At 40.5% G+C, this 273,401-nt stretch overlaps 4 protein-coding genes and 1 long non-coding RNA gene across 15 annotated transcripts in view; 3 read left to right on the top strand and 2 right to left on the bottom strand.

Annotated features, from left to right (window-relative positions):
• TBCE (tubulin folding cofactor E) overlaps positions 1–22,795 on the bottom strand; it is a 114,194-nt gene extending 91,399 nt beyond the window's left edge. The window contains exon 1 of one of the 3 annotated variants that reach the window (XM_081241166.1): positions 22,716–22,795. The gene's annotated coding sequence lies outside the window, so the exon portion shown is untranslated. Of the gene's footprint in view, positions 1–22,711 lie in introns of all 3 variants that reach the window. The other 2 variants (XM_081241164.1, XM_081241165.1) reach the window with 2 other exon arrangements.
• Positions 22,796–37,375: 14,580 nt separating this feature from the next.
• GGPS1 (geranylgeranyl diphosphate synthase 1) lies at positions 37,376–48,134 on the bottom strand. 4 transcript variants are annotated; one of them, XM_081241225.1, is made up of 4 exons: positions 48,110–48,134; positions 43,938–44,030; positions 38,936–39,006; positions 37,376–38,459 (listed from the first exon to the last, which is right to left on the bottom strand). In XM_081241225.1, the coding sequence occupies exons 2-4, from the start codon at positions 44,005–44,007 to the stop codon at positions 37,698–37,700; spliced, it is 903 nt and encodes a 300-aa protein (XP_081097351.1). In that variant the 5' UTR covers positions 44,008–44,030; positions 48,110–48,134; the 3' UTR covers positions 37,376–37,697. The 4 variants fall into 4 exon arrangements, with proteins under 4 accessions (XP_081097351.1, XP_081097348.1, XP_081097349.1 ...); XM_081241222.1 differs by lacking the exon at positions 48,110–48,134 and adding an exon at positions 47,956–48,103; XM_081241223.1 differs by lacking the exon at positions 48,110–48,134 and adding an exon at positions 47,428–47,846.
• Positions 48,135–48,545: 411 nt separating this feature from the next.
• ARID4B (AT-rich interaction domain 4B) lies at positions 48,546–187,749 on the top strand. Of its 6 annotated transcripts, none has more exons than XM_081241093.1 (24): positions 48,546–48,796; positions 49,791–49,845; positions 109,729–109,839; positions 112,413–112,478; positions 116,873–116,963; positions 119,342–119,421; positions 124,279–124,370; positions 133,561–133,699; positions 137,432–137,511; positions 139,482–139,558; positions 140,725–140,879; positions 144,374–144,446; positions 146,162–146,256; positions 147,351–147,448; positions 148,209–148,452; positions 148,757–148,932; positions 152,866–153,117; positions 167,627–167,711; positions 169,304–169,502; positions 174,420–175,631; positions 179,042–179,155; positions 181,360–181,575; positions 182,850–182,996; positions 185,973–187,749. In XM_081241093.1, exons 2-24 carry the CDS (start codon positions 49,840–49,842, stop codon positions 186,098–186,100), a joined length of 3,936 nt encoding a protein of 1,311 aa, XP_081097219.1. In that variant the 5' UTR covers positions 48,546–48,796; positions 49,791–49,839; the 3' UTR covers positions 186,101–187,749. The 6 variants fall into 6 exon arrangements, with proteins under 6 accessions (XP_081097219.1, XP_081097220.1, XP_081097218.1 ...); XM_081241094.1 differs by having other exon boundaries at positions 48,546–48,962; positions 152,866–153,009; XM_081241092.1 differs by having other exon boundaries at positions 48,546–48,962.
• A 3,112-nt stretch (positions 187,750–190,861) lies between these two features.
• On the top strand, positions 190,862–204,340 carry RBM34 (RNA binding motif protein 34). The gene is made up of 11 exons (XM_081223906.1): positions 190,862–191,015; positions 191,126–191,300; positions 191,523–191,659; positions 194,809–195,037; positions 196,302–196,361; positions 199,518–199,561; positions 200,641–200,724; positions 200,875–200,938; positions 202,196–202,235; positions 202,463–202,581; positions 203,997–204,340. Exons 1-11 carry the CDS (start codon positions 190,957–190,959, stop codon positions 204,273–204,275), a joined length of 1,290 nt encoding a protein of 429 aa, XP_081080032.1. The 5' UTR covers positions 190,862–190,956; the 3' UTR covers positions 204,276–204,340.
• A 17,230-nt stretch (positions 204,341–221,570) lies between these two features.
• Positions 221,571–227,502, top strand: LOC308625794. The gene is made up of 3 exons (XR_014017150.1): positions 221,571–224,218; positions 224,443–226,067; positions 226,295–227,502. It is a non-coding gene; the product is annotated as an uncharacterized lncRNA (long non-coding RNA).
• The last annotated feature ends 45,899 nt before the right edge of the window (positions 227,503–273,401 follow it).

Raw genomic sequence — 273,401 nt, 5'->3', positions numbered from 1 at the left:
TTCTCCCTTCCCACTGACAACAGCTTTATTCGTATCTTATAGATACTTCCATACATATTTTATGCATATACAAGCCAATACATTCTTTTCCTTCTTTACACAAATGATGGCATACTATATACATGATTCTACTCCTTATATCTGCATTCAATAATACATGCTAGAAATTTATCCACAGCCATGTCAGGAGCTTTTAAATATTTTATGGCTGCATAGGACTTGTATAGACATAACGATTTATATAACTAATTCTCAAACTGATTGACATTTAGGTTACTCCCAAGTTTTTTCAACTGCAAAAAATACTGCAAGGATTAATCCTGCACATTTATCTTTTACACTTGTGCAAAAATAATCTGTAGGAAACATTCTCAAAATGGGCATTGCTAAGTCAAAGGGTACATGCATTTCTATTTGATGAATAATGACAAATGCCCCTTTCTAGTGGCTGAACCAATTTACAATTCCATTAGCTATGTATAAGCCCCCGTATCATCACAACCTTGCCCTTCACAGAATATTAACACACTTTTAGTTACCTGTCAGTCTGATAAGTGAAATACGTATTTTACTTGCATTTCCTTTTATGAGGGAAGCTAAGCATCTATTCATTTTGATCTCCTTTTCTGTGAACTGCCTGTTCAGAATCCTTTGTCCATTTCCTATTGGTTTATTGATTTTTTTCTTAATTTGTTTTTAAAATCTAAACTGTTTCCTGTATGGTCTTAATGATGAGATACTACATAATTCCTCAAATAAAATAATCTGAAAAGAATTGAAAGGAGGGACTCTAGCTGATATTTGCACACCCACGTTCACAGCAGTATTATTCACAACAGCCAAAAGGTGGGAACAACTCAAATGTCTACTGATGGATGAATGGATAAACCAAATGCAGTATATACACACAACGGATCATTCAGCCTTAAAAATGAAGGGAATTCTGCCGCATGATACGTGAATGAATCTCAAAAATATTATGCTAAGTGAAATAAGCCAGTCACAAAAGGACAAGTATTGGGGAATTCCCTTGTGGCCCAGTAGTTAGGACTCCACACTTTCACTGCCAAGGGTCCAGGTTCAATCCCCAGTCGGGGAACTAAGATCCCACAAACCACCTGGCATGGCTCAAAAAAAGAAAAGAACAAATATTGTATGATTCCACTTAAAAGAGGGACCTAGAATAGTCAACTTCAGAGAGAAAGCAGAATGGCGGTTGCCAGTGGCTGCAGGGAGGGGGAAATAAGGAGTTGTTTAATGGTGACAGTTTCACTTTTGCAAAATTAAGAGAGCTCTGGAGACAGATGGTGCTGATGGTTGACCAATAATATGAATGTACTTAACACTACTAAACTGTACATTTAAAAATGGTTAAGACGGTATATTTTGGACTTCCCTGGTAGCGCAGTGGATAAGACTCCGCAATCCCAATGCAGGGGGCCCAGGTTCCATCCCTGGTCAGGGAACTAGATCCCACATGCATGCCACAACTAAGACTCAGAGCAACCAAAACAAAAAACAAACCAAAAAAAAGATGGTAAATTTTATATTATCTGTATTTTACTACAATTTAAAAAATAATTTGAAATTTAATTCCCCAAATTTTAGGTTTCATATAACTTCGATTCAGCTTTAACTGGGACACTGAATCTTAAAAGTATGGTAATTCTCCATTTTTCAAAATATACTTTCCTGATACCCAAGGAAGCAGTTTGATTATATTCAACATTTTAATTGTTTAGGGAGACTCAAAAATACTAGAGTTTTGGGATTCCCTGGTGGTGCAGTGGTTAAGACTCCACCTGCCAATGCAGGGGACCGGGTTTGAGCCCTGGGCCAGGAAGATCCCACATGCCGCAGAGCAACAAAGCCTGTGCAGGACAACTACTGAGCCTGTGCTCTAGATCCTGGGAGCCACAACTACTGAGCCTCTGTGCCACAACTACTGAAGCCCGCATGCCTAGAGCCCGTGCTCTGAAACAAAAGAAGCCACCGAAATGAGAAGCATGCGCCTGCAACGAAGAGTAGCCCCCACTCGCCGCAACTAGAGAAAGCCCGCGTGCAGCAACGAAGACCCAACACAGCCAAAAATAAATAAATTAAAAAAAAATAGTACAGTTTCTTTTCCCACAATATTTCAGGATCTTCTACTTCACCTGTTTCTTCCTCCTTGTTAATGAGATTTCAAACCAAAGTAATCTTTCCTCTCATTTTGTTTCTTCCAAGGAATTTAAATGGTCAGGAAAAAAAAAAAATCAGATCCTGTCCCTAGAAAGGAATGGGCATCTAGCAGAACTTAAGATAGTTGAATTCTTCGATCACAACTCTATCTTATTTTTGTGCCACTTTTTTGTTTGTTTTAATATTTGTTTATTAGCACAGTAACAAATGCAGACTTAAGTAGTCCACGACACAGAACCAATCCAGTGAGCAACTCCTATTCCACGCCTTACAGTTAACAGCTTAAGGTATTTTACTACAGGTTTTCACAAGTCCTGATTCAAACCTCTATCTTTTCACAATAAAGTAGATTTGCATATAAAATAAAATACATAAATACTGATTTTCTATATGGTGTCTTATAGCCATGTATCCATTTTAATATATGAGATGAGAGTCTCTAAAAGCGGTTAAGTAGTGGGACTTCCCTGGCGGTCCGGTGGTTAATACTCTGCGCTTCCACTGCAGGGGGCACAGGTTCGATCCCTGGTCAGGGAACTAAGATCCCACATGCCACACGGAGCTGGCCAAAAAAAAGCTGTTAAAAATCAATGTTCCCTTCCAAGAAGGGAAAACAAGTTCCAATTTTTTAAAACAAAAAACTGTAGTCTTGGAAAGACTTTACGTAAAAGGCCATGTGGGTAACCTATACAAAATTAAGCTGTTTTAAATTTACAGACAAGAAACTGAACCCAAATGTCTATTCCTCTCTGTACTGCATTTCAGCTAATATTGCAGAACTAATGATAGTTTTAATAGTTGTTATCACCAATTCTATCTACTGTAGCAAAATACCTTAAGTTACAACAAAATCTTAGGAAATAACACTGAATAATATCTGTTACAGAAATACCCTACTCTTTACCAACTCCCACCCTCCCCCACCCCTTCAAAATCATAAGCAGCTCTGTGACAGACAAATAACATAAAGAGTTGTGAAAACCAGGACTTCCCTCATGGTCCAGTGGGTAAGACTCCATGCTCCCAATGCAGGGGGCCCCAGTTCAAACCCTGGTCAGGGAACTACATCCTGAATGCATGCCACAACTAAAAGTTCACATGCCACAACTATGAAGTCCGCATGCTGCAACTAAAAGATCCTGCATGTCACAACTAAGAGTCCGCATGCTGCAACTAAAGATCCTGCATGCTGCAACAAAGATCTTACGTGCCGCAAGTTAAGACCCAGCACAGCCTAAATAAATAAATAAATTTTTTTTTTTTTTTAAAGAGTTGTGAAAACCCTATTTATGTAGTGTATCTCTTGGCCTACTGTCTGGCCATTCTGTCATGTTCTGCTCTGTTGGTCATATACTGAGAGGCAATACTTCCCACCAAGGGGTCGGCAGGATTACAGTCTGTAAGAAGTGAGCAGATAGAAACGACTTCAGAAACAGCTAGTGCTGGACTCCAATTATCTTTCAATATGTCCAAGCAAATAACTCCTTGGCTGTTAATATTACAGTTCTGTGCCACTTTTGTAATCTGTATTGGGGGAGCAACAACCTTATTCTCCTTCTTACCAAATGATCTATAGCATGATCCATAGATCTCTTCTACTTCTTTCTCCTTTTGTCATTCATGTTTTCCACTCTAATGCCAAAACCCTTGGCTCCAAAGAAGTATATGTACGTTCCTGATATCCACTATCATTCTCACAAATCTTACACTGGATTGTTTTGAACAAAGACATATATTTCCATTCAAATAATGAGCCTATCCCAGCAAATTTTACTGATATTCACAGTACTGCATATATCTTCCTAGCAAGGACCACTGAAATCACAAGTTCAGTTACTGTGCTTTTGCCACAATATCTCTTCCTAAATAAAAATCTGGGGCTATTTCTTCCAGGGCTTTGGTTATCTATCACACTCTCTCTTCCCAACAGCATCTAATTTAATGTTTCATGGGCAACTTTTTCCCTCTGCATAAAATGTTAGCATCCATGCTTCTCAATCAAGTTTTCTTGATTCTTATTGAAAACTATTTTTCCCAGTGCCTCTGAGAGGCAGAATGAAGCTGATCATTATCTGGGAAGACAAGAAAGGAGAAGAGAGGTCAGGATCTGAGTTACTATACATGTTTATTAGGAATAAAATGTGGGAGGGAATATATCTCAGTGGTTACGTCATAACCACCAGAAATTCAGATTGGAGAAGGGTCAAGGTTAATTATCTGGCTTCAATGGATTCAAGAAAGCATAGATGACTCTCCCCCAAAGTGGGGACAGCACAATAACAGACAGTCCAGGTGGATGATTCTCAGAAACCCAAAGCCTGTCTCTAGGAAGGCTGGTCAAAGAAACATAATACAAGTCATGAGACTGGGGATCAGAGGCAACTAATAAGACCAGGAAGTTGGAGTGCTAGGCTGATTACCCATACAGAGCCTAAGCAAGGTGTTCTCTACCTGAGGTCCATAGACTCTCAAGGTATCTCCAAACTGAAGATTTTTCACGAACTTCTAACTGAAATTTAGCATTTCCTAAATTATAAAAATAAGACAAAAAAAAATCAGGTGGATTAGCAGCACCGGTGATCACAAGTATTTATGTAACACTACAGCCATTACAGACATCTCAAAGTAAACGTTACATTCATCACCACTTCAAAATTACAATATTTATTAGACCTGCCACTAGACTGTTATTTAACATATTAATAAAGAAACACACCATTTAAAAAAAAAAAAGGGACTTTCCTGGTAGTCCAATGGTTAAGACTCCATGCTTCCACTGCAGGGGCACGGGTTCAATCCCTGCTTGGGGAACTAAGATCCTGCATGCCATGCAGTGTGGCCAAAAAAAAAAAAAAAAAAAAAGAAAGAAAAAGAAACACACATATTATTATATTACAATTTTAAAAGTATTTTGTTAACTTTATTCCATGTAAATGATTTCATTTGAAATCCTGTTTTTCTGTATTTGAAAACATTCTAAGGAGTTCATAGGCTTCATTAGACTGCTATGAGGTCTCTATTCTAAATAAAGAATCAATTAAGAAAACTGGAGGACATGAGAGGAATTTAGTGGTGAGTCTCCAGCATCAATAACAAAGCATATGATTGAAAATAAATTACAGCACTGTACAAAGTACTTTCCTTTTCCTTATCTTAACTGCACAATATTTATTCAAAATTTTAATAATTTCTCAAATATAACTGGGGTTTTTTTAAAGGTAAGATTACTTTCTCTTCATATATTTATTTATTTTTATTTCTGGCTGTGTTGGGTCTTCGTTGCTGCGCGTGGGCTTTCTCTAGTTGCAGCGAGTGGGGGCTACTCTTCGTTGCGGTGCGTGGGCTTCTCATTGCAGTGGCTTCTCTTGTTGCGGAGCACAGGCTCTCGGTGCGCAGGCTTCAGTAGTTGTGGATCGTGGGCTCTAGAGTGCAGGCTCAGTAGTTGTGGCGCACGGGCTTAGCTGCTCCGCGGCATGTGGGATCTTCCAGGACCAGGGCTTGAACCCATGTGCCCTGCATTGGCAGGCAGATTCTTAACCACTGTGCCACCAGGGAAGCCCCTACTGTGTTATTTTTTAAGAGTGGAAGAATCTTAACTTGGGAAAGGCAAGTAAACAAAGAGCAAGAGCTGCCCCTATGCTGCCAAAATGGTTCTATTTTCTGCGCCTTTCAGCCCAGCATCATCCCCTTTTGGGAAGTGCACTTTCTCTGTCTAGTGGGCTACCATTCCCCCACTACAGGAGTAGACACATGACCCAGGATGGCCAATGAGATGACCCTTCAACCCCGTTTCCTTGCATACAGCAAGTGGTCCATGTGTGAAGATCCTAACCCAAACAGAGCCAATCTTTCAGGAAATGACAATGAAAAAAATTAATAAACAGAAACCTCAGTTAAATAGTCAGGAGACCAGAAAGGGGGAGCTCTCATGCCCTGCAACCCTAGCAGAGCCCAACAGGAGGAAAGACTCCTTTTCCTGAAAGTCCACAGCCAATGGAAAACCATGGACACTTTTACTTAGCCCTCCCAACTTCCTTTCCTCTCTATAAAAGCCTTCTCCTTCCCTTGCCATGTGGAGACTTGCACGTGGCCCACCATGGCTGCAAACCTGAACTGCAATTCTCTGCTGATCCCAAATAAACCCATCTTTGCTGGAGAGATAACTGGCAGTCCACTTGTTTTAGGTCAACAACATGGACCCTTGAAGAGAGGTCTTTCTCTTTCCCAAAATCTTAAAACAAAAGGACTACTTAGGGGCTTCCCTGGTGGCGCAGTGGTTGAGAGTCCACCTGCCGATGCAGGGGACTCGGGTTCGTGCCCCGGTCTGGGAAGATCCCACGTGCCGTGGAGCGGCTGGGCCCGTGAGCCATGGCCGCTGGGCCTGCGCATCTGGAGCCTGTGCTCCGCAACGGGGGAGGCCACAGCAGTGAGAGGCCCGCGTACAGCAAAAAAAAAAAAAAAAAAAAAAAAGGACTACTTAAACCTAGAATAGCTGAGGAACACCTTTGCCACTATGTGTGTTTTTTATTTTCAGAAAAAACTTGTCAAGGCCAAATAGAACAGCAGAGTTGACCCAGCTATGCCTAAAGCCTTTCATTAGCCCAGTTTATTGAACCATGAAATTCCTTCTTTTGTTTACATCAGTTTGACCTGGGATTCTTTCTCCTGCAACTGAAAGAATTCTGAAAAATAAATAAGAATTCAGGTCATTTTTGTTCCTATTTAATGTTATATGGACATTATATGCAGCCAGTGGTCTGGAGAGAAATTCTACCTCTCCAACTACATGCTAGCTATGGGAGACTGGACAACTTAACCTGTGTCTACGGTTCCCCATCTATAAAATGTAGATAACATTAAGACCAAAGGGCTGTTGTAGGAATTAAACGAGTTACTATGCGTAGAATTGTTCAACATATAGTAAACATGTTAGTCATTTAAGATCATAACTCAGACTCCACATTTTTTTATGTTGTTTTATTGTGGTAAAAATCACATAACATAAAACATACTACTTTAACCACACTTAACTGTACAGTTCAGTGGCACTAAGTACATTCACACTGTTGTGCAACTCTCATCATCATCCATATCCCAAATTCTTCACGTTCCTAAACTGAAACTCTATCCCCATTAAACACTAATTCCCCATTTCCCCTCCCCACCCCCCAGCCTCTGGTATCTACCAATGTACTTTCTGAGTCTATGAATTTGACGATTCTAGGTACCTCGTATAAGTGGTCAGACTCTATATTTAAATAAAGGAAAAAATTCCACAAATCAAAAGAAATACAAGGTCAAAATAACAGTAGCTGAGGCTGAAAACAAGATGGCGGAGTAAAAGAACCTGAGCCCACCTCGTCTTACGAAAACACCAAAATGACAACTAACTGCTGAACAGCCATTGACAAAAAAAGACTTGAACCTAACAAAAAAGATATTCTACACCCAAATACAAAGAAGAAGCCACAGGGAGACAGTAGGAGGGGCACTTTCAAAATATAATCAAAATCCCATACCTGCCGGGTGGGCGACCCATAGAATGGAAAATAATATATCACAGAGGTTCTCCTATAGGAGTGAGAGTTCTGAACCCCATATCAGGCTCTCTAGCCTGGGGGTCGGGCATCAAGAGGAGGAGACCCCAGAGCATTTTGCTTTGAAGGCTGGAGGGGCTTTTAGTGCAGGAGCTCCACAGGACTGGGGGAAACAGACTCCACACTTGTAAGGCACATACAAGTTTTCACATGCACTGGGACCCAGGGCAAAGCAGTGACTCCAGAGAAGTTTAGGCCAGACCTACCTCTGGGTCTTGCAGGGTCTCCTGGGGAGGCGAGGGCAGCTGTGGTTCACTGTGGGGGCAAGGGCACTGGCCACTGATGCCCAGGGAATACTCACCAGCCAGCATGAGCTCTCCCACAGGTTGCCATTTTCGCCCTGAGACCTGGCCCCACCCGTAAGTCTGCAGGCTTCAGTGCTGGGACACCTCAGGACAAACAACCAACAAGGTGGGAACACAGCCCCACACATCAGCAGACAGGCTGCCTAAAGTTGACCTGAGCCAACAGCCACCTATAAACACACCACTTGAGACGGCCCTACCCACCGCAGGGACAAGACCCAGCTCCACCCACCACTGGACAAGCACAAGTCCCTCCCACCAGGAAGCCTGCACAAGTCCCTGGACCAACTTCACCCACAAGGAGGCAGACACCAGAAGCAAGAAGAATTATGATCCTGCAGCCTGAGGAACAGAGACAACAAACACAGAAAGGCAGACAAAATGAGAGAGAAGAGAAATATGTTCCAGACAAAGGAACAAGATAAAACCCCAGAAGGACAACTAAGTGAAGAGGAGAAAGGCAACCTACATGAAAAAGAATTCAGATCACTGAGAGTAAAGATTATCCAAGATCTCTGAAAAAGACTGGGGGCACAGACTGAGAGGATACAAGAAATGTTTAATAAAGAGTTAAAAACTTTAAAAAACAAACAGAGATGAACAATAAAATAACTGAAATGAAAAATACACCAGAGAGAATCAATAGCAGAAAAAAAGAGACAGAAGAACAAGTAAGTGACCTGGAAGACAGATCACTGGAAATCACTGACATGGAACAGAATAAAGAAAAAAGAATGAGGGACTCCCTTGGTGGTCCAGTGGTTAAGACTGCATGCTCCCAATGCAGGGGGCCCAGGTTCAATCCCTGGTCAGGGAACCAGATCCTGCATGCTGCAACAAAGAGCTGGCATGCCACAACTAAAGACCCCGCATGCAGCAATGAAGATCCCACGTGCTGCAACTGAAAAAAAAAAAACACTCCACATGCCACAAGTAAAAAGATCCCTCATGCCACAACAAAGATCCCACCTGCTGCAACTAAGAACCCACATGCCGCAACTAAGACCCAGGGCAGCCAAATAAATAAATAAATATTTTTTTAAAAAAGAAAAGGAAAAAGAATGAAAAGAAATGAGGACAGTCTAAGAGACCTCTGGGACAACATTAAATGCACCCACATTCGCATCATAGAAGTCCCAGGAGGAGAAGAGAGACAGAAAGGGCCTGAGAAAATATTTGAAGAGGTAATAGCTGAAAAATTCCCTAACGTAGGAAAGGAAACATTCACTCAAGTCCAGGAAACATGAAGAGTCCCATACAGGATTAACCCAAGGAGGAACACAATGAGACATGTATTAATCAAATTAACAAAAATTAAAGACAAAGAGAAAATATTAAAAGTAACAAGGGAAAACAAACAAATAACATACAGGGGAATCCCCGTAAGGTTATCAGCTGATTTTTCAGCGAAACTCTGCATGCCAGAAGGGAGTTGCACATATATTTAAAGTGATAAAAGGGAAAAACCTACAACCAAGAATACTCTACCCAGCAAGGCTCTTGTTCAGGTTTGACAGAGAAATCAAAAGCTTTACAGACAAGCAAAAGCTAGAGAATTCAGCACAACCAAACCAGCTTTACAACAAACGCTAAAGGAACTTCTCCAGAAGGAAAACAAAATGCCACAACCAGAAACAAGAAAATTACAAATAGGAAAGTTCACCGGTAAAAGCAAACCTACAGAAAAGGTAGGAAATCATCCACACACAAACATGATAACAAAACCAGCAACAGTGAGAAGAGAAGAGTACAAATGCAGAATACTGGAAACACATTTGAAATTAAGAGACCCACAACTTAAAACAATCTTGTATATGTATAGACTGCTATATCAAAATCTCATGGTGGGAATTCACTGGTGGTCCAGCAGTTAGTACTATGCGCTTCCACTGAAGAGGGCCCAGGTTTGATCCCTGGTCAGGGAACTAAGATCCCACAAGCCATGTGGTGTAGCCAAAGAAAACCAAAACAAAATCAAAAAAACCTCATAGTAACCACAGTCTGAAATTTTACAATAAATACACACAAAGAAGAAAAAGGAGGACTTCCCTGATGGTCCAGTGGTTAAGACTCTGTGATCCACTGCAGGGGGTGTGGGTTCGATCCCTGGTGTGGGAACTAAGATCCCATATGCTGCATGGCACAGGCAAAAAAATAAAATAAAATAAAGCCATTGCCAAAATTTAAAAAAAAACAAAAAGATTAAGAAAAAGGAATCCAAACACAACTCTAAAGTTAGTCATCAAATCACAAAAGATAAGAAGATGAAGAGAAGAAAAAATACCTACAAAAACAAATCCAAAACAATGAACAAAATGGCAATAAGAATATACGTATAAATAATCAAAGAAGGGCTTCCCTGGTGGCGCAGCGGTTGAGAGTCCACCTGCTGATGCAGGGGACACAGGTTCGTGCCCCGGTCCAGGAAGATCCCACATGCTGCGGAGCGGCTAGGCCCGTGAGCCATGGCTGCTGAGCCCGTGAGCCATGGCTGCTGAGCCTGTGAATCTGGAGCCTGTGCTCCGCAACAGGAGAGGCCACAACAGTGAGAGGCCCGTGTACTGCAAACAAACAAACAAACAAAATCAAAGAAAATGAAAATGTATTAAATGCTCCAACCAAAAGACATAGAGGGCTTCCCTGGTGGCGCAGTGGTTGAGAGTCTGCCTGCCAATGCAGGGGACACGGGTTCGTGCCCCAGTCCGGGAAGATCTCACGTGCCGCGGAGCGGCTAGGCCTGTGAGCCATGGCCACTGAGCCTGCGCGTCCGGAGCCTGTGCTCCGCCATGGGAGAAGCCACAGTGGTGAGAGGCCTGCGTACCACAAAACAAAACAAAAAAGACATAGAGTGGCTGAATGAATACAAAAACAAGACCCTTATATATGCTGCCTACAAGACACCCCCTTCAGACCTAGGGACACATACAAACAAAGTGAGGAGATGGAAAAAGATTTTCCATGCAAATGGAAATCAAAAGAAAGCTGGAGTAGCAATACACGTATCAGACAAAATAAACTTTAAAATAAAGACTATTACAAGAGACAAAGAAGGACATTACATAATGATCAACGGGTCAATCCAAGAACAAAATATAACAATTATAAGTATATATGCACCCAACACAGGAGCACCTCAATACATAAGGCAAATGCTAACAGCGATAAAAGGAGAAATCACCCATAACACAATAATAGTCGGGGACTTTAACACCCCACTTACATCAATGGACAGATCATCCAGACAGAAAATCAATAAGGAAACACAGGCCTTAAATGACACATCTGACCAGTTGGACTTAAATGATATTTATAGAGCATTCCATCCCAAAGTAGCAGAATACACATTCAAGTGCAAACAGAACATTCTCCAGGACTGATCACATGCTGGGCCACAACGCAAGCCTCAGTAAATTTAAGAAAACTGAAATCATATCAAGCATCTTTTCCAACCACAATGCTATGAGATTAGAAATCAACTACAAGAAAAAAAACAACTGTAAAACACACAAACACACTGAAGCTAAACAATATGCTACAAAACAACCAAGGGATCACTGAAGAAATCAAACAGGAAATCAAAAAATACCTAGAGACAAATGAAAACAAAACCCCAATGATCCAAAACCTATGGGATACACCTAAAGCAACTAGAGAAAGAACAAACAAAACATAAAATTAATAGAAGGAAAGAAACCCTAAAGATCCAAGCAGAAATAAATGAAATAGGGATAAGGAAAACAACAGAAAAGATAAATGACACTAAAAGCTAGTTCTTTGAAACAATAAACAAAATTGAGACCCTTTAGCCAGACTCATCAGGAAAAAAAGAGAGAGGGCTCAAAGCAATAAAATTAGAAATGAAAATGGAGAAATAACAGCTGACACCACAGAAATACAAAGGATCATGACAGACTACTACAAGCAACTAGATGCCAATAAAATGGACAACTAAGAAGAAATGGACAAATTCTTAGGAAGGTACAATCTTCCAAGACTGAACCAGTAAAAAATAGAAAATATGAACAGACCTATCACAAGTAGTGAAATTGAAACTGTGATTTAAAAACTTCCAACAAACAAAAGTCCAGGGCCAGATGGCTTCACAAACAAATTCTATCAAACATTTAGAGAAAAGGTAACACCTATCTTCTGAAATTCTTTCAAAAAACTGCAGAGGAAGGAATACTTCCAAACTCATTCTATGAGGCCACCATTACCCTGATACCAAAACCAGACAAAGATACCACAAAAAAAGAAAATTAGAGGCCAACATCACTGATGGACGGAGACGCAAAAATCCTCAACAAAATACTGGCAAACTGAAGCCAACAATTCATTAAAAGTATCATACATCATGATGAAGTGGGATTTATCCCAGGGATGCAAGGATTTTTCAATATCCGCAAATCAATCAGGGTAATACACCACATTAACAAATTGAAGAATAAAAAACATATGATAGGGCTTCCCTGGTGGCGCAGTGGTTGAGAGTCCACGTGCCGATGAGGGGGACGCAGGTTCGTGCCCCGGTTCGGGAGGATCCCACATGCCGTGGAGCAGCTGGGCCCGTAAGCCACGGCCACTGGACCTGCGCTCCATGGTGGGAGAGACCACAGTGGTGAGAGGCCCACGTACCACAAAGAAACAAACAAACAAACAAAAAAAACATACGATAGTCTCAGTAGATGCAGAGAAACTTTTTGACAAAATTCAACACCTATATATGGTGAAAACTCTACAGAAAGTGAGCACAGACGGAAACTACCTCAACATAATAAAGGCCATATATGACAAACCCACAGCAAACATCATTCTCAATGGTGAAAAACTGAAAGCACTTCCTCTAAGATTAGGAACAAGACAAGGATACCCATTCTCTCCACTTTTAGTCAACATGGTTTTCAAAGTTCTACCCATGGCAATCAGAGAAGAAAAAGAATAAAAGGAATCCAAATTGGAAAAGAGAAGTAAAGAGAAGTAAAACTGTCACTCTTTGCAGATGACATGATACTATACATAGAAAATCCTAAAGATGCTACCAGAAAACTACTATGAATTTGGTAAAGTTGCAGGATACAAAATTAATACACAAAGGGACTTCCCTGGTGCTCCAGTGGTTAAGATCCTGCACTTCCAGTGCTGAGGGCACGGGTTCAATCCCTGGTCAGGGAAGCTAAGATCCTGCAGGGTGCACACCATGGCACCCCCCCCAAAAAGAAACTAACTTAATACACAGAAATCTGTTGTACTTCTACACAGTAACAACGAAAGATCAGAAAGAGAAATTAAGGAAACAGTCCAATTTACCATCGCATCAAAAAGAATAAAATACCTAGGAATAAGCCTACCTGAGGAGGCAAAAGACCTGTACTCCAAAAATTACAAGATGGTGATGAAAGAAACTGAAGATGGGGGGTGGGGGGAAAGAAATTAAAGATGACACAAACAGATAAAAGAATATACCATGTTCTTGGATTGGAAGAATCAATATTGTCAAAATAATTACACTACCCAAGGGAATCTACAGATTCAATGCAATTCCTATCAAATTACCAATGGCACCTTTCACAGAACTAGAACAAAAAATTTTGAAACTCGTATGGAAACACAAAAGACTCCGAATAGCCAAAACAATCCTGAGAAAGAAAAATGGAGCTGGAAGAATCAGGCTTCCTGACTTCAGACTATGCTACAAAGCTACAGTAATCAAAACAGTATGGTACTGGCCCAAAGACAGAAATATAGAACAACAGAACAGCATAGGAAGCCCAGAAATAAACCCACAAACCTATGGTCAATTAATCTATTACAACAATACGACAAAGGAGGCAAGAATATACAATGGAGAAAACAGTCTCTTCAATAAGTGGTGCTGGGAAAACTGTACAGCTACATGTAAAAGAATGAAACTAGAACATTCTCTAACACCATACACAAAAATAAACTCAAAATGGATTAAAGGCCTAAATATAAGACTGGATACTATAAAACTCTAAGAGGAAAACACAGGCAGAACACTGTGACATAAATCACAGAAGTATCTTTTCGGATCCACCTCCTAGAGTAATGAAAATTAAAAAAAAATAAACAAATGGGAACTAATGAAATTTAAAACCTTTTGCACAACAAAGGAAACCATAAACAAAACGAAAAGACTACCCACAGAATGGGAGAAAATATTTGCAAACAAAGCAACCAACAAGGGACTGATCTCCAAAACATATGAACAGCTCATGCAGCTCAGTATCAAAAAAGGGAACCCCAATAAAAAACTGGGCAGAAGATCTAAACAGACATTGCTCCAAAGAAGACATACAGATGCCCAAAAAGCACATGAAAAGATGCTCAACATCTCTAAGTATTAGAGAAATGCAAATCAAAACTACAATGAGGTTATCACCTCACAGCAATCAGAATGGCCATCATCAAAAAGTCTACAAACAGTAGGGCTTCCCTGGTGGCACAGTGGTTGAGACTCTGCCTGCCGATGTAGGGGACACGGGTTCATGCTCTGTTCCAGGAAGATCCCACATGCCGCGGAGCGGCTAGGCCCGTGAGCCATGGCTGTTGAGCCTGTGCGTCCGGAGCCTGTGCTCTGCAACGGGAGAGGCCATAACAGTGAGAGGCCCGTGTACCGCCAAAAAAAAAAAAAAAAAAGTCTACAAACAGTAAATGTTGGACAGGGTGTGAAGAGAAGGGAATCCCCCTACACTGTTGGTGGTAATGTAAATTGGTACAGCCACTATAGAGAACAGGATGGAGGTTCCTTAAAAAACTAAAAATAGAGGTATCATACAATCCAGCAATCCCACTCCTGGGCATATACCTGGAGAAAACCATAATTTGAAAAGATACACGCACCCCAATGTTCACTGCAGCACTATTTACAACAGCCGAGACATGGATGCAATCTAAATATCCATTGACAGAGGAATGGATAAAGAGAATACGGTACATAAAGACAATGGAATATTACTCAACCATAAAAAAATGAAATAATGCCATTTGCAGCAACGTGGATGGACACAGATATCACCATAATAAGTGAAGTCAGAGAAAGACAAATATCACATGATATCACTTACATGTGGAATCTAAAAAAAAAAAAAGATACAAGTGAACTTATTTACAAAACAGAAACAGACTTACAGACTCTATAAACAAATTTATGGTTACCAGAGGGGAAGGCAGGGGGAGGGATAAATTGGGAGATTGGGATTAACATATACACGCTACTATATATAAAATAGATAATCAACAATGACCTACTCTATAGCAGAGGGAACACTACTCAATATTCTGTAACAGCTATATGGGAAAAGAATCTGAAAAATAATAGATATATGTATATGTATAACTGAATCACTTTGCTGTACACCTGAAGCTAATACAACACTGTAAATCAACCATAATATAAAATAAAAAATTAGATTAAAACAAAAATAATGGTAGATGACATGGGGAAGTCTAAACCCAGTGAGCCTAAACCAACAGTAGGTACAGATTCAGTTACCATGTTTCCTACTTTGTTTAGCCACCAAGGGATCCAAGGGATCAAAAAAGATGTTTGACATACAACAGAAAAGTTGAAAACACTGGCATTTTGTGAATTAATTTTAGAAAAAAGTTTTCCAGCTTTACAGACAAGCAAAAGCTAAGAGAACTCAGCACCACCAAACCAGCTCTACAACAAACGCTAAAGTAACTTCTCTAAATCGGAAACACAAGACAAGAAAAGAACCTACAAACACAAACTCAAAACAATTAAGAAAATAGTAATATGAACATACATATCGATAATTACCTTAAACATGAATGGATTAAATGCTCCAATAAAAAGACACAGGCTCGCTGAATGGATACAAAAACAAGACCCATATATATGCTGTCTACAAGAGGCCCACTTCAGACCTAGGGACATGTACAGACTGAAAGCGAGGGGCTGGAAAAAGATATTCCATGCAAATGGAAATCAAAAGAAAGCTGGAGTACCAATACTCATACCAGATAAAGTAGACTTTAAAATAAAGAATGTTACAAGAGACAAGGAAGGACACTACATAATGATCAAGGGATCAATCCATGAAGCAGATATAACAATTATAAACATATATGCACCCAACAAAGGAGCACCTCAATACATAAGGCAACTGCTAACAGCTATAAAATAGGAAATCGACAGTAACACAATAACAGTGCGGGACTTTAACATCTCACACCAATGGACAGATCACACAAACAGAATTATTAATAAGGAAACATAAGTTTTAAATGACACAACAGACCAGACAGATTTAATTGATATTTATAGGACATTCCATCCAAAAACAGCAGATTACACTTTCTTCTCAAGTGCGCATGGAACATTCTCCAGGAGAGATCACATCTTGGGTCACAAATCAGGCCTCAGTAAATTTAAGAAAGTTGAAATCATATCAAGCATCTTTTCTGACCTCAACGCTATGTGATTAAAATTCAAGTACAGGGGAAAAAACATAAAAACCACAAACACATGGAGGCAAAACATAACATTACCACATAACCAAGAGATCACTGAAGAAATCAAAGAGGAAATAAAAAAATAGCTAGAGACAAATGACAATGAAAACACGGCGACCCAAAACCTATGGGATGCTACAAAAGCAGTTCTAAGAGGAAAGTTTATAGCTATACAAGCCTACCTCAAGAAACAAGAAAAATCTCAAATAAACAATCTAAACTTACACTTAAAGGAACTAGGGAAAGAAGAACAAACAAAACCCAAAGTTAGCAGAAGGAAAGAAATCATAAAGATCAGAGCAGAAATAAATGAAATGGAAACAAAGAAAACAATAGCAAAGATCAATAAAACTAAAAGCTGGTTCTTTGAGAAGATAAACAAAATTGATAAACCATTAGCCAAACTCAAGAAAAAGAGGGAGAGGACTCAAATCAATAAATTTAGAAATGAAAAAGGAGAAGCTTACAACACACACAGCAGAAATACAAAGCATCCTAAGAGACTACTACAAGCAGTTCTATACCAATAAAATGGACAAGCTGGAAGAAATGGACAAATTCCTAGAAAGGTATAAACTTCCAAGACTGAAGGATAAAACGGAGCTGGAGGAATCAGACTCCATGACTTCAGACTATAGTACAAAGCTACAGGCATCAAGACAGTATAGTACTGGCACAAAAACAGAAATACAGATCAATGGAACAGGATAGAAAGCCCAGAGATAAACCCACACTCCTATGGTCAACTAATCTATGACAAAGGAGGCAAGGATATACAATGGAGAAAAGACAGCCTCTTCAATAAGTGGTGCTGGGAAAACTGGACAGCTACATATAAAAGAATGAAATCAGAACACTCCCTAACATCATGAACAAAAATAAACTTAAAATGGATTAGAGACCTAAATATAAGACCGGACACTATAAAACTCTTAGAGGAAAACATAGGAAGAACACTCTTTGACATAAATCACAGCAAGATCTTTTTTGATCCACCTCCTAAAATAATGGAAATAAAAACAAAAATAAACAAATGGGATTTAATGAAACTTAAAAGCTTTTGCAAAGCAAAGGCAACTACAAACAAGATGAAAAAATAACCCTAAGGATGGGAGAAAATATTTGTAAATGAATCAAGGGACAAAGGATTAATCTCCAAAATATATAAACAGCTCATGCAGCTCAATATGAAAAAGCAAACAACCCAATCCAAAAATGGGCAGAAGACCTAAAGAGACATTTCTCTGAAGAAGACATACAGATGGCCAACAGGTACATGAAAAGCTGCTCAACATCACTAATTATTAGAGAAATGCAAATCAAATCTACAATGAGGTATCACTTCACACCAGTTAGAATGGGCATCATCAGAAAATCTACAAACAACAAATGCTGGAGAGGGTGTGGAGAAAAGGGAACCCCCTTGCACTGCTGGTGTGAACGTAAACTGATACAGCCACTATGGAGAACAGTATGGAAGTTCCTTAAAATACTACAAGTAAAATTACCATATGACCCAGCAATCCCACTACTGGGCATATACCCAGACAAACCATTAATTCAAAAAGACACATGCAAAAAAAAAAAAAAAAAAAAGACACATGCACCCCAATGTTCACTGCAGCACTATTTACAATAGCCAGGTCATGGAAGAAACCTAAATGCTTATCGACAGACAAACAGGTAAAGAAGATGTGGTACACATATACAATGGAAGATTACTCAGCCATAAAAAGGAATGAAACTGGGTCATTTGTAGAGATGTGGATGGATACAGAAACTGTCATACACAGTGAAGTAAGTCAGAAAGAGAAAAACAAATATTGTATATTAACACATATATGTGGAACCTGGAAAATGGTACAGATGAACTGGTTTGCAGGGCAGAAATAGAGTCACAGTTGTAGAGAACAAACATATGGACACCAAAGGGGGAAAGGGGGGTGGGATGAATTAGAAGATTGGGATTGACATATATACACTAATATGTATAAAATGGGTAATAAGAACCTGCTGTATAAAATAAATAAAATTCAACAAAAAAGTTTTCCAATATGTATTGTTATCTCTCTCTCTCTCTTTTTTTTTTTGTGGTACGCGGGCCTCTCACTGTTGTGGCCTCTCCCGTTGCGGAGCACAGGCTCCGGACGCGCAGGCTCAGCGGCCATGGCTCACAGGCCCAGCCACTCCGCGGCAATGTGGGATCTTCCCGGACTGGGGCACGAACCCGTGTCCCTTGCATCGGCAAGCAGACTCTCAACCACTGCGCCACCAGGGAAGCCCTGTTATCTTTCTAAATGTATTTTGCTTAATCTTTCCTGATATTTGTTCTAAATTGTACCAAAATAATTGGCATGAGGTCTGAATTATCACTCACAGACTGACACCTATCAAGTAGAAAACTCAACATCAACAGGAAACAGGCTTCACTGAGATTAGAAACTGTAGTCACTAATCCTGGCTCGGGAACTTACAAGCAGTGAATCCTGACATTCCTTAACCTTCCTCTGTCATGAAGAACATAAGCAAGTAGAAGACATGCACTTACAGGAAATCAGAGTTTAATTAGAAGAGATAACTAACAGCAAACAATTAAGACCTATAATTAGTAATGTAAGGATCAAATTCAGTGATGAAGAAGAAACAGGTGGGTTAAGAGTGAGGCGGACTCCATGTGGAAAGCATTCCCTGGTTAAGCTGACAGAAATGAGCAGCAGAAATTAAGAGAACAAGCTTTCCAGGTAGGGAAATGTAAGAGGGTTTCACTGACGTTTTGGAGGTTCATGATGGGAGACTAAAGAAAGTGAAAATGTAAGGGCAAAACATGTCATTTGCTTTCAAATGACCACCTAAAATGTAACAACTTCTGAGTATTTAATAGCCCAATTTTAAAGAATCCCACCTGCTGTCCTTTTTAAAAAGAAATTTGTCATAAAATATACATTCCATAAAATATATCACCTTAACCATTTTTAAGTGTACAGTTCAGTGGCATTAGATACATTCACACTGTTGGGGAATCAATCACCTAAACTTTTTCGTCTTGCAAAACTGAAAGTCTCTACCCATGAAACAACTCCCCATAGCCTCCTCTCCCAGACCCTACCTTCCATTTCTATTAACCTGACTGCTCCAAGTATCTCACAGAAGTGGAAGCACACAGTATTTCTCTTTGGTGACCGGCTTACTTCACTTAGCATAATGTCCTGCTGTCCTCCATGCACGTCATAGCTAATGTCAAAGCCTGTGTACAAGTTCTACTACATGCTCACAGTAGTTCCTTGGCCCTCGCACACTGAATTGTCTCATCATTTTAAGCAGCTCCTCCAGAAAGCCTTAGGCTTTCTGAAGAGGCTGTAGACATGTCTTCTCTCTCAAACACCAATGACTGAAATCCACACCAAACCCACAATTTTTATGATACAACTATATGAAACAGAAATAATAAAATTAATGAACCAATCAGTGCCTTTTCTCTACACACTTTCAAATACCACCAAATCTTCCCCAATCACTCCTCCACAAATTTATTCCAGCTGCTCCTAATAACCAGCAAACTGTTAAATTCCCTCTTTTCTGGTAGCCTCTACCTATTTTATATTCATTTCACACTTAATAATGTCTATGATATTATTTTCTAATGGACTCTTTTGTACATTTCCCAGCAAAATGCTAAGGTAGGGAAAGTATCATATACTTTTTAAAAAATAAACTTTGGAAGGCTAAGTAAACAGTAGATATTCTATTAAGCTGTATGACAAATTTACTTTAATAAACCAAAAAGGAAAAAAATCAAGACCACCAGAAAATAGTAACAACTACTAGTTTTACTGTTGAACGTTTACATCTTATGAAAATAAGTACTGAGGTGATCCAGGAAGCCTGTTAAAATCAGTAGCTCACAGGTAAAGACAATATTGTTCTGCAAGGTTAAGATTCTGATTAGATAAATTAAAAGGTTAACCACTATAAGAACAGAAGTAACATATATATAGTAACATATCTTCCAAACAAGTAGAAGGGGAAAAGTGAAGAGAGAAAACAAGACAAAACCTCAATTCAAAAAAAGGCAAGAAGGAGAAAGCACAGAAAGTACAAAGTATCAGATGGCAAAAAAAAAAAAAAAAGGCCAAATCCATTTTTTCAACAATTATATTATGGAGAGCCCACTAAAAGCCAAATATTGTTTTAGGTACTAGGGATACAGCTGTAAACAAAACACAGAAAAATAGCTGCTCTCATGAAACTTCTATCCTAGTGGCATAAACAGTAATGAAGCAGAAAAATGAATAAATCACATGGCACGTATTATGGTAATAAGTACAAGCGGAAGGAGTACAATGGAAATATAAGGGAAGGCTACGTCAAGGAAGACCTCACTGAGAAGGTAATATTCAAAAAAAAACCCCCCCAAAAAACAGGAGGGAGGTAAGGGATTAAACCATGTGGACAAAGGAACTGCAAGTGTAAACATCCTGAGGTTAGGATGTGCCCGAGGCAACAACATAGAGCAAAGAGGGAGAGTAGCCAGGGATGAGATCAGAGGGAAAGCAAGGGCCAGGTCATACAGAACCTTGACGGCCACTCTAAAGAAACTGGCTTTTAATCTGAGTAAAATGGGTAGTCCGTGCAGGATTTTTTTTTTTTTTTTTTTTTTTTTTTGCGGTACGCGGGCCTCTCACTGTTGTGGCCTCTCCTGTTGCGGAGCACAGGCTCCGGACGCGCAGGTTCAGCGGCCATGGCTCACCGCTCCGCAGCATGTGGGATCTTCCCAGACCGGGGCACGAACCCGCGTCCCCTGCATCGGCAGGCGGACTCCCAACCACTGCGCCACCAGGGAAGCCCCGTGGAGGATTTTTTGAGAGGAGGGAGATAATCTGATTTTTTTTTAAAAAAAGAATCACTCTACATGCGATGGAAAGACTGAAAAAAGAAAAAGCAGACTATTTAAGTGGCTACTGCAGAAATCCAGGTGAGAGATGGCTGTAATTTGAATAAGGGACGGTGCTGAGAAGGGCTTGGGACTCTGGATAGATTCTGAAGGCCGAGTTCTTGGATTTGCTGATAGATTACATGTGTGGTGAGAAAGAAATGGGTCAAGGATGATGCCGAAGGTTTATAAGTACAATCAGCCTGCCAGTCAAAAGGCTGAGGCTGTCCACTTGGTTTAAAAAAAAAAAAAAATTTCCCATCAATATGCTAGTTATAAAAGCATACGTAAAGGGACTTCCCTGGTGGCACAGTGGTTAAGAATCCGTCTACCAATGCAGGCGACACGGGTTCGAGCCCTGCTGCGGGAAGATCCCACATGCCGCGGAGCAACTAAGACCCGTGCGCCACAACTACTGAACCTGCGCTCTAGAGCCAGCGAGCCACAACTACTGAGCCCGCGTGCCGCAACTACTGAAGCCCGCGCACCTAGCGCCCGTGCTCCACAACGAGAAGCCACCACAATGAGAAGCCCGCGCACCGCAAAAAAGAGTAGCCCCCGCTCTCAGCAACTAGAGAAAGCCCGCGCGCAACAACAAAGACCCAACTCAGCCAAAAAAAAAAAAAAAAAAAAGAAAAGATATATTTACAAAAAAAAAAAAACCCTAAAAAGATGAAAAGTTGAGCCAAGTATCAAATGACAGTGGCCATGGATATATTAACTTCAGACAAAAGACAAGTCTGTTCTCACCCACAACCTAGAATAGTCCCCGGCTGGTAGTGAGTAATATGCAAAACCTGTAAACGTTCTCCACCTACTTAACGTTATTTCTCCTGCATCACAAATGTTAAAGGATTTGGACGGTCAGGGCTGTTTCTCTAACCTGGCACCAAGTCGTGGGTCGCCTGTGCCAGTTTCACCTCTTGCAGAGTGACAAGTCAGTATGAAGTTCAGTGCGGGGCTTCCACTCCCGCTCGCCCGCCACGGGCCCCGGCCCGGGACCCCGCTCGCCCCCACGAATGCCTCCTCTGGACCCGGCGCAGCCGGGTTCGCTCAAAGCCCCAGGAAGCAGGCAACGCCCGGCCACCTGGGAAGTTTCTAAAGGGAAAACAGACCGAGAGCCTCGCAGGCGTGCACCGGTCACGAGCCAGCCAGGTACGCACGCCTCCCTCCGCTCCCCAGACCCCGAAGAAACTCACCTACCCGCGGTCCGCCAGGGTGGTCTGAGCGGCGGCCCCCGCGTCGCGTCTTGCCCCAAGGCAGCTTCCGGCTGTGGGCGGAAGTGCTCCTTTAGGAAGATAGGAAGTCCCGCCCCCTCGGGAAGGAGCGGCGGCAGCTGGAGCTCAGCGGTGGTAATCAGCGAGGGCCTGGGGAGCCAAAGGTGTGGTCAGACCGCCCAAACCCAGCGGAGCTCGCCGCTCCTGTGCTGCTCCAGCGAGTCCCCGAAACCCGGGATGACAGAACGACGCAAGGGACGCGCAGGTTCCAGTTTACTTGTTATCCCGGAAGCGAGTTACAAGTCCTGTATGAGATTCAGTTGTACGTTCATTGAGAATCTACCACGTAGGAAGCCTGTGGTGGTCACAGAGAAGAATGTAGGGTTGATTCCACAAAAACTAGGGGAAGAAAATTAACTCGATGAATCGCAAAGCAGGATGAAAGTAAATGCAGTAATAGAAAACGCAAATTCCGTAGGCATGTTAATTTCTAAGAGTTTTCTCGTATCTCAAGAGTTGTGAGGATCAAATGAGATGATGCATAAATAAACGTTTAGCCGTGGAGCCTGGTACATGATTAAAGCATATAATACCCATAGTATTGTTATCGTTGGTGAAAATAAAAGAGGCCTTTAACCCAACCAAAGGGAAATTGAATAACAACACTTCAGGGAGGTAGCCTTCAGGCTGAATGTTAAATTTAAGCAGAATTTCAGCACATAGAGATACCCATTATGAAGCTGTAAAAACTGCTTTTGTTGATTAATGAAACAGCATAGGCTAAAAAAGCTTGTTCCAAAAAACAAACTTTCAGAAGCTTTATTGTTTGAAATCATATGAGTAATAATGGAATATCCCAAGTCTGCCTGGCAGAGCTGAGTCCTGGGGATCATTTTGACACTTTGCCAGCCCAGGCATAGTGCTTCAAATAAGAAATTTTCAGATATAACATTCCACATTTATTTTAACTTTATGGTTTATTTCAACTTTATGGTTTTAACATGACCTTGGAGTCGGCTTCACAGCTGAGGCCTGAGCCTGCTTAATTCTTATCTATTAATACACTCCACCAAATCCTATGCTATGTCTGCCTCTTCCTTTTTGTTTTTTTTTCTTCCAGTTAAGACTCCCCCAGTTCCTTTGGTGGGTGGTTTTCCTTGTTTCAGCAGCTTAATAAATTTTGTTAGACGACAGGTTTGACTCAGATGGCTTTATCAGATGGGCTTTATCACTATTTATTTTGATCAAGCCCCCTGTACTCATGAAGGTTGGAGGACAACTTTGGCCCCAACGTAGACAAAAACTGAAGCAGAATAAAGGTAAGTTATTTACTGACATTCAGCTGTGTCCCGAGAAGAGCTGTGCGCTTTCTAACTGAAGAGTTTTAAATTATCTTTCGGCAGAGAATGGCCACACTTCTTGAAGGTTACTGGCATCCACCAAATTCAGACCAGCCCCACAACAGATATAGGAAACATGCGCCTTCCTTTTCTTTGTAAAATATTTTCCTGTCTCCACTGAGTTGTGACAGCATTTGCCTGGTTTTGCCTAGAGTGAAAGAATGCTCTCTCTCTGCCTTCTGTCCTTTTCTCACGACACTGATCCTGTGTACTGCTGCCTCAACCATGTTATCTCCGTGAAGTGCTTTCTCTGCTAAAGTTTTTCCCTAGAAGAGATCTATACACCCTTTCTCTCATTCCTCACCCTCCTCTCACTTTAATCTTTTTCAGCCTGGCCTTCTGGCGTCTGTCTTCCCTCTAGTTCTTCCACAATTATCTTTCAAATATCACCACTGACTTCAGATCACCAAGGTGGTTTCTTAGTCCTCATATCCCGTGATTTCTCTATAGCATAGGTTGATAGGGTTGCTTATCCCCCTTTGTTGTAAAGATCATAGTTAAAGCACTGTCTCAAAAAAGCGCAAACTTAAAATATCAAGTATTTGTAATGCAATTCATTTTAAGTCTCATCATTCATGCATCAGGTAAATAAGTGCCAGCTCTGCACCAAACACTATTTTTAGGCACTGGAGATCTAGCAGAGAAAAAGAGATGCAATGTTCCAGTTCTGGATAAATGTATATCTTAATGGTATGAGACAGATGATATATAAATAAAATGAATAAGATAATTTCAGATTATGTGAGGTGCACTAAAGGAAACAGATGGTTCTGTGATAATATGTTACAAACTAAAAGTAGGAAGTAAGGGGAGGGTAGCTTTCAAGGTGACATTTGAACTGACAGCTGCAAGGTAAGAAGGATCAAGCAATGTAAAAAAAAAGAAAAAAAACTGGAGGAAGATCTTTCTAGTTCTATAGGTAAACAGGAGTGGGAAGCAGGGCTGAGGGAGTATTAAGAGGGTCACTTACGGTGAATTCCCTGGTGGTCTGTGGTTAGGACTTGGCGCTTTCACTGCCAAGGGGCCTGGGCTCCATCCCTGGTTGGTGAGCTAAGATCAGCAATACGAGTGGCCAAAAAAAAAAAAAAAAAGAGGGGTCACTTACGAGCTATTGTAGTCAATTTATCTGGGGCACAAAAGGAAATGGTGGCTTAAACCACAGAGGTCGGAGCAAAACTGGAAGACTGTGGGGTCACCGCTGCTGAGAAGTCAAGCTAGATGAGAAGAGAGAACTATTCGCTAGATTTCACAAAATAAATGTCAGTGTCGCTGACAAGAGCAGTTTTGGTAGAGTAGCAGCCTCAGAAGCCACAATACAGTGAGCTGAAGTGGAAAGGAGGTTGAGGGAGCACAACTAAATGGCTCTTCAAAGAAGAGACCTTCTAACTGCCATACTGATTGAACATTTTTCAGTCAATATCCTGTTGGGTATCTCTACTGCATTATACTTGAATGGTTCACACCTTGAAACCACATGCTTTCTTTCCAGTGATTAGTTTTTGGTTTTGTTTTTCTTTTCATTTCTTTTTCTCTTCTTTGTTTTGGTCGTTGTCATTGACCAGGAGTTAAAAAATAACTTTGGAAATCTGATGACAGCTATCCACATATACGCAAATTTCATACATAATTCAGGGAGTTAATCCTTTGAAGACAGTTAATGGGCCCCAGAGAAGTCCATGGATCACAGATTAAGAACCTTCTCTCTTTTTAATTAGCTGGTCTCTTCCTTCGTGGTTTCCTTATTCCTTTAATTGTTCCCTCCTTGGTAACTGTCCTTGATTACTGCTCTTCTTGGGCTACATCCTTTCTCAGTGACTACATCTACTTTCTTGATTTTTGTCACTGGGACCATGACACCTATTTTACTTTTTTAAAAAAATTGGTTTTATTGAAGTAAGGTTGATTTACAATGTTATGTTAATTTCTGCTGTACAGCAAAGTGATTCAGTTATACATATGCATACATTCTTTTTCATATTCTTTTCCATCATGGTTTATCAAAGGATATTTAACATAGTTCCCTGTGCTGTAGGACCTTATTGTTTATCCAGTCTCTTTTTTAAAAAATAAATTTATTCATTTATTTATTTTTGGTTGTGTTGGGTCTTCATTGCTGCACGTGGGGTTTTCTTTAGTTGCAGCAAGTGGGGGCTACTCTTCATTGCGGTACACGGGTCTCTCACTGTGGTGGCTTCTCTTGCTGTGGAGCACAAGGGCTCTAGGTGCGTGGTCTTCAGTAGCTGTGGCATGCAGGCTCAGTAGTTGTGGCTTGTGGGCTCTAGAGCACATGCTCAGTAGTTGTGGCGCACAGGCTTAGTTGCTCTGCGGCATGTGGGATCTTCCTGGAGCAGGGATCGAACCTGTGTCCCCCGCATTGGCAGGTGGATTCTTAACCACTATGCCACCTGGGAAATCCTGTTTATCCATTCTGTATATAATAGTTTGCATGTGCTAATCCCAAATTCCCAATCCAGTCCTCCCCCATCCCCCACCTTTGGCAACCACAAGTCTGTTCTCTATGTCTGTGAATCTGTTTTGTAGAAAAGTTCATTTGTGTCATTTTATATTCCACATATAAGTGATATCGTATGGTATTTGTCTTTCTCTTTCTGACTTACTTCACTTAGTATGATAGTCTCTAGGTCCATTCATGTTGCTGCAAATCCATGTTTCATTCTTTTTAGGGCTGAGTAGTATTCCATTGTGTATATATACCATATCTTCTTTGTTCATTCATCTGTCAATTGACACTTAGGTTGCTTCCATGTCTTGGCTATTGTAAATAGTGCTGCTATGAGCATTGGATGCATGTATCTTTTTGTTTGTTTGTTTTGGGTTTTTTTGGCTGCACTGCATGGCTTACGGGATCTTAGTTCCCTGACCAGGGATTGAACCTGGGCCAAGGCAGTGAAAGTGCTGAGTCTTAACCACTGTTTGCCAGGGAATTCCCAACTATTTTTAGTTTTTTGAGGAACCTCCATACTGTTCTCCATATTGGCTGCACCAATTTACATTCCCACCAACAGTGCAGAAGGGTTCCCCTTTCTCCACACCCTCTCCAGCATTTGTTATTTGTAGACTTTAACGATGGCCATCCTGACTGGTGTGAGGTGGTACCTGACTGTAGTTTTGATTTGCATTTCTCTAATAATTAGAGATGTTGAACATCTTTTCATGTGCCTGCTGGCCATCTCTGTGCATGATGCCTACTTTAGTACACAAGCCCTTTGAAGTTGTAGGGTAACGTAAAAGAAAATCAAGATCAGTTAAACCCATTCAATTTCTGGAGATTTATTTGATTTCACAGTGTCTTACTGGACACCACAGGAGTTGAGGCTATGAATAATTGTTCATAAGGACATCCTGAAAAAGATTTATATAAGAAAAAAAATCAAAAGCTAATTATTTTATTGTAACATTTTACAGTCTTCTTCCATATCTGTCCTCCTCACAGTTCCATCCCAAGGAGGAGTCAGCCCTCCACAGGGGACTTCATAGTGGCAGAGGTTTATCATACCAAGTTCTCTCCAGCCTTCTTCTAAGGAACTTTTGGTACCTTCTGATATGCAACTTTTCATCTTGGCATGTGGCTGTGAAGGTTAATTTTATGTGTCAACTTGGCTAGGCCATTGTACCCAGATACTTGGTCAACACCAGTCTCAATGTTGCTGTGAAGGTATGTTTTAGATGAGATCAACATTTAAATCAGCAGACTTTGAGTCAAGCAGATTGCCCTCCATTATGTGGGTGAGCCTCACCCAACTGGCTGAAGGCCTTAAGTGACAAAGACTAAGGTCCCCCGAGGAAGAGAGAGTTCTGTTTTTCCTGAAACACATGGCCATGGAACATGGGGAAAATATCAAGGTTCTTTTCATGAAGTAGAAGTGAGGGATGACTGTTAGGAAGATAAACAACAACAGCTGCCATAGATTCAATTCAATGTCTCCTCAGATCTCTCCAGTGATACTACTTACAGATTATGGTTTGTCTTATTTTGTTTTAAGGTGTTCTCTGTTTTTTCTGTTTCCTCTAATTTGAGTTTTTCTATATTTTTCTTGTTTCATTTTGTTTTTGCTTTTTTTTTTTTTTTTTACCTTGGTCTTTCTCTGTCATACTGCAGGTATTCTATAAATGTGTGGGAGTTTCTGGTTGTCCATTTGTGTTTCAGACAGAATGAGGCATGAGAAATGCTAAATGTGAGCTAATGGGAGCTCAGCTTATGCAAGCGGGGCTGGCTGGCTGACTGGTAAGTTTCAATGTCATGTGATTGGGAAGGGAGCAGCCATGATGCTCCAGGAAGGCTCCCTGATGCCAGAACAGAAAAATGTAGCTCTTTGACACCAATACCTTTCCTATTTGCTCAGATTCTTCCCAGAAACTCACTTCTACTTCTCTAAAAAGATGTCTTACTCTTTTGCTTGAGGATAAAATATCTGGCAGTGATGATTTCGTTTGCCCATTGGGGTGTAAGAAAGAGGTAGCATGGGGAGATGTACCCTTCCATTTACAGACTATCAATTAATTTCTGTTTTCATCCACATTTATCTCTCCAGTCCTCTTTGTTGACAGGTATAGAGCTGTTCCAGTTAGTTTCCTATTACCACAAACTTAGTGGCTTAAACAATATATATTTATTATATAGAGTTCTGTAGAAGTCCAACACTTCTCAAGGTATCAGCAGGGCTGTGTTCCCTTCTGGAGACTCCAGGGGAGAATCTGTTTCCTTGTCTTTACAGTTTCTAGAAGCCACCTGCATTCTGTGGCTTGTGGTCCCCTTCCTCCATGTTTAAAGGCAGAAACAGTGGGTTGAGTCCTTCTTATCACACCACTCTGACTTTGGTTCCAATGTCACATCTCATTCTGACTCTCCCCTCTGCCTCCTTCTTCTTTGAGGAACCTTGTAGTTACAGGTGGGTCCACCTGCATAATGCAGGATAATCTCCCTATTCTGAGATCATCGATTAGCAACCATAATTCCTCTTCAACCTTAATTCCCCTTTCCCATGTAATCTAATCTGTTCACCAGCTCTGAGGATGAGGACGTGGACATCGCTGGGGGTCCCGTTTTTCTGCCAAGTACTTTCAGTTCTCCTGAGCCTGCTGGGTCCCATTTCAGCCACAACCCCTTCTCTACATAGCCTTAGCTCTGGTCATATCCCCACTGCTTACATCAATCAGTAGTCTTTCTGCTTTCTGTATTCCAGACATTTTTTGGAATTTCTCATCTACTAACAAAGCCCTTCCAATTCTCAAGGTTATTTTGATATTTTAGCCTTTTTATTCTTTTTCTTTCCTTTTAGTATTCTCTCAAGAGGGAGAAAAGATAAACATGTACTCAGTCCAGCATCTTGAAAGGACGAATGTTCTTTTTTCACTCCCTTCTTGCAGGGCTAGCAGAAATTTAATCTCAGTCAGTGTTAGGGCCTCCTTACCTCTTAACTGCAGGCATCAGACTCCATTGGCAGGTTTATTATTGAAGCCAACAGTGATTCCTCAAAGCCTGGCACTTTTCTGCTTCCCTGTCCCAGGAAGAGAGCAGGAATGTTACTGTCTAGTCCATCCTCCATGAAGTCTTGCTCACCTCCTACAGTACTACCAACAACCATGGGAACTTCTGGCTTTTGTTCCCTTCCCAGGAATCTCTCCTCTCTCCTCTGTTCTGTTTGCCCTTAAAGTCACTGCTCATTTTCTCTGTGTCTCCCTTCCAGTACACCTAGCCTGATCTCTTCAACAGGCTCAGGTTGTAGGAAGATTAATTCAGAAAGGAAGTGTTTTACAAGAGCCTTCTTTTAGCTTTATCATCATAATACTTCCCTGAGGCAAGACAGTACAAAATGGACTGGGTAACTTTCTGTAACTAAAGATGGAAAAAATAGAGGGCAAAGAACACGAATATCTAAAAATTATCTTGCTACTATATATTTTACGTATAGTATACAGATAGTTTTGCTGCATTAAATCACTGAACTGTGACTTAATCAATTCATATTGATGAACATTTGTTACTTTTTTTCTATTACAAATAATGCTGCAGGGACTTCCCTGGTGATTCAGTGGAGATCCCACATGCCTCCCAGCCAAAAAACCAAAACATAAAACAAAAGCAGTATTGTAACAAATTCAATAAAGACTTTAAAAATGGTCCACATCAAAAAAAAATCTTAGAAAAAAACAAATACTGCTGCAATGAATATACTTTTATGTACATTTCTGTACAACTAAGGGAGTATATCTTAAGAATATACTCCCTCTTCAAAATGTAAAACAAAGGTACCGTATGACTCATCTAGGTATTTAACTTTCTTAGTTGGCTTGGGCTGCTGTAATAAAATACCACAAATCGAGTGGTTTATACAACAGAACTTTATTTGCTTATAGTACTGGAGGCTGGAAGTCCAAGATTAAGGTGCCAGCTGATTTGATTCCTGGTGAGGGCTCTCTCCCTGGTTTGCAGGTGGCCACCTTCTTACTGTGTCCTCACATGGTGTAAAGAGAGAAAAGGGCTCTCTTGGGTCTTTTTTTTTTTTTGGCCGCATGGCACGTGGGATCCTAATCCCCCAATCAGGGATTGAACCTGCGCCCCCTGCATTGGAAGCGCAGAGTCTCAACCACTGGACCTCCAGGGAAGTCCCCTTGGGTCTCTTCTTGTAAGGAAATTAATCCTATTGGATCAGATTCCCACCCTTATGACCTCATTTAACCTTAATTACTTCCATAAAGATCCATCTCCAAATACAGAGATACTGGAGGTTGAGGCTTCAACATATGAATTTTGGAGGGACATAAACATTCAGTCCATAGTATTACCCAAGAGAAATGAAAATATATAGCCACAGAAAAACCTGGACACAAATGTTCATAGCAGCATTATTCATAAAAGCCAAAAAGTAGGAACAATCCAAATGTCCATGAACCAATGAATGGATAAACAAAATGTGGTACTTTCATATAATGGACTATTATTCAGACTGAAAAATTACTGAAGTTATGATATAAGTAGTATGGATGAACCTTGAAAACATTATGCTAAGTGAAAGAAGCCAGTCACAAAAGACCACGTAGTATATGATTCCACTTATATGAAACAACCAGAATAGGCAAGTCTATAAATACAGAGAGTAGGTTAGTGACTGCCTCGGGTGGGGGTTAGGGGTGGAGTGGGGGCAATGGGAGTGAGTGCCAATAGTGATGTTGGTTTCTTTCAGGGGAAGCAAAAATGTTATCAAATTAGATTGTGGTGATGATTGCATAACCCCATGAATACACTAAAACCCACTGAATTGTATCCTTTAAAAGAATTATGTGGTGTGTGAGTCAATAAAGCTGTTTCTAAAAAATTATACATAAGTATAAATATATATACATATATATGTGTGTATATATAAGATGAGAAGCAGATTACAGGGAGCTTTGATTGTGAAGCTAAAGTGTTTGTCCTAAAAGGAAATGATTTATGAATAGAGGCATAAAGTGAAAGCAAATTAATTAAGATTAGTTTGGCAGTTCTGTGCAACATGGGCTGAAGGAAGAGAAGGGATTCCAGTAAAACAAGTTAGGTGACATTAATTATCCATATATGCTATGATGATACTCCAAGGCAGGAGGAAATGATTGGTTTGATCTTTTGTTTGTTGCAGCAGTTACTAGCTAAATGATACTCCTGTCTGAGCCATGATGTAACACAGTAAACTGCAATAAATTCTCCCAACAACTTCCTCATTAAAGTGATAGTCATGGGACTTCCCTGGTGGCCCAGTGGTGAAGACTCCATGCCTCCAACGCAGGGGGCGCAGGTTCGATCCCTGGTTGGGGAACTCAGATCCCACAGGCCACGCAGCGTGGCCAGAAAAAATAAAATGAATAAATTGATAGTCATAGGTGACTTGTGGTCTCAATAAATTGAAAATTTCTCCTAATATATTAATGACATTCTTTTGCTGAATCCTCTCCTGGTTCCCTCTGAACTACCAGGAATTATATTCAAAATTCTTCTAAGCCTTATAATAGTGTCTAAAATTATATATTTTATATCTTTAGTGCTAAGTCATTTAGTGAATACTGTCATTTTATTTTTGTTCTTCTTCGATCCCAAGCTTTACAAACTTAGGTTGGCGAGGTTTCAGGATTCAATATATTGAACTTACAAAAATTACGCTTTCATATCTCTTATCAAACCACAAATGCATTTTCATAAACCATATTAGAAAATCTATTAGTTTGCCTCTTAGAATAGCTACTTTGTTTTGTTTCAAAGGGCTTATCATTATTTGTTTCAATAACCTTCTGCTTCATTTTCAGTTTCCTTTAGTTTAATTGACTTTTTTGATTTTATCTGTCTTTAATAAATCATTTCTTTCTTGTAAAATATGGACAGCTGTTAGAATATAATTTACTAAAGCTAAATCTTTTTAAATTTTTTACTTTTCAAATATTTAACTATTCTCATTTTGCAATTTCTATTATGTGACTTTACAAGTTTTGGTGAGATTTACAAATTACTTTTGTAGCTTACCATTAGTACTGCTTTGCCCATTGAGGTCTAAATAGCTTCTATTATCCACTATACCAATTTTCAATTCTTCAGATATATTTTTCTTTCTGTACAGTAACAAATATAATTCAAAGAAAATAAATGGGTCATTCTCCTAAAGCATAGAGTGCTTTAGAAACAACGTGCATGACAAGGCAGGTAGTGCTGCAAATGTTTCCCAGATATCTCTATGACAAGATGCCCATTAAACATTCTACACAATTAACTAATGGGTTAATATGGAAATTTGTATTACTGATTTTTGCTTACTGCACGTACTATTATAATCTTTACCAAGAGTATAGTAAAATTATGCCATACAACTGTAAGGTCCAATATAGTCAATCACATAAAAGCTAAGGTTGCATTATTACAAGATTTAATGAAATAACCAAAGCAAGTGTGCAGTTAGCCAACTGGAGGTGGTGGGAGGTTGAGAAGCCAAATGCCAATTGTATCCTGAGTTCATATTATTGTAGTGTTCATTATCATGAGTCCTTTTCTGTATTCCAACCACCAAATATCAGCCCTGCATGTATGGCAATAAAGGCTGTTCTAAGTGCCACAGTGAAAATGAAAAGGAAGTGAGAATGGAAAGTAAGGGACAGATAAGAGACATCTCAAAGGACAAGGCTATAGGACTTAGGAGGACTGGATAGGAGGCAAGGGTAAGAAATAAATCAAAGACACTCCTGGATCACTTTAAGAATGACAATAGTGATAGAAGAGGCGGGGGGGTAGAAGTGGTTTCATTCCATCATTTGGCTTGGTAAAGGGACAGGGAGGGAGGTATAAGTTGGTTTTAAATATGATTTCAAGCTGATAACAGGAAACTCAGATGAACAATTAAAATATAGGACTTCAATATGAGGAGGTCAGGGTTTTGATACAATGGTAATTATGGACAAAATTGAAAGTAAAGTCTAAGAATGCTTTCAGAAGGGAAAACATTGAGTAAGAATCATTAGAGAGGGGCTTCCCTGGTGGCGCAGTGGTTGGGAGTCCGCCTGCCGATGCAGGGGACACGGGTTCGTGTCCCGGTCCGGGAGGATCCCACATGCCGCGGAGCAGCTGGGCCCGTGAGCCATGGCCGCTGAGCCTGCACGTCCGGAGCCTGTGCTCCGCAACGGGAGAGGCCACAGCAGTGAGAGGCCCACGTACCGCAAAAAAAAAAAAAAAAAAAAAAAAAATTAGAGAAAGAATTAGAGGTAGAAGAACCACATTAACATAAAAGCTAACATTTGAAGTTTATGATATCTTTTCACATACATTATATTTAATGGAACCCTTGAGAGGTGGGAGATTAGTTTCAAGTAGATTTATTCATTCACAACTATTTATTAAGTGTTACTGAGAAGAGGAGGGTAAGTCACAGTCCTTGCCCTTAATGAGTTTCTAATCCAATGGGAGAAGCAAACATGTAAACAAGAAATTAGGGGTCCTGATTCCAGCACTAACAATACTGTTTAAGAATTGGCTACTTACTTCCCAGTCTCCATTACAGAAAAATCACATAAGGCTAAGAGATAGTGTCTACCACTCTTCTATCTCCAAAGTCTAGCAAAGGATTTAGCTTATAGGCACTCAAGAAGTATTCTAAATGAAATGAATGAAAAACAGAATAGTGTCTCAGCAATGACGAACATTATTTTCTGGCAGAGTATAATGTGTGTGGGGAGAGTAAAATATTAGGAAATATGGTTGAAGTCATTTGGAGATCAGATTTTGGAAAGCCTTATATACTCTGCCAAGGAATTTACAGGTGGCAGTATTGAGGATTCAGAGAATTTAAAACATGGGAATGACATAATCAGATTTGCACTTTGGAAAGACAACTTTGGTTGGAGTGTGAAGGACAGACTGGAGTGGGTAGAGATTATAGGAAGGAAGCTGTTTAGTACATTATTACAATAGACCAGTGCTTTCTAAACTTTTAAACATATTTAAGTGTGCATTTAGAATGGGAGGCCAACAGTACAGAAGAGCAAAGTGCTCTGACCTGTATTCAAGGTCCTGGATCTGCTCAGTAAATGCTTGAAGAAAAAAACATAAAACAGTGGTACCTAATAGGTCCTTCACAAATATAACTTTCTTCCCTCTTTCCTTCCTCTCAGTGTAATGATTAAAACAGAGCCAATGGATAAATCCTGAGGATATAAGGCAGGGAATGAAATAAGGCCCTCAAGAGGCAGAAAGAGGGAATCAAAAACAGGAGAGCTTGTTTGGTCTAGGGCAGGAGGACAAACAACTTTTCTTGAGATGAAAGGCAGACCTAAAGCAGCATAGGGGAGGAAGGTTAGAAGAGTTTACATTTAACAGGAGAAAAATGGAGGAGGAGGGAATGCTGGATTGACAAATTTCATTTATTTTTAATTTTTTTGTAAATTTATTTATTTTTGGCTGTGTTGGGTCTTCGTTGCTGCGCATGGGCTTTCTCTAGTTGCAGCAAGCGGGGGCTACTCTTCGTTGCGGTGCACGGGCTTCTCATTGCAGTGGCTTCTCGTTGCGGAGCATGGGCTCTAAGCATGCGGGCTTCAGTAGCTGTGGTGCACGGGCTTAGCTGCTCCACAGCATGTGGGATCTTCCAGGAGCAGGGACTGAACCCGTGTCCCCTGCATTGGCAGCGGATTCTCAACAACCGCGCCACCAGGGAAGTCCCTAGATTGACACATTTTAAACCTCCATCAGGATTAGATGAAAAAGAAAAGGGCTACTGAGGTTTTAATACATTAATTTGCAATGGCTACAGCAGTTGGGAAAACGTTCCCCAGCAGCACTTAGCAACGTGGGAGGAGCAAAGCACGTGGACCACTGGATTCACGCAGGATTGGGAACTGGCAGGATGAGAGGGGCCTAAGGAAAGGAGGAAAGTGATCCGAGAAAGCTCTTGAAAGGCTCCCTGAAGTGAACGACTATAGGTTAAGAAGAGAAGGAAGTCAAGTAAGGAAGTTGACAGAGCGGAGTAAGAGACGAGCTGATGTATTTAAAATCTTGCCAAGGTCTGAAAGTCATTTATAGCAACATAACTAGCCTTCATTCTTTTGATTTTGCCAACAAAGAAAATCAATTTGATTTTCTTCTGTATTAACCATCATGACTATGGTTCAAGTGAAAAGAATAGGTTTTTGATGATTTAATACATAACTGTTTTTATAAGTCCCCAGTTCAATACCAAGCATTTCTGTCACTGAAAGGCAAGATAAAAATGACAAAAGAGGGCTTCCCTGGTGGCACAGTGGATAAGAATCTGCCTGCTAATGCAGGGGACACGGGTTCAATCCCTGGTCTGGGAAGATCCCACATGCCGCGGAGCAACTAAGCCTGTGTGCCACAACTACTGAGCCTGTGCTCTAGAGCCCGCGAGCCACAACTACTGAGCCCACGTGCCACAACTACTGAAGCCCACGTGCAGCAACAAAGACCCAACACAGCCAAAAATAAATTAAAAAAATAAAAAAAAATAAATGAGAAAAGAATCATGAGTAGCACCAGGCCAAAATTAATTTGATTAGCTAAGAAATAATCTACTTAAGCAATCATTATACTTATAGGTAAATAACTTCATTTCTGTCTATATAGTTAGCATTAGATCTTTTTTAATATCAAGTTTGTTATAGGTTCATAAAAGCAAAGTTCAAATATCCATAGTATAACACAAATATGTATGATTTTCAGAAGGTTTCCTTGGATCAATTAAAAAGGAAGATTCAAATTATTCTCAAAGTAAAGGCAATACCCAACTTTTTAAAAAAGATTTAGGCTGAGTGCTTTGGTGGGAATTTCTCATACAAAAATACGGTGGTTTTATCTAAGATAACACACTGTACAACCAATCAAGCAAAATGTAATGCTACTGAGAAGTACAAACTTTCATTCTGGGATGTCAGTGACGCTTCTCATACAGAAATCACGGTCTCTTTTTTCATCCCTCTCGTGCCGTAAGATAGCTCTAGGGGCTGAGGGCTTAAAATGAAACAAAAGGGATAGTCAGGGTTAAGGCACTATTAAGCTAACTGTGCCTGATAGTGTAGCCTTTGGCTAATTTTCCGTCAGGCACTAGCTCGCAGGTTAACACTTTTCTTTCCTTTAATCATAGATTAAAGATGCCTACTTCCTTTTCCATTCAAGCACTAACTGCCTATAGCGGGGTTAAGGATGCAATGCGGGTGGGAAGGAAAAGGACAGTTCCCCCAGCTTTTGTACTTGTGAGCAAACAGCTCTTGCATGATTTTTACTACTAATGATAAGACAGCATAAAAAGGTTTAAAGGCTCCTTCCTAAAATACTTTTTCCATGTACCTTCCCCCCCGCCCCGCCACAAATGGAAAGATACTGCTGTACCCAGATACTAATTAGTTTTGAGGCACAAGTTACATAAGAAGAAAAAAGAATTTGGGCTAGTGTGTAAATTTCATTCAGTGGAGACTCCTTGGTTAAATAAACAGCAGAATTTGCTGGGTTGGGAGAAAGGAAAAGAGGCCCAGAATGCTTACTGCTTGTCACTGTCAGCTTTCTCATGGAAGACTTTACTAAGGGAGTTTCCAGGGAGGAGAATGAGCTATTCTAAGCAACGACATTTAGGAAGAAAGAGCAGTTCCTGTGGTCTTCGGGCCAGCTAGCTATAGAAACTGGTCCCAAGTAGTCAGTGGCTTGGAAATGGGGTAGATGAATTGTGAACTGCCCATATAGTACAGTTAGGAAGTATGTGGATAAAAATTCCTGGAGCTGAAGTCTTCTTTATTGACACAATCAACAGAACACGCATGGCAGAGTTGGCCACAACATCCCAACACAGCACATTCTGACATTCAAATTAGACTCATTTAAATGTGGCTCCTTTTGATTCCTTCAACTTGGTACTATGATTATCTGTACACAGGGATTCAATATTGAAACAGCCTCACTCACATCACCACGATCACTCAGTTTTTGGAGACTAACAGATTGGTCCAAATTTTAAAAAAGGTAATAGGCTTAAAGACAAAAAAAAAAAAAAAAGTCAACTAAGCTATCAGGCCTAATCAAGAATGGCTTAATATTATTCATTCTCTTCTTTGAACATTTTACTTAAGTGTTTTACTAGAGCTACTAGCTCAGGGTTCCCACCACATGCATCGATTTGTTTATAGGCTTTAGATTCAAGCTCTTTAAGAGTATTCCGAGTGTATTCAAAAGAACCTACATTCTCAAGATAATGTACACAGTATTTTTTAACATCTACATTTTCGGTTCTCTGGCGCAAGATATTCTGCACCTGGGTGCTTTCAGGCCTCGACCAAATAGCATGAATAGTAGGGAATGAGAACTTTCCCTCTGTTAAATCTTCACAAAAGCTTTTGTTTTCACTATATTCTTTGGAGTGCAGATTAGCATAATCATCCCTAATTTGGAAAAAGAGCCCAAGTGTATTCAGTAGTGGCTTTAAATCTTCTTTGTAATCAGAGAACAACTGCATGAGACCTACTGCTAATCCAAACAGTCCACCTGTCTTCTGCAGCACCATTGCTTTATATTCCTCTTCAGTGGGACAAGTGTAATTATCCCTCCAGTAGATATCCAGGCCTTGTCCCTGATGGAGTTCTAAAAGCTGGCGGGTAAAAAGCTTTACTGCATCTGGGTGATCAAGGGTTAAGACTTTCTCTAGGCCAAGAAAATATACATAATTGGCAGAATTGATGACAGATGGAATTCCATAGATGCTGTGTGCCACTGGAAAGCCACGACGGAGTTTTGAGTTGTCTTCAATGTCATCGATGAGTAAACTGGCATTATGCAACATTTCCGTCACTTCAATGATAATCTAACAAGAAATACAATTGAAAATTTTCATTTTATTTGAATTATTCAAGAGCTTATAAATACTTAATGTATATTAACAGATAATCAGTGTCAGGTGCCTTAGTTTTTACAACTAGTTATTATCTAGCAACCTCAATGTAAGATATTGTATGATCATTAAACTGAATTAAGAGCTAGGAGTATTTTTACATGATACCTATTAATTTCTTGGAGATTAAGAATAAGGTTAGGGCTTCCCTGGTGGCGCAGTGGTTGAGAGTCCGCCTGCCGATGCAGGGGACACGGGTTCGTGCCCCAGTCCGGGAAAATCCCACATGCCGCGGAGGCTGGGCCCGTGAGCCATGGCCGCTGAGCCTGCGCGTCCGGAGCCTGTGCTCCGCAACGGGAGAGGCCACAACAGTGAGAGGCCCGCGTACCGCAAAAAGAAAAAAAAAAAAAAAAAAAAAAAAAAGAATAAGGTTAGAATTGCCTAAATACCTGTAGCTTGTCTTCTGGAACTTTTAGCCAATGATTAAACGCCTGTGAAAGTTTGGTTCTCACTTGTTTACCTGCATTTAAAGAATAAAATTCGGCAATAAATTAATGTTTTTAATTACAAGAAACACATTCAGAAACTTCCTGTGAAACTAATAAAACTTGACAAATTCAGCCCCACCAATCCATTATCTACTGTAGAGCTTGTCTTCCACTGCTGGGCCCTACTACCTCCCTCCACCAAAACTCATACCCTAACACGCACAACCTTTTAAAATGAGGGCAAGCAAAAGAGAGTTCTAGGACTCCAGGGACCCATCAGTAAGCTCACTCCTTTCATCTTAACTTATATCAACAGTTTGGGAATGGAATGTGCTTTTTTTTTTTTAAACATCTTTATTGCTTTACAATGTTGTATTACTTTCTGCTGTATAACAAAGTGAATCAGCTATATGCATACGTATATCCCCATATTCCCTCCCTCTAGCGTCTCCCTCCCACCCTCCCTTATCCCACCCCTCTATGTGGTCACAAAGCACCGAGCTGATCACCCTGCGCTATGTCTCCCTGTGCTATGCGGCTGCTTCCCACTAGCTATCTATTTTACATTAGGTAGTGTATATATGTCCATGCCACTCTTTCACTTCTTCCCATCTTACCCTTCCCCCTCCCCGTGTCCTTTATTCCTGTCCTGCTCCTAGGTTCTTCAGAACCATTTTTTTTTAAGAGTCCATATATATGTGTTAGCATACGGCATTTGTTTTCCTCTTTCTGACTTGCTTCATTCTGTATGACAGACTCTAGGTCCATCCACCTCACTACAAATAACTCAATTTTGTTTCTTTTTATGGCTGAGTAATATGGAATGTGCTTTTAGGGACTTATGATCTAATTCATTCCTTTTTTTGAAAAGGGAGCCAGTCTAGTTAGTGGCAGTTAATTAGCACCATTCACTTCAGAGGCTATAGGTTTTTTTTTTTATTGACATGTAGTTGATTTTCAATGTTGTGTTAATTTCTGCTGTACAGCGAAGTGATTCAGTTATACATATATATACATTCTCTTTTAAAATATTCTTTTCCATTATGGTTTATCACAGGATACTGAATATGGTTTTCTGTGCTATACAGTAGGACCTCGTTGTTTATCCATTCCATATATAACTATAGGTATTTTTTTGTTTTTGTTTTCCTTTTAGTTTTCCTTTTTACTATACTTTCCTCTAACATCAAATGGATGGTTTTGGATAGCTCCTTTTTCTTTTTTCTAACTTACTAGTCCAATATACAATGTAACTGAAAGGAATATTTTACTTTTTTTTTTGTGGTTTGCGGGCCTCTCACTGCTATGGCCTCTCCTGTTGCAGAGCACAGGCTCTGGACGCACAGGCTCAGCAGCCATGGCTCACAGGCCCAGCTGCTCCGCGGCATGTGGGATCTTCCCGGACTGGGGCACGAACCTGTGTCCCCTGCATCGGCAGGCGTACTCTCAACCACTGCGCCACCAGGGAAGCCCAACTATAGGTATTTTTAAGTAAATGTACTTTGCTATTGAATTACCTTATAGAATTACCTCTTAAAATTATCTACCATTCGTTTATATTAAGATTTTAGAGACTGGACAGCTCTGCTTCTTTCCTATCAAAAAGTGAATTACCACTCCCTGAAGTATCCCCTTTTAACATCCTGAATTTAGTCAAAAGTTAATCTCTTTATTTTGACTAGGGCCATTAGTTTTTCAATATTATCTTTTTCTTACACAGAAAGCTCAAGAGAGGTCTTTGGGTAGTAGTCACCATTAGAAGTCGTTTTAGCCCAAATATAAAGGAATGGTAGATAAAAACCACAACCAGTTCATTTAATAAAAATGTTCTTTCTATGAGCTTCCTGCTAAAGCGAATGCACAGTAACGCCCTAATTTCAGATTAGGTTTCAGGAAAATAGTTACATAAAGTTTCAGTGAACAAGAACAGTATTTTGGAGTCCTATCTGTGTTTTCTCTGCACCAATCAGCCAAACAAATGAATACACACACCCTCATCACATACCCAAATGGAACAAATTTCACTTTCTGTAAGAAGTCTAAAAGGGAAGGATCTCTTAGGGCTCTGGAAGCAGTATTCTCTGTCTACTAACACTTAGAATGTGGTCTGAGTAGCAATTATATCCTTTATCCTTCTGATTTACTTTCCAGTTTGACAAAGGTCAATCTGGGCTATACTGAGAAGGCACAACTGTGCAAAGTAACCCTATCACCTTAAAAAAAGAAGATGAAGAACAGAGAATCAATGTGCAGGCACATTTCCCCCTTCACTTCAGAATGTATTTAGAAAACAGTACAATAAATGGCTTAACTTACAGGTACTCAGGTATGTATGTATGTATCTATGTATTTATTTATGGCTGTGTTGGGTCTTCATGCTTCATGGTCTTTCTCTAGTTGCAGTGAGCAGGGGCTATACTATTCGTTGCGGCGCGTGGGCTTCTCACTGCCGTGGCTTCCCTTGTTGCGCAGCACAGGCTCTAGGTGCAAGGACTTCAGTAGTTGTGGCTCATGGGCTCTAGAGCGCAGGCTCAGTAGTTGTGGCACACGGACTTAGTTGCTCCGCGGCATGTGGGATCTTCCTGGACCAGGGCTCGAACCCGTGTCCCCTGCATTGGCAGGCGGATTCTTAACCACTGCGCTGCCAGGGAAGTTCCCTCAGGTTTTGTTTTAATATTACAGTAATTACTGTTTCCTCGTTAAGACTTTAACGTTACTGGCTCCCTTTCTGCAGGCCCTCTTCTTCCTCCATTTCAAAACCCACCCTCCACCTCCCACTGCAAAGGCCTGGGGACCTACACTTCTATACTAGGGTAAATAAAGAAACATAAATAAAAGTCATTCTACTTCACTAATTTCAGAATATCCTAATATCAACAATTATTAATTATTATAACCTCTTTTCAGCAAGAGTAACTTTACAATAGAAAAAATGGCCTGATGAAGAGTGGCCCCCGCTCTCTGCAACTAGAGAAAGCCCTCGTACAGAAGACCCAAAACAGCCATAAATAAATAAATTAAAAAAAAAAAAATGGCCTGGCCCATCTTTAAGTCACTTTGGTAACTTTGAAGCTCTCTGTGAAAAATACTTTATGCATAACAGTTTCCTCTTTCTTTAGAAAACTCTTTTGAGGTTCTATTGTATCATGGGTGCAAGAGTATATTTAATTTGAAAAATAAAAAGATGGGATACCTAATGAGAGTCTTAAATATGTTATCTAATGGCCTAAAACATTACTTCCAAATAATGAGGATTAAAAAAAAAGTTACAGAAGTAGTTCATTACACAGGTAAGCATTACTGTTAAAATGTAACTATAGGCAGTCCTTGTTCTGCACAGTAGTGGAGCAGAGACGCTGGGTGGTGCTAGTTGGACACTTGTCATCACTGGTAACTAGCATGTTTTATGGTAGCCCAGTTCCAACCAGTGTTTGCCAGCGTGTAACAAAATAAGTCCAGCAATAGGTGGGAAGAGTACAGGAGAAATAGTGCTACCTTTCTCAATGTGAGACTCTAAAATAAGTAAAGTTACTGGCTGCTGAATAAATGTCACTCAAAAGCAGTCTCTTGGCTTTTTCTTAAACAGTAGGCAACTTTTCCCTTGCATTCTCCGCTTGTCTCTCCTCCATTCTTTTGAAGCACTGACATTAACAAGTATGTCTCCATGAGGGTCTGCCAGAATAGAAATGACACTAATCATGATGGTTTCCAAGGTGGAGGTAGGGAGCTACCACTCTTCTGGCTCAGACAACAGCACTTATCCTCCCCAGACTCATGAAGAATAGAAATGCCATTGAGGAGTGCTCATCAAGAAAAGTGTGCACTTTAGAACAGAAATGAAAAACTTTTTGTGATTGAGTTGAGATCATCACTACAGTTGAGCCACACTATGGGCTAAGTGGGTTTCTATAGTTGTCAACTTATCACCTTACTTTTTTTTTTTTTGGGCCATGCTGCGCAGCTTGTGGAATCTTAGTTCCCTGACCAGGGATTGAACCCGGGCCCTCAGCAGTGAAAGTGCAGAGTCCTTACCACCGGACTGCCAGGGAAGTCCCAACTTATCACCTTTTAGTAATTGGTTTATACATGAAGTTTTTTTTTTTTTTTTTTGCGTTACACGGGCCTCTCACTGTTGTGGCCTCTCCCGTTGCGGAGCACAGGCTCCAGACGCGCAGGCTCAGCGGCCATGGCTCACGGGCCCAGCTGCTCGGCGGCATGTGGGATCCTCCCAGACCGGGGCACGAACCCGCGTCCCCTGCATCGGCAGGCGAACTCTCAACCACTGCGCCACCAGGGAGGCCCTATACATGAAGTTTTATTACAAGAAGCCACACTTATCACATCCATGAGTTTTTCCTTGCTACTATCATTTCCCAGAAAAGCTTAAAAAAAAAAAAAAGAGCAAAATAAAACAAGCACTTACATATGATTAGGCAGGTATTTCTTTAGGAAGCCATGTTCAAGTGACTCATCTTTATATAGGAATAATGTGGGCTATGCTTCCAAGTAATGTGCTTTGGATGCTTTACTATTTGTCTCTTAAAGGAACTAGTAGTATAAGAAATGCAGTGTATGTGATAATGGAAAACCTGAACAGGGAAGTTAAGTGAAGTTTCTTGTTTCACAAATTGGCAGAACATCCCCTAATATCTAAAGAGTAGGGAATAGGAATGTGTGGCATCCATAAAGAATAAAACTTCTAATGATACTCAAATGTTTTAAGTGTTTTTTTTTTTTTAGTTGTTATAAAATTGGATATTTTTAAAGGGGTGCCTCAAAAACGTCCCTTTTAAGAACAAAAAGTTGTAAAAGTTTATTATTATTTTCCTCATATGTATCTTCTTACAAAATAGAAAACAGAAACTCTCAAGAGCTGGCAATTCTAACCTTTTCTGTATGCTAATATTTAAATGGCCCTTACTTTATATAGATGACCCTATATGTACTATAACTAAACTGTTACCTGGTAACTGAAGTAAGTACTTGTAAGGTTCTAGAAGAATTCTTTGGGCTGTTTCTTGAGTCTTCTCCATTGCTTTTTAATTTCAAAGCTGATCTGTAAAAAAGGAGAAACATAAAGATGATGCAGTTAACTAAATTACCTGAGTATCAAAGTGCAAAGGAATTTGTATTTGTATTTCAAGGTGTTTTAGTAAAGGTAAACTTTCAGTTTGGTTTTAAATGAAAATTCTACACCTATGTAATCTTGAAAACATTATGCTAAGTGAAGGAAGATGGTCACAAAAGGTCACATATTATATGATTCCATTTATATGAAATGTTCAGAACAGGCAAATCTATAGAGACAGAAAGTAGACTAATGATTGCATAGGGCTGGGGTGGGGGGAAGAGAGAGTGACTGCTAATGGGGGTTTCTTTTTGGGGGGATCAAAATGTTCCAGAATTAGATTGTGGTGCTGGTTGCCCAACCTTGTGAATATAACAAAACACACTGAGTTGAATACTTTGAATGGGTAAACTATATGATATGTAAATTATATCAAAGTCTCTTTTAAGTGATTATATTGGTCAAGGTGTTCACCTGGATTTTAAGTGGTTTCCTTAGTTATAAAACTTACATTAAAAGCCTGTCCTATTTTATCAACCACAAAATGCTTAAATTGTTGACATCAACATCAAAAGAAAACAACAGAATTAGATACTTCTATACTTAACTGAATTAAGTTAAATAAATTAATAAACATACTTATTTATAAATTAATAAACATATAAATTAATAAACACACAAATTAATAAACACATAACAAATTAATAAACACATAATAAACACATAAATTAATAAACATACTTGTTTTTCTAAGAGCATTAAAATGAGTATGTTTTGGGGCTTCCCTGGTGGCACAGTGGTTGAGAGTCCACCTGCCGACGCAGGGGACATGGGTTCGTGCCCCGGTCCGGGAGGATCCCACATGCCACGGAGCAGCTGGGCCCGTGAGCCATGGCCGCTGGGCCTGCGCGTCCGGAGCCTGTGCTCCGCAAAGGGAGAGGTCACGACAGTGAGAGGCCCGCGTACCGCAAAAAATAAAATAAAAAAAAATAAATAAATGAGTATGTTTTATACATTTGACCCTTAAACAACAGTGGGGTTAGGGGCACCAACACCCCCCCTCCGCACACACACACACAACTGAAAATCTTCTGCAGCCACAGATTCAACCAAGTGCAAATCATGTAATACTGTAGTATGTATTTATTAAAAAAAAATCCAGGTATAAGTGGAGCCCAGCAGTTCCCACTCATGTTGTTCAGGGTCAACTGTGTATTTAAAATAAAAGCAGAAAATCCTATTCTGCATTTTCTTCACAATCAATCCATTTTAGACATTCTGATTAAGACATGCATTTACTTGAGTGCAATTATATTATTAAAAATATTCCCCTGTAGTGACTTACTATTTTGAATTTTATATTTACTTCAATATTTCCTAGAACATCACTCAGTTTTCCTAGAATCCCCCTTTACTATTGAATCTCTACTATTTCTTTGTAAATATCTATTGCTATTTTTGTTTGTCCTCCTATGAGGAGTCTTCATTTCTGTTGTTTTTTCTCTTTTTGGGGGGATGGGAGAGAGTTTTCATTTCTAACTGGCACACTTTAGAAGGTTTCTCACCTTTGTCTACTTTCTTTTGCTTCTTAGGACAATGATTTGGTCTCTAGGATCATGAGCCTAAAAGATTGAAAAGTGTATTTTCTGTAGTCTACTCTTGAGTATGTAGGTGAAACAATAATAAAAAATCGGCACTTCCCAAAGGAAATCCTTTCAGCAATATGAATCCTAAGAGAAACCTTTCATATAGGAAACTTCTACATCTGCCTTGACCAACAATTAATGTTAAGTATGTTGCAAGGGAAAAAAGCTCAGAAAATATTTTGAAATAATCCAAATACCAGTTTAGTAACCTATTACCTATACTGTTTAAAGTTTGACACAGATTATCTTATTCTTAAGAGATTAAAGAAAGAAAAGATGATGCGCAGGAAGAATAATCACTTAGGTTAAAAGATTATTGAACAGAATTAAAAGTAGAATTTTAAAAAAGCATCTCATATACTATTCTATTTAAGCCAGTTAGTAGCCATCTCTTCCCAACTAGGTTGAGAAAATTATGTTTATCTTTTTCACAGCCTCCAGAACACATATGACTTAACTTAAAAATCAGTAAGACCAACTTTCAATAATTCTCTTTTGTCTCTGTATCAGTAACAACAATACGCCGCTAGACAGATTTTCAGCGCTAATCTGTTTCAATTCTTAGGGCTTAGCTGGTTGATGTTTTTTGTTCGACTGAAAATATTAGTTATGAACTTTAAAAAATCATTCTTTCCTTTGCTCACTCCGGTAAGTTTAAGAATACTCACTTAACAAATAAATCAATTAATGTTCCTTCCCCAGAGAATGTTTGCATGCAAGTATTCTCAACAGTGGGAAAACACAGAAGCCTCAATTTTGCTAGGTACCGAAAACGAAAGTTTCCTGTCTTCTAAAAGAGTCTGAGGGTTTCTACATTACCGTGGCATATACTCTGATTTGGCTCTTCTTCTCTTCTTCTTTTTTAACCCAAAAGACTCCAATTTATCACACCTAGAAATTTCAGCTATCACATACTGGACCCGAATATAAAGAGGCATTAATGTGTTACATGAACTCTACTAATTTACTTTTTAAAAAGTCATTAATTTTTAAACTATTTTACCGAAGTATAGTTGATTTACAATGTTGTGTCTAATCTAGTTTTAGAACGAACCACCACAGGATGCCTCTGTGAGAGTGTGAAACTACTCATTTTCAAAACTGGGAAACTGCTTTACATTTGTTCAAACAACACATGATGAATATTAATTAACACAAAATCAGATTCTCTCCTCCGTGTAGCCTACTGAAGCAATATCCCCCTGGTCCTCTACTCTTCAGCCAGTGACCTTTTCGAAATTAAAATCTGGTCCTATCTCCCTTCTGATTGGCAACCCTCCGAAGTTATCCCATGGCTCTTACATAAAAACAAAACTCCCTCACATAGGGTATCAGGTTCGGACAGCCAATCCCCGCGCCCCCCCACCACCCCCCGGCCCAGCCGCTCCTCATGGTTTAAAAAGCTCCCTCCTGGAAGAAGGCTTTCCAACGTGATGTTCTTTCTCTCTGGAATGTTCTTTCCGTAGTTAACTCCCGCTAACCCTTCCACTCTCGGCTCGATCCTCACTCCCCCGGGAAAGCCTTCCCTCACCTCCCTAAGGCAAACTCCCTATTTCCAATTCTCTTATCACCACGAAACTCTCCTTCGTGGCACTCACACCTGTTGCAATATCACACTGACTTGTGTGGCCATCCTGCCTGTCTCACTAGGCTCAGGTTCACGAAGGCAGGGACCACACCAGGCGGTGGCGTTCAAATGTGGGAAAGACGATATGAACGAAGGGACGTAAGGCGAGTACCTTCCAATGCGTTAGAGGACGAAATCCGGGCACACGCACAGAAAAGTGAAAATATCGTGCAAAGTAATTTTTAAAAAAGGGATGGGTCTGTTTTCAGAATTGCTAAATCGACAAAGTGTAAGCGACGCTGTGAAGCGCGGAGTACATCCTTCCACTTCAACTCCGGGAGACGATGGATGGGTGTGAAGTCAATTGCTGGAGAGGTGCATGGAGGGAATTTAAATAACTTCGAGGCATATTTTCCACAGAGGCTTGGCAGAAGGGCTTCCAACGCCGACTCCGTCTAGCAGAGCCCGCAGGGTCGGTGAGGTTCCTGCTTCCTCGCCGACCAGAGGCCCCCTTCCGCTCCGCGGGGTCCCCTACCGCTCCTCCCCTTCTCCAGCGAGAGGATGGAAAATTCAGACACAATCCGGTTCAGCATCCGGGTCCTCACCCTCCTTTCTTTCTTTCCTCTCAGCTCCGCCTCCCAACCTCCCCCACCCTCACTCCCCATCCGGGTTCCCCCCAGGCGCCACCACAGCCACTCACGGTTCGAGGATGATATCACAACTTTCACGCCGGGGGTCCGGGAGTAGCAGTACGCAGCATCAACTTCCCACCTTATAGTTCAGAACAAGGCTCCCCCGGATGCCTACATGAATCCCTCCCCTCACTTCACGATAGCACTCTCCGCCCTCCTCACCCGCCAGCGACACCGCATTGCTCGGTGCAAGAAAATGCGCCATCCCGCTCACACTGCGCAGGCGTCGTTGCCGCCTCCCCTTTGCTTTGTCGCCCCGCCCCCTTTCCCTCCCCCCCTTCCCTGTCTCACGTAGGCGCGGGGCGTTGCGGGTCTTGCAGTTCTCAGGGGCAAGGCCTCGCGCATTGGCCCCAGAGGCTGGACTACATTTCCCGGGGAGCTTTGAGGCGTAACTTTCTGTTTCCATAGAACTGGTGGGAAAATGGCGTCGTTGTTTGTATCGCGGGGACCAATAGGAACAGTGTATGGGCGGGTTCTAAAGAAGTCTAACCAATCCGAGGTCGTCTAAGAGGCCATCCGGGAAAGAGGTAGGGGAGGGGAAAAAAAGTCTAGGGGAGGGGAGAAAGGAGGGAAGGGGGGGCACTTGGGGTGGGGGGAAAGCGATGTTTGCCCGTCAGTCGAGTCCGGAGTGAGGAGCTTAGGCGCCGGAGCGGAGGGAGACTCTTTCGCTTAAGCTTGCAGCCGCCACGGCCACCGCCTGGACCTTTGCCCGGAGGGGGTCGCAGAGGGTCTGTCGCCGCCGTCCTCTGCAGGGCAGCGCGACTGGGGGCCCGGACCTCCAGTCCAGGAGGGATTTTTCGTCGTCCCCCCTCCCCCCAGCGAGGGAGCCCGAGCGGCCGCCAAACAAAGGTACCAGTCGCCGCCGCGGGAGGAGGAGGAGCCGGAGCTTCAGCCTCAGCCACCGCTGGACCCGCCGCCCTTCTTCCCCCATCTCTCCCCCGGGCCTGCTGGTTTTGGGGGGGAGCAGGGGAGGGGACTCTGGACGTGCCAGGGTCGGAGCTTGCCTCTGAGGAAGGTAGGGGCATTTTCTGGGGCTTTCGCTGTCTCGTAAGGGGGTCTTCGCGGGGAGTCACTGGGCCCGGCCGGGGAGCCGGGGAAGATCGTTGGGATGGTGTCCCTCGGCGCCCCAATTCGGGGCCTCGGCCTCCGAGGAACTCGCGCCGCCCCCCTCCCCGCCGCAGTTGCCGAGTCCGAGTCGCCCCCCACCCTGGCGGCCGCACACTCGGCGCTTTAGTGCCCCTCAGCCGCGGTGGAGGGCCCCGACCGGTGGGGGGGCTCTGCCGCCGCCCGGCCCCTCGGCGCTCTCGCCGTCCCCGCGGCCGGCAGACGTGGATCCCGCTCGCACTTGTCGGGTGTCCGCCCCGGAGCGGGACGTGGGCTGAGGCTCTGCGGCGGGTCGGTGTAGCCCGCGGCCCTCCGGCGGGTCCGCCGCCCCCGCCGTGCTCCCCGAGGCCCGGCCCGCGCCCGCTCGGACGCACCCCGCACCTTCCGAGGGGGAGCGGCCGGGCCGGCGCGCAGGCCCGCGGGCAGGAGGGCGGTTGACCCCGCGCCGGCCCCCGGGCTTGTAGTGAGTTTCTTCTCTGACAGAAATGGCGTCATTGTCGGAGACGGGAAACTCCGTCGGTCCCGACAATGGGGACGGGAAGCTGTCGAGCTGTGTAGGTGGTCGGGTTTGCGGGGATGGCGGGGCCAGAAGGGGCCCCGGCTCGGCGTTTGGTGGTTCGGGGACTGACGCCTCCTTCGGCTCCTTGTCGGGGTGCAGGCTTCGCACGGTTCCCTCCGCCTCCGCCGGTGCAGAGGGGTGCCCGTGGTGTTGACGGGGTGTCTTTTGTTTCGCCTCCAGGTGCAGGTGAATCTGGTGTTTTAGAGGGGATCGCGGCCCCAGGATCATCATGAAGGTAAGATCGCCTCCAGAAAGCCAGCCTCGGGAGCTAGAGGATCCAGGAAGTGGGGAGTTTGATCGGGGTCGTGTGAGCGACCCCCGAGTTTTGCCGAGGAAGGTGTGTGGGGTGGCTTGGGGCCCGAGCTCGTCCCCGGGGACGACGGGGGTCAGCTGCCGTGGATCTCGGTGGGCTTTGCTGTGGACTTGGAGCCGGTTATAGGATATCTCGCTGAGAATGATGTTTTTTCCCTCGTATAGAATCTCTCTTTTTTCAGGGAATGAATGATAGGAATAACTGCGTGAATTTAAGTGTTTTAAAAGCAGGTCAAGTAATCTGACTCTAGAAACTGAACCGTACTGTGGTTCTATCGGTTACGCCGATGAAAGAACATCTCATTTATTGTGTGAACAGTACTGTGAATTTTTAGTAGAAGACCTATTAGATTAGCGAAATCAAATATAATCTTAATCGAAAGATTTTTCAGGAAAATGTTGGTGATCTTTAGACAACTCAGAGATAGCAGTTGTTCCTCGTATTTCCGGGGATTTAGGATTATATGGTGTGTTTTCCTCTACTGATCCATTTGGTCTCTAAATTATCAGATGCTCTCTTGCATTGTGATAAAACCGACGTGGAAAACCGATGGTCAGGTTCCTCTTAAATGTAAACATGTTAACTGAATGTAGAATGTTGTCTAAAAAGTACAATCTACTTAAATGGTGGAAGAAATTATAGTAATAAAAGGACAGGTTTTCTTTTTTCACTTTAGAGAATATGTAATTGAATGCTGTCATATTTTTTAACGCACTTGAGGATGAAAAGCCTTAGATATCTGAAATGTCTAGATTCAACTGGTGGAACTTAGAGACTAGCAGATATTTTTCATCCATTACAAATTCACAAGTGCTTGAAAGGAGTACAGGGTTTTCACAAGGATAGAAATGCAACAGTTAGTATGTTAAAATATGGGTGTCATCTACTTTTGATAGTTCCTTTGAATTTTTTTAAAAAAAATTTATTTCTCTTCAGAATCGGGACCGCTTTCATAGTACTGCATTCAGATTAAGATTTGCAATACTTGTGTTTATGGTAGAAAGTGAAAGCTGTGGCCACTTAAATATTTATCAGTTATACAAAGTAATTAAATTTCATCCAGTTTTTTGGGTTTTTTTTTTTTAGGTTTTTTTATTCTTGAGTTTGGGGTGCTGTAAACTCCTACCTGAAACAGTTTATATCTGCTGAATTACTATTTCACCTTCATGTAAATGAAAAAACAGTGATGTTTCAGAAGTGAATCCCTTTTGTTAATCACAGATGCTAGCTACATCGTCTGTGACCTGTATGAATCAGTGACAAGTAAATTTATCAGGGAAAACTATATATCTTCTTTGGTGTTGGACAACAATTTCTTAAGAAAAGTGTTGGGTTGAATAATATACAATAAGTTCAGAAGCAGATTAATACAGGATTTAGTTTGGAATAAATGTTGTAATCTGTCACAGTTTCCAGTGTAGTGCCTGGCACATCTCGAGCACTCTGTTAATGTTTGATTAAAAGAAATGTAGTAAGTTGAAGGTTTTTTAGATTTTAGATTTTCTTACCTTTTCTTTCTTCCTTTCATTTCCTTTTTTTTTTTTTCCCTTCAACTTATCTGTTTAAAAAAATGAAAGTACGTTGGAAGCTTCAGCCCTGAAAGTTTCACGGTATTAGGCAAATGCAAATATTTTGGTATCATTTTAGAACTACTCATTTTAAGGGCTCAGCATTTCCATTATTACTGGCTTATAAAAAAAAGTTACTAGTAATGTTAAAAGGAAAGAATTGTTAAAGTAATCTTCTAATTTTATGAAAGAAGAACTTCTGTTATTGTCAGTATAGTAAGTCCTCTCTTTGGGAATCTGTTAGTAATCAGAAGTCCTAAAGATGTAGCTTATTTCTTTCAACTTAATTTTTTATGTTGGGAAAGTTGAGAGGCTGCCCATGATTGGTATTTTGCTTTAACAAAATTGCAATTCAAAAAGTATGTAGTATTGATTATATTAGACTTAGATTTTCTGGTTTGTGTGTTCCCAGTTTCTATATTGTAATGACAACTGAGCTGTAGAAGGACTTATGCCAATTATCGGATCTTATCAAACAGATTTGTATTGTGTAGCAAGCTTTTAAGTTTGTAGTATGTGTCCTACTAGTCACAGAATTAAATTTTATTAAGTGATAGTGTATTGAGGCAATTGAAAGTGTGTAGGAGTACACTTTTTTGGTTGTTGCTTTAAAGTCCCCAAACAAGGAAAAATATATGTAGCATTTTAAGTGCTATATGTTTTAGAAGCAATTTTCCTGTTAGAATTTACTTAAATAAATAAATAAATAAGGCCCCTTTACTGACGAATATACTGTATCTCATGGTATTTTTGCCCAGTGTGTTTTTGAGACATATGACTATAACGTAAAAGCAATTTTGTGCTTTAACACAGATCATGATGTTGGTGTTATGTTCAGTTTATTTTTCATCTTTTTGGTAAACCTTTCAATGTCACCGATAGCACATTATCAGGAAATAATAGATTATTGAGGTTTATAAATAATTCTAAGACTTAATTATGTCAGATACATTTCCTACTTTTTTCTAAAACTTTTTTTTTGCTTTTCTATTGTGCAAGTTATTAACATTTCTCATTACACTGCAGTAAATTTTGAAGTGGAAATGGGCTGGATAGAATAGACATTTCAGAATCTTTAGGGGATAAGTGATTTAGGTGGTTGTACTTAGGATCTGGGGAGATGGGCTTTTTCAGATATACCGTTCTCTCCTCAGTAATCACTGCCTGAGACCACATAAAAATAATGGATTGATTACAAGTGCCTTTTTAAACATCCTTTGCTTGTGTGAGTATTCTCAGTCCCTTTCCCCTTCCTCCCCCCCTTCCTTTTCCCTTTCCTCTTTCTGGATCCCTCCCTCCCTCTTTCTCTTCTACCGTTCCTTCCTTTCTTCCTCCTTATTCTTTCCTCCCTCCCTCTCCCCATCTCCCTTCCTTTCTCCCTCCCCCTTTTATAAATCATTCATTTAACAACAACCTCTTCCATGTGTCAGGCAGTGTGGCATGATGGTAAATACGCTCTCAGACCTGCTGTCAAGGAGCTCACAATTTAGTTGAAGACGCAGAAAAATGAAGCAAACAGTGCATATTGAATTATAAGAGTATTTTTTGCAATATACAGTATTTGTGATAAGTGCAATGGGAGGACATAAGAGGACACTTAAAGCAGAGAGCCATTGAAAGTTCTCTGGTGGAACTGGCATCTAAGCTGAGGGTTAAAGCTTTTGCTAGGGAAGAAGAGTAGAAGACAGTGTTTCAGATAGGGAACAACATATTGGAAAATAAAGGAAAGAACAAGATGAGGTATCTGGAAACTGTAAGTAGTTCACTATGGCTGGATTAACTTAAAGCGTGATGTATTTGGGGTGGGAATAGGAGGGCAGTGATGGGAGATGAAGTTAAGTTAGGGAGTTGAAAATATTCTCGAAAGCTACATGGAACCGCTGAAGGTAAAGACACTGGTTTGTACTGTAGAGAGATCACTTTGGTAGTATTGTAGTGAATACGTCAGAAGGGAGATCTGAATGGAAAGTCTGGAGATTCCAGGTGATAAATCAAAGTGAGAAGTGAATAAGGACCTGAACTAATGTGGTGGGAGCGGAACAGAGGGAATAGATCTGAAATACCTAGGACGTAGAATTCAGGGCTAATAACTCACCCTGGGGTGGGAGAAGATGGAGGTTTCTCTCTCCGGGCATGAGATAGATGTTATCGTCATTTGAGTCATGCTGTCACTGGAGTAAACATGAATAAGGTTCTGAGTATTTAAGGGACCTGTAGGAGGTCCACATCCAGGTGGACTTACTAATTAAGATGTAAGGGTAAGAGCAGGTCGAGTGAAGAGAAAGCAGAGGCTTGCTTAATCCAGTGTGAATGTTAACCTGTAGTTAATATTCATAATATTTCAAGGGATTTAGACCCATAATATGGCAAATGTATTTTGTGCTATAAATTTGTGGTCTTTTTGATGAACAGGTAATTTTATAAAATACCAACTTGTTTTCTGTCCAAATTTCTAATCCTTTGCTTATTGTAATTTTGAAAAGTATGCTAAACGAGTACATATTACACTGAAGAGTGTGTTTTTGCTAACTTAGCTTGTAAATTCAGTCTCTGAAGAGATATTGTGTGCCTTCTTTGTACCAGACATGGTTGTAGGTATTGAGGATACAGCGGTAAACAAAATAAGAATTCTTGTGGATTTACTGTCTACAGTCGACCCTAGGACTGCACTTACGTGTGGATTTTTGATAAATACAAATATGCAGTGTAAATATATTTTCTCTTTCTTATGATCTTAGTATTTTCTTTTCTCTAGCTTACTTTACTGTAAAATACATATAACAGTCAAAATACGTGTTAATTGACTTTTTGTGTTACTGGTAAGGCTTTGGTTAACATTGGATTAGTAATAGTTCAGTTTGGGGGAAGTCAGAAGTTATACATGGATTTTCCACTGCGTGGGGGTGGTGGCGCCCCTAACTCTTACATTGTTCAATGGTCGACTGTATTAGGGTAGACAGACACCAAACCAGAAAAAAAGAAGTGATAAGTGGTACGAAGGGAAGTGAAGCCGAATCAGGATAAGAGGGTAGAGTGACCGAGAGTGTTGCTCTAGATTAGATTGTTTGACCTTGAGATGTTTAAGGAACAGGAAGGTGGCCTTTAGGGCTGGAGTGGGAGATGAGGCTTGAGAGGTCACAAGGGCCGGAACAATGTAGGCCACAGCAAGGACTTAGAGTAAAACATGAGTGTGCTAGGAAGTCACTGCAGAGTCTGGAGCAAGAGAGTGAAGTGGTTGTGTGGAGAATAGAGTGTAGGCAGCAAAAGCGGAAGCAGGAGGTGAGTTGTGCGTCAGTTCTGGTGAGAGAGATGGTGGGGGACCAGGTGTGGGAGATGGATGTACTGAAGGTGGGGACCTAGAATTCTGATGGATGGGGTGTGAGGGAACGGTTCTGCTTGCTGCTTATAGATGACTAACCCTCCCATCTCTGGCCCCTTTAAATAAAAATCTTTTTGCTGTGATTAGTTGGAGGATGGGATTCTTGGAACTGAGTGTAGCCAAGAAGCCGTTCCCAACTCTTAGCCTTCCCTTACTGGTGAGCAGTGAACACTGAGCTGAGCAGTCCTTTGTTTTTGTTTTTTTGTTTTTGTTTTGAATTTTAGGAAATGAGGTAAAATTCACCCTTTAAAGTATGCAATTCAGTATTTCTTAGGCTTTTCACAAGATTGTGTATCCATCACTACTGTCTAACTCCAGAACATTCTCACCTTCCACCCAAAGAGTTCTCTCTTCCCTTTACCCCTCCCCTGGCGATCACTAACCTACTTTCTGTCTCCAAGAATTTGCCTATTCTGGACATTTCCTAGCAGCGGAATCATACAGTATTCCTTTTGTGTCTGACTTCTTTCACTTAGCATAATATTTTTAAGGTTCATTCATTTTTGTAGCATATGTCAGTATTTCATTCCTTTTTATTGCTGAATAATATTCCATTTTCTGGATGTACCACATTTTGTTAATCCGTTTATTAGTTGTTGGACATGTGGATTATTTCTACTTTTTGCCTATTATGAATAATGCTGCTGTGAACATGATTTACAAGCTTTTGTGTGGACATGTATTTTTCAGTTTTGGGGGGCATCCTAGGAGTGGACCTTTCAGTTTTCACCGTGGTGATACTACCTGTGGTAACCCTGTTGAGAGCTGAGTGTTGGACTTCAGATGTTTTGTGTTGCTGTGGCAAATGGCCACCAAGAAGTTTGACATTGAAAAAATTCACTTGGGGCTTCCCTGGCGGTCCAGTGTTTAAGACTCCGCACTTCCACTGCCAGGGGCACAGGTTCATCCCCACTGCTTCTCAGTGTGGCAGAAGAAAAAATTAGTTCAACATTTACTGAACGGTTACGTGCGAGTCTCTGACCTAACCATTTAGGATATATCAGGGAACAGGACAGGTAGAAAGTCCTGGCCCTGCGGATGTTACCTTTTAAGGTGGGGAGGTGGGCACACAAGTAGATTATCTAACCTGTTAGGTGGTCAGCAGTAGGGCACTAAGCGGGGAGCTCGGTAAGGAGGATTGGGACTGTGGAGTGGGCAGGTTGTAGCACTAAGTGAGATGGTCATGTAGGGCTCATTGAGAAGACATTTGTGCAAATGCGTGATGGAAGGATGTAAGGGAGCAAGTCATGTAGCTTCAAAGGCATCTGGACATGTTCAGTGAAGTGCACAGAGGCCAGGGTGGCTGGAGTGGAGGAAGGAAGGAAGGAAGGAAGGAAGAGATCGGGAGTGGACGGAGTCAGACAGGTAAGGGGGATGCAGGCTGGGGGTGGAGCAGATCAGATCACATCACCTGGGACCTTGCAGGCTTTTGTGAGGATTTTGGCTTCCACTCTGATAGAAATAGGGAGCAGTTGTGGGTTTGGAACAGAGGAGTGATGCAGTCGCATTACAGAGTGGCAGATTTTCATTATATATATATTTTCTTTTCTTTTTTTTTTTTTTTTTGCGGTACGCGGGCCTCTCACTGTTGTGGCCTCTCCCGTTGCGGAGCACAGGCTCCGGACGCACAGGCTCAGCGGCCATGGGTCACGGGCCCAGCTGCTCCGCAGCATGTGGGATCTTCCCGGACCTGGGCACGAACCCGTGTCCCCTGCATCGGCAGGCGGACTCTCAACCACTGCGCCACCAGGGAAGCCCCATTATATTTTTAAAGGATCACTGACTGCTGTGTTACAAACAGGCTGTAGGCAAATCTACAGGATAGAACCTGACCAGTTAAGAAGGTGTAGTTATAAGGAATGGTGGCTGGCTGCCACCGTGAGGGAGGTGCGGAATGGTCAGATTCTAGATGTGGTTTGAGTGTAGAGCCAAAAGGAGTTCTTGTCAGATTGAATGCAGAGGAAAGGCAAGGAGGATACCAAGATGTTTTGGCTGAATAACTGGAAAATTGGGATTTTATGATGAAGTTAGGGCTGCGTAATTTTTGGACGTAAACATTTATATTTAATAAATTTATAAGATATATTTTATATTTGTGAAGCATGCTGACTGGTATATTGCTCTGTGAAATGTGGCTGTAAACAAAATGTAGGTATGCCATACAGTGGACCCTTGAACAGCATGGGTTTCAACTGCTTGGGTCCACTTAGACGAGAATTCTTTGCAGTGAATACTACAGTCGTACTACACAGTGTGTGGTTGGCTGAATCTGAGAATATGGAACTGCAGATAAGGAAGGCCAGCTGTAAAGTTATAGCGAGATTTTCAGCTGCGCCCTTAACCTGGTGTTGTTCAAGAGTCAGCTTGGTTAGCTTTTTAGTAACAGACGTTTAGAAGCGTTGGAGCCTTTCATTCTTGTTGAATTGTTTAAAAACAGGACTGCTGCTGCCGCCTTCATTTTGGTGTCACAGAACAAGGATGTTTCTACATTCATGAGACGCATGCACTAGTATCCTGTGTAAGATGACACCCACAGTCATCTGTGGGTCAAAAAGGATCAAAATCTTTTTGACATTTAAATGTTGCAGATTCTAGAAGGCGTGGATTTTGATAAGGTATATACTGCAAGTAGAATTATTTAAAATTTGTATTGATTACCTAAGTGCAAAGCATCACTTTTAGCTTGTAACTTAATTTGAATATAAAAGACAAAATATTAAAAAAACAAATGTGTCACTATTTCTTTTAGTTGGGCCTTCTTTAAACCTAGTGGACATTGAATGAAACATAAGCTATAAATAATGAGCTTTTGTTCCCAAGATGATTGAACTTTTTCATTTATTTACTTTACATCAAAATAAGACAGTATATTTGTTACCTCTTAAACTACTAATCAGTATGTTTAACTTAATTTTAAGAAAGAGCTTTTGTTATAAAAATTATTACATTTCTCTTCTTTTAGGAGTGTAGGAAATCTTGACATTCGAGTTTTCCATGGAAGATAACGTGTTTCTAGAAATCTGATACTTTTCATACTAAGATTGGAGACAGCATTCAAGTTTGGGGAGGAAAAATGAGTTTAAAAAAATATGTAAACAGTTTACCAGAAGATAAAAAGATCTGCTAGGGTCAGTTTACAAAGACAGAGAAACCAAACTTCATGTTCACCTTGTATACTAACAGTCATGTTTTAGGCTGGTTAATAGGAGTAAAGGGACAAAATAAAAGAGGCAGAAAAGCAAGTTTTAAAACAACACTTGTCTTACTCTGAGGATAATATCCAACTGTGAATAACTAGATGTACTGAGCTTTAGGACAGTTGGAGATAAGTGTACAATTCTACTTACTCTGCCTGGTGTGTCTTCCCAGCTTAACATTGGTGCTGGCAGTCAGGTGTTAGAGAGCCTGATTCTCTGGGCCATTATTATGATTTGAAGGAAGAAAATCTTTACAGAAAGTAATGTATCACCTTTAAGTTATAAATTTAGCTATTAATTAAGAGAATAATAATTCCGTACGAAGTCTTTTACTATTCAAATGTGTCAGATTACAGTCCATATGGGACAATGGGATGGATACTTTACTTAGACTTTCCGTATTTAAGCCATTTTTTTCTGATTAATAGATGAATTTTTGGCAGTGTGACTTAACTCTAGGATATCTAAAGTCCTATGTCAAGGTTTTGACAAGTAACAGACTGCTGTCTCCTAATTTGATAATCTTGCAGGGCGTAATTGCTTATGAGAGTATAGTCATTGATAACTGTTTAATAAGTTTCATTTAAAGTCACACTAATTTTTTATTATTTTCTTTAATAGCAGAAATGAAGATAATAAACTGCCAAACCTTTGATCAAATGGTACTTAAAGAAAAAACTCATACTGATAGTCAAAGTTAAACTTGAAAATGGCTATAAAAACCACTTTGTTTAGTTAAAGTACTCAGTAAATCGTGTAGCTTAGTCATTAAGAGCATATGGCTGGGAAAGAGAGAGGTCTTGTAGCCATTCCTGTCTTTCTGTGTTCTTTACTTTGCTGTTGAAGTTTAGGTAAAGTTATTTATTTTTGAATTGAAAGTAAACATCAGTTTCATTTTTTGCAAAGTGGGGTAATAATAGTTACATCACGGGGTTGTATAAGTACTAAATGAAATTACTTTTGACGTACGCTGTGCTCGGCATTGTTCTGAGCAGTCAGTACATGGTAGCTTCATTATTCTGGTAAAAGCCTGTCATTTCTGTTTTAAGTGGATAGAGTGAGGATTCTTTCATCAAGACTGCTTGGGATTGAATTGGAACTCTTGTGCTACCAAGTTGTGGGCAGTTTTCTTAAACTCTCTAGGAAGGCTGGTGTCCTTGTCTAAGATGAGGAATGGTGGTAGCACTTACCTCATGGGGCTGTTGGGATGACTAAGTGTAATAACAAGACCTACTCCATGATAAGTTATTACTTATTATGTAAAATTGTAGCTATTATTATTAGTTCATGGAAAGAATGTGTAAACTCTTGTGAATTTAAGTAGGCTTTTGGGGTGATGCAGTGACTCTAGTCTCTTAAAGGTTGATTTGGAAGTTGGGGGAAGAAGTTACAATTTTGCGATTGAGATTAAAGCCTGTTATTGCTGTCTTTATGAAATCCTTAAAAACAGAGTGTTCAGTGGAAGGTGAAAACCAGATTTCTTTATTCTAAGAACTCTTTGCTCCCATTTCAAACATTTATTTGTTTTAGCACTTCCTGATGCAGAAGCTTCTCTTAGTAAATACAATACTTGTTCTCTCTTCTCGTTTGCTGCTCGCTTGCCCAGATGGGATTCTTTCAAGGGAAAAGTAAATTTTACTTCCAAGCCTAGAGGGTGGTTATTGCATTAAGTGAGCCACAGGAGATCTTCACTTTCTAAGTGGGCATCCACCTCCAGACTTGCTTATGTGGGGACATTTTTTTTCTTCTCAGGGTCAGATCACTGTTGTGATGTGGCAGTTAGTCACCTGAAGCTGCTCTAGCGTGGCAAGCCTGTGGGGATAGGGCCAACGCGTGCTGGGGCCCCTGCCAAGCCTGTGTCTCTACTCAAGAGAGTAAAAGGAAAACCGAACAGGCTTGACGATAGACAGCTACTGTCGCTGTCAAAGTTTAAATGAGGCAGCTTGGCTTACACCTATTTGGGAGTCTTTAAAACATTTAGCTTTTTATATTTTCAGCTTTATCTTGGTAAGTATAGCTCATCCGAGGTCCCATTTCAATTTTTTATCTGAATATCCTTGTTAAAAGTTGTTCACTGATTTTTTTTTTTTTGGCTGCACCCCGCGGCTTGTGGGATCTTAGTTCCCGACCACGGATCGAACCCGGGCCGCCTGCAGTGGAGGCATGGAGTCCTAGCCACTGGACTTCCAGGGAAGTCCCATGTTCAGTGATTTTTTTTAAAAAAAGTGGTTCAGTGTCGGAGGGCTCTGGAAACTTAGTAAGTCACCTAATATTTTGCCCTGCTCCAACTTGGAGAAATACTTCTCTAAACTAGTTCTATTCCTAGCAAAATTAAGTAAGTTTTCTTTTTTAATTGTAAAAGCAATACAGTTTGCTGTAAATATTGAAAATTACAGAAATGTAATACATACAGTGAATAGTAAAAGTCATTACCTTCCCCATTCTCACTTCCTGTTGGCAATTTGATTTAAAAGTTTGGGGTGTATTCTTCCATACGTTTTTCCTTGAACATATAAACAGACATCTGAGTATTTTTTGATATGCTTGGTTTTACAAAAATGGGCTTATACTTTGCCTATTGTTCTGTGGCTGTTTTTACATCTTTCTATATCAGTATATAACAGATCAGTGTCATTCTTTTTTGATGCCTTCAGCAAGGTTTTATTTGCATTCAGTGTGCTATTTTCTCTACCACCAAATGATTTATTTAGGTCACCACTGTGTTTCTTTAGCTTTATGTTATGGCAGATATGTATAGGGCTTGCTTAGCAGTGTTCAGCATTCAGTAGATACTCAGTAAGTATTATTAATGTATTTGAATATCTAGTATACTAGGTGGTGAATAGTCCCAGTCATCTGTAACATTTATAATAGCCTCTCATAACCCTATGGATTATTATTACAGCTACTATTAATGAAATCTGATTGCATGAGATTGCTTTTTAAAAATGTTTATTTATTTATTTATGGCTGCGTTGGGTCTTCGTTGCTGCGTACGGGCTTTCTCTAGTTGCGGTGCGCCGGGAGCTGCTCTTTGTTGCAGTGCGCGGGCTTCTCATTGCAGTGACTTCTTTTGTTGCAGAGCACAGGCTCTAGGCGCGCGGCCTTCAGTAGTTGTGGCACACGGGCTCTAGAGTGCAGGCTCAGTAGTTGTGGCGCACGGCCGTAGTTGCTCCGTGGCATGTGGGATCTTCCCGAACCAGGGCTCGAACCCGTGTCCCCTGCATTGGCAGGTGGATTCTTAACCACTGCACCCCCAGGGAAGTCCCGAGATTGCTTTTAAAAGGTAAGCTGTGAGAGGTAGTGAGGGAACATCCTGTGCTATATGGCTGCTTCTAAAGAAGCTAATGTTGTTCTTGTCTCTTATTAGAAAGTTTAATTTGGGACAGACCACTGTAGGCAGTGACCCCAGCAGATGTTTAGAGTCAGAATATGTGGTTTGTAAAGGATTTTGTAACACTACAGTTAGGTTTTTAAATGACACATTATGTTTGTAAAGTTTCATAATCATTAGTTATTTCTTATAACATCCCTTTGAGGCAGGTCAGCAGCATTTTTCCTCTTTTATGGTTGAAGAAGCAGATGCAAAGATGTTGAGTGATTTGCCCACAGGCACACATTAAACTGATGGCAGAATCTGTTCTCCTGTTAGTAAACTGAACCATGCTGCCTCTGCTAGTTACAAGAGAGTAATAAAGGTGTTGCCATTTAGTGACCTTTTGATGGCTTTATGGAATAGTTAGTTTAGAAACCTTTTACCTACTTTTATTGAAAGGAACAGTTTTAAAGCTAGAATTTATTTGCATTATAGTATTAAATATTTTAGGGAAATCTGTCCTATTCTCTTATAAAACAGAAAAAATTATATGAAAATATATTAAAATGAACCGCAGTGGACTTCATTTTCCTGGGGTAACCTATACTGGCTTGAAAATTAGTATCGTAAATTAGAGGAAAACAGTACAAGGCTTTGAAGATATTTTAAATAGGAGAAAAATGAATCGTCAGGGTATATTTCCGCAAGTAATTTTGAGTTGAAACACTGTGGCTCATAGAGCCAGAAGAGACTTGCAAAGAATATTTGGACCTGTGGATTTAGACACCAACTGTTCCACCATGTAACAACATGGAGGTTATCTAGTCTAAAAAACTTTCTGCAATCTTGGTGGCATTCCTTAAGTTATAAGTTTAGTTGTGTGAATCATTCTCTATTTACTTGTTAGGACTTGATTCTATTATTCCATAAATTGCTGTCATATTTTAAAAGAATATTTTAAAATTCAGGGTTAATTCCTGTGTAATTGTTTTTTAAAAGTCAAGAAACTATTATGTAAGAGTATGCAAGTTGAATTTTGAGGCATTGAATGGGACAGAGGTTTTTATAAGCTAATCATGGCTAAATTTTACTGCTTACTACCTATGTTCTTCACAAAACTGTTTAGCAAATTCTTGTAGAATGGTGACAGATTTAGGCTTTATTTGTTTCATATTGCTGCTGTAACAAGTTGCCACATATTTAGTGGCTTAAAACAACACAGACTTTTTATTTTACAGTTCTGGATATCAGAAGTCTGAAATGGGTCTCACTGAACTGAATTCCTTGTGTGGGCTCTAGGGGAGATTGTTCCGTGCCTTTTCCAGCCTCCGGAGGCTGTGCACATTCCGTTGCTTGTGTTCTCACCTCCGTCTTCAAAGCCAGCAGTTTTAGTATCTTCAGATCTCTCTGGCTTTGACACTACCTCTTCTGCCTCCCTCTTTCACTTATGTTAGGACCCTTGTGATTTCTTTGGGCCCATCCAAATAATCCAGGATAATCTTCCCAGGTCAACGTCAGTTGACTAGTAACCTTAATTCCATGTACAATCTTAATTCCCCCTTGCTGTTTAACAACAATTTCACAGATTCTGGGGATTAGGATACAGATATCTTTGGGGAGGCCATTATTATGCCTACCACAGACTCTTTAGTTCAGCAAAATCTCTTTAACCTTTCAGGCTTTTCTGTAAAAGGAGATTAATATTACTGTTTACTACAAAGGAGTTTAATGAAAATGGCAATTATATGCCCATGCAGACAGACCATGCATAGAATACACTCAGAAATATTAACTGATGCTTTCTGAGTTAGGTGGATGCTTGCGGATAGGTAGTCTCCAAGGTAACCAGTGAGTGGGCTTGGTAAACTCCAGTCTGAATATCTGGAGTTAAGCTTGGCCTCTGGAAGCAGAACAAGAAGTCAGTGAATCAAATGCTTTCCAGAGAATGAGGCTTCATTACTGTTGTTTACTCTTCATTTGACTCTTATAAAGGCAGGCTTTTGTTTTAGTATTCAGCTTTTCCAGACCTTTGCGTGTTGAGGACAATGATAATTTATAGCATAGTGTTGAAAAAAATAGATCAATGCCTAACCGTAATTTGTTTTATGGTTGGAATCTGTTTTAGTCTCAAAGATACAACACATTTTTTAAGCAGTAGGCTTTTCTACTTGCTAGGATTTTTCAAAGAACTACTATGACAATAATTAATGGAGAGGCCTTCAGTAAGTGCAGTTTTAAATCTCAATTGCTTATGATTGATTGTTTTGTATGTGCCAAGTTGGTATTCCTTTTTGTAGTTAAACTTGGAGACTTGCTGTGTTTAATGTGATTTCCTAATTCTTCTTTGTGAGTCTTTCAACTCTCACAACTGTGGTGTTGTGAGGCAAGATTCACAGGGTGAAGTAGTAGATAGTGAAAATGGCTGTTAGAAAACCCTGCCAAAGCGAATTGTAGGGGTAGATATGTCTTCTTTATTATTTCTATATCCAGGTTAAAATTTGAGTTACGTAGCTCTAGAATAAATTTAGCAAAACATTTCCATGTGATCATTCACTAGGTTACCTTGTAGATAGTATAAATGGAAAGAAATCCACTAATTCTGTTTTATTACAGACCTGTTTCAAGTAAGTAAGTGATTGAAATTTTCTCAGTTCTGTGGTTGGAAAAACTTGTTTTTTTCTACGTTGCATTATCATGTATTTCTTTGCACACATAGCTGCTGATTGAATATGGTTTAAGTTAGAATGTGCCTAAGATTGAGTTGTAACCAGTCATTTGGTTCTTGTAGCATGACAGGGTCCTCTGACTCTGATTCTAACCCTTCTCTCCTTTGCCCTATCACTATACACATATTTCTAGCAGTGCCCCCATAACACTCTAATGACAGGCAGTAAATACTGGACAACTGTTTATTTGCATCCATGCATCAGTACACAAAATAAGTTTCACAAAGTTCTGTCTGCCTGAGTCGTAAATTTATGCTCTCAAAGTTTCTGTTTTACATATATAAAATATTTTGTCTAGTGTTTCTTAGAATACAGATATATGAATGATTTGAGTTTGATAGTGCATATGGTACTCTCTTCAAATTATCTAACTTTTAAAAAATTAGATCTCAGTACCTCATTTTAATGGAGGTGATAAATTCAAGCACCACCCTTCCCTGTCAGACTTCATCACAGGTGTATTAGAAGCAAAAGAGCCTGTGTTTCAGGATGTGCTGTTGCTTGCCTCATCACCCTGATGGTAGAGAAATAGTGGATTGAAGTTGTTAGGTTTAAATCCTGCTCTGCCCGTTAACTAGTTGCAGGGCCTTAGGCAGTTATGGAAAATGGGGAGAATAATATATATTCTGGATACGTCATACATTTAAAAAGGCTCTCAGGGACTCTAAAGACTTCTGCTGCTCCTAAAAGAAGCGTTAGAATCCTTTGCAAACTAATGCTTTAGGCAGCTACCACCCATGGATAAGAACTATGAATTCAAACTGGTGTGGGCCAGCCTCCTCGCTTGGATCTCTTGACTCATAATCCAGTGTTCCTGTCCATCATATCACAGAGAACTGCTTCTACTTCTAAACCAGCGCCAGGATTCAGATCTCTTCAGATGGCAAGGTTCAATAATGATAGGCAAGAAGCATTTTTGATTTTTTTTTTTGTATGAGAAAATAACTCCTTGATGTATTAGTGTCTGGTGTTAATTTTTTGACCGAGGCTGAACTCTCAGGATTTGTTATTGTTATTAGGATATTAAGCTTTTGGATAATTTTAAAAACACAGTTTATCCCCTAGAAAAACACTAAAAGCTTCTTACGTATATGAGCTTGGATTAGGTTCAGACTTTAAGATGGCTCTAGAAAGTACAGTGAGAGACTTATAAGACTGCAGTTTTTAATGAATGAAATGCCTCTGTGTATGGATCGAAGCTGGCTTTTATGGCAAGCATTAACAAGGTGGTTTAGTTCCCCATCTCCATGTCCCTCCAGTTATAACTTAAATTGCCTTGATTGCATATTAGCTGTGATTGTTAATGAAACAAATATAGGGTCCTAATTAAGCACAATAAAGATCTCAAATAAAGTGAAGCAGTATATTACTAAGCACCAATCTGCTAAACAAATATTTAACCAGTCTAGTGGATAGGCACAGTGACTGTTTATAATGCAGATAGTAAGTTATATATTTGTTTAATATGATGTAGTAATTGGCTTTAGATTAATATAAACATATTAATTGAAACAAAGTTTTTTTAATTTTGGGGAAATTCAATGATATTCAAATTTGGGGACTCAAAGTAATAAAAATAGATGGTCAGAGATGAATACCCTGGAGGGTAACAAACATGCTGGTGATACACAGCTTTAAAACTTTATTATGGAAATTTAAAACATACTAAAATGAAGTTCAGCTAATTTTCCCATACTTATCACCTAGCTTTAGCCGTTTTCCACATTTTGCCATTCTTGTTTTATCAGTTTCACTCTGCTGCTCCTTCTCTCCCCTCCCCTCTCACCATGTAGCATTTTAAAGCAAATTCCAAGTATCATTTCATTGATATCTTTATCTAAAACATAAGCACAATGCTATTGTCTCAGCTAATAATATTAACAATTCCTGAATGCTATCCTGTAGTTAGAAATTTTCAAATTTCTCTGTCTCAAAAATACTGATTGGATTATTTACATCAGGATCCAAATAAAGTCCTCATGTTGCAACTGAAGGATATGTCTCTTAAGCTGAGTCTTTTATTCTGTAAAGTCTCCTCCCTTGTCATGTTATTTATTTGATGAAGGAACGATGTCATTTAACCTGTAGAATTTCCCACATTCTGTGTTTGGCTCATTGCATGTTTTTGATTTTGTTTAACCCCTGAATTTCCTGTAAGCTGGTAATTCTAAAGGCTTTATATTCTAAAGGTTTTATAATTATATCACTCCTACTACATTTGTTAGCTGAAATTCTTCTATGTTTGGTAACTCTACAATATAGAAATGCAGGATAAATGATCGATTATTTTCCCCCTCACTTTGCTGGTTTTTATATTACATAATGGGTTGGTGCTCTAGGAACCTCCTAAAACGATCAATGAAGTGTTTTTGCTTTTAGTTTTTTAGTATCATGGATTTTTATGTACTCTTTGTGTCTTAATCCATTGTGGTTGCTGTTTTTGATATTTTAATAGCCTCATCTTTGGCCATTTGGAGTCCCTTCCAGTGGATTCCTGTGTTCTTTTGAATATGATCCCCTTAGTTTTTGATAACTTCCTTACTTTCTGGCACAAGAAATCTCAGGTTCATCTTGTACGTTTCTTGCCCCAGACCTGGAATCAGATATTTCTTCAAGGAGCCCTGGTTTCCTCGAGAGGGAAATGGTTTTTAGAAATCACAATCGGGGTATTAGGGGTATTAATTGCTACTGGTTTCATTATTGCTTCTAGGTTTTTTTTCATTGTTTAGACCGAGGAAATAAGATTGTTTTTTGTTTGTTTTTATAGGGTTTTTTTAATTTTTAAATTTATTTTTGGCTACGTTGGGTTTTGTTGTTGCGCGTGGGCTTTCTCTAGTTGCGGCGAGCTGGGACTACTCTTCGTTGCGGTGTGTGGGCTTCTCATTGCGGTGGCCTCTCGTTGCATAGCACGGGCTCTAGGCGCATGGGCTTCAGTAGTTGTGGCTCGCGGGCTCTAGAGCACAGGCTCAGTAGTTGTGGCGCACGGGCTTAGTTGCTCCGCGGCACGTGGGATCTTCCCATACCAGGGCTCGAACCCATGTCCCCTGCGTTGACAGGTGGATTCTTAACCACTGCGCCACCAGGGAAGCCCCCAAATATCTGTTTTTTAATTTAATTTTTCAAATGGTCAAAACACTTACATGGCTGAAAAGATTTTTAAAAAATACATAAAGTAATATAGTAAAAAATACCTTTCATCCCACCTTTTTCCTCCACTTGTTGCATTTCCTTCTTTCTGCACAGATATTATTCCTGTGTTACTTATGCATAGAAAAGCAAACACAAATTTTCCTTCTTATTCCTCTTTTTTACCTTCAGTTTTTAAATCATACATACTATTTTGCACTTTTCAGTTTTGTCACTTAGCACATCTGGGAAATGTTTCTATACCAGTGCATGGAGAGTGCCCTCATTTGTGTGTTCTTTTAACAGCTTTTTTGAGGTGTAATTTTTTTTTTTTTTTTTTTTTTTGCTGTACGCGGGCCTCTCACTGCTGTGCCCTCTCCTGCTGCGGAGCACAGGCTCCAGACGCGCTGGCTCAGCGGCCATGGCTCACGGGCCCAGCCGCTCTGCGGCATGTGGGATCTTCCTGGACCGGGGCACGAACCTGTGTCCCCTGCATCGGCAGGCGGACTCTCAACCACTGCGCCACCAGGGAAGCCCTGAGGTGTAATTTTTGACAGCAAAAAATTAAACCATTATAAGTGTAAAAGCCAGTGTTTTTAAAATAAATGGGTAGGGTTGCACATTCATCACCACAATCCAGTTTTGGAAATTTTTAGCCCCCCTAGAAAGTTACCTCCTGCCCATCTGCAGTCAATGCTCACTCCCATCTTTAGCCCCACACAACACTAGATCTCCTCATTTGTTTCTGCAATTCTGTGCTAGTCAGTTCTATGGATGTAATGTAGTTTATTTAACTACTCCCCTATTTTTGGATGTTTGTGTTGTTGTTGACCTTTGGCTTTTACCAACAGTTCTGAGATGAGGTAACTTTGTACATATATTATTTCATACCTATGCAAGAATATAGGATAAATTTGCAGGAGTAGGGTTACTTGTTTAAAGGGTATATATACCTTTTAGGTTTTGATAATTATTGCCAGTTTTTCCTCATGTAGGTTATACAATTTACATTCTCCCCAGCAGCATGATTGCTTATTTTCCCAAACCTTACCAGCCAAGTATGTTACCAGATTTCTGAACTTCTGCCAGTCTGCTATTGGAAAATGGTATCTTGGAGTAGTTTTATTTGCATGTCTCTTATGAGGAGTTGAACATCTTTTTATATGTTTAAGAGTCACTCATATTTATTTTTATGTCAACTGCATCTTCTTATAATATGTTCATTTTTCTGTTAAGTGGTTAGTCTTTTTAAAAATTATTAATTTCGGGCTTCCCTGGTGGCGCAGTGGTTGAGAGTCCGCCTGCCGATGCAGGGGACATGAGTTCGTGCCCTGGTCTGGGAAGATCCCACATGCCGCGGAGCGGCTGGGCCCGTGAGCCATGGCCGCTGAGCTGTGCGTCTGGAGCCTGTGCTCCGCAACGGGAGAGGCCACAACAGTGAGAGGCCTGCGTACCGCAAAAAAAAAAAAAATAATAATAATAATTTCTAGGTGTTCTTTATATATGGGAGGTTAGTTCTTTGTAGCGATATGGATTACAATCCTTTTAGATTACAGTTTGTCATTTGTGTTTCGATTTACTTGCTTTGTGTAGTTTTTGTTTGCTGTGTGGAGTTCTTTATTGCTAAATTTATCAGTATTTCCTTTTATAACTTCTGAACTTTGAGTTTCTTTACTATTTAAAGTAAGGCCTATGTTAAATATCCTTCCAAGGTCATTAACTCATCATCACTTTGAATTAAGTTAGAGATTTAGCCAGATCTACTGACTTGCATCTGTGATGAATACCTTTGAACATATGTTATCTCACACATATACAAGCATATCTGTTGGATAAATGTTGGTATATATTCTTGGGGCTGTGGATATATGTGTTTGTAAAATTTTGACAGTTACCATCACATTGAATACATGTTTTTTCCAAGACTATTAAGATATTGCATTGTTACTAACTGGTGAGGAAATTAATGGTGATTTGTGTTCAAGATGCCAGATTGTTAAACTCCTCCAGTACTACTAGAAAAGCTTTGGTTGAAAATAGAATACTTAGCTGTAAATAAGAATCTTCTTTTTTCATTTGGTGTTGTTCTTCAAAGCACCAGAATTATATTTTAGAAATTCTTGAAAATTTTCCATTATCTCTTAAAATAAAAAAGTGCCTATTATGCATTCTCCTTCTTGACATCTGCCCTAGAGCAGGACTTGTACATGTGCACAAGGAAGCATGTACTAATATGTTTATTGCAGCCTGTTTGTAATAGTGAAAAACTGGATGCCACTCATATCATTAGTAGAGGAGATGTTAAACCGTGGTAAATTCCTACAACGATTATATCACAAAAGTAATTTGATAGTGTTTACTGATCAGAAAGATCTCTGAAACATTTTTTTCCATGAAAAAGCAAAGTTGAAAGGCAGTGTGTTAAAATAGTACCAAGTATGAAAAATGTATTCACAGAAATACTATATCTGGACACATATACATGTATATAAATGGAAAAGTCTGGAAAAAAATCTAGAAGAACATAACCCAAAATGATAAAAGTGATTACCAATGGGAAATGGTTGGGATTGGGTATGGTAATTCAGGACTAACTTTAATGTTTTAGTATTTATACGGGGATAAGATATTCATAGATTGTGTAACTAAAAGCTAATTTTACACATACTTTGGCAGTAAAAGTACGCTGTTTGTGCATATGTCCCTGTAAATGCAGAGAAAGGGGACTGGAAGGGTATCCTGCAGAGGTGACAGTAGTTGTATTGACGAGGGATGTGAGAAGAGAAGATGAAGAGAGACAGCGCGTACTTTTGTGTACATCGGTATTTCTCTATTTTCATAAAGCAAATGAATTCATTAGTAATGTGTATGATGCGAAAAAAGACTAAAATCTTTGAGACCAAGAAATCATATGAGGATATCTCATTGTGTCAGGCTCGTTTAACAGTTCTTAATGAAAATGCTAGCTGCCAGTTGAATCACTAGGTAGAGAATTAAGATATATTTTACTAATTTGCTGATTAATTTACTTGATGTGATGCATTTTCATCACTTTAGGGCAAATACAAGAATAAAAATAAGTAGATCTTTTCCCAATGGGAAAAGCAAGTATACCATCATGAATACTAGTCATTTCTAATATCATGCAAGATGGTAAACATAGTCAGAGCTGTTCTCTTCCCCTGTATCCTCATCTGGAATTTTCTCTTGTTCTCCCCTTTGCTTGTACAACCTCTCTTGCAGTCTGGATCTCTCTCTAGTTCAGTTTTCTTAGTTTACTGGCCCAGGATCAGATCTGCTCTTATGAAGTGGGAATCGGCAGTGAGAGGAAAAAAAAGATAAAATTCTTCTTCATCCCTTTATTCAGTGAGTCACTGAACATAAAGATGTTTCCGGTCAGTCCTTCTGTCTCTGTCCCTGCCTTATATCTCGTTCTAGATTATGGCAAGAGATTCCTAACTGGTCTCTCTGATTCTGCCTTGTATTCTTCTAGTCTGTTTTCCACATGGCAGCCACAGTGATCTAAGACATACATCAGATGATGTCACTCCTCTGCATAAAATTTTGTAATGGTTCTCCTGTTGCTGTCAGGCCCTGCTTCCCCCTTGGCCATCAGAATGCTTCTCGATATGATCATGAATAATTACAGCCTTCTGTATTGCCACCTTCCCTGTGCACTCCAGTTCTCCAGACTGTATTTCTCATTTCAGGTCGTTAAACATGTTGATTCTTTTTCCTTGACTACCAGCTGTCCTTCCCTGATACCCTGAGACTGAATTATGTCCCCCTTTGTGCTCCCCGTATACAGAACTTGATCACAGTAGTGACCTCTGTGTTGCAATTGCTCACTGGTTTAACTGACTCCTCCACTAGACTTCTTGGAAACAAAGACTAGGCCTTAGGCTATATCCCCAGTTCCTAACTAGTCCGTGTATATTCTAGGCTTTAGGTCAGATGTGCGAATCAGTGAATGGTTAATCTTATCATGCGCCCAACCTCTCAGCTGTTTTCCTCTCTTCCCCTTCTTTCTCAAGTTCTTTCTCCACCTAGTGATAGAGGGAGACTGAAGAAGAATGCAAAGAAATTTTGCTGCTGGGTTCTTAGTATTCTATGTCTAATTCCTTTTTTCCCCCCTCATACTCCGAGGATAAAGTAATTTATTATCATTATTACAAAGAATGGACAGATGCTATTTCAATTTCAGATTTTTGGGCAAGTGATATGGTTTTTAGTTTAAAAACTAAAAAGACAGTATGCTGAAGTATTAAGGGAAAGTGTACTGATGTCTGCCATTTACTTGAGATTCCCTGTCTGAGAGTTCCAACATCGGCCATAGCTGAGTCTGGTTCTGATACATGGTCTCCTTCTTCCAACCGTGTTAGCATGCCTTGTAATTTTTTATTGAAGGCTGGACATGTACTGGGTAAAAGGAACTGAGGCCCTTAATATGAGGGTTTATGTTTATCGTCTAGGAGTTAGGCTGTGTTTACTGTTTGTTGTAGCTGTAGGTGTCAGAGGCTTAAATTTCCTTTGGTGTCCTTGTTTCTGTCTTTGCGTTTTCCTAGAGATTTCTTAAGTAAGGTTTGGTATATGCAGTTCTTTCACTTGTAATCCGCTGTTACTATGCAGGAGTTCTACGGATATGATGTCAAGATGTGGGGGGAGGCGAACCACCCTGTAGTCCTATGATCAGGTGTCATTCTTTAGTGCGCTGGTGTCCCTGGGCTCTGACCGTCGCAGGTGCTTCTCCTCTTTAGATGAGACAGGAAGGCTTGAGGGGGCTGGCATTGGGTATTGTACTTCCCCAGGTCAGTTAGGCTCTGGTAAAACCCCAGTAGGTTAGGCTCTGATAGCCTAGTTTCTCTTGAGGGCAGGCCTTGTTAAGGAAAACAGAATGCTTCGGGCAGATTTCAAAATGGTGAAAAGTTTCTCTCTCTCGCTGCCAGAGCCTGAGGGGGATTTTGCTTCGATCTTCTCTGTGAGAACCTATGTTACCATTTCATGAGGGTGGAGACTGCCTTACTACTGAATCCCCTTGGAGTTTTTAACTCTCAAGCTGTCCACGTTGAGGTTCCAGCACGTCATCACCTATACCTGACCAGCTCCGGCAGAGGTTTCTGCTCCTGCACTGCTGCTTCTCTGATAAATTGTGGTTTTCCATATTTGCCTGTTCCTCTCTCCAGTTTGGGGGGCAGTGGTTTGTTCTGTGACTTAGTTCTCTGCTGGATCTAAGAAGAGTTATTGATGTTCAGTTGTTTTTTTTTTTCTTGTTGTGGGGATGGGAGTGATGACGTCCAGTCTCCTTACAGGCTAGGTGGGAAGTCTCTGGCCATTTACTTTAAATATGAATGGTTCACAGCTCGATAGAGGGGTGGTGGAAAGATGTGAAGTAAGTGGAGTGTGGTAGAATGTGTGTGCTCTGACCAACAAAAGGTAAGACAAACAGAGACGTTGTCTGGAAACTGAGGAAGGGCTTTATATTTAAGCAGAACTTTGGCAAATGGAAAAACTTGGGGGAGGGACAGATAGCACTGTGGCCAAAGGCCCTCTGTGCTGGGAGAATTTAAAGTGGTGAAAGCCTGGCATGGCTGGAGCATAGAGCCTATTCCTGCCCGATTCTTACCTCTGAATATTTGATTAGAATTACACTTTACAATACCCATACCTCTCTAGTTCCTTGCTTCAGGGCCAGTGCTTGGAATCAGAGTGCTCATCTTTTACTTTAGCCTTAACCCTCATTTAAAACAAAACAAACAAAAAAGGCACTCCAGGGGTAATATAATATAGTATAAAAAGTCTTTCTTTCAAACTTTTTTTGAGCACAGATTTTTTATAACAACCCAATATGTGTATACCCACAAACAATGGAAACACAAATTCCCAAAATAATAATTCTACGATGTTCATTTCACTCTGATATTTTCTGATCTTTTCTATTTCATTTTTTAAAATGCTGGTCAGGACCCATCAAATTACATTTACAATCCATTAAGAGGTTGTGACTCACAGTTTGAAAACCACTTGTGTAAGGGAAACTTGGTATATCAGTTAGTACTCTCAGAATGAGAGAGAGTACTTTCATCTTCTGCCAGAATTATCCCCAAGTATTTAGTAATTTTTTATTCTATTGTAAATGGTATTGTTTTAAATTTTCAATTTCTGATCGTTCTGTATATAGGAATACAATTGATTTACCTGTATTGATTATGAATCCTGTGATCTTGCTAAAACCACTTATTAGTTCCACAGGTTTTTTTGTAGATTATTATTACTGCTTTAAATGTTTCATAGAATTCACCAGTGAAGCTCTTTGGGCCTCGTTTTCTTTGTGGGAAAGTTTTAAACTGCAGATTCAATTTTTAAAATAGATACAGGTCTGTTTCCAGTTATCGTTTCTTGTTGAATGTGCTGTTGTAGTTTCTGTCTTTCAAGAGATTTGTCCATATTATCTTATTCGTTGAATTTATTGGCATGGAGTTGTTCATAATACTCCCTTGTTATCCTTTTAATATTTGTATACTCAAAGTATACTTTGTATACTTTTAATATTTGTATAGTGATATCACTTCCTTCATTCCTGATAATGATAACTTGCACCTTTCCTCTCTTTTTCATGATCTGTCTAGATTAGCAATTTTATTGATCTCAGCAAGTCAGATTTTTATTGATTTTTCTCTATTTTTGTTTTCTATTTCATTGATATTCATGTTAATTTTTATTATTTCCTGTCTTCTACTTACTTCAGGTTTCATTTGTTCTTCCTAGTTTCTTTTTTTTTTAATACGATTAAAATTTATTTATTTAAGATTTTTATTTTGGCTGTGTCGGGTCTTAGTTGCAGCATGCGGGATCATTGTTGAGGCATGCAGGATCTTTCCTTGCAGCACACAGGCTCTTTGTTGCAGCGTGCAGGCTTCTCTCTAGTTGTGGCCTGAGAGATTTTTCTCTTCTTTAGTTGTGGCGCGCAGGCTCCAGGGTGCGTGGGCTCCGTAGTTGTGGTGCGCAGGCTTAGCTGCCCCATGGCATTTGAGAACATAGTTCTCCGACCAGGGATCGAACCTGCGTCCCCCGCATTGGAAGGCAGATTCTTTACCACTGGACCACCAGGGAAGTCATTCTTCTAGTTTCTTAAGGTGCAGGTTGAGGTCATTGATTTGAGAACTTCCTTCTTTTTTTATGTACATGTTTAGTGCAATAAATATACGCCTAAGTACTGCTTTAGCAACATCCCACACATTCCGATATGTTGTATTTTTGTTTTCATTCCTTTCAGAATACTTTTTATTTTTCCTTCTGATTTCTTCTTTTACCCTTGGGTTATTTTGACATGTGTTACTAAATTTCCAAATATTTGTAGACTTTTCAGAGATCTTCTGTTGTTGATTTCTACATTAATTCCATTGTGGTCATACTTTGTGTAACTTAAATGCTTTCATACTTATAGATACTTGATTTGCGGCTCAGAATATGTTCTTGGTAAATGTTTTGTGTGCATTTGAAGAGAATGTATATTCTGTTCGTGTTGGGTGGACTGTTACATATGTAAATCAGGTTGCGTTTGTTGATAGTGTTATTTACCGTCAATGGTTGGGATTTGTTGAACTTCTTGGATCCCTAGGTTTATAGTTTTCATCTAGTTTGGAAACAATTTGGCTATAATTTCTTCAAAAATTTTATAGTCTTTCTTCTTCTTCTTTGGGGACTCCAGCTGCATGTATGTTAGGCTATTGAAAGTTGTGCCGAACCTTCCTCAGGCTCTTCTCAGTTTTTGCTGGGGGCGGGGGTTCTTTTTCTTCTTGTTTTATTTTGGATAGTTTCTATTACTGTGTCTTCAAGTTCACTAATCTTTTCCTCATCTAGTGGTTTTTCATCTCAGACATCGTAGTTTTTTTTCTTACTGATTTTTTAAAAGTAATTTTATTTATTTATTTATTTATTGGCTGCGTTAGGTCTTCTTTGCTGCATGCAGGCTTTCTCTCTAGTTGTGATAAGTAGGGGCTACTCTTCGTTGCGGTGCAGGGGCTTCTCATTGCAGTGGCTTCTGTTGTTGCAGAGTACAGGCTCTAGGCATGCAGGCTTCAGTAGTTGTGGTGCACGGGCTCAGTAGCTGTAGTTCATGGGCTCTAGAGCACAGGCTCGGCAGTTGTGTTGAATGGGCTTAGCTGCTCCACAGCATGTGGGATCTTCCCGGACCAGGGCTCGAACCCGTGTCCCCTGCATTGCCAGGCGGTTTCTTAACCACTGCGCCACCACGCAAGTCCCGTAGTTTTCATATCTAGAAGTATGAGTCCTTTAAAAATATTTTCCATGTCTCTATTTGACTTTCTGAACATATGGAATACACTTACAAGTAATTGATGTCCTTAGGTGCTAATTCTAACATTTGTGACAGTTCTGGATCAGTTTTGAGTGATCGATTATTCTCATTATGGATCATGTTTTCCTACCTCTTTGCATGCCTTTTTTTTTCACTTCTTAAAACTTTATTTTGAAAAATAAAATAATAAAAGTGACCTCAGAAAAGATAATTTTTTAAAAGTGGCAGCGGATCCAGTGCAACTAAGTAGTTTTATATATGAATTGTTACCCCTCCTCTTCACTCCAACCCCACCAAAAATCTGGAAATAAATTCAGAAGGATAATGGCCTAACACTAAATCATTCAAATTCAGCCTTTTTCACCTAAAAGTCACAAAATTTTAAATCTGTTCATCAATTAATTTAATCTTTTAATCTTTGATTGGATGCCAGACATTGTGAATTTTGCCATGTTGGGTGCTGGATATTTCTGTAGTCCTATAAATCTTCCTGGGCTTTTTCTTAGTATGTAGTTAAGTTACTTGGAAACAGTTTGATCTTATCAGGTCTTGCTTTTAAAATTTGTTAGGTCAGGAGCTTAGACAAGGGCTAATTATTCTCCACCACTAAGACAAGACCTTCCTGAGTACACTACCCAATGTCTCGTAAATTATGGGTCTTTCTAGTCTGGCTGGGGGAACGAACGCTTTTTTTTTGGGCTCAGTGTGAGCACCAGGCACTGTTTCCTCTAATCCTTTCTGATGGTTCTTTCCATGGCCTTGGTTGTTTTCCTCACATGCATGTGCTGATAAATCCTCTGCTGAATTCTTGAAGGGGACCCTTTGCCCATCTCCAGAGTTCTCTTTCTCTGCAACCTTCTCCTCCCTGGTAGTCTGTTGTATGAATTCTGGCTACTTTGGCCTCTCTAGACTCTTACCCCTGCTTCTTCAAAGGAGTCTTATGGCTTTTGCCTCAGTTCCCTCTTATTGTTCCATGGCCTGATAACGCTCAAGGCAGTAAACTGGGGCAATTATAGGACTCACCTCATTTGTTTTGTTTCTAGAAGAATCTCCTTTTTTGCATGATGTTCAGTGACTTGAAAACCATTGTTTAAAGAATTTTATTTGTTTTTTGTTTTAGGCTGGATAGTAAGTCTGGTTGCTTGTTACTCCATTTTGGCTGAAGGAGGAGACTAATCATTTCTTTAAAAGAAAATATCTTACACATTTAAAAAAAATCAATAAGTCAAGATTCCAGAAACACAGAAATGGTGCATCAAAATTTATGCCTAGTGTCTGGTGAGCAAATGATCAGTTTAGTTCACTATATTCATGGGATTTGGGCTGATAGTATTTAAGTTTGTGAATTAGACAGAAGGTCAGGTTGTCATTAAGAGTTTCATTCCTTTACCAATCTATTCCTCTGCTTACTTGTACCTTCTTTTACATTATCTCACTGAAACTGTGGAAGCATTTTGGTTAGTGTCATAAATGTTATTTTAAGATTTCATGCTGGTTATAGTTAACAGAAGTTTTGCAATCTTTTGGTAATATTTGAATAGTTATATTACTTGAGGATGCTATAAAACTTAGGTTTGGGGGAACCTTCGGGAAAAAGTGAGTCACTTCTAGATACTGAGTATAATTTATACCTTTTTCTAACGTTAAGCCTTAAAATTTTTTTTTTTTTAAAGTTTATTTATTTATTTTTTTAATTAGTTTCTGCTTTATAACAAAGTGAATCAGTCATACATATACATCTGTTCCCACATCCCTTCCCTCATGCATCTCCCTCCCTCCCACCCTCCCCATCCCACCCCTCCAGGCGGTCACAAAGCACCGAGCTGATCTCCCTGTGCTCTGCGGCTGCTTCCCACTATCTATCTACCTTACGTTTGGTAGTGTATACACGTCCATGCCTCTCTTTCGCCTTGTCACAGCCCACCCTTCCCCCTCCCCATATCCTCAAGTCCATTCTCAAGTAGGTCTGCGTCTTCATTCCCGTTTTGCCCCTAGGTTCTTCATGACATTTTTTTTTTAAATTCCGTATATATGTGTTAGCATACGGTATTTGTCTTTCTCTTTCTGACTAACTTCACTCTGTATGACAGACTCTAGGTCTATCCACCTCATTACAAATAGCTCAGTTTCATTTCTTTTTATGGCTGAGTAATATTCCATTGTATATATGTGCCACATCTTCTTTATCCATTCATCCGATGATGGACACTTAGGTTGTTTCCAGCTCCGGGCTATTGTGAATAGAGCTGCAATGAACATTTTGGTACATGTCTCTTTTTGAATTATGGTTTTCTCAGGGTATATGCCCAGTAGTGGGATTGCTGGGTCATATGGTAGTTCTATTTGTAGTTTTTTAAGGAACCTCCGTACCGTTCTCCATAGTGGCTGTACCAATTCACATTCCCACCAGCAGTGCAAGAGTGTTCCCTTTTCTCCACACCCTCTCCAGCATTTATTGTTTCTAGATTTCTTGATGATGGCCATTCTGACTGGTGTGAGATGATATCTCATTGTAGTTTTGATTTGCATTTCTCTAATGATTAATGATGTTGAGCATTCTTTCAAGTGTTTGTTGGCAGTCTGTATATCTTCTTTGGAGAAATGCCTATTTAAGTCTTCTGCCCATTTTTGGATTGGGTTGTCTGTTTTTTTTCTATTGAGCTGCATGAGCTGTTTATAAATTTTGGAGATTAATCCTTTGTCAGTTGCTTCATTTGCAAATATTTTCTCCCATTCTGAGGGTTGTCTTTTGGTCTTCTTTATGGTTTCCTTTGCTGTGCAAAAGCTTTGAAGTTTCATTAGGTCCCATTTGTTTATCTTTGTTTTTATTTCCATTTCTCTAGGAGGTGGGTCCAAAAGGATCTTGCTGTGATTTATGTCATAGAGTGTTCTACCTATGTTTTCCTCTAAGAGTTTGATAGTTTCTGGCCTTACATTTAAGTCTTTAATCCATTTTGAGCTTATTTTTGTGTATGGTGCTAGGGAATGATCTAATCTCAAACTTTTACATGTCCCTGTCCAGTTTTCCCAGCACCACTTATTGAAGAGGCTGTCCTTTCTCCACTGTACATTCCTGCCTCCTTTATCAAAGATAAGTTGGCCATATGTGCGTGGGTTTATCTCTGGGCTTTCTATCCTGATCCACTGATCTATCTTTCTGTTTTTATGCCAGTACCAGACTGTCTTAATTACTGTAGTTTTGTAGTATAGTCTGAAGTCAGGGAGCCTGATTCCTCCAGCTCCGTTTTTCGTTCTCAAGATTGCTTTAGCTATTCGGGGCCTTTTGTTTTTCCAAACAAATTTTGAAATTTTTTGTTCTAGTTCTGTGAAAAATGCCATTGGTAGTTTGATAGGGATTGCATTGAATCTGTAGATTGCTTTCGGTAGTAGAGTCATTTTCACAATATTGATTCTTCCAATCCAGGAGCATGGTATATCTCTCCATCTATTTGTATCATCTTTAATTTCTTTCATCAGTGTCTTATAGTTTTCTGCATACAGGTCTTTTGTCTCCTTAGGTAGGTTTATTCCTAGATATTTTATTCTTTTTGTTGCGATGGTAAATGGGAGTGTTTTCTTGATTTCATTTTCAGATTTTTCATCATTAGTGTACAGGAATGCCAGAGATTTCTGTACATTAATTTTATATCCTGCTACTTTACCAAATTCATTGATTAGCTCTAGTAGTTTTTCGGTAGCATCTTTAGGATTCTCTATGTATAGTATCATGTCATCTGCAAACAGTGACAGCTTTACTTCTTCTTTTCCAATTTGGATTCCTTTTATTTCCTTTTCTTCTCTGATTGCTGTGGCTAAAACTTCCAAAACTATGTTGAATAAGAGTGGTGAGAGTGGGCAGCCTTGTCTTGTTCCTGATCTTAGTGGAAATGGTTTCAGTTTTTCACCATTGAGGACAATGTTGGCTGTGGGTTTGTCATATATGGCCTTTATTATGTTGAGGAAAGATCCCTCTATACCTACTTTCTGCAGGGTTTTTATCATAAATGGGTGTTGAATTTTGTCGAAAGCTTTCTCTGCATCTATTGAGATGATCATATGGTTTTTCTCCTTCAACTTGTTAATATGGTGTATTACATTGATTGATTTGCGTATATTGAAGAATCCTTGCATTCCTGGGATAAACCCCACTTGATCATGGTGTATGATCCTTTTAATGTGCTCTTGGATTCTGTTTGCTAGTATTTTGTTGAGGATTTTTGCATCTATGTTCATCAGTGATATTGGCCTGTAGTTTTCTTTCTTTGTGACATCCTTGCCTGGTTTTGGTATCAAGGTGATGTCGGCCTCGTAGAATGAGTTTGGGAGTGTTCCTCCCTCTGCTATATTTTGGAAGAGTTTGAGAAGGATAGGTGTTAGCTCTTCTCTAAATGTTTGATAGAATTCACCTGTGAAGCCATCTGGTCCTGGGCTTTTGTTTGATGGAAGATTTTTAATCACAGTTTCAATTTCAGTGCTTGTGATTGGTCTATTCATATTTTCTATTTCTTCCTGAGTCAGTCTTGGCAGGTTGTGCATTTCTAAGAATGTGTCCATTTCTTCCAGGTTGTCCATTTTATTGGAATAGAGTTGCTTATAGTAATCTCTCATAATCTTTTGTATTTCTGCAGTGTCAGTTGTTACTTCTCCTTTTTCATTTCTAATTCTATTGATTTGAGTCTTCTCCCTTTTTTTCTTGATGAGTCTGGCTAATGGTTTGTCAATTTTGTTTATCTTCTCAAAGAACCAGCTTTTAGTTTGGTTGATCTTTGCTATCGTTTCCTTCATTTCTTTTTCATTTATTTCTGATCTGATCTTTATGATTTCTTTCCTTCTGCTAGCTTTGGGGTATTTTTGTTCTTCTTTCTCTAATTGCTTTAGGTGCAGGGTCAGGTTGTTTACTCGAAATGCTTCCTGTTTCTTAAGGTGGGATTGTATTGCTATAAACTTCCCCCTTAGAACTGCTTTTGCTGCGTCCCATAGGTTTTGGGTCGTCGTGTCTCCATTGTCATTTGTTTCTAGGTATTTTTTAATTTCCTCTTTGATTTCTTCAGTGATCACTTCGTTATTGAGTAGTGTATTGTTTAGCCTCCATGTGTTTGTATTTTTTTTTTTTTTTTTTTTTTAGGGGAAAGTTTTTTTTTTTACTTTTTATTTTATGTTGGAGTATAGACGATTAACAATGTTGTGATAGTTTCAGATGCACAGCAAAGGGACTCGGCTATACATATGCATGTACCCATTCTCCCCCAAACTCCCCTCCCATCCAGGCTGCCACATAACATTGAGCAGAGTCCCCTGTGCTATACAGTAGGTCCACTGGTTATCCATTTTTTTTTAAGTTTATTTATTCATTTTTTTAATTAGTTTCTGCTTTATAACAAAGTGAATCAGTCATACATATACATCTGTTCCCACATCCCTTCCCTCATGCATCTCCCTCCCTCCCACCCTCCCCATCCCACCCCTCCAGGCAGTCACAAAGCACCGAGCTGATCTCCCTGTGCTCTGCGGCTGCTTCCCACTATCTATCTACCTTACGTTTGGTAGTGTATATATGTCCATGCCTCTCTTTCGCTTTGTCACAGCTTACCCTTCCCCCTCCCCATATCCTCAAGTCCATTCTCAAGTAGGTCTGCGTCTTCATTCCCGTTTTGCCCCTAGGTTCTTCATGACATTTTTTTTTTAAATTCCGTATATATGTGTTAGCATACGGTATTTGTCTTTCTCTTTCTGACTAACTTCACTCTGTATGACAGACTCTAGGTCTATCCACCTCATTACAAATAGCTCAGTTTCGTTTCTTTTTATGGCTGAGTAATATTCCATTGTATATATGTGCCACATCTTCTTTATCCATTCATCCGATGATGGACACTTAGGTTGTTTCCAGCTCCGGGCTATTGTGAATAGAGCTGCAATGAACATTTTGGTACATGTCTCTTTTTTTTTTTTTTTTTTTTTTTTAAGTTTATTTATTTATTTTTTTAATTAGTTTCTGCTTTATAACAAAGTGAATCAGTCATACATATACATCTGTTCCCACATCCCTTCCCTCATGCATCTCCCTCCCTCCCACCCTCCCCATCCCACCCCTCCAGGCGGTCACAAAGCACCGAGCTGATCTCCCTGTGCTCTGCGGCTGCTTCCCACTATCTATCTACCTGACGTTTGGTAGTGTATACACGTCCATGCCTCTCTTTCGCCTTGTCACAGCCCACCCTTCCCCCTCCCCATATCCTCAAGTCCATTCTCAAGTAGGTCTGCGTCTTCATTCCCGTTTTGCCCCTAGGTTCTTCATGACATTTTTTTTTTAAATTCCGTATATATGTGTTAGCATACGGTATTTGTCTTTCTCTTTCTGACTAACTTCACTCTGTATGACAGACTCTAGGTCTATCCACCTCATTACAAATAGCTCAGTTTCGTTTCTTTTTATGGCTGAGTAATATTCCATTGTATATATGTGCCACATCTTCTTTATCCATTCATCCGATGATGGACACTTAGGTTGTTTCCAGCTCCGGGCTATTGTGAATAGAGCTGCAATGAACATTTTGGTACATGTCTCTTTTTGAATTATGGTTTTCTCAGGGTATATGCCCAGTAGTGGGATTGCTGGGTCATATGGTAGTTCTATTTGTAGTTTTTTAAGGAACCTCCATACCGTTCTCCATAGTGGCTGTACCAATTCACATTCCCACCAGCAGTGCAAGAGTGTTCCCTTTTCTCCACACCCTCTCCAGCATTTATTGTTTCTAGATTTCTTTTTTTTTTTTTTTAATTAGTTTCTGCTTTATAACAAAGTGAATCAGTCATACATATACATCTGTTCCCACATCCCTTCCCTCATGCATCTCCCTCCCTCCCACCCTCCCCATCCCACCCCTCCAGGCGGTCACAAAGCACCGAGCTGATCTCCCTGTGCTCTGCGGCTGCTTCCCACTATCTATCTACCTTACGTTTGGTAGTGTATATATGTCCATGCCTCTCTTTCGCTTTGTCACAGATTACCCTTCCCCCTCCCCATATCCTCAAGTCCATTCTCAAGTAGGTCTGTGTCTTTATTCTCGTTTTGCCCCTAGGTTCTTCATGACATTTTTTTTTAAATTCCGTATATATGTGTTAGCATACGGTATTTGTCTTTCTCTTTCTGACTAACTTCACTCTGTATGACAGACTCTAGGTCTATCCACCTCATTACAAATAGCTCAGTTTCGTTTCTTTTTATGGCTGAGTAATATTCCATTGTATATATGTGCCACATCTTCTTTATCCATTCATCCGATGATGGACACTTAGGTTGTTTCCAGCTCCGGGCTATTGTGAATAGAGCTGCAATGAACATTTTGGTACATGTCTCTTTTTGAATTATGGTTTTCTCAGGGTATATGCCCAGTAGTGGGATTGCTGGGTCATATGGTAGTTCTATTTGTAGTTTTTTAAGGAACCTCCATACCGTTCTCCATAGTGGCTGTACCAATTCACATTCCCACCAGCAGTGCAAGAGTGTTCCCTTTTCTCCACACCCTCTCCAGCATTTATTGTTTCTAGATTCCTTGATGATGGCCATTCTGACTGGTGTGAGATGATATCTCATTGTAGTTTTGATTTGCATTTCTCTAATGATTAATGATGTTGAGCATTCTTTCATGTGTTTGTTGGCAGTCTGTATATCTTCTTTGGAGAAATGCCTATTTAAGTCTTCTGCCCATTTTTGGATTGGGTTGTCTGTTTTTTTGCTATTGAGCTGCATGAGCTGTTTATAAATTTTGGAGATTAATCCTTTGTCAGTTGCTTCATTTGCAAATATTTTCTCCCATTCTGAGGGTTGTCTTTTGGTCTTCTTTATGGTTTCCTTTGCTGTGCAAAAGCTTTGAAGTTTCATTAGGTCCCATTTGTTTATCTTTGTTTTTATTTCCATTTCTCTAGGAGGTGGGTCCAAAAGGATCTTGCTGTGATTTATGTCATAGAGTGTTCTACCTATGTTTTCCTCTAAGAGTTTGATAGTTTCTGGCCTTACATTTAAGTCTTTAATCCATTTTGAGCTTATTTTTGTGTATGGTGCTAGGGAATGATCTAATCTCAAACTTTTACATGTCCCTGTCCAGTTTTCCCAGCACCACTTATTGAAGAGGCTGTCCTTTCTCCACTGTACATTCCTGCCTCCTTTATCAAAGATAAGTTGGCCATATGTGCGTGGGTTTATCTCTGGGCTTTCTATCCTGATCCACTGATCTATCTTTCTGTTTTTATGCCAGTACCAGACTGTCTTAATTACTGTAGCTTTGTAGTATAGTCTGAAGTCAGGGAGCCTGATTCCTCCAGCTCCGTTTTTCGTTCTCAAGATTGCTTTAGCTATTCGGGGCCTTTTGTTTTTCCAAACAAATTTTGAAATTTTTTGTTCTAGTTCTGTGAAAAATGCCATTGGTAGTTTGATAGGGATTGCATTGAATCTGTAGATTGCTTTCGGTAGTAGAGTCATTTTCACAATATTGATTCTTCCAATCCAGGAGCATGGTATATCTCTCCATCTATTTGTATCATCTTTAATTTCTTTCATCAGTGTCTTATAGTTTTCTGCATACAGGTCTTTTGTCTCCTTAGGTAGGTTTATTCCTAGATATTTTATTCTTTTTGTTGCGATGGTAAATGGGAGTGTTTTCTTGATTTCATTTTCAGATTTTTCATCATTAGTGTATAGGAATGCCAGAGATTTCTGTACATTAATTTTATATCCTGCTACTTTACCAAATTCATTGATTAGCTCTAGTAGTTTTTCGGTAGCATCTTTAGGATTCTCTATGTATAGTATCATGTCATCTGCAAACAGTGACAGCTTTACTTCTTCTTTTCCAATTTGGATTCCTTTTATTTCCTTTTCTTCTCTGATTGCTGTGGCTAAAACTTCCAAAACTATGTTGAATAAGAGTGGTGAGAGTGGGCAGCCTTGTCTTGTTCCTGATCTTAGTGGAAATGGTTTCAGTTTTTCACCATTGAGGACAATGTTGGCTGTGGGTTTGTCATATATGGCCTTTATTATGTTGAGGAAAGATCCCTCTATACCTACTTTCTGCAGGGTTTTTATCATAAATGGGTGTTGAATTTTGTCGAAAGCTTTCTCTGCATCTATTGAGATGATCATATGGTTTTTCTCCTTCAACTTGTTAATATGGTGTATTACATTGATTGATTTGCGTATATTGAAGAATCCTTGCATTCCTGGGATAAACCCCACTTGATCATGGTGTATGATCCTTTTAATGTGCTGTTGGATTCTGTTTGCTAGTATTTTGTTGAGGATTTTTGCATCTATGTTCATCAGTGATATTGGCCTGTAGTTTTCTTTCTTTGTGACATCCTTGCCTGGTTTTGGTATCAAGGTGATGTCGGCCTCGTAGAATGAGTTTGGGAGTGTTCCTCCCTCTGCTATATTTTGGAAGAGTTTGAGAAGGATAGGTGTTAGCTCTTCTCTAAATGTTTGATAGAATTCACCTGTGAAGCCATCTGGTCCTGGGCTTTTGTTTGATGGAAGATTTTTAATCACAGTTTCAATTTCAGTGCTTGTGATTGGTCTATTCATATTTTCTATTTCTTCCTGAGTCAGTCTTGGCAGGTTGTGCATTTCTAAGAATGTGTCCATTTCTTCCAGGTTGTCCATTTTATTGGAATAGAGTTGCTTATAGTAATCGCTCATAATCTTTTGTATTTCTGCAGTGTCAGTTGTTACTTCTCCTTTTTCATTTCTAATTCTATTGATTTGAGTCTTCTCCCTTTTTTTCTTGATGAGTCTGGCTAATGGTTTGTCAATTTTGTTTATCTTCTCAAAGAACCAGCTTTTAGTTTGGTTGATCTTTGCTATCGTTTCCTTCATTTCTTTTTCATTTATTTCTGATCTGATCTTTATGATTTCTTTCCTTCTGCTAGCTTTGGGGTATTTTTGTTCTTCTTTCTCTAATTGCTTTAGGTGCAGGGTCAGGTTGTTTACTCGAAATGCTTCCTGTTTCTTAAGGTGGGATTGTATTGCTATAAACTTCCCCCTTAGAACTGCTTTTGCTGCGTCCCATAGGTTTTGGGTCGTCGTGTCTCCATTGTCATTTGTTTCTAGGTATTTTTTAATTTCCTCTTTGATTTCTTCAGTGATCACTTCGTTATTGAGTAGTGTATTGTTTAGCCTCCATGTGTTTGTATTTTTTACACATCTTTTCCTGTAATTGATGTCTAGTCTCATAGCATTGTGGTCGGAGAAGATACTTGATACAATTTCAATTTTCTTAAAATTACCGAGGCTTGATTTGTGACCCAAGATATGATCTATCCTGGAGAATGTTCCATGAGCACTTGAGAAAAATGTGTATTCTGTTGTTTTTGGATGGAATGTCCTATAAATATCAACTAAGTCCATCTCGTTTAATGTATCATTTAAAGCTTGTGTTTCCTTATTTATTTTCATTTTGGATGATCTGTCCATTGGTGAAAGTGGGGTGTTAAAGTCCCCTACTATGATTGTGTTACTGTCGATTTCCCCTTTTATGGCTGTTAGTATTTGCCTTATGTATTGAGGTGCTCCTATGTTGGGTGCATAAATATTTACAATTGTTATATCTTCTTCTTGGATCGATCCCTTTATCGTTATGTAGTGTCCTTCCTTGTCTCTTCTAATAGTCTTTATTTTAAAGTCTATTTTGTCTGATATAAGAATTGCTACTCCAGCTTTCTTTTGATTTCCATTTGCATGGAATATCTTTTTCCATCCCTTTACTTTCAATCTGTATGTGTCTCTAGGTCTGAAGTGGGTCTCTTGTAGACAGCATATATATGGGTCTTGTTTTTGTATCCATTCAGCCACTCTGTGTCTTTTGGTGGGAGCATTTAGTCCATTTACATTTAAGGTAATTATTGATATGTATGTTCCTATTCCCATTTCCTTAATTGCTTTGGGTTCGTTATTGTAGGTATATTCCTTCTGTTGTGTTTCTTGCCTAGAGAAGTTCCTTTAGCATTTGTTGTAAAGCTGGTTTGGTGGTGCTGAACTCTCTCAGCTTTTGCTTGTCTGTAAAGGTTTTAATTTCTCCATCAAATCTGAATGAGATCCTTGCTGGGTAGAGTAATCTAGGTTGCAGGTTTCTCTCCTTCATCACTTTAATTATGTCCTGCCACTCCCTTCTGGCTTGTAGGGTTTCTGCTGAGAGATCAGCTGTTAACCTGATGGGGATTCCCTTGTGTGTTATTTGTTGTTTTTGCCTTGCTGCTTTTAATATGATTTCTTTGTGTTTAATTTTTGACAGTTTGATTAATATGTGTCTTGGTGTATTTCTCCTTGGATTTATTCTGTATGGGACTCTCTGTGCCTCCTGGACTTGATTAACTATTTCCTTTCCCATATTGGGGAAGTTTTCAACTATAATCTCTTCAAATATTTTCTCAGTCCCTTTCTTTTTCTCTTCTTCTTCTGGAACCCCTATAATTCGAATGTTGGTGCGTTTAATGTTGTCCCAGAGATCTCTGAGACTCTCCTCTGTTCTTTTCATTCTTTTTTCTTTATTTTGCTCTGCATCAGTTATTTCCACTATTTTATCTTCCACCTCACTTATCCGTTCTTCTGCCTCAGTTATTCTGCTATTGATCCCATCTAGAGTATTTTTCATTTCATTTATTGTGTTTTTAATCGATGCTTGATTCATCTTTAGTTCTTCTAGGTCCTTGTTAACTGTTTCTTGCATGTTGTCTATTCTATTTCCAAGATTATGGATCATGGAAATAGAATCTTGGATCAGCTTTACTATCATTATTCTGAATTCTTTTTCAGGTAGACTGCCTATTACCTCTTCATTTGTTAGGTCTGGTAGGTGTTTATCTTGCTCCTTCACCTGCTGTGTGTTTTTCTGCCTTCTCATTTTGCTTATGTTACTGTGTTTGGGGTCTCCTTTTTGCCGGCTGCAGATTCGTAGTTCCCGTTGTTTTTGGTGTCTGACCCCAGTGGCTAAGGTTGTTTCAGTAGGTTGTGTAGGCTTCCTGGTGGGGGGGACTAATTCCTGTGCTCTGGTGGTTGAGGCTCGATCTTGTCTTTCTGGTGGACAGGTCCACGTCTGGTGGTGTGTTTTGGGGTGCCTATGGCCTTATTATGTTTTTAGGTAGCCTCTCTGCTAATGGGTGGGGTTGTGTTCCTGCCTTGCTAGTTGCTTGGCATAGGGTGACCCGCACTGTAGCTTGCTGGTCGTTGACTGAAGCTGGGTGCTGGTGTTGGGATGGAGATCTCTGGGAGATTTTCGCTGCTTGATATTATGTGGAGCTGGGAGGTCTCTTGTGGACCCGTGTCCTGAAGTTGGCTCTCCCACTTCAGAGGCACAGCACTGGCTCCTGGCTGCAGCACCAAGAGCCTTTCATCCACCCGGCTCAGAGTAACAGGGAGAAAAAGTAGAAAGAAAGAATTAGTAGAAGAAAGAAAGAGAGAGGGAAAGAAAGGAAGAAGGGAAGAAAGGAAGGAAGGAAGGAAGAAAGAAAGGAGGGAGGGAGGGAGGAAGGATGGAAAGAAAGAAGGAAAGAAAGGAGGGAGGGAGGGAGGAAGGAAAGGAAGAAAGACAGGAGGGAGGGAGGAAGGAAAGAAAAAGAAAGTGGAAAGAAGAAGGGTGGGAGGGAGGAAAGAAAAAGAAAGAAGGAAAGGAGGAGCGGAGGGAGGGAGGGAGGAAGGGAGAGTAGGAAAAAAAGAAAGAGCAGGTAAAGTAAAATAGAATAAAGTATGAAATATAGTAGCGTTATTAAAATTAGAAAGTAATTATTGAAAAAAAAAAAAAACCGGACCGATAGAACCCTGAGACATATGGTGGAAGCAAAGCTATACAGAGAGAATCTTACACAGAAGATTACACATACACATTCACAAAAAGAGAGCTGGGGAAAAATAAAAAATCTTGCTCTCCAAGTCCACCTCCTCAATTTGGGATAATTCGTTGTAAAAAGAGGAAAAGGGCGAGAAGTCTGAAATCTTGCTCTCTAAGTCCACCTCCTTAATTTGGAATAATTCGTTGTAAAAAGAGGAAAAGGGGGGAAAGTCTTAAATCTTGTCCTCAAAGTCCACTTCCTCAATTTGGGATGATTCGCTGTCCATTCATGCACTCCACAGACGCAGGGCACATCAAATGGACCGTGGAGCTTTAATCCGCTGCCTCCGAGGCTGCACAGAGAGATTTCCCTGCCTCTGCTCTCACAGCTCCCGGGTCTCAGCCTTGGACCTGGCCCCGCCTCTGCGCGTAGGTCGCCGGAGGGCGTCTGTTCTTCGCTCAGACAGGACGGGTTTAAAGGAGCCGCTGATTCGGGGGCTCTGGCTCACTCAGGCAGAGGGGAGGGAGGGGCGCGCAGTGTGGGGCGGGCCTGCGGCAGCAGAGGCCGGCGTGACGTTGCAGCAGCCCGTGGCGCTCCGTGCGCTTTCCCGGGAAAGCCGTCCCCGGGTCTCGGGGACCCCGGCAGTGGCGGGGTGCACAGGCCCCCCGGAAGGCGGGGCGGACAGTGACCCGCGCTCGCACACAGGCCCCGCGGCGGCGGCGGCAGCGGCGGCGGCGGCGGGCCGCGGCGGGCGGCGGTGGCGGCGGCGGCGGCGGCGGCGGCGGCGGCGGCCCACGCCCGTCTCCGAGGTCCGTGCCTTACCCGCGGCTCGTGCCTGTCTCCGGCGCTTCCCCAAGCAGCCCTCTTAATGCCCTCTCCTCGCGCACCAGGAAACAAAAGGGAAAAAAGTCTCTTGCCTCTTCAGCAGCTCCAGACCCTTTCCCCGGACTCCCTCCGGGCTAGCCGTGGTGCACTAACCCCTTCAGGCTCTCTTCCTGCCGCCAGCCCCAGTCCTCGCCCTGCGCTCCGACTGAAAGCCGATACCCGAGCCTCAGCTCCCAGCCCCGCCCGCCACGGCGGCCGAGCAGACAAGCCTCTCGGGCTGGTGTGTGCCTGAGGGCACCGGTCCTCTGTGCCAGAATCTCTCCGCTTTGCCCTCCGCACCCCTGTTGCTGTGCTCTCCTCCGCTACTCCGAAGCTTTCCCCCTCCGCCACCTACAGTCTCCGCCCGCGAAGGGGCTTATAGTGTGTAGAAACCTTCCCTCCTTCACGGCTCCCTCCCACTGGTGCAGGTCCCGTCCCTATCCTATTGTCTCTGTTTATTCTTTTTTTCTTTTGCCCTACCCAGGTATGTGGGGAGCTTCTTGCCTTTTGGGGGGTCTGAGGTCTTCTGTCAGCGTTCAGTAGGTGTTCTGTAGGAGTTGTTCCACGTGTAGATGAATTTCTGATGTATCTGTGGGGAGGAAGGTGATCTCCGCGTCTTACTCTTCCGCCATCTTCCTCCGGGGTCCTGAAGCATGTCCTTGCCTCCTATCACACTGGAATCCCATCAAGCCTTCAGGCTTCCTACCAGCTTACAGGATGGAATCTGCTGGCGTCTCCCCGCTTTTCCCCTCCATTAATGGCAGGGTCCCAATGTGTACTTGCGACCCATGCTTTTCTCAAACCAGTGCTTCTCCCGTTTAGCGCGCGCCCAAGCCTTAAAATTTTTGCATGGAATTCTTACAAAATGTCTTGGCATTTCATATTGTCTAAAAGATTGTTTTAAACTTAATTTAACCCTATTCTTGATGATAGTGACTGTATTATTGATAAACCTTAGTGCCCCCTTAAATCTGAGGTATAAAATAGAGTAAATACAGTAGTATTTATATGTTGTATTCTCTGGTTAACCAAATATACTATTTTAATCTTGTGGAAGAAGCATAATTACTTCTTCTTGAAAACCACGGAAATGACAATAGGTCCAGTTATGCAGAAAATAGGGAAATTTTGGCAAAGTTAAAATAAAAACCAAGTTGAGGTGAAAATGTATATCATTTACAATTAAATCACTTAATATTTAGTTGAAATAATAGGCCATAGTCACATTGTATTTTTAAAGATATGCTTTAAAGATATGCTTATCATATAAGTACAAACAGATGAAAAAGCCAGTGAAATAAATGTAATGAAGTTTCTCTATCAGATCAGTTTATCACATTGCATCTTAGGATGATTTTACAGTGTACTTGGAGAGCAGGCAGTGTTAGGCCTTATAGAATTAATGGAGATTCATTTAAAATATACGATGGATTTCATTTCCTTAGAGTCTAAGTTAATTTTTTAAAAATAAATTTATTTATTTATTTATTTTTGGCTGTGTTGGGTCTTTGTTGCTGTGCGGGCTTTCTCTAGTTGCAGCGAGCGGGGGCTACTCCTCACTGCAGTGCGCGGTCGCTTCTCACTGCGGTGGCTTCTCTTGTTGTGGAGCACTGGCTCTAGGCATGCGGGCTTCAGAAGTTGCAGCACACGGGCTCAGTAGGTGTGGCTCTCAGGCTCTAGGGTGCAGGCTCAGTAGTTGTGGCACACGGGCTCAGTAGTTGTGGCTCGTGGGCTCTAGAGCGCAGGCTGAGCAGTTGTGGCTCACGGGCTTAGTTGATCCGAGGCATGTGGGATCTTCCCGGACCAAGGCTCGGATTCTTAACCACTGCGCCACCAGGGAAGTCCCGTGAGTTAATTTTTTTTTAGAAAGAAAGAAAAGTACAGTCTTTGCGAGAAATCTCATAACTGACAGGCTTTAAATAAATATTAAATACTAATGTTTAATATTAATAATTTCATAATAAAAATAAACATTTTATTTGGTTTCTGGTTATAAAAAACTCATTATAGAAAATATGGAAAAAATAGAAAAGTAGACAGGAAAAAGATTACCCATAATTCAGTCATTGCAGAGATAACTGCTGTTAACATTTATTATATCCTTTTACGTCTTTACCTCTGTGTGTGAGTGTGTGTGTGTATGTGTGTGTGTGTATTTAGAATAGTTGTTAATAATAATTTTTCTTTTAACCATTTTTAACATTGGCTCCTAAATGGGTAGATCAGTTTTTAATTTATATATTAGTTATAGATAAATTTTAAAAAGTTGATAGGTTGTTACTACCTGATAGGCAGCATGGAATAACATTGAGTAGAAATCTGGGTTTAAGCTCTTTTCCTGCCTCTGATTAGTTGTGACCTTAAAACCACTTAAAGTTCTGTCTCTGTTTGTAAAATAAATTACCAGTGGGCAATAATAGTACCTTTCCTATTGCCTACAGAGGTTTTGTTTTTGTTTTTTTGGATAAAAATGAATGTGCCTTGTTTTTCTGACTTAGGACTTCACTCTGTATGACAGTCTCTAGGTCCATCCACGTCTCTACAAATGACCCAAAACAAATATTGTATATTAATGCATATATGAGGAATCTAGAAAAATGGTACAGATGAACTGGTTTGCAAGGCAGAAATAGAGACACAGATGTAGAGAACAAACGTATGGACACCAAGGGGAGAAAGTGCCATGGGGGGTTGTGGTGGTGGGATGAGTTGGGAGATTGGGATTGACGTGTATACACTAATATGTATAAAGTAGATAACTAATAATAACCTGCTGGATAAATAATAAATAAATTAAATTAAAATTTAAAAAATGACTATATTACCGCCCAAAAAACCAAAACAAGAACAGCAACAAAAAAGAAATGAATGTGCCTTGAAAGATGTTGTGTCAAATGTATTATTTTGTAATAATATTAAATTATATCTAAGGTAGTAAATATTTCCATGTCTGGTTAAATCTGATTAATTTCAAAGCTTTCTTGTTCTCTTCCTTTCTCCCATTTAATTAGGTAACCTTTATGAAAAGCCATTCTGCAGTAGAAATTCTTAGACTTTTTTGGGTCTGTTGAAAGCACAAGCTTTATTGTATTTGTACATATAATCTCTAAAAATTCTGTCTTTAATTGCCGGGTCTTCAGAGACCTACAGAAACACTTTTATGACTTTCAGGATGACTATGCCTATATATAAAGTAGTCTTCATCCATTGTTCACAGCATCTTGGTTCACTTACTTGTGCTTTCAAAGTCTGACACACCCATGGAACTAATTTTTGTATTGACTAAATTTACAAACTGTTATCCCAAAGTCTGCCACACAAAAGGTTGCCTTTATCTGGTTGTGTTCTCTGGAGTAATCTAGAGGAAAATATTACCTTCTATGAATTAGAGGCAGCAGTGAAGGATAAAATCAGTACAGTGCTAAAGTAAGGTCTTGGGTTTACTAGACCATGTAAAAAACTTCGTCTGTTGAGGATATGAGTAGGTAAAGTCAAGGCTGTAAACAGTTTCATATGATGTCGCAGTGTTAAGGGCCAACCATTATTAGGCATCATTATGCTTTACGTAGTGATTGTGTTTTTGATGATTTTAATTCCTCCAAATATGCCACTAAATTCTAGTATTTCAGTATTTGTCTTTATTCCATACTAGATTCTCCCCTTTCCTGAATCATGGTATATATCCCTAGGCCAATATTTTACCCCAAATAGGAGAGTTTTAAAGACCATTTTGGTGCCTGAAAATTATTCCATTATTGATAATATTGACACCTAACAGGATTAGTAATACATTACTTACTCTTATTTGTCTATCTCTAATATTTCTAGTATTTCTCCTTGGTCTTTTAAATGGTATAAAGAATAGATTTTTCTTAGATATTACCCAGCCTCCCTAGAGTTGCCGACCACTGAGTTAAATAATAACTGCTGCTCACCTGGCGGCATGCTGTGTAGAGTTGCCTTGGTGAGAAGTAGTATGATGGCAAGTCATCCCTTCAATCTGTAGAGTCTGTGACTTTTTATTTTGGGCTCACGTTTGAAACCACTTTGTTTTTTTCTGTTTTTATGTCTTAACATATAAACTAACAACTAGAAGTTACTCAGGGCTTTTTGTAACTTAGTTTGAACTTTGACAGGTCATAATTGTCCTCCTTGAGGTGCTTTCCCAATATCCTTGAAGTAAATTTCGTGTTTGCCAAAGAGCCTGATTTAGTGGTCACCCTTCATTTGGCAGCAGCCTATACCACTTCCCTTAATGGACTGTCAGCGTAGATGCCCTGCCCTTCGCTGGCCAAGGACTGAGCATGTAATTCAAGTTACACTTACTAGATATGTTAAAAAGAATAAGAAAATGGAAATTAAATAATATTAAAATCTTTTCTTTTATTAATGGATCAAGTAAGAACAGTATAAACGTCAGATTTGGTGGGCTTGTCAGTGTTTTTAACCCTGTTATGTGACTGTCAAAGAGCTCATGTTTGAAGTAAGAGAGTGTGTCAGGAGTCCTCAAGGCCCCCCCCCCCCAGGTTTGGTAATTGGCTGAGAGAACTCACAGGACTCGGTGTATAGTTGCACTTAGGCTGTGACTTTTTACAACAAAAAGGATACCAAGCGTGATCAGCACAAGGAAAAGATGCTTGGGGTGAAGTCTTGGGGAAACCAGGTGCAAACTTCCAGAGTCTTTGCTCAGTAGTCACACAGGCCATGCTTAATTCTTCTAGAAATTAATTGTGACAACATTTCGCAACTGTTGCCAACAGGAAAGCTTGTTAGAGACACAGCACCCAGGGTTTTTACTGGGGGCTGGTCACATAAAAGCCCCACACTGGGCACATACCCAAATTCTCAACTCTGGGAATCAAAGCGGATGTTCCGCATGCACTGTATTATTTGTATATACAGTTTAGGCTCAGTGAGCCACTCTTATCAATTAATTGTGGGAACCCGCCCGAAATTCAAGTTCCCATAACTTCCCAGATGCCATCCAAGGGCCAACCTTGCAAGTAGGCCAAAAATAGCAGTCAGGCCTGCTGTGTTAGCTCTTTTCTGTAGAGAAGTTTTAGCTTTCACTTTTCTTAGTTTTTACTTTTTGCATTGATAGTTTAATCTCAGATTCTGATTTCTTTGCTAGAACCTTCTTAAGCCACTTTTCTATACTATATTATTTTTATTTATTTATTTATTTTTATTTTAAAATTTTTTGGCTGTACCACACGACATGTAGAATCTTAGTTCCCTGACCAGGATCGAACCCGCACCCCCTGCATTGGAAGTGTGGAGTCTTAACCTCTGGACCACCAGGGAAGTCCCGATATTATATTGTTTTAAATGAGTCTGCTTTCATTGCATTATTTCATTCTGTGTGTATGTTATCTATTTTTTTCATAATCACCATTCTGGCATCTCTCAAGTCTTTAAATGGTAGCCATAATTCCCCAAATTGCTTTTACTTTGGCCGTTCCTACCATAATACCCCATACTATATTGGTCAGGAAACCAAGCAGAGAGTCTGTTAGTTGCTGAATATATCTGTTACAGGTTCCTAGAGAAGTAACCTCTAGGTCATTGGTTTTCAAACTGTGGGGTGCATCAGAGTTCTCTGGAAGACTTGTTAAAACACAGATTGCTGATTCCCTCCCCCAGAGTTTGTAATTCAGGATGCCTGGAGTGGGGCCTGAGAATTTGAATTTCTAACAAGTTCCCAGGTGATGTTGATGCCGTTGTTGCTGGGGACACACTTTAAAAACCTCTTTTCTAGTTTATAACATAATCCACAAATTCATGTAAACAAGCATAATGTAATCTGTAGAATTTACATGTGTGAGCATACCTAACACAATATGCTGAAAGTGAGTGAACAGGTGATGGCACTATTGTCAACTCCTGTGTGTTGTGCACCTGCTACTTTTCTCTCAGGACATTCATAGGACACACAGGCTCATGTATATCAACATAAGAAATGGTATTAGAAAAGCCTACTTTATTATCTTTTTAAAAAATTAATTAATTAAATTTGTTTTTGGCTGCGTTGGGTCTTCGTTGCTGCACACGGGCTTTCTCTAGTTGCGGCGAGCAGGGGCTTCTCTTCGTTGCAGTGCGCGGGCTTCTCATTGTGGTGGCTTCTCTTGTTGCAGAGCACGGGCTCTAGGCATGCGGGCTTCTGTAGTTGTGGCACGTGGGCTCAGTAGTTGTGGCTCGCAGGCTCCAGAGCACAGGCTCAGTAGCTGTGGCGCACGGGTTTAGTTGCTCTGCGGAATGTGGGATCTTCCCAGACCAGGGCTTGAACCCATGTCCCTTGCACTGACAGGCGGATTCTTAACCACTACGCCACCAGGGAGGTCCATCTTTTTAAGGGAAATAAAAGACTTCTTATGTTTTGTGTGCTCAGTGAATCTTCCCCACACCACTTGGAATTTATCATGTCACCGGGATAATCACAGTCCAGTGGATTCTCTCTTTAATATTTTCTTGGGGAAAATAGATTAGCAAGGGAAATGCTAGAATTTAAGGTCTTTATTGGCTTTTCTTTCCAGCTGGGACTGCTTTCTGGAAGGGAATGCCATTGAAATATGTTTCATGACTTCAGTGGAGTCAGTGAATCATAAGTTGGCAGAGTTTATAGCTGGTGGCAAGGTGGGCATGGTCATCATAAAAGATGGCAAGGCGGGTTTGATAATGAAATTCTGAGAATGTTCTGATCTACCTGGGATCCCTAGGTTGTTAATCAACCTAGTAACTCGCTTGGTATAGTTTTTTTAAAAATCCAGGTTTAATAATGAAAATCTGATGTAAGCTATCCTGTTATATATATCCTTGAGATTGAGTCTGTTGAAAGAAGGCAAGAGCCTCAGAGCCCATTGAAAAAAGGCAAGATCGAGTACCCTGGAGGGCCTGTTGTATATCCCTGTATGTAGTGTGACCCCCTCCTACCTGCCTTCACTAATGATACCTTGTGTTCATTTACTTTAAATAGCTGTGCTGTGGGGAAGGGGAAATACTCAGTTCATAAAATGTGGGAGGAACTATTGGATATTGGCTCTAGTGTAATGATAAATTCTGGTGACCCAGAAGACTACCAGTGTGTGATCTAGTAGTAAGACTAGGTGCATGTGGAGAGTCAGGAGATAGAGTTTTGACCTAAGTATATATCTCTACACCTATTTCTCTACACCTAGAGAAAATTGTTTCTCTAGGTGCTAAGTGAATAGATATCCTTAGCAACTAACAGAATCTCCATTTAGTGTGATAGAGTATGGCAGACGTAGCCAACCAAGTAAAGCCATTTGATGCCGCCATTCAAAACTTGAAAGGTGCTGGGATGATGATCAGGAGAAAGACCCAAAACAAAACAAAACAAATCCCTAAAATATTCACACATTAAATATAAGGTATTTAAAAAGTCTCACTTATGTTAATATCATTGTTTATCTTGTGTTGTAGACTAATAACCTGTAATAAAAGAATTCTTTTGATGAGATGTATTGGAAAGTTCTTTCCAGTTTTAGTGATAGTTTTAATACAAATTGAGGCTCCATAGGAGGCAAGGGCCATATATTATTATGATTTCATTCTTTAAATTTACTGTTTTCCTAGAGCAGTTTCAAGTATCTGACTTTGTATTATAATGAAATATATATACTATGGTTAACAAGAACTTAGATAAATTATTCAATAAGTATTCAGTAAGAAAAGAATAGTTAGTAGATTAATAGACTAGGAGTTAATTTTTTCATATTGCAATCTTTCAAAATTGTGGATCAAATTAGTTTTGTGGTTTCTGAGATTTTAATTATAAAGGCTTTGGCAACTCCCCAGCCCCAATCCAAATCATGCTAGCTGGAATATACAGTATTAAATGTGTCCAATTAAGTGTTCTCAGTGTCACAGACCTTGAAGAATTACTTAAAAAAAAATTCTTTTTGACAACATGGCTGAACTTGGAGGGCATTATGCTAAATCAAATAAACCAGACAAAGACAAATACTGCATATTATCACTTATAAATACAATATAAAAAACAAGTAAGTGAATAAATAAATAGATTAATTTGAACTTGTTGGGGGAAAATTCTTTTATCTTTAAGCATTCATTTGGTTTTGTTTGCTCATTTTCTTCAACTAGATAATGACTTTTTGAAGACAGGAAAACTATTTTGTTTTTTGTATATTCTGGGCACCTAGCCACTTTTGATTTGGTTTGATTGATTGATTCATTCGTTCATTCATTCACTTAGTATTTTATTGAGCAGTTATTATTCCTGCCTTTTTTTTTTTCTTTTGGGCTGTGCCTCCAGGCTTGCAGGAACTTAGCTCCCCGACCAGGGATCAAACCGGGGCCCTGACAGTGAAAGCACCGAGTCCTAACAGTTGGACTGCCAGGGAATTTCCTATTCCTGCTTTCTTCCTGGTTAATGCTCTGTTTTTTTCTTCTGATTCGGTAAGATACTTCTAAGTTTTGAAAAATATGAGTGGAAAAAGGAGAAAAGTCTGTTGAAAACAGAAACTTTTTTAAGTATAAATATATTTTTAATAAGCTGATAGGAGTGTAGGGCCAGACCTATATAGTAAAGGCTTATAAGTTGATTTTTAAAAATTGAGAACCAGAGGTTGTTTTTTCACTGCTGTCTTCTGATGCTACTAATGCTGTAATAGTGACCTGATGACCTTGAATAGCTTTTTAAAAAATAATCTGGCTTTTCCATGGGAAGGGTAACCAAAATGTAGATAAATAATGGTTTCCTCTGTGGAAGAAGCAGGGTCAGTGGTGTTGGGAGTTTTACAGTTGGCAGTAATCTCAAGAATGCTTTATTATGATGTTTCTTTCACATCTTAAACATTCATTAAAATATTTCTGTATTAAATAATAAAGTTTGGATTGCCATAAGAAATCTGTTTTTTTACTTTGTAGGTCCATATTTCATTATTCCTTATTGATCTTCTAGGATTTTGTATATTGTGACAATTTAGCTTAAAATTTTAAACTGGAATTGGTTTAATATTTGTATGAATAGGATCTAAGTCCTAAATATCCCCGGACATTGTGGATGTTCAGTAAATGTTTGTAGAATTGCAATTACATTTTATGTCTTCTTAGATACGTTTCTGATGGGTTTTAATTAGGGCTTTTTTGGTTACAGGTAATAGAAACCACCTCAGATTATCGAAAGCAGAAAAGAGAATTTACTTTATGGATACTGAATACCCACGAGCAGAAAGTCCAGTCAGGTTCGAGGAGAGATTTAAGTTTTGGAAAGCTAAGAGGAACTAAGGCTAGCTGTTCTCTCAGTCACTCAAAGGATACAGTCTCGCATGTGTCCCTTTTTTTCTCTGCATGTCTGTTTGTTCTTTTCTTTTTATCGCTCTTCCTCTCTCTCGTTATAGACCGGTTTTCTCTCCTTCTCACTACGCATGCCAGAAAATGGCTAACACAGGCTGTATCACCTTGCTCTACTAACAATTTGATTAGCATTTCAGCTTTGAATTTTTAGGAGAGAGAACCGCTTTGGCACAGTTTGGATCAGATAGATAGCTGATGATCTGTATAGTCCACTTCTTGTCAGCAAAGTGTATTGCTGGAGCATAGCTCTTTGTTAAGAGAAATAATCTAGTAGTGGGTGCTTGTCACAACTTATTCTTTATGAAGCTATGTGAACTTTTTTTCACTGTAAAAATTTGGTCATCTGAGAAGTTATAAAGCGCATTCTAGATTTATCAGCATATGACATTTTATGTATAACAAGGTCACAACTTTATGATATATGATATATGATATATTTATATATCATATATTTATATGTGATATATTTATATGATATATTTATATTATATAATTTATTTATGATATATATAAATACAAATTATATGTTTATTATATTACTGTTATCAACCACACTTTACAAATGTGAAGCTAGGCTCAGAGAAGTTAAAGACCATGTCCCAAAGGTCACCTAGCTAGTACATTACAGATGTGGAGTTTGAACCCAGATACTCTGATTCCAGAGCTCATGCTTTTGAATTCTCAATTTATAAGATGCCTCCCAATATAAGGTGTTTTTGAAATATAAATAATTTTTACCTTAAGAGAAATCTCATTTAGCAGGGCTTAACTAATGCCTGACATTTTTTGGTTCAATAAATGATTACTGAATTCCTCCTATACGTAGGTGCAATTCTAAGACCAGGACATCCAAAGATAAATAAGATGCTATTTCTGCCTTAAGTTGCTCAATCCAGGAGAGAAGACAGATACAAATCACTGAAATGCAGTGTGAAACTTTCACCTTTACAGAATGATTGTATCCATTTGGGACAAGCAAAGCCAGTATATAGCATGGCAATGAGTATTGTAGCATTGGTTACCAAAGGGGTTAATACATGAGGGCTCTGAAATTAGAGTGAATTCTGTGACTTAGAATATTTATTACCTACCGTACTCCATGGGTCAATTTCTTTTGGTCACTAGACAAAGAATGGATAGAGTTTCAAACGATTGGAGGTTACTGTTTCCTTTTGATGGCTTCTTTCAAGGTCATATTCTTCTTTTTTCTTTTTGGCGGCATGGCTTGTGAAAGCATGGAGCCCTAACCTCTGGACTGCCAGGGAATTCCCAAGGTCATATTCTTTTTTTTTTTTTCTTTTTGCGGTATGCGGGCCTCTCACTGTTGTGGCCTCTCCCGTTGCGGAGCACAGGCTCCGGACGCGCAGGCCCAGCGGCCATGGCTCACGGGCCCAGCCGCTCCGCGGCATATGGGATCCTCCCAGACCGGGGCACGAACCCGTATCCCCTGCATCGGCAGGCGGACTCTCAACCACTGCGCCACCAGGGAGGCCCCCAAGGTCATATTCTTGAGAATATAAAACTGAACAAAAGCTTGGTTGGTGGCCCACACAGCCATCAAGTGGGAAAATAGCCATAGCTACATTAGTGGTATAAGGGGTCCAGATCTCTGTGTGAGGCCTAGTCCTCTGGCCACAGGAGGAAATATACATACATGGAGTCCTGTGAGCTACAGAGTGATTGGTGGTGCAAAGCTGTGTCTTGCTCATGGGCAATAGAGCAGGAGCAGAGTCTGAGCAGATTGTGGAACAGGACTTTTATGTTTCTTGGTTGTTGGTCTGTCGTTTCCCAGCTGCTTGAAAGAAATGGAGAAAAGCAGTATGAGATTGAACCGAATATAAAATTGCCAATATTTGACCTTTTTTGATTTATGAAAAATAGCAATTTCATGTGGTTTAATCTAATGTTTGCTGAGTGTTTACTCAGGACCTGTCAGTCTCCTAAAGATTCTAAATATGCTACCTAATTTAATTTAAAACTTGCAAGCACCCTACAAGATCAGTCTACAGAGAAGAAGCCAAAAACCAAACTGGTGAGGTGACATACCCAAAGACAGATAGTTATTAAGTACATGAATTGCAGTCTCTCTGGTTCCGAAGCCAGAGAATGTGCAAATTTGTACATTGAGCAGTTCAGGTAGACAACAACCATTCTGAAATCATGTAACAAATAGGAGATGGCTTGTATCTGGAGAGCCAGTGAACCAAGACCCAAACTGCAAGTCCACATGGCCAGATGTAAATCATAACAATGCCAGTTTATGGTTTTTCTTTGTGCTTCTGATTTTTGAACTGGCTGCACCACTAATTTCCAGATTATTAAAGTTTAAATATTATAAATAAGCAAGGTATGTTCTGAGAACGATGTTACGCTAATGCAGATTCATTTGAATAAGGTTTTTTTTAAAAAAATAAATTTATTTAATTTTGGCTGTGTTGGGTCTTCGTTGCTGCGCGCCGGTTTTTTCTAGTTGTGGGGAGTACTCTTCTTTGCGGTGCGTGGGCTTCTCATTGCAGTGGCTTCTTTTGTTGTGGAGCATCTGCTCTAGGCGTGCAGGCTTCAATAGTTACGGCGCACGGGCTTCAGTGGTTGTGGCACACGGGCTTAGTTGCTCCGTGACATGTGGGATCTTCCCAGACCAGGGCTTGAACCCGGGTTCCCTGCATTGGCAGGCAGGTTAGGTTTTGTGTTTTTTTTTTTGGTGGTACACAGGCCTCTCACTGTTGTGGCCTCTCCCGTTGCGGAGCACAGGCTCTGGACACGCAGGCTCAGTGGCCATGGCTCATGGGCCCAGTCGCTCCGCGGCATGTGGGATCCTCCCGGACCGGGGCACGAACCCGTGTCCCCTGCATCGGCAGGCAGACTCTCAACCACTGCGCCACCAGGGAAGCCCCGGCAGGCAGGTTCTTAACCACTGCGCCACCAGGGAAGTCCCTTGAATAAGGTTTTCTGATCTTACTAGCAAGATTACAAATAAGTTTAACCTCTTCTAAGGGCAAAATAAATTGGCTATCTTTGTGTTAAAAGTGCCTTTGCTTTTTTGGCACATAGAATAATGTTTTAAATACAGGAGGCACTTAATAAATGTTCTTCCCAATATACGTCTCTCTTACCTCTTTGCTGATGATGAACATTCTAGTTAAAATGTCTTTTGTGAGTTATTTAAGTTTCCAGGAATATGCAGACAGTCCTCTGTTAATATCTGTGAATATGTAGGTATCTCTCTGGTTGATAGATGTGGGTCTAAAATTTACTTATAAATAATTTGTAGTTCCATCTCCCAAAGTGACTTAAATTTTAGGAAGAAAACTAAGAAATATATGTACCATCCAGAGAAGATTTTTGTGTTTGGGGGAAAGGGTTGTTTTTTTTTTTTTAATATTCAAGAACTTTTATAATCCAGTTTAAAAAAAATTAGTAACTCAGACAGGTAAAGAACATAAGTGAGCAATTCATAGGAAAAATATGCACATGCCCAATAAATACACACTATTTAAAAATTATTTTCATGTAATTTCAAATTTACAGCACAAAGAATTCATATAATCTATGTATGTATACAGATATATGTATCCGTTCTTATTATCTTCAGACTTTTTGAGAGCAAGCTGAAGACACGATGTCCTGTCATCCCTAAATACTCCGGAATGTAATCTCCCCAAAAAAGGACACTGTTCTACCTATTCTGCATTCACCTATCTAAATCAGGAAATCAGTATTGGTATGATACTACCATCCTATTCTCAGGCCCCTTTTAAATTTCACCAACTCTCCTCATGTCTCTTTTTCCATTTGACCTATACTCAATCCAGGAATTCACGTTGCATTTGATTATCACATCTCTTCAGACTGCTTCAGTTTGAAACTCCCAGTTTTCCCTGTATTTCATGTCCTTTAGAGTTTTAAGGAATACACGCCTTACATTCTGTAGATCTAATTTTTCTCATTGTCAAAGTTATTCTTGCCAGGTATACCACAAAAACGATGTGCTTTTGTCCTCAGTGCATCACGTCATTCCAAAACTGATAATTGAATAGTATTCCAGGAATATGCCAGTATCCTGTTCATCAAACCTTCACTCATCAGTTTAGCATCTATTGAGAACTCTGTGAAATCAGTCACCTTCATGATGATTGCTGAAAGATGATTCTCTGTTTCCATCATTCCTGCTATATTTATTAACATTTTACTGTAAGGAAGAGCTTTCTTCCTTCTGCATTTTCCTTTTTCTGCATTTATTTATTTATTCATCATTCATTCATGTGTTTGTCAATATGGACTCAGGGATGCGAGTTTTACTGAATGGGTTATAATTTATATAAATTATATAATTTATTATATAAATTACAGTAGAATACACACATCTTGAGTCATTCAGTTTTGACATACACATACATTCCTAACAGGATAACAGGACAACCAATATTTTTTTTGGTGCTCAAACTTTCCCCCCGTTTGGCCAGTAGTAGCCCTTCAAGGTGGCTCCTGTGTTTCTCTGAAGTGTCTGCATTATTTTTTGAGCATTTCCTTACTTTCTGGCACAAGATATTTTACATTCTTCTTGTACATTCCCTGCCCAACTTTGAAATTAGCCATTTCTCCAAGGATTCCTGCTTCCTTTTAATGTAGGATGGGTTTTAGAAATCAGGATATACGCCACTGATATGCTGTTTGTTTTTTTTTCAACTTCTGACATTTTCATTTAACACATTGATTATGTTTCCATGTCAGAGGAATCAAATGCCGCCAGGGAAGTGGTAGAGTGGCTCTTGTTTCCCACTTGGGGAGCCTGAAAATCAAAAAAGTAAAAGTAGTCCGAGTTGAGCTGTCAGTTGTTCTTAGTGGACAGAGTTAGGAAAATATATGGATGTATATATGCACACACACAGACATACAAATATATATGCATATACACATAGACATCTATAACTACGTGTTCATTTTTCTGTGTGTGTGTATATATAATACATATGTATATATATAATATCTATGTTGTATATATATAATATAACCATGAATTCATATTTCTAATTCCATTCCAATACCTTAGACTTCTTTTAGCCTTGCCCCTTCCTTTTAAATTTCTTTGTCAGTGAGAAAAATGGCCCCAACTATCCTCAGTATGTTTACTTACTTGATCATTCAGTTTACTTACTTGGCCACTGTAACAAATCTTCCAACCCTGCTGCTCATTTCCTCTGTCCCTACTTAACTCCCAGAATGTTCTCAGCCACAGAGCCTGCCTGTGCTTCCATGTGGCTCCCCCAGCCTCCTCCTCACCACCTTGTATACTCAGCATCTGTCCCTTACCTCCTGTCCCCAGTACTGACCCCTCACTACCCCATGTCCTTAAAGCGACATGAAAAGGTGGAGAGGGAATGGCTCCAGAGAAGATTTTAAAGTTAGATTGCACAGTTTCTTTATTTCTTCAATGTACTCATTTTTTGGTATTCCCTAAAAAATTACGTATTTTAGTTTTAAGCTTAGTTTTAAAATCATGTACCCTTTGGTATATAGATGCGTTTTTCGTTCATTCATCTGTTGGAATTATCCGCATTATTGTTTTAATGCCTCCTTGGGATTGTCATAAACAAATAGATTGTTTTCATAGATTTATTGTCACACTGTGTGTTTAAATACATTTATTTAGTGAGGATTTTAGCATCAAATTTAATATCTTGTGTTCTGATTCTCTTGGCTGCATTGGCACTGCCTTAGTAACCAATTTGAATGCTTACTGTTTTTAAAAACCTACCTCAATAAAATGTCACCAAGCATGTTTTGCTTTTTAAAAAATAGATCTTGAATAACTGAATATTTCTTAGTCAGTGTCAACATTAGCCGTTTGGAGCATTGATTCAACTGTTATCTTTCTGAAACTTGTATATTAGGTGTACTGTAGCCCAAGGCACATTAGAGATTACTGTTGATTCATTTGGGTACTTATATATTTCCATGGCATTTTGGCTTCTTGAAGGTTTATTATCCACCAATATCTAATTTAAAAATTGCTTATGCTTTTAGTGTTTCCATGGAATTCAATGGTTTTTAGGTGCCAGTTAGGACATTTGGTAGATTGACTAGAAAAATAAATGCTTAAGCAATGCTGGGATAAGTATGAGGTAATTGTTGCCTTGACAACTGGAAAACTGTTACGTTTGCTAAACAAAGGGATGGTAATATAGTAGTTTAATTTCTTTTTTGGCATGGAGGTGCTATATAAAAACATTTTATTTTAGCCTCTGAGATGGTCTGTATTTTTGACCAAAATGAGAAAAGCAGAACAAAAAGAGAAGGTAAGAGTTTTGTTTTGTTTGTTTTCCCCTGGTGATATACATGTACATACACCTAACAGGGGGAATCTTGGTAAACCTGCTGGCATGATTCTTTTTATATCTCTGCATTGCATCAAAGTACAGTAGCCTCAGAATAGGTGTGTATAGTCTTGATTTTGTCTTTCTGCCACACTAAAAGACTGTGATAGACTTTATGGAGCATCCCCACAAACACTTTACCTCTCTTGCTACTAGAATTCAACTTGATTACTTTATTTCTGAATTGAATAGGGGGATAATATTTTAAACACCCCTCCCCCCATATACACAATTATACTGGCATCTGTTCTGTTTATGTGGGATCTCTTTGGTGTAGGACTCAAATTTTTTTTAAACTCACAATTATACCCCACATTATTGAGTAATAATAACAGCCTTTATTTGGTATTGTATGCTGGGGTCTGTTCTAACAAGCACTTCACATGTAGCAAGCATTTCAGTCTTCATCCCTGTGAGATAGTCACTATTTATTATATCTAGAGGCAAGGTCATCTGTCTACTAAGTGGTAGATTTGAACCTAAGCATCTGATTCAAGAGCCTGTGCTCTTAATTACTGTATTATACTGACTCTCATTAGTAGAGTCATTCCAAGTGCACTGAAGAATATAGGTAAGTATTAATATGAACGTTCAAAATAACCCATAATCCCAGTCACTACAGATTATAATACTTTGAGTATTATAATTGAGTTGATAACTGTGGGAGTCACATTATGAATATATAGGGGAGTTACTGTACAGTTCTGTCTTTTTTATAAGGTTGAAATGTTCCTTAGTATACATTTTAAAAAGCAAAGGCTACATGCCAATTGTAAAAAACAAAAAAGGAACTTTGTTTTTTTTAGAAAAAAAACAGGAAGGCATACTTTGGATAAAATATTTTTATATACATAACCCTCCTTTCCACTCCCTTTCTCATAGGTTAATCCCTCTTTAACAGTTGTTATTATCTTTAATATGTATGCTTTTTCTATATGTATAGTATAACATATATATTTTTATTTCTGCATTTCTAGAAGAAGAAAAAGTATAATATTTTAAAGACATATACATAGTACCAATTATCCTGTATTATGTTCTCATTAGATTTAATGCTAAAAAATATTGTATTCTGAGGAGTACTGACATTAGTTGAAAAAGTGAGAAAAGTGGTTTAACTTTCTCTTTACACTGACTTATGATGAGCAATCATTTAAAATGAGGTTTTGCCTTTCCCATTTTAAAAAGGAAAAAAGGAGGAGGTGCCAAATCTGAATTTACATTGGTTTAATGACTTATTTGCCCACTCTCAGTGTTTCATAATAGTAATTGTGAATAATTAAATACTTCTGGCATCATAACTGAGTACTTTCTAATACTGGCCCCATTTTCCTGTAGTGGAAACTGAAGTTTAGGGAGGTTCAGCAGTCTATAAAGACGCATGTAGTTAGCATAGGAATAGAGCTGGGGTTAGGACCTTGTCTTTTGCTTTCAAAAACTGTGCTATGTTAGTCTCACATTACACTAATGATAGAGTGATAATTTATGGTCTGCTAAAATTACATACAGAAATATGACCATGTAGGTTGTGAGTTTCATTTGTTTTTTCTGTAGAAATTCATACTTTGGTTAGCATAGTTTCACTTCTAGACAATTACGTGTCTCAGAGTATCCTATTCTGACCATCTTTGTAATAACCTTAGTCCTTTGACATAGGCATGTTAAACAAATGTATACAGAATTCAGATTATTTTATTCATCTAATCATGAGAAATTAGGGACAGAAAAGTAACTTACCTAAGATGATACAAAAAAATACAGGCAGAAATTAAGATCAGAACATAGACCTTTGCTTTTCCTATGCTCTTTTTGAGAAATTAACCCTGCTCTAACAATGTATTTAGCAGGTTTTTGTTAGACTTTGGCTTCTCTTTGCAAGTATTTTTGTAACAGACATTTTCTTTATATACCTTGCTGATTCCTCTTCATGTGTTCTAGTTTGAAGGAAGGAAAATATTACCCTTCAAAAATAATAATTTCCCCTCATGATATTTGAGCTAATTATTACTCTTTTCTGTCAACATGGATTTTCATGTTAGTAAGGATGTAGGATGGGCTTAGTTTTGGGGGAAAAGTTCCCTTTCTCAAATTCAAGATGAATAAGTCTGTTCATTAAGCATGTTTATAGTTTGCTTGGGTTGGAATGTTGCCAGTGTTTGATATTGAATATTAATGAAAAGAATACATATATGGGTTTCTGTATACTAGTAGTCTAAATATATTACTATCCTATTCCCCCCGCCCCTTTTTGGTTCAAAATTCTCTATAATAAAAGTACCTAAAAAGCTTATCACTTCTTAAATATTTATTTGTTCCTGAGTAGGCACAAACATGCACTTTTAGATGATCTCTTTTTCTCTTCTACATTTCAGAATTTCTTGTTCTACATTTCAGAATTTTACTGGCTAATAAGGCAGGAAGTGTTAATGGGAGAGGTTGCAAGTTGTGGAGAGTAATGAACCTTATGGTCATGAAGAGTGCCTCTCCATTTGGGCTTGTTTAGCAGTAACACACAATACCAGTTGAACCACAAAGTGGATTGATATCTTTTGGAAATTTTCCTAAAATTTCTGGGTGAAGTGCTGTGAGTCCCTTTCATATTCTTTTTTTTTTTTTTTTTTAGCGGTACGCGGGCCTCTCACTGTCGCGGCCTCTCCCGTTGCGGGGCACAGGCTCCGGACGCGCAGGCTCAGCGGGCCATGGCTCACGGGCCCCGCCGCCCCGCGGCATGTGGGATCCTCCCGGCCCAGAGCACGAACCCGCATCCGCTGCATCGGCAGGCGGACTCTCAACCACTGCGCCACCAGGGAAACCCCCTTTCATATTCTTGCTAAAATAAAGCCACTAGCTTGTCTGGAATTTATTCAAAATTTTGACCTGGGAAGATGATATTTTAAGAGGGCTAATCTGTAAAGTAGAAATGCATTTATTAACTTTAGGTGCAAGAGCAGTACAAAGTTACCAAATCGTAGTTAATGAATGATATCAACAGATTTTAAAAGTAATAATGCAGAAAAATGATTATCTTTCTATGAGGTTACACTTCTGTTACAGCATAAATAAATTGAAATATAGGCATTTTCCTAAGTAGATTTAAGAAATCATATACTTGATGTGTTTTGAGTGTTGTTTTTTTAAATACTGTTCATGAAATACATAGAATGTGAGGCAAATGGCCATTAAGGAGGGTGACCTGATATTTCTAGTTGTAGCACCATTGCTTTGGTTTGTGATACCTCCCCACCTTTCAAAAAGTTATTAAAATTATTTGATATATTTATGGTCACTTTTGTTATAGCATTAGAATTTTTTTTTGAGATAAATCTCTTCTAGGGGTATTAACTACAACTATTAGGGATGAATTTATTTTAAGATCCAAATGAAATTGATATATTCATTATTTATTGCTGTATAACAGCATTTTTCCACCTTACGGTCTGTGGAATTTCTGCAGGATGTTAATAGATGTTAATTTAAGAAAGGTTCTTTGGGGGCTTCCCTGGTGGCACAGGGGTTAGGAGTCTGCCTGCTGATGCAGGGGACACGGGTTTGGTCCCTGGTCCAGGAGGATTCCACATGTCATGGAGCAACTAAGCCTGTGCGCCACAACTACTGAGCCTGTGCTCTAGAGCCTGCGAGCCACAACTGCTGAAGCCCACGTGCCACAACTACTGAAGCCCATGTGCCTAGAGCCCGTGCTCTGCAACAGGAGAAACCATCTCAATGAGAGGCCCGCGCACCATAGCGAAGAGTAGCCCCCGCTAGCTGCAACTAGAGAAAGCCTCCATGTAGCAACGAAGACCCAATGCAGCCATAAATAAATAAATAAATAAACAAACAAACAAACAAATAAATAAAATCTATTTAAAATTTTTAAGAAATAAAAAAAGGTTCTTTGGACAAATAGATTGGGAAATGATGAGGCAGAGTAGGAATTCATTCAATGAACTGATTTTCCCAAACTCCCAATTCTTTTTCTTTCTGGTGGAGCATCTTGGAATATTAGTATTTCTTATAAAACACTTTGGGAAAAGTTACTTACATAATCTTTCTTTGGCTATAGAATTGATTAATATAAGTAAAACTCCTTAGAAATATAGATCCTGTGCAGAAAAGTACCTGATTATAAAAAAAGAGCAGCTAGATTAGGACTATTAAAAATTAAATCACAAGTGAGGAAACTTAATATTTATTGTAGACAGGAAATGAACAGTGAACTCATGCCAAAGCAGTTGAGACATTTTGGCTGATTTTTTACTTCAGATTTTTCAGACTGGACTTCTTCATGTAGTTTTCACCAGTAGTTTGAATGCATGTGGGTTTCCCCCACCTCTTTTATGCTGTTCTACCTTAGCATTGTCTAGATAGGGATATACAAAGCTATTCTGAATTTGGGTGGCTGCCAAGATATAGCCTAAATATTAAAAGAAATTTTCTTAGACTGAGTTTTAAGGATCTGCCTTTTCTTTCAGTGGTCATTTAATAAAAACTTTTGAATGAATGGGTAGATGGAGGGGTGGATGGAATGATCTACTTGGACCATATGTATTTTATATAGAGAAAAAAGATGGCTTTATCTTTTATAGATGTACATTTTAGTACATTTAAATAGGCTTTATGATATGTATTTTACTTATTTTTAAGTTAGAGTATTTTATAGATTGTTAACAATACATTCATCTATTACAACTTTTATAGCCGTAACAGGATTAGATCTGCCATTCTGAGGTCTGATTTTGGGAGAGAACTAGAAAGTTTAAATCTAATTATATTTGCATTTTAGGCCCTTGATGAACCTCCCTACTTGACAGTGGGCACTGATGTGAGTGCTAAATACAGAGGAGCCTTTTGTGAAGCCAAGATCAAGACAGCAAAAAGGCTTGTCAAAGTCAAGGTACAGTATATGTAGATTTTCTAAATTCTATGTTTAGTATAAACATATATTTGATGCTTAAACTTTTACTGGTAAGTATATCTAAGAATTTTTTTCTTCTGCAAGATGAGTTTTTAGTTTCTAGGAGTAATGATTGTAAAAATACCTGAAAACAAAGCATTACTTGTGATTTTATTCCAATTGGAATGAAGTTAGATGATCACAGTTGGTATTTTGAATGCCGTTTCGCTACAGACTTGGTATTGTTCGTACTGTTAGCCTTTCAGAGCTGGAAAGGACCTTAGAAGTCATGTAGTTTAATTCCTTAATTTTATTGTAAGAAAAATGAGGCTCAGTAAAGGGTTAGTGATTTCTCCAAGGCCATTGTGGCAAATTAGTGGCAGAATGGGAATTACCATAGTACATCAGTTTTAAGACTCGCCCCCCCCATTTTAACCATGAAATTGAGATGTGATTTATAATTGATGATGGTAGATCTAGTTGTTGGTTCCTTATCCTCTACTTTTCTTGAAAAATCTTCCTAATAACTGTTAATTATTTATTGAGTGGAAAACTGCAGGAGGGAAGGAAGAGGGGGATATGAGAATAACCCGATCTCTATTTTCAAGGGGCTTATAATCCACATTAGCAGATACCCTGTAAAATACTGGTTTGAACATCACTGGTTAAACAGGCCGTAGAGATTTTGTACCTCAGGGGAGCATGTCAGAGTCTTTTCTGGAACTTCTTCCATGCTTGTATGCTTAGGTTCCTTCCTGACGCATGGATATGTTGAAAAAAGCTTCCTGGGTGATTCTAATTTACACTGCCAATTAAGAACCATTGTGATAAGGCCTTTAAATTAACCATAAGCCTGTAGGATGCTGTTCTTAGCCCCCCACCCTGTCTTTAGTTTTCACATGCTTGGTGCACATGAGCTCTTATAGTGGCCTTTCCTGTTCCCAACTTCATATAGTGGTGTTCCCTGAGCACTCATTTTTTGCCATTACTGTCTTAGAGATGAAGAGAAAGCTTTTTATCAGTTTTCTCAGTCTTTCAGACAGAGCTACTGCTAGCACATGTAACACCTTAACATGGATTAGGCAAAAATCTCTCCCTGCTGGTAGAGACCCTCCTTAGCAGAGCTTGGCCTACAGATAACACTTTTGTGCTGGTTAGAAATGGTGTTCCTTTGGGCAGGAGCAGTCTTACTCCAGGACCCATGCTTCACTGGATTTTAGATGTGATTTATAATCTCAGCTGGGTGTCTCTGTAATGAATGAACCAGCAAAATGACACATAGCAGTCCTGCCATTTCTTGCTCTCATTGAAAGGAAGAAAACAGTCTATACTGCTTTTGCTGATGGCACAGAGTGCCAGCCAGTACCTTGTGCCTTGTGTCTTATAAGTAGTGGCTATCTAAAATTTGTTGTTAGTTTTTTGGGCTGCTCTAAAAATCTTTTTATAATTCAAAGCTAATGATTTTCTCAACAGATAAGGTAGTATATTTCTATATCAGTTTAATTAGCTTATGATTCAGGGTTAATACATTTTTCTGGGGAAGAAGAACAACACTTCTTCCCCATCTGTTTTCATTTATTGAGCATTTACTACATGCCAAGCACGATATCAGGTATTGAAACTGTAATATTAAGACTTGGTCTCCATTCTTAAGTGGCTTACAGCCTAGTGAATGACACAGATATCTAAATACATAATTTAAATAAAGCATAGTAGTGTGTTGTGTGAGACAGAAATACCTGGGATGCTGTGAGTACAGGACATCTCCTTTCATAGCTGGTTTGTGACCCTGTTACCTAAGTTGATTACCACACATATCAGATAAGACCATATTAATGGTTCAAGCTCTGTAAGAACTCTTGCTTTGTATAAGGAAAACAACCTTTTCTATACTGAGTACTGGAAGCTGTTTTGTTTTTTACCAACTAGTTAAATATTTAAACTTGATCCCTTTATTTTAACTTACCTCACATCTGGTTTCCCATTCTCTGATTTCTGTACTGATACAGAGGGAGAATACAGTAAAGTTCTGGATCTAGTTGGCCTGAGTTTGCATCTCAGCTCCACCATGGTACTAGTTCTGTGATCTTGGACCAGTTACTTACACTTTCTGTTCCTCAGTTTTCTTATCAACAAAATGGGAATAATCATACCTACCTAATATGGTTGTTGTGGAGATTAATATGTTTGATGCTTGAGCCTGATACTTGGCTGTCAGTAAGTGTTTTTTGCTACTGCTTATTATTGAGAGGCCTTCACAAAATGGTAGAGTACCTAATAGCCTAAGATTGCCACCTCTTTTTTCCTCATTTTTAGGAAAAGAAATTATACAATTAAACTCACAACTAATAGTATTAAATAAAATACGATATGTAAATCATCAAGTAAATTAGTCTAGGAAGTTGTCAGTTAAATAATAAATTTTTCAGTTAATCTACTTAGGGATTGAGATATTATATAAACTAGGCAGCCGTTTGTTTAGATTAGTCATAATAAAAATGAATTCATGCATTAACGAGCTTGTGTTGCTTTTTTTTTCTTTTTTGGTGGCTAATTAAATTTATAATCTTTAGGTAACATTTAGACATGATTCTTCAACAGTGGAAGTTCAGGATGACCACATAAAGGGCCCACTAAAGGTAATTCATTTATTTATTCATTATTACTTCTAATGTTTCAGTGGGAAACAGTAATTATCTCAGTCTTTTAAAAAATTCATTGGTTCCTCTGTTATTGAGTTGATAAATGTGTAATTCTCTCTGAATAGACGAATAGAAAAAAAGTAGACTTAGTGTTCAATAAAACCTATATGACAGTAAAACCTGTGTTCAGAAGTGAAATGAACATCAAGGAAAAACTGATTGCTTTTTATTTACTCATCTGTTTTGGTCTCACCATGTTTCATTTATTAAAAGGTACAATTTCCAGAAATAATAGGTGGTGAACTAGGGATCAAGTGATGTAAGTTCCATGATGATGTGAAAATTGAGAAAACAAAACAAATCCTCAGAGCTTTTAATTCTTTGAAGCAACTACTGGCATATGAAATTGTTAAAGGGTCATCAGGCAGTTATAAGTGATAAATATTTTCATATATACAGATAGTTTCATTTCTTTGCATTAGTTTTCATTGGCCAGTGAAATTAGTTCTGCTTTACTTTCCACTAGTGAGCAAGCTAAAAGGAATGTGCGGGTAGCCACTGTGTGCTGTTTGGTCCTTTAGAATGTCTGAAGTGGACATTGGCCTAGCGGGGTGAATTTTAAGAAATGCTAACAGAATTGAAGAGACATTTGTAGATGCAAGAAAAATCCTTTCCTAATGAAGCTGTACTTTTCAGAGAACTAGATAGGTGTGTGTATCTGCCAGTTTTTGTTGGTGGTTGATTTAAAAACTTTTAATTGGATCCCAGGGCATTAGTACCTTGCATATATAGTAGGCACTATGGAGGACTAAAACTTGTACGTTTTTTTAATCTTGCCTTGTGAAAATTATTTTCCACCCTTTCTGTTTTATAGGTGCCATTTTTTTCAAATTTATTTATTTTATTTTTGGCTGCGTTGGGTCTTCGTTGCTGTGTGCAGGCTTTCTCTAACTGCGGCGAGCGGGGGCTACCCTTCATTGCAGTGCGCGGGCTTCTCATTGCAGTGGCTTCTTTTGTTGCGGAGCACGGGCTCTAGGCATGCGGTCTTCAGTAGTTGTGGCTCATGAGCTCTAGAGTGCGGGCCCAGTAGTTGTGGCTCCCGGGCTTAGTTGCTCTGCGGCATGTGGGATTTTCCCGGACCAGGGCTTGAACCTCTGTCTCCCCTGCATTGGCAGGCAGATTCTTGACCACTGTGCCACCAGGGAAGTCCCTATAGGTGCCATCTTTAATTTTACGTGCACATGTATATCACTTGTAGGGACAAAAGGACAAAAACATGCACATGTATAATTTGATGTTAACCGCCATTTATTTAGCACTTATTAGTATGTGCTAGTACTGTGCTAAGTCCTCTGCACATATTATCTTATGTAATTTTCATAATAGCTCTTTACAGAAGAGGAAACTGTGAAGGGAGGTGGGAGGTAAAGTACTCTGGCTGAAGTCTTACAGCCAGTAATGGCAGACAAAGTTCTGATGGACTCACAGCCTGTCATTGAAGCATTGTGCCCCCTGGATGATCAGAACACACACATCTCCATGCCTTATTTGTGTTTTTGCCTCATAAGCACACCAGCGTAGCTCTTCGCTGCCTGACTGCCCTGTTCACCTGGCACAGGCTAGCTGGTACCAACTACAAAACATGTTCAGTGTTGCAAGGGATAGGAAAGACAATTACTTTGTATCCTCTAGCCATCTTTCTCTCCTATTGCTCTAGCCTCTTTGATTGTGGCATAGTTGGTTTATTTTTCTTGTTTTGTTTTTCTTATTTATTAAAAATTTTCTTTGTTTTTGATTAGGGCTTAGGACCATTTTGATTTTGATGTATGCAAGTGTATTAAATTTCGGTCTCAAAATTGTTAAAATATTTCTCTTGCCTATGGAGGTTTTTTTTGTATATAGATTTTGAATTGTTCCCTAATGTACTTTGTGGCTTTCCATCAGCTGATAGAAAGTATTAGCATTTATGTTTCTCCTAGAGGAAATAAACTTCCCATAGTGATGGTCATTTGATCTCAATATATTTTCAGTGAGTTCACATGAAAATAATACTAGACCACTTGAGTATTAAATTTAAAAAAATGTACTATATATTTAATGATGGTAGTCCCTGGTGGTCCAGTTGTTCAGACTCTGCGCTTCCACTGCAGGAGTCCTGGGTTCGATCCCTGGTTGGGGAACTAGGATCCCGCATGCTGCACGGCGTGGCCGAAAAAAAAAAAAGAAAAAAGAAAGTTCTGTTAATTCCTCAGCATTTCCTTCCCTCTTTTGGGCATTGTGTGGGGCTGACAGTCTCTTCTGTGAACAAGTTTATTTTTGTTATCACTGCAAAGACCATATACATTTTATTTTTAATTGAGGTGTAACTGACATATAACATTATTATTAGTTTCAGGTATACAACATAATAGTTCAATATTTGTATGCATTGCAGAAGGATCACCACATTGTCTAGTTAACATCCATCACCATACATGGTTATAAAAAATTTTTTTCTTGTGACGAGGATTTTAAGACTTACCCTGTACTTTCAGACATGCAATACAGTGTTCTTGACTATAGTCACCATGCTGTACATTACATCTCCATGACTTATTTATTTTATAACTGGAAGTTTGTAGCTTTTGACCCCTTCATCCATTTTGTCCACCTGCACTTCCTTCCCAGCTCTGGCAACCACCAGTCTGTTCTGTGTCTATGAGCTTGGTTTTTTGTTTGTTTTGTTTTTTAGACTCCATGTATATGTGATATTGTATGGTATTTATCTTTTTCTTACTGATTTATTTCACTGAGCATAATGCCCTCAAGGTCCACCCATGTCGTTGCAAATGGCAAGATTTCATTCTTTTTTATGGCTGAATTATACGCACGTGCGCTTGCATGCACACACACACACACACACACACATCTTTATCCATTCATCCATTGATGGATACTTAGATTGTTTTCATATCTTTGCTATTGTAAATAATGCTTCAGTGAACTTGGGTGTGCGTATATCCTTTTAAATCAGTGTTTTCATTTCCTTTGGATAAATACCCAGAAGTGAAATTGCTGGATCATACAGTAGTTCTATTTTTAATTTTTTGAAGACCTTCCATACTGTTTTCCATAGTGGCTGCACCAATTTACATTCCCACCAGCAGTGCACGAGGGTTTCCTTTTCTCCAACATCCTGGCCAACACTTTTACTTCTTGTCTTTTTGATAATAAGCCATTCTCATTAGGTGTCAGGAGATATCTCATTGTGGGTTTGATTTGCATTTCTCTGATGATTAGTGATATTGAGCATTTTTCCATGTACTTGTTTGCCATCTGTATGATTTCTGTGGAAAAATGTCTATTTAGGTCTTCTGCCTATTTTTAAAATTGGACTTTTTGCTTTTTTGATATTAATTTTGGAGCTGTTAATATATTTTTGGATATTAACACCTTGTCAGTTGCTTCATTTGCAAATATTTCTTCCATTCGGTAGATTCTGTTTTCGTTTTGTTGAGCTGTTCCTTTGCTGTGCAAAAGCTTTTAAGTTTAATTGATTAAGTCCCATTTGTTTATTTTTGCTTTTGTTTCCTTTGCCTTAGGAGACAGATCCAAAAAAGCATTGCTACGATTTATGTCAGAGTGTTCTGCCTATGTTTTCTTCTAAGAGTTTTATGGTTTCTGGTTTTTAATCCATTTTGAGTTTATTTTTGCATATGGTGTGAGAACCTTTGCCCATTTCTCAATTGGATTGTTTGATTCTTTTTTAGCTGTTGCATTGTATGAGTTCTTTATATCTTTCAGTTTTTAACCCCTTATCAGATATGTGATTTGCGGATACATTTTCTCCCATTCAGTAGGTTGCTTTTTCAAATTTTTGATGATTTCCTTTGCTGTATAGAAGTGTTTTAGTTTGATGTACTTATAAAAACCATATAAATTTATAAATCATATAAATTATCAGCATTTTCTTGATGAGATGAAAATATTTCAAATGACTGTCACTATTGGTACATTATAACTCATAAGGAGAACCTCAAAGTTATTTGTTAATTTTTCCCCAGCCTTCTTCAAAGAAGAGTCATAATATGGGGCAAAGATAGTCAGTTTCACAGACAGGGACCCCCAGACCTGTGAGGGTTCCCAAGACCCTTTCAGGGAGATTGTAAGGGCAAAACAATTTTCATAGTAATACTTAGATATTATTTGCCTTTTTCACTATGTTGACATTTTCACTGATGGTGCAGAAACAGTGGTGAGTAAAATGTCTGGCACCTTAACACAAATCAAATCAGTAGTGATTTTATTCTTCACCATCATGCACTCAATTAGTTTAAAAAAAGAAAGCCAGTTTTTAGTTTGTTCATTTATCTTCTTAAAGTTTTCCTAACTTTTTTTTTTAAATACTTTAGGTTGGAGCTATTGTGGAAGTGAAGAATCTTGATGGCGCATATCAAGAAGCTGTAATCAATAAATTAACAGATGCGAGTTGGTACACTGTAGGTAAGGGAATACATCTTCTTTTAAAAATATATTTTCAATGATAATACAAATAAAACAGATTTTTCTTGATTGACTTCCTCCCCTAGTTGCCGTACATGTTATTACTGTTAATGTTTTTTTATCTTTCCAGATCTTTAAAAAATTTATTTCATAAATATGTACATAACATATAGTTTGAAATTAGTGTATATATTATACAATTGGATTTCTAGCTTTTTTCACTTCAAAGTATATCTTAGAGAAAATTTTTTCATCTTAACCGTTTTTAAGTGTGCATTTCAGTAGTGTTCAGTATATTCATGTTGTTGTGCAACAGATAAATTTTTTTAACTGCAATATTATGTTTCATAGCATTAGATGTACCATAGTGTATTTTCTCTTACTGATGATGTTGCCAGTTTTCTTGCTGTTGTAATAAATGCTGGATTGAATGTCTTTTGCACATGGACATTATTCTAATGTTTCCCTAGTGTGTACATTGAGAACTAGGCATAGATTGAAGGGAAATGTCCTTTTAAAGCTGTAGTAGGTCATGAAAACTGCTTTTCTAAAAGACTGTTAATTTACACTTCCATAAACAGTATATAAGTGTGGTTGTTGTCCTAACCCTTGTCAAATGTGATGTTAGTAATATTTTAAAATTTGTGCCCATCTGGACACAAAATAATATCTTGGTTTTGTTTTAATATGCTCCTCCCATGATTAGTAGTGAGATTGGACATATTTTCGTACGTTTATTGAAAGGAACATTATTTCATTTGTATTTTCTCTCGTTTGAATTGCCAATTTATAGGGTCTTCCCAGACCGCTCCTTTTCCTCTTGGGAAAGTTATCGTTTTCTTATTTTCAGAGTATGAGTTTATATATTTAAATGTATAAAGGGAATGTTAACCTTTGCCACTTCAGTTGCCAGTGTTCTTCTATTGCTTTACTTTTATCTCTGCTATCAATTTTCAAATCATAGTCAATTTTCCTGTGGTCACCTTTTCCTTGTTTAAGAAGGCTTTCCTTCCATCAGTGTTGTAAATTTGTTTTCCAATGTATTCTTCAATTTAAAGTTCTATTTTTTGTTTTACAAAGAGCTTTTTATTTCACCCACAGTTTTTTTAACATTCTGAAATATAATCAAATACTATTTTTTTCCAAATTGATAACAGAGTAATTATCCCAGTATTATTTATTGAATGGTAAAAATTCTTACTGTTTAATGATCTCAGAGATGAGAGTAAACATCTAGTAAAATGTCTTTGGTGATGTCAGAATTTGATGGAGCTTTCAAATAGTAATGATGAGTTTTGTGGTATGAGGAAAAAAACCTGGTGGAGAGGGAAAATTTGATTTTGAAGCGTAAGGATATATTTGCATTTGTGTAGGTTACAAGACCGTGAGCGGTCTGTGTCGTTAAGTCTGTTTGATAATTAGGTGTGATTGGCACTTTTATCACTGACTATTTTAGTTACTACATTTTTAAAAAGTACGAAGAGTTATTTATCCAGTCTCATGTGATGTAAAAGCTCACATTATATATAAGAACCTAATTTTGTTTTTTTGGCAAAAACCTCTGTTTATAAAATCAAGGCCTGGTAACTTTATTTAAAATAGAGGTACTCTCTTCCCATGATTTGTGAGGAATGTAGTATATGCTAAAATTATATCATAAAGTATACATCTATTCTGTGTATATGTAAACTTACAACAAATTTGCTGGGACATTTTAGTACTTTAAATAAGTAGTTTTCAAGTGAGAGCAAATTAGCCACCCAGGGAACATTTGACAATATCTGGAGACATTTTTGGTTGTCACAACTGGGAAGGGGGTGCTGCTGGCATCTAGTGGCTGGAGGCCAGGGATGCTGTTAAATATCTCACAGTGCACAGGTCCCCATGACAGTCTCACATCTGGTCCAAAATGTTAGTAGTGCTGAGGTTGAGAAACACTGCTTTAAATAATAAAAGTAGGATAATTTTTAGGGGCAGTCTGAATATATAAACTTGTACTGTTATTTTTTGTTTCTTAGGTAAATTTGTCTGTATTTACCAATAGGAGAATTTGCTTTTTCTTTACCATATTGAGAAGGATTAATCAGCATTTAAAAGGTTTCTTTCTGAAGTGCTAACTTCTTATTTTCATTTGATGTTTTCTGTTCCAGAGAAGATGTTTTCATTACAGGTATATTATTTTTTTTCCCTAGAAATTGGAAAACATACTCTACACTTGAAATTGTTTGTTACAAAACTTAAAATGTGTACTGAATTTCAGATCTAATCTTTTAAAACAATAGCTCTGTTTGCACTGAGAAAGTTAAATGATAATTTATGTCATTTTGTTAATCTTTGAAAAACCCTTCAGTAGTTGCCATTTCTACCTCTTCTCACAGTTTTTGATGATGGAGATGAGAAGACACTGAGACGGTCTTCACTGTGCCTGAAAGGAGAGAGGCATTTTGCTGAAAGTGAAGTAAGTAATCAGTTAACGAATGAACATGTCCTAGTATTTAGTACGGGGGGCAGGAAAGTTCTGCTTTCTCAACTCAAGCAGCTTACTTGTTAATCAGGAAAATTCATTAATACATAACAGCATGAGAGTGTAGTCTGTGAAACCTGTTTAAGGCCTTGTGTTTCAGTACCAGGTTCTCTGTGGGGTTTTTTGTCTAAAAAAAATGTATTTTAACATTTGTCCATGAAGAAAAAACAACGGGATTGTTTATTACCCTTAGGCAACTTTTTTATAGAGTCCTTTAATTTTTAAATAATTGTAGAAAAGAGCTGTCTTATTTGTAATCTACTTGAACCCCATCATCATTAGAGGCTATGTAGATACTGCAAGCCATCCCTGACTACTACTGCTGCCAACCACTGACATTTACTATAGCCTCTCCTTGAAGAAGGCTTGCCTGACTGCCCTTTCTAAAATAGTCCCTTCCATTCCTCATAACTCTTTAAGGTTGGTTTAGTTTTCTTTATAGCCCAGATCATTCTCCCCACCAAAATATGTATATGTGCTTAATTATGTATTGTCTGCCTTCCTCACTAGAATGTGTCTCAGTGGCAGAGATTTTGTATGTCTTCTTCACCACTTTGTTCCCAGTTCCTAGAACAGTGGCTGGCACAAAGTAGGAACTGAATAAACATTAGCTGGATGAATAAATGAAGTGTTCATATTTGCCAGGGACTTTGCTTAGTGGTTTACATACATCCTTGCATTTACAACATTATGAGGGAGATACAATGCTTATCTCCAACTCAGAGTTGATGAAAGTGATGATCAGAACTGGTTCTCAGACCAGCACTTTCTAGCACCAAAATCATGCTCTAAAATTGAAAGATGTTATTAAGTTACTAAGAGTAGAGGGTTCACAAAGTTTTATAAATCAGTAACTTGCAATTCAGAATTTTAAAAATGGACATATTTGTTGCAGATAGTGTTATATTCTCTAGTCCAGCCTATGAATATTAATTAATGTACAGTGTGGCTGAACCAAGATTTCTTTTTTCTAGTAACTATTTAGAACAGTGTTTTTATGGGGAATTTTAATATTTCTTTTAAATTATTAGACTTTATTTTATGTTTTTTTGTTATTTTCCCTTCCCGTAAATGATTGAATTTCCATTTCAACTCAGAATTTGGGACAGATTCTCTGTATTATGATTCTGGCCTGTCTTTTCAGTCTCATACTCTGCTATTTCCCTGTACTTCTGGCTTATAAGACTACTTGGTGTTTCCAGATTATGGCTCATACTTTCTTTTCTTGGTTTCTGCTGAGCCCCGCTCTTTTCAAGGCCATCAGAAAGGCTTCCTCCTTCATGACTGTCTTTCATGAGCTCTCTAACCAAATTTGATCTCTATATCCTTTGATACTTTTCCACTTCTCTTATTTTTATTTTATGGTCTTTTTGGTTACTTTTATCATTTTTTTCAATAAAATTGTAAGCTGTTTTGGCGGAATAGCCAAGTTTTTGTCATCTTGATGGGCTTTCCTTTTCCCAGTAGTGTTTTCTACACAAAAGCCTTCAGTAAATATTTGATGAGTTAATTGTAAACGTTTAAATATAGGAAATACATATAGCTTTGGACAAGTACAGTGAATTTGGCTTCTTACACTGATGAAGTAACAGAATTCTGAGTTTATGTAATTCTTAGAAATAATTTCATTTCCCTTAGTTAGAACATGTGATAATTATAGTAGGTTAATGAATATGGGGACTTGAAAACTTGATTTTTTTTTACCTAAGTGAAGGTATATGTCTTATGTATTTTATCCAGAGAAATATCAAAGATACTAATCTTGTATTTGCCAGGAGAATCTTAAGTTGAAATTGTTCATAAGACAGTTGTAATATAAAGGCTGAAGCAATAAGAGCAAGTAGCTCAATGTATCCTTTTTAACTTCAGGAAGGATCGGTTTTACTGTGTGTGGCTATATGTGTTGAACTTCATGTTTTGCTAGAGGGTATTGGAATACTGATGTATTATTCCTTACCCATTGCCATATGCCACGTGCTATGCTAGGTATTGGGAGTACATGGGTAAGCTAAGTAGATGTGGAATTTATCCTTGGGTAACTTCTTTTTGCTTTTGAAGGAGACAAAGCATTATTTAATCAAAAATATAAAAATTTAAGGGTACTAGGAGCTGTTGGAGACATGGCCAGGAGTATATTTAATCTACCATCTATGTACATTCTTTCCCTTATTTGATATTTCTGCTATTTTCAAAAAGCAGTTTTAATTTTTTGGAAGTTTGCTCAGAGAATTGTTATTACTAATAACTTTGGCCTTTGAGTGTAAAGCCACATGACACTTGGCAGTATTTGGGGTCCTAATCCCATTAATAAGCTTCATACCTAAACAAAGACTTAAATTCAAAATTTTCACGATAAGAGATGACAATAAGCGGGTCAGTCAGTTTGAATTCCCACACCAAAATCACTGGTTCTAGCCATAACCAGCTTAGTGAGGATGTTGCCTATTTCCTGACATCTGTTGGAGTGTTTGGGTATTTCTATAGAGCATTCATAATTTGAATATTATCCAAAAGTAGTTTTATCAGCTGGTATTCTCTCTGTGCATTTACTACATGCAGTTGAAAACTCTGAAGAAAATTTAGATGAAATCCCAGCTCCGTATTTCCTGCAGCCCATTTTAGGTAACAGGGCTATCGGCGTGTTTCCCCCAGGCCTGTGGTATTTTCTTTGAGCCTTTGATATAGCCAGGAGTCTCTGGCTTTGCTCTGTTGGTTTAAGACAGGACAAATCCTACCCTCCCCTTACTCTTTTCTGTCATGTGTAATAAAGGTGTTCCTGCTTTCCAGGATTGGGGCCAGGGACAGAGATACTGCTTCCTATTATTCTAATTCTTTTTTACATACTAGGGAGAGATTGTGGTTTATTTGAGAATTCCTATATGTGATTCCTAGATAACTCTTCAGAAATCCTGGATATTTCCTTTCCTAAATCAAGTGAAGTGACTAGCAGATACTTAAAATAGAAATCATAGTACTTAATAGAAATCTCTGCTTTCAAGAGAGCAGCCTTAATTTTAGGGGAGGGGCATTTAATTCTTTTGTTAGCTTGACAGAAAGTGAAACCAAATTAATTATTTTTCCTGTTTACCAAATACAGTACTTTGAAATTTTCACCTTTGGGAAGCATAATTAGGAGTTAATAACAGGTCATTTCTGAAGAGGTTTTGTCTGGCATATTATTGTATTTGGGCCAGCTTTTGCCTCCAAATATTTTTTAAATGCCCGACTTACAAACTAAATTTGAAAGGTTAGGTTTTCAGCCGTATAAAAGTTACGATTTTTGTCTGTCGTTACTGCGTTTTTCCTATACTGTATTCTTTGTTGTTGGATATCTATATGTACCTCAAATATATTTACATATATTCTAACAAATTATGCAAAATAGATGAATCTGCTTCCCCCTTTCATGTTTTAGTTAATCGTTGTTTCAACAAAATTATCTGTTTTAAAAATAAAAGTTAAAGTTTTTCTTTTAAATATTAACATTAGTTTGTATTTAGATATCTCATCTTTAAGTTGATGGACACCCTTTCATATAACATTCTTGTTTGTAACTTTGAGAAGTCTTTATCCTAAGTAGTTCCTCACCCTCACCTCCACTCTGACAGTTTTCCTGGGCTCTTTAGTTCCCCTTGTGTTCATAAAAGTATCTGCAATAGCAAAGGTTCTCATGGAGGAATAAAAGGAATAGTAACTGGAAAATCATTAAGATGCAGAAAAAGTAAGAATATTACGAACATTGATATTGGTTGGGATAGCATCTTCAGATTGATACCTTAACTTTTTAGATATATAAACCTTTTCAGGAAATAATGGCACGAAAAATCCAAGAAGTCTCTGATATGGAGAAACAAAGGGATTTCAGAATCCCTTTTTCTTCATTCTGCTTTTAACCAACAACCAGTTCCTTCCCTGGAAATCATTGTTTTTGAATGGGGTGAGGGACAAAAGGGTTGACATGAGTTACCAGTTGGTAACAAGAAAGAAGTGTTCATTTATTGATTATTATCTTCATACCAAGCACAGTATTAGATGTTGCAGATTAAAAAGGAAGGGAAAATAAAATATTAACTGTAGAAAAACTGATTTTTACATTTTCTTCAGAAAAGGTTTCTTGCAGGAAATTCCCAGGCCGTCTAGTGGTTAGGTGCTTTCACTGCTGGGGCCCGGGTTTGATCCCTGGTTGGGGAACTAAGATCCCACAAGCCGCAAGGGACGGGGGTGGTGGGGTGAGGGGTCGGGGGAGAAAGGTTTACTGCAGAAAATGTTTGCAAAGTCATAATCTAGGATATGTGAGGCCCTTTTCTCAAGCAGTTGATGCTTATCCTGATAATTTCGTTTCTGTTACTTACTAAGAATTCTATCTTGTGGATTGGGATTCCCTATATGCAAAGAAAAATTTGAGCTGCAGTTGGCCCAACCTAGGGGTTAGGTACTTGCACATAGGTTTCTTATCTCTCAAATCTGTTGTTTCCGCTGAGTTTTATTTGTTTTGTTTTATATTTTAATCATTCTTAGAAGTCTCTCAATCCTCAAATAGATAATGAAATTATCTAGAGAGAACAACTAAATTTCTTTTCACTTTTTTTTTCCAGCCATGGGCTCATTCATCTTTATTCTATCATCTTTGAAATGAGAGTTTTCTATCTTTAGGAAAGTTGTATTTTTGTCTCCCTCAGGGGAAGTTTTAAATCTCAAAATCTAAGCATATTCTTAAACTGATTTGGTTTAAAAAGAAAAAAAAAACTTGCAACGTAATAACTTTTGATGGGTTTATGTTCCTACCCACAGACATTAGACCAGCTCCCACTCACCAACCCTGAACATTTTGGCACTCCAGTCATAGGAAAGAAAACAAATAGAGGAAGAAGATCTAATCATATGTAAGTCCATTTTCATAACTGTTAGTTGAACCTGAATTCATTTCTCCTTCCAGTATTGTTTTAGTAGTTATTAATTTTAAATTGTAACTTGCAAAATGCTAACTGAATGGAAGAGTACTTTCAGACTCTTTGGGATGGGTGCTTGAGGTTCTCCATGCTCCGTCAACTTTAACAGCTATATTATTTATCTGCCTGCCATTTTTCCTCACACGTATCTTGATGTCATTGTCAAAATGGAATTAGTCAATATTTCCTGAATGATACATCCTCTGTTTTCATGATGTCATGTTTTTTATTCATGCTGTTTCTGTCTTAAATGCCACCCTTCCATGCCACCGGCTCATTCATTCTTTAGTTCTTAACCAGAAATGCTCCCACATTTATGTGAACCATTTTGTGCCTCCCCTCTCTTTCCTTAAAAACAGACATGTTTTTTCTCCTCTGAGCCCTCTAAATCCTTTGCATTTATCTAATGTCATAGACAGTATTTCACCTATTATTATCATTGTTGTGTTTGTTTTCCCTTCCTAGTAATTTAAATCTTCCTGACAGCCGAGCTATCTTACTTATTTTTATGTCTTCTTACAGTTGTGACACATGTTCTGCATATTTAACAAATTATTTTCAATGAAATGTGCTTAGGCTCCAAAAGGCTTTAAATTAAAAAGGATCACAAGATCAAAGAGTCATGAAATTTCAGGTCATCAGAGAGAAAGAAACAATCTTCAAACAGTTCCAGGAAGAAAAAAATAATTTATTGCAAAGGAGTGAGAAGCAGAATGGCAACAGACTTCTCAATAGTAACACTAGATGCTAGTGGTCAGTAGAATGCAAAATGGAGAAATGGAAGTTTCTATTAAAGGGAGGACTTGTTATCTAGGATGATGGAACATTGGGGGGAAATTAAAGATATGATGATAACAAACAGAGAAAAAAATAGTAAAGGCATTTAGTTACTCCCCTCAAAATTATATAAGAAAAGAACACTATATTAGTAGGATGGAGTGTAGAGAGGTTGCTTAAATATAAAAGCTAAGTCCTTAAAACAACAGGAAGTCAATACAATAACGTCTAAAATGTATAAATATAGAAATAGCGGTATAGGAATATTATTTAGAGATAAGGTGTTAACTGTCAGAGCTGAAAGAGTTAAAAGCAGTTGCCTCCACAGAGCAGAAGAAAATGGGAGAGGATGGGGCAAGAGAATGTAGTTTTTAATTTATTCTGTTGGAGGTTAAATTGTTTAAAAACGATTTTGAATATTTTGCTCGGGTAAAATTTTTAAAAATTTAATGTGCCTGAGCCAAATATTGTCAGAGTAGCTATTAAAAATATTGAATTGAGGGACTTCCCTGGCGGTCCAGTGGTTAAAACTCCACACTTCCATTGCAGGGGTCTCAGGTTCGTTCCCTGGTCGGGGAACTAAGATTCCACATGCCGCACTGCGTGACCAAAAGATAAAGAAAAAAAAACACCCCAAAATATTGAGTTGAATTATTGAAACTTGTAATGTAAGTGAATGCTTTCATTCAAAGTAATAGAGTTAGGTGTTAAATCTAATAGTGGCTAAGCTTTGGAGATAAAAATTGGGTAAGCTCTATCTCTCATATAGCTTAGTTTCAGCCTTACAGCGAACTCATGAAGGTAGGTATTATTTTTACCCCTATTAAAAATTGGGGAAATTGGCCTCAGAGACAGCAGCTAATCCAAGGAACACAGGAAGGAAGGGACCAGGACTTGAACTCACCCGTGTTCCATAGGCCTTTTCCCATTCAATTGATTGACTCTTTTTTGTCTAGAGTACTACAGTTACTTTCCAAATGAGTTTTAACAGGAAATAAATAATGACTCATTTGAGGGAGGGAATTAAAAGACTAATCCTTGCACTGAAAAAATATATAATATTACTTATTTTTCTACTAGTGATTTGGGCCATGCATTTCTTTTTCTCACTTAACTCTGAATATTTTAGAAAATGTTTTTCTCAATTAATAGGTGAAAAATGTCTGTCACTTGGAGTGTAACTTGCTGGTCACTTGATTATTTTTAGGATACTGAGGTTGTAACTATTATTTACTCTTCTTTGTGTAACTTTGAAAATATGAGTCTTCTAGTCAGAAAGGAAAATAGATGAAAAATGTGTAATGGCATTATTAGTATGAAAGAGTCCTCTTGTGATTACTAGATGTTATTGTGATCTAATATTGTTTTCAGTTTTTTCAGAGGGCTATTACATTGCCATAAAATATTCACTGAAGCACTTATAGGTTAAATCTTTTGACATCTCTTTGAAAGTTAATAACTTCAATTGTGAATTAAAATTTTATCTACCATTGATCATTAGGGTCTTCCCGTAGCTTTATAGTCAACTTTTTTTTTATATATATAAATTTATTTATTTACTGTTTTTGGCTGCGTTGGGTCTTTGTTGCTGTGCGTGGGCTTTCTCTAGTTGCGGCGAGCGGGGGCTACTCTTCGTTGTGGTGTGCAGGCTTCTCATTGTGGTGGCTTCTCTTGTTGTGGAGCACAGGCTATAGGTGTGCGGGCTTCAGTAGTTGTGGCAGGCGGGCTCAGTAGTTGTGGCTCACGGGCTCTAGAGCGCAGGCTCAGTAGTTGAAGTGCACGGGCTTAGTTGCTCCGCGGCATGTGGGATCTTCCTGGACCAGGGCTTGAACCCATGTCCCCTGCCTTGGCAGGTGGATTCTTAACCACTGCGCCACCAGGGAAGCCCGTAGTCAGTTTAATTAACTATGATTGATGATGTCAGAACAGTGAGGTGTGGGTGTATTTAATGTAAAATTATTTCATTGGCAAAGATTTTCCACTTCTCTAGCTCTTGAGAGTGGAAGTGTGGCTGAGTTAAGAGTGTGAACAGTAGGGACTTCCCTGGTGGTCCAGTGGTTAAGACTCTGTGCTTCCGCTGTAGGGGTATGGGTTCGATCCCTGGTCAGGGAACTAAGGTCCAGAATGCCGCACGACCCCCCGCCCTCCGAAATAAAAGAGTGTGAACAGTGGAGCAAGATGGCATGGGTTTGACTCCTGCCTCTGCCACTTCTTTGCTGTGTAACCTTGGGTAGGATGCTTTGTCTTTTCATGCTTCAATTTTCTCATCCGTAAAATTGAGGTAATAGTATTCCCTGTCTCTGAGAGTTGTTGCAAAGGTGAAATGAATTCTGTCCTTTAAAGGGTTTAAGTAGTAATCACTATGTAAGTACTGGATATCATCATCATGTATTGAATGAAAAAATTTTAATGAAATACTAGTATGTAACATTTCATTTACATGTAAAAATGTGTTTATATGTGAGTATGTAAAAATTCTGCTTACTAGTGCTTATGTCCGACAGGAAGGACTGTTTTTGGCTATATTTTATGAATTTAAAAACAGTATTCCTGTATTATGTATTATATACATATTATAGGGAAAACAGTTTTTGAATCAAGAATTCTTTCAATTTTGAAAAAAATTGCATCTAATATTTAACATATTTTACCTTTCTACAAATGTCATCCAGAAGTGTAAAAAATTTTTTTAAATAAGATAATTTATGGAATATCACATAGAATGGTCTACAAAAAGGACCAAACGGGAATTCCGTGGTGGTCCAGTGGTTAGGACTCCGTGCTTTCAATGCCGAGGGCCCAGGTTCAGTTCCTCGTCGGGAAACTAAGATCCCACAAGCCGTGTATTGCGGCTCCCCCAAAAAAAGACCGAAAATTATAGTCTGTTAAAATGTCTGCTATGTTTCTTAGCTGAGGTCTCCCTTTCTTGTATATGAGAAGAAAGCATGCAGTTGTCACTGAGCAAGTTTATCTTTGCTTTCTGAAGACTCTAGCAAACATTCTAAGTTAGCGATTTTCCTGTTGAGAATCTGTGTGTAATGAGAGATTTGCTGTTAGGATCGTGTTGTACATGTGTAAAGTATGAAGGCAGGCGAAAGGTTGAGAGTTACTACTGTTGGAAATGAAGCGCAGCCCATCTGCAGTCTTACTTTGCTTGCTGTTCCTTCCGCCTCACTACTGTAGTCTTTCTCACTGCCAAGAGACGTCATGATGTTCATGCTTAGTGCTTTAAGCCTTGGTGTGTAAGTGCCACAGGCAAGTACCACAGTTTAAAGTGCCCATCTCCTTAAATTACGCTTCCTCAAAGTTCTTTCTCCCCTTTCTTCAGAGTGATTTTCTGCAACAAAGTCTGGAACCTGGATCTTAAGGTCATTTATCTGACCTTCATTTCCTCTTCCATTACTCAACTCAAAAAGGTCTTCATTATGCTTCTCTGATTGCCATTTAAAATTTGTACAAAGATAGATAAGGTTATCTCTTCCCAGGATTCCCCGGACTCCACTGTTGCAATGATATATCACTACCTTTGTTTTCTTTTAAGAACTGTTAATCCACATACCAGTTGATCTGCCTCCAGCTATTCCAAAATTATTTTTGATACCTTCCTTTAATTGTTTTATTTATATTCTGCTTTTAATCCTAATATATTCAGATATTTTGTTTTTCAAAGATTATCATCCTCTAGCTTAATTTTTTTTAAGCAAGTTATTGATCCTTTTGATTATGTATAACTTGAGTGAATTTTGCCCTTATAATTTACATTGTATGCAGAGGTTTTCTTTGATTCTACCTGAAGAATAGAATTCTGAAATTATAGAAGTATTTGTGACCCTCTCCCTCAAAAGTTTTTTCCAATAACCTGGCAAAAGTATATATGCAACTGCTATTGTAGGAAGGTAGTCTACTTGCTGTTATCCTTCAGAAAAAGGATAAAGCATAATAAGGCTTATAATGATACTTGTTAGAGATTATTTGTGGGTACAGGTTCTACCCAGTGACAGTGCTAAGGTTTACCCAGTAAACTAGTGATTTGTACCTGGTATACAGGTCTGCAGACCTTTAACAAATTTTTTTTTTTTTTTTTTTTTTTTGCGGTACGCGGGCCTCTCACTGCTGTGGCCTCTCCCATTGCGGAGCACAGGCTCCGGACGCGCAGGCTCAGCGGCCATGGCTCACGGGCCCAGCTGCTCCGCGGTATGTGGGATCTTCCCGGACCGGGGCACGAACCCGTGTCCCCTGCATCGGCAGGCAGACTCTCAACCACTGTGCCACCAGGGAAGCCCTAAAAAAAAATTTTTTTTATTGAGGTATAATTCACATGTAAAATTCACATGTAAAATTCACCCTTTTAAAGTATTCACTGTCAGTGTTTTTTAGTATATTCACAACATTTTTACAACCAGCACCACTATCTAAGTCCAGAAGTTCTTTTTATTATTCACTGCTTTATTCTGATATGAGAATTTGATTCTAGTTTCCTTCTTGATAAAAATTGGGAAAAAATTAAAACCCTTTTATTAAGTCCGTACATGTTCTTATGTTCTATATGTTTTAATCTCTAAGAAGCTACACGTTTTCAGTCTTCCTGATACTGACTAATACAGATTTTTAATTTAATGTACAAAATTTGAAACTGAGTTAGTTGTTTGAAAGAATAAGGATCATTGAAGTCTGAATTGCATTTCAGAGATTGAGCCTCTGCAGTTTCTGGCTCAATTTTATATTTGTAGCTCATCATTTGATATTCTTTGGCAAGTGTCTTGTCTAAAGTTCTTCTTACTTGATTTACAATTAATTTACAGTTAATAGTGATGTGTGATCAGCTTTAAGTGTCTAGCTGTTAGTTTGTTTAGTAAACATTCTCATGTAATTAGCTTTGTTTCCAGTGGCATCATCAGACATTATTTCAGAGACAGTACGTTATTTTGTTGTGGCTCTATAAACACATACCTGGTACCAGAGAAGCAACAATGTCAGAGGGGAATAAACACCAAGCAGACTCTCTGCTTGTTCTATCTTTGCTCCCTTAACATATTTCTGATGCTCATTTATTTTAGTATACCAGTTTATTGAGTACTAGTCTTAGGCAAACAATTTCCTGGCTAAACTCCACTAAAAGGTAAAGTTAAAAGGAGCCTTAGGTATAATGGTATGGGTAATACTGGTTGTATACATTATACTGATTGTATACATTTTGTGATTTCAGAAGAAATAGAAATCAAAAGTACCACAGTAAAAAAAAATAAACCTATTCAGTTCATTTACTTAGTCAACAAATATTTATTGAGCATCTGCACTGTGCCAAGCACTGTTCAGGTACTTGGGATATATCAGTGAACAAAACAGGTATTTATAAAATCTCCGGGGCACTTCCGTGGCGGTCTCGGAGTTAAGACTGCGCTTCCACTGCAGGGGGCATGGGTTTGATATCTGGTTGGGGAACTAAGATCCCACATTCCCTGCGGTGTAGCCAAAAAAACCCCCTCTGCCTTTAGAGCTTACATTATCTTGTATGCGGGGAGATGGACAATACAGAAAAAAACAGAAGAATTAAGTAAATTATGTAGTGTGATAGATTTGTAAGTGCTGTGGAAATAGTAAGAGTAAGGTTGGGCGGGGGGATTGGGATGGGCAGGTTATAAATTTGAATAAGGTGATCAGAGTAACGTAATTGAGGTGACATTTGAACAGACACTTAGAGGAGGTGAAAAAGTTTCCAGATTTCTGGGGATAAAGCATTCTAGGCTGTTTCTCTGCCAAGGGGAGGAGTAGTTGGTGGAGAAAGTGAGGTCAGGGGATCTTCTGTTTTTTTAAGTGGGAGAAGTAACAGCATTTTCTTAGAAATAACACTATACTGGTAGGACTCAATCTAGTAGAGGCAGAAAAATTGATACAGGAGAGAGAAGCGAGCATTGCTGGAATAAAGGCTTGAGTAGGTGAGAGGGAGGAGGAAATCTAGTCCACGAGTGGGGAATGGTTTTGGAGTGGAGTCTGGACATGATGGGAGGTGGATGGATGTTTTATGTAGCCAGTCAGTTTACATTTTTATATATATAACTTTTCTCGTGTCTGAAGTCTTCACATTTGTTAAGTCTTTTGAAAGAAATCAGAATTTTCATTACTGTTGCAGATGACATTGTTAGCCAAGTAAGGCCCAGTTTTCTCGTTCTATGTTTTACGGATTTGATTAATGTTATTTGTGACATTGTGACTTTCTGTCTTGCTAATGATAATGGCATAAAGGGTGTCCATAAAATCCCAGCTGAATGAGTCTTCTGTGACTACTTTGAAAAAAGCAATAATTACGGTTTTAAGTTTGGTTGTGTTGTCCTTGAGAAGTTCTTCTAATCAAGTAGAAATCAGACTTGAGAAGTCTGTCATTATTATCCCAAGCTTTGTGCCAATTTGTACGGTTTTATGCTCTGCTAATATGAAGGTGTGTTGGTTTTTCCTGCTGCCTATTACCTACTTTCTAAGTAAGGGTTAAGCTGCTTTAAGTGCCATTTGAAGTACAGTAGTTCTACTCAGTAGCAAATTTTGAAGATCTGCTTTTTTAAAAAAATTCATTTATTTTATTTATTGTTTTTGGCTGTGTTGGGTCTTGGTTGCTGTGCGCGGGCTGTTCTCTGGTTGCAGTGAGCGGGGGCTACTCTTCGTTGCGGTGCGTGGGCTTCTCATTGTGGTGCGCTTCTCTTGTTGCAGAGCACGGGCTCTAGGCATGCGGGCTTCAGTAGTTGTGGCACGTGGGCTCAGTAGTTGTGGTGCATGGGCTTAGTTGCTCTGCGGCATGTGGGATCTTCCTGTACCAGGGCTCGAACCCATGTCCCCTGCATTGCAAGGTGGATTTTTAACCACTGCACCACCAGGGAAGCCCTGCTTTGTTTTTTTATCACAGGACAATTTTTAGGTTAATTGAGTGATCACTGAAATCAGATAGTGATATTCCCCCTGTCACTCTAAAATGTTTAATAGTATTATAATAGGTTTTGCTTCCTTTATATTTACGTTGGAATATATAAATATATATTGGAATATATTGGAATATATAAATATAAAAGGATGACATATTGTCATCCTGTTTTATTTTATAGAAATATCATTTTTATTTTATTATATTTCTCATTCTCTTGCAGTCTATTTATTCAGCATTCTTAGTATCATTACTTATTCTGGGCATTTTTTTTTTATTCATAAAGCCCATTTAATTTTTATTGGAGTATAGTTGCTTTACAATGTTGTGTTTCTACTGTACAACAAAGTGAATCAGCTATACGTATATATATGTCCCCTCTTTTTTGGATTTCCTTCCCATTTAGGTCACTACAGTTATTGTGGGCATTTTGAGCACAGTTATTAGAACCTGTTTTCTTTACCACTAATTGTGGGCTTTCTCGGAATCAGATTCAGAATTTGTTTTTGTTTTCCTTTTTTTTTTTTTTTTTTGGCGGTACGCGGGCCTCTCACTGTTGTGGCCTCTCCCGTTGCGGAGCACAGGCTCTGGACGTGCAGGCTCAGTGGCCATGGCTCACAGGCCCAGCCACTCCGTGGCATGTGGGATCCTCCCGGACCGGGGCTCGAACCTGTGTCCCCTGCATCGGCAGGCGGACTCCCAACCAGTGCGCCACCAGGGAAGCCCAAGGAGTTTTTAGCATAATACAGAAGAACCATATTGTGCATCTTATGAATATGTAGTTTGTGTATATTTGATACTAAAGACACCAATGGTGATCTCTTACCAGAGTGTTTTCTCTCCCCAGCCTGATCCCCATTAATAAAGATCTGCCTTCCCCTTTTTAAAATTAGCTTTGGAGGAATTCCCTGGCGGTCCAATGGTTAGGACTCCGAGCTCTCACTGTGGTGGCCCGGGTTCAGTTCCCTGGTCGGGCAACTGAAGATCCTGTAAGCCGTGTGGTGTGGCCAAAATAAATAAATAAATAAAATTAGCTTTGTACTGGGAGTGTAAAACTACCATCTCCAGAATTCCTTTAATTTGAGAGGAGGATCTAGTATATTTTAGTGCAGTACTGGGATGCTCCATATGGAGCCTTTAGCTTTTTGAGAATTTGGGGACCAGTGTTATTCTGTTCTGATCTTTCCCTTAATCTTTTAAAATAGCACTAAATAAATCCAGAAGATTTTTAGGAAAATGGATTGCTTTCCTCTAATGATAACCTTTTTAAAATTATTATTCTTTAGAAATTTAGAAAATTATTTAAAAATTTAAATTAGCCATTCTGTAGGTTGTAGGAAACGCGGTAAGATTTCTAGAATACCTGTACTCATCAGCTTGGTGTGCTTATTCTTTGTGAAGATAAATAGAAATGTCTCATTTTTTTTCTTTCCCTAGACCAGAGGAAGAGTCTTCTTCATCCTCCAGTGATGAAGATGAGGATGATAGGAAACAGATTGATGAGCTGCTAGGAAAAGTTGTATGTGTAGATTACGTTAGTTTGGATAAAAAGAAAGCACTATGGTTTCCTGCATTGGTGAGTAACTTCAGTATGAAAGTTTAACTTTCAACTATATAAGTTCATGAAGAAAATAGTTGATTTTCTTACTAGTGTTTTTTCATAGGTACAAAATGGGGAAATGGTTTTAGCATCATTCAGTTCACACAAAATTCCTTGAAAGTTATTTCTGAGTACAAAGAACTCCTGAAGTCATCCGAGAAAGGATGAAAATCATGATAATTTTAGAGGCTAGGTATGTTACACTGCTCAATTTGGGGTGAAAAATTCCTCATGCAAACCTTTAAAACTTCTAAATCTACCATGCAAAAGTCTGCAAAAGAAGAACAGCATCTTGTTTTCTACTGTTGTCTACAAATGATATCTATTTTTCATCCTTTTTGTAAACATTTTGTATTCTTTATCCCAAGTGTTTAGTGTTTTGCACAAAATAAGTGCCCAACAATTGTCAACTCTTACAGTTATAATTAAAACTGATGAGGGCAATTATTTTAATAAATATAAATACTTTATGATACCTTTGTACCTCTGCATATATCCTTCTATCCATTACACATTTATTGGATGCCTGTTATGTGTAAGGATTGTGCTAATGTCTTTATGCTGATTATGAGGTATGTATTATTTATCCTCATTTAGAGATAAGGAAACTGAGTGTTAGAAGGTTTAAGTAACTTGTTGAGCTTTGGGTTAATGGCAAGCTAAAAACTTAAGTGTAAGTGTATGTGATCATTTCTTTTTTCCTAAAGCACTAAGATTCTTTGAAAGAATTTCTTTTGAAAACATGTTTTAAAAGAGCTTTGTGTGTCTTTTTCTAAAACAAAAGGAACATTAAAATTTGCACTTTAGTATTTTCAGTATTAATATTCTCTCATCATAATTTCTAAATAGTTTCCTTGATGATGAGAAAAATATTTAAAGATATACAATACTGAAGGGTTAGTAATCTGCTTAGTCAACGATTTTATCATTATTTTAAAAATCTTAGCATTAGTGATACATATTATCTTCCCCACAAATTTGAGATCTTTTGGAAAGTGATAAATAATTTTTGTCAACTAGAGTGTGAAATTGTGTTTTGAATCAAACAATCTTGACATAATCACATAAATAGTATTTGCATTTCTATTTTTAAAATTAGTGTTTATAAATTGAGTAAATTTTAACAACTGCTTGGTAACATCATGTTAGAGAACAATTGCATACTTCTAGGAACTATTAATAGCCACCATGTTTTGAGCACTTACCCTGGCCAGGCCCTGTGCTAGCTTGTTCATGTAAGCACATGGTCTTATTTAATCCTAATTGAGGCTGAGACATAAGTGGTATTTACCCCCATTTTAAGGGGAGGAAATCTTAGCTTCCCTGACTCATGCAGTCCTCTTTTTCATTTTCCTCTACTGTTTCTCCTTTAACCAAGCTTTAAATGTTGTTGTTCAAGTTTCAGAATGTATCACATTGTATTCTCTTTAGGGTGATCTCATCCCCTTTTATAGCATTGGTTGCAGAGATAATAAACTGAAATGTCTTAGGGACCAAAGAAAATCACATGCATGGGTGAATGGGATAAAATGTGGATTGTAGTTCCTGTAAGAGAATGGAGAGTGAACCCACTTACACGCCATTGTCAGCACTGGCCAAAGCTGTCACGTGTGTGGTTTTCAAAATCCTAAGCTCATGAGAAAGAAAAAAATGTGTGCTTTTGGCTCACAGTTTTAGAGCTCTGATATTTAGACTGTTTACTCCCAAGTTTATAGCTTAGAGTTCAGACCCCTACTCTGAGCTCTGGACCTGGGTATCTATCTATCATTATCTCCACTTGGCTGCCCTTTAGTCACCTCAAAATTTAATTCACCTCAAAATTTAATAAGCCTGAAGCTAAATTTATTCTCTCCTCTCTCATTCCCAAACATGACCCATTGTCTCCTCTCCCTGTGAATGACACCATTTGCACAAGGCAGAAATGTAAGCATCCTTTTCTCTGTCATCTCTGCACTTCCCTAATTATCTCTACTATTTCTTGTTCCTTTAATTTACCATCAGCACCACTTTACATCCAGGTCACCATCTCTCACCTGGAAGATTTGCAGTAGCTTCATCTCTTCCAACTCTTGTCCTTCTCTGGTCCATTTTCTTTATGACAGTCAAAGTAATTTTTTAAAAGGCAATTCTATTATGACATTATCTTGCTTTGGATCCTTCCCTTGAAGAGTTTAGATTTTATCCTCAGAATTAACATGGCATACAAGATTGACAGATCTGAACTCTGCTTACCTCACTTATTCAGCCCAGGCAGAAAATTAGCTACATTGACCTTTTGCTTCCTGGAATGGGCTCCACTGCTTTCTGTGTCAGGCCCTTTGCATAATCTGTTTCCTCTGCTTGCAGCGCAGCCCTGTGGTACACACGTGTACACACATACATCCTTCGTCAAGCCAGTTCCTACTCAGCTTTCAAAGCTGAGCTTAAATGTTGTGTCTTTAAGAAAGTGGTACCTGACCACCTAGATAAAGACTTACCACAATAGCAGTTAAATAAATGTGCACTTAGTTGTTTAGTGCTTGTCTTCCCAGCTAGAATACAAGCTCATTGTGGGGAGGAACGGTGACTGACTAGGCCTCTGTGGTCTGGTACAGTACCTTGATGAAATAGTTAATATTTGTAGAGTGACTGGATGAATGAATAAACAGATATTAAGTACTTACTTCTGGACCTTATTGAAATGATAGGAAAGTTTTCGTAGATGCTAACGCATGTAAAAGACTTTCATGAGTGAATTATTTCATAATGCCATCAACATTTAAGCAATGCTTAATGCAGTGCAGTTACAAGTATGGAAATTGTTAACCTTTTAAAGACTGAACTAGAACTTACCTGTTTCTCACTCCTCTCAAACCTGTGGTGAGATTACATGCCTTTATGTACTATTGTGTCATTTTTCAGAGCTAGTGAGACAGTCCTTAAATCTGTCATACTTACTTAGCCCATTTTTCATTAAAAACTGTAACTATACTATTGTTCTTGGTATATATAGTGGGCTATCTCGGGATTAAAATAATAAAAATTTATAGGTGTCTTACGTTAGTATTACCTTTGGGAAGGCATGCTTTATCCTTACTTTAAATAATAGTTGAGATGACTTCAAATAAAATAAATCTTTTATTTTGTTCATAATAAATCTTACACAGACCCCAGGAAGGTACCCAGTTTAAAATGCTTACTTTTTAGAGTGGGTAATATTATGGAGAAATTTTAGCATGTGTTAAAGTGTATATTTAAATGTAGATAATCAGTAGAACATCATCTCTGTCTTTTTAAAGATAGAGACTGCTCTGATTAAGGTTCTGATATCTGATTCCATTTTGGTCCTGCTGTTCTCTTAGCCCTGCTGCAGACCCTTTGTTAGGACTAGCTCTCCCTCTTTTTCCACCCCTGAGCTACTCTCATTCCAGCTTTCTATTTCTGCCTAGACTTGGTCCACAGCTTCAGTCTAGTCATAGCCACAGTTCTGCTGTCAACACCGTGCCTGTGTCAGAAAACAATGTGGATAATCCAGAGAGCTGGAAGGATATAAACTTAAAATTACTTGTGTGTGTTCCCACATGTGTGTGTAACTGTTTACCCTCAAACTAAAATTAGTTTTTAAATTTTAAGCTGAAACTGTTTTGAAAAGGATTTAAATAATTGATACTTATATAACTATCTATAAATGTGCTTTTAGTTATAATAGTTTCACACTTTTTTTAAAAGGTGGTTTGTCCTGATTGTAGTGATGAAATTGCTGTGAAAAAAGACAATATTCTTGTTCGATCTTTCAAAGATGGCAAATTGTAAGTATAATTCACTTGGTATGAAAAATATGCCGTTTTTCCAGATTGGGATGGTAAATTATAAATTAGTTATTTCCAGTGACCTTATGCTTTTCCTTCTCATCATACACAGTGTTTCAGAGTATGATCATTTTTCATATTATCATTAAGTATAGTAGTCTTATGATATGTCTTTTCTTGTTCATTTGGTCTTTTCTAAACTAGACTCTAAGTGCTGTCTAATTTGTCAGTATTTGCCTGTGTAATAGCTGATGATTTATTGAGGAAAATTCGATATATCTACCACATCTAATACTTGATTGATATTGATATATTTATTGTTTTTGAATGTCTTATTAGGATTTTCTATCATTTTTAATTATGTCTAAATGGGTTAGTGTTACCCTGTTGTGTAACATTCGACTTCTGCAGTAGGCTGAGGATTAAAATGAGTTACTATAAATGTATGTTAAGTATTAAGAAAGTGACCTTTCATGTAGAACTTTTCTGGAACTGAAAAACTATGTGTTTTTTTCTTTCTTGAAGAATTGTGTGACTAGAAAATCCATGTATTTTATATTTTGCCTTATTGGGTAACTATACTTTAAAAGGATCATCATGCTTTAAGATTGGTGTTTGGGTTTTCAAGTTCTGAAATGTGATTTTTAAAAACAGTCTATCTGAAACTCACTTTCACAAAATGGAGATAATCAGAGAAATTTGAACACTGAAATTGAATACTGGTTTGATGATATTAAGAAATTACTGTGAATTTTTAAATGTGTGATAATGATATGGTTATATTTTTAGAAGAATTTTCTTTTAAAGCTCCGTAATGAAATATTATAAATTAAATTATATAATGTCTGGGATTTGCTTCAAAATATCCAGTTGGGGTGGGAGGAGGAGGTAGGTAGGGATATAAACGAAACAGTGACTCTGAGTTAATGATTATTGTAGTTGGGTAATGGATATGTGGGAGTTCATTGTACTGTTTTGTCTACTTTTGTATATATTTGAAATTTTTAAATAAAAAGTTCAAAAAAGCAGGCTGAAAAATGTATTTGGAATAGTTTTTAGGCTTTTGTGGTTTGGTTGAGACAAACCAAGTGCAGAAAAGATGAATGATGATTTATTAGTGTAAAATAGGAAATATACGTGATGTATATGATAGAATGAACCTCTCCCAGTTGCTTGCATCTAGCCCCTCCTTACGGTTGCTAAGTTCCATGAAAAAACCTTAAATTATATATTAGAAGTTTGCTTGTGAACCTAGAATTCAGTTTAAAAAAAAATTGTTGGGCCTCCCTGGTGGCGCAGTGGTTGAGAGTCCGCCTGCCGATGCAGGGGATACGGGTTCGTGCCCCGGTCTGGGAGGATCCCATATGCCGCGGAGCGGCTGGGCCCGTGAGCCATGGCCGCTGGGCCTGCGCATCCGGAGCCTGTGCTCCGCAACGGGAGAGGCCACAAGAGTGAGAGGCCCGCATACCGCAAAAAGAAAAAATAAAAAATAAAAAATAAAAAATAAAAAAAAATTGTTAAAAGAACATTTTACATTATAAAATAGTACATGTTCTTCCAGTCTTAAATTTAGTAATTTCTTGTGCTTATCCTAAGATGATGGCCAATTCTTGCTATTTAACTTATTTTTTATTGGATTGATGCATTCTGCTATCCAGACATTTTAATTTATTATTTTCAGTGTTTCAGTATTTTTAGTATTGCGTTTAGCTAAGTCCTCTGATATTTGAGAATACCTTGTTGCTTATAAAACATCTCTTAAGGTGGGGTCCTTCTGTAGATGATTACATATTTTAACATCCTGCCTAGCATTTTATTTGGGACTTGCAACCCTGTATGCAATCATTTTCATTGTAAGTGTCAGTATTTCCATGTTTTCAGTATCTTTCTGTGGTAGGTAATTGGACTCTTAATTAATCTCTGTTGTATTTTTGTGGGGTTTTTCCTTTAAAATTAAAAAAATAATATAGTACTTCAGTACCAAGAAAGGATGTCCATGAAATTACTAGTGACACTGCACCAAAGCCTGATGCTGTATTAAAACAAGGTAAGGATAATCTTGGAACAAATTATAGTTAATTTAAAAACTGATGGGGAATTCCCTGGCAGTCCAGTGGTTAGGACTCTGGAGCTTTCACTGCTGGAGCCCGGGTTCGATCCCTGGTCGGGGAACTAAGATCCTGCAAGTTGCGTGGCATGGCCAAAAAAAAAAAAAAGTAAAAAGTATTTCTGAAGATTAAATATTCTTTTGGTCTTAAAATTTTTTTTAAGTCTTTAAAGTTACATTTGGTTCTATGCGACTTATACTTTTGTAAACCCACGTGCCTTTTGTTATCACAGGTATTCTTTTTTTTTTTTAGCTTATAATTGGGACAATAATCTAAAAATGGGAAAGAACAATATCATCAGCTGTTACTGTAGTCTGGCTTTTGCCTAGTAAATAAAATATTAGTTCCTGAGGATGGTAGAAACAGGAATCAAAGTAATTTTGATTTGGCATTTCTTATAACCGTAGTTATATTTTATTAAGGAATACGTGATAATTGCATCTCTTACTTGATTTTTAGCATTGTAAATAGCTGTTTATTTTTTCTTTGCCCATGTTCACTGAATCAAATAATATGCTATGTAGACCGGTTAAAAATCATCAAGAATTTATGGCTTAGAATTTATTTCCATGCATTATAAAGTGAGAATAACTGTCTAGCTAATTTTAGTTTAAGCTAATTGTTAATATAATTTAAATTCAGGCTTAACGAAAAATGTAGAGGACATTTTTATAGTATATTTTCAGGTATTGTGTGTTATTACAATGACTCTGTGCCTGGTATATAATACTGTTTAATAATCTCTTTTTTTGATAAAACGATTAAAAATTTACCTATCTTAAAGTGTTTTTTACTAGACACTCTTAATTTTCATTTAAAAGAAGAAAACTGCCCCTTTTCTCTTGTCTTTGTTTGAACCTAAGTCACCTTCAAATGGTAGCAGTTTTGCCGTCTATAAAATGGGTGCCTAATGCCTAAGACTGTTAAGATTAAATGAGTTGCTGCATGGAAAAGCAGTTAGCACAGTGCCTAGCTCATAGCAAACACTCCATACATGTCAGTGGTGGCAGCACAGTAGTTTTTTATTTCTTTATCCTGTTAGTATTTTTAGACAAATCAGTTGTCTTAATTTCTCCAGTTGATATAGTTTATGGTCTCTTTCCAGCCTTTGATCAGGCACTTGAGTTTCACAAAAGTAGAACTATTCCTGCTAACTGGAAGACTGAATTGAAAGAAGATAGTTCTAGCAGTGAAGCAGAGGAAGAAGAGGAGGAGGAAGATGATGAAAAAGCAAAGGAGGATAACAGCAGTGAAGAGGAGGTGAGTAAACATAGTTAATGCCTTTTCAAATGAAGGACACGTTTCCTTTGTGAGTTGGGATTTGGCTAAAGTCATTAATCACTTAAATATTTTTAGCATTAGAAGTATTTCGCAATACAGTTGTGCTTGTGATATTCATCATAATCAAGTAGTTTGCTTGCTTACCTTAAAACAGAAATATGGTCTTGTGAAATTAAAAATATTAAGTATAGTTATCTCAGTAACCTCAAAAAATATTTCTTAATCTTCAGTCCATAATGTATGTAAGTGTCAAATCAATATGTTGTACACCTGAAATTAATATAATATTGTATGTCATCTATACTTCAATTAAAAAAATAAAAAGGGAAAAAAATGTTTCTTAATCTTGCTGTGCTTTTTGTTTATCAGATGGTTAAGGAAATCCCTACCTAATATAGGAAGACCCTACTTTCATATGCTTTTTACCATCATGTAGACAGCTGTCACCTCAGAGTATGTTTACATCTACATATTTTATTAAAATACCTAGTGAAGTATAAAATATGTCTTCCATCTAGTATTAAAGGGATAAATAGTAAAAAAAAAGTAAAGATTAATATCTCTTTAATTCAGAGAATCTTAAATGACTTTATCTAATACAACTGGGTGGGTAGGTCTAATTAGATCATAAATAAGACATCTGTCAATTTATATGGATCAAGGAGCTAAATTTATATTTTATTTTAGCTGTTACTTTAGGTCTAGCAATGACAAGTACCGGGAAAAGATGCTCATAATATTACTAGTGACATTGCTCTTTAATGGTTTGTTGGACGACTTTATCAGAGTTATTGGGGGAATGGTGCAGGTAGTGAAACTGCAATACGTGACCATGAAGTGAATTGTATTTAATGTTTTTAGGAAACAAAGATAAGTTAATATGTAATAATTTAGGGAAGTTATAAAATTCTGCCATTTAACTGTAGTAAGCAACTAGTAATGAAATAGGATTGTTTTAGAGTTTATGTTTTATAATATAGTAATCTATGACAGTGTGTAGTGTAAAAGTTTCGCAGGCTTCAGTCTCCTTCCCTACTGCCTTCTATTTAAAACGCTCGGAGCCATCAGTTCCTTGCTTAAAACCTCTGCAGTTGCTTCTTATCACTCTGAAAATCAAGCTTCGCTTTTAGAACCTCCCTTTGTAGTCCCACCCCTGCCTTTTTTTTATATACTTTTTTTGGCAGGGGGTAGGAGTTTATTAATTAATTATTTTTTGCTGTGTTGGGTCTTTGTTTCTGTGCGAGGGCTTTCTCTAGTTGTGGCTAGTGGGGGCCACTCTTCATTGCGGTATGCGGGCCTTTCACTGTCTCGGCCTCTCTTGTTGCGGAGCACAGGTTCCAGACGTGCAGGCTCAGTAGTTGCGGCTCACGGGCCTAGCCACTCCGCGGCATGTGGGATCCTCCCAGACCAGGGCTCGAACCTGTGTTCCCTGCATTAGCAGGCAGACTCTCAACCACTGCGCCACCAGGGAAGCCCACCCCTGCCTTTTTTTTATATTACTTCTCTTGGTATACCCTCCTACTTTTGGGGGGGGGTTGCTGCGTGGTGCATCTTGCGGGATCTTAGTTCCCTGACCAGGGATTGAACCCAGGCCACAGAAGTGAATGTGCTGAGTCCTAACCACTGTACTGCCAGGGAACTAACTCCCTACCCATCTACTTATGAACATTATGTTGCAGCAACATCAAATTACATACCTCGTTTCTACTCACCTCTGCACAAACCAATTCCTCTGCCTACAGTGCCCTCCCCCCGTCAGCCTGACACAGTCCTGTTCGGTTTTTTAAATACTACTGACATGCCCCCTCTGTAAAGGGAAACGCTCTGAGAACTATCACCTTCCTCACCTTAGGAAAAGTTAATCACTCAATTTGCTAATATAAACTACTACTATTCTTGTAGAAATTTTTGCCTACATATATATGTGTACATACATATGTACATATATTTATTTTCTATTTGTTTTCTGTCCTACTAATCTGTAAGCTCCTCAATGGTAGGGACTCTGCCTTATTTGTACTCTGTCATAGTGTGTAATGTGTAACAGATGTTCAATAAGTATTAATTACCAAAACTTCTGTCGCTTAGATTTATGTTTTACAAATGTTTTTGTAAAAGCAGATCTGGTTTCCAGTTTAAACTTTGTTTTTTAAGTTAAATACAAACTTCACTTAAATTTTGTTGCAACAGGAATACATTTGACAGTTTATGTAAGTCAAATATTGTACCTTGGGAGCATTTAAGATAATATCTAGAAAACAGATTTCCTTAGACTTACATCTGACTACCTTACCACAATCCAGTGTATGTGGACCATGTTTAAGTTGAGAAATACAGATTTATCCTGAGCAAACTAATAATTGTAATTGATTCTTCTCTTCCCAATTAGCAAGCATAATAGTTTATCAACATGAGTTTTTGTTGCTTTAACTTCCTTCCTTTTTTCTGCTAGCTTATAAAATAAAGAGGCAAATCTCACTCAAACAGTGGCTTTAGGCTCATGATTTTTAAAATTAAAATGATTTATTTAGACTACCAGTTGCAAAGTACGCTCCTGACTTTTACTGTTAGTCGTACATTTGTTTCAGCCAGAGTAACTGTAAAGCCTAGGTGTATATTTTGAATCACTTCCTCTGCAGTTACTCCTGATCATGTTCTGTAATGGCAGGTGCCATCGCTTTTTTCTCTTTTGTTTGACTCAGCACCTTGCATGGTGCCTACACTTACCGGTGCTCATTAAATATTGTTGAATGGCTTGATAGTCACTGAATTGATGAGTTCCTCTATCTCACCTGCTACCCTGCTCCTTGCAGGTTGCTTCAGGACCAGCTCCCTACTGCCACAGCCCCTGGCCACAGCAGCAAGAAGCTAGTCCCTCCCTTGTAATTGATAAATTCGGGAACTATTTTATTACTTGAAGATTTCCCTAAGTCTGAATCTTCAGGTATTGTAGATCAAGTTTGTTCCCCACTTTACTGAATTTATAAGCTCGAAGCACTATACAGTGGGGCCGTATATAATGAAGGATAATTGTAGTCGCAGTTAATGGGAACCACACTTGTTCAGTTCCTTGAAGAGCAATAATAGAGTTAGTTTTGATGGTAAACCCTGACCCAATTTAATATAAGTGAGAGTAGGTCTTCTTGAGCCTATGACCTAGTCCTATGAAGGACTAGATCTCTGATCTGGTAAAAAGTTCATGAATCATTTTGCTGGTCTCATTTCTTATATGAGCATTTACATTTGGAATTGTCACTATTGAGATAACCTTTTAGGACATATTTCTCTGTAAAGCATGAAATGTCTAGGCTTTCTGGTTTTGAATAGCTTAGTGTTAAGAAATAATTTTAATTTGGTAAAAAGCCTTTGAAATATTCCAGTATTAGTCTTTGCTGTTGGTAGGAAAGCTACTTGTGTTAGTAAAATGCTTAACTGAGGAAAATAATATTCTTTTCTTCTGTGACTAAAATTAGGAAGAAATAGAACCATTTCCAGAGGAAAGGGAGAACTTTCTTCAACAGTTGTACAAATTTATGGAAGATAGAGGTGAGTGTTTTTTCTTTTATTCATCATTAATGTAGGTATCAGATAATTAATATCTTAAAATAAGAATTCTGTTTATTAAGCTGCATGTCACTGGTAATCATGGCTATCTTTTTGATTTCCAATCACCAGCATCCTAGTATGGTGTCTGTCACATAGGAAGTGGAATGTGGAATTTGACAGTATTTTGATGGATATTATTGCCGTGGACCCATAAATTACTGTATGCTGTCCTGTCTGTCCCCCCACCCATTTATGGGACCCCCCCAAAGAACTCTTACACTAGGAAACAGTAGCAGAATGGGTATCAGAGTACCATTTTATTTGAGCCTACATACATGCCTGTAGAAAAGCCTCTTCTCTAAAATCACTGTTTGCTATTCCCAGCATGTGTGTTTGTTTGTGTGTGTGAGTGAGTGAGTGAGAGAGAGAGAGAGAGAGAGAGCGAGAGAGAGAGAGAGAGAGCGAGCGAGCACACATTCTAAGATGGGCCTTATAAGTCTTCTTATAACCCAGCCACATAGAACTAAGAACAGAATTAAACCATCCATAGAGAAAGGTGACCAAGTCTCAAGGTGAGCCTGGGCTTAACTTATCGAATCTGCTTTTGTGGTTTAAGAAATACGAGCATTGGGGGAAAGAGGAATGGGTACCTAACAATAACTTTTAATTTGCAGTGATGACCTAGTCCACCAATAACTATGGCCCTGTTACTCTCTTGCTTATCTGCTGTTCAGAGTATAGTTTCTCCTTTCCTGGGAAGATGCTAGAAAAGGAGTGGTGAGAGGCAGAAAGCTTTCTAGCTTGAGGAGAAGGACAAAATGAATGAATAATACTTGAAAGTGCTACTGTGCTCTGTGAATTAATGTTTTTTTTAATCCAGTTTTGTATTGTTGATGAGTAGAAGCTGGCTTGGTCTTCTTTTTGCTCTCATAAATCATAGTGGCTACTACAATGTGGGTATCTTTTTATTCTTCAATATAAAATGTTCTTGATTCCTATATTATTTATTTGTATGAATGGAGGCTTGGCCTAAGAAGGCAGGCTATTTCTTAAGCTTTTTTGTGTAAGGTAAATAAAAAAGTGAAGAAAATGAATAAAATCTAATACTAGAAAAGAGTGAAAAATGTGATTATGCCAGTCATATGTTTTTTGGAAAGGGCAGTAAGTTGTGTATCTCTATCCTGTTGTTTTCTCTACCACATCCTAACAGTTTGATAGTTTTAGTATTCTTCTCCTACATTTTTTCATGTTAGAATAAACAACACTATAGCTTTATTCTAGAATTATTCTTTAGAATAGTAGAAAATTAGTAAAATACAAAGGAATTATCATAAAGATAACTCTAGTTGTGACACAGTTGCCCATCAATTATCTCAACACTTTTTTCAGTTCTACCAAACCTTGTTACCCTGATTTTTAAAAATTTTTGTTGGTATTTTATTTTGCTTCATTTAGTATTTATTCTTTTGCTCATCAGGGGAATGAAAGTCGGATGAAATCATATAAATAAGGTTTCAAAAATCTGATATAGGAAAAAAATTTTTTAATGAAATGGGTTTAAGTAGTAGGTATCATGTTTTTGATTAACAAGGGATTTTTTTTCTCATATATACACACTTTACACTATGTATATTTGGTGGTAATGTTTGAATCTTTTCAGAGTTTAAGTTAAAAATGTAACATCGTTCTAATATATTTCGTGTTTCCTTTAATAGGCACACCCATTAACAAGAGACCTGTACTTGGATATCGAAATTTGAATCTCTTTAAGTTATTCAGACTTGTACACAAACTTGGAGGATTTGATAATGTAAGTATTACGATCAAAAGTGAAACATGTTTTGCATACATGTTTTCTCATCTAAAAATTATCTAAAATTGTCTATTAATAAAAACCTAAGAATAAAAGGAAAAGAAAATGGAGAGTACAAGTTAGAAACAGCTAGCTTCCTCAGTCCAAATTTAAATTTAATTAAAGATTTTAAAAAATGAGCTTTCTGATTTACTGTTAAATTTGTCAAACTTTCATAAACTACCTGAGTTATAACACAGCCATATTAGTGGAAATTCTTCCTTTCTCTGTCCCTTTTCCATTAGACTGTAAGGTCATTGAGAGCAGGGATCTGTCTTAATATTCTTTATATCCTTAATCTCTACCACTGTGCCTTATATATGTAGAAAACATATTATTTGCATATATATGCAGAAGATCTTTGTTGAACTGAAGAAATTATCTTAAGGTTGCCATGATGTATGGTGCCCATCCAGTTATGGCTATTCTGGAGGAAAAAAAAGTATTCTGCATTACTAAGATTCATAAAATTGCTTTGATTTATTAGCTTATATATTTTATGGGAAATCATACAGCATTAAAACTTTTTATCTCTGTCTTTTCATTAAGATTTTGATTTAGGAATGTGGATGTTTTCTTATTTATTATATATAGCAGGGTTTCTTTAAAAGTCAAATGGGGACTGCTTGGCGCTCCAGTGGTTAAGACTCCGTGCTTCCATTGCAGGGGGCACCAGTTCAATCCCTGGTTGGGGAAGTGGGATCCTGCATGCCGTGCTGCGTGGCCAAAAAAAAAAAAAAAAGTCAGATGGCCTAGTATTTCAACATTTGTAATTCTCTGAGATTTGTTAAAATACCAAAACTTACTTTAAAACATTGTTGTAAACCAGATTTTTGATTTAGAATTTATCAAGATATTTTTCATTCCTTCAGACTGGAACCAACAAATATAGGAATATTTGTGTGTATACACACACACAGACACACACACACACACACACACACACATATATATATATATACACATATACACATATATATATAGTATTTATCAAACTTTTATCGCATTCCCACCTTTTAATTTGGGAGTTTTCATTTCACTTTGTCTGTTAGATTGAAAGCGGAGCTGTTTGGAAACAAGTCTACCAAGATCTTGGAATCCCTGTCTTAAATTCAGCGGCAGGATACAATGTTAAATGTGCTTATAAAAAGTAAGTAGGTATACTTGATATAGCTATATTCAATATTTTACCTAGAAAGCAGGATGGAATTTACCATATAACTGAGGCTAGTAACTTCTTCTAAGAAGAAATCAAGAAAGTTTTACTAGAGTAATCACTCTATAATAGTGTTTTGTAGAGTGTATTCCATGAATACTAGATCTGTGAGAGTGTCTGTGAAGAAAGTTTTTGTGGCCAAGTAAATTTGGAAAGTATGTGTAGGAGTTAAAATGCCAAAGTTTTTTTTAATGCCAAAGTTTTAAAGTCAGATAAACCCAGGTTCGAGTCCTGGTTCTGCCGGTTATTTGCTTTTTGTGCCCTTGGACCATTTATTCTCTCAAGCCTCAATTTCCTCTTTTTTTTAATGAGATGATACTATTTGCCTCATAGGATTACTCTGATGAGTTAATGAAATTTTACATGCCAGTGCCTGGCATATAAGAAGTGCTCAACAAATAGATGCTATTACTAATTCTTCTAATAGCTACTGTTGTTACAATTACTACATTTAAGAGGATGACTGTCTTTTCACTTTTAGCATCTTTTTTTAATGAATTTATTTTTCTTTGAAAAACGTTTCTGTTCGAGTAAAAAACATTGGGAAGAACTAAACTAGAATAAATTTGAATATTAGCATAGCTCAATATCTGAGCACTTAAACAGGAGAAATGAACACATATTTTAAGAACTACAACTCTACAGTAACATTTCAAAATGTTTTCCCAAATGTAACTTCTTTTCATATTTCCAGATACTTATATGGTTTTGAGGAGTACTGTAGGTCGGCCAATATTGAATTTCAGATGGCATTGCCAGAGAAAGTTGTTAACAAGCCTTGTAAGGAGTGTGAAAATGTAAAAGAAATAAAAGTTAAGGAAGAAAATGAACCAGAAATCAAAGAAATAAAGATTGAAGAGGAGGAGAATGTAATACCAAAAGAAGAAAAGCCTACTGAAGAGGGTATTGAAAGAAAGGAAAATATTCAGCCCTCTCTGGTAAATAAGATACTGTTGATAGTCCTTTGCCTTCTTTAGTGCATTTTCTACATCCTCTGTAAAGATTACATAGTTAATTTATTATATAATTTTATACTTTATTGTTCATGCACTTTCTTCATTAAGTGCTATTTTTGTGTTCAAAATAGCTGTTAGCTATTTTTGCCTAGTGTTTTAGTAGTTTCTTAAAATAACTTTCTCAATGTTAGTATTCGTTGGTACCTCCTTTTGCTAACAATTAGATAATGGAATTAGGTTGACAGTTTTTACTTTTGTTGGTATAGTTCCTCTGATCTTTTTCTAGGGAAGTAAAAAGAATTTATCAGAATCTGTACCTACACAGTCTGATCAGGAAAGAGAGGTTAATGTGAAAAAAACAGAAGAAAATGAAAATCTGGAAGATAAAGATGATGAGACAACTGGGGTAGATGAATCCCTCAGCATAAAGGTAGAAGCTGAAGAAGAAAAAGCAAAATCTGGGTAAGAAATTTGTTTTTGGTTAAGATGCATTTTGGCTGAATGAATTATTATAATTTGCTCTTTGTATGTGTGTGTGTATGTATGAATCTAAATTTGACAAAATAAATGAGTGATTTAAATTTGCATTTATTATGTAAATAGTATTTGCCTCCTTCAGAGACCCTACTAGTGCAAATTTGTAGCAAAAGATCATATTTTTGATCCATTATTCTTGCTCTCATCATGGAAATTTATGAAATTTCGAGCTAGAGAAAAGCACTTCTTACTGCCTTAACCTTGCTGGATAACCAGATAATATAAATTTGGGAAGATGGCCTTCTCCAGTGTTTTGTAGATGGTATGTTGGCTCTAGATTTTGAGAATTGTAACCATTTTTTAAGGAAAAAATAAGAATGGAAAAGTGCTAGTAATTAGTTTTTAAAAAGCCAGAATTGTTATGTTGTGTTTTATGTGGTAGTAGCATTTACTTGTTTTGGTCAGTTTGGGATAATGAATTATTTAGCAGTGTAATCTCTATACTGACAGTGGACCCCTGGATTTTATAGGTGATCTTTGGCATCTGATTTTGTGTCTGAGGTTTAAAAAACCTAAATATTCCCATTGTTAGTGGTTCTTTTAAATAAGTACAACCAAATATTTTTTTGATCATTTTTGTATTTTTCTGAAATTTGGCCACAGCATGCAGACAAGCAGGGAAGAGAAAAAACCATGCTTAGATGAATATAGTAAAAAGTGTTTATTATACTTTGTAATATATATATCTGTGTGTACAAATGTGTATTTCAAGTACTCCTTACTGATATTGGAAATTATTTCAACTATTAAGAAACTTAGTAAGTATTCAGCTCTTTGCCTAAAATCTCTGCTCATTTTAGTGTTCTTCTGAAATTTTGGCCACAACATGCAAATATACATGAAAAAACGAAACAAAACTGGGTTTAGATGAATATAGTATAAGTGTTTGTTCATTTTACGTGGCTATATTTCTGTGTGTGTTAAATGTATATTTGAAGTACTCTTGCTGCTACTTGGAGACTATTTTAACTATTAAGAAATTTCGTAAGGATTCAGCTTTTTGCTGAATTTTTAAATACGTAGACATTTCCAGAGCATCTACTGTGTGGAAAGCCCTGTGATTAGCCTGTATTTTCTCTTTGTTACTAATAGTTATCTTAAATTTTCAAGGTGGTACTTCAGCTTATTTTATGGTATAAACTATATTTTGCAGATTTTTAAAAATCTTTCAACTATATGGCCTTTTTATTTACCACAGATATTTATAAATATATCATACAACAAACTGAAATTTTCCTGTTGTGACTGCTTTAGAAGTGTTATGGGTTCTTTAGAAGCTTTACGGGTTAGAAATGTCCAAAATTGATCTCTGAATTTTATTAGATAAGTGCAATAGAAACTTTTATAATTATAAAGAATTAATGTGTAAGTATTTTTCTAGTATATAAACTTTCTCTAAGTAATTAGCTGCTACCAAGAACTTTCAGTGTTCTTCCCTCATAGTCCAGGTATGGGAGAGTAAATCATTTAATTTATGTAAAATGTCTGGTTCAGTGCCTGGCCCATAATAGGTACTAATAAACCGAAGTAGTTTTTTTGTTTTTAATTTGTTCCATTGTAAATAAGGCATATGACATCAACCTTGGGAAATTTGATAATTTCTTTGTGACTTCGGATGAAAAGTTCCTGGTCGATACATTTGGTTTCCCAAACTGTAGTTCTCTAAAAGCTAACTAATGGGGTGTGCGTGCATGTGTGTGTGTGTGTGTGCGTGTGTGTGTGTTGTGTTTGTGTGCATGTATGTGTGTGTAATATATACATCATCTTAATGTTTTTAACCTGTGTACTGGCTGCATTTTATACTTTGAAAGGCTCTCTTTCTTGGCATTCTGTGTTCTGTTTAGTTTAGTGCATTTACCTCTGATTTTGCCAGTAAGAGGAGGAGGAGGAGAATATTTGCTTTGGCTGATAACCAGTAATTGTGTTGTTTGCTTCTCTATAATTCAGTGTATTAGTTGAGTGATTCCTATTTGCTTTGCGTCTGAGGTTGACATTAAATGAGAATTTTTAATTTTTGACTGCTTTTTAAAATTAATGCAGAATATTAGGTTTTTATTCCAGATTAAATAAAAGATTGTCCTGGCTACCACTTTAAGTCAGGTTGTGCTTGCTATCATTGGCATTTACCAGTGTGCTCAGTGCATTATATAATGTAAGATACAGTTTAGAGTTAGTTTTCGTTTTAAAAATTTTAGACTTTTTATCTCTCATATATCTTTTATCTCTTTTATGATGATTCTGAGGTGCATGATAAATCTCTTTGGTACATAATCAGTCTCTGTTGTAGCCACCAGAATACACTTCCTTTACTCCCTGATGTGCAGGGATATACTTTCATGATTTAAACAAGTAGTGTTCTTTCAAAAAAAAGTCTTAACTATTTTAATTTTATATATGTATACTACATATATAGTATATATAAATCATTTACTTAAAGTTGTTAATAATAGTTTATCATCCGTAACATCCTTTCTGATAATTTCTTAGATATTTTAGCCTTACTAATAAGTTTTTCTTCATTATAGAAATGTTAATATATTTTCAGTAACAGAGTTCATATTTTTTATCTCAGATTACAGCTGGATTCATTTAATTTTTTAAGTACCTATTTATTTGACTGTAAATGAGTCTTTAAAATAGGATTAATTCTTAAGGATCTTTGTAGACTTTATGATGTATTTCAGAGAAAATTGGCTCATTTGGTACTTTAGCATATAAGAATATAAAACTAAAGTTATCAGTGGAGGAAGACTTTTTATATAAATATTAATAGCCATTAACTTTTAAAGCTTAATTACTTAAGTTGTCTTGTGGTTCTGTTTTATGACATTTATTCATTTGTCAGCTGTAAAGTGATGGATTCTTTTTGAGAGAAAGCTGTTGTAATAAGTATAGACATATTGCAGAGCAAATTAAAACTAAATATAGTCCAGAATTTCCCATTGAAATTTATTTTTTTTGGTAAATCTAGTGCCTGGAAGGATTTATAATTTAAGATTTTCTCCAATTTGTTGAATACAGATTTGTGGCTAATATAAAATGAATATGAATGCTCAGCTTTAGAAGGTGCATGATATTGAGAAGACCAGAATGGTTTGCATTGCTGCTTCTAGAATGCAAATGACTTTTAGTTTCATATTATTTGGAATTGGCCTCTCATATACCTATTTCTTCAGAACTTTAAAGTTGAGAGAATTGGTAGAAGAGGACTTGCAGTAAATACGTGTTAAAGAGAGCAGAAATTGTGTTGAAGTTTAGAAGAATAGAAAGAAAAACCCTGATGTGATAGTAATATGAAGTTAGTGGGATATTACTGTGAAAGGTAAAGTAATATTTCATTTAGTATAACTTTTGAAAATTTAGTTGGAATTATTTTAAAGTTATTAAGACTAGCCATTTGGCTAGTAGAAAGTTTTGTTTGAACATTCTGAGGTTGGAAATATTTGAATGAAAAATAATTTTTAGTCAGAAAATGGCTATAAGGTGTGATGATGTTTGTTTTTGTCAACTGAGATGTAAAACACTTTTACAATAAAACATGAGAAAAATGTTACATTCGACCTTACTAGTTTCTTGCTATTCAACACAACTTCTATTCTTCTGGCTGTTGGACATTTTCTTTTAATGCACTTACTTTTCCGTTTTAATTTTCTCTAAACGTATCTTTCTGTAACCATCCGTGGTCATCCTACACAGTTTTAGTTTTTAATATTAAATAGAAACTCAGAGAATATCATACACTTGGAACCTGCTGTTCCCGGAACAATCACAGCCACGATTTTTATCATTTTATGTGGTTTGGAACTGAAAAGCTTATGAAGTGTCTTTTATTAACTGCAATTTTTTAAACCTTTCAAGAGATGAAACGAATAAAGAGGAAGAGGAAGATGATGAAGAAGCAGAAGAGGAGGAGGAGGAGGAGGAAGAGGATGAAGAGGATGACGACAACAATGAAGAAGAGGAGTTTGAGTGCTATCCACCAGGCATGAAAGTCCAAGTGCGGTATGGACGAGGGAAAAATCAAAAAATGTATGAAGCTAGTATTAAAGATTCTGATGTCGAAGGTGGAGAGGTCCTTTACTTGGTGCATTACTGCGGATGGAATGTGAGGTAACTTGAGTTTTAGCTAGTGATTACTACCTAAAAACACTTGTAAAATAATTTCCTATTTTAATATTTAACGAATTACAGATTCATTAGTATTCTAATTGAGGGCACAGTATACCACACAAAAATCATGTAGTTGTGGCAAGTAAGTGCCTCGCTCAGTGACTTCCTACTTGTTGTTTTCAGTAGTTCAAAGGTATCCTTAGTGTCTGGAAAACTGAAGTCTATGTAGCTGATTTTTATGTTATGCATGTAGATTAATAGAGGCAACATTATTAGTGAAATGATAGAAAAATTTCTTTAAAAGGTAAAAGGGCTTTGAGCTTCTTGATGTCCACAAGCCAGTTATCAGGCTTCTTGGTCTCTTGCATTTTCAGCCACCTTGCTGCAGTAACCTCTTCTTTGTAATCTTGTTTCTTTCCTTTAGTAGGCAGGGATTTTAAAGTTGTGATTTCTTAGGAAGCTTTAGCTATTTCAAGAAAGCCTTATCTCCTCATTAACAGCTCTTGCATTACAGCCTTGTTCACAAGCCTCCGAAATTAATTTTTATGTTTGAAACAGTATCGTTGAAATGTCATGAGCAAGTCTGCTTGACTGAAATAGAGTGCACGATCCGACGGCTACTCACCTAGGGAACTGAAAGGCGAGACTGAATTTTCTTTTTGTACAAGTTTGCTTTGGTTTATCCAAAGAAATTTTATGTTTGAATTTTATCCAAAGTTGGCAAGCCAGTTTTGGGATCTGAGCATTTTGATATCTTTTAAGAAAAACCTTGTTTATTTTGGAATGTTTGATATATTTGAAGTAGCCTGTGATAGAGTTGTAGCCCTTGAAAAGGTAACCATTGAAGTTTTCAGTGGTAGTTTCACGGTGTGCCTAGTGTCTTCTTCAAGGAGGAATACAGTTCTCATGCTTTATATTTAAATTGTATTCTGTGGCTTGGGAAGTTTTTAAGAAAACATCATCGCATATTCTCTGTTTCTTAAAAAAAGTACACTCTTTGTTTCTTAAAAGTACAATTTGTGTTGTCCTTCTGCAGCAATAGGAAGCTCTATCTAGAAGCATTATCTTCTGATTACCTTTCTTAATTTGAGAGAAGTGCAGTTCTGATCCATTCTGAAGCTTGGAAGAAAATAGCAACTTAAGTCATAAGGAAATGTTTAGGAGTTTTGTTTGGGACTTTTTCTTTATTATTTCTACCAGGAAGGTTAACAAAGTTTTGGATTTTAAGAATGCCTATCATCAGTATTGTCCTGATGAAACATAAGCTTTCCAGGTACCTCCTTCAACATCGTGTGTAATTTATCCTTTTGGCTGTTGGTTCTTGCGCTGCCCCTGTGGTGCGTGATTTTCCTCACCTGGAGGGCTGACTGTTAATGATCATGTTCAAAGGAAGACACTTGAGATCTCAGATAGAGCTGTTATCAGAATATTTTCCTGTTTTTGATGTTTAATCATTTTGATTTTACATTAAATGATCTTATTAAATATAAATGTAGAGGGAGTTCCACTTTGGCGTAGGATGTAAATGTAAGTGTTGAATATGTTAGTTTAAAGTTAGGAAGGAAAAATTGAATCAGCAAAAGTTAATAATTACTAAGTAATGCCCACAAGATAGATAATCTGAGCTACATCATCTTTTACCTCTTTTTTTCAGTTCTTCTGGTTATTTTGCTAGTTTATATAATGAGGCAGTTTTCCCAGTGGCCTTTATAAAATGCTTTAAATTCTGTGACAAGTGGATAGAATTTAGGCGTTCTCAAGTTTCACTGTAATGAGGGCTTGATTATTTTCTGTTAATTATCTCATTAAACAGAAGGGGCCTACTAGATATAAGGACTGAGACATTCATAAAGTTATTCTGCAATTAAGATGCAACTTTCTTTTGTTAAGAAAAGATTTGCTAAAGGAAAGCATAATCCTATCCTAGGAGCACTTGGATTTTAGAGGGTAAAAAGAATGTTCAGTACGTGAGCTTTGAAATTGATAGGGGGTTGGGTAGGGTAAGGGAGGATTTTAAATTGAGGCATTCAAGTTTTTAATAATATAGAAAAGAAAACCAAGACCTAGTTCAACAAGACATGCTTGTGTTAACAAGAAGGATGCCATCTACTTCTGACGACTCACACGTTTGTATGGTATGAACGTTCAAAAGAAGAAAACTTACCATCTTGATGAAGACCTGTAGGGTGGATCTCTACAGACTCCAGCATCATAGAGAAAACGATTGTACTTCAGTAGATGAAGCAGTTAATTTTCTTGTAGTCAACATAACAGTATTCCTATTCCTCTCTGGATTAATAACCAAAGAGTCTGTCTTATTGATGAATAAGCAATAATTATGATTTTTGCTGCTCCTTCATGTCTGAAGCTAATCTAATGAGGACCTCAACAAATCCTCATCAGCTCTACAACTGTTTTCCTATTATTTTGGGGATCTTCAGCTTGATCTCTGAATTTACACTTGAGATTTGCAATTAGAAATGAAGATTTATGCATGAAGTTTCATAAAAATAGTTTTATCCTCATTGGCAGTTGTTTATTACAACAGCATTTTGGAAATTTTGCATGGAGATGTTTGCATTTTATTTGATCTGAAACATTTTCCATCAAACAGGTTTTTCTTAAAGAAAATAAGAATATCTTTCTTAGTTAGAAAAATACTGTTTTTCTTGTAATTTCTACATTTTTCCTTTTTTTCTAAAGTGCTGTCTAAACCTTTACATTACTTTTCATTTATGCCCCTATTTCACAACTGAAAATGTTAATTTTTTTGTTACACAAGATAGCATTTGGGCCAATTTTTTTTTACTACTACAATGAGAAAAAAAGACATTTTTACATACTTACATCACATTTATGGGAAATAGCCAAAATTCTGGATCCTAAACCACATAATGACTTATAAATGGTACAGTATTGCTACAGAATTTTTCAGATATGGTGACCATATGTAAAACTATTGTCCAGTGCTATAGCATTTACTAGTTCACCACATGCTTTTTTACAGAATTTTTAAAAACTCATCTAAAAATAGCATTCAGTATAGAAAAATGAGAAAGTACATAAAAGAAAGGATGACTACTAATACTGTTGTGTGTTCTCTTTTAGTCTTTTAAAAAATATACCTCCATATATTAAAACAATTATAGTCATACTTCAGTAATTTTTAATTGTAGGCTCTGTTATATTTGTTTTAATTTCTCTTAGTGATGTTAATATTTTATAGATGTTTTTAGTATCATTAGCTAATTGGTTCTTTTCACTCTCAAGTTTCTAGGTCATGCCATAAAACATGAGATTGACGTTTGAAAATGAAGTTACACTTTGAAATTCACTGGCCATAAACTTGAGTGTGTTGGATTTATCCTTGTTCAGTAACAGCTATCCTTGTTCAGTAAAACAACCAAGTGTGTTGCAACTATCTAGGCTACTTGGCATGGGATTTAAAATACATCAATATTTTATTATGTATCGATGCTGATTTATTTTTCTCCATTCATTTCTACTTTGGCTTTCCGTAATCAAGGAGCTGGGAGTTTGATTAGAGAATTTTTTTTAATATTGATGATTCCCAACTGCATTAAGTGATACCCTTAAGTAAAAGAAAAAGAAAAGAGAGACTAAAATTTCAACTGTAAGGCTCTTAAATAACTAACAACAGTTAGTTCTAGTCCATATTACAAGTTATAGAAAACTGGAAGTAAGATGAATTATACTTAAGTATATTATATGAAGTGAAAATGTATTTCATTTTAAAAATACCTCATTTTTCTAAGCAAATTGGCTCCTCCTTGGAGGGAGTGGGTGGAGTGGGAACTAGTAAAAAGCTTTCACAAACAAATGGGTTTCATCCCATTTTTTGTGAACATTCAGCTGCTTTTTATCAAATATCTTCCTTTATTTGGCAAACATAAGTTCAACAGCTATAAGCCAAATACTGTGCTTGGCACTAAAGGTACAAAGAAATAGTCCCTAGCAAGGAATTCATTGTCCAGGTGAGGGGAGAGCCTCTCCAGCATGTACAGCCCCCACCTCCCCCCGCCCTCATCCTCTCCTTATGTTGCTCGCATTCTTCAGTCATTTGTTAGAATCTTGCCGCTCCGCAGCATCTGGGATCTTCCCGGACCGGGGCACGAACCCGTGTCCCCTGCACCGGCAGGCGGACTCTCAACCACTGTGCCACCAGGGAAGCCCAGAATCTTTTTTTTTAACCCCCATGTTCTTCTGTTGCTCTTGTGTTGTTGCTTTGTAGTACCTGCTTGACAAAACCCCAAGAACGCTGATGAAATCTAACACTCCTACTACTCCCTGCCTGCACCTGTGCAGCTGATCCTGTCTGGAGGAAAGCAAACAACCACAATGAAGTGGTCTTATTTTAAATTCGTCACTGTGAACCTTAAGTGGGCGCTATATGTCCTCCTTCCATGCCCTTTCTACTTTCTCAGACTATTCCTTTTTTTTAAGGGAGTAATTTTTAATTATTACAGTTTTTATTGGTATAATTAACATGCAGTATTATATTCGTTTCAGGTATGCAACGTAATGATTTGATATTTGTATATATTGCAGAATGATCACCACAATAAATCTAATTAACATCCATCACCATACATAGTTACAGAAAAAATTTTTCTCATACTGTTTCTTATCTCCTCAAATCCCCAGGAACTCTTCCCCCATCCTCGCTTTCAGCTGGTGACCTCATTGAAAAATTGAAATAAGAGAATTTCTATAGAATTCCACTACATCACCTCTTACCTACATCTGCTGCCATGTTTTCTGCCTTCTCATCTTTAGCCTTAGGTGAACAAGCATGCTACTATCTAAAACCCATCTTCCAACTGCCATACCTTCTTGCCTAAATCAGAGATATGGTCCCAGAAATTCTCCCCTTTTTTCTCATTTTCTCGCTCTGTTCTAAACCATTCCCATCCACATATAGACCTGCAGTTATTTCTCTCATCTCATTTGAGCTTCCCCCTGCTTTCCCTACTGTGCTGTTTCTTTGCTCCACTTCCATCCAGCAAAAACAACTAGAGTTATTTACACTTGTTATCCAGTTTGTCTCCTGTTGTTTTTGTGTAAACCCAACCCAATAAGGCTTTCGCCTCCACCACACCTCCAGAACGGTCACCAGGGACCCCATCTAGCCAAATTCCATCCCTTATTTCTTGACCTCTTGTTACTTGCCTTACCTTAGTGCCTGAGCCAGCTGATCGCTCCTTTCGTGGTACTTTTCACGTGGGTTCCGGCTGCTGCTGCAGCTGCAACTACTTTTCTGGTTTATTTTCCTTTTCTACTTTTCCCAAATTGAAAACCACCCCTCAGTCATTCTGTCATTTCTTATCTTTATGTGTTTTCTCCCTTCTAATTGTTCCCTTCTTTTATTCTTCTGGTATCCATTTTTAACTTATTTTACATTCTGTTCCTGATTTTCCAGTCCTGATTTGAGTCACTTTTTCTGATATTGAATTTTTCTGAATTATTTTTTGCAGCCAAAGGGATTTGACCTCCTGGAATATAACTTGCCTGTAGGACTGTGGGTAAATTTTTTTCCATTGTTTAAGCTTTTTAAATTGGGACCACATTACTCTACATTACAGAAGTGCATTTAATTTTAAAACATGAAAAAAAAACCCCTCAGTTTTCATATTCCTTCCATTAATATCCCTTAGCACATCTAGAATGTTCTGTACATGCCTGGCGTATGGTAACTATTAAACGAATATTGAACTAGATTGGACCTCCTGGCAATGAAATGGACGTAGAGCAGAAATTAAAATCTAAAAAAAGGGGACTTGTGTATAAAAGTGATACCTATGGAATATAGAATATATGGAATATAGAGACTAGTGGGGAATTGGGACAGATGTTGCTTAGTTTTCTCACTGGAACCTCTTCTGTATCATTTTACATATGGTAACTCTTTGCTTAACTTTTTGAGGAACAAACTGTTTTTCACAGAGGCTACACCATTTTACATTCTTACCAGCATTGTATTAGGGTTCCAATTTCTCCATATCCTTGCCAACACTTGTCATTTTCTGTTTTTAAAAAAAGTGTTTATTTATAGTTAATCTATATATTAGTATCTCATTGTTGTTTTGATTTGCATTTCCTTAATAACTAGTGATGTTGAACATCTTTTCATGTACTTAATTTTATATGATCATTTGTATATCTTTTTTGGGGAAATGTCTATTCACGCTCTTTGCCCATTTTTGAATTGGTTGTTTTTTGTTGTTGTTAAAGAGTTGTAGGAGTTCTTCATGTATCCTGTATACTAATCCCTTATCAGAGATGTCATTTGCAAATATTTTCTCCCATTCTGTGAACCCACAGAATTGTCCTTTCACCCTTAGTAGTGTCTTTTTAATTTTGATAAAGTCCAGTTTATCTGTTTTTTCTTTGTTGCTCATGCTTCTTGTGTTGTATCCTAGAAAACATTGCCAAATCCAGTGTTATGAAAATTTCCCCATTTGCTTATAAGAATTTTATAGTTTTAACTCTAATATTTAGGGTTTGGGTCTATCTTGAGTTAATTTTTATATATGATTATGGTAGTCAATTTTTACAATGACCTCTTTGGGTAATATACAGAGCCCAACTCCTAATTAGCAGCCAAAATGGGATTGAGAGTAAGAGACTTGAATGAATCTGATTGGAAGTGCTCGTGTCCTGTGACCTTTCTTCCAGTCCCTGTCTCCTTTTGTTCCTTTGAAGAATTTTATGTCACTTTTTCAGCTTAATTTCCCTGTTCCTTCCCTGCCATACTTTCATTGTACATGCCTTTGGACTTAGGAATATTGATAAGAGTACAAAGTTGTTCTACTCATATGCTTTGAAATAATTATTCTGGTAATGATAGAAAGGAAAGCAAGGTACCCTATCTAGGAAATTGTCTGCTTTATTTTTATAGTTGGAAGTTAAAGAACTATAAATGAAGGCCATTTGACAATGGTTTCCAAGGAAATATCTGTCAGCCTGTTTTAAGGGGAGAAAGGGAACATTGCCCATATCTCTTTCACCAAGTCTTCCTATTCTCTTTGCACACTCCTCCTCCTCCTGTGTGCCATTCTTCTTTTCTTGATACCTCACTGCCATCTCCAAACTCTTGTCTCCATAAACCCTTATGTCACAGTCTACTAGCCTATTTACTAGCCTATTTATAATGCTATAAAGCATTATAATTAAAAACTACTAGGGAAGTCAAAGGACTGTATGTTACTGCTCATGTGAAAAATTCTTTTTCAGCATGCAAATGCTTTGTATCAGACAGTCCTACATGTAGAGAAATTTAAACGAAAGCTTATAAGCAATGAACAAGGTGAACATAAAAATAAATTTTTACTTAAAAAATGACTTTCAAGTTGATTAGTTTTTCAGTGCAAGTGAAAATAAAAATTTCCTTTGTGAAGAAGATTAATAAACTCATATATTTTTGCACTCAAATGGCCTCTCTCTCTTTCCTTCTTCCTTTTTTCCTTTCTCTCTCTCTTGCTCTCTCTCTGAGTGTTTACTTAACTGGGCCTGTTCCATTTAGTATTTTTTGTAGATTGACAGGTACATTTAATGTAAAGCATTAACTTGGACTGATTCCATTTCATAGTTTTGTAGATTGGCAGTTACATCAGTATGTTTGTCTAAATGTGCACAAACAGACTAATCCCCTAAACTTATCAAATATTAATAAAACAAACTTTGGGGATACTTTTAGAAGTCAGTATCTGCATCACAAAATACAATGAGTGCCAGAGTTGTTAACCATTTGCAGTGGTCTTTATAAGCCTGGTACAATGCTCTGTGATGTGTTCTTAACATTATATATTGATACTACCTCTGCCTGAAGACCTATACCTTTGTTTCATTTTACAAAGTTAAATTCTCTAGGAAAACAGATCTATATAATTACAGTACATTTCTCTTGGGCTGTTTGCGTCAAATCTTTAATATGATGATGCTATAATATTCATGTTTTTATCATTCTGCTATTATGTTCTTTATTACAATGAACACCATTCCTGTTTCTTTGATGTGGATTTAACAGTGTTGTATGGAGTGGAAATATGAAATGTTAATAGCATGCTTAGAATTTTATTTTTTCAATAATGTGATGCTTTTATCTTTATTTTTGTTTTATCCTAAGTACATGACTAAAAGCATTAAATTGTAGTCAGTAGGTCTCTATGAATTTTGCTTTAGATATTCTCTCACATTAAAAATAAATATGTAAATTGAGATTATTATAGAAAATTCATAAAGTAGGTAAATATTGATTAAATTGCTTATAAAGTTTATAATTGATAATAACTAGTGCTGCTCTTCATCATGACTTGGTCTTTTTTTCTATTACGGTGTCATGTTTTTTCCCTCATATTTTCTTACTCAATTAAGGGGGAAACAATTCCTTTCCATGCTAAAGAGGGCCTAAATTTCCACTTTAGATGTGAGGTTTTTAAAAGCTAAGTTAGTTTTATGACATATATTAAGTTTTTTGCCTATAGATAGGATATAAAATACATATTGTTCAGCAATTATGAAATGAGTCTCTACAGAAAACAACATATTAATGATGTTAATATTTCACTTATATTAACGGTTAGTTATTAGATTTTATCTTTTATAATCTGTATGCATATTTTAAATAATGAGTTTTTAAGTGTTTTGTCAGTTCAGTTTTGTTGATGAAGTTATTTGTACAGTATCCTTATTCTGCATGTAATTACTGGGTGGGTTTATATTAATACATGGCTGATGATATTTCTTTGAAAGTGGTTTAGTTAGGTTTAAGCAGAACCAAAATCTGAACTGATGTGGGCACAGTAACCATTTTGGTATCTTATGTCTGGTTGACTAATGTTCTTTTCCATTTTTATTGTTGCTAAATGATTTCTTAGATGATTTGCCAACACATCCCCAAAAAAGTCAAAACGTTTTCTTTTTAGAACTCTGTTTTTCTCTGGTGAGAGCAAGTATGCTATGGTCTCTGAATGGTTCCTTTTAGCTTTGTATAAATATTTTAATTCAACACATTAAAATTTCAAATATTTACGTAGCTACTTTTCTCGAATGGTTCAGAAGGTTTGTATTATTACTTATGTAATGACTGATTAGTGTTGTCCTCTCTGTTAAATTGTAAACTCCTTGATAAGGAGCTGTGGTGCATTTATTACCCAGTGCCTAGCGCAGAGCCTGTCACATGATAGGTACCTAAGAAGTATTTGTCGAGTGAATAAGCCCTTGTGTAGACTTCTAGTTTGCGAGTTCCATATAATTTTTTAAGTTGGGGGATCATCTGTTCTACCTTCTTCATTTTAGGTAGGTCAGGGAACAGACCGCTAGAAGTTAAATGAGTTGCTCATGCATCTGTTCCTTCACGTTTATTCCGTTAGTTGAATGTTAGATGATCTCAATAGACTGTTCTCAAATAAGTCAGTATATTCTTTGAAAATATTTTCCTTAGTACTTTAAATATCAGAGAAGATACTTGTCTAGACTCCATACCTTAATTACAATGAATTTATTGATAACTGAATTGAAAAAGTATGGTCTAATCATTAACAGACTTAGTGTTCATTTTCGAACTCAGTGTTTGTTAATATTTGTTCCAATATTTGTTTTTCTTTGTTTTCTGATATTTGTTTTTAAATGGAAGCATTTAGTAATCTTCTTTTCCTTGTGCCCTAGCAAACTATATTTCCTTTTGTCACAAACAGGCCAATTACTCTCTTCTGTTCGTAATTTCTAAATTTAAAGTCCACCTAAAGGTAGTATAGTTGATATCAATAATCCAAACTTCCTTGTTTTCCTCAGACATTCTCATAAAACTCTGTTGCTTGGATTAAAGTTACAGGTCATTTTGTTTGTAGGCCAACCACTTAGCTTAAATTTCTCTCCTAGTTTTCAAGCTACATTATCACAGAACGTGAGAGCTGACAGCAATAGTCCTGCTAGCCTTGGGGAGAAATCTAGGTATTTAACAATAAAGTGGTTTCTTTGAATACCCGTTGAATACCTAATACCTTTGAATACCTAAATAGCTGTTCGTAGTTCCTGCACAGTAGAGAGACCCCATCAGAATATGCGTTCTAATGTCTTGGTTCCCTTTGTGGTACTTAAAGCTGAATCAAGAATATTGGAGAGCCACTGTGAGGGAAGTACAGCATGTCCATATATTTGGGAATGTTTTGAGAAAAGGATGGAAGCATTTTAAAACCAAAAAATTTATATTTGACTTAGTTTTTAAATTTTTTTTTTTTTTTTTGCGGTACGCGGGCCTCTCACTGTCTTGGCCTCTCCCGTTGCGGAGCACAGGCTCCGGACGCGCAGGCTCAGTGGCCATGGCTCACGGGCCCAGCCGCTCCGTGGCATGTGGGATCTTCCCGGACCGGGGCACGAACCCGTGTCCCCTGCATCGGCAGGCGGACTCTCAACCACTGCGTCACCAGGGAAGCCCCAATTCTTGTATTCTTTAAGAATCTATTTTGAGGGATGAATGGATACCGTACTTGGTATGGTGCCCCAAGGAGAGATGAGAAATATTTCATGGTCTTCTATTTCTTAGCTGCAATTTTCTGTTGTTTGCCACTTCCCTGTAATTTCAATTTCTATGGTGTCCAAGGTATTTGAATTTGAGCTAAGTTTTCCCATTTTCTGTCTTCTTTGACTGTTTTCTTATGCCTAAAGTAAATGTGCTGTAATCTCTTTTTAATGTATATTAAATAGACTATATAAAAAGTTTGTTTATATAGAATAAACAGAATCAGTGGCAGCTTTTTCTGTAGTTCTGAATTAAATTCCCTTCATTCAAGTCTTTATTCTTGGTATTTGATAGGGAATCAGAGATCTTAACCCACTAATATTACTTAATTTAAATTAACAAGCACTAGTAAAATAAAAATTAAATTGGCCTAACTCTTTCTTATATAATTTAGTGTCAGTAGGAAATGTTGCCTTTCGGGGTGTATCGTTTTGCTTTTTCCCCACATGAATTTATGTTTCTCTCCTTCCTGGTCTTTGAAAGTATTCTGTAAAGAAAATAGAACTTGTGGACTTCCTTGGTGGTCCAATGGTTAAGACGCCATGCTTCCAGTGCAGGGGGCGCATGTTTGATCCCTGGTTGGGGAACTAGAATCCCACATGCCTTGCAGCCAAAAAAAAAAAAAAGAAGAGAGAATAGAACTCCTGAATAATACTCTAATCAGTTATTACATAAAGGGAAAGAACATTTCCTATTTTTAAAATATATACAATGATCAGTTATAGCTATCAGTTTATTTTCTGATCATCATTTTTTTTTTCCTCGTAAGATTAATCAGGCAACTAAAGTGCTACTTGGAACCTCATTACATTTTGAAATATTTCTGTTAATGTTTACATCACTGGTCTCAACCTCTGTTTGGTTAAAGGCATTTGTAATTTGAAAAAGCTGCCTTAACCAAAATTCTCACACATTGTTTTCACCCGTTCTCCCTCCTCGTGGATTGGTTCATACTGTGCATTCTTAATGAGGCTTTTTCAGTTGCTGGTCTGGACTCTTCTGTATGCTTACTCTGAACAGGACCTGGCCTGCCTAGTAGTAATCATTCTAGTATTACACTGTTTAACAGGCAGTCCATTCCCCGTTCTTCTCTAACTCCTCACATAGTGGTTTTTGGCAAGCCTGTAGCTTGCAAGATGAGTTCGCTTCCATGGTTTGAGTTTCTCAATCTGTGAAATAAATTCCTGATAGATTTTTAAGGCATGTTCTAGTTCTGAAGGATATTAATTATAATAACAATAACAACGTTGTGTTATTACATTTTATGAAAGGCAGCATAAATCTAGCTGAAAAAAGAAAAAAATCTAAAAGAATAATATTAGAACAAGGGAATGCCTGAACAAACAAAAAGCACTGAGAAAGGAGAATAGAAAGAGGCAAATAATAAAGGAGTCACAATATAAATATTAGCTAATACTTATAGAACCATACATTACCATGTAATTGCTCTAGTAGGAAACATATCTAAAGAATTTCCCAAGGAATCTCCTAAAATCATACAGAATAGTCAGTAGTTTTCAAGCAAAATTGTTATGTAGAATAGTAAGACCCTTGTGTTTAATTACTGCTGTTCAAGTATTTTAGAAGCGTGTATAGTTTGTTACTTCTAATTCCAGAATCTTTCTTTTTTGTTTCCTGCCTGGCTCAACACTCTTTCCACCCCCAAACTCACTAAGGTTCTTCTGATAACCAGTCCTCTTATATACCATCCTTAGTTTATGTTTGGGTGGAGGAGAAAATGATTATCGTATAGTATCTGTACTCTAGTGGAGCTTAGGCAGTGAGCATCAGCCTGTACCATGTGGAGTAACCACTACTTTATTTATGTATATGTTCCTTATACCTTGTTCCTAAGAGAATTTAAGCAAAATACATTACCTCTAACTCATAAAGAAATCTTTCTCTGTCACAGTGAACATTGTAACTATGGGGACAGTAAGTATTTTTGCTTGTTTGATGTGTTTGGTGCTCCATCAAAGCTACAATATCTTGGTGATATTCTTGCATTGAAAGCTACTGTTTCACCCAAATTTGCAATATAATAATTCATGTCAAAAATCCAAGTGGAGGGGCTTCCCTGGTGGCGCAGTGGTTGAGAGTCCGCCTGCCGATGCAGGGGACACGGGTTCGTGCCCCGGTCCGGGAAGATCCCACATGCCACGGAGCAGCTGGGCCCGTGAGCCATGGCCGCTGAGCCTGCGCGTCCGGAGCCTGTGCTCCGCAACGGGAGAGGCCACGACAGTGAGAGGCCCGCGTACCGCAAAAAAAAAAAAAAAAAAAAAAAATCCAAGTGGAATTGAATCGTACTCGTACTGGTAGTCAAAATGTCTGGTATTACAAAATTAATTGTACAACAGGTAGTCTTTGGTTAAGAAAGGTAAAAAACTCTTATATCTTCATTTAGCTTATGCTGATGTTATGTGTAACCATCATGAACTGTTTTTAGTTTATCTCATAAGAAGATAGAAAGCTTGTTTTATTTTTTCTTAAATTACATAGCATTGATTTCCATAACTATATTCAAGTAAGAGCAACTTCTGGAAGTTCACATTCAACTTTGTAGAGGGCAGATATATTTTCTGTTCATTCTTCACCTTCACTCTAATTTTGGAAGGAACTAAATTGCTTTCTTGTCAAGCATCATGCTATTTTGAGTATTAATGGGAAAATTAAAATTACTATAAATGTACAGGTAGGTGCTAGTGTGCCAGTATAAATACCAGAGGAGTGTGTTTAGTAGAAGAAGAATATTTGACTTAAACTGTTTCAAAGCACTTATCATATATTTGATCCTCAAAGAGCCATATGTGATATGCAGTCTTATTTTTTATTTTATCTTTTTAATGTGGTCTTTATACAGAGCGAACTAAGTCTGAGGTTGAGAACGTCTTGACCAGGGCCACATAACTAGTCAGCAAGGATATGTAAAGACTTTTCTAGAACTCATTCCATTCTTTCCTCATCCTCTCCAGTTATCACTGTGGCCCTCAGCAGCTTCCAGCAGACACTGCCTTATTAACCATTGTGGGGCTGAGCCCTCAGCTTCGCCGCAGCTCATGGTTTGCACCAGCAGTATAGCTCTGCCTGAGACTTGTTACAGATACAACTAGGCCTATCTAGAGCAAGAATGTAATTTATTAGTAAGCTAATGACCCAGGTCATTTGCTTCCTGACTTAAGGTCTTTATTACTTCACTTAATACCTCTGGTAATGAGGACATTTTAATTTAAAAGCTCATTTTCAGTTGTTCATTTCCTTGAGTTAAAAATGTCAGTGAGTTTTCCCATTTTCCAGAATAAATGTAGATAACTTTCAAACATAAAAAGAGGTAATTTGTTTTTAATGTTTCTTCTTTCTGGCTGAGTTTTTACAAAAGTAAACTATCTTTTTTTTTTTTCCCTTTAAACAAATAGATTTATTGCAGTCAGTAGTGACTTGCACCCTGTAAAATCACGCAGACTGCCAGCACTGAGTGGAGGGGCCATCACAACTGTTGGCCCTCGGCTGCCTGCACACATAAGAAGTGTCTCGGCACTGGAGGCTTGGCAGAGCTGTGCTTCCCCTTATAGCTTCCTGACACGGTTAGGAAAAATGGGCTACTTGCTGCTTACGAACACAACAAAGTATACAAAAAAGTATAGGAAATACTGGGATTTCTCTTAATAGCTATTGCACGGATTTGGTTTCTCACTGGGGCAACAGAGCAAGGAGTGCTAGTCCAGGAGTCCAGAGATCTTGCTGAGTCTTAGCTCAGCAATAGATGACATTGTGTCCTTGGATAGGTCACTTCATCTCTCTCTTTGAGCCATGGTAACTTTATTTCTTGAACCAGGAAGTTGAACTAGATGGCCTCCAAGGCCCTTTCCAGTTCTGAAATGTTCTGATTCTATTTACAAGTTTCTCTGTAATATGGCATGGTTCCTTCTGTGGTATGTGTTTTATATTTATGTTAATTTCCTTCAATTTTAGATATGATGAATGGATTAAAGCAGATAAAATAGTACGACCTGCTGATAAAAATGTGCCAAAGATAAAACATCGCAAGAAAATAAAGGTGAGTGCTTATTTTGCTGTATTATAGCTCTTAATTAAGGAACTTTGCCTCTAAAATGAGTATTAAGTGTGTGTGCATTAGTGTTAGTAGAGTGGAAATACTCTCTTGAAATAGCAAATTTATCAAATGCTAGATTTGCGTACAATTAAGATTGTCAGCTTATGGAAAAGCATTTTGAAAACAGTACTAAATGATCTTTGAGGCTTTTTCAGTTCCAACATTGTATAAGTCCACTCAGCCAGATTTCACTTACCCATTTCAACTGTTTCCTACACCTCTGGTCTCCAACTAGGAGTCATTAAGTATTGTGGCTGGGAGCCCTGGGGTTACTGTAATAGCTGTAAACCATTGGAGGAAGAGAAGGAGGTGTCTGAAGGTAGAGGAAAGCCTATCTGAAGCTCTTCTTTTTTCTTCATCTTTCTCTGACTATATAGGTAGTGCCTTAGAATGTGTTCACAAGACCCTATTAGGCAAACTCTGCATAGATACCGTGGGGAATCTATTAATGAGCTTGTATGGAAATTAAGGTTACTTTTTTTTTTTTTTTTTTTTTTTTTTTTTTCTTTTTGTGGTATGCGGGCCTCTCACTGTTGTGGCCTCTCCCGTTGCGGAGCACAGGCTCCGGACGCGCAGGCCCAGAGGCCATGGCTCACGGGCCCAGCCGCTCCGCGGCATATGGGATCCTCCCAGACCGGGGCACGAACCCGTATCCCCTGCATCGGCAGGCGGACTCTCAACCACTGCGCCACCAGGGAGGCCCAAGGTTACTTTTATGTATGATAGAATTACGCTTATTCATTCTAAGACTGAATCTTTCTAATGTTTTATTAGAAAGTAGAACCATTAACTAGGTTTTAGAATATTTTTTAATCTTTTTAATGGCTCTTTAATACTTTGAATGGTATATATAGTTGAAGTGTTTAACAGTTCTCCTGAAATTCAATTTTCATATTAAAAGTGAGGAGCTATTTACTCTCTGACTAAATGATACCCTAGTGGCCCTAAATACTGAAAGGTTTCCCCTAGAGTGATTATTCTTTTCTCACTGTGAAATTGGGTCCATATTTTTAAAGTTTTGGTATAACAACTCAGTAGCTACGACTCAGGACACTCTTGGTCTTTATTGGAAGTCATGCTACATTTAGCATCGCTCTAAGCTACTAGAAGAGCTGTGTGTGTGTGGCACTAAAAAGCCAGTTTCCTTACACAGAGCAAGTTTTAGAAGTAGTATTTTTTTTTAGTGAATATTTAATTTAAGCCTATTGTGATTTAATTTTTACAGACTTTGTAACACCAATTATTAGCAGTAGGGGAGTTTGCTAGTCTTAATTGCCTATCTGATTGCTAACTTATTTCCACTATTAAAATATAAATATTAGACAAAAACTTATTTCTCATCCTGTAGTATTTGTTAAATAACTTTGAAAAAACATTTCTGACTGTTTTGTGGGACTTTTTGTATTCTTTCTTTTTATGTTTTTTAATAATAGTCTGTAACGTTGAGTTAAAAATGAGTTTTAACATTGTTACTAATAAATGCCTCATGACGTATTATGGCTAACGTGGGATACCTTTTTTTTTCCTTAACCTAGAATAAATTAGACAAAGAAAAAGACAAAGATGAAAAGTATTCTCCTAAGAACTGTAAACTTCGGCGTTTGTCAAAACCACCATTTCAGACAAATCCATCTCCTGAAATGGTATCCAAATTGGATCTTACTGATGCCAAAAACTCTGATACAGCTCATATTAAATCCATAGAAATCACTTCTATCCTTAATGGACTTCAAGGTAAACATAACAAGCATCCTGTTGCATGCAAGTATTTGTTTTAATTTTTGTTTGTTTCAATTTTTATAAATCAAATTCTATAAAGGTAATTCAGTGACATTATCAAATTCTCTGTTTTTAATTGAACCAGAATTTTATTGACTCTGTTATTACTTGAAATAAAATCAGCCATTGATTGAGGCTTGGAAATATTTCTATTATTAGTAGAGCTGAGGGCACCATTAGATTTTAGTTAAAATTTAATATTCAACCTCTAGTACTATTACTGTGTTTTCTTCAGGTACCATCCTTTCTGTAGCCATGTAAAACATAGTTTGAATTATGTAATATCAGACTATAAAATTATACTGAACTTTTTGTAAAGAATACCAAACTTTGCTTATCTTGATTATATTTATTATGATCCCTTTTATGATGTCCTTATTGCTTAATGTTTAAGGCAGAATGAAGTTTAACAAATAATAAAAGTGATGAGTACTGGAGGGGAAGATTTTTGTAAATCTGACTGGCGGGGAAGAGAGAATCTGATCTGTCAAATGAAGTAAAAGAATGTATCTCCATAAAACTACTTTACATTTCTTTAAAAAAACCCCACAAACTTTACATTTCTTATAACTTAAGAGAGTTTGAATTTTTATTGATTTTGAATGTAATGGAAATTGTGTTTCTCTCTTATTTCAGATGGATATTTATATTTATTATTTGTAAATACCTAAATATTCTAAAGTTCATTTTTCATAATTTTCTACCATATCAGAAATACAGAGCAGTATATGGAAATATATATATAATTTAAAGAATAATGATACGAATATTGTTTGTCTACCACAGTGGTGAACAAGTAGTATTTACTTAAAATAGTTATGTCTCCCTGAAAAGTAATTAATATTGTGACTTAATCATTCTTTTACTTTTCTTTAGAATTATATTAAACCTATATATATTCCTAAAGAGGATATTATTTAGTTTTCTTAAAACTGTGGCAAGCGTAAACCTAGCTATGTAAAAAAGGCAGTATTTCCACTTAGTTGAAGGCTCCCTGAGAATGTTATCTGAATAGACTCTCTAGGTCATAGTAAGCTTCTTTGTGAGTCTACAAAAACCTCTGGAAGGGAATTCAGTGGGGCAAGGTAATGAGGCCGTTCTGGGAAACATCGGGGCTCCCCACAGGAATATCTGACGTAGTCTCAGAGGGGGACCAAAAAGGAGTATGTTCAGGGGCAGTAGGAAGGTCCTTTGTATTTTCTGACTCTAGGCTTCCCAGACATACGCCTGGCTTTCAGGTGTAGGCCGGGTGAAATGACATCATTATCCGATTCAGGTGATGGCACACAAGACATTGAGGGGAGAGCTGGAGTTTCATCACCAAATGGTGGAAACAAGCTAAAATACATACAGAGAATCTAGTTGATGGCAGGAGGCATCTTGGGGATGATAGCCCTCCATATGACTTCCTTTGGAAATACACTGCACGGTCTGGACTGGTTTCCTTTTATATCTGATGCACAATTCTCTTCCTGGGAACTTTTTAGAGCTCTCTCTTCAAAGCGGTCCCTAGAATTTCTTTGTTTTGGATATCTGATGTGTTTTTTTAACCTTCTTTGGTATACTGGTTGTGGTGGAGCACATTCTCTAGTAAATTTTAAGAACAAGTGAATAAGAGGGAAGATACATTTTTAGAGACTTTCCATATCTGAAAATATCTTTATTCATGGTTTAGCGGGGTTGGACGTTTTCCCGTAATTATTTTACTGACATTGTTCCACTGTTTTTTTGCTTACCGTGTTATTTCTGTGAAGTCCAGAGCTCTTCTAGTTTCTGATTCTTTGTATGTGACTTGTTTTATTGCTTGTTTTTGCCTTTCCCTTTTTCTGGAATCTTGAATCTTTGTTTCTAATGTCCTAAAATTTCACAGGATTATACCTTGTGTGGATGTATTTTCATCCACTGTGGTTTGTACTTACTAAGTTGTTTCATTCTAGAAACTTGTGTCTTTCTGTTCTGGATAGTTTTCATGAATTATTTTGTTGATTTCCTCCTCTGCATTTCACTGTTCTCTCTCTCTCTCTCTCTCTCTCTCTCTCTGTCTCTGTCTCTCTCAACCTGCCATTATATTGCTATTGAACCTTCTGCAGTATACTCTAATATTCTTATCTTTTGGCAGGGACATGTTACTTATTCTTTTGTCTTTTTCCTCTAATTTCTTAGAAATTGTCTCAACTTTATCTTTTAATCCTTTTACTATTTAATTTACTGCTGTAATGCTTATTGACAGCTGTAATGTTTTTAATTTTCAACAACTCTGTTTTCTGCATGCTTTATACAATTCTTTTCTTGTACAATATCTTATGTTTCTGATTTTATTCTTTTTTTTTTTTTTTTTTTAGTGAAGTATAGTTGATTTACAATGTTGTGTTAGTTTCCGAGTACAACAGAGTGGTTCAGTTATACATATATATACATATTCTTTTTCATTTTCTTTTCCATTATGGTTTATTACAGGATTTTGAATATAGTTCCCTGTGCTATACAGGACCTTGTTGTCTATTTTATATATAGTAGTTTGTATCTGCTTATCCCAAACTCCTAACTTATCCATCCCCACCCCCTTTACCCTTTGGTAATCATAAGCTTATTTTCTATGTCTGTGAAATCTGTTTCTGTTTCATAAATAAATTTATTTGTGTAATATTTTAGATTCCACATATAAGTGATATCATATGGTATCAATATCTGTCTTTCTCTTTCTGACTTACTTTGCTTAGTATGATAATCTCTAGGTCTCTCCATGTTACTGCAAATGGCATTTTTTCATTCTTTTTTTATGGCTGAGTAGCATTCCATTGTATATATGTACCGCATCTTTATCCAGTCATCTGTCAGTGGACATTTAGGTTGCTTCCATGTCTTGGCTGTTATAAATTGTGCTGCTGTGAACATTGGGGTGCATGTGTCTTTTCAAATTATACTTTTCTCTGGATATATATTATCAGGAGTGGGACTGCTGGATCATATGGCAACTCTGTTTTTAGTCCTTTTAAGGAACCTCCATACTGTTTTCCATAGTGGCTGGACCAAGTTACATTCCCACTAACAGTGTAGGAGGGTTCCCTTTTCTCCACACCCTCTCCAGCATTTGTTGTTTGTAGACTTTTTAAATGATGGCCATTCTGACTGCTGTGAGGTGGTACCACGTTGTAGTTTTGATTTGCATTTCTCTAATAATTAGTGAGGTTGAGCATTTTTTCGTGTGCCTGTTGGCCATCTGTATGTCTTTTTTGGAGAAATGTCTGTTTAGGTTTTCTGCCCATTTTTCAGTAGGGTTTTTTATTATTATTATTATTGAGTTGTATGAGCTATTTGTATATTTTGGAAATTAAGCCCTTGTCAGTTGCATCATTTGCAGATATTTTCTCCCAGTCCATAGGTTGTTTCTTCGTTTTGTTTGTGGTTTCCTTTGCTGTGCAAAAGCTTGTAAGTTTGCTTAGGTCCATTTGTTTATTTTTGCTTTTATTTCTATTGCCTTGGGAGATGAACCTAAGAAAACACTGGTACAATTTATGTCAGAGGATGTTTTGCCTATGTTCTCTTCTAGGGGTTTTATGGTGTCATGTCTTATACTTAAGTCCTTAAGCCATTTTGAGTTTATTTTTGTGTATGGAGTGAGGGTGTGTTCTAATTTCATTGATTCACATGCGGCTGTCCAACTTCCCAACACCACTTGTATAGAAAGTGTGGCAGAAGGGAGTAGAGGTATTAATAAGAGAGAAAATCCTCACTGCTTATACATATCAACGAATGGCATATTATTAAGAGATAACAATAGTAACTATCAGAGGAAATAGTTACAACATTTTGGAGACTGAGGAGGGAAGAAAAGAGCTTTTGGTGTTTTATTATGAGTCTAAATTTGTTTTAACCATGTATATGTATTGCTTGAATAATTTTAAAAATTCAGTTATTTAGGAACACGTTGAAAAGGTTAAATGTTTTTAACCATCTTAACTGTATCAATTATTTTTTACTTTTAAAAATTTAGCTAAAGAATATACATGGACTTCTCAGTAGAGTGTAGTGTAGTTAAGATTCTAAATTCTGGAGTCAGACGACTTAGATTTAGATTTGATCTTGACTTATTTTAGCTCTTTGGGGTGGTTTACTTAGCCTCTCTAACTCCTAGTCTCCTAAACTATAAAATGGGGCTAATAACACGCTCATAGGGTTATGGTGAGATTGAATGAGATGATCTGTGCAGAGCATTTCAAGGTACCTGACATGTAACAGTTTCTCAATAAATGGTATGTTAAAATCATAATAAAAGCTATTATTTTTTAGTAGTTAATTGAATTTATTTACTAAAATGAACAATTAAGAAATAAATTCTATAGATACATTTATATAAAGTCTAAGTTACTTAATTGTGTTGTTCTTTAAAGCATCTACCGTGGAAATACATTGTTCACAAAATCTTTGAATGATCATTGCTACATTAAAAATGAAGGCTACGCTTTTATAAGAATATAGACTTTGGAGTTAGAACAACCTTGGACTACATCCTAACTCCCCTATTTTGTGCTCATAAATTTGTAGAAAATTCTTTCTTTTTTATAATCAGCTTTACTGAGGTATAATTTACAAACAATGAAAGTCACAACTTTTATGTTTACAATTTGATGAGTTTTGGCAGAAGTATACAGTAGTGTCACTACCACTATAGTCATGATATGGAACATTTCCATCATTGGGTGAATGTCTTCACTTTCTGAAGCTCAGTTTCCTCACTTGTAAAACGAGGATAAAACCTAGCAACCTGGGGTAGTTATAAACATAGGAGCTAATCCATGTTTATATTAGCTGGCACAGAGAAGACATTGCTAGTGTTCTGATCATTCTCATTGTTTTCTCTTTCTTTTCTAGCTTCTGAAAGTTCTGCTGAAGACAGTGAGCAAGAGGATGAGACAGGTGTTCAAGACCTAGATAACAATGGCAAAGAAGAATCTAAGGTTGACCACTTGACCCACACCAGGAATGATCTTATTGCAAAAGAGGAACAGAACAGTTCTTTGCTAGAAGAAAACAAAGTCCATGCAGATTTGGTAATAGCCAAATCCGTGTCAAAATCTCCAGAAAGATTAAGAAAAGATATAGAAGGATTATCCGAGGATACTGATTATGAGGAAGAAGATGAAGTCACAAAAAAGAGAAAGGATGTCAAGAAGGACACCGCAGATAAATCTTCAAAGCCACCGGTAAAACGTGGTAAGAGAAGGTATTGCAATACCGAGGAGTGTTTAAAAACCGGATCACCTGGCAAAAAGGAAGAGAAGGCCAAGAACAAAGAGCCCCTCTGCATAGAAAACAGTAGCAACAGCTCTTCAGATGAAGATGAAGAAGAAAAATCAAAAGCAAAGACGACACCAACTAAGAAATACAACGGTTTGGAAGAGAAAAGAAAGTCTCTGCGGACAACTGGTTTCTATTCAGGATTTTCAGAAGTTGCCGAAAAAAGGATAAAACTTTCAAATAACTCTGATGAAAGACTTCAGAACAGCAGAGCTAAAGATCGAAAAGATGTCTGGTCAAGTATTCAGGGACAGTGGCCTAAAAAAACGCTGAAGGAGCTTTTCTCCGACTCTGACACCGAGGCTGCGGCCTCCCCGCCCCATCCTGCTCCAGAGGAGGGCCCGGTAGAGGGGTCCCTGCAGACCGTGGCCGAGGAGGAGAGCTGCTCCCCCAGCGCGGAGCTGACCGCCCCGCCGCCCCCCAGTGCCGACGACAAACACGCCGAGGAAAAGCCAGCGGAGGTCAGTGACAAAAAATCGGAATTTCCCAGTAGTGGCAGTAACTCAGTGCTCAATACCCCTCCCACGACACCCGAGTCGCCTTCCTCAGTCACCGTGACGGAAGCCAGTCGGCAGCCGTCTTCTGTAACAGTATCGGAGCCGCTGGCCCCAAACCAAGAAGAAGTCCGCAGTATCAAGAGTGAGACTGATAGCACAATCGAAGTGGACAGTGTGGCCGGGGAGCTCCAGGACCTCCAGTCGGAAGGGAACAGCTCGCCCGCGGGCTTTGACGCCAGCGTGAGCTCCAGCAGCAGTAATCAGCCGGAAGCGGAGCATCCTGAGAAAGGTGAGGCGCGCAGGGCTGCGTTCGTTGCCTTATGGGTTTATAGTATCTCTCCTTACAAGTGTGAGGTGTTTACATGGAGTACTTGTGTGAACGTGGCAGAAATGGAAATTTGGAAGGTAATTTGTTGTAAGGAAGAGTGGAGTGTGTTTAAAAGCTTGAGAAGAACTGAATGTCCTCTGCTTCAGCTGCCCGTGCTGTTTCACAGCGGACCAGACACGTACTAGAAACTGCACCCAGGCCCAAATCCAGACCTACTTGAAAACTCATGATGCACTGAGTGACTGTATGGCGTGAGCAGCTTAAATATATTTGTGTAACATTGTTTTTGCACTTGCCGTGTGCAGTTTCTCACAAACATTTTGATTTACTGACAGACCCCTCCACCCTTAACCAAATACTGTATGTGGGAGGTTGGAGCAACCAGCTCTGCAGGCACTGCTTTCCTCAGACAACCGTGTCAGACTGGTTTTCAAGCCTTTGTAAAGGAATTTGATGCTTTCTTAGATGCAGAGCTTCCAAATTGAAGGACCAGTGTCTCTGTTAATAACCTATAGTAATACTCTTGATTTTTCCGTGAAGTTGAAATTAGTACTTCCCGAAAGTATTAGTGCCTTTTTGATGGTGCTGTAGCTGTACTTCTGTCATCATTTTACTTATAAACCACTTCACTCAGGTGTCTTTAAATTAATATGCTCTAGGCTGACACTTGGCTTTGAAACACACTTTTCCAGTATAAAGATACAGCACTAGGGTATGTATTTTATATAACATACCAGATTTTATTATGCTAACTTCAGGTTTTTAGCTAAACTTAAAAAAGAGATAATGATCCAGACCAAATTAGTTAATGCCAAGTTTTCTCACACAAACCTTTTTTTTTCCTTTTTCTAGTTTCCTTGAGATATAATTGACATAACATTATCACACAAATCTTGACTTAAAACATTTTAAAAAATTAAGTAAAAAATATAGTTGCGGGCTTCCCTGGTGGCGCAGTGGTTGAGAGTCCGCCTGCCGATGCAGGGGACACGGGTTCGTGCCCCGGTCCGGGAAGATCCCACATGCCGCGGAGTGGCTAGGCCCGTGAGCCATGGCCGCTGAGCCTGTGCGTCCGGAGCCTGTGCTCCGCAACGGGAGCGGCCACAACAGTGAGAGGCCCGTGTACCGCAAAAAAAAAAAAAAAAAAAAAATATAGTTGCGGGCTTCCCTGGTGGCGCAGTGGTTGAGAGTCCGCCTGCCGATGCAGGGGACACGGGTTCGTGCCCCGGTCCGGGAAGATCCCACATGCCGTGGAGCGGCTGGGCCCGTGAGCCATGGCCGCTGAGCCTGCGCGTCCAGAGCCTGTGCTCCGCAACGGGAGAGGCCACAACAGTGAGAGGCCCTCGTACTGCCAAAAAATATATATATATTTATATATAGTTGCAATAAATTTTTTTTTGTACATTCACACACACAGCTACTGTGATTATGTTTGTGTGCCATACTGTCTCATGGAACTGAATTATCCAGGCATAAATAGAGTAATCCTCAAAATGAAAGAAGCATTTATCACAGATGATTAGAGAGGCTTTCAGCTATTTCAAAAATATGATAAACTTTTTTTTTCTTATAAATTTATCCATTTATTTTGGCTGCGTTGGGTCTTCTTTGTTGCTCCGCGTAGGCTTTCTCTAGTTGCGGCGAGCAGGGTCTACTCTTCCTTGCGGTGCGTGGGCTTCTCATTGCAGTGGCTTCTCTTGTTACGGAGCAGTCTCCAGGTGTACAGGCTTCAGTAATTGTGACATGCAGGCTTCTCTCTAGTTGTGGCATGTGGGCTCCAGAGTGCGTAGGCTCATTAGTTGCAACTCACGGGCTCTCTAGTTGTGTCATGTGGGCTCCAGAGTGCATGGGCTCTTTAGCTGTGGTGCACCAGCTTAGTTGCCCGGCGGCATGTGGGATCCCACTGGACCACCAGGGAAGTCCCAGAATTCACTTGATTTTAAAAGTAAAAATGCAAGGGACTTCCCTGGCGGTTCAGTGGTTAAGCCTCCGTGCTTCCACTGCAGGGGGCATGGGTTCGATCCCTGGTCAGGGAATTAAGATCCTGCATGCCTCCCGGCACGGCCATTAAAAAAAAAAAAAAAGTAAAAACGTAAGTTTTACAATTTAGATTTTGGAGTGCCTTCCAGTTTAGCCTACAGTAAGCTTTTTATTTCTTGTAGCTGAAAGTTTCAGAAATAAACTCTTGGAGAGAAATCTGGCAATTGTTTTTAAGATTCTGTACTTTAATATAGATAATATCTAAATCACTTTCTTTATGTTTCACTTTGTTATATTAAAAGAGCATCAGGAAAAGTTATCTATTAGATGTAACCCATTAAAAAAAAAAGAAAACTGAGAAGTTGCAAACAAAACATTTAATAGCCTGTTCCATTTTTTACCAACGAAGCCATGTCTTTTATATTCATGGTTGATTTTACCATTGTAACAGGACTAAGAAACTTTTTTTTTAAAACAAACATGGCATAATTCTATCATGGTATTAATTCTATTGTGTCATTATAGTATCTGACTTTGGAATGGAATAGAGATAAGACTTTATTAATCTCAGGAAAAAGATTACTGTATAGTCTGAGAAACAATGCATATAATTAGGAAGATATAGAAACACAGCAGATGCTGAGGATCAGATTAGTGGCTGAGAAACTACAGTTTGGAGTAGTGATTGATCATTGAAGGCTGGGCATCGGGGAAGGTAGGACTTGGGCTTGTCCTTGAAGAAAGGGAGACATTTATAATATTTTGGAATAACTTCCTGCCAAGAAGATGAAACATTTCTTAGAACTACTATGCTAGATTTGTAAATGGTATACGTGTTAACCATTGCCCTGGGAGCTAATTTATTGTTGTTGTAAATTTATAATAAATAGTCTTTATAATAAATTTGTTATTATAATTGTGTGTACTACTAAAATTTATTCCATTAATATTATGTCATTAAAATTTTCATTAATATCATTATAATACATATAATTACTATTTTAACCTGTAATTAAATCTTAATATTTTGTTTTTATTGAATTTTAACAAATTTCAGCTTTTATTTTCAGCATATACCTTTTTTTGAATTACTAGACTCATAAACTCTCAGTACTATATTGAGAACTATATTCAGTTTATATCTGATTTTTCTAAGAAGGATGTACATACTTTATCTGCTTTTTAAAAAACTCTAATTATGTGTAGTAATTCAGCTTATTAATGATGATTTATTTTAAAAATTGCAGTAATTTCTATGACAAATTATAAATCTCATAAAGAACAGGTATAGTCTCAGAATTGGTCTATTCTTCTAGAATGTGGAATTAATTTATACCTGGGGCAAGCTTGATTTTATTTTGTGTTACTTAATAATTTCTTTCCCATCAAAGCCTGTACAGGTCAGAAAAGAGTGAAGGAAGCTCAGGGAGGAGGAAGTTCATCAAAAAAGCAGAAACGAAGCCATAAAGCAACAGTGGTAAACAACAAAAAGAAAGGCAAAGGCAGTAAGTGTGAAATCTCTAAATTTTTTAAATATAAAGATAATGGTGGATATGTCTTTTCCCCATTAAGAAAAGGGTATTCAGGATACGGGACAGTTAATATTTTGATTTCATCTCTAACCAAACCCCCCCCAACCAAAATCACACAGAAGTCTTTTGATCCTAGGTAAATTCTAGGATTGAGCAGTCTATTATTCAGCAGTGGTACTGATTGCTGATGAATGATCAGGTAATCTTTTAAAAAATAGTAGCCAATATAATATAAACATCAACATCTTCGTTAGTTTTATGTTCAACAGTTCTTTTGCCATTATATATATTACATATTATGAAATGTTTGAATTATATATTATTTTTATTACAAGGAAATTGATTGCTTTGTAATTCTTCCAGGCAAAATCAGCCTGGAAGAGAACAATCAAGATAGCTTTAGAGCTGTAAATCCAGTAATTCCCGTGCACTACCTTTATCTTCGGTATCCTAAACTATGTATCTAAGAACAGCTGTAAGAATACTCTGGTTAAATGTTGTAACTAATGACTTTAGCAATGATTCTGTTTATCAACCTACAGGAGTATATATACTGTATTTCTCCTGAGAGCTGCACATTTTCTCTCTCTTTTGTAGACAAAGTAAGAAGCAGAAAATATGTAAAGAATTTCTTTTCAGGTGTCCCACACTGACCTCCTGCTGCTCTTCCAGGAGACTCCTGCCACCTCCACTGCCTGACCTTTGCTATCGGCCGGCTTGGCTGCACTTCAGTGCAGAAAAGGGTTATGCGGCCAGTTCCCCGAGGTTCTGCTGAGCCCATATGACTTCCAGGCGGTGAATATGGCATCCTTTGGGGCCCCGGGCGGCTGTGTTCAGCAAGGCCATGAAAGCCAAGCTGAGGCAGACCACTGCATCAGAGTGGGCCCAAGCCTTGGGTGGCTTAGCTAGGAGTTGCCAGGGGTTCCAGAGCAGCAGTGGGGGGACTGGGAAGGGATTCTTTAAACGTATGTATAAAAGAGTGGTGGAGATTCTTTATTCCCAAAACACCACAGTGGGAGGAGTTGCTGTGTGTCTTTCCTATCTGGAACACTTTTCAGGCTTTTAGAGCTTAACTATACTTTTTTTTTGGTTGTTAAATGAAGAATCAGGAAATGAAAATCGATAAATTTGATGCCAAATTATCACTTATTTGGAGTAACTGACAGGGTATTCAGAGTGTTTTTTATTACACTTTGATGTTTTTATCTTCAAGACTTTTAAATGATGTTCTCTAAGAGGGCTCATCTTCAGCAAGTCAATTAACATATTCATATAATTGAGAGATAATAGCAGTTGACCGCATATTCTCCCATTTTAATTATTGGGCTTACGTCTTTATAAATCAGAATGAGGAAACAGTTCTCTGAGAATAATTTAGTAAAGTGAATTAACTCTCATAGAATCTACAATAATGCTTTGTATCCAGAAAGAGGTAATTTATGAAAATACCAGTTCCATAACCTGTTCACATGTCAAAGTGTTAAGCATTTCCATTCTAGTCCTGAGGTTTTAATCAGCAACGGCAGATGTAACATAATTATTACATAGAGTTCTGAATTTTTTTATAACTTACTGAATATATTTACCAGGGTAAAACTGATGGTTTATTTTAGTCAACAAGCTATGATGTAGGAGTTTCTTAAGGAATCATTGTATGTATCAAAGTTTAGAGTTTATTCCCAAAGAATTCTTTATTAAATATGATGATTGTGCATCACTGTGGCCAAAGGAGTAGGAAAGTGTGACATGTACACAATCTGTACACAGTTTAACATATGAAAGTTAAGAGGTTTCCATTATGAGTCATTTTAAAAGATGCTGTATTCTACTTTATATATATTAACGTAATAGAGTTAAAAGCCATTTAAATAATTACCGTATATTTGATAGTCTACCAGGTATAATGAAAGATTAGTTTGAGTGTTTTTTAAAAATATGTTATTGACAATTCAGGTAAGAAGAGTTTTTGGTTTTGTTTTCCTTAACTGAGATACTGCTGTGTTTATACTTAATGATTTTCCAGGTTTTTAGGCAGGGTCTGTAAAGCAAGTTGTTTACTGTAGTAATAAATTCAAATGGTTAACTTTAAATTGTCCACTGAAATCTGTGACAAGTTCTTTGTTACTTTCCTATTTACTAACACTTTTCTTCTTCTTTTTCTTTTTTTTTTTTTCCAGCAAATAGTAGTGATAGTGAAGAGCTTTCTGCTGGTGAGAGTGTAACTAAGGCTCAGCCTGTCAAGTCTGTTTCCAGTGGAATGAAGGCTCATGGTACCAAGTCTCCTGCAAGGACGCAGTCTCCAGGGAAGTGTGGAAAGAATGGTGACAGGGATCCTGACCTCAAGGAACCTAGCAATCGGTTACCCAAAGTTTACAAATGGAGTTTTCAGATGTGTAAGTGACATACATTAAATCAGCAGTTAAGCAGCAGAAACTGCATCCTAGTAATTCTTGATGCCAGTAATTCTGGAAAAGTGGCTGTAACCAGACTGAGAGACATAATAACCATTCGCTGCAGTGTAGCTTATTTGGATCTTGATTTGAACAGAAAATTGCTGAAAGATAACTTGTGAGGCATTTGAGGCACACGTCAGCGTTGGTGTGTTCTGCTGTGTCAGCAGTTTGCTGTAAAAGCCTGGTGTTGATTGAAGTGGGGAGTGGATGGAGGCATAAGTGAGGCAGAGTCTGCCACGAATCTCTGGTCACTGCAGCTGCGTGATGGCTGTGTGCCACTCCCTTATCCTGCTCCTCACCCTTTTGTATACATGAGAAATAACCATGAAAGATGTTTTCTGAAAAAGAGACTACCGCAGTTTCTCACACAGGGAAAGAGTCTTAGGGGACTAAAAGTGCTTTAGAGTGTGTGAAAGCTTTCGTCCAACCTAAAAGTATTAGAAGAATCTAAAAAAGAACAAAAAGGGGGGACTCCTCTGGCGGTCCAGCGGGTGAGACCCCGCGCTTCCCCTGCAGGGGGCGTGGGTTCCATCCCTGGCCGGGGAAGTTCCATGCACCATGTGCTACGACCAAAAAAAGTTGATGGGACATGCGTTAAGAGATAAACTTTAAAAAAAGAACAAAAAGCAGACGAAAGACAAAAATTTATCCACAGTCCTAACATTCAAAAAAAATATGCAGGGCTTCCCTGGTGGCGCAGTGGTTGGGAGTCCGCCTGCTGATGCAGGGGACACGGGTTCGTGCCCCGGTCCGGGAAGATCCCACCTGCTGCAGAGCGGCTGGGCCTGTGAGCCATGGCCGCTGAGCCTGCGCGTCCGGAGCCTGTGCTCCGCAGTGGGAGAGGCCACAACAGTGAGAGGCCCACGTACCATAAAAAAAAAAAAAAAAAAAAAAAGCAAATTAATATTGTACTGTGGTGACGCTGTACACGAATGCGGGATTTTTCTTTTTGGTAAATGTGGAATTTTTAACCTCTATGTTTAGGTCCTGAGATCTTTAATTCTACACACTCATTCATTCAAAAAATACCGTGCATGTGTTAGTGCCAAGCATTGCTCTAGACTAGGGGAAAAAAATCTTCGGCAAACAAATGTTTACAAGCCAATTTTTAGTTTATCTGTCTTCCTCATTCTACAGCCACACTATATGTTCTCTGTCTTATATATTAAAATTGTGTTCACAAATGCATATTAATGAAAGTTTTAAATTCACAGCGGACCTGGAGAATATGACAAGTGCTGAGCGTATCACAATTCTTCAAGAAAAACTGCAAGAAATCAGAAAACATTATCTGTCATTAAAATCTGAAGTAGCTTCCATTGATCGGAGGAGAAAGCGTTTAAAGAAGAAAGAGAGAGAAAGTAAGTGTTTTTACCTTACTTTACTTAAACATAAAGCAGTTTGCGACTGTGCAGTTGGGCTCATGTGAGTTGTGTTTGTGTATCTTCAGGCAGGCTCTTGTATCCCTCTGGCTTATTTTCCTCATCTATAAAGTGGGAAATTTTATCTAAAGAAACAGTTATCTCAAACCATAATATTCACTTTCACGGAGCTTACAGTCTGCTTTTCTGCCAAAACTAATAATATTTCAGACTGTGAGGAGACTAGAGCAGTGTTAAGGCAGTGATTGGGTGGGTTGCGTTAGATTACCAATGGCTGGGACATTTTTCTTTGAGACCCGAATGACCAGAGGAAGTGAGAGAGGTTAAAATATCTGAGGGAAGGGGGTTGTCTTAGTTTTCCGGGGCTGCCGAAACAAAGCTCAGGTCTACCTCAGAGATGTTACGGATTCTTTTCCAGACTACCACAGTAAAGCAAATATCACAATAAAATGAGTCACATGAATTTTTTGGCTTCCCAGTGCATATGAAAGTTATGTTTACACTATATTGTAGTCTGTTAAGTGTGCAATAGCATCATGTCGAAGAAAAGAAACGATGTACGTACCTCAGTTAAAAATACTTTATTGTGAAAAATGCTAACCATGATCTGAGCCGTCATTGTGATCTTTTTGCTGGTGGAGGGTCCTGCCTCAATGTTGATGCTGCTTACTGATCCGGGTGGTGGTTGCTGAAGCCTGGGGTGGCTGTGGCAGTTTCTTAAAATAAGACAACAGGGCTTCCCTGGTGGAGCAGTGGTTGAGAGTCCGCCTGCCGATGCAGGGGACACGGGTTCGTGCCCCGGTCAGGGAAGATCCCACATGCCGTGGAGCGGCTGGGCCCGTGAGCCATGGCCGCTGAGCCTGCGCGTCCGGAGCCTGTGCTCCGCAACGGGAGGGGCCACAACAGTGAGAGGCCCGCGTACCGCAAAAAAAAAATAATAATAATAAAATAAAATAAAATAAAATAAGACAACAAGGAAGTTTGCTGCATCAAGTGACTCTTCCTTCCATAAACGGTTTCTCTGCAATGCTCTTTGAAAGCATTTTACCCACAGTGGAACTTCTTTCTGGAATTGAGTCAGTGCTCTCACACCCTGCTGCTGCTCCACTAACTAAGTTTATGTAATATTCTAAATCCTTTGTTGTCATTTCAACAGTCAAATAAGTTCACTGTCTTATATATGGGCATGGTTCATGGCATCCCAAAGCAATTACGATAGTAACATCAAAGATCTGTGCTCACAGATCACCATAACAAATACAATAACATCATAATAATGAAAAAGTTTGAAATACTGTGAGAATTACCAGAATGTGACACAGAGACACAAAGTGAGCAAATACTGTTGGAAAAAATGCTGCAATAGACTTCTGGATTCAGGGTTGCCGCAAACATTCAATTTGTGAAAAACACAGTATCTTTGAAGGGCAATAAAGCAAAGCATACTACAACGAAGTAGCCTGTATCACAGGCACAGTTATCTTGGGAAACTCTTCGACTGTGTGTTTGGAGAACTAGCTACTTTTAGTTCTAAGAATAGGTCCCAGAGAAGAATATGTGGTCACAAAGAAGTTTGTTATGGTAATATTTATAATAGCAGATAGAAATCATTAACTTGTATTCTCCAATAATATATGGCATTAGTGAAAAATAAGTAGACGTTTAAATTTTTATTTATAATGCTCAAAGTATTCATTTGATGTCAGTAACAGCAAAAGACTAGGAATTAAATTAGTTACAATTCATAAATATAGTGGAACACTATTCAGCTTTGAAAAGAAAAAGAGGTAAATCTATATAATCTATATATGTACTGATAAGGAATCATCTCCTCAGATTGTTAAGTGTAAAAACCAAGAGTCAGACTCTATACTGTGCTTCCACTTGGGTTTTTAAAAGAGAAGTTACTAGTGTTTTCATTTTAAATGTGCATATCATATCTCTAGATTCTACGGAAAAAATTCCTCTAGAACTGGGGTTGCAGACATTTTCTGTAGAGACAGATAGTAAATATTTGGGGCTTTGTGGGCCTTGTAGTCTCTTTAGAACTACTTGACCTTATGGAATCTGCCATAGGCAAGATGTAAAGAAACGGGCATAGCTGTGTTCCAATAAAATTTTCTTAACAAAAACAGGCAGGCCAGATTTGGCCCTGGGGCAATAATTTGCCAGTCCCTGTTGTGGAGTTTTAAAGATTGTGAAGCAGCTGGTAACAGTGGGGAGGGGAATTTGAAGGGTTAGGAGGGTCCTGGATGAGAGGGAGATTAGCTTTTCCACCTTAATATCCCAGCACTGAATGATTTCGTTTACTTTGTGCATGTATTCCTTAAAAAATAAGTTTTCAAACACTGATTTATAACAATGAGAGAATTTCTTTGAGGAAAATAACTAATGTGTCATTTGCTTTGTAAACCAAGCGTAGGAAAATGCAGTAGTTATGATGTGATGTGTGGTAGTAGTTATTTTTTCCCAACTTTAAGAAGCAATTAGCTTTCCCTTCTCATCACCATTTAATTTCATAAGGAACTCCAGAAGCAGAAACATACAAGAATTGGGAGGGGGGAAAAAGATGTGGGGATGGATTACAAATTTTTCCTGTTGAATTCAAAGATCTTTTTGACATTTGTTTCATTATTACGGAAGTCTATCTTTTGTTTTATTTCCATGTCTCTGTAGACTGAGAACACTGTTCATTTTCCTCTTTGATCCACGCAAGAGTGTTCCCTGGTCTGTCCTTTGTTGTTGCTTCTCCTGTGGTTTGGCAGTGCCTCCTTACTTGAGATGCACTAGGTTTTCCTTTCTTTACATAATGGTCTTGTAAGAATTGACTGCTCTCGTAGTAAGCTAAATGATTTTGGAGAACACAGCAGAATTTTAGTTTAGAGGACGAGTGCTTTACTTCCTTCTACTGTTGTATATGCGTGTTATTAAGCTGTTGGTTTCCCTTCGCCTTAGGTGCTGCTACATCCTCGTCATCATCTTCACCTTCATCCAGCTCCATAACGGCTGCTGTTATGTTAACATTAGCTGAACCGTCAATGTCCAGCACGTCACAGAATGGAATGTCAGTTGAGTGCAGGTGACAGCAGGACTTGCTAAAGCACTTTGCACTTAATGGCTGTTGAGAGCCACGTCTTTTTTTATACTGCACAGTGGCACAAAAAAAAAAAATCAGACAAGCACTATTTTATATTTAAAAATTGTTTCTTGACAAGCTGACTTGGCACTTAAGTGCACTTTTTTTATGAAGAAAAAGTACAATGAACTGCTTTTCCTCAAGCAATAATTGTTTCCAACTTGTCTGGGAATTGTGTGTCTGGTAACTTGAAGGCCTTCCACTGTGGCAAATGGAGGCTTTTCACTGCCTGTAGAGACAATACAGTAAGCATAGTCATTGGGCGGCCACAACATGTTAAGATAACTTACTGTATATGTATTCCCTTGTATTTTGTTAAAGCTGGAACATTTGATATTTTTCCATTTATTTATGAAAAATATGAACCTATTTTCATTTGTACAAGCTAATTGTTTTTTAAAGCAAGTCACCTTAGGGTGGCTTTAATTGTATAACTCAAGCACATGTAATAAATTCAGAACCTGCAGTTAACAGGATATTAGACATCAATCCTGATAACCAAATATTAAAGATTCTCTTTAAAAAAAGACTGAACATGTTTACAGGTTTGAATTAGGCTAAAAGGTCTTGCAGTGGCTTTTCACGCCCCTTCAAATTGGAATGGAACTACTGTACTTTGCCATTTTTCTATAAATCAGTATTTTTTTTTAATTTTGATATAATACATTGTGTGAAAAAAGAAAATGGCTAATAAACTGTATTAAATCTTAAACAATGTGTAAAGATTGTACTTAGCCAGTTCAAAGTGTATATTTATTCATAATGAATTATAACAGTTATATTTTTGTGTTTTCTTGTAAATGTTTCTTTTTCCTTAAATACAGATAATTCATTTGTATTGCTTATTTTATTATGAGCTACAACAAGAGGACTTCAGGAACAAGTAAACTTTATCGGTATGGTTCAAGGCTGTTGCTATGAACTGTCTCAAAAGGATGGCTGTTATTTTAAGTATAAATAGCTAATCGGGCTGGTAGGCCTATAAAAATTAAATGCCTTGTATAAAATCCAAAATGAGCGCAAAATTGTTTTCACCTGTATTGACTTTATGTTGTATGGTTCCAATCTCTGTTCTGTTTGGCACTTGTATTTAATTCTACACCTTTGTAAGACATTTGTATATTGCGGATGTGTTCATTCAAGCTATTTAATATCTGGCACTGTTAATACACAGTACTGTACAGACTGTTTTACTGTTTTAATTGTAGTTCTGTGTACTTTTTTTGGACGGGGCTGGCATGTTTTATTTGTTTCCTGGCAATACGACGTGAGAATTTCGAAGCGTTTTGTTGTAGATGCTAACGTGTCAGAATCCTTTACATTCAACTTTTCTAAGAAAAGCATTTTCAGTCTTGCAGTGTGTGCTTACAGTAACTAATTTTGTTGAAAATGGTTTCAAGTTATTCAGATTTGTACAGGACTGTAAAGATTTGTTGACAGCAAAACATTGAAGAAAAGCTTATAGAATAAAAGCTATAAAGTATATATTAGGATCTGCAAACAATGAAGAATTATGTAATATATTGTACAAATGTAAGCAAAGGCTCTGAAATAAAATGCCATAGTTTGTGAATCCTTGATTTTGTTTCTAAAAGATTAAGTAATTTTAGTTCATTTCTGTCTCTGATGCCTGACCGAAACATATATCTCCAGCATGTATTATCAGAAGGAGTAAAACTGACATCCAAAAAAGGGAATATTCTGCCTATAGGAATTAAAAGTCCATTAACCAGATTTATGTACAGGATTTGTTAAGCATTCTTATATCTTTGCATACACAATTTAGCTTGAGTCTGAAGATGAATACTTCTGACTTGGAGGTTTGTCTAAAGAAGAAAACCAAGATTTTTTTCTTTAATGCTTGAAACCATTACTAGCGGCTTTTTTTTTCCTTTTATTTCTTTTCTTTTTTTTTTTTTTGTCTTTTAATGTAATTGGACCTTTGTGGCTCTCTTATACTTTCAGTGCACTCTACCCCATTGCACTTTGGAATCATCTGGGTATTGTTAAAACACTCGTAAATACTCCAGCCCCACCCTCAGTCATATTTAATTGGTCTGGGATGGTACCTGGATGCTGGTCTTTTTTTAAAGGTGGCCAGTGATTTTAATACTCATCTGGGTTGAGAACCACTGCATCACTCCAAACCTTTAAAATCAATAATCAGGTTTTCTGTCCCGTTTAATGAACTTCCCACCAAGAGAAAATTTTTTCTTTAAAACAAAAAGGAAACTTTTTTAAGGCCTAAAAAGCCCAAATGTGTATTTTTGAGGTACCTTTGTGATGACCCTTTATTTTCACAGAAATCAGTTTAACGTTTAAGGGATGAGTTTTAAAATCTATAGAATAGTGCTTCTCAAAATGAGGTCCTAGAATACTGGTCCCTGGAAATGTTCTGGGAGTTTATTACCAAACATATTTTAGAAATGCTATATATAGCACATCCCCTTCTTAGAGTTTCAGTGTTAGCATGTTAAAAACTTTAAGAAGTTTTTTTTAAGGAAGTTTTTTCATTTAACTTACTGCTTTTAGACTTACCTGATCATGAAACCTGTTTTTCACGGAACTCGCAATATCACCTACTTGTTAGGTTACAGAAACAGTGCTCTAAAGGAGAGTGATTTCAAACTTTTTTGGAGTTGAGGTTTATACCCTTGGGCTTTTCTGCCTATTTCTCCCTTCCTCCCAGCTTCTCCGGAGAGTTTGAGAATTTCATGGCATTACTAGAATTTGACTTAAGTCTTTCCCTGGTACCCTAAACTACATTTTATCTAACTAGTTTACAATCTCTAATAAAATTAAGATAGTACTTTTTTTACAGTGTTCTCCAAAACCTTTTTTTTTATTCCTACTGAAATAACCTGAGGGTGAGGTCTTGTTAATTTTAATAACCTGGGAAGATTGGGGATGGTGGACCAGATTCCAGAAACCCCTAACATTTACAAAATGTATTTGCATTTTTTTTTAATGAAAAGAGCCCCCTATAAGTTTAAGAAACTCTTCAAAGGGGTTAGTGATCTCTAAATGGTTGGAAAGCAGTTCTTAAGAACAGTGGGAATCATTTTTTAACTATCTCCAACCACAGTCTCTTTCATACTTATAACCTTTTCCTCTAGAAGTGTGTGCTGCCTTTTATTCTTTGTGAGTCCATTTCTTCACCTTTCGTCTAATTTTAACCTGCTATTTAGGGATTTTTGTCTAACGTCATATGATGGGTTTTGTATGTATAAGATGTAAATCCCCTGGAGGAATAGTTTCATGGTTTAGTTGTGGAAGTAATAGATATCTAAGAGATCATAAAATTAAGCACTAAATTGTATGGGCAGGGAAAACACATGCGTTAGAGTTTAAAGAGGGCAGTGTATGAGCATGAAAGGAATGTGATGACTGATGTGATGGTGATATGGAGGAGATGGCAAACCTTGGCATTTAACTGAGATCCATCTGGAAATGGAATGCGTAGGTAGTCTAGAGTGGAGAAAGACCAGATTCAATGACATTGTGGTGTTCCAGAGAGGAAGTGATTCTTGGAATAATGCTAGGGAGACTGAGGAAGGAAATCTGATTGGAAGACATGCTGAAAGAAAAATGAGTAGAATGTCTTCATTAGACAGTATAGGATAGATGGAGATGCTAGAGTTGCAAATATGGACAGTTGAGTTTTTCTCATCTTTGTGTGATACCACAAGCCAAAATAAGGGACTCAAATCAAAACCAGTGCCAAGCAGTTGAATATTGTTTTTCCATCACATTATCTGATGTGGACTGTAAAAAAGATCACATATATTCCCAGTGACTTCTATTAAGCAGCTCTCCAAAATTAGCAAATCTGTTCCCATAGATTCAAAGTTTGATTTTACCACCAAAACTACTGATTCAGTGATTTATCTAATGATAATCTAATATTTTTTTATTGCTTAAAAGTTAATTTACCACATATTCACTAGGTACGGTGAATGGGGATACAGAGCACAGGCTGAATAAGACAACCATTTACATCTAGAGAGACTGTTATATCTCTACTGTAAATAGCGGGGAAATCTTCCTAAGTGAGCTGGGCCTTGAAGGATGGGTACAATTTTGCAGGTGAAAATGAGGGGTAAAGAGGGGGGCGATTGTGGGGGAAGGAATAACAAGAATAAGAAGGAATGACAAAAGGTGAAGGAATAAAGAGGTGGTGGAAAAAAGCGGGCTTTGGGAAGGTAGGCCAAGAAAACAGCATAGTTTTGAGAGCCGAGAGCCCCTTTTCTTGGTAGAATAGAGCAGAGCAGGTTAGAGCTGTGGTCTCTATTTATTTTTAACTTTATTTTGAAATAATGTCAAATTTCAGAAAAGTTGCAAGAGCAGTAGTACAAAGGAGTCCCATGTATCCTTCAACTGATTCACCAGTTGTTAATACCGTGTGACATACATCCCTGTAACTTCATTTCCCGATAAACCTCCCTCCTTCCTCTTCGACAACTCAGGGCTTTTCCTAAGTGTTTTCCCTTTGCTTGGACTGACACCCCAGTCCCAGGCTGGCTGATTCTTATTCGTACTTAAGGCCTCAACTACCCTCGGAAGACTTCCCTCCCAAGACTAGGTTTCAGACAGAGGTACCAACTGGTCCGGAAGCCTAGGCCCGGCTCTTCCGTCCGCTGTCTCCGCCCCCATGCCCGCCGTTCCGCACCCGCCCCGTCCGCCGTCTCCGCCCACAGGGCGTCCGCAGAGACTCCCGGGGCGGAAGGGGCGTGGCTCCGAGAGCGGAGTGGCCGGTACCCGGAAGTGCGGGATCATGTGCTGCCTCCCTGTCCGAGGGCTCGGATGAGAATGGCCCTGGAAGAAAAGAACAAACGGAAGAAAAAGCGGAGTGCGCGGGAGGGGTGAGTGGCGCGTGGCTCGTCTGCCTGGGCCGGAGTATGCGTTCGGGAGCTCGGGGCGCGAGGGGTGGGGCGCGGCGTCGTGTCGCTGAGTCTCTGATGTCCGTGTCTAGAGAGAACCCGGAGGACGGCGCTTGTGGGAATCTGGCAGGAGACTATGAAGTTGGACAAGTCGCCAGTAGTTTATTCCACGGCAAGCGGCCCTCCAGAGGCAGCACGGGTCGGCTGGCTTCCCTCTTCGGCTCTTTGGAGCCTCAGCTTCAACCCGTGTATGTGCCTGTGACTGAAGTAAGTCACTGCATTCTACCCCGAATGGCCCATTAGAACAACTTTAGAAGCAAGCAACCTACCTTGCAGGGCAGGCTTTCTAAAGTGGGACAGATAAGGATCAATTTTAAGTAACCTTCCATTACTGGACATAACAGTGAGAGAGAAAAGATGCTACTTTAGAAAGACCACTAAATTATTAAGAAGGATGAGGTCTGAAACATAACTTCAAACTTTTAAAAGGAAACCACCAAAAAAAGGAAACGGGATGAGGAGGAAGAAAGTTCATCCCAAATCCAAAGACCGCTTTTGCAAGAACCTGCCAAAAAAATGAAACTGAAGAAGAAACTTTCTGATGCAGACCGAAAGTTGGCAAACAGGTTGGTAAAATTTCTCTCCTAGTTGATGTTAAAGAAATTAGATGGTAAAGAAATTGACATTCTTATACCAGCAATGTTCATTTTAATTTTTTTCTCACTTCATAGTTATATTTTTTAAATTTTTATTATAGAAAGCCCCATACATTTTCAAAAGTTGAAAAGGATGGGCTTCCCTGGTGGCGCAGTGGTTGAGAGTCCGCCTGCCGATGCAGGGGACACGGGTTCGTGCCCCGGTCCAGGAAGATCCCACATGCCGCGGAGCGGCTGGGCCTGTGAGCCATGGCCGCTGAGCCTGCGCGTCCGGAGCCTGTGCTCCGCAACGGGAGAGGCCACAGCAGTGAGAAGCCCGCGTACCGCAAAAAAAAAAAAAGAGTTGAAAAGGATAAGGAACCCCTTGTACCCAGAATACTTGGCAAATCTTGTTTCATCTTTACCCTATTCATTTCCCCCTCATTATTTGGAAGCGAACCTAAGACTTAGGTTTCATCTATAAATATTTCAGCATGTATGGAAAAGATGAGTTTGCTTTTCTTAAACTTATTCAGTCAGAGATCAAATTTCCCCCATTAGTTTAATTAAAAAAAAAAACACAGTTTATTTGAATTGACATCCATATAGCAGTACCATTATAGGTTCCTCGTTAACTTTCCTCAGCCTGTCAGGCCACTCTCTTCATGCCCTTTCTCTCTCTGTTCTCTCTTGGCAGGTGATCTTGTTACCTAATCTGAGAATTTTTTTTTTTTTTTTTTGGCTGCGCCAGGGAGCTTGCGGGATCTTAGTTCCCTGACCAGGGATTGAACCTGGGCCCCCAGCAGTGAAAGCCTGGAATCCTAACCACTGGACTGCCAGGGAATTCCCCTGAGAGTTATTTTTTTTTACTTGCTAACAGTTGTGAGCTACTACTTCTGGTTGTCCTACTGCCTGTAACTATGCACATCTTTAATTTCTTCCCCTTTCAGAGAAGGGTGTCTTCCTCCTCGTCCAAGATTAATTCAATCACCTGTGCTGTTTATATATAGCACATACCTCTTCTGCCTCCTTAGGGTTTATGTCATCAGATATATATATATATATATATATATATATATATATATATATATATATATATATATATATATATATATATATATAAAATCTCCTTTTTTCTTCCTGTATCTTTGATCTGTCCTCTCAAGATTCTCATCTTAAAAAAAGAAATCCAGCAAAACCCCATCTGCAGTCATATGTCCCTGTTTGCTCCATCCCCTCACACCTTCCCTTCATCGTCAAGCTTTTAGAAAAAGATGTCTATACTTGCGCTGTCTTCCTTTTCTTGATCTGTTTCCTTTTCCACCAACTTGCACTCTGGTTGGTTGTTTGTTGTGTTTGTTTTTATGTGATATGACCATACTTCTGAAACAGTGCTCAGGGAAGCCATCCTGACCTAGGTAGAGAGTACAGCCTTTGTCTGAGTCCTCGCTTTTACATGTCACGTGGTTGCTTTTCTTCTCGAAGCTGCTGGATTCTTTGATAGCAGTGTTTTCTCATCCTCCTCTTGTCTTTCTGCTCCTTCTCAGTGGTATTGTGGGCACTTTCCTTCTGACTGTTCCTTAAATGTTGATTTCCCTTGGGATTCTGTTCTTGGTCATCTTCTCATGACCTTTTTCACACCCTTCATTCTGGGCAGTCTCCCAGTCCTCGTGGCTCCACAATTCTCATCTCTCTTTCTTGATCTGTAAACCTGTATATCTGTTTGTCTACTGGCATCTCTAGCTCTATATTCATATAGACCTCAAATTCAGGATGCTTCAAACCGAGCTCATTATCCTCATCAAACCTGTTCCTCTTTATGAGTGGTACCATCAGCCTTCCTGTTGCCTGAGCCTGTGACTTGGGAGTCATCTTAGACTCTTTCTTTTCCCTGCATATCTAATCGGTTGCCAAGTCCTAATGATGCTGTCTTTTAATTATCTCTTTTAATCTCCTTCCCCTTTCCACCCTTTCCCTTGCTCTGGTGGGTCTGTTGTCTTCTTAGATGCCTGCAGTTGTAACTGTGTCCTTACTGGTCTCCCTTATCCAGCCTTGTCCCTTCCATAATTGTCTTCTGCTCTGCTGCCCAAATGATCTCTTTTAGGCACTTTCAAAGTCTTCAGGGGCTCCCTATCCTCTGTGGGATAAAAATCTAAGCACTTTTGCATAACAGGCATGGTCCTCCTTGACATACTGTCTCATTTCCTTTTACTCCTACTAGGTACTTTATATACCATAGTGAACAAAAACTAGACATTGACCCTCTCCTTACTGGAGCTTGCGGTCTAGTGGAGGGATGAAACGGTCAACATTTACTGAGGACTGACCATGTGCTGTACACTGCCTTTCCTCCTCTGAGAGCCTTTCTTGTTTCTTTTATGTTTCTACACCATGTATTATACATGTTAACCATTTTATGGTGAACCTTGCCTTTCGCTCCAGAGACTGGACTACTGAAAGGCCTCTAATAGTCTCTTTTATCTTTGTATCCCCAGAGGCTAGAACTGAGTAGTAAATACTTATTGAATGAATGAATGAATGAGTTTTATGACTCCTACTACCCATTCTGACCCCTCACTCCTAAGTTCCTGTTCCATTTCTCTTTTTGGACTGGTGCACTTACCCAAGTGCACCAGGACTTTACAATATTGGCGGAATTTACTTCTGACAAGCAGTCCTTTAAATATTGCAGTAGGAAATCTGATTTCTCCTTTTCGCCAGATTGCTTTTACAAAGTTAAGTACTTTGCCGGTATATTAATCTTCATAGACCCCCTGGGAGTGCTGCAGTAACCCTAGAATTCTAGAGCAGAGAGTGGAATTAGGCATTGGTAGAGTGTAAACTAAATCCCCAAAGCTTTAAGTGAGCCAACTTCTGTTTAAATGAACTTTTGTTGCTCTGCTTATTACCTGGCAGTTTTAACCTATCTTCAGAAATTGACCTTAACTTTTTCTAACTCTTGAGTTTCCTAAAGATACCAGTCACTTTTTGATAATGCTGTTTAAATGTAGATGTATTTGTGAATGGTAAGTTGATATATAGGAGGGCCAGAAGTAGATGGGAAGTGTTTCTAATCAATGTGCTTTGTCAAATACTAGACCTGACTTCCATGACTTTTTTTTTTTTTTTGACTTAAAAAGAGAAAATTCTTTAGCAAGTGCTGATTTAGAAGAAGAAATTCACCAGAAACAAGGGAAGAAAAGGAAAAATTCTCAATCTGGTGTTAAAATTGCTGATAAAGAAGTACTTGATGATGTAGATCAGACAGTTGTAAATCAAAGAAAGAAAATTCAAACCAACCAAGAAGAGAGATTAAAGAATGAGAGAACTGTGTTTGTTGGGAATTTGCCTGTCACCTGTAATAAGAAGGTGAGTGTGTAGTCTGTATATTGTTAACATGCAGAGAAATTAATAATTTGTGATTTTGTTTACTGTCACTTTATTAAGTAAGTCATTAATATATAACTTCATTATAAATGACTACATATATCATTCTATAGATTGATTCCAGTATCCACCTGCTCCTTTCCATTCCCAAAGTCACTGCCCTAATTCAGGCTTCTGCAGATCTTGTCTGAAATATTGCAGTGGTCTCCTATCTGGTTTTTTCCTCCAGCTCTGTCGTCTCTTATATGCCACTAGAACGGAAGCGCCATATGTGCAGGGATGTTTATCTCTTTTCTTCACTGCTCTATCCCTAGCACTTGAAACAGTGCCTGGTGTGTAGTAGAGGCTTGTTGAATATTTGTCGTGTAAATGAATGCATACATCCTAAGTTTCTTCCGTTATGTGGGGTTCACTAAACCAAGACGTGCCCTTTACTTTCTGTGTGTTTATGTGATAGTCACCCTGGTGGCAATCCCTTTGGTTAAAATCCTGCTTATCTTTTGAAGAACAATTTCAATTCCACTTTCTTAAAAACACAACAGTACTAGAAAGTTACTTCCTGGTTTTTCCCTTTCCCCCTTGCCCTTTTGTCCCCTAGCATTTGATGTGTGATTATTTTGTAGAACATAACCCATTTTACTTTCTAGTGTAGTTTTGGTTACTTATCTTCCTCAAGGGAAGGGAGTGTTTGTGGTGCTTTACACATTTAATAAGTTATTTTTGGATTAAAATTGCTTATAGAAATTATTGTGCAAGCTGTAAAACATATACATTCTTCACATCCTGAGCCAGTCATAAGAGTAATGTATAAAATTCATCCTAAGACTTTTCTTCAATCTGATGGTCTTAATTCCAGACAGTTGGGGAATTTCCCATGGTGACATAAGGATCCTTAAAATCCATTTCTGGTTTAAATAAGTCAGTGTGAAAAGATGAGAGAATTTATGGAATATATAATCTTAGTTTACCTGTAGTAAAGATTATAAAAGATTGAAAGAAAAAATGTTGTGTACCTTATAGATACTAACATGAACTTGAATTGTGTTTTCTTTTTATATAAGTTTCAGTAGAAGTTTTTTGTCTTCTAACTGAATAGTTACCTACTTTTCCTGAAATATTCTGAAAACATGGCAGGAAAAGATTATCAGACCGTTTTACTTAATTCCTTTTTGTGGTATTTATTTGATCTTCTGAAAGTGGACTGAAATATATATATGTGTGTATATATATGTTTTTTTTATTTTAGAAGCTGAAGTCATTTTTTAAAGAGTACGGACAGATAGAATCTGTACGATTTCGTTCTCTGGTATGTGTTCCACCCCCTTAAAATTGCATAATCTTAAAATGTTTTGCATTTAAATCCGACTTATTCATGTGTCGGTTTTAGTGAGATGGAGGAGCCCTTGACTTTAACCTTTAGAACCGACAGGCTCAAATCTAGCCCCAAAGAAGAATCACACTGGTATCGATTGTTGACTCTTGGACTTTGTTAGCTAATTTAATTAGTTCAAATAGTAAAATGCTTTCCTTACTAAGTGTACTTTGGAGGGTGGATGGGTGACTTTTGTTTGTGTGTCAGTTGAGTAGGTGGAAACGTTCACACCTGTTGAGTAGCATTTCTGGAATCATAGGTGTTCATATGAGGGGTTTGCATGACGTTGCAGAGCAGTACTTATGCTCTGACGTAGAAAGATAAAGTATGTTTTAATCAATTTAATGTTAAAACTTTATGGAAATAAATGGTATCTGATTTCACCAACTGAGCACTCTGTAGACCAGTTATAGCCATGTTCCTTGGAGCATAAATAAGCATCATTCATATGTTTTTTAATGTAATTAATATATATTAGTATAGTATAGGAGATGTTTGTTCCTTGTTTCCAACTGCTCTTTCTCAATGTGATTGTAAAATGGGGTTTCTCAACCTTGATACTATTGACATTTGGTGCTGGTTAGTTCTTAGTTGTTGGAGGCTGCCCTGTGCGATGCAGGATCCCTGGCCTCCACCTGCTAGGTGCTGGTAGCATCCTCCCCACCCCAGTTGTAACAGCCAAATATATTCCCAGACATTGCCAGATGTCCCCAGCGGGCAAAACTGCCTGCTTCTCTGAAAGTAGACATTTCGCAAGCTTTTGGTGCCGTCTCCATAATTCCTATCGTGGTGTTTGTTCCTCACGCTTATCACGTATATATTTTGTCTGCCCTTCTGAGTCCCGTTTCCTCATCAGATCCTTGCCTGACACATCCACTTGGGTGTCCTGCCCATTATCAGCGCGTCTGTGCTTGACCTCTGTCAGTCCCCCACCCCAGCCTATGCCACCTGCTGTTTTTCAGCTGTGCTGTCTTCCCAAGAGGAGTTCTTTCTTTTTCCATTGTTCCACCTTAGTGTTCACAGCTCTTGCCAGAAGAGTTGCAGAGGCCTCTCACGGGTCCTGCTTTCAGTCTGCCTCAGATGCATCCATCGCACCACCATCAGCTTAATCTTCCTAAAGCACTTCCTCCTGGACCTCCTGCACAGAATTCCTCCCCTCCACCTCCCCTCTCGTGAATATTATACACACCACCACCCCTGCCTTGGCCTGGAGTTCCCTTTGGGGTGCCTGCCCTGATTCTTCCCTGTCCCTGGATTATTGATAAGTCAGGTGACCCTGTTGTGCGCCCTCCAGCACCCTGTACTTCACTATAGTCCTTATGACACTGCTCTATCATTGTTACGCTGCTCCTGTGCCACCAGACTGTGAGGTGTGACCACAAACACCCTGTTTGTGTGGCTCCTCCTTGGGTCACTAGCACCTGGTGCACATCAAATACGTATGGCGTTCCCTAAAAGCTTTTCATTTTTCTCGCTGTCAGTGTCCTTGGTTCTTTGCCTGACAGCCTGCACAGGGTGGCCCTGGGGCCCTGCGTTCTTCTACATGGGACTGTCCTGCAACCTGGGAGCTGCCCTCCTTGCCGATCATATGCTTGGGCTTTCCCACCCTTGTCCTTTTGCTCAGTTCATTTGTTTTTCTTTTTAATTGACATCAAATTGGTATATAACATTATGTTAGTTTCAGGTGTTCAACATAACAGTTCAGTCTTTGTTTACCATGCAGTTGACCCCCTTCACCCATTTCACCCACTTTCAACCCCCTTCTCCTCTGGTAACTGCCAGTCTGTTCTCCGTATCTCTGAGTTTTGTTTTGTTTGTTTGTTTTCGGCTGCGCTGCTTGCGGGATCTTAGTTCCCCAACCAGGGATTGAACCCAGGCCCTCAGCGGTGAGAGCTCAAGAGTCCTAACCACTGGACCGCCAGGGAATTCCCTGTTTTTTTTTTGATTGCACATATAAGTGACATCATACAGCATCTGTCATTGACTTAGTTCACTTAGCATAATACCCTCAGCATCTATCCATATTGTCGCAAATGGCAAGGTTTCCTTCTTTTTTATGGCTGAGTAGTATTTCACTGTATATATATTCTTTTTGTACTTTATTGCCTTATATTTATTCATTCGTATCTTTAATAACAGAACACAGGTCCTTGAGAGCTCCTAGAAGGCATCCAATAGATGTGTTTTGATGACCAGCATTCCCATGTCAGTTATTCACGTAGGCATTTCTCATGTGTCATACTGTTTTCCTGTCTATATTTTGAGAGTTTGACCATATGTTAGTTTGAGCAGAACAGACTGAGAAGAAATAGTTCAAGTTTCTTTGTTTTACTATATAAACTATTGAATGACTAAAAGAAAAAAGTCTTCCAGAGATTTATAGTAACTGCCCTAAATGGGGTTGGCATTTATAGACACCCCTGGACTTGTGAACTTGCAGTCTGTATCCCTTTACCTTTGTGTTCTCTGTGCTTGGTGGTATTTGGCACACATTCCTGACAGTCACAGTTGCTGACTTGAATTTCCACCTCTCTGAAGTTTTCCCTACCTGCCCCCTTCACTCTTAGGTATGACCCTTATATGACTGACAGTAACGTGACTGAATATAAAGGAGATTCCCTTTATGTCCAATTACAGATACTGAAGTAGTATCTTCTTATATTATTTATCAACTTAGTTAGACATATTTAAAATCATATAGCATACACAATATTAATTTAGAAGTGTCCCTTTTTTCCATGCTGATTTTATAAAACAATTTTCCTTAACACTCTTCACGTGTGTCTTCAACATCATTGTCCCCTCACGACCAGAGATCCCTTCAAGTCATTTGTAACTTCCGCCTGGTTTGAGAGTCACTGCCTGTGAAATCTGAATGTGGCACTATCATTGGAAATGTTTGTCCTCAGCCACCAGGTCCTGTTCATACAACATTAGGACAGTTGTTTCTGATTCAGTATTTCCTTAGAATGTTTTTAATCCCATCATATCAGACTTAGATATTTAGAATTCAATTAATTAAAATATAATTATTTTGAAATAATATTTCAAACAATGATTTTTCTTTAATACTTTTTTTTCTCTTAAAAGATTCCAGCAGAGGGAATTTTGTCCAAAAAGTTGGCAGCAATAAAGTAAGTTTATAATTAGAGAAAGGGAGTAGTCATAAATTCTCTTCCATTTTGGTTAAAATTGAGATCATTTCTTAACCTCATAGATGTTTGTATTTGGATAAAACATCATGTTTTATTGTTTTCTTATGTCTGTAATAACATATAAATTTGTCAGATGTTCGTCTTCAAGCCTCAACATAAATTGTAGGATCAAGGATAAGAATTGCAAAATAACTTAAAATGTGCCACAAGAAACGAGAAATTTCAAGGACGTTTAATCAGGCATAGTGTTTGAAGAGAATAAGAAAGTTTTGCATTTAAAAATTCTATTGTAAATCATAAGTATCATATTTCATCAATTCTAAGGCGACATTTCCCATACCTTAACATTTTAAAAATCAGAATGCATCTTAAAATCAGAGGGGCCTCATGGTTGCTATTGGCTGGCCAGGTTTTTCCAGGGAAATTCTATAGGTCACACTATAAGATGGAGAGATAAATGGGGAATCCTACAGATTAAACAGGAGTCAGAAGACTTTTCAAGTTGAAAACTGGACAAGACCAAAGTATGTCTAGGAGTAGACACTTGGGTGATAAAACCACATAGACACGCAGGGAAGTGGTTCCTATAATAATTCCCTAAGCTGTACCTGTCTGTGTAGTTTTTATTTTACAGTAAAAAGGAAAAAGCACGTTGTCTTTCCCATCTGTGTGTGCCTTAGATACAGAGCTGCAGCTAAGGTGATGCTGGGTTAGCCAAAAAGTTCATTTGAGTTTTCCTGTAAGGTGTCACTTGAATGAACTGTTTGGCCAGCCCAGTAGTTACAGTGTGGTGGGTTGCCCGGGGGCACTTGCTGGTCTCTCACAGTAATGACTAGTAAGGAGGCCTGGGTCACGTGTATCAGCCCATATCTGTGCAAGTTGTGTGCTATTTTTTGAGTTACTACTAAATATTTATTAAAAGAGATGAAACTCCCCCCAGAAATTCTTGTCGTATGTGTTGAGAGTGGAAAACAAGCTATATTTATTTCAGTGAATTTGAGATTAACAAATTTTACATTCTTTTTTTTCTTTTCTTTTCTTTTTTTTTTTTGGTGTAGACGTAAAATTCATCCTGATCAGAAAAATATTAACGCTTATGTTGTGTTTAAGGACGAGAGTGCTGCTACAAAAGCACTGGAAAGGTAATTTCATCTCTTTGAGGTTTGGACAGAATTTTTCTAATTTAAGTGTGTATGAGTCCATGCTTTATTCTTTGGTTTCACTTCAGAGCAAATATCCCAGTAACTCAGCACTCGTTTTTAACAACAATTTTTCCTTCGTATTTATACCAGAAATGGGGCCCAGATTGCAGATGGATTTCGTGTTAGAGTGGATCTTGCATCTGAGACCTCATCTGTGAGTAGTTCTGAGCTTGTGCTGGGAGAGCAGTGGGGTCAGCAGGGAGCTTGTGGGAAGCACAGAGGAGACAGCCTTTGCCCTCTGTGGTCTCAGCTAATGCCCTGTAAGTCAGCATCAGCTTCAAGAAAGTGGTTCCCACCCGTACGTTAGATCCAGTAGTCCTAGAGAGAGAGGCCAGAAGTTACGTTAGAGAGCATCGGGGCCAGCACCTTATTTTATAGACTGAGGTCTAAAGTTAAATCAGTCATTAAACAGTTTTTGAGTCTGTCCTCTGTGTCAGGCATTCAGTGCTGAGATACAGTCTCAGTTCTCTAGGAGTTCACAGGATAGAGGTAAAGATGAGCAAACGATTTTATGATAAATACTGTCATAAATGCACAGGACGCTTTGTCAGCTCAGGAATGGAGCACTTGATTTGGGGGGTTGCCAGCAAGAAGGGACAGAGGGTTTTCAGGAGAACAGGTGTTCTATCAGTCTTGCAAGATGAGTCTGTTAGCCAGGCAAAAAAATTTTGAACAGAATGAATGGTGGGGACCAAAACCTAATTTGCTGAGGGAATGGCAAGAGCCTGACACAGTTAGTAGTGGCTGGCGTGTGAGGAGGGGCGGGATAAGAGTAGCTGTTGGAGAAATAGGTGGAGGCCAATCATGAAGACCCTGGCCTGCCATGGGGAGGAGTCTGAGTTTTGTCCAGAGCTGTTCTTCAAGGTGTCTTGAAACGGATGAAGCGTGAGTTGCAAGAACTCACCACAGAAACAGAGTGCGTTACGGTCGGTGTCAGGGTGACTAGTTGAGAAATGACAGAGGCCTGGCTGACAGCCCTGGCTTTGATTGTGGACCTGGCACGGGGTCCGCAAACTGGCCTGAGGGCCCAATCTGTTTGCAGCCCGTTTCTGTTAATAAAGTTTTACTGTCACCCAACCAGGCAGGTAGGTACAGCAGAGTGGCCCACAAAGCCTAAAATATTTGCTTTCTGGCCCTTTCCAGAAAACGTTTGCCCACCCCCAATAGAGCAGGCCTTCCTTGAGCACTGCCGTGGGTCACTGCCAGCTGTGAACCGAACCACTCCCTGCTCCGGGGCTCGCTCACGCTCCAGCGGGGAAGGCGGAAGAAACGGAATCAAACGGGCCTGGAGGGCGGGGAATCAGGAGATGGAGCCCCGTCAGATGTGTGGGGTGAGGACAAGGGTGGACTTTAGGGTGACTTCCGTTTTCTGCTCCATGAGTGATTTTTATTAACCCTCTTTGTGTTTCAGAGGGACAAGAGATCTGTATTTGTGGGGAATCTCCCATACAGTAAGTTGGTTTAAACAAATAAAGTACCTGTTTATCACTGAAGTAATGCAAATAACATCTGAGTTGGTAACATAATGTTTCGCTTTAAGACTACCTTTAAGAAGCGCGGGATGTAACTTGACTAATTACCTTGATGCTATGCTTACCCTTGGTATATTATGAAACATCTCCAGCTTCCTAAGGCGATTCCAAATCCTCACTTCCACTGGGGTTGAATCTGTTTTTAGAAGCTGAAGAATCTGCGGTTGAGAAACACTTTCTGGACTGTGGGAACACTGTGGCTGTAAGGATCGTGCGGGATCAAGTTACAGGAGCCAGCAGAGGCTTTGGCTACGTGCTCTTTGAGGTAGGGAGGCTGATACATTGTCACTGTCCTTGAAGTGTGCCTGGAGAGGCTGTCACCGCTGCCCTGCCCTTCAGACGTAACTCTCACTGTCACCCTCAAAATTCCACCTTAAGAAAACTACATTCATAACGCCACAGTATAATAGACTCCTGTTCCTATAAATTGCATCCAACCAAGAGATGTTCTAGTTATTTCTCCACATTAATGTTGTTAAATAATGTTTTAGATACTGGATAGTAAAGGTATTAAATCTCTGAATCTCCACCTTCTGTAAAATGGAGAGAAGAACTGATCGTTCACTCAGGTAGAAGAGAATGTTAGTCTCTGTACAAAATTGGTTATATTTAGTTCACTAAATATTAGCCAGTGTCTCATGCCTAAAATTATTAGAATACACATGTGGCCCGACGGCCCTTATGTTTTCTTCCCTTCACAACAGCCCATCTGTGTACTTCCTTTCAGTTTTTACCTGTGCCGCCTATTTTATGGTCAAACTTAGTATTTGTGAACATAAGATTCTGCAGTCTGCTTTATGTTGTTTTCTGTCGTGTAAATATGTTCCACTGAGCGTGTATACTGTCTTTTCCTTAGTGTGTCCCAAATGTTGCATGTTTGCAGTGTTCTCTCTTTTTCTCTGTAATAATGAGATCAGAGTGGTTATGTTTTTTCCTTCAAATGTTTGCCTCCATTTTTGGATTACTTCTTTAGGAAAGCTCCCCAATGGGTTACCACTAACCAGGTCAAGACATCTGATCATCTTTAAGGCTCTTAGTATGTATGACCAGATGGCTTTGAAGAAATGTGGTCACAGCGGCCATCATGACTGTGATGTAGTTATCTCACTGTTTCTCTGCTCTGTCTTCTGACTGTTGATAAGTTTGTAAAGTCCTTTAACAAACATGTCATGAATATTCAGGGTGGTTAGCATTTAGTGGTTCTCTATTAGAATAAAAGAATAATAGCATTTTGGACCTAAAGGGAACCCTACAAGGCATCTAGTCCGACATCTCAAGGACTGTAATAGAGAGTTCTCTGCTCTCAAATCAACTAGTAGAGCAGGGCTTTTTCAGGAAGAGCCTTGTGAAGAGGAGGTTTATTGGTTTAAAAGACACTATAGGGCTGACCTCGTTAATTGAATTTACATTGAGAAAAATGAAGCCTCTTAGATTGTGACTTATTATTTGACAGGGCAGCTTGAGTGCTTCCTGGGGAGAAACTCATGAGAGGGAGCATGATTAAAACTACAAGAACAGCTGCTTGTAGTTCAATACTTCGGATTAGACTTCTTGGCTGTGGAAATGAGAGGGGTTTCTATATGCAAGCTTGAAAGTTCTAATCCAGAAAAGTCACCATTTTACTCGTTTCTTTGCACATGAGTTTCTGGTGAAAATTTAATATTTTGATTTTTATTGCAGAATACAGATGCTGTTCATCTTGCTCTGAAATTAAATAACTCTGAACTGATGGGAAGAAAACTCAGAGTCATGCGTTCTGTCCATAAAGAAAAATTAAAACAAAATTCAAATCCTAGTTTGAAGAATGTCAGTAAACCTAAGCAGGGACTTAATTTTTCTTCAAAAAATGCACAACATTCTAAAAGTTTGTTTATTGGAGAAAAAGCTGTTCTCATGAAGAAGAAAAAGAAAGGACAGAAGAAAAGTGGACGAACTAAGAAACAGAAAAAACAGAAGTAGCTATCCGAAGTGTTTTCTTTGTTTTCCCCACTAACTACTGGTAATAAAATTGTGGTAAATCCATGTATTGAATTTCAGGATTTTTTTACATATTGTGAAACATGGACACTTTTTCAGTTATTCACATTGCAATAGTGCCTTTGAATCATTTGTTTTAAGGTGTAGGCAGATCAGTCACCATGTTAATACTGCTGATGGTATGAGAGATGATTTTAGATGTAGGGTGAACATTTAGAATTTTAGTGGTTATGTATTATTTTACCATATGTTGGAAATAATTAACACTTCAGAGAGTTAAGAATTACTTGGGATGAGACTAAATTTAAAAGTGAGTAAATTTAAAGAAAAATGAAGTAACCTTAATACTGATTGTATGTAGACAAAGTATCTAAATAAAGTGGGAATACTGATTGATCTAAGGTCAAATCATAATCCCTAAGAAGTAAGGTTTTGAGGTTTGGTATATAATAGCCACTCATTTTTCTTCCTTCCTCTTGCACTTAGGATAAGTGGAGTTCTGGGTTTTAATTTTATTTCATCAACCTAATAACTAACCGACAGGGATTTTGTATCAAATGTTGCTCTGATTTCTTATTCTTAATTGGTGATTAGACTGGTTATTAAAGTTCTTGGTAAATTGGCTATAAAGCAGATTTTTACTTTTCTTTTTTTTTTTTTTTTTTTTTTTTTTTTGTGGTATGTGGGCCTCACGCTGTTGTGGCCTCTCCCGTTGCAGAGCACAGGCTCTGGACGCGCAGGCTCAACGGCCATGGCTCACGGGCCCAGCTGCTCCGCGGCATGTGGGATCTTCCCGGACTGGGGCACGAACCCGTGTCCCCTGCATCGGCAGGCGGGCTCTCAACCACTGCGCCACCAGGGAAGCCCTACTTTTCTATTTTTAATTTGAAAAATATTCTCCCAGGAGAACGTGATTCTTCTTCTTTTAATATAAATTTATTTATTTTTATTTATTATTTTTGGCTGTGTTGGGTCTTCATTGCTGTGCGTGGGCTTTCTCTAGTTGCGGCGAGCAGGGGCTACTCTTGTGGTGCGCAGACTTCTCATTGCGGTGGCTTTTCTTGTTGCGGAGCACGGACTCTAGGTGTGCGGGCTTCAGTAGTTGTGGCTCGTGGGCTCTAGAGCGCAGGCTCAGTAGTTATGGCACACGGGCTTCAGTAGTTGTGGCTCGTGGGCTCTAGAGCGCAGGCTCAGTAGTTATGGCACATGGGCTTCAGTAGTTGTGGCTTGTGGGCTCTAGAGCACAGGCTCAATAGTTATGGCACATGGGCTTCAGTAGTTGTGGCTCGTGGGCTCTAGAGCGCAGGCTCAGTAGTTGTGGTGCACGGGCTTAGTTGCTTCGCGGTAAGTGGGATCTTCCTGGACCAGGGCTCAAATCCGTGTCCCTTGAATTGGCAGGCGGATTCTTAACCACTGCACCACCAGGGAAACCCAAAACTTGTGATTCTTAACATCACTCAGTAGAATGAAACAATATTTTTAAAAAATCGTGTTTAAAGGAAACATTTGCTGAAAAAGTATGGTAATGAAGTCACAAGGTGTAAAGTTCAACAAAGAGAAGGAATACCCCTGCCTTTCCTTGGGACTTAACCTCGTGGTATATAGCCGGTGCCCCCTCCCACAAACCTTGCCGAGCTGGGCCTGTATCCAGGAGGGAGGAGTGGCGGTAAACCAGGGGCCTGGTCTGAGGTAGGCGGATCTGTTATACACGCATCTTATTACTTAAGTAAGAGAACTGGGGGACACTGAGTTATTGGTGATTATTTTGAAAATCCTGTCTTTTGGGCATAGCACAGGGAAAACCTAATGGATCTTTAAAATGTAGCTCTATGGGGCTTCCCTGGTGGCGCAGTGGTTGAGAGTCCGCCTGCCGATGCAGGGGACACGGGTTCGTGCCCCGGTCTGGGAAGATCCCACATGCCGTGGAGCGGCCAGGCCCATGAACCATGGCCGCTGAGCCTGCGCGTCCGGAGCCTGTGCTCCGCAACGGGAGAGGCCACAACAGTGAGAGGCCCGCGTACCGCAAAAAAAGTAAAGTGTAGCTCTATGGAAAGCAGAAAGAGCTCCATTTTCCTGTATCCAAGGACTGGATATTTTATGCTTAGTATCTTCTATGGTGCTTAGAATCTTGTTTTTCATAAGTAGGGTTCAGTAAGTACTTGTCACTTGATAGCTCTTGAACGTTTTTTCATATATTTCCAGTTAAATTTATATAAAGATGCTTTATCTGTAGACTACATAAACTATCTCTATAGACTATAATTTCATTCTATTTTCTTTATAGTGTGTATTTTATTTATATGTTTAGTGTATATAAATAGATATAATTTTAGTGTCCTTAACATAGAGTGTTGGTCTTTAGGTTTTCATGTAAAGAGTCCTGGAGTGGGGTGTAAGGACATCTGATTCTTGACCCATCTCTCTGGCTGTGCATGCATGACCTTGGACAAGCCTCTCAACCTCTTTATCTAAATATCCTGATTGGTGAAATAAGGGGCTTGGACTAGATCAGTGGTTTCCCTCTTTTTTGACTGTGATCTGCAATAGCTTTAATTTTACACTGATCAGTACAAACATTGGTATATTTAACTGACACACAAGTTTCACAAGACAGTACTGGTCCTTACTACACGTGTTGCCATCTGATATTTTTTATCCTATTTTATTTAAAACACGTGATGGTCCATTAAGGTCATTCCACAACCCATTAATGATTCCACTCACAAGCAACATGCCTCAGGGATTTCCAGGCTGTTTCTGTTTCAGGATTCTATGCTCATAGGTATTTTACAAATGTTAAAAAAAAGAAGTATTAAAAACTGTAGGGTGGTTGAGAGATTCAAAGGCACGGGTGTTGCACTAACTGTGCTTTGTATAAATGTGTTGCCTGGTTTTTTGGACTCATAGCAGTGACCTCACATTTACATGGCATTTACTCTGTACAACACAGGGATACAGAAGAACAGCATGTTCTTTGTTCAGAGTCATAATCTAGTGGACACAGTCTCAAATTTCCAAGAGGCCTCATGTCATCTGTGTGGCCTTGTGAGTCTTCTGTCCCAACACCCCGGGGGTTAAGGACATACCTGTATCAGTTGAGGTGCACTTTTTGGGATAGGAAGAATCTGTATGTGTGCAGGATATAAGGAAAAGCTTTTTTTTCCTGTTGTGTGCAATCCTCTGATCTCAATCATTTGCTTTGCTTTGGTGCATATGCCCCTTCACACCCCACCGCAGTCCTGTCAATGCACATGTACCTTTGATCTAATTTCCAGTCTTTTATAGGGTCTCAGGTCCAGGCAGAAGGGCTTTCCTAGGCTTTTGGACTAGGTTAGGAGCTCCAGCTAAACGTTTCCATAGGTACCCCTGCAATAACTAAATGACACCAACTACCCCAGAGTTGAGCCAAACTAAATAGGTTAAGTGGACAGTCCCCTACAAGACTGCCCTCATGCACCAGTCACACATGTGGGGGAGGGGTGGTGTCTCCAGGTCACTTTTCTGACCAGCCAGCTACTAATTTGGAGGTACCTACTACCCTCTCAGGTTCAATAACTCACTGCAAGGACTCAGAACTCAAGAACATGCTATACGTACGATTACAGGTTTATTGTAGCAAAAGGATATAAATCAAAACCAGCCAGGCGGCTTCCCGGGTGGCGCAGTGGTTAAGAATCCGCCTGCCAATGTAGGGGACACGGTTCGAGCCCTGGTCCGGGAAGATCCCACATGCCGCGGAGCAACGAAGCCCGTGTGCCACAACTACTGAGCCCGCCGTGCCACAACTACTGAGCCTGCACTCTAGGGCCCCCGAGCCACAACTACTGAAGCCCGTACGCCTAGAGCCCGTGCTCCCCAACAAGAGAAGCCACCACAGTGAGAAGCCCGCTCACCGCAACTAGAGAAAGCCTGCGCACAGCACCGAAGACCCAACACAGCCCAAAATAGAAACAAACAACCCAGCCAGGGACTTCCTTGGCGGCCCAGTGGTTAGGACTCAGTGCGTTCACTGCCAAGGGCCTGGGTTCCATCCCTGGTCGGAGAACTGAGATCCTACAAGTCCCGTGGGGCAAAAAACAAAAAACAACCAGCCAAAGGGAAAGCCGAGGGGCACAGGGAGAGGTCTGGGAGAGTACCAAATGCAGAGCTTCTGTTCCCTCCCTGTGGAGACCGAAACTTCCCCCTCCTAGCACACGGCACACTGACGTGTAACTACACAGAGTAGAGCCAACCGGCCAGACCCCATCAGGAACCATCTCCTTAGCCTAAACGGTCAGGATCCACTATGAATAACACAGGCCTATCACTCCAAGGTTTTAAGAGGATCCCGCCTCTGCCTCTTTAAATTTAAACTACAAACATAATGTTTTCAGTGGCTATGACAACTTGACAACTCAACGTTTTCTATTTTTTTCCTTCAATCTCTTACCCGTTACGCTTTCCCAGGAATCGCTCCATTTAATTTTCTTCCACTCCTGAGGCTATACTGTAACATCATTTGAAATCGTATGGTTTCACTCTTCTGGTTTACTTTTTTTTTTTTTTTTTTTTGTGGTACGCGGGCCTCTCACTGTTGTGGTCTCTCCCCTTGCGGAGCACAGGCTCTGGACGCGCAGGCTCAGCGGCCATGGCTCACGGGCCCAGCCGCTCCGCGGCATGTGGGATCTTCCCAGAGGTTTCACTCTTCTGACCAGCCAGCTACTAATCGTATGATTATGGTCCTTGGGGCACAACGGATTGTGACTGAACTTGAAAAGCAAATTCCATTAAATACAAACAAGAGTCACGGGTTACCTGCATTCTATAAAAAGATGAAGCATTTGTGGTCAGCGACCTTCCTTCTTTGACACAAGTAGGGAGGTCAGCTACACAGGCTTTGGAGTGTGCGCACAACCGCCACGTGCCGCCCTGGTTACATCACGCTCAGCGGCTCTTACGGGAGTGCGCGGCTTCCCGCAAAATCCCGACTCCTACGCCAACAGCGGCGGCGGCGGCGGCAGCAGCGGCGGCGCCCAAGCCCCTGCGCAGGCGCAGAAGCAGCGCGGGAGCCTCCGCTCAGGCACTGCCGCGGACATCCCCGAGGGCCTCGGCAACAGGGGCCGGAAGTGACGCATCTCCGCCTGTCCGCGTCCCTCGCGGCGGGCGTCGCAATTGAGCGGTGCAGTCCTCTCCGAGAGTTCTGAGTCAACGGGTCACTTGCGGGCCCCGCGGCCGCCGACCCCACTCCTCGTTGGAGAGAAGATGGTGGGCCGGAACAGCGCCATCGCCGCCGGCGTGTGCGGGGCCCTTTTTATCGGGTACTGCATTTACTTCGACCGCAAGAGACGGAGTGACCCCAACTTCAAGAACAGGCTGCGGGAACGTGAGTGGGTCACCTGTCCCCTGGGCCTTATGCCTCCCCACCCCACCCCGGTGTCCCCATCCCCTCCTGCCCCTCGCCGGGCCGCCGCGTGCTGGGTGGCCGCGTGGTGCTGCCGGGTCTGGGGCGGCGAACGAACAAGCCAGAGGAAGGTGATGGCGCTGGCCGCGCGCTCCCAGGGCTGCTCCCGGCCCTTGTGCCCCGTACGAGTCCCTCCATTTTGGAGGGGCGAGCTTTCCCATTTTGTTTTCCCCAAACACTTTTCGGCGTGTAGATGCATACTCGTTTGTATTATGATTTAGGGCGGGGGTTGTCCTTTTTGCTGTTGATCTTTCTAAACCTATTTCTAGCTCGAAAGTTGCGGGGTTTTTTTGTATTTTACGAATTTCTGCTTGAGACCAAATCTGCAAATCCAGCTCAGTATCGTTCTCAATCGATAAGGTTGCATTCTTAAACCCTCTTGGTAGCTTCGTCCTAAAGGCTTCCAAGATATGAGTGAATGCTATAGAGATTGCAGGAGAGTCCAAAGGACTTTGCTTCTGTGGCTCAGTCTTATTTCATACCTGCGACATCTTTTAAGAGAGGTTTACAAGAGGGGAATCGTGTCACCAAAACCTTTGTGATCTTTGAATTTCAGAGGTAATGCTCGTTTGCAGCAATAGAAGGGCAAATTTGTTGCATTAAAAAATAATTTTGGTAACTTACCTGGGTTGCTCAGTCAAAACAGTTCGTAAAATTAGAATTTATATGTGAGTTATTAAAGCCCAGGAAGTACAAAGAAGTGATTATCCTATTTAATGATTTACTGCTTAATTAAGCTAAAGTAAGGCATTTCACGTGTTCTGTAGTCACACGTGGCTAGTGACTACCTTACTGGAAAAAGCGCTCTTAAACCATCTACAATATGGTATCTGATTCTGGCTCTCTTATGTCCCAGGAAGAAAGGGATATGGAGATAATTTATTTTATTTATGGTTAGGTGGAGTAATGGAAATAGTGCTGTTTTGGATTCAGACACTGAGTTTCCTGGCCCAGGTTAGTCACAGATTAGCATAATCTTGGGCTGAGTCTTAATTTTCTTAGCTTGCAAAATCAGGTAATGCCTCTAGTTGGTTTTGTGAAGATTAAAGTGTTTGAGGTGCCGGCCACCATTCCTGACATGGAGAAGGCCCTGTAAATCCTGGCTGGAAGTGTAACTGTTGGAATTTAGATAATTTTCCTGTAGTTTTAGAAATAGCTGGGGGGGGGGGTAATGGCGTGGATGCAGAGCTCTGTAAAGAATGGATTAACCTTTTTTTTCCCTTTGGAAACACTACAATCCTATTGTTAAACCTTGAGAAAATGAATTTTTGGTTGAAGAAATCATGAAACTATCGTTTTGGACAAATTGAGAAATCTGTTATTTTCAGAATTTCTTTTCCATCATCCTCAATCCATAAATTTTTTTTCTAGTTTTCAGCAGTATCCTGATGATTTAAGTGGTCAGGCTTGAATTAGTAGCTGAATAACCCTTGGGCAACGGATTTCAACCTTTAGTTTTCCTTTGTTGTAAAATAGTATGTAGAGTTTAGTACAGTGCCCCTGGCACATGGTAATGGATGAACGCTAAAGATTGTTTATGAATATAATTATTTGATATTTTCTTTACCAAGTAAACCTTATTCAGAGTAATTTTGCAGTCTGTTTAAAGTCTGTATGGTTGACCGATTTTAAGAACTTGATGGCGTTTTGTATTTGTGGAGCGAAATTGATTTCAGTTTAGTTTAATTTCGTGTTTTTCTAGCCTAATTCCTAATAGAATATTTACATCTATAATAAAAGGGCAGCGTTTTTCAAATTAGTGTTTCTGGGGTTTTGTTTTGTGTTTTTTTTTTTTTTTTAAGGAAAAGAGACTTAAGATGTTTAAAATAGGTTTGAGGTTAGATCTGGGCTTCTAATTTGTTCAGTTTTTTTTTAACCTTCCATTAGTAAGAGCAGATTACCAGAACTACATCATAATTTATATCTAAATAATCACTATAAATGAAAATTAATCTACAAATTATAGTGCCAACTACAGATGTTTTTCGTTATACAGCACTGTGTAAAATGATTCATCATTTTAAGATATATTGAGTAATCTTCTCATTTAAATGAATGCTTTAAGAATGATTTAGATTTGGGGCTTTTTGTAAGTTCATATTTTATGAGGTTTTTTTAGTCTGTTTTAACTTGTTAGGCTTACACAGTAGCACTTCGGACTGATTACTAGCAAATATTGAGTCGATTTGCTGATTGTGTATCTCTTTGGTTTTTCAGTGTGTTCTGTGTCCTTTTGTCACAGAGATCCTATTTGATACTGTCCCTGAAAATAAGTTAATGTAACAAGTTAATTGTCTTATAAAAGTAAAGCCAGAATTTTAATCTTATAGCTATAAATTTATACAAGTTAATGGTCTTATAAATTAAACCACAATTTTAATCTTAACAGCTATAAATTTAAAGCAACTAAGCGATCTTAAAATTTGGTAACTATCAAACATTCAACAACAATCATGCATTCTTCTCCACTCCATTTAAAAAAAAAAACCTATAAGCTTGGAAACTAAGTTTCCTTCTACTGTTTCATTATCATTTTTGTTATTTTCCATAATTCTGACTTAGCATATTGTATTTCTCTGTTTATTCCACAAACTTTCCAGGTTTACTTCTGAGGTGCTGTAACTTGGCGATGATAATAGGGTTACTATGAGGATAAAATAAACTAATTAATAACATTTAGAATAGTGTCTGGCATGTAATATCTAAAACAGGTGTGCCATGTTCAATTCCTCTGTGAAGTCTTTCTCTTCTAGTTGTAGTACCTTCCCAGCACTAGGCTGTACCGTGATACTTAGTAATTAGTTAATATAGTCTGGTTATCAGTCATTATTTTCTGCCTAAAGAGGGCTGAACAAAACCCTTAGTTAAGCAAATTGGAGGTAGAATATATTATGCGTCTGTTTCCCCACAGTTGCCCAGTGATGAACACCTAGCAAAGGTAGCTGGTGGGGAAAATAGGCAGTCTTCAAAATAATATGTAAGATAGCTTTAACCTATATTTTTTGTTGAGAGTGCTAAGACAGTTTTTAAGCCTTAGAGTTGTAGCACTTTATGTAATCTGGGGGCTAGAGTTGGCCAGAGACACTGGTGTGGTTAAACCTAGTTTGTAAGTGTAGATAAGAAAAGGTTCCCTGACTGTAGTAAATTAACCATCTGTCTGCACTTAGGCAAACAGGTCACTGCCTCTTTAGTCATGATTTGAAATTTGGATTTATAGAATGCTTTAAGGTTTTAAGAGGACGTTTGCACCGTCTCAATACACTGAATGTTTATATCTCAGGATACCAACCAGGCGCTGTTTAAAAATACATTAACTCAGTTAATCCTCGTATCAACTCTATGAAGCAGGTATTGTTCATAAACCAGTTGTTAAATACAGAGAAGGAGAGACACCGGTTAACTGTAACTTGCCCAAGGTCACACTGCTAGTCACTGGAAGATCTGGGATATAAAGGAAGCCCGAGCTTCGTTGTGCCAACACAGGGTGTACAATTAAACAACAACTTAAAATACTGTTAGTGTCCTATTATTGATTTGGTTTTAAGGGTTGACTAACAGATTTAAGCAACATCACTTACTCCTGAGATTTGTAGTATTGCTATTTCATATCAAAAAACAAACAAAAAACCCAAAACAACTTACAGACTTTAGGCAGAGGGTTTTTTTTTTCTTAACTAGCTGGCAGTAGTTGAATTAAGAATCATTTCTGAGTGCTACCCTTCTTCCCTCTTATTTTTGCCAAATGCATAAAAACTATGCTTTTTTTTTTTTTTTAAGAAAGCTGTCAAATGCTGGGGGTTTTGTTGGGTTTTTTTGTTGTTGTTGTTGTTTTGTTTTTTTCCCTATTTAAGAATGCCAGGTAGTTTTCAAAAGTCAGTAAAGACAGAGTCTGTTATATTTCAGCAATAAACTCTGAAACAACAGTGGCTTGAATTTTGTTCGTGTTTCATGTCCTGTGTAGGTTGAAGGTGGGAGGAGAGGCTTGCTTTGCTTATGATAATTACTCAAGAGACCCAGCTGCTGGAACTGTCTCCATCTTGTAAACTGCGCATCCTGGTGCCTGAGAGGGAAGGAAAGCGCTCCTGCCCAGAAATGTCCTATTGTCCATAGCTCATTGACCAGAACTATTTTTATGACCCTGACAAATCACAAGAAGAGAGCTTGAGTCAGGCATGTTTTGCAAATAGAATGAATGATTGCCACAGCATTTAGACTTCCTTTGATTCTCATTTTAATAATGATGAAAGGAAAATATTGCTTTCTTGCAGGAAGAAAGAAACAGAAGCTTGCCAAGGAGAGAGCTGGACTTTCCAAGGTAATAATCTCTTTTAGAGAAACAATTATTCTACAATCTACTTCAAATGTGTATTTTGAGAATGCTAATTGGTATCAGACATAGATTTTCTGTTTTAAAATATAATTTGTTGTTTTTAAGAGTACTTATTAACTCTGTTCAACTGCAGATTTTCCAGTCCTTCCTTATTTTCCCTTTGTCGGCCATCATAGCTCATAACTTACTTTGAGATCAATATTTAAGGGGTGGTAAGATGATAGGCCCCAGAAGACATTTATACTAAAAAGTTCAAACTTTCTCACTTAGCTGCTCCAAAATAATAAAATAAAACATTTATTATTAATTTAATTTTCCTTCCTACAAACTTTCTTTAAAAGAGCCACGTTATTCATTTTGAAAATTACATAAGCTTATTCACACCCACTGATCCAGAATCCCACCACCTGTCAAATTTTTACCTTGTAATACGTAAATGTAGACATAAATCTTATTCATTTTTTTCTTTTCATAGATCCTGTGTTCATGATTATTTTTAATAACTACATAGGTTTATCTGCTTTATAAAAAAATGTTGTGTGACATGTGTAAGTAAATTAAGAAAGTAAATGTTAATCATTTTGCCTACAGCTTTTCTTTTTTTATTTGTTTTTTTTTTTTTTTTTTTTTTTTTGTGGTACGCGGGCCTCTCACTGTTATGGTCTCTCCCCTTGCGGAGCACAGGCTCTGGACACGCAGGCTCAGCGGCCATGGCTCACGGGCCTAGCCGCTCTGCGGCATGTGGGATCTTACCAGACCGGGGCACGAACCCGTGTCCCCTGCATCGGCAGGCGGACTCTCAACCACTGCGCCACCAGGGAAGCCCAGCTTTTCTTTTTTATTGAAATTAGTTCCATTGTCTGGATGCCCAGCACTTGGACCTACTGGGTCAGTAGTTGTTCTTTTTAAAGCAAGTTGAAGCAATGAAAAAATTAAATCAATAAATGTTACATTTGAGTAATTTAACACAGCTGACTGACTGGATGTGCTAACAGTGAGGTGAAACTTGGAGGCGACCACTTTGTTTTCCCATTATCTCCAAACTACCTTTCTGAGATACGTAATATCTTCATTATGTTTTCAGTAGCCTTTTCTTTCTAAGGATATAGGAAAATGGATATATTACAGGCATACCTCAGAGATACTGCAGGTTTGGTTCCAGACCACTGCAGTAAAGGGACTTCGTCAGTAAAGCGAGTCACGTGAATTTTTTTTTTTTTTTTGGTTTCCCGATGCATATAAAAGTTGTGTTTACATTATACTGTATTAAGTGTGCGTAGCATCGTGTCTAAAATAACTGTACATACCTTAATTAAAAAATAATGCTGTTGGAAAAATGACACCGATAGACTCACTTGACGCAGGGAACAGCACATTATATGAGAAGTGTAAGGAAGTGAAGCACAATAAAGTGAGGTATGCCTGTATAGCCATGTGCATCAGTGTGTGTTTTTAGATTCACGTATAATCATATTCTTGCCATATGCTGGGGTAGTCAATGAAAGATGCCTCCACTTTTAGAAATTTAAATTTTTTCACCTATGTTGGTAATAAGAGCATATATAATAATAATCGAGAACTTAAAAACTTCCATTAATAGAAGTCTAGGTTTTTAAATAAAAAGGGACTTTTTAAATACTTGTTTTACATTTTTTAAAAAGATAATGCATATAGCTTGTAGCTATAATCACCATACCATAATCATTACCATAATCATTCAATCTGGTAATATGTAACAAACTATAAAACAAAAACGCAGAAATGAAAAATTATTTAAATAAGGCTGTTTGTTTGTAATAGCAAAAAAATTAGAAGCAGCTCAAATGCCCAACAGATAGATCGTTATTATGCAGTCATATATTCCTCGATGGTATGTTCTATTGCTGTTTAAAAATAGCTAACCTTATAGATGCATGTAAAATCTATACAAGACAGTGTTGGAGGAAGAGAACAAATTGATTATAGTTATATAAAAATCTATGATAATGGCCATCAAAAAATAGTGTAAATTGTAAAGTGCAATTTTTTTACATTTTTATTGGAGTATAATTGCTTTATAATGGTGTGTTCGTTTCTGCTTTATAAAAAAGTGAATCAGTTATACATACACATATGTTCCCATATCTCTTCCCTCTTGGCGTCTCCCACCCTCCCCATCCCACCCCTCCAAGTGGTCACAAAGCACCGAGCTGATCTCCCTGTGCTATGCCGCTGCTTCCCACTAGCTATCTACCTTACGTATGGTAGTGTATATATGTCCATGCCACTCTCTCGCTTTGTCACAGCTTACCCTTCCCCCTCCCCATATCCTCAAGTCCATTCTCTAGTAGGTCTGTGTCTTTTTTCCTGTAAAGTGCATATTTTATGGTAAAGATATTTGTACTCTTTACTTTTTTTTTTTTTTTTTTTTTTGCGGTACGCGGGCCTCTCACTGCTGTGGCCTCTCCCATTGTGGAGCACAGGCTCCGGACGCGCAGGCTCAGAGGCCATGGCTCACGGGCCCAGCCGCTCCACGGCATGTGGGATCTTCCCGGACCGGGGAAGAACCTGTGTCCCCTGCATCGGCAGGCGGACTCTCAACCACTGCGCCACCAGGGAAGCCCTGTACTCTACTTTTTACTTTAGCTTTGATTCACAGTTTTCTAAGAACAAATACCAGTTTGATCAAAAAGTATTTTTTCTTGCATTTATTTGAATGTAGATACTAACCTCTAATCCTTGCGAGTGTTGTTGAAGAGTGAATTTCTTTTTGTCAGTTTTCATAATGAACTATTGAGTTTTTTTTAGTGGCATGATTTTTTGTATTGTTTATATCCCTGGAGTAATTTTGGTATCAGTTACTAAATAGTCTATTTCTAAACAGTTACCTGACCTTAAAGATGCTGAAGCCGTTCAGAAGTTCTTCCTTGAAGAAATACAGCTTGGTGAAGAGTTACTAGCTCAAGGTAATTAATATTCATTAAAAGACTAGGAAACAAGATAAAATTCTTCACACTAATATAAACTTATGGTGATGAGGGGCTTTTTTAATGTAGTGTGGCTTTTTTTTTTTTTTTTTTTTTTGCTGTACGTGGGCCTCTCACTGTTGTGGCCTCTCCGGTTGCGGAGCACAGGCTCCGGACGCGCAGGCTCAGTGGCCATGGCTCACGGGCCCAGCCGTTCCGCGGCACGTGGGATCCTCCCGGACCGGGGCACGAACCCATGTCCCCTGCATCGGCAGGCGGACTCTCAACCACTGCGCCACCAGGGAAGCCCTAGTGTGGCTATTTTTTAAAAAGATACTGTAAATATTTCAAGACAAGTTTTTAGGCATTTAATAATATGAGATTTAATTTAATAATAGGAGGACAATAAGTAATCTTTACAAATGAGGTTGCTTTTAAGTTCTTTAGAGAATACAGTCCTAGTGTAATATATAAATAGTGACTGAAAGAATATCTGGGAGTATAATTCCCTCAACTCCTTCATCTAATCTTCAGGTCTTTTCTAGTACTTACAGGAAGGAATGGCTAAGATAATAAGTCCCAGAGAAGGTGGAAGGTTAATTTACCTGATCAGAAGTATTTATAAATATTTTATTGTCAAATTAGCTTTTATCTCAAAGTAGCTTTGAAGTAGTTGCTGTCATTAATAAAAATAGTATCAAGTGTCAACTTGTTTTTCTTATTCTCACTGTTACAATAGATTTAGATAGTATTGAACTACATGATGCAGGTCATTTGTGGGGGGGGTTTCCCCTTTTTTTAATGGGGAGTAATTAAAGGTTTATGATGGTGATATCAATACTTTTTATCATGTCTCCCGTCTCATAAGAAATAATTCTTGAGGGAGGTAAAGGAGGCAGTAATTGTTTTTTATTTGATTGGTATAGTAAGCTGCTAATATTTATAAATTAAAATGGAAATGTCTTGCTAGGAAATAATTGACTTTTTTCACAGTATTAGAAAAATATGAAGTTTAATCATAGGGCAAGGTAAAGCACTTAAATCCTCATAAGGATCATTTGAGAGGCTATGATTATATTACTTTAATATCTGAAAAGAAAAGCATGTATAATGATATGTGTCTAAGGATAGAGTGTATGTTTGGGTTATATTGGAGATCCATGTACTGTGGGCATCTGTCTATTTGTCTTGAGCCTTTAGATACAGATGGAAAAGAAAAGTTAACTCATGGTGGTAGGGGGATGAGGGGGTCAAGGAAGGGTAGGGAAGAGTTGTTCTTTTTTCCCAGGCGTATGTTGGTCCCATTTCAGCCCAGCACACCCAGAGGGATACTTAACTCAGCTGCCAAGCTGCCTTTTCTTCTGGTGGAATCTACCAGCCCAGCCCGAGGTAGAAGACTCAGGTGGTTAGAATTTGGGGAAAGTAAGCCATGAGAAAGCATAAGCAGCTTAGACAGTGAGTTTCATTGCTTGGCAAGGCCTCCTTCATCCAGGGGTCTTCCATAAGCATACTCGATTTGCTGAGCAAGATCTCTTCTCAGGATATGTGAATGGGATCGAAGCTGCAAGGGCAGAGAGGAAACGGTTTGTTTCACTTGCGCTGAATTGCTGTGGTTGTTGATGAGTGGTTTCCAGTGTGTTTAGAAGTTTTAGGAGGTGTCTCAGAGGATCCCGTGTGTTCTACACATAGCACTCTGGTATAGCCACTCTATTTCCATTTAATAATCGGATTTCATATCCTCAGACAACAGTGTGATCCCGTCTGCTGCCTGTAAGTTCAGTGGCATGAGGATTCAGTGACCATGTGGCATCTTAATTTCCAAGTCAGTGGAGCCATTGTGTCCCCGATGGAAGTCCCGTCTTATTTGGAAGACCTAAGTCTTATATTTTCCATTTTTAATGCTTCTTTGTAGAGTTAATGCTTTCTTCAGTTTGAATACATGAAGTGAAAATGCTAGGTAGCAGGCAGTTCCTTCTCAGTTACCAGTCTTTAGTCCCTTATTTGGTCACATTCTTACTCAGGGGTTGGAAAAACTTTGTTTACTGGTTTATTATATTTGTTTTTTTTTTTTTAAGTTTAATTTAATTTTTATTTTTTTGGTTTTTTATAGATGATACTACTGAAGAGCAGCCAGATAGAAGAGATGCATAGGGTTAGGGGGTGGGGGACTTCATGCCTTCTGGAGGTGCCACCCTCCTAGTACTTTGATGTATTCACCAACCCAGAAGCTCAGGAAATAATTTCTTGACATAATCAGAATTTGTTTAGTTTCACGGAAAGAGTTAACAAATGGCACAGTCTCTACATTAAATTGCCAACAAACTAAGATTAAAAATCAGTGAGTAGGAGAACCAATGAAAAAGTCTACAACAGAAAATGAGTTAGCTACCCATCAGGGGGACATTTTCACGTCTCCTTCAGGCTGCACCTTGAATTCCCTGAGAGGGAGGGCCTAGGTATTGGGGAAAGGGAGAGCATTCTGCTCAACACAGCAGTGTTTCTTCCAAATGGCGACTTCCATCTTGTAACACTTGGTTTGTTCTTCCTCTGCTATGTCATAAAAGGATTATATGATGGCTTTCAATGCTGTTGGTATTATAAAACATACCACTTGATATCTGGCTATCAGGTCAGCAAAAGTTGTAGCAACATCACGTGTGAAGGAAGCTCAAGATGACAAGTTGACTGCGATTGAGGTCCTGTAAATGTGTAAATGTATCCAGGATTGTCTGGCATTGTTTGCTGTTGGATCCGCAGAGAGGATGACTGCAGTGATGACTAGTTCAGAGAGATTAAAGGCCTTTAGGGTGTCTACTTACATGTAGTCATATTCATACAGTATAAGGGGTCAGCTTAAAGTGAAATTGGGCCTGTCTGCCTCAGGCCCCCAATCTTCCAGTTCTCTTTTCTCATAGAAAATATTGTTTCATTGTTAGCAATTTCTTATGTATTCTTAGTATATAAATAGTAAAAACTTGGACATTTCTCTTTTTTTTTGGACATTTCTGTATCTTATTTTCCCCCCTTTGTATGTGTGTTGGAGTCCATTCAATATCAGTACATATAATCTGACTCATTCTTGTTCATGGCTTCTTAATCAGTTATACGAGTGTACTTAATATATTTCCTAGGTTTTACTTGCACAATGTTTTTGGTCATTTTCACTTGGAGATACAGTGAAGACTTTAGGGTTGAATTTTGAACAAAGGCAAAGGCTTTTCCAGTCTCATGTTATGTTTATGTAAATCTTCCAGGTGAATATGAGAAGGGTGTGGACCATCTGACAAATGCAATTGCTGTGTGTGGACAGCCACAGCAGTTACTGCAAGTGTTGCAGCAAACTCTTCCACCGCCAGTGTTCCAGATGCTTCTGACTAAGCTCCCAACAATTAGTCAGGTAAAGATTTGAAATGTTATGAAATAAGTGAGTAGAATCTGAGTTTAAATGTTTAGGGACATTGGCGTTTTAAAAGGAGCCTAGTGAGCATGATGGCATCATGAAACTCTCCTCCGTGTAATGAAAACAGTACAGGAGATGTCAGTGCTTGACATTTTCTTCCCTAAGAGAAAAGCATCCAAATGAGGGGGCATAAAATCTAGTGACTGTGCCCAAGAAGTTGATTAGGAAATATGTCTCTTGGTGTTAAATCTCAGGCCTTAGTATTCAAATCATCAAATTCAGGCCACTCCCAGTTACTTTCTGAACCTAGCTTTCTGCCTCTTGTGTGAAACCACGCATGCAGTTAAGGGGCCTGGCAGAGGCCAGAGGAGCCAAGGTGGCATAGCTTGGAAATCAGGTCATAAAGGGCTCTGGGTTCCCTCTGACCTCACTTGTCTGAAGGCCCCAGTGTCTCTGCTGCTGCTGAGGTGGGCTTCAAGTTTGGAGCTATTTGACTACATCTCATTTAAATAAGAGATTAAGCATGACTTAGGAGTTAATTAAAATGCATTCCACTCATTTTAAATCCTTCTCAGGGAGCTCGAATGAATCTACTTTTTGGAATATCATGTCTATTAAATGAATTTTCATCTTTGATATAATTAAAAATTAGTAAAATGACTGGTTAATTCTTTAAACTCATCTTTACAATTCTTTAAACTAGTCTTTACTCATCTAGATTGGAAAGAGACTGAAAAGAAAAGGGTCCTAAAGATTTAAGGGAATGGACCTAGAGTCTGTCATACAGTGTAGTAAGTCAGAAAGAGAAAACCAAATACCGAATACTAACACATATATATGGAATCTTAAAAAAAATGGTTCTGATGAACCTAGGAGCAGGACAGGAATAAAGACACAGACGTAGAGAATGGACTTGAGGACATGGGAGGGGGAAGGGTAAGCTGGGATGAAGTGAGAGAGTAACACTGACATATATACACTACCAGATGTAAGATAGATAGCTAGTGGGAAGCAGCCGCATAGCACAGGGAGATCAGCTCAGTGCTTTGCGACCACCTAGAGGGGTAGGATAGGGAGGGTGGGAGGGAGACGCAAGAGGGAGGGGATATATGTATACGTATAGCTGATTCACTTTGTTATACAGCAGCAACTAACACAACCTTGTAAAGCAGTTATACTCCAATAAAGATGTTAAAAAAAAAGGATTTTAAGGGAAAGAGTTGGAAAACCAAGGAGTTTCAATCTTTTTTATTTTAGACTAATGTGGTTCCCAGTCAGTTGTCAGAATCCTCTAAGATTATCTGTCTTTTGAAAGACAGCATAGCATAGTGCTTTTGGAAAATTGACCTGAGGATGATGTCTTTGTATAATGACTGTGACCATTTACAGGCAGAAAAGGGAAATGTTTGGAGGATAGAATGATCAGTATAGCACTAATTGGTATTTGTTCCTGTGGGAGTGAAAAAAGATCTTAAATTCTTTTTGGTTTTAGTTACAAAATTGACTAACATGTAACAGGATATAATGTTATGGTTCCTTTGTTGACTTGAATTTTGAGATGGAACTGACAATGATCATTATTTTCTCAGATAAAAACAATGTATGAAGTGTTAAATGTTGATATCTCAGTATGGGTAAACCTCAGCAAGATTTGGTCCAGAGATTTGATACAAAGAGCATTTTATGTTGAACTTAGAATCCTGATTAAATGCTTATCATACTTCTAAAAATTAAAAATTCTTTTCTCTTTCAGAGAATAGTAAGTGCTCAGAGCTTGGCTGAAGATGATGTGGAATGAGAAATAAATGTCAACATAATAATCTCAATTTTAAAATATTTTTAAAATCTTAACTTGGAAGATGATCAGCTCTGGGGGAGTAAGGACAAATAAGCTTGTTATGGACTGTCCTACACTGAAATCTACCAAAGTTAATTTTTACTTTGTGTAGATCCATTTGTCTGTTTTATTTATTTTTCTCAGTGAAAAGTGTATTTTGATAGGTTTTGATTTTATAAATACACTATCAGTTACCGAAACACGGATTTTGTTTATTCCTAAAACGTGCAATTAGAATGTACATATATAACATCACATTACTTACATTAAAAATACCCAATGCTCAGTTTTGAAAGATAGGCCAAAAAAAGTGTAGAAGAAAACTGAAGAAGGCACTTTTTTCTTTTAAGCTAGTACAGTTCACTGTACATCAGATGATTGGGTGGAAACTTGATTGTGTATTAAAACTGAGCATTAAAATCTTTAAGAGATTCTTTCTTTCCATTTAATCTCTTAAATATGTCTGATGTGCTGCTGTGCTATAGTAACTTCACTCCCACCGTTGATTAAATCAGTGGGCCTAATGTGTTCCGGATATTTATCTCCTTGTATTTTAGATGTGTGTAGTTGCAAATAGCACCAGGAGTTAGATCTGTGTACACCCTTAATCTAGCTGAGTAAGCTTCGCTAGTTAATGTCTGCCTGCATTTATAAAATGAGGGAATTGGTCTGCTGATTCAGCTTCTAATTCCTTTGGTTCTGTTCAGCATTTTCAAATCCCTTTTTCTGAGGGATATATCTGTTTGGGCAACCAGCCCTTGCATTTTTTAATACTCTGAATTTTGCATGCTTGCCTGACTTCGTATTTCTGAATTGATTTTTTTTAAGGTATAACTTGTGTTGATTTTCACTGAAATCATGGTTCTGTCACTACTTTTGTAAATTAATATGAAATGTAACCTTCAGGGTAGCTGGGACAATATGCTTGTAAAAGTGTGTGTTCCCCTTTGCTTTTATCGTCAGTGTACCTCCTGAATCCCCTTCCAGCCTGATTCACTTATCTTGTTATGGGAATAAGGTATAACTTTCTGGCTGAAGACTTGCAAAGAATGAAGATAATGGGACCTTTTATTCTCAAAAATAGTGACATTATCTGCAGCCACAGATTCAGTATCAGACCTGAGAATAAAGATCTTGGTACTTAGTGGTGTTGAGCATTTCTCGTTGTACCGGTTGCCTTTATTCTGTCTGAATGTAGAGAGACCTTTTCTGTGTATTAGACATTTTGTTTTTCTTAAAAACTTTAACTGCAGGGTTTTGTGGTGGTTGGGATGTAGTGGGAAGAGTTTGGAGTGTGGTTCTAGTTTCTCCCTCTGGATAGCTGCCAGCCTTGGGCAAGTCCACATGACATCTCAACTCCAGTATTCTCATCTGTAAAATAAGAACATCAGACTAGGTCCCTTGCACATTAAAGGACGCTTCCTCAGGAACCTTCCAGGTTTGTGATTCTGAACCATAAACAGTGTGCTTTTTTCAGTGACAAGTCTGCATGCTTTTTGGGGGGTGAGGTGGAGTGGGATGACCAGTTCAAGCATGTGTTGGTAGGTTCATTTTCCTAGTAGGATCCCAAATCCAAAACAGTATAGTGGTGATTCGTCAGTAATTGACCGTGCAGCTAGGAAACACTCTTCTGTCCTGCATCTTCCCAGATGGGGGATGGACTTGGGGCAGTCAGAGGGATTGTAGGTGGGGAAAGAGCAAGGGGCAGACAGCTTGGCAAGAGAGGAATGGACCCAGGAAAACTTAAGGACTGGCTAGAGGAGTGTGAGGGGTCAATCAACTTAGGTTTATTTTAGGAGGGAATGAAGACTATGTGCCCTTGTGAACTGTAGTGCAGCCCAAGCTGGGTATCACTTGGCTTTCTGAGAAATAATCAGCGTTAATGCTTACTGAAGGTAGTGATATCCTTACTTTAGAGCTGATTATGCCAAGTACATCTTATTTGAGTGACAGCTTTGGTGCTTTAAAATTAGGTACCACAGGGCTTCCCTGGTGGCGCAGTGGTTGAGAGCCCGCCTGCCGATGCAGGGGACACGGGTTCGTGCCCCAGTCTGGGAAGATCCCATATGCTGTGGAGCGGCTGGGCCCGTGACCCATGGCCGCTGGAGCCTGCGCATCCGGAGCCTGTGCTCCGCAACGGGAGAGGCCACAACAGTGAGAGGCCCACGTACTGCCAAAAAAAAAAAAAAAAAATTAGGTACCACTTTTGAAAGCTAGCTATGTTGTGTTAAAAACAATACCAAAAAAGTTTTTTCCGTCTAGACAAGTAATTGCTGAACACGGTTTACGATCTAAAGTTTTACACAGTGATGGAACCAGGCGGTGGGGATGCTGGCCGAATGGTGCTCAACCCAAGATTTAAGTAGAGTGGTAATTGCTTGGTTGTTCCCATGTGCTAATGTTGCAGCACACTTAGGTCTTTGGAAATGGAAATGTTAGTGCACATTGGCATGCTTCCTGGGGCAGAGATCTATTGTTTTGGTTCCAGAATTTGTGCTTAAATTCTTCAACTCTTATTTGGTTGGTCTTTATGTTTTCTAACTCTGCTAAAAACTTCTTGGGACTTCTCACACTGTGCATCCATTCTTTTCCTGAGTTCTTGGATCATCTTTACAGTCATTACTTGAGCTCTTTCCAGTAGATTGGCTACTCCACTTTACTACTAAATTTATATCGACATTCACCATATCTGTATAAATTCACCAGTTCCACATCTGTGAAAACTCCAGGCCTTGCCTTTGTTTCTGCTGATCTCGGAGTCGCTGGCACCCTCGTTGTCCCTGGTGCCTCTGGCTTCCGGGTCTGCGTGTGCTGTCTTTGCATCAGCCTCTGTCAACCCATACGTAGTAGCTTAGTTACGTTTCTCGACCTGGGAGAAGTGGCTCTCTGTGGGAGATGTCCTGTGTGTCCCAGTGCAGGACCAGGGTAGGTAGTGAGCTGTGTTTGCAGACTCAGTAGTTTCCCGGCCGCTGCCGTCTGCCCCCTGGTGGCCGAGGCTGGTCTAGAAGTTTGCGCGCGCTTTCGGCCGGTGCCCGGAAGTGGGGGGGCTGGTGCCCACCCACTGGTGGGCGGGGCTGGGTCTAGGCCTAGTGGCGTGTGTGGAGGTGGCCCTGGCCTCCAGTTGAGGCGACTTGTCTGCTCATGGGTGGGGCTGGGTGCCCGCCCTGTGGGTGGTTTGACCTAAGGCGCCCAGGCGCTGGAGCCTGCAGGCTGTTGGGTGGGACCAGGTCTCCCGGACCAAGGACCCAAAATGTCTGCCAGCAGCATTTATGACCCCAGAGAGGGCCGCAGACGCCCGCTACCTCCCGAGGAGACCCTCCAAGACCTGCAGGTAGGTCGGGCTCAGGCTGCTGTGCAGTCATGCCGTTGTCACGCGAGGGAGCTTGCGTGCGCCCTCCCGGAGCGGAGTCTCCTCTTCCTTCCCCCCGTCCTGTGGGGCTCCTGCGACCGAGCCGCGCCGGCCTTCACAGCCAAATGCCGGGGGCCCCTCCCGATGCCAGACCCCCGGCTGCGGAGCCTGGCGTGGGGTTCCGCGCTCACGCGGGGGCGAGGCTCTGCGATGTAAGTGTCCTCTAGCTGGGGTCGCCCGCTCAGGTGGTGTGGGACTTGATGGTGGCGAGAGGGCGCCTCTCCGACCTTCTCGTGCTTTCTTCTTTATGTCCTTGGGTGTAGAATGTCTTCTTCTGGTAGCTGCCAGTCGTTTTAATCGACGGTTGTTCATCTGTTGGTTGTCATTTTGTTGTGCTCGTGAGAGAAGGTGAGCTCAGGTGCTCCTCTGCTGTCATCTCCACAGTTTGTACTTCAAGAGCACTTAAAACGGAGGCTTAGGGCTTCCCTGGTGGCGCAGTGGTTGGGAGTCCGCCTGCCAATGCAGGGGACACGGGTTCGTGCCCCGGTCCGGGAGCATCCCGCATGCTGCGGAGCCGCTGGGCCCGTGAGCCATGGCCACTGGGCCTGCGCGTCCGGAGCCTGTGCTCCGCAACAGGAGAGGCCACAACAGTGAGAGGCCCGCGTACCACAAAAAAAAAAAAAAAAAAAAAAAAACGGAGGCTTAGCTGGCAGTACCAGTGCTGTTCTGTTAGATAAATAGAACTTAGGTTCACACCTCACTTCTGTAAAGTGCGTAAAACCTGGTACAGTGCGTGTGGTGGGCAGTCGGTAAACATTTGAGTCCTCTTCCTCCTCAGTAAACTTGATGGTTTCTCATCTTGCCTGCCTTTCTGACCTTGTTGACTCAGCCTATGGACCAGAGTGTGTATGAATGTCAACGCAGAAGAGATTTTTCAGAAAACGTATATCATGCAGATACACAAAATTTCCTTTCTTGTAACGTAAAAAACGCAGTTTTCTTATTGCCTGTGCCTCGGCTGCTTAAGTGATATTACAGGGCTTGGAGGAAATTTTGGCTTCGTGTGTGTCTGCAGAAGTGAATTCTGCTGAATTTGATGATTCAACGTAGAATCAAGTTTCTTGGTTACCATCCCTTTGAGAAAGTTGACAGCTCTGCAGCTTCTCCCCAGGAAAATGCACACTTGCCTTTGACTTAAGGGGGATCACAGATCCCAGGTTAAGAACCCCTGCTTTAGTGTCAACAGGTGAGGATTCTGTAGTAGTGTTTTCCCGGCCTTAGGTGTATCAGAATCATCTGATTCTGATGGAAGCCTTGTTAAAGCAGATTGCTGGGCCCGACACTGGCCAGCAGGTCTGGGCCAGGAACACGTATCAATCAGCATTTCTAGCAAGTTCCCTGGTTTTGGTGATATTGCTGGTCTCGGGTCATGAATGTGACGCAGACGGTGACGCTCAGTGGTGAAGTGGAAAATGTGAATAGGAAATCCTTATTAGAGAACACCAGCTGTGATAAGGTCACAGATGATGTACTGTATGTAGGACTCTGAAAGTGAGACATGTGCTTAAAAAAACCTGCCGACTGTAGCAGAATGTAATTATTTGGGAGCTCCCAGTACAGACCATCAGTTATCAGACTTTATGTTCAAGATAGGCCAGGCCATTAAAAAAATGCATTTTAGGAATTTTTTTCAGAAAATAACCCATCGACTAGACAGGTCAACTAAACAGAAATCACATTCCCTAAGCATGTAAGTTGTGAGTTTTTAAGTTTTTACTCCACATTTATGTCTTTGAGTGAATCAAATGGATTTTTTCCCTTTTTAGATTCAGGTTTTCTGGAGCATCATATATATATAATGTTTATGTATATATAGATTGTTTAAATACTAATTATACTGTGTATTTAAATTACATAATAAATTGTATAATATAGTTTTGGAGGTGCTAAATCCTTGTTTAATTTCCGCTAATACTGATAAGGGAGTCAGATACTTTGACGTAATACTGACAAAGAAGCTAGAGGTGGGGAGTGAAGGGGAGAAAACGGGGACGAGAGGCTGTGGTGAAGCTGGAGCTTGATCTGAGAAATGGAGTGGTGCCTGGCACTCAGCATGCGTCTCCGTGTGTCGTGTGCCTGCGTGCGCTCTGCACATTCAGAGAGAGAGCCAGAACAACTGCATCCCCCTGGAAGTTCACCGAAGTCCTCAAATCTAGGTATCCCTGCCTTTTATCACATAAGAAAGTAGACTGAGCTGGCCTTTCAGTTTGTTCCTTGGTTGAGTGGGCATCTTTGAAGTTATAAAACCAGAGCCTGTCTCAGTTTACCCGGAGTAATACACCAGACTAGTCCCCGGAGAGGCTGAATGTACTCAGTGACCTCTGGACAGAGTTCCCGTCACACGTGCAATTGCTCAACCTACTCACCATTTGAAGAGGACAACTTTGGTTGTCAGCAGAGACTGATTCTTTTCTAGACCTCTTTTTTTTTTTTTTTTTTTTTGGCCACAGTGCTTGGCTTGTGGGATCTTAGTTTCCTGACCAGGGATTGAACTTGTACCCTTGGCAGTGAAAGTGCGGAATCCTAACCACTGGACTGCTATGGAATTCCTAATAGACCAATTTTATCCATACCCCATTCCCAGAGAGCACTGCAGTGGTTTATAAAAGCTTCCTTTGCAATTCCCTTTATTAATTAGGACCCTAGTAGCAAGCTTAGAAACCCAACTTGAATAAGCTTGAGAAATAGTGGCATTTGTTAGCTCCTCACAAAGACCTTTATGATTAGCACAAGGATCTCCACACCAGGACAGCTCCTTCCATTTCTGCTTCTCACTGGGCTTGTGTCATTTCTACAAGCAGACTTAGAGAGGAGGCTGGAGCTCTGGGCCCTGGCCGCTCCAGGCACATGTGCATGACGCCAGTCACACTCCCTGAGCTCTAGAACGTGTTAACTCACCACTCCTTACAGGCTTACAGGGTGTGCCCAGTGTTGCATGGAAGTGGAAGATTCAGGATTTATTGAAGTAAAAATTGTGTACGTATATTAAATTAAATATATAAGATGTACGGTGTGACATTTGATGTCTGTAGCCCTTGTGAAATAGTTACCACCGTCCAGCTAGTTAACATCTCTATCACCTCACATAGTTCCCTTTTCTTGTGTGAGTGGTGAGAATACTTACGACCTACCCCCAGCAAATTTCAGGTAAATATTAACTGCAGTCACCATGAGATATGTTAGATCTCTGGAACTTATTCATCTTATAACTGAAAGCTTGTACCCTTTGACCAACACCTCCCCTTTTCCCCTGTCCCCAAGCCCCTGGTAACCACCATTCTATTCTGTGTTTCTATGAGTTTTGTTTTTCAGATTCCACATATAAGTGAGATTATGCAGTATTTGTCTTTCTGTGTCTGGCTTATTTCTCTTAGTCTAATGTTCCAAGTTCATCCATGTTGTTGAAATGGCAGAATTTCCTTTTATAAAGGTGTGTATCACATTTATCCATTCATCCACTGACAGACACTTAGGTTATTCCCGTATCTTGGCTCTTGTGAATAATGCGGCAATGAACATGAGGGCGCAGATACCTTTTTGAGATAGTGATTTCATTTCCTTTGGGCTTAATACCTAGAAGTGGGATTGCTTGATCATGTAGTACTATTTTTAATTTTTTGAGGCATTTACATACCGTTTTCCATGTGGCTGCACCAGTTTACATTCCCATTATGTTGCACGAGGGTTCCCTTTTCTTCATGTCCTCGCCAGCACTTGTTATCTCTTGTCTTCTTGATGAAAGCCATTCTAACAGGTGTGATACTCATTGTGGCTTTGATTCACATTTCCCAGATAACTAGTGATGTTGAGTGCTTTTTCATATACTTGTTGGCCATTTGGTTATCCTTTTTAGAAAAAAATGTCTGTCTAAGCCCTTTGCCTATTTTTAAGCTGGGTTATTGTTATTTTGCTATTGAATTGTATGAATTCCCTTATATTTGGGGGATATTAACCCCATATGAGATATATGGTTTGCAAATATTTTCTTCCATTCCATTGGTTGCCTTTTTCATTTTGTTCCGTTGCTGTGCAGAAGCTTTTGGTTTGATGTAGTCCCATTTATTTATTTTTTTATTTTGTTGTTTGTACATTTGGTTCAAATTTAAAAAAAAGTCACCACCAAGACTGATGTTGAGGGGCTTCTCCCCTGATTTTACTTCTAGGAGTTTTACAGTTTCCAGTCTACATTTAAGTCTTTAATCTATTTTGAGTTGATTTTTGCATATGGTATAAGGTAAGGGTCCAATTTCATTCTTTACATGTAGATATCCAGTTTTCCTAACACCATTTATTGAAGAGACTGTTACTGTGTATTCTCAGCACCTTTGTTGAAGATTAGTTCACTATAAGATTCAGGACTTGAATTAAGGGTAACTTGCACTGTACTTGGCTGCCTTACCTATTTGATAGGATAAAAGAGGAGGACTGGAGTGTTTTTGGGTTTTCTAATGTTTTTTATTTTGTTTTTTTATTTTTTATTTTTATTTTTTTTGCAGTACGCGGGCCTCTCACTGTCGTGGCCTCTCCCGTTGCGGAGCACAGGCTCCGGACGCGCAGGCTCAGCGGCCACGGCTCACGGGCCCAGCCGCTCCACGACATGTGGGATATTCCTGGACCGGGGCATGAACCCGCGTCCCCTGCATCGGCAGGCGGACTCTCAACCACTGCGCCACCAGGGAAGCCCGTTTTTTTTTTAATGTTTTTAAAGAATGGGGGTACTTTTCACCAAAGATGAGAAACATGATGAGCAAACAGGACCAAATGGCCACTATATCATTGAAGTTGCACATGCAATGGATGCCTATTTCTTGTGAGAATACGGAGCCTGAGGAGTCGAAAGCACAAAACATCATTGAAATCTTACATCTTTTTTTAAAACACGAGAGGTTTTTTGGTGTGCTTTCTGCTTTATAATTTTGCAATGTCTAAGATAAAAGTCTCTGCCATCTCCCAAGTTACTGACATAAAGGTAATGCTTTGGGAAGGTTGCCATGACTTCTGAGCTCCTGTCACAGACCAGATAAGTGGGAGCAGAGTTTGGAGAGCAGATCATCTTGGGGGTCTGGGATGAAGTTGGGCGAGAGCCAGAGGCCATGGGAACTGGGGCTCAGGGCTGGGAGTGAACCTCTGCCAGAACTTGCTCCTCTCTTGGCGTCTCTTTCCTGGAGATTCTCCCCAGTTTCTCCCTCCTTCCTGGGTGACTTCATTCTCTGTGACCGAGTGGCGCCTGTACTTGATGACCCCTCCTGAGCTCAGGCGGGTATGGCTGCCTGCTTGCTCAGCATCATGTGGATGTCCATAGTCACCTCTGATGACATGTTCAGACTTGACTTCATTCCACTGAACCTGCTCCTCTGAACTGCCCTCAGCCTGGCTGTTTCCTGCTCAGCACGTTCCATCAGTGCCCAAACCTGCCCCTCCTCTTGTTTTTTTCTTTTTTAAACTTATTTATTTATTTTTGGCTGTGTTGGGTCTTGGTTGCTGTGTTCGGGCTTTCTCTAGTTGCAGTGAGCCGGGGCTACTCTTCCTTTTGGTGTGTGGGCTTCTCATTGTGGTGGCTTCTCTTGTTGCGTAGCACGGGCTCTGGGCACACAGGCTTCAGTAGTTGTGGCACGTGGGCTCAGTAGTTGTGGCTCGCAGGCTCTAGAGCACAGGCTCAGTGGTTGTGGCGCACGGGCTTAGTTGCTCCGCGGCATGTGGGATCTTCCCAGACCAGGGCTCGAACCCGTGTCCCCTGCATTGGCAGGCGGATTCTTATCCACTGCGCCACCAGGGAAGTCTCACCCCTCCTTTTCTTACTATGTCCCTAACCATTTACTTCTCTTGGCCTCACTGTCACTCTCTTCAGTCATTTATCTGTATAGTTACTGTACAGCCTCATCCCCTCTGATCCATCCTGCTGCCTAAGGAATTGTTGGGTAACATTTTGTCCCTCATGTAGCATCCGAGCCCCTTATAATCTGACCTGAGTAATTAACTCTCTAACGTCATCCATCACATGTCCTCCTCCCCTCCCAAACACACAGAAACCGAAGTTCTGGTCAAACTGAACTGACTTACCCCAGAAGTACCTTCCTCTGCAGCTAGGAGCCTATCTATTGCCTCAGGACTTTTGCACATGATATGTGCCCTGTTCTAACCGCCAAGGATCTCTGGATAAACAAAATAGTCCCTGCCCTCACTGACTTTACCATCAGGTTGAGAGAGAATTAGTGAAGGCTTCCTAAGTAAAGGGGTAAGGTGCCCTTTGTTGGAGATTCTGTAGAACCCTGGGATATTCTTAACCATGGCATTTACCAAGATTACTGTAATTTCTTGGTAACTTGGCCCTCTTTCCCACTAGACCACTCCTAATCCTAAGGACGTATGTCTTACCGACCATTGGATTTCCCAGCATAAAGCGTACTTAAATGCTTAGTAAATATTTAATGGATGAATGGAGATTCAAATGGGCAGAAGTTAGTTGGGGATTTTTCACAATGAAATTAATATAAAAGATTCTTTGACATTACACATGCAGGGTAAGTGGAAGGAAAAAAGCACATGATTGTGAGGGGTGATGAGATCTATTTTAAAAGCTGCTTACTAAGTCACTGGGTTAGAAGTAACACAGTTTGAGAATAGAAGGGAACATCTATTTAGTTTTCCTCATATGTCTTGACAGCCTCCTGGCTTAACAAAAGGCCAAAAAAAATTTTTTAAGCAAATCTGGCAGCCATGGAAGTAGCATTTATAAGATTAAAAAAAGCAACTCAGAGTCATTCCAAACTGTTCATCCTTTCACTGAAAGGTTGTCAAATGTGGGGTGAATTATGTGTAGTTATCAGTTAAATCTGTTATTCTGTGGGCAGTCCATACTCTGCCAATGCCTTTGAAAGGACAGGATTGTTTTGTTTTGTTTTTTACCTATCCTTTGAGCAAGAAGAACTTTACACAGCAGTCCAGGGAACTTGGAAGACTGGAAATCTAACCTATATACTTTCACAGATGACTCAGTTTGAAATTCACTTTATATTCAGGAAAAACGCTAGCTAAAATGACCATGCCCTCACCAAACGTTTGTGATGAAAGACAAGACTTTCCAATTTTTCTTTTAACTTCCTAGGTACTACATTAGACATTCAGCAAGCTCCAGTTAAATAATATTACTACTTATAATAATATTTTGAGTGATTGTAGTCTCAGTCGTAGGTATTGTGGTTTGTCATGTACTGGCTGTCTGATGGTAGGTCCTTTAATTTCTTGGGTACTTCATTACTAAGGAATACTTTCTAAGTCTTGGGTCCTCATCAGTAAAATGGACAAAAAGTGAAATGACATTATAATCATGTGCTTATATGCTTTCTTCCCTGATAGACCAGAAGTTTTCTTGACATAAGAGCTAGATCTCATTTTTATTAGGATCCTGAGTATCTACTCTGGCTTGTCAATAGGCAGATAGTAAATATTTTTTGAACTGAAAGAGGATGGACTCGTTAATTTGACCTGAATTAAAATATTCTAGCACCTGACAAAATTAGAGATGGCTTTCCTTTCTGGGCTAGGCCTTGCACTGATTGTTTTAATTAAATAGAAGTTTCAGGATGGGATGAGAGGTCAGCCTAAATGTTTTTACTACCCTTTTATTTTATCAAAGACAATGCCAAGCAAAATTCAGATGTTTTTGTTAATGCTTTCAGGTCTCGGTTAAACTTGAGATTTCTTCCTAATGCTCTTGCACCCAAATATTCCTTGATTTTGAGAATAGGCACAGGTATTTATCTGAGGCTCACACTAAATTTGCATGGAGTGGAAGAGGTGGAAGGAGAGGTGTCCTGATGCTTAATTTCCTCGCAGAGAAATTGTTGGCCCATAGTCCTTACATTTGGGCCTCTGAGAGGGAGTGTATTTCTCTTGATGGTCAGTAGAAACACAAATTGGCCGGCCAGTATGCTTTCTAAATAAAGGACTTTGAACTGGAAATTTGCAGGATTTACAGGCCCTTTCTTCTGCCACATGCAACTTCTCTCCTGCAGAAGGTCATACAGATCTTACTGTACTTAAGAAAAATAGAATTAATATTCGACCTGTTTCCTATGAAAAAGGAAAAATCATTCCCTGTGAAGCCGCGAGGTGATGGGGTTAACGGTCAGGATGCACGCAGTGGGGTGGGGAAGCTGAGAGCACCAAGGCGTCTCAAGGGGCGGGGGGCAGGGAGGTGCGCGGTGGGGTTGTCGCTCAGTTCCATTGCTTCCTCCTCATCTGGGATGCACCACAGGCCTCGGCAGCCTAGACACTGCATCTTCAGGGTGCATCTTATGTCTCATCTTCTCTGTGCATCTCACGTTCATCATACCTCCTGAGAGAGGCTCTGGATTGTCCTGTATTGGAGAGTCACACAGAGACACCTCAGAGGCCGCTGACCTCTCGTGTCACCTCATCCACAGTGGCCTTGAGCTTGGTCAATTCAGAACAGCTTGGGCTGGCAAGGCTGGTTTCCATTCTACATTTTTATGCAGAAGATCTGCCTGAAGCTGCTCTCCAAGGGAGGCTATCTGCTAGGAGGACACCTAACGCTCCTGGGCTCCTTTTCAGGGCTGACAACGTGCTCAAGTCTGATCTCTTTTAAGAGATATTTAGAATATTCTGCCTTCCTAAGATTTTGCTTCAGAGAAGTAAATAATGGCTGAAAGTAAACGGTACTCCAACCTCTGTTGGAGTTCTGGCCTCATCTTACAAGTCTTTTGACTGATTTTAAGAATCATCAGTAATCAAGTGTTCCCTTATTTTAGCTTATCTAATGCTCTCTTTAAATACTAAGTTTTGTAACATAAAAAATGTAAACCTGCATTTGTGTAATGTTCTTAACACTCTAGATGTTTTATCATTGAATTCTCAAAGCTATGAGGAAGGTAGGATATTACTAGAGGATATTAACTGATGCATGGAACTGAGACAGGAGTTGTTCTGAATCACCGGAATTAATGATAGAAATGAGTTCAGGCACATCTTCCTGGTTTGTACCTGAGCCATCTCAACCACAGGTCATGCCACATCATGATGCTTTGAGGACAGTAAGTTAATAAATATCCTATCTTAACAGGATGCACAGTTAAAAACTTACTTCGTGGTTTCCTCTGGTAGGATGTAAGCTTTAGGACAGCAGTGTTTTTGTTTTTTGTTTTGTTTTGTTTGTTTGTTTTTTACGATTTTTGTTCATTGCTGTATCCCCAGTGCCTAGAATGGTTTCTGGCACAAGATGGACACCTCATTAAAAGCTAAATGAATTCATTAAAAAGACAGTTTCCACATACAAAAAAATTTATGGAGTCTGACAGAAAAGGCTGTTATTAGTATTTAAAAAAAGAGAGAGAGAGTGAAAGAGAAAAGGACATGGGTTCCCAGAGGTACGAACCAATGTGAAATAGTTCTCACAGTCAAGGTGACATCTCCTCGGTTATACTTTACCCTATTACCTCAGCTCTCATCTCCCAAAGCTAAGATATTCAAGTTAACTTCAGCATGAGTTAAGATATGTGATAAAAATCATTTAGCATGAGGTAAGATATGTGATAAAAATGATTCCAGGAAGGACTTCCCTGGTGGCACATTGGTTAAGAATCCACCTGCCAATGCAGGGGACATGGGTGTGAGCCCTCGTCCGGGAAGATCCCACATGCCACGGAGCAACTAAGCCCGTGCGCCACAACTACTGAGCCTGCGCTCAAGAGCCCGCAAGCCACAACTACTGAAGCTCACGCGCCTAGAGACCATGCTCCGCAACAAGAGAAGCCACCCCTCACCACAGCTAGAGAAAGCCTGCACGCAGCAACAAAGACCTAACTACAGCCAAAAGTAAATAAATAAATAAATTTATTTTAAAAAAATGATTCCAGGAAACATCTAAGCCAGCCCTGCAAACATCAGCTCTAGAGCCACAGTATGCCTGGAAGGCTCCTATCATAAACAATATTTACTCTGACTTGTTTAAAATAGTTCATGATGAAAAGTTTTTAGTTTATTCCATGCTGAATAGCATTTTCCAGATACCCTACAGTGAAAAGAATGAGCTCTCAAGTCTAGAAAAAGCATCTCCCTTAGCCAATTGTCAAAGGGGTCTGGGGTGCTTTAATTATAGATAATATTCTTCATATACTGAGCTATTGCACCTTGCTGTCCCGGCGGCACGCACGAGTTTTTCTCAGGGATGGACTTGTCAACCACAGATTATTCTTTCAAGCATCTGTAAGCTGGTCATGTTCTGTGCCATGGTGGTGTGTCACCATGGAACAGAAGAAGTAATAGGTGAACTCATCTGAAGATGATTTAATGCCACCAGCTGCTCCACAGGGGAAATTCCATCTCCATCGCATAGGGGTCAAGGCAGCTGAGTTATTGGACACTGGACCAGTCTTTGTGAGAAGCAAATATCAGCAAAGTATGTGTCCAGTAGTATTTTTACAAAAACCTCTTCCTGCCTTCTCCCTACACCCACCGAGTCCTGCACTGCCATTGGCTGAGTGATCCTGGCCGCTCATGGGCTCATCAGTCAGGCAGAGGAAGACGCCCGCTCCATCAAGTCAGGAAGAACGAAGAGGACCTCGGGCGGCGTGCTCTCCCCGTTGCTCAGCTTCCCAGCCGGGGCGGGGGCGTTGCACACGTGATAGAACGCATCCTGTGAGACGTGCGGGTGCTGAGCGATGCTCGCTGCTGAGCCACGCTGGACGGGACCGCAGCCCCGTGAGAATCCCGTCAGGTTAGAAGCGGAGGCGAAGGAGAGCTCTGGTGCCACCTGGTGGCCGCTTCCCCGCTAGCAGCCCGAGCGCCTGGCCGCTCCCTGTCCCCGGGCTCCGTGGTCCTCCGGGGGCACTCGCCACCCGCTAGCCGGCGACCTGGAGCAGACAGCCCGCAGCTTCCGGGCTCCGGCCCTCGGTTTCCCCTTGCAGGGAAATGTGATTCTGTAATGTATACCGATCACTAATAGCGAAGTGAAAATGCTAGGGCACAGAGAGGGGAAAAAAAAGTTCAGCCTGGAAAATGTACCAGCATGGCATTTTGTCAAGTCTTGTTTTAGGTCCCCATAAGTTAAAATTTTATATGGGAACATGCCAAGTGAGAGAATGTAATTCAGAAAAATAGTTGGAAGGACTGCTGACTTGTCAAAGAAAGGCATAATTCCAGGTTACTCTTGCTTCAAAGAAGCATATGGTTCTTTTATAATAAAGACAAAGAATAAAATTAATGCATATATGGGGAATCTAGAAAAATGGTACAGATGAACCTATTTGTAGAGCAGGAATAGAAACTCAGGCGTAGAGAATGGATGCGTGGTCACGTGGGGAAGGGGAGGGTGGGATGAATTGGGAGATTAGGTTTGACATAAATACACTATCATGTGTAAAATAGATGGCTACTGGGAACCTGCTGTAGAGCACAGGGAGCTCAGCTCGGTGCTCTGTGATGACCGAGATGGGGGTGGTGGGAGGGAGGTCCAAGAGGGAGGGGATATATGTATACATATAGGCGATTCACTTCATTGTACAGCAGAAACTAACGCAACATTGTACAGCAGTTATACTCCAATTAAAAAAAAATGAGGTAGATAGCTAGTGGGAAGCAGCCGCATAGCACAGGGAGATCAGCTCGGTGCTTTGTGACCGCCTGGAGGGGTGGGATAGGGAGGGTGGAAGGGAGACGCAAAAGGGAGGGGATATGGGAACATATGTATATGTATAACTGATTAAATTTGTTATAAAGCAAAAAATAAAAAAAATAAAAAAAATAAAACAAAAATAAAAAAGACAAAAAACTCTCAAAAAAAAATGAGGCAGAGGGTTTCTTTAACTCCTTAACCTCCCAATTCTGTATGATCACCATGCAAAAAACAAACAAAAACTTTAGAATCCGAGTCCTGGGCTTGAGTCTCAGGTCTGCCACTTGCCAGGGACCTTACCTTTGAGGCTTAGTTGCAAAGAGGAGATAGTATCTTCTCAAAAGGAGAATTAAAACTCCGGCCACGCCTACCGTCTACTGCGCCCATACTGTTACCTCTCCTCCTATTCCTATGGATTAGCTGTCCATGCTTCTCGCTGATATCCGTCCCCTTTGGACCACTCATGGACATTGCCCAGCAGTTCTTCCTCTCTTCTGCATCCTCAGTTTCCCCCTCTCTACCAGATAACTTGATTGGCACACAGACATGGTATAATTTCTCCCATGTTAAAAAAATCTACTGGCTCCTCATCCCTGCAGCTAGTTCCCCATTTCTCTTCTCACATTTATATCATAGAAAAATGTCTCTGAAGTGCTGTCCATACTCACTGTCTCTGCTTCTTCCACTCTGTCGTGACCCACCCTATCAGACTTTTTGCTGCTTTTGCCAAGGAAACCAGTGGCGTCCTCATGCTGAATTCTGGTGTCAGTTCTCAGTCTTTATCTTCTGCGGTTTATCAGCAGTGTTTGACATGATCATTCCCTTCCCCTGGAAACCCTCTGTCCTCTTGGCTTCAGGACACTACACTCTCTTAAGTTTTTTCCTGCACTGGCCATTTCCCAGTCCTTGTGTGTCTTTTCCAGCTATGCTCACTCCTAACTGATCTCATCCAGTCGCAAGGCTGAAAATACTCTCTGTATATTCTGTGCTCCCAGGTAGCATCACCAGCCTGGACTTGACCCCTGAACTTCTGGCTTCTGACTTGACATCAATGCTTGCTTGTCTCAGAGACCTCTCAAACGTAACATGTCCACGATGGACTTCTGACCCTGCCTTCCAGGCCTGTTCTGTTTGGGGTCATCTCCATCCTGGTTAATAGTTTCTTCAGGCTTCTGGATGCTCAGGCCAAACATCTTGGAGCCATGCTTGACCCCTCTGTTTCTCTCACACCTCACATCCTGTCTCTTTCTTCCTAGTGTATCCTGAATCCATCATTTCTCACCCCGTCTGCTATCACTGTGGTCCTGCCCGACTGTATTTTTCTCCAAAGCCCATATGTGTACTATGTATTTTGTTCTTTATCTATTTAATGCCAGTCTCCTCCACAAAAATGTAAGCTCCATGAGGGCTGCTTCCCCTCTCACCCTAGTTTTGTTCATTGCTGTATCCCCAGGGCTTCAAACTGTGTCCTAACTGGTCCTCAATAAATACTGGTGAATGAATGAGTGAATGAATGAATGAAGCAATTGGCAAATAGCAGGTGTTTAATAAATGGATAAATGGTAGCTATTATTTTACATTAGCCTTCTTAGGTATCTAATATGAATAGGAAATTAAAAGAACAAAATGCACTGTGAAGGAGCCATCAGACACATCCAGAGATGGAATATTGTACTGGACCAGTTTCTTTCAAATAGTCAGTATCTTTAGGAAGGGGGCTGGTGGGGCAGGGGACTGTCCTGGATGAAAATACATTTAAGAAATGGAATTCCCTGGCAGTCCAGTGGTTAGGACTCTGTGCTTTCACTGCCGAGGACCCAGGTTCGATCCCTGGTCGGGGAACTAGGATCCCACAAGCCTTGCATTTGTAGCACAACTTAAAAAAAAAAAGAAAGAAAGAAAGAAAGAAAGAAAAAATACATTTAAGAGATAAAACACCAAATATATTGTGTGGTCCTTGATTGAGCAAAAGAACTTTAAAAGAAAATTTTGTACTATTTGGGGACAGTGTTGAAAATTATATTAATTGTATTAGCTGTTTTAATACATAGTTGTGATTATGTATTATGATAAGCATTTCATTTTTATATAAACATATCCATATATATGAAATTTAGTTTTTAGGGGTGAAATGTGATGTTTATAATTTACCTTAAAAAAGAAGAAGAGAAATACATGAAGCAAAGCTGGCAAAATGTTAATTGTGAAATTGAAGCAATGCACACATGGGTGTTTGTTATACTATTCTTTCTGTATGTTTGAAAACTTTAATAGAAAAGTTACACAAAGCATGCTATGAGCTTTAGTGGGAAACTGGTTGCAGCAGACTTTGATGGTGCTATTGCTTCAAAGCGATCCGGGGGCCGGGAACTGCTGGCGAGAGACCCGCAGCTCTGGAGGACTCGTCTTACCTCCCAGGGCCGTGCAAAGGAGCATCCCAGCAGCTCGGCAGGCTCCGCCCCGCCTCCACGCGGCTTCCAAAGTCGAAGGGCCAGCCTGAAAAGCCAGCTGCTGCTCGGAGACAGGCAGCTCTCAATCAGCTCAGCTGTTGTAGCAAAAGGCCTTTGGTGCCGGGCCAAGCCCAGAGTCGGGAGCAACTCCGACACTGTGTCTCTGGTTTCTAGTAGCGCAGATTTATGGCGTTTGGATTTGGAAGGGGAAAAGATTCCTTAAATCCAAGTCAAAAGCTTGCTAGAACCACCCTCCTAAGCTAAACAGAAACAGACAAAAATCTTTCCCTCCGTGCAGTTTTGTTTTGTTTTGTTTTGTTTTGTTTAGTTTAGCCCCAAGGCTTGAGAGATCTCAGTGTCCCCAGTAGGGATAGAACCCACGACCCCTGCAGTGGAAACGCAGAGCCCTAACCACTGGACCACCAGGGAATTTCGATCCTTCTGTGCAGCTTAAATAGAATAACTCCAGGTGGTGTCAGGTTTTGTGTGACCATACATTTGAAGGTGCTCAGGGATGGTGCTTTTCCCTGTCTTCAAAGTAAACTTGGGGAATAGTCCATTTTCTCATCATCTCTAGGTTATGGGATTCGGGGTCATATTTTTTTCTTATTTATACTTTGCTGTACTTTTCAAAATTTCTGCCATCACCTCATACTCTTCTCCCAGTAAGCTTTTTGATCTCTACCTGCAGTATCAGCTGGACCCGTTCTGCTGTGACTAATAAATCCAGATCAAACTGAAGCACACTGGGAATTTGTGGCTTCACAGGCAGGGGCGGGTCTTGGGTACCGCTGGGCCTGCGGGTCTTTCTCCCTCTTCATCCCACAGGTCTCCCTCTCGAGTTGGCTCCACTCTCAGGCAGATGCTTCCCTTGTGGTCATAACACAGCTTTAGACTTGCCTCTTGCCAGCGTCAAGTCTAGTGGGAAAATTTTCTGGCCCATGATTCCTGGCAAAATGTTCTTTGTGTCTCCTTGGCTCATGTACCCACCTAAAAACCAATGCTGGGGCAAGAAGGATAGACCAACTGATCAGTTCCTGTCCCCTGAGATGGAGGTGGGACCACGCACATGGGCTAGGAGAAGGAAGGGTCATTTCCTAGAGGCTGGTGTCCAGTTAGCAAAATGAGGGAATAAATGAAACATAACCAGAAAATCACACATACCTCGTCTTCCTACTCCCAGAAAGGATTTGCAATAATGCAAGAAAGAGGACACTTAAGACTAAGGAAAGCTGCTTTAATTGAACCCAGAATGTAGCTCTGAGGTTCCTGGCAACCAAGGCAAAAGGGAAAGGCTAACTCATCAGAATGAAAGAGTAAGTTAGGATCAACAACCCTGATGATAAAACTTTCCTAAGAGTCCAGTGCTCAGTTAAGCTGTCCTCTTCCGCTGTCTTCTCCATTTCCAGTGTTTCTTACTGTTTCACTTTGTGTCTCTCTTGGGCAATCTCCACCTTTTTTCTCATGCTGCTGAGATGAGTCCTTGTCCCCTGTCTCTGCCTAGAGCCACCATATGGTCTCTTGACCTTCCTTCATATGTCTGTTGAGTTGGAAACCATAAGGACCTCCAGGGACTTAGACTAGTGCTGTGATAACATTTCCTTATGCTCCTGAAGGGAGGGGTTAACCTTAAAACTAAAGGCTAAAAATCCACTGCCCTTGGAGAGTCAGCCCGGAGTTTAGTCCAGTTTCTCTTTTCGAGTCATCTACCCTCCCTGGACCCTTGGAAAAGGGATACACTGGATCGGATGCCAACATCCCCGTGTAACTCTGCAAAGTGCTTTACGCGGTGGGAAAGTAGAACTCTCCTACTGAACCCCATTTCACAATGTCTTTTGCATCAAAATGGTTTTCAGAGATTTTCTGCCCAGACCACGCAGTTTCTCACAGATCCTAAGCATTTCACACTCCATTCTTCTTCCTGTGTTGACAGCCAGAGGAAGCACATCTGCTCCGGGGCAGGCGTGGTGCTGGCGTCCCCTGCCCTGTTCTCCCAGGGCAGCCAGCAGCTGCAGATGTGCAGAGGGGCTGGCCCTGTGGGAGCCTTGCTGACAAAGACCGCGGGTGCTCTGGGGAAAGAAAAGGTTGACCCCTGTTTCCCACTCCTAGGCTTCAAGTTTACAAAGTAGCTACAGGCAACTGTGGGATCCCAAATATGGGGGAGAGAGGGGCACCTTTTGGCCTTACTCCTGCTTGGGGTCTTTTCTTTCCTAGATTTGTTCTATTTGCACCTTTTTAATTGCCAGCATTTTTTTCTCCCCGCTAGAAAAGGCAGACAGGAGAACAATTTGACTGCGGCAAGGGAATGATTTGTAACCGTTCCTCTATAATCTGTTGAGTCTCTCTTTTGTGTTATTCTTTTTTAAAAATTAATTAATTTATTTATTATTTATTTATTTTTGGCTCGTTGGGTCTTCATTGCTGCACGTGGGCTTTCTCTAGCTGCAGCGAGCGGGGGCTACTCTTCGTTGTGGTGCGCGGGCTTCTCATTGCGGTGGCTTCTCTTGCTGCGGAGCACGGGCTCTAGGCGCGTGGGCTTTGGTAGTTGTGGCCCGTGGGCTCAGTGGTTGTGGCTCGCGGGCTCTAGAGCGCAGGCTCAGTAGTTGTGGCGCACGAGCTTAGTTGCTCCGCGGCATGTTGGATCTTCCCAGACCAGGGCTCACACCCGTGTCCCCTGCATTGGCAGGCAGATTCTCAACCACTGCGCCACCAGGGAAGTCCCTGATTTATAGTTTGGATTTAGTATTTAACTTGGAGTTGTATGGTCTGTGGAGCATCTGTTCGTTTTACTTCACAGAACATATGTGACGGGGCAACAGCCACATTCATCTCTAAGGGGAGAACCATTGCTCAGAATTGGTCGTAATTATTTCAGCTTTTTTTTTTTGTTTTTTTCAACCGCAAACTCCCAGTCCATCCCTCTCCCTCCCTGCCCCCTTTGGCAACCACAAGTCTGTTCTCTGTGTCTCTGAGTCTGTTTCTGTTTTGTGTATAAGTTCATTTGTGCCATATTTTAGATTCCACATGTAAGTGATAGCATATGGTATTTGTCTTTCTCTTTCTGACTTAACTTCACTTAGTATGACCATCTCTAGTTGTATCCATGTTGCTGCAAATGGCATTATTTCATTCTTTTTTTATAGCTGAGTAGTATTCCATTGTATATATGTACCACATCTTCTTTATCCATTCATCTGTCGATGGACATTTAGGTTGCTTCCATGTCTTGGCTGTTATAAATAGTGCTGCTATGAACACTTGGGTGCATGTACCTTTCTGAATCATAGTTTTGTCCAGGTATATGCCCAGGGGTGGAATTGCTGGATTATATGGGAACTTTATTTTTAGTTTTCTGAGGAACCTGCATACTGTTTTCTGCAGTGTATTTCAGCCTTTTGTTGGGGACAGGGTATGACCTAAGAAGGCTGTGCCTAGGTTGTGTGTGGTGGTAGAAGGACATCCCTACCATACAGAACTGTTTCTCTGCTGCCCTGTCCCTTCATTCTCTCCCAGGTGGACCAAGGGGCAGGTCACAGTGGCTTTCTTTCAAGACAGAAGCCCCACTAAGTCACTAATGTTATCTAGTTAGAAGCCTTATTTTAAAAATTGGATTGCAAAGTAGAGTGTATCTCATATGATTAAACATGATTTTTTCCTCCCAGTGGTTTTTATGAGTCTATTACAAATGGACAGATTTCGCTTTAAACAAAAGGTCTTTTATTACACTGACCATGTATAAACACCGATTAAAGGTTTTTTCCTGAGAAGGGTTGTTTAGAAACACCAACACGGAAGAATCCTGAGTGATTTTACTGATGGCGGAACCATTGGCAGTTTTATGGTGAAAGAAAATAATTTAGCAGCTAAAGCAAGTTTGTGCCTCACCTAACAAAGGGTCGTTTACGAAACTGCTGCGTCTGTGTCTCCACTCTGGACTTCCTGTCTGTAGAGAGGTTGTAACAATTACACTGAACTCAGGAGACTTCTTTTAAACAAGCAAAGGTTTCTAGTTGACAACAGGAGTGTAAACATGACTCCAGTTAGTGAATTTGCTAACAGAGCTTTCCTAGCTGTGATTTTAGCTGTGAGCAGTTGAGAGAGTGAAATTTCTCCTTTGTCTTCCCACTTACTCATCTCCAATTAAATTTCTTACAATCAATTCACAGGCTTTTAGGAATTATCAGCTAATTTTTAAACCTTGACTAAAATTCTTCAAACAGTATACTTAAGCCCCACAGGTTAGGATGGTGCCCCAGAAGGTTAGTTTATAACCACGATCATGGGTCATATTCCCTGCACTGCCTTCTGGGGGTGGTGCATGTGGGGAAAACACACTGATAGTCTAAACTTTGGCTTTTTGAGGGGAGGAAACAGGGTTTTGTTCTAGCACTTTGCATTCATTACAGGGCTACTAGGAGAGGACAAGAGAGAGGCAGGTCTCCATGCAAGGTCACGGCCACTCTGGACCAACAGCTCAAAGGGTGTGTGTGGTGATTAATTTTATGTGTCAGTTGGAAGGTGTTTTTGGATGAGATTAACATTTAAATTGGTGAACTTTGAGTAAAGCAGATTGCCCTCCCTAATGTGGGTGGGCCTCATCCAATCAGTTGAAGGCCTGGATAGAACAAAAAGACCTGACTCCCTAAGCTGGAGGAAGTGTCCAGCTGATGGCGCTGATTTGGGACTTGCCAGCCTCCGTAATTGCAGGAGCCAATTTCTTATAATAAATTTATTTCTATACATAGCCTATTGGTTCTGTTTCTCTGGAGAACCCTGATTAACACAGTCGGTCCTGCTGAGGCTGGCTCATTTGTGCAAGATTGCAGACTTCCGGTCAATGGGATCTGCTGCAATCTTCCTTAAAACCCCCAGACCAAAAAACACACACCTCCTGCCTGTCTCAGAAGCGTCTTCTTGGTGTGCTTGGGTGCCATCTAGTGCCCAATTTAGGTACTGCAAAGTCTAGCCATCCCTCTACTCCCTGTTTCCATCCCCATCATCACAGATTTAATTCCTTGAGCACATGTTAGTAGACCTCCATACTCATGTACATCTTTCCCTCTTTTATTCACTCAACAAACATTTAGTGAAGGCTTCCTTGTGCGCAAGGCTTTGCAGCAGGCGGTCTCTCTCCTTCACGGAGCTCACAGCTAAGCTGGAGACACGGAATAAAAGCAGATGATTGTAATCACGTATGCTCAGGGCCAAGTAAGAAACGTGAACAAGGAGCTAAGGGATGAACAAGGAAGATTTGAGGGGGAGCACTGTGGGATGGAGTGTTTTCCTCTGCTCCAGGCACAGTGTTGGCTCTGGACAGAGGGGGTCACGGCCGCTTCCCTCCAGCAGCTTTGGGCCTCCTGGGCCCGTTCACCTCCCCTGCTTGCTTCCTTCCCAACGCATGCATCCTACAGTGAGCATAGCTGTGCTGGCCAACGGCAGGAACTCAGCTACACTGTCTCCTTCAGTCTCCTTACTTTATGCTTGAGGCATGGCGGCCACAGAGAGGCACGTAGCCCCGAAGTGAGGACAGTGGGCTTTGGAGGTAGACTGTCTAGGAGCAGATCCAAGCTCTGGAGAGCTTGCCTTCATTTGCTTGTGGGTTAAATGCAAAGAATAGTATTGCCTGTAGGGTTATGTTAGGGAAATTCAATGTGATAACATGCGTGACTGGTCTGAGTTTTTCGTTGCGAACACCAGAAATCAAACCTGGCCAACTTAAGTAGAAAATGCGGTTTCTTGGGAAATGTCAGATAGCTCACAGAAATGGAAGTGGATGTAGAAGTGTTTCTATTAAGTTCTATTCTCTCTCTCTCACCTTTTTCTTTTTTTTTTTTTAATTGAAGTATAGTTGATTTACAATGTTGTGTTAGTTTCAGGTGCACAGTAAAGTGATTCAGTTATACATATATATATATACACGCACACATATATATATGTATATATATGTGTGCGTGTATATATATATATGTATTCTTTTTCAGATTCTTTTCCATTAGAGGTTTTTACAAGATACTGAGTAGAGTTCCCTGTGCTCTACAGTAGGCCCTTGTTGGTTATCTATTTTAAATATAGTAGTGTGGATATGTTATAATCCCAAACTCCTAATTTACTGACCCCCCTCCCTGCCCCCTCCCTTGCTATCCCCTTTGGTAACCATAAGTTTGCTTTCTGTTCTGAGTCTATTTCTGTTTTGTAAATAAGTTCATTTGTGTCATTTTTTAGATCCCACATATAAGTGGTATCATGTGATATTTGTCCTTCTTTGCCTGACTCACTTCACTTAGTAGGATCATCTCCAGGTCCATCCGTGTTGCTGCAAACGGCATTATGTCATTCTTATTTATGGCTGAGTAATATTCCATCTCTCCGCTCTTACACTTGTACCAGCTTTGTTCTGGCCTCTCTCTACAGAAAGACTGTCTGTTCCACAGTCTCCGTGGAGGATGGCAGGGCGGCTCACAACTCCAGGTTCACGCACTGTACGTTGGTCCTCTAGGGAGAGACCACACCTCTCAGCAAATCAGATTTGTGGGCAGGGATCCTGAGCAGCGCAGCTCAGATCAGGGGTGGGTTCTGGGTGCACCCGGACGCTCCCTCCTGTGAGGCTGGGCAGAAGGCAGAGCCGGGGAGGAGAGTCCACAGGGGCTGCCCTGGTGCCGGTCAGTGCTGCGGGAGTGTGGAGCCCCCCTCGGTGCCGGTGCCGGTCCCCTTGGACTGGCTCTGGGAGTCCATCCTGAGATGAGGGAGCCGAGAGTCGCAGCGGGTCCACTCTGCTTCCCGGGGTGGGTGGTGGGGAATCAGTGGGCCTGAGTCTTCCTGCAAGTCCCCCCTTTGCCCGTCAGGACCTTCTGCTGGGCCACACGGTCCTGGCCTCAGAGCCCTGGCCCCCCAGGGAGCTGCTCTGCCTCGCCCCTCACGGTGACCTTCCTGCTGATGTGCGACTCTTGTTACAGGCAGGCCTGGCCTCGGCCCTGTTTGGATTTGGTGTCTCATAAACAAAGGACACTTGGATGCTGTCCTTCAGGCACCGGGGTGATTTCCTTGCATCTGCCAGAGTGTGGCAGTGGTTCTTTAAAGATCAGGGCCCTGCACTCCTAAGCACCCTGCAATGCCAGTGGGGGAGCTCTTGGGAAGGGGCGGGACGTCCCTCAGGAACCAGGCTGTGGGGCTGGGGTGAGGGCTGGACCCAGGATAGGTGACCCCTCCCTCCTCTCCCTGGCGGGGTCTCTGCCTCCTGCCCCTACTCAGACCCCCCGAGGCCACCCTCCCTCCCTCACACGGCCCTGTCCCGCTCCCGTGTGGAGCTCACATGTGCTGAGTGAGTGTCCTGAGGCTGGAGGGGTGCTCCTTCAGGCCAGACATGTTGGCACTGCTTGATTGGAGAAGCCACCTTAAGCCCATGGTAAGGACCACATATTGAGCACCTACTCTATGCTGGGCGCTGTGCTGGGTGCTTTCCTTACGATTACATTCCCTCCAATATCCTGGGCACTTGGTGGGTGCTTTTGTCTCCATTTTACAGATGGGACGATCGTCGCAGAGTATGGAGGTCGTTGAGCCCAGACAAGCGTGAGCAGCAGATCGAGGTCCCCCCGGCCCCGGGTTCTTCCCACTTCTCGACCTGCTGCTGGAGAATCCCAGATAAATTCAGGCATCATTGGACGGCCCCCCGCAGGGGCTTATGGTGGGTGGGGTATGGTCACCTCTTCTGAGATCCGCCCCCCACCCCACGGGCGGGAGGACTTGCCTGCCGCCTCCAGAGTCTCAGGCCCAGTGAGGGGCCGGCACCCCTCACCCATCCCTTCCCTACGCAGTCTGCTCTGTGCTAGATGCTGAGGCTCCCACCAGGAAGGTGCTGCCGTGTGATGGCCTCCGGTCGGGGGCGGCCGGGGGGCACAGTCGGTGTCCACACACTCAGGCTCGTCCTGGGGATGGGCCCATGTCTTGCAGGCAGCTGAGAGCTGGAGCTGACTGCCAGCCTGCCAGCTGCTAATGACTGCTAGAAACCAGATGCTTTAGAGTGGGATATATTTTTGTCTCACTCTTCATTTTATTCCATGATAAGATGACTTTTCAGTGAATTCATTGGGAACCCTGACTTTGGGAGAGCCAGGTGCCTGGACAGGATCTGGGCTTGGCCCCGGGTGGGTCTGGGCCACGGAGAGAAGGGCCACTACGCCTCACCCAGGGCAGGCAGCTGAACCGAGTTCTGCTTATACGCAGCGAAAAGAGCGAGCGCTCAACCCCTCTTTTGTTTAAACCGGCCCCCCCGGGCCACATGCATTGGAATGCTTCTGTTGCCACATTGCTCTTCCTAGACGGGGATCGTGATTTCCCAAGAGCCAGGAGGAGGTGGCCCTGCTCACTGCAGCTTTGCTCCGGAGCGTCTACCCTGCTGCGCGTGGTTGCTTCTGTGTGGGAGGATTGGGGCTACGTGGTCTCCCTCTGCACATTACACTTGGGAAGGTCAGGGTGCCTCAGTTGGCCCGCCCTGCTGGCTTCTGGTCAAGGAGGAGCCATGTGGCCATGGTGACAGCCACAGCCAGTGGGACTGGTTCTTCTGCTGAGCTCCCCCTCTGCTCAACTGAGCGGAAGTGATGCACCAATTGCCCAGGGTCACTACCATCATAGCTGCTGTAGGCACTTGGACCAGTGGGCTGATTCCCTGCAGGGGCCCAAGCCCTCACCGTGTGAGGGAGTTGAAGGTGGCTGCGGGTTTTGCCTACAAGTCATGGATCATTTGGGAGCCTCCGATGAGAATCCCAGCCAGGCTGCCTGGTGACACAGCCTGCCTCACACTCCCCATCCTGCTGAGAGGCAGGGGCTGCTGTGGGGTCAGGACAGAGGGTGACACCTTGTCCTGCTCTCTGCTTGGAGGGACCTTGGTCTCCCTGTTCTGGGGGCTGGGGGTGGGCGGTGGTATGAGGGAGTGGAGGATTTTTTTTTAAGTCTGTTTTTTAATGGCAGATGACCAAGCAAAGGTGCTTTCCCATTGAGAGGCTGGGTCTGTGGGGGGTGGGGGGTGGAATGGAGGTTTTGGGGTGAGTTCTCAGAGCTCAGCCGCTGCTCCTGGTTATCTGAGTGGTGCGTGTGAGTGAGGGGTGGAGGCAGAGAGAGGCAGGGTGACAGCGTCAGGGACCCGGGCCCTGGTCTCCATAGCAACTGCTTCTGAGGGGGTGAGCCTGCCGCGTCCTGGTTCCCAGTCTTGACCTGGAAACCTCGCTGTGCTTTGGTGACACGTGATGGAGGGCGAGGGGCCCCAAGGGTCTGTTCTCCCTTCTCCTCCCTGTGATCATCAAGGTGGGCACCTGGGCTCTGGGTGAGGTGTGGGGGTGATCCGTGGGGGTGGTGGGGGAGTCCCAGTCCCAACAGGGGTGAAGCTGGCCACCAGCTCTGGGACCAGGGTGGGAATGAGCTGGGGCCGGGCCGGTTTTGTGGGAACAGCAGGAATTAGGATAGGAATCCTGATGGAAGGGCCAGGCATGGAACATTGGGTGAGGGGATGTGTTCCAGATTTTTATTAACACTAAACCAGTTCCTTTCCTCTTGGGGCTCACAGGTCAGTAAAGCTGAGGGACATTCCCAGAGGGCAAGGCAAAGGGGAGCTTTCGCAGGGGAGCATAGTTGAGCTCGGAGGCATGGGAAAGCTGTCCCACGAGGAAGTGGTCAGATGCCCACTGCTTACGGTCCTCAGCCCTGGCTGGGGCCACCCTTGTGGACCCATCCTGGAAATCACCCAGGACCTCCTACCTGGACTACATTTCCTACAGGCAGCAGAGGTTAGAGAGGGAGCTCTGACTGGCTCTGAAGTCCTTCGTTCTGTGGAACCTTGTATCTCACTCTTGACCTCAGTTTCCTCATCTGTAAAACGGGACTTCCTAATTCGCAGGGTTGTTATGAGGTTTCAACAATGCATGTTAGGGACTTCCCTGGTGGTCCAATGGTTAAGACTCTACGCTTGCACTGTAGGGGGCACGGGTTCAATCCCTGGTCGGGGAACTAAGATCCTGCAAGCCGCGCGGCCCCCCAAAAAACAAACAAACCAACAAACAAAAAACCAAACAATGTATATGAAAGTACTCCAGATGTTGGAGCACATTGTGGAAATATAAGGGCTGACTTCCCATTCAGCAGGTTAAACTTTACACTGTTTTTTTTTGCTCTCCCCATCCAAGGGGGACGTCACCACGCCCCAGCCCAGGTCTGTTACCCGCAGATGACAAGACTGAGGTCAGGGAGGTGGCTGTCCTCCCCGAGAGCCCCCAGCGGCAGGCAGAGTGGGGCTGGAGCCCAGGCTTCCTGCCTGTGGTGCATGGGGCATCTCCACCCAGGTGATGGTGGGCTTTGAGAGGCCAGAGGGTCCCTTGTCCTGTCAAGGGGCCAGCGTGGGCAGTGGAATCGAATGACAAATCCGGACTTCGATGTGGGAGACATCCGGGTTATGGGACCCCCCGCCCTTAGCAAGGTTGCGTGTGTCCTCAGATCCAGAGCCCGGGTCTGGGGCGGCTGGGGTGACAGTTCTGCCACCTCCTCGTGCACATCAGAGGCTTGCTCCCTCAGACAGCAGATCCTCTGTAAATGAATGCCGCGCACCCAGCTTTCCCCGCCGGGACCACATAAATCTTCTCATTCTTGCCGTATCACTGGCTCTCGTGACAGCTCAAGATGTTTCTCTGCTTCTGAGTATCCCTTTTGTTAAAAGACGTCGGAGCCCTACAGACGTGTTAACCGGTGGCCCCGCGGGCGCCCCCGGCCTCTCCGTTTCCCCAGCTCAGCTTCTGCCTCTTCGCTGCTCCCACAAGTCTTTCCACATCATTCATTTTGACATTTAAAAGTTTCCAAGCTTGTTCTGAAATGGCACAAACACTGCCTTTGTTATTTGCTGGGCTCTGGAATGCCGAGAATCCCAGGACTGGGGGAAGGGCGGGCCTGCCTGCCAGGTCAGGATGCAGGGGGCCGGGAGTCTTTGCTGGGAGGTGGGCTTCGGGGTCCAAGAATGTGGGGCAGGGTCGTGGCTGCTCCTGCCTTCTGCAGGCTCCCACCGGCCGGATGCTGCTTGCCTTTCAGGTTTCTTTGCTTCTCACCATGCCAGGCCCTTGTTTTTTTCTTCCCAAGGATCCCAGAATCACTCCCAGTGTTCCATTTCTTCAGGAAAGTCACTCCTATTTACCGAGTGGCATGATGTCCTCACCTTCTACCTGGTTCCTGCTCATAACAGGCCCTCCAGTTTTCAGGAGAGGATGTCAGAGAAAACAAACCCAGGCATGTTTGGGTTTCCAGTCATGCAGGTGTTTTCTGATGCTTCTTAAGCGGGTCTGAATGCGAGGGCCATGTTTATAAGACTTCATGTCCAGTTTGCTTTGGCCAGAGGGGCTCATTTCCCAAGCACATGGCCTCTTACACCAATCGGCTAGTTTGTGGACGTGCGGGGGCTCCCGGGGTGCACGAGGGGGTGGGCGAGCCTGGGCTCCGGTGGGATCTGGAATCTGGAAGGCCACGTGCAAGCCGGCCTGCTGCCTTCCCAGGTCTATGTGTGAGCAGCGCACAATGCTCCTTACAGAGGGGGTACCCCTTGGAGTTTCCAAGACTATGAACGAAGGGCAAGCACTGCTGTTCCTCTCATCTTCACCTGGAACAAATAGTGCTTCCCAGTTGTGCTTTAGACGGTGCAGAAATCAGCAAGACACACTTCTGACTTTTACTAGTTGTTCCCAGGCTTTTGGGTCCCTGGGCTAGAAAAACTGTTGACAACATGGAAGGCATAGGTAACCAAGTTTTATTTTATTTTTTTGTGTGGTACGCGGGCCTCTCACTGCTGTGGCCTCTCCCGCTGCGGAGCACAGGCTCTGGACGCGCAGGCTCAGCGGCCATGGCTCACGGGCCCAGCCGCTCCGCGGCATGTGGGATCCTCCCGGACCGGGGCACAAACCCGTGTCCCCTGCATCGGCAGGCGAACTCTCAACCACTGCACCACCAGGGAAGCCCCCCAAATTTTATTTTATTTTATTTTATTTTTTTTTTATTTATTTTTTTTTTTTGCGATACGCGGGCCTCTCACTGCCGTGGCCTCTCCCGCTGCGGAGCACAGGCTCCGGACGCGCAGGCTCAGCGGCCATAGCTCAGGGGCCCAGCCGCTCCGCGGCACGCGGGATCCTCCCGGACCGGGGCACGAACCCGCATCCCCTGCATCGGCAGGCGGACTCCCAACCACTGCGCCACCAGGGAAGCCCCCAAATTTTATTTTTGACTGCTGAACACATGAAACAAAATAAGACAGAACTACATCCACAATCACAATCAGTCTCACTTCCTCAAGCACACTTTATGCCTAAAAAGTGGTAGGAAGGGAATACAATCAGAGTGGAAGATGGCTCTTGCCAAGAAAGGACAAATTTCACACTGACATTTTCATGTGGACCAATGAAATCTCTTCCAAAGCTGGGTGTCAGTTAGTGGACCAGCATTTCTGAATCGGAGCTCCTCGAACTTTAAATGCATGCACCAATCTCTGGGCCCTTGTTAAAATGCAGATTCTTATTCATTAAGTCGGGATGGGGCTTGGGAGTCTCCTTTTAATAAGTTCCCAGGTGAGGCCAAGCTCCCAGTTCCAGGCTTTGAGTAGCAAGATTCTGCCCTGTACTGTACCCCAAATAATCCTGAGGTTCTGTCAAGCCTGCAAAGGACAAAATCAGGTAAAATGGTTATTTTGTGTCATGTAAGTAAAAACATCACTTAACTAGATTCTCTGCTATTGCATGGCCGTAGCTGTGGCTGTCAGAGACCACCGACCACTGCCCTGCAGTGATGGGCAAGGACATTTGTAGCCCTCACACCTGTAGGAATGACGGCTACTGGACTGTGCTCATAGTCCAGACCCAGCACCAGCGCCACCAAAAGTGACCGGGGGTTTCAAGCCTGGCTTCCTGGACTCTGCTGATCCCACCAGCCACCTACCCCTCGCCACCCCCCAACCCACAGTGAGACATGCATTTGACATTGTCACCCTGCACATCCGTTTATATGGCTGAAATCAGGTTTTACATAACAATACTTAGCCTTGTTGTATGTGACACACACTAATTTAAAAAAAAATCTAATCCGTAATATGTGGAATCTAAAAAAAGGATACAAATGAACTTACTTACAAAAACATAGAAAACAAACTTATGGTTACCAAAGGGGAGGTGGGGGAGGGATAAATTAGGAATTTGGAATTAACATATACACACTACTCTATATAAAATAGATAACCAACAAGGACCTACTGTATAGCACAGGGAACCATACTCAGTATCTTGTAATAACCTATGATGGAAAAGAATCTAAAAAAAGAATGGATATATGTATCTGTATAACTGAGTCATTTTGCTATACACCTGAAACTAATACAACATTGTAAATCAACTGTATTTCAAATTTATTTATTTATTTTTGGCTGTGTTGGGTCTTGGTTGCTGCGTGTGGGCTTTCTCTAGTTGCGGCGAGCCGGGCTACTCTTCATTGTGGTGTGCGGGCTTCTCATTGCGGTGGCTTCTCCTGTTGCGGAGCACGGACTCTAGGCACGCGGGCTTCAGTAGTTGTGGCACGTGGGCTCAACAGTTGTGGCTCGCGGGCTCTAGAGTGCAGGCTCAGTAGTTGTGGCACATGGGCTTAGTTGCTCCGCGGCATGTGGGATCTTCCCTGACCAGGGCTCGAACCCGTGTCCCCTGCATTGGCAGGTGGATTCGTAACCACTGCGCCACCAGGGAAGTCCAAATCAACTGTATTTCAATAAAAATTTTTTAAAAATCTAAAATGCTGGTTCTGATCCACTAAATTGATTTCAGGGTCCACCATTAGGTCGTGACCCAGGGTTTGACAAATACACGGGTGCCTTGAAAGCCTTTTCTCACATTCACAATATGTGACTCTTTGATCTGTTGTGGAGTAAGGCACAGGTCTTCTTCAGTGTAAGAAAACCTAATTTAGGAAATACCCACTTAAAATTATGATTTCTTCAAATTCTACCCTGTAAGCTCTTTTAAAAATCTTTTTCTTATTCCTTTTTTAAATTTAATTTTTATTTTATATTGGAGTATAGTTGATTTACAGTGTTGTGTTAGTTTCAGGTGTACAGCAAAGTGATTCAATTATACATATACACATATCCATTCTTTTTCAGATCCTCTTCCCATACCGGTTATTGCAGAGTATTGAGTAGAGCTCCCTGTGCTCTACAGCAGGTCCTTGTGATTGTCTATGTCATGTATAGTAGTGTGTGTATGTTAATCCCAATCTCCTAATTTATCACCCACTCCCCCACTGCTGCATTCCCCCTTTGGTAACCATAATTTGTTTTCAAAGTCTCCCAGTATGTTTCTGTTTTGTAAATAAGTTCATTTGTATCATTTTTTTTAGATTCCCCATATAAGTGATATCATGATATTTGTCTTTCTCTGTCTGACTTACTTTGCTTAATATGATAATCTCTAGGTCCGTCCATGTTACTGCGAATGGCATTATTTCATTCCTACCCTGTAAGCTCTCAGTGAAGGGATTTTTGTCATCTATTTCTTTGGTAGATCTCAGAGCATCTAAGAAAATAGATGAATGAAAGAACTAGCATATTTACAGATACTTAAGTCCTCGGATGGAAGATTTCAGGATTAATAGATTTTAAAAAGTGTTATCGGTAGGTGTGGTCCAAGGAGCTATGAACAACAAAATGTTTTTGAAATTAAAATGTATAGCAACAGAATAGTATGATCGATTTATAAAGGACTTTTGAATATATCAATAATAGAGGTAATGATAATGTTGATACTTACTGAGTCATTATATGCCTGCTCTGGTAAACATTTTTGTTCATAAGATTACATAGTCTATTTAGAAACTGCCCTTAAAAAAACAAACAAACAGAACGTGGCTCTGGGGAGATGAGGTGTATCGCACTGGGCTGGGTGATCTTGCTGTTTCCTAGGGACGGGAAGAAGCTTTCAGAGGGTCTTGTCTAGAGATTTGGAAGCTTTTAACCGGGGAAGTTTATGCAGGGGAACGTAGGGCGGGGCACCATGGGGAGTGGAAAGCTGGGGCTGCTGTCAGGCCTCCTCCATCCCATGAACCCAACGGCCACCCCCAGTGGCCACTTCAGCTCTAACGGAGACTGACTTGGACCCAGTCTGATCCAGTTTCAAATTCTGGGGAGGGGCATCAGGTTGGCTCACCGGGAGCAGGTGTGCGTCTCTGTGCAGTCGGTCATCATCCGGGTCTGCAGTCATGAAGTACAGTGTTAGGACCTCAGCTCTGCTGGCGGGGTGGACCATTCTGAGATCCGTGGTCTGGGCAGGTGCCCCCAAATTGTCTATGACGGGGACTTCCCTGGCAGGCCAGTGGCTAAGACTCCGTGCTGCCAATGCAGGGGGCACGGGTTCGATCCCTGCTCAGGGAATTAAGATCCCACAGGCTATGTGGCGTGGCTAAAAGATAAAAAAAAAACCCAAAAAAGTGGTTATGACACTGTGGAACCCTTTGTTCACATAAGATCTCACCTAACAGCCAACTATGACAGATGGATAAAGGCTGAGTTGTTCTGGTAAAGGAGATGGTGGCCAGAGTCCCACCAAACTGGCATCCCTCCCCTGGGGCTGAGGAGTGGAGTTTTGAAAACCGTGGCTCTAGCTGTGTCCTCTGTTTTTACAGAAAGTGAGGCTAGAGCCTGAGGTTACCTCCTCAGAGGTACACAGCAGCTTAGTGTTCAGGCTTGACGAGCATCAGGCGCCTGGACTCCTGGAGGGACGTTCTCCCTGAGCCTTGCCCCATCTGCTGCTCGGTTCCGGGTACCAAATACACAACTGCCGGCAAAGTCTTCTGTTTCAGTAAAATGTCTCTCTTTGGAAAGAAAAACAACTTGTGGAGTTCCAAGGTGAATTGATTTTGATTTGCAGAGTTAAAAAAAATAATGCAACTACAGTTAAGTGAAATGCCAGAAGACTTGTGTCCCTGGCCGGACACAAGCTTGAGGGATGCTGGCCAGGCTTCCCCAGGTATGCTCACCTTGTCTAGTCTCGCCCAGCACCCTTCAGCCCTCAGCTCTCCTTTGGACATAGACAAGGGTCTGATGGCCCAGACAGGCTTGCTCAACCACTTCTCTGGTTGGAAATGTACTTCTGTGCCTCTCGTGGGACCATGACTTCTGTCCTAATGCCTCCCAGTGATGCAAGTGTGTGTGGGCAGAGGCTAAATGAAACAGGAACTTGGTGAGCTTGGTCGCCATATGCATTGGGGTGATTAAGGGTACACTTGGGTAGCTATCTCCCCCACCTCCTTGCCGGCCGATCTAGGGAAAGGTGTTTGGCTACGTGGCTGAGAGGCGAGAGGCTGGCCCCTGGCAATCAGCAGGGTGCCCTTTGCAAAGCCCCATTGCTCCTCTCTCCACGGGGTCAGCGCGGGCTGTCCGGAGGCTCTGCCCTGCACCTGCTCGCACAAGCCACTTGATGGCACTGTTAGAACTGGAGAAAAGAGGCTGCTTCCCCTGAAACCGGTTTCCCTCATTCTAATCCTCTCCAAACTGTCATTTCCACCCACCTCCTTCAAAACAGAACAGAAGAAAATCATTTCATAGCCTGTTCCCTCTGCTCTGCACAGCACCCCCTGCACCCCATCCATTCCTGACTGCCTGCAAAGATGAGTAGTCCCTCTGCCCTCTTTCCCACCCTCAGGGTCCCATCCTTCCATCCTCTTTTCGGATCTTTGTCATTCTGTGTGTTGTGGAGGCCTCTAGGGTTCCAGGCGGTCTATGGAAGGAGAAAGGGCCGTGAAAAACTTATAAGGACCTGGGGAACTAAAAGAGAAAGCAGAAGTGCCTGCAATCCTTCTGGCCACATGACCTGTGTTCTAGAAGAAAGAAGAAACTAGTGCTGCGTGCACAGAGGCTACGTGGAGAGGGGTCACTGGGAGAAGGTGCTGGGAGGGAGAGAGGGAGGGGGGAGGAATATGTGGAGCGCAGGAAGCGGGCTCTGGGCGCGGAATCTTGGCATCAGGTTGCGCTGCTTAAAGGCTCTCTGTTCTTGGCTTCCCAGCTGCCGCTGTGTCAGAATCCCCCTCCTCCGTGTGGTCCTGAGCGACCCTCGCCTTCACCCACTGGTTTTGGCCTCTGGTTCCCAGTGCTTGCTGCCACTTCCTCTTCCTGGGAGATGTGAGTGGGGAGCAGACTGGGCAGACCAGGAGCTGGAGACGAGACAGCATAGCCGTCACCGGCCCTGGCACCCTGACCTCAGGTCTCCCAGGCTGCCCAGCACCACCCCAGCCCGCCTTCCTCCAGAGGAAGGAGAAAAACGGCATCGCTTGGGAGGAATTTGCTGTGAGAAAAGCATTTTCCCCTAACAATGACCGGGAAATGCTGTCTCGACTGATATTCTGGAGGTAACGCTGCCCTTTTGGCGGAGTCATTTGGAGGCTTATTCAACCACGCAAACGCCCATGACACATGGTTCCCCAACTCTGGGCCCACATGGCACAGGCCATGGAGGCATGCTGGCCACACCCCTCTCCTTGGCCAACCCTGACCTTGAGCAGGGACTCGGGCCAGCGCGCCCAGTCTGCCTGCAGGAGGGAGGTCTCTCTGCTGACTCAGGCCCAGACTGGGTCAGGTGCCTGCCTTCAAGCCCATGAGTAATACCCTGCTTGCCATCTTCAAAGGGCCTTCCCAGGATTAACCAATTAGTCACCCCCAGGAAAGCCACAGAGCAAGGTATTATCATCTTCATTAAGGCTGGGGTGGCGGAGGGAGGCAAGTGGACGCCCCGCCCCCGGGCCAGTGAGAGCCTGGATCTGGGTGCAGGCGGGCAGTGGCTCAGGGTGTGCCATGATGATGTCCCTCCATGGTGCAGGGGAGGCTGGAGCTTCTCACTGGGCAGCTTCACCCACCCAGGGGCTAGGGGAGGGGATTGGAGTCTCAGGCCAACGCGAGTAGATGCAGACAGTTTGACACAGGCTCAGCCACGCGGCTCCACCATCTGCTCTGAACGATTCAGAAAGTGATGCTGATGGGCCTCCCATCGCTGCGCCCCCACCCCTGAGCCATCCAGATATTTGTGAAATGTGCCTCCGAACACTTTCCTTTTTGTGTCTGCGTGGGGATTTCGAATGACTAAAAATGATAAAGCACAGGTCACTAAAGCACCTTGCAAATCAAAAGTGGGATGTGAATGCCTAGTACAGCAGGGGCCCCAAGTCCCTCCGGGTCACACCGCCCCGTGGGTTTGTCCTCTTTCAGGTGCACGACGCAGAAGGTGAGTTTTAGGTGGTAAGTCTGTGTCCTGATGACAGACTGAGGACCTAAGCACCTTCTGGAAGCCAGACAGCAGAGCAATCCTTTCGGTCAACCCTGTCTGCAGCTGCTTTTTATAAACTTGGCATAAATATGTGCTTGGGAAAGCCAGGGCAGCGTATCTGGAAAATATTTTCTACCATTCGAAAACACACACACACACACACACACACACACACACACACACGCTTGGAAAGGAAAAAACACAACAGAAATTGTGCATAATACAGAGTGGCTTCACTTGTGGTTTTTTCCATTACTTCCTCAGTTCATTTTTCTGCTGCCAATTTTAGAAGGCCATAAGTCATAGTTGTTGTTAAACTTTGTCAGTTAAAATGTAACTCTAAGAACAAGTCATATGATACATTGGAGCCAAAGGGCCCTTTGGAGAGCATGGTGGTGGGATGCAGCCCCCGCGAGCCGGTCCTGGCATCTCGGGTCTTCTCTGCTGTGTTATGCTTCGTCATGCCCACAAGGCAGCAGAGTAACTTCTGCCTCAGCTCCAAAGGGCCACCTATAAGAGGGAAGGAGGCTTTTCAACAGTTACTTTGTGTGACCCGGGAACAGAATGTGGTCATATTGAAGGGTGATTTCGTTACCAGCTCCTCACTTTTCTTTCCCCTAGAAATGGCTGGATCCATTTTCTCATAAACTTCAACCCAGCAGAATCAGAAAGTTAGAGGCAAAGGAGAGGAATTGGCCATTGGAGGCTGGGACTGCCCAGTGCCCCCTCCCATCTCCTTGGAGGAGCTGCAGACCCCGGGGTGGTGACAGTCTGGTGGGTGCCTCTGTGCCACACAGAGGTGGGTTGCGCTGGGGTTTCCCCACCTGGCATCATCGGTGGGCTGGGAGCCTTCAAGGGCTGGGCCCTGTGTTTCCCCAGAAGTCCTGGTTTGAAGGCAAAGCCAGGGATGCAAACAGCACTTACAGATGCTTGTGTGTAGAACCAGGATAAAAGACACAGCAGCGGATCAGCCTTCAGAGGTCCCCTGCCTCACGCGGTCCCCATTTTTTACATGTCCTTCTGTCCTGTCCCTTTTTCTTTCCCTCAGTCAGTCTCACTGTCACTGAATCCGCCTTGGGGTCTCGGAGGAGAGCAGGGGGAGCCGGGCTACAGAGCGGGGAGGCTTTCTCAGTGGCCAGGCCCCGAAACTTTGAGCCTGCGGGTCATCTTTGTGCGGCTCAACTGGAACTGGGACCATTGCTCTGAAAACCAGATCATTGCTTTAATCCATGAGCCCATCTTGGACTTTACGGGCAGGACTGACGGGTCTGATTCCAGGCTCTGCCCCTGAATTGCCAGGATGCCTTCAGGATAAAGCACAGCTCTCCCGGGTCCTGAGTGTCCATCAGGCCAAGGGTGTTGGCCCCCATCTGCCGCCCAGGGGTCCATGCCCTGCCCACGCTGCACAGAACCTTGACAGGAAGGGCAGAGCTGCCCCAGGCCTGGCAGCCGGGCCCCCTGGCCGTGGAGGCTCAGTGTGGGCTGGCTGCTGCCGCTGGTTTCAAAATGAACCCAGCTGTGTCACAGCTGGCACGCTCGGAGTTGCCATGCGTCTCTCCTGGGCCTTCTCTCCTCCTTTCAAGCGGGAGTTTTTGGTTCATTCATTCATTCCTTCACTTATCCAACAAATACACACAGCAGGGCTGCTGTGCTCGCGGCTCTGTGCTGGTCCCACACACGCCGGTGAGAAGGTGCGTCCTTGTGCTCGTGGAGTTTTTATCCTAGTGGGGCAGATAGACATAGGCCAGCTCACCCCGCGGTGCCACCTGCGCATGATGCCAGCTACAGCCCTGAAGGAAAGGGACAGAGGGCTCAGAGAGCCACCCGGGAAAGACGGCTTCGTCTGGGGCAGAGGGTGGGATGCCCTCAGATCCGCTGTGCACCCGCCAGAGCCGCCCCTGTGGAACGGGCACAGTGCCCGTGCTCATGGGGTAAAATAGCACGTGTGAAAAGCACTGCGACAAGCGTTGGCTGCGCCCGTAACTCCCTCCTGGGTCCCTAATTTATCAGTCACCGGGTCCATTTTCTGCCTCCTCCTTCAGATAAACTGAGTTAATCATCCAACCTTGCCTGGACAAACAGGGAGACCCACTCCAAGAACAGCTTGCCTTAATGACATTTCTGGGGACCTGCCCCCCAGGTCCTTCCACACCCCCTGTCGCTGAATCTGGTTTTCCCGCCAACGGCCCGTAAAGAGCATGGGTGGGGACCAAGTTCCGCTCTGCACCTCAGGTGTGCTGCCGCCCGGAGCCCGCCTTGCCCTCTGGTCCCGGCTTCTCAATGCTCTGTCTACGAAGAAATATTTAAAAGACTCAGGAAATGAACTCACATTTTTTTTTTTTGTCCTCCCCCTCCTTTTCCAAAACAGTGCAGCCTTCCTGGAAGAAAGCAAACAAAACAAGTGTGACTATTTTAAAAATGATTGGAAAACCCTTTCTGAACGCTATGGCTTTGAACGGCTCCCCTGGGCGGATGTGTCGCCTTGGGTCCCCTTTGTTCCTCACTCCACGGTGTGTATGTGGCGAGAAGGTAGGGCAGCCAAGCGCCTTCAAGTTGGAGGAGCTGATGGGGCCCGAGGAGCACCCCTGCCCCAAACGCCCGTGTGCACCTCACACGCACGGAGGCGGAGGAGTGTGCACATGTGTGTGGCCCGCGTCCGCCGGTTAGACAGCCCAGTGCTCTGACCGCCTCCAGAGTGTGGACGGCTTCTGCCAGGCATGGGGGTGACTATCTTGGGTTTCTAGGTGTTCACGGTGTTGTTAGAAATAACACCGTGGGCTGTGTGGGGATTGAAGTTGAAGTCTTTTCATTTCGGCCATCTGGGCAGAATGCTTTTCCTTTGATGAGGAAGAAAGTCTTTCCTGTGTTTCAGCTGGAATGCTGCCTCCCAGTTAAGGTGACAGCGGACGCTTGCATGGCCCTGTCTTTGCAGGAGGAGGAGCCCCAGCCAGGCTGTCAGGCTCTCCAGCAGAGAGAAGGCCTTTCAGCTGCTCCGGTGCCCACTTGAGGGGCCCCGGGGCGAGGAGAGCCATCTCGCCGTGTTCCGCGGTGTAGCTGGCTCAGCTCAGGTTTTCCGTTGTCAGGCGGTGACAGCCACGTGTTACAGACACCCTTGGGAGACATGGCTCTGCTTTCATAACACCGAAGGGTTTTTTTTCTGACTCATCTTCAGAAGATCCCCCTCCCCGCCGCCCCCCTCATTTGAAAATAAATATAATTAGTAACAGGCAGACATACTGTATATAGCCAGCCCTTCCTATCCGGGAGAGTTATAATTAAATGTACATGCTGTCTGTTGTTCACCGTCTGCTAAATGCCTTGCCACCCGCTTTAGGGAAGCAGCAGCCCCTGGGTGGAGGCTACAGGGAGAGAGATCTGGGGGCGCTGAGTCCAACGTCCAGTCGGAAGTGAAGGCTGGACTGTTGGCTGAACGGCAGGTGTGTTCCTTGTCCCCTCGTACTGCCTACCCCTTGGCCTTTCTCCATCATCAACCTCAAGCTGCTCCGGGAAATGCCTGGTCAGTGCTGGGGGTCTTCCCCTCCGGGGGGGCGGGCAGAGATATGGTTGCCAAGTATGGTTGTCATGGCAACATGGTGGCCACTGCATCTGCAGCCGATGAGGGGCACCTGAGTGCCTGCAGGCTGCGATCTGTCCTCCCCAGGCCAGGGGCCAAGACCGAGTTCCTCTGTTCCCGGCTCCTTGCCTGAGAGGCTGGCACCGAGGCCTCAGCCCCACCCCACGTGGCCAGAGCTCGGGCAGGTTATCCCCAGGTAACCCTTGGCTCTCCTTCCTGACAACAGGGCAGGCTGGGCACTCGGTGGCCAATGTCCAGGCCCACAGAGAGCTCATATTCTGCTGAAATCAGTGGGTCAGGCGGCCCCAGGAATGCACACGCACCTCGTAGGCTTATTCTGGGACCACAGTGTGGCCAATAGGCTTGGTGACACAGGCCTGGTGACACAGGAGAGGCTGCGCACCTCCCATCCCTCGGGCAGGCAAGGCAGTGACCGGATGATGAGCTGGAGGGCCCCGGGCCTGGACTGAATACAGCAACGTCATCTGAACCACAGGCACCTTTACCCAAGTTGCTCAGAGTGTTTTCCAAGCAAACAGTAGTTTCACAACACCGTGAGAAGTAGGTGGGGTGACAAAGCATTCTTTGTCCCTGTCTTACAGATGGGGAAATGGCGAGGCTTGCCTGGCCGGGTGGTGAGGCCAAGAAGGGGAGAAGCGTGCTCTCCTCCCTAGGGCTCTGGGGCGCGGGGCGGCCTGACTCTGGGGCCGAAGCCCAACTCCTGGAGGGAGGGGCCGCCCCGCAGAGAAGGAGGCCGGGGGTGGGGGAGGCTCAGGGCTTCTCCTCAGCACTGACAGGCCTTGGCGGCCACCCCGGGAACTCGGTCGCAGCCCTGTGGGCTGAGGTGTTGACACTGGCCGTTGGTGACCCCAGGAAGTGTCAGTGTGCTGTACCAAGCCCTGTCTGCTCAGAGTTACTGGGCTCTCAGAGGTGGTGATTAAGTACTTTTTGAGCAGCCCGTGCTGGCCCAGGAGTGGCTCCAGGTGCCAGGGATGTGGTGGTGAATGAGGCAGGCATGGCCCCTGGCTTACGGGGCTCACAGGAGACAGATAATCAACACATCAAATGAAAAGGAAAATAAAAATGCATGATGTAACAGAGATGGGCTGGAGGGGAGGCTGCGAGGGGAGGACCGACTTTAGATAGGGGAGTGGAGCAGTGTATGTGAGCTCATCCCAGAGGGTGGGGAAGGGCCAGACCCGGGGCGAGCAGTCCAGAGGGAGGGAGCAGCTGGGCAGAGGCCCCGACAAGGAAATGAGGGTGCCCTGTTCCCAGGTTAGGGAGAAAGGCACTGCAAGAGGCGACGCTGGGAGTAAGCAGGTCGTTGGCCAGGGGACCGGGCAAGGGGGAGGAGTACATGAGCCCGGATTTCTTGGAGAGGCAGTTCTGACATACGATTGTGATGGACAGGACACGGGGCATGAAGGAGGGAGGAATTAAGGATGACTTCTGGGTGTTTGCTGGAGCTGGAGCATGGAGCCGTGGATTGAGATGGGGAGGACTTGGGAAGGGCACACGGAGAGGGGAAATGAAGAGGATGGTCTTGGACGTGGGGCGTTTGAGATGCCACCTTCTAGCTGGCTGCAAGTGGGGCTTGGGTATTGGCGTTTCTAAACTCTCCCTCTGAGATCATGGAGAAGAAAGATGGACGGTTCTACTGCAGTTGGTTTTGAATTTACTGGAGCCTTCCAGTGCTCAAGCCCCATATATATATATATATATATATATATATATATATATATATATATATATATATATATACACACACACACACACACACACACACACACACACACACACACACACACACACACACACACACACACACACACACACACACACACACACACACACACACACACACACATATTTTTTTGGGGGGGTGGCCACACCTCACTTGGCATGTGGGATCTTAGTTCCCCGACCTGGGATCGAACCTGGGCCCCCTGCAGTGGAAGCACAGAGTCTTAACCACTGGACCACCAGGGAAGTCCCTCACACACCGTATTTTTCAAGGAGGATCAGATTCCTACTTTCTGATGTGGGGGAGGTCTCTCCTACTGCTGGGGAAGGAGACTAGCCAAGACTGGTGTGTGTGATGTGGTGAACAGCCTTCTGCAGACCCAGCCTGCTTGTCCCTTCATGCCCAGTCCATCTCTGTTCACAGCCACATCCTTGGTCATTTGTCCTTGGGCATCATAATTAGGCTGATGTTATTACCTGTGGGCGAGGAAGGACCCGAGTCTTGCCTCTCTTTTGGTTGATAAAATGGAATGGTGAAAGTTTAGCAATTTCTTCTAAGAAGAGGCATTTGAAGAACATGGACCCACGTGAGCAGCAAGGGTCATTGCCCAGGAGGCAGGATTCTTTGTGCAACTTCAAAGCATGTAGCTTCGAAGAACTTGTTCATTCTTCTCTCATAGTATAAATTGTAAGCTACAAAAAGACTTGTTTCAGAGAAAACAGCCTAAGGCCCTATGGGCCCCAATACTGTATCTCATTGCAGGGTCAACACATAGCCAGTAGTGCCATGGAAGTTCCAATTCTGGGTCTGCAAGGAATTATTTTGGAGCAGAGAATATATTATGGTGTTTACATCTATGGGGATCTCCTGACATCTTATCATAATGCTCTACAATGTGGCATGGAGTTTCTATTTTGGATTTTACCCCGGAAATTTACTTGCTGATATACTAAAAACATTGAAGTGGATTCAGGGATATCAGTTCTCATATCCCAAGAGCTCCTTGGGTAAAAACTCAAAAGTTCACCCATTAGGATCAATTTTTCAACCGGACGGAAGGACTGTCACTGGTGTGGTGCTTTCAAACTAACAAAGTGCTTTTACGGCCATTTTCTCACTCGATTCTCCCCACAGCTCACATGTGGGTACAGATGCAGCAGCTCAGAGAGATTGAGTTATTCGTCTAAAGTCACACAGCAAAGGGAGAGCTGGGAATCAGCCCCAGTCCTCCGGCCTCTACCTTGCCAAGGCCCTGCCATTGCACCTTTTGTGGCAGCGGGCCAGGGCGGTTCTGGCACGTGGACCGATCGTTTGACGGTGAGTTTGGTAAGCCCAGACTGGGAGGTGTTTGAAGTTCCCCAAGCTGGCCCTGGGAACTAGTTCTTCCTTCCAGAGGGCTGTGTTGCAACGTGACCAAGAAGGTAGAGACTGAAGGCCATTATTTCACCCACGTGAGTCAAGGTCACTCATCACCTCAGGAAGCACATGGACCTGCGATGTTCAGGAGGGAGATGCCCTGCTCCCAAGTGAAGGCACGGTGTGGCCTGGCACCTTTCCATGTGGTGGGGAGAAGGGGAGCTTCCAGAAGGGAGTGTGTGCAAGGCAGCCAGGCCCAGGAGCCCAGAGCCCCGAGGACCCTGGCCATACCTGAACCAGCCCCTCTTCTGAGAAAGGGACCAAATACTAAGTGGGGTTCACACCCAAGAGCTGGGGCAAGGGTGCCGGCTACAGGAGCTGGCTGACTGCCTCCATTGGCTGAGGTCTTTTGGATCCTGTGATGGATGTGACTGGAGGGTCACCTGGGGAAATCGGACCAACTGTGAGCTACCGGAGTGTCCTCGCAGGGATGACCTCTCTTCCCAGTTGAGCAGGCCGTGCTTGCTTTCCTTTTGTGAGGGAGTCCACAGCATGCCACCTATGCTGGCGTCCATGAAAGCCCTGTGCCTCAGGGGTCGGGGGGTGAGGACAGAGGCCCGTACACTGTCGCAAATGTTCCGGGCAGTGGGCATCTGTATCTTTTTTTGGCCAAGGGATCTTAGTTCCCCGACCAGGAATCGAAACCATGCCCCCTGCCGTGGAAGCTCGGAGTCCTAACCACTGGACCACCAGGGCAGTCCCAGGCGCCTGTATTTGATGAGCTGGGACAGTGCTGGGACCTTCTGCCTCATGCCTGTGACCTGGCCCTCCGTCATGGCTTCCTTTTGGGCTCTCCTGCTCAGGGACCAGAGCTGAAATATCCTTGCAGGTCATCACTCAGGCCTCAGCTCAGTGTCCCTTCTTCAGAGAGGCTTCCCTGGTATTAACACCCATGCCCCCAACGATCTTGATGCTCTCCATGGCACTTACCACCACCAGAACCTGGTTTCTTTGTTTGTTTGCTTCTGACATCTCTTCTTACCAAAAGGTGAGCTCCATCAGGAATGGGACTGTGCCTGGTTTACCTCCCATCACATCCCCGACACCTGGCAAAGCCTGGCACTGGAGACGTATGGTACCTATTCCCCTGAATGAATGAATGCAACCAGGTTGCTGACATGGAGGTAGGTGGGCGGGGGTGGGGTGGGCTCATATGAGCAGGCGCCCAGCAAGCGCCCTTGAGGATGCTCTGGGCACCAGCACCGGGCAACCTGTGGCTCCTGGACCCCTGCAAGGCTGCCCCTGGGGCTGAGCTGGAGGCGCCTCCCAAGGGCACGGCCACTCCCTGATGGATGAGTGGATTGTGCAGAGGAGTAAACAGGGACTGGCCAGAGGTCAGGGGTCATTCAGCCTCAGAAACTGCATGTGTCAAAGAATCAAGGCGCCCAGGAATGTGATTTTCGTTGACGTAAACCTGCCGCAATGGACCACACCTGCTTCTCAGCCTAGGGACGTGGGAAGGAGAAAGACACGGTGCTGGAGGAGCTGGTCATAGTAGAAGCATGCCCTTCCTCTGACTCAGAGCGGGTGCCCTGCTATTGCCTCAGGACTTTGGGGACGTTGGTCCAGGGCTCCTTGCCCTTCCCCGTCGGCACTCGGCAAGTCACATGTTCCGACAAGTACCCGCTTTGGGGATGGGACAACCTCTCTTTTGCCCAAAACTCTCCTTTGAACTCAAGATGTACAAAAAAACTTTTCCAAGAGGAAAATAATGCGATCAGGAAGAGGAGACTGTCTCATTTGGACGCCCAAGTCCTCAGCTTTGCGCGGAGGGTTTCTGCCATCTGCTCCTCTGGTGCCTGCATCACACCCAGCCTTTGGGCTCCCAGCCCGGTGCAGCATCCAGGGTCTCCTCCTTCCCAGGAGGCAAGCACATTTCCCGAATCTTCTTCCTTTCCTCTCCTGCCCCCAGTTATCCTGCTGAGGATGTGGCAGTTGAACAGTGAGCTTCTGGAGCCAGAAGCCTGCGTGAAGACCCTGATTTGACCCCCCAAACTCTTGAGGCAGAGAAAGCAGGACTCCTGAGAAGCACAGCCAGAGAGTGACCCGCTGAAGGGCTGGGATTCGCCTGGTGCCAGGGGACACACTCAGCCCCCTGCCTTCAAGTCCTTTCTCTTGCCCAAGTGCTGCTGGTGGGGAGGTATGAGCTCCTCTTCTCAGGCAGTGGGAGGGGCTACCTTGCTCCACTCTGGACCACATCCCTTATCTCTCACAGCGCCCCTGTGTGGCAGATGCTGTAATTGCCTTGCAATTTGTCCTGCAGGGCGACCCCAGGGTGGTGGGACCTGCGTCCGTATAGCGCCTGCACCGTGCTCTGCAGAGGCAGGTGTTTGATGGATGGGGCCCAAATGTGGACCTGACACCCACTCCTGTCCTCAGCGAGTGACGGTTTAAAAGCCCGTAGCCATGGCGATCCACTTTGGATTCAACCTACATACCAAGGCTTTTGTAAGTCTCCCCTTGGTCAAATGAGCAGTTTGATGCCTTGGTTCTTTAAAATACTGGAAATGTTTATTTCACCTTGCTTCTTGTTCTTTCAAGCTTGAGATTTCTCTGCACATCAAAATCTTCAAAATGCCCTCAAATTTGTCTCCAAAGGCATTTTTACTTTGCGCGATGGGAGATGCTTCTCCTTTGGGAGGTTGAAGCTTGTGTTCTGCTCTCGAGTTTGGTGATGTTTGGAAGAACAGATACCAAGACAGAGAGCCCTTTTCTCAGATGAGCAGAAATTTATGTTATATTTTCATGGAGTTTGGTTATTCTAAGTAGGGGTAGCCAAAGTCTACATGGTGTTCGATATGCAGTGGTTTTAAAACCCACTGGAACCTACTGTCTTTATGGTTTTAAAGAATCTTAGTAAAATAATTCAGTGTTGCCAGATCCAAGAGGAGTTTTACCCTATGGCATTTGGTGTATCATGAATGTATGTGCATACGCTATAGAGAGGTATGAGCATATTATACTTAGAATTAGTTTATCTTTCTAAAGATTCTCTTACCTGGTCACTTTAAAGTGTAACCTAATTACCTAGATAACATTTTCATTAAGCCCAATTTTTATAAAGGAGAACAACATATAGTTCTCGATTTCTTGTCCCCCTTTGTTTCAACTTACCAAGTGATGTCTGCCCTCATGCATCTGTCTCTTGTTCTCTCCAGGAACTGAGAACAAGCTGCCCTTTCCTATTCCCGGCCGCCCATCTGCATGTATGCCTGCATCCTGGCCCCAAGGCCACCCCTCACTCCCTCCGGCTCTCTTGTATCCCAGGGAAGTCAATTCCGTGGCCCTGCATGACTTTGATTTTCCTTCTCTCCACCCTTAGCTGCACTAACTCAGGACTCGTCTACACTCTTGTTTTCACTTTCTCACAACTCCCCTACCAGCCCACGGAAAACACGCTTGCTAAGGTCACTCGTCTGTGCTCTCTTCCACACTCACATTTCCAGGTGCACGAGGGCCACTTGGACAGGACGGTCCCACGGACATCTCAAATCCAAGATGGCCAGGAATGAACACACCATCATCCTAAGTCTGCTTTTCTCCCGGTATTTCCCACGTCAGTCAGGGATGCTACAACTCATCCAGGTGCACAAGGCAGGAAACCTGGACATCATCCTCGGCTCTGCTGTACCTCCCCTATTCTAGTCTGTTGGTTGAGTTTACTTTCTAACTCTTGTCACCTGAGTCAGTCCTCCCTTCAGCAGCTCGGCAGCCCCACCTGGGTCCACATCTCTTTTGTCTGGACTATGGCAATAACTGATCTATTCGTCTCTTTGTTTCTCCTTTGAAACTCTCTCCAGACTGTGAGTGGAGTGACCATTGACAGTGGAAATCTGAGCATGAGCTCCTGGTATTCTTCCCCCCATTATAGTTTATTACAGGATATTGAATCTAGTTCCCTGTGGCTCTACAGTAGGACCTTGTTGTTTATCCATCCTATATATAACAGTTTGCATCTGCTAATCCCAAACTCCCCATCCAACCCTCCCCCACCCTCCCCTCCTCCTTGGTAACCACAAGTCTGTTCTTTATGTCTGTGAGTCTGTTTCTGTTGCATGGATAAGTTCATTTGTGTCATATTTTAGATTCCACATATAAGTGATATCATATGGTATTTGTCTTTCTCTTTCTGACTTACTTTGCTTAGTATGATAATCTCTAGGTCTACCCATGTTGCTGCAAGTGGCAGTATTTCATCCTTTTTTATGGCTGAGTAATATTCCATTGTATGTATGTACCACATATTCTGTATGCACTCCTGTTGAAATGCTTCCATGACTGCTGATTAGTTATGGGTCACATCCAAGCTCTTAGCCTAGCATGCAAAGCTGGTGCCATGACCTGGACCCTGTTTATATCTCTGGCCTCATTTCCTGTCACTCTGGGATCTAGAAGTACTGAGCAACTTGTGTTCTCCAGCAGCTGTGTGCTGGTCATGCCCATGGCCTTGATAGGTATGGTTGCCTTTGCCAGGGATAACTCCCAATTTCTCAACTGCCTGGCAAACTCCTATTCATCCTGCAAAATCCTCACTCAGTGTCAACACAGCTTCCTCCAAAGACAGCTTCCTCCCTAAGGCAGAATCAATCACACTCCTCTGAACTGCACAGAGACCTCTCTCATTTTCCCTGTGACTCTACTGTCATTATCTCCTTTCTTGCTGCTCTCATCTCTGGGACTGTAACCATCCTGAGGGCAGGAACTGTTTCTGTACAACCCAGTTTCTAGCACGACGTACAGCATGTAGATTCTCAATAAACGTGTTGAATTGAGACCTCAAATATTCTAGGAAAGTACAAAGAAAAATCCTTGGTCCTGGTCCTTAGGCCTCTTTATGGCTAATAATATTCAAAGAGAAACACCTTGCAGGGCCCCAAGAGACATTACAGAGCTCTTCTCCCCCTTTCTGGGGTGGTTGACTGTTCTCACATTTCCTTTTTTGGTCAGAAGACCTGAGCTTGATTTGGCTTTGTCATTTTCTGACTCTGAACCTCTCTGAGCTTCAGTCTGCTGAAGGAGACAAGGATTTGATAGGATAATGCAGCCAAGAGCCTTCTGTGAACCTCGGGGGCTGCTGCAGAGTTCTCTTCCTGCCATCAGCACCTGGGCCCACATCTTAGCTGGGAGCACAGGGGTGTTCTGTGCCCCTGGCCTGTGGGCAGGGCTGTTTATAAAGGCCGATGCACTGGCCAGGATGTGGCTTCAGCTGGCAATGGTTAAGGACATTAGCAGCTGTGTTTCTTTATAGGGGCGATGGCTGAGGAAGGTAATAGCGCTGTTTTGGGTCATCTAAGGTTAGACAGTATGATGGAGCTGCAAAGTGGAGGCCGTGGAGTGGACTCTGTTTTGACTCAGTACATTTGTCAGCAACTCCTGGGTGAGAGTGGAGGGTGGGGCTTGGGTGGGAGGGGCCGGTGGGGATTTGGTGGGAGTAGGTGGGAGTGGGGGTTGGAGGATGGGTGGGAGGTAGGGATTGGGTGAGGCCCCTGTAGGCAGGCAGGTCTCCTTTCCACGCTGCTCCAGGTGCAGGCGGGCGTCACACATGTGGGGAAGCCCAGTCACCGGTCACGGCCGTCAGCCATGACACAAGCCCACCCTGAGATGGCATGGCGCCTAGGTGTGCAGCTCCGATTGTACCTGGGCAGCATTTGAAGGACATGCCCATCAGTGAGGGGACTTGGGCCCAGCTGTTGGCCTCCATAGTACCTGTCAGGGCTGGGGGGTGGTCCTGAGTAACACCTGGATGGACTTGATCTTGATCAGTGTGTGTAATCCTGGCATTAGCCGCCAGGTCGGCCATTGCTACACTTCCTTAGTCCTCCATGTTTTTCCCCCCAGGAAGATACCTAGAAACTAGGCATACAAGATGCCATGTGTTTCATGCCAAATTCCTCGGCAGATACTTGCCTCTTGCACATTAGGCAACCACAGGCAGCAGCCCCCTTCTGCCCCTCATCCTCACCTAGTGGGGTTTCTCTGGTGGCCACAGCCTTCCTCCCTGACCGGCTCGCTCTCTATGAACTAGACTTTGCTTTTCTGTCCATCCCTACACACCTTCACCCACTCACTCCTGCCCCAGTGCTACTGAGCACCCACTAAGCCAGCTGCCCTCCTCAGCCCGGGTAGAGAAACAGGATGGGCTCAGTCCTGCCCTCCAGAGCTTGCGAGAACCAGCCACAGGGAGTGAGCTAAGCGCTCTGAGAACAGCTCCTGGGGCCCACGATGATCAGTACAGGGTTGCTCAGCGCCTTTCAGGGAGAAAATGCAGCAGTATCTATAAATATGAAATACTTGTTATACTTAGGAACATACTTAGCACCATCGAGAATCTTCCAGGACAGGTGCTATCTTGATGTGAAACTCTTGGTGCCCTTACGTGCCTCATCACCTAATGACAGTCCACACATACGAATGCAAACATATTCGTTTTTTTGGTTGAAACGTGGCTCCGTGAAAGATTTTTATAGATGAGCTGTGTGTACAAGCAGAACTTTCTTTCGAAACCCTCTTTGGGCAGCCGTGTGACACAGGAATCCCAGGATAAAGGTGAAATGCAGAATGGGAACCTACTTCAGGTGCATCTCTCACAATGCACCTCACCTTTGCATATCAATGTATGGGTTACAGACGCTTCCTTTTCTCAGAACTAGTCGGTGCCCTGTTACACACACAGGTGGACAAACAGCCAGTGAGCTTTCAAATTCCCTGCAATATGAGAGCAGTGGACTCAGGCCTTCAGAACCCCAGAGGCCAGTCCTATGTAGCGATTTCTTTACGCTTTCCCTGAACGCACGTGATTCTGTTTGGTAACTGGCCCTGCCTTCAGAATTGGGCCTGGCCTGCGCTAACCAGTCATATTTTGAAATTCTACTGGGAGCCAGCCATTATAAAAAGCCTGGAACTTGGAGAGGAAGAAAGGTGGCTTTGATGGTTATTGATGAGCTCACCAGGTATGGATGGAACTTTCAAACAGGCCAAATGAAATACCAGGCCAAATTGAGCTTAGGGCCTCAGGCTGTTGCTGCCACGAGGAGCAGGTGGGAAAGCTCCGGGAGTATCAGATGTGTCAAGCACAGGTGAGCAGGTAACCGCATTGCGTCAGGGGCCCCCAGGCGGCAGGGGCACTGTGTGTGATTCGTCGAGGGAAGCCGTGCCGTGGGTCAAAGCTGCATCCCTCTTACCTGTAAGCAGTGGGGCTCATAGGTTAACCCAAGCCTGTTCCTGCAGGACTGACATTGCGTGGTTACAGTAGATGGAAGTTGATGCAAATCACTGCCGTTTCCTCTGCAGCAATAATTAACCCACAGGAACCTTGGAGGAGTAGGTAGTTTCAGGAGAATGGTGTGGAGATGTTGGAGGGAGAATAGCATTTTTCAGCTCTCACAGTGGTTTGTGCTACATTTCTGTGTGTGTGTGCGTGCAGTTCCAACTCATTACCATAAAAGAACCTCATAAATTAAATTGCTAGGCAGGGAAAATCGACTCTGTTTACACAGAAGGCCTGGGATGCTAGTCTGTTTTGAGGAACTGTGGGAGGCTTGGTCCCCACCTGGGTGTCCTCAGTTTCTGGATCTGTTAGGGGAGAGCTTTGGCCTCACTGACCTCTAGAATTGGTCCAGCCCAGGGACCTACGATCCTATTCACTTTAATGAATCAGAGGCCTGTCCGGAGGCTGAGGAAGCATCTAGCCCATCTGCCTGAGCTGCAGCCAATGGATGACCTGTGACCTTCATTTCCAATTGCTTGGAGGACAGCACTACTTCCTCAGGCCCTGTGCATGTGAGCAAGCTGCCCCATGATTACAGGTGGTGGGATAACTTTGGGGGGATTGTGTGGCCCAGTGAACTGATTACTTGCAGAGAGTGGACCCTCTGTTTTGGTCACTTTGATCACAGCACTTAGTATAAGGTACTCAAGACCCAAGAACCATTTGTGGAAAGAGGGAGGAAAGAACAGAGGGAAGAAAACTTCCCCAGAAATCCTGCCGCCTTCAGCTCAAGTCACGTTCTCTGTAGCTTACTCTTATTTCCGTCAAGCATTTAGACACATCTTTAATTGGTTCTTAACACTTCTCAAGAATTTCAATGATAGAAATCAAGTCCGTTATCCGCATTTCATTGATCAGGCCATGCAGGCACAGAACAGGAACGGCTGGTCTCCCATGGCAGTGGTGTCTGGATGAGAGCTTGGTTTACCCACGTGCCCTTCCCCTTCCTGGAGGGTGTGCTTGGAAGGGGTCAGTTAGGCCAATCCTGAGTGTCCAGAGTCCCTGGTCAGGCTTCTAGAAATCTAGCACTGACTCTGATTTCCAGAATGATAAAGTTTGCATTTCCTTTTGGGGGTCCTCTTGGTGTGAGTGTGGTGAGTATACATCAAAGTGCCTAAAAACACAAAGACAGATGCCAGGCATAATTATTATCTTTTAGCTACTTTGAAGTTGAGTTTCATAGGAAAAGAGTATTAAGTTATTTCGTTTGCATTTAAGCCTATGTTTAACCATGGAATGAAGGGCTGGCTTCCCTTTACAGGGATTTCAAGTCGTAGAGGTCAGCTGGTGCTATGGACTGCATGTATGTGTCCTCCAAAATTCATATATTGAAACCTGACTCCCCAATGTGAG

The sequence above is a fragment of the Mesoplodon bidens genome (genome assembly GCF_964165515.1).
Source record: "Mesoplodon bidens genome assembly, chromosome: 1".
Lineage (NCBI taxonomy): Eukaryota > Metazoa > Chordata > Mammalia > Artiodactyla > Ziphiidae > Mesoplodon > Mesoplodon bidens.
Note: the sequence above shows the minus strand (reverse complement) of the source record. Positions and strands in the feature narration are given on the sequence as shown.

Excerpts from the sequence above, each read along its gene's own strand:
- RBM34 (XM_081223906.1), top strand. The coding sequence starts at position 190,957 with ATGAGAATGGCCCTGGAAGAAAAGAACAAACGGAAGAAAAAGCGGAGT. Across the intron at positions 196,362-199,517 it reads CTGTACGATTTCGTTCTCTG|ATTCCAGCAGAGGGAATTTT; the intron begins GTATGTGTTCCA and ends TTCTCTTAAAAG. Across the intron at positions 200,725-200,874 it reads GCTACAAAAGCACTGGAAAG|AAATGGGGCCCAGATTGCAG; the intron begins GTAATTTCATCT and ends TATTTATACCAG.
- ARID4B (XM_081241093.1), top strand. Across the intron at positions 116,964-119,341 it reads TGCGAGTTGGTACACTGTAG|TTTTTGATGATGGAGATGAG; the intron begins GTAAGGGAATAC and ends CTCTTCTCACAG. Across the intron at positions 148,453-148,756 it reads AAAATATTCAGCCCTCTCTG|GGAAGTAAAAAGAATTTATC; the intron begins GTAAATAAGATA and ends ATCTTTTTCTAG.
- GGPS1 (XM_081241225.1), bottom strand. The coding sequence starts at position 44,007 with ATGGAGAAGACTCAAGAAACAGCCCAAAGAATTCTTCTAGAACCTTAC. Across the intron at positions 39,007-43,937 it reads GTACTTACTTCAGTTACCAG|GTAAACAAGTGAGAACCAAA; the intron begins GTAACAGTTTAG and ends CTTTAAATGCAG. Across the intron at positions 38,460-38,935 it reads TTCCAGAAGACAAGCTACAG|ATTATCATTGAAGTGACGGA; the intron begins GTATTTAGGCAA and ends ATTTCTTGTTAG.